The 288,358-nt window shown below is 42.4% G+C and overlaps 3 protein-coding genes across 4 annotated transcripts in view; 2 read left to right on the top strand and 1 right to left on the bottom strand.

The window, feature by feature from the left end:
* LOC126412511 (dolichol-phosphate mannosyltransferase subunit 3) overlaps positions 1 to 4,388 on the top strand; it is a 20,528-nt gene extending 16,140 nt beyond the window's left edge. The window contains exon 4 of the mRNA XM_050082138.1: positions 4,184 to 4,388. Coding sequence (XP_049938095.1) covers positions 4,184 to 4,246 — 63 coding nt within the window. The 3' untranslated portion in view covers positions 4,247 to 4,388. The remainder of the gene's footprint in view (positions 1 to 4,183) is intronic.
* Positions 4,389 to 50,544: 46,156 nt separating this feature from the next.
* Positions 50,545 to 89,606, top strand: LOC126412510 (uncharacterized). Of its 2 annotated transcripts, XM_050082137.1 has the most exons (4): positions 50,545 to 50,798; positions 50,932 to 51,038; positions 57,064 to 57,248; positions 87,872 to 89,606. In XM_050082137.1, exon 4 carries the CDS (start codon positions 87,892 to 87,894, stop codon positions 88,615 to 88,617), a length of 726 nt encoding a protein of 241 aa, XP_049938094.1. In that variant the 5' UTR covers positions 50,545 to 50,798; positions 50,932 to 51,038; positions 57,064 to 57,248; positions 87,872 to 87,891; the 3' UTR covers positions 88,618 to 89,606. The 2 variants fall into 2 exon arrangements, with proteins under 2 accessions (XP_049938094.1, XP_049938093.1); XM_050082136.1 differs by lacking the exon at positions 57,064 to 57,248.
* Positions 82,936 to 190,991, bottom strand: LOC126412508 (vascular endothelial growth factor A-like). Its single transcript, XM_050082135.1, has 7 exons — positions 190,793 to 190,991; positions 97,009 to 97,114; positions 87,800 to 87,826; positions 87,414 to 87,598; positions 86,460 to 86,570; positions 84,213 to 84,397; positions 82,936 to 83,394 (listed from the first exon to the last, which is right to left on the bottom strand). The coding sequence occupies exons 1-7, from the start codon at positions 190,973 to 190,975 to the stop codon at positions 83,328 to 83,330; spliced, it is 864 nt and encodes a 287-aa protein (XP_049938092.1). The 5' UTR covers positions 190,976 to 190,991; the 3' UTR covers positions 82,936 to 83,327.
* Positions 190,992 to 288,358: the final 97,367 nt, after the last annotated feature.

The raw sequence follows: 288,358 nt of genomic DNA, 5'->3' as shown, positions 1-288,358 counted from the left end.
TCAAAGTGATACACAGTATCTAAAACGCTTTCTCATTTTCTGAAACTATTTCAATTAAAGAAATTCAAATAAAATTAAACATTGATTGACAGACACTTTTTGCAAAAAATACTTCTGACAAGCGGGTTTATATACTTAAAAATCAAGTGATTAAATAACCAAACAATTAAAAAGTGTATCCTATTCACTTTCTGTTCTTTTCACCATAGAATTTACTGAAAGTAAGTTATCAGTGACGGGTGAAAGCTGACAGAAAAAGAGAGATAGCTTTAGTATAATGGGCAATCAAATGAAAACATTGCGGATGGAAAAAAATAAGTAAACTGTATTCCAAAAAGAATCACCATAATCGAAAAAGGAATCATCATAACTGTTCATACATTTATCCTCCTATGAGACAAGAGGTCAATGCCTTCATGAAAAAATGTTTGCAGTAGCCTATGGAAACATGACTGTATCCAGGAGTGCACCTCTTCATCTGAAGCAAGTTGATGGCCGTGAATACCGTTCTTTAAGGCTCCAAAAATCGTATGGAGAGAGATTGAGACTGTATGGAGAATGTACGAGGGTCACTCCAAAAGAAATGCACACTATTTTTGTAAAAATACAGTTTTCATTCTGCATGTGTGAAAGTTTTACAGTGTGTAGATACATCCTTCCCGCTTGTTTTCAAACTTGGTTCAACCTTTTCCCGTGAGTGGTGCCGTCACAGCATGTCTTCAAGATGGGTTCTACACTTGACGTTTGTCATAAGCAACATGCTGTCATAGAATTCCTGTGCTGTGAAAATGAGACAGCGGGAAACATCCACAAGAGGTTGAAAAAGGTGTATGGAGATGCTGCTGTCGATCGCAGTAAAGTTAGTCGGTGGGCAAGCAGGTTACATGATGAAAGTGGGCAAGGCAATATTGAGGATTGTCTTCGCAGCGGCAGGCCTCGTACAGCACACACTCCAGACAATGTGCAGAGAGTTAACGAATTGGTGACTGCCGACAGACGCATCAAAGTGAAAAAATTGTCACACAACATTGGGATAGGGGAAGGAAGTGTTTGCAGAATACTGAAAGTGTTGACGTTAAAGGTTTGTGCCAGGTGGGTTCCCATGATGATGACAGTGGCTCACAAAGAAACAAGGAAAACGGTATGCAGCAAACTTTCTCGTACTGAGAATGGTGTAGATGAATTTACATGGCTCCATCATTTTTCACCAGAGACGAAGAGGCGATCAATGGAGTGGCATAATGCAAATTCACCCAAGAAAAAAAAAATTCAAAACCACACGTTCTCCTGGAAAAGCTATGCTACAGTGTTTTTCGTTCCGAAGGACTCTTGCTTGTGGACACCGTGCCAAGTGGAACCACCATAAATTCTGATGCATATGTGATGACACTGAAGAAATTTCAAGCTCGACTTAGTCGTGTTCGACCACATCGGAAAAAGTAGGATGTTTTGCTGTTGCATGACAATGCACGGCCACATGTCAGTCAAACAAACCATGGAAGCAACCACAAAACTCAGATGGACAACACTGAAACATCCGCCTCACAGTCCTGACCTGGCTCCATGTGACTATCATCTCTTTGGGAAACTGAAAGACTCTCTTCTTGGAACAAGGTTTGAAGATGATGACTCCCTTGTGCACGGTGCCAAACAGTGGCTCCAATAGGTTGGTCCAGAATTTTACCGTGCGGGTATACAGGCGCTGGTTCCAAGATGGTGTAAAGTAGTTGAGAGGGATGGAAATTACGTGGAGAAATGAAAATATTGTTCCTAAAGAACGTATCTACACACTGTAAAACTTTCAAACATGTAGAATAAAAGATGGATTTTAAAAAAATAGTGTGCATTTCTTTTGGAGTGATCCTCATATAATGGCTTTCCAGTGAAACTTCTGCAGTGTAATTGAAACAAACTTGGGAACATGTAGGCAGGCATTACTCTACAACAGAATGATGCCATCCATCAACATTCCTGGGTGATTGGACTTCGTGGAATGCTTCAGTCTCTGGAAAGTGTCCACGTACCACTGTAAGTTAATTTTGGTACCATGGTGTGCCTGTTGTTTTGCATACACTGTAGAAGTATTGCTGGGAATCCCTTATATATCTTTCACATAGGCCCCATCTCTCTACAAGTGTTTCCATATTTTAGATCTGTGAAGCAAGACATTCTTGGTCATCAGTTTCCTTTAGATGAGGAGGCACGTCAAGGTACAATCATGGTTCCGTAGGCAATTGCAGACATTTTTCTGTGAAGGGAATGGCCATCTTGTCTCACAGTGGGATAAATGTATTAACAGTTACAGTGATTACTTTAGAAGTAATAAATGGCTTACTTATTTTTTCGATTTGTCGTGTTTTTATTTGACTGCTATTTATAAATTTAAATTACAAAAGTCATCGTTTATTTATTTAAACATAAATTTACAATGTAGCAACAGTTATTAAAATCGAAAAAGTAAAAAAAAATTGTATGTAAGCAAATATATACATGTATTTTGAAGAAGTATACATATAACTGATGTAATTATCAGATACTTGTGTCATCCGGTTATCTTACATTAAGTGAAACCTCTCGAACTAGGAGAGTGAATGAAAGAAAAACCAACTGTACAAGAAAACAATCGAGTGACCAGTCAGCCTTTAAACTGTTGCGAGGGGGGTGGGGGGGGGGGGGGGGACGTCCAGTGTAAAGAGTTGAGTTTCTTGAAGGTGCATACTGCAGTGGATTGTTATTACAATAGTATGCATTTCATACAGTTATGTTCATTAATTTAAATGAATTTAATAGACAAAATTAAGCATTTGGTTTATTTTTATCTCTGCATTCTTTATTGTAGCTTGGGACGAGGTGGTCATATTAACATTTGTCCTATAGTTGAGATGGCGTAAGAAGATTCCTAAGAGCTTGCAATGCTTTTGCCAGCTTTCAGCTGCAAAATGCAAAGAGCTGCAGGCAAAAACAGTAGCCCACTACTGAGCTGTAACAACACTGAGGCTTTGCCATAGAGAATTTTACAAAATCATGTTAAGTTACTGGTTGAGGTGTGCCCACAAAGTTGCATTGTCCACCCCACTGTAACTGTCAGGAATCAACTTACACTGACTTAGCTATAGTTCCTTGCTGATGTTGCTTCTGATATTTCATGCAGTGTGGTGGGCACATTAGCTGCATGACTGGATATATAGGTAAAAGTAGCAGTGGTAATTTCTTGTTTCAGTACATTTCCTCGGTACAAGTGTAATAATATGTAATATGCATCATTTAGTGCCATAAGGAGGGAGACAGAAAAGAGGAGAAACAGAAAATGACAAGTGAAAAAATAATGCAGTTGCAATAATAAATAAAAGACAAAATTGGAGACAAAGGGATGGAAAAATATACAAGAAGAAGAATTAAGCAAATGAATGATTTTTTGCAAAACATCTGGAGGAAGAAATGGCTGGGGAAGGGGTGCTGGTTTGGGTTTAAGACCAGTTGAGGACAGGGTGGGAGAATATGATGTAGAGTAACTTCTCATATCTGGAATTGGGAGGAGATGTTGCTGGGTTTGAAGACCCAAATGGCCCATATGGTATGGCGGGGCAGGTACTCTTGTACCTTGAGTCACGCTGTAGTCTATGCCCATCAATTGAGTATTGGACATTCCCAAAGCAGACAGTTTTTCTGTAACCTTCCGTACATTATACTAGTTTAGCAATGGCCTTTTCTGTATGTAAAGGCATGCAGTGAACACATTGTATGATAAATGTGAGTTGTATCTCATGTTACTGTATGTAAGGGTGAATCAAATGAAAAGTCTTGACTGTGAAAAGAAAGTGAAACTGTAAGTATGCTCCTACGTAGTGTGCATCATTACTCATTACTGCAGATTGACAAACGCTGTTGTGTATGGCATGACTCCACCTCTGCCCCCCACCTCACACACACACACACACACACACACACACACACACACACACACACACAAAATCATTTTTGTAATATATTTAACAAAGTTTTTGCATGTTTATCCTCAGATAAGGTGATTGTGCTGCCCCACTAGACATTGTAGAATTGAAGATGATTTTAATGTAATGAGCTGAGATTTAGTTAAGTAGAATTAAGATGCCTCCAGTACAGCACTTACTTTTTGCTTATCAGATATTAAAATATTTTAAAATAACTTTGTCTTTGGTTTCAGGAAATCCAAGAAGCCAAAGATGATCTCAGGAAGAAAGGTTTTGTGTTTGATTCTGACAGATGAGAGAGCGTTTTATCAAGCTTGTACATTATTGTACTGCTGATTTATACATACCATTCCCTTTTTGAAATTGTAAGACTGCATGTATATTGAGAAATTAGTTTTTGTTTAACTTCTGAAATATATATTAATATATGTATATTTACCATTGGACCTTATATTTGCTGTTACATCACCAAACAGTAGACATGGGTTACAAGAGCTGCAAAATTTCTTTTGCTAATTGTGATCCAGTAGACTTCGCTAAATTTATTCCATGAAAGTGGCGTTTTTTAATCATTGAAGTGGCTGCATCATTACCAATTTTTCTAATCGTTGTGAATGAGAAGTATGTCAGTATGATCTGTGCTTGTTGGACTGCACCATGATCAAAACAACTTTGGTTTTTAAATGGCAGTAGCTATGTTGATCTTGCTGTTGGTGCATAACACAGGTTCATCCGATAGATTGTCACACATGCACTGCAAGCACATACACAAAACATATAGGTACAGATTGTTGTCATTTATTTCTTCAGTGGTAGAGAGAGTCGTAGTTATGGTTGTTGCAGAGGAGGCAGTGGTAGTATGTATGGTGCTTGTGTTGATATTGCAATAACACATTTAAAGGAAATGTAAGCACAGAACAGTTTTGCATAACATACATCACAAAACTGCTAGTTATCTATTTAATAGAGAAGAACTACAGATCATTTGAACATAACTGATGTGCTGTAACAACTGCTGATTGAATTCCTTACAGTGATACCTGCCAGACAGTAACAAGCAGTTAATATTCTGTGGTGATTTAAGTGTAGATTTTCTAAAAGATTCTGACAGGAAAAATAATCTGGAAACCGTATTTGGATTACACAATTTATTCTCGGTAATTCACTTTTTGACACATTTGGATGAAGACGTTAGGATCCCAATTGATAATGTTTTCTTTCAAGAAGCTCAAAGCAAGAAAATAACTTAGCCAGTAACAAATATTCTCTCTGATCATAATGCACAGTTAGTTAGGATAAATAAGATAGTGCATTACAGTGAAAATCAGTTGTAATAATTAATAACCATGGAACACATGTTTTCAAGAATAGCTTACAAGAGATGGCCTAGGATGAAATTTATAGGGAACCAAATGCTGAAATAAAATTTAATGTATTCCTTTACAAATCAAGTCATTATTTGAAAATAGCTTTCCATATAAGCGTATCAGAAAGAACATTAAACAGCCGTGTAAAAACCATGAATCACTAGGGAAATGAAAGTATCTTGTGAAAAGGAAACATCTGTTGGCAAAACAAGCAAAAATCATGCAGTAGTTGCACAGTACAAAAGCTTGTCAAAATGAATAAGAAAAGTTATTAAAAATTCAAGGAACATGCACATTGTCAGAAATCAGTAAGTCTGACAACAGACTTAAAGCTGTATGGAATGTAGTAAAATGAGACAGGGCACTGGCCAAATAGCAGGATAATATCACTGCTGAATTAAATGGAAGTATTTTAAATGATGACTCACAGGTTGCAGATGCATTTAATAATCATTTCTGAAAGATAGTGGAATATGTAGAGACAAACAGTTCCAGAGAAAAGTTACAGCAGTATGTTGAAAAACGAACTCTCATAAAATTCAATCATATTTATGTATCAACAGCTCCTCCGAGATCAAGAAAATTACACATTCTCTAAGAAATAAAAGCTCATATGAAGTTGATAGTTGTGTTCCTGTCTAAAAAGCACTATCTTTTCAAATGTGTGTAATGCATCACCAACTCAAGGCATTTTCCCAAAAAGACTGAAATATCATGTTGTTAAACCCCTGTACAAAAAAATGTGGTTGGAAGTATGTTTGTTTTGCTAATGACATCATTTTCCAAAATTTTTGGGAAGACATATTCTGGAATATTATCCCACCTGATCGACATGATATACCCAGCAAATTGCAGTCTGGATTTGAGAACAGTTGCTCTTATGAGAGTGTATTTTACATGTTCACTCACCAAATTTTACAAACATTAAATAACAAAATAGCACCAGTTGGTGTTTTCTGTGACCTACTTAACACATTTGACTGTGAGGTTTTGTGGAAGTGATAGTATAGCTAACAAATGGATAACATATCTAACCAAGGCAGTTAGGGGAGATTCTTCTGACTAGGTAGAAATGATTCATGGAGTTCCCTGAGGCTCAATCTTAGATCTGCCACTGTTGCTAACATACATATATGATATTCTAATTTACGACAAGCAGAATTAGCCCCTTTTGCAGATGACAAGTATTGTAATCAGTCCAAGCATACATACAGCAAGAGAAGAAATGGTAAACAGTATTCTTAACAATGTCATTGACTGGTTTTCTGTGAATGGTCTCCCTCTCAATTGCAACCCTTACAAGTCGAGGAGTATAAGTAACAAAATGCAAGTTTTGAACAAATGGTGTTCAATGTTGAGACACTCCAGAAAATTTGATGAACAACTTAATGAAAAAATAATTATTTGCAAACTTTTTAAGCTTTATTGTGTACCTTATCCAGAACAATCAATGCTGAATCTTCTCAGCAATTTTTTATTACTAATTAAAAATCATGGATCACAATGATATAATATGAAGACTTTAATGGCAGGCACTAACTTAATACTCAATTTGGACACAATTATGAGTCAACTCACTCTCTTTTTAACCTCCTGTTGTGCTCATTTTCTGAACAACAATCAAATTCTTCATGATTTTGATTAACTGGCTTCAATGTTCTTGCACCTTCATGGTGTGGAAGTTTCAGGTAGCACAAATGGAAGTAGCGTCTGTAGGTCTCTGTACTTCAGATATTTTAATTTAGATTTCTGGTGCAATGATGTGCTTTCATGTTGTTAACACTTTGGAAATGTTCCCACTCTTCATTGAGAGATTGCTTGTAAAACAAGATATAAGATGGTGTCTTTTGAAAATGCAGCCACAGCATTTTTCTCGATCATTTCACCAAGTCCTTCAGACATTATTCAAAAAGGATGTTAAATGTGCAATCAATTCTGCAAAAGCATATTCTCTGATTTTTAAGCAAAACTGTCAACTAATATGAACCCAATGCCTCCTATAATGTATGGGCTTCCTAAATTGCATAAACAAGGTGTCCCTATTCATCCAGTTGTATCATCATACACTGCTACATCTTGCATAGGAAGCAAAAACGGAATATTATACTCCTCTTCCATGCCCCATCTTCTTCTCCATCCACTGTCTGCAAGAAATGGTGTACACTACCATATCTAGAGAGGTATCAGAGATTGTAGCCAAAGCACTGAAAGCCTGCAAGTATAGGCTTTCCTACTATGTTAAGAACATGACAGCCTAGAGTATTTTCAATAGCAAAGATAAGATCCAGTTATTAACCAACAGTGGTGTATACAAAATTACCTGTTCTGTTTGTGACAAGTTTTACATTGGTCAGTGAGGCAGAGACATAACAACTAGGCTGGCTGAACATGAATGCAGCTGGAGGTTGCAGAATTCTGACTCCACTTTTGCTGAGCATGTGGTGAGGGAGGGTCACATTTACTCCAATTAGCAAACAAAAGCCATAAACTGAATCTGCTGGAAGTACTGGAAATTAAAAAAAAACATCTAGCTCACAGTCAGATCTAATTCGAAGTGACCAGGCACAGCTCAACACTTCCTCTCTCCTAAACTTCATATTATTCTCTCTGTCGTTCATTACTTCTCACACTGTCTGTTCCTACACATTCCCATTTTCCTGTATTCATTAAATTCTTTTATTTTATTGAAGTCGTCTATGTATTCCATATAGACTGTAGTTTCAATTGTTAAAGCTTTCTTTCAACTGGTACTTGTATTACTGTCCATGTTTAATACCTCTTGTAGTTGTCTCATTAAATATTGTTTATATTTTACTTGGTTCATTTATTGATTGCAAACTATTACTTAGCCACAGTTTTGAATATAATGTTAATGTTTTTCCTCTTTGCTCCTTTTGTACTTGTGTATTGTTCAGCCTTTTTACCTTTTAAAATGCAATACCACCACACACTCAAAGATTGCATTTACTGTATGTTCCCTCAAACACCTCCATTTTCCTGGAGCTATTCATTTCTGTTTATATTACTGATATTGCTTAAGTTCCATATGTACTATGTAATTAGACTGATAATTGTTTCTTCTTTTAATTGGTTTGTGTATCACTCTCCATGTTTTTACCTTCTGAAGTAGCCTTGTCAAGTACTTATTTTATTAGTTTTGGTTATTAATAGAAATTGATATGTAGGCATCTATTCCTATTTTGTGTTAACGTTTTTCCTGTCTACTCCATTTTATTTATTTACTGTTCAATTTTTTACTTTTTCATTGCATTATCACAATTTTGTAATAATTTTTCTGTAATAAGCAACACAGAAAAACCAATACGTTTCAACAGCACAGCATTATAACTCCACAGATACAATGTGCTATTTTTTCCAAAGATAACATAAGCGGTTATGTAATACCTGTTACAAAAATATGCAGAATGGTGTTTCACCTCATATACACTGTCTGCATCAAGAAATACCAAATAGGTAAGAATAATAGTTCTTTTTGTTACCCTGTAAAATTTGCATTTTGTTAGTCGCAACATTGCTCGAGTGAATGATTCAGTTATGCCCTATCATGTACAAATTATAATTATGAAATTTATTGGCTAACGTGTTTTGTTTAGTTCTCCAGTGATGTTCTGCTATAGTTTGTGTTGCTCACAGTGTTTGCAATATCTGCATGACTGTGACTACCGGTATATAATCTCTTTTCCTTTCACTAAATGTCATGTAAAACTCAAAATTTTGTTGCATTTTGAACTTCAAATTAATGAAAACAGCAACGCACCACTCGAGTGTGTCTACAGTGTGTCACTTCGGTGCGGCACTCAGGCTGCAAATGCATATAGTGCGGACCACAGTCCAACAGGTCTCCATCACGTGACCTCTGTGTGCATTACTTCTCTTGTTAACATGAAGATGGCGTGAAACAGTGCCACGTCCCCACCAGGTATCTGCACCATACCAATTTTGTGTTTTGTAAGCTGAGCCTAAGGGAAAGAGACATCCCCTTGAGTTGAGAACAGCAACAGTGATCAAAGCTGTTTGTGCACAGCATGTAGTTTTATTTTTATCGTATTTGCTTGTATAGAGACGTGAATGTTGTTCATTTATCGACCTGTGTTGAGCAGTTTTCTTAACTTTTTGTGTGGTCACATATTTTTCAAGCATTAACATGATTTGACTTAGTGGTGATAGCTGGAAGCAGCATAGCAGCAGTACTTCAATTGTGTCTAGCAACTGCTTGGATCTATGTGTAGCAACTGTTTGGGTCTGCCTTAAAATTCACTGTCATATAGACAAACTTAGTTTAAGAATGGATAGGGCCTGACCTTGTTGTGTACAGATGCAGTGGTTTAACTGACCACTGTCCATAAAGAGTTAGAAGTTGAATTGGCCACATTTGAGTGGCTGTAGGAAGATAGGCTGGGCTGTGATGGCACCAAGAGATGGTGGATGAAGGCTGTGGCGCCCGTAGTGCCTGTATCATTGCATAGAAACCAGGTGTAGCAGCGCCTTCTGATAAGTTCAACCAGGCAAGTCAACATTCATCTGCAAATGAATAGCAAACAGTTGTGGGATCTACACACAGGAATTGACTACCAGGTTAGCTGAATATGTGTGGCATGCATACGTGGGTCTTTTAGGATAGAAAAATCTTTCCACAGCCACGATAAGTTATGGTCTGGTTTCAGAAAAGGAACCCCCTTCGTTTACACAGTAGCATTCATCATGGCAGACCAAAGGAACAAACTGTTAATAAACTGTAAGTTAACTGCAGAAATGTCCATGGAAGGTCTCAGAGCTTAACTCACTTATAACCGGTAATACAATGCTTGCGTAGTACAGTACTAGCAACAAAATGTTGGTTGAAACCAAATGTTAATGGCAATGAAATCTTAAATTATGTGTTTCTTGTATACGGCAAAGGTAGGCTGGATGCCAGTGGTGGATCCCTGTTTATAGCCTTAAATAACACAATAATATTTAGTGAGGTTAATACAGAGTTCAAAATTTAATGGTGGAACAATTCAACAGAAACTTGGAAAAAGTGGAGTATAAATATCCTGGTCATGGCATAATAATAGGGGAAGATTTCAACTTACAGCTGTAAACTGGGAGACTTAAGAAATTATGGTGGGCAGTACAGTCAAGACACCAAGTGAAAAACATGTAGATACCTTGTCTGAAAATTATCTTGGGCTGGTAACCAGAGAATCAACTTGCAAGGGTAATTCCGTAGATTACCCATTACATAGCAACAGGTTCAAACTTTTCAATTCAGGTAACATAGGCCAGACTATTACAGCAGATCTTACTATAGGTGTCGCTAGGGAAATAAAGGAAGGTAGGGAGATATTTCTTCTTAACAAATGCAACAAAAACAGATTTCAGATTACTTCAGCAGTTAATGCCATTCACCTCTGAGATTGAAAATGTTGACTATTACTGGATAACATTCAAGAGCATTTACATCAAGCCTTAAAAACATATGTGCCAAGTAATGTTCTGAATGTTGGGAAAGACCTGTCTGCTCTGGAATCAAAGAGACCTTCACTGCAGATTTAAACGTAGCAATAACCCTGTAACCAATCAAACACACTAAACACTGCAAAAGTTAGTGTTACGCATAACCATGCTTGAAGCATTCAACAAATCTGTAAATGAAAGTCTGTCTAAAAATCTGAAAGACTTCAAAGTCTTTCAATAAAATCAGTAAACAGATTAAAGCCATCTGTGCTGTCACTGTGACCATTGAAATCGAGTGACAGAAAAAAGCCAACATACTAAATTCATTTTTCCAAAATTCTTTCACTGAGGAAGATTGTCTTGTGGTTCTTCCTAATAATTGTCTTACGAACAATAAACTGACAGGTATTGAAATAAATTACCTCAGCATAGAAAATCAACTAAACTACTAGCTCCACAGATAAAAGATCCGATGACACTGATTCTAAGTTCACTTTGATAATGTTGATCACTGGAGGAGCAAAGCATTCCTAGTGATGAGAAAAAAAAATCTGCCTACCTGGTTAGCCGTGCGGTCTAATGCACTGCATCCCAAGCGGGAAGGCGTGCTGGTCCCTGGTACGAATCCGCCCGGTGGATTAATGTCGAGGTCTGGTGTGCCAGCCAACCTGTGGATGGTTTTTAAGGTGGTTTTCTATCTGCCTCGGCGAATGTGGGCTGGTTCCCCTTATTATGCCTTAGTTACACTATGTCGGCAGTTGCTGCGCAAACACTGTCTCCACGTACGCGTACACCATAATCACTCTACCAAGCAAACATTGGGGTTGCACTTGTCAGGAACGAGACGTTCCTGAGGGGGGGAGGGGGGTCCACTGGGGCCGAACTGTACAATAACCCTGGATTTGCTTTTACAAATGTCTGCTTGTGTCTGTGTATGTGCGGATGGATATGCGTGTGTATGCGAGTGTATACCTGTCCTTTTTTCCCCTTAAGGTAAGTCTTTCCGCTCCCGGGATTGGAATGACTCCTTACCATCTCCCTTAAAACCCGCATCCTTTCATCTTTCCCTCTCCTCCCCTCTTTCCTGATGAAGAATCCCAGGAGCGGAAAGACTTACCTTAGGAGGAAAAAAGGACGGGTATACACTCACGCGCGCGAACACACACACACACACACACACACACACACACATATCCATCCACACATATACAGACACAAGCAGACATATACAGAGGCAAAGAGTTTGGGCAGAGATGTCAGTCGAGGCGGAAGTGCAGAGGCAAAGATGTTGTTGAATGACAGGTGAGGTATGAGTGGCGGCAACTTGAAATTAGCGGAGATTGAGGCCTGGTGGATAACGGGAAAAGAGGATATATTGAAGAGCAAGTTCCCATCTCCGGAGTTCGGATAGGTTGCTGTTAGAGGGAAGTATCCAGATAACCCGGACGGTGTAACACTGTGCCAAGATGTGCTGGCCGTGCACCAAGGCATGTTTAGCCACAGGGTGATCCTCATTACCAACAAACACTGTCTGCCTGTGTCCATTCATGCGAATGGACAGTTTGTTGCTGGTCATTCCCACATAGAATGCGTCACAGTGTAGGCAGGTTATTCCACGTGGGAAAAATATACCTAAAAACAAAGATGACGTAACTTACCAAACGAAAGCGTTGGTATGTTGATAGAGACACAAAGACACACACAAAATTCAAGCTTTCGCAACCCACGGTTGCTTCATCAGGAAAGAGGGAAGGAGAGGGGAAGACGAAAGGATGTGGGTTTTAAGGGAGAGGGTAAGGAGTCATTCCAATCCAGGGAGCGGAAAGACTTACCTTAGGGGGAGAAAAGGACAGGTATACACTCGCGCGCACACACACACACACACACACACACACACACACACACACACACACACACTCATCCATCCACACATATAGACACAAGCAGACATATGTAAATTTTTTGGGATATTTCACAGGACCATTACTGTTGACAATATATACAAATGAAGTAGCAGATGACATTTGAAGCATCATGAGAAGGCTATGTACAATACTGTTGTATTCGGTGATGCCTCAACTGTAGCAAAATACAGGACCAACTACAGAGAACTGACCCTTGCTGCAAACACCTTGACCAATTTCAGCTAAATCTGGCACAGAAACAACAGACCTCACAAGTACCAACACTGTGGGGTTTATAACCTCAAATGTCAAATAGGGGACAGAGATATGGACAAAATAGTGTTGTTTTCCCGTTCCTGGCATTTAGGTTGCCCTGCACAACAGGTGTTTTCTGTGGGAATATTCAGTCTGCCAAATTAACTTGCTTTGCAGGGCAGGCTACATGTCATGGGCAAGAAATGGCTTTTATGGCCCCTGACATATAGGCTTCCCTGCATGACAGGTCTATTGTGTTGAAGCTGATCTACAGAACACAGTGAATGAATGGTATGACTCATGTTATTAACAGACAGAAGCAGCAACTGCAGCTTACATATGTAAAGTGTGCTAATAATGGATAGTATACTAACAACCAATACTGGATGACTTTCAGAGCATTTCTTACACAGAAGAGGTGTATTGAGTATTTTGTTCATGGGCAGCTGAACCATATATGCCACAAAATATTCCACACATTCACACCACTGCAATATACTCATACTATTGCGATTTGAAAACGTGTATTAAGTGTGGTATATAAGACCTTATGTTCACACAGAAGATAACTGCTGTCATGTATTCTGGAAATGTTTGTACGTCTCTCATATCTTTTTCTCTCTCTCTGTCTGTCTGTCTGTCTGTCTTTCGTACTTTTGAGAAAAAGCTTGGAATGGTTTCTCATTTACTCATCTCTTGTCCACACATACAAAATATGGTAGTAATATAGTAAGTTGGCCAATAAAATAAGTACAGCTGTTTCCACATGACAGAATCAGCAGCTGAATATATGTGGTCCCTTTGATATAGCTCATACTGAGGTGACATCCTATTTCCTACCTTATCCTCATCAAAAAGGACAGCTGTGGAATGCCCATCTGCCACGCGGTATTAGCCGAACGGTCTAAGGCGCTGCAGTCATGGACTGTACTGCTGGTCACGGCGGAGGTTCGAGTCCTCCCTCGGCCATGGGTGTGTGTGTGTGTGTTTGTCCTTAGGATAATTTAGGTTAAGCAGTGTGTAAGCTTAGGGACTGATGACCTTAGCAGTTAAGTCCCATAAGATTTCACACACATTTGGAATGCCCATCTGTAAGTTTGTGAGCAGTTTGGGAAATTGCATATTATCTCATTTTCTCAATTTTAGAGCCCTAGACATAATTAGTGTCCTTCAACTGAATTTATAGAAAGAGAACACACAAAAATGGCTGAAAAAATCATTAACCACAAACAGAACAAAACAGAAACAATGACATTTTTAAATGATCATAAAACAGTTTCTGTTTTCAGTACATAATGTTCATAAAACAGTAAATTTCAGCAAAATCATTTTTTTTTTTTTTATGGTATTTGCTGCTGGAACCCTAGGTTTGGTATGGGTTGGTGATGGGGTGAGTGGACTGCTGTAGCCTGTTGTGAGGTTGTGTACCACCGAGGGCTTTGGCGGGGACGAAGCCTCTCCGTCATTTCTAGGTCCCCAGTTCAATACATACATACATTTGCTGCTGGTATCTTTTGCACCCACTGACAATTAGCTGAATAAATGCATTTGTGCACAGAGAAGCAAGCTTAGCAGACCATGTTTGCATTATAGAGGCATGGTATTGTGATATTTTTTACTTTCATATTTTGACATTCTTCCATGACCTTTTTCTGTTGTGCCAGTGTTGCTTCTATGGCTTTAGGGATGTTGGAGAAATGACAGTTTCTCTGAACCATCAATAGGGAGAAATTTTCAGTTGGTAGGACAAAGTTTTTATGTACACTCTTCTGTGGAGTTTTTCCAGTTAATTTCCAAGGTGAATAACCTGGGAATAGATGTCATACACAAATTTTAATTCACTGAATGTGACTTTCTTGACTTCAGCTATATTAGGTTCAGATCTACTACCCAATACACACACACACACACACACACACACACACACACACACAAATTAGTGTCAGACTGAGACTTGAACCCATATTCCCCTCGTACCGCAAGCTGTCACCTTATACACTTCGGCTGTGTGTGGTTGCTCCCTGGACCAATCCACACTGGAAGAACGCTATTCAAAGAATGCTAACTATCTGTATTGAAGATAGATCAATCAATCAATCAATCTCTTTATTCATCCGTTAACAATATACATTGTATAGATGTAGTCAATTACAATGTTGTTAATGTTGTTGTTGTTGTTGTGGTCTTCAGTCCTGAGACTGGTTTGATGCAGCTCTCCATGCTACTCTATCCTGTGCAAGCTGCTTCATCTCCCAGTAACAACTGCAACCTAAATCCTTCTGAATCTGCTTAGTGTATTCATCCCTCTACGATTTATACCCTCCACGCTGCCCTCCAATACTAAATTGGTGATCCCTTGATGCCTCAGAACATGTCCTACCAACTGATCCCTTCTTCTAGTCAAGTTGTGCCACAAATTTCTCCTCTCCCCAATCCTATTCAATACCTCCTCATTAGTTATGTGATCTACCCATCTAATCTTCAGCATTCTTCTGTAGCACCACATTTCAAAAGCTTCTATTCTCTTCTTGTCCAAACTATTTATCGTCCATGTTTCACTTCCATACATGGCTACACTCCATACAAATATTTTAAGAAACGACTTCCTGACACTTAAATCAATACTCGATGTTAACAAATTTTCTTCTTCAGAAACGCTTTCCTTGCTATTGCCAGTCTACATTTTATATCCTCTCTACTTCGACCATCGTCAGTTATTTTGCTCCCCAAATAGCAAAACTCCTTTACTACTTTAAGTGTCTCATTTCCTAATCTAATTCCCTCAGCATCACCCGACTTATTTCGACTACATTCCATTATCCTCGTTTTGTTTTTGTTGATGTTCATCTTATACCCTCCTTTCAAGACACTGTCCATTCCGTTCAACTGCTCTTCCAAGTCCTTTGCTGTCTCTGACAGAATTACAATGTCATCGACGAACCTCGAAATTTTTATTTCTTCTCCATGGATTTTAATACCTACTCCGAGCTTTTCTTTTGTTTCCTTTGCTGCTTGCTCAATATACAGATTGAATAGCATCAGGGATAGGCTACAATCCTGTCTCACTCCCTTCCCAACCACTGCTTCCCTTTCATGCCCCTTGACTCTTATAACTGCCATCTGATTTCTGTACAGATTGTAAATAGTCTTTCGCTCCCTGTATTTTACCCCTGCCACCTTCAGAATTTGAAAGAGAGTATTCCAGTCAACATTGTCAAAAGCTTTCTCTAAGTCTACAAATGCTAGAAACGTAGGTTTGTCTTTCCTTAATCTAGCTTCTAAGATAAGTCGTAGGGTCAATATTGCCTCACGTGTTCCTATATTTCTACAGAATCCAAACTGATCTTCCCCGAGGTCGGCTTCTACTAGTTTTTCCATTCGTCTATAAAGAATTCGTGTTAGTATTTTGCAGCCGTGACTTATTAAACTGATAGTTCGGTAATTTTCACATCTGTCAACACCTGCTTTCTTTGGGATTGGAATTATTATATTCTTCTTGAAGTCTGAGGGTATTTCGCCTGTCTCATATATCTTGCTCACCAGATGGTAGAGTTTTGTCAGGACTGGCTCTCCCAAGGCTGTCAGTAGTTCTAATGGAATGTTGTCTACTCCCGGGGCCTTGTTTCAACTCAGGTCTCTCAGTGCTCTGTCAAACTCTTCACACAGTATCATATCTCCCATTTCTTCTTCATCTACATCCTCTTCCATTTCCATAATATTGTCCTCAAGTACATCACCCTTGTATAGACCCTCTATATATTCCTTCCACCTTTCTGATTTTCCTTCTTTGCTTAGAACTGGATTTCCATCTGAGCTCTTGATATTCATACAAGTGGTTCTCTTTTCTCCAAAGGTCTCTCTAATTTTCCTGTAGGCAGTATCTATCTTACACCTGGTGAGACAAGCCTCTACATCCTTACATTTGTCCTCTAGCCATTCCTGCTTAGCCATTTTGCACTTCCTGTTGATCTCATTTTTGAGACGTTTGTATTCCTTTTTGCCTGCTTCATTTACTGCATTTTTATATTTTCTCCTTTAATCAATTAAGTTCAATATTTCTTCTGTTGCCCAAGGATTTCTACTAGCCCTCGTCTTTTTACCTACTTTATCCTCTGCTGCCTTCACTACTTCATCCCTCAAAACTACCCATTCTTCTTCTACTGTATTTCTTTCCCCCATTCGTGTCAATTGTTCCCTTATGCTCTCCTTGATACTCTGTACAACCTCTGGTTCTTTCAGTTTATCCAGGTCCCATCTCCTTAAATTCCCACCTTTTTGCAGTTTCTTCAGTTTTAATCTACAGTTCATAACCAATAGATTGTGGTCAGAGTCCACATCTGCCCCTGGAAATGTTTTACAATTTAAAACCTGGTTCCTAAATCTCTGTCTTACCATTATATAATCTATCTGAAACCTGTCAGTATCTCCAGGCTTCTTCCATGTATACAACTCGATTACAATACAGTTTCTTATCTTTGTGTTAGTAAAAATTGCTTAAGATCTACCTTGAATTTATGTAATTCTTTAATTTTCTTTATTGTAGAAGGCAATGCACTAAAAAGTATTTTGGGCTAGTAGTTTACACTTTTTTGGTAGAGTTCTCCTTTGTGGGTCTCTCTGTGAAAATCATCCTTGTTCCTTGTTTCATGGTTATGAACCTGATTATTCAATGTTGAACATTCCTGGTGAGTTTTCAGAAAGCATACACATTCATAGATGTATAAGCTAGGAAGAGTCATTATTTTAAATTCTTTAAATATTTCCCTGCATGACACTCTGCATGGAGCCCCTTTCATTATTCTAATAGCCCTTTTTTGAAGTTTGAAAGCTTGTTTCTCCATACCTGTATTTCCTCAGAAGATCACACCATATCTAAGCAAACTGTTCATGTAAGCATAATAGGCACACAGCAATGATTCAGTGTTGCAGCATTCCCGAAGCATTCTTAGCACATAGCAGCATTTACTTAATTTTTTACTCAAAACTTCTAGATGCTTTTCCCATCTCAAGTGCTCATCCACCCATATATCGAGCAATTTTGTGTATGGAGCTTGTGCCAATAACATAGTTCTCTAACTCAGCTTTTACTCTTCTTCTAGCTTTACTTTTAATATTACTGAAATTCAACAATACCATTTTATCCATATTTATGATCAAAGCATTATCACTAAACCATTTTCCTGTCTCATTTATTGTCCTAGAGACACTCTGCTGTAAGATCATCCTCAGTGCTTCCTTTTATAAAAATGCTAGTGTCATCAGCGAACATTACCGTTTCTGCAACTGTCAGATGGATTGGCAAATCATTTATCTACACCAAGAACAAGAGAGGGCCTAACACGGAACCCTGGGGCACTCCATAGCTAGTCATTTTGAAATCTGGAAGATACTCTTTGCCTTCATGACATATTTGTACTTTCTGTTGTCTATCAGAGAGAGAAGACTTGAACCATTTGAAGGCAAGTCCCCGCATCCCATAACATTCTAGTTTCATAAGCAATAAGTCATGGCTGATTAAATGAAAGGCTTTAGGCAAATCTAAGAATATTCCACAGCTTAATTCGTTCTTGTCCAAGGCATTTAAAACCATTTTCATGACTTGGAAGACTGCCGTTTCTGTGGATCTGTTCTTTCTAAACCCATTTTGAGCATTAGTCAGTGTTTTATTTTTATTCAGGAAGTCAGCTATCCTTTCATGCATTACTCTTTCAATTACTTTAGAGAAACCTGACAATAATGACATATATAATTATTTATGTCAGCTGTACTATCCTTTTTGTGAAGTGGCTTTATTATGGAGATACTTGTTACAAAACATGCTTCCTGTTTACCACACCTCTTCCTGCACACCAATTTAAAACCAAACAAATTAAAATTTGTCTACTATACTTAGGCCTACTGTTTGTAGATCACTTCATTGCTGGCCTCCTTACTACTGAAGTGGCAGAAACAGTAAGACTTCAGGCTGCCAATGCTTTGTGTCTGAGCACTGCCACTAATAATAACAATAATAATAATAATGTGTACAGCACTATAGTAGCCATTATGTTGTGTTGTGGTACCTGTTAACTGTTGGCAAATAAGCAATGAAGGAATTAGTTTATTGTGGGAACTACCTACAACTATGAGGGCATTTTAGTGATATATTTAAGCATTTTTTATATGTATGTTTCACTTCTACTATCATAGGTGCATGGTACAGAGCACAAAGTAGGTTTAATGGATGAACAATTTGACAACAATCTTGTTCATACATTTGTTTCATAAGCTGTAACGTAGAACACTATGTGTCGCTCATTAATGCTAGTATTTGTGAAAATTTAATTACTGGTAACTCCTTTAAGACACATAACAAATATGCAGTAGTAAAACTTAGTCAAAAACATGTCAGGTACACCAAAACTAACAAGAAAATGCAAGAAACACATCTGACTACAATACATATGAAAACATGTAAAATAATTAATGAATATATTTAACCACAAGATAATAAAATTTAAAATATTTATATGGTAAATAAAATTTAATCTTAAATGAATACACAGAGAAAGATAAAATTTTAGTAAAAGAAAAGAAAGATATGACCTAAATGTTTGAAAAGTACAACAAAGATGTTTTTCAAACAGCCCCTCAGAGGAAGGATGATAAAGAGCTGTACCTATCGAGTTTTCAACAATTTCCTTGATGATGGGAGTGACTGAATTCACTGTTCTCCATCAACAAAATCTGATGGCAGTTGCTTTTATACATCTGACATTTCCAATGTATGGCAGATTCTTTGTTTTCAAATAAGTTGCAAGATCAAAATCAGAAAACTAGAAATCTGATATTGTGACTGGCTCCAAATATAGGCTTAGCCATTCTCCTCCTGACTATTTCACTTAACTTACTGATGATATAGAAAAGACTCACCGGATGTCGTCCAACATACATCCCTATACTGACTGTGCAAATCATCTTAAGGTCATTTTTCTTTTTAGATAATGAAAAGACATAAAAAGGATCTGTTTGGAGATTATGGTTGATCATACTTTGAACTTTATTTTAGATTTTCAATACAAATAACAATGGTGCCCATAATTATGACTTGAAGGGCTTGCAAGTCTGAAGTCTGCAGACTGTGTGCAATGCACCCCTCAGGAGTTATCTGAAATCAAAAATGGGTAACATCAGCTGATACTACATTAAATTTATGGGAGCTTTTACCTAACCACAGCGAAATAACCGTAAATTTAATGAGATGGTGTTAATTTGAACTTTGAGTTTGATTTTTGGGGGTTTGTTCCACTACTTGTGGCTTTACAAGTGATTGTTAATGTTAACAAATTGCATATATTATACGTATAAGTTCCCATGAAAAAAGTTCACATTTCGAGGAGTCAATGATAGAAGTTAATAGGTTGAACTGTTTTTATTTTATGCTGCACATGGTTATGAAAAAACGTTGCAAGAGAAAACACCGTTTAAAGGTTTTCCTAAACTTTTATATATACGAAGGTTGGAACTTAAATAGTGGCAACTATTTATTCACAACTGATACAAACAGTTACATGTTTGCACCTTTACTGTCCTTCAAAGTAATCACCAGCGTTGTGTAGAACCCGTTGCCAGTGATGTGGAAGGCATAGTGTACCGTTAACAGAGCCTGTTCTGTTGATGGTGCAAATGGAGTGGTCTAAAGTTATGATGACTCTCGTGTATGACTGTGATGGTGTTATCCTAATGCATTATGTTCCTCCACGGAAGACTGTGAATGTACAATATTACTGTTTGTTTTTGGAGCATCATCTGTGACCAGATTTGTGAAAGAAGTGGTGACACTTTCTGCGCAACCCATCCATCATTTTGCACGACAATATGCAGGCGCATACAGCACAAGCTGTGGCTGCTCTGTTCAGTCGATGGGACGGAGAAGTACTGTACCATCGACCATACTCCCCAGATTTAAGTCTTTATGACTTTGATTTGATTCTGAAGATGGCACTTTCTTCAGAACTGTTCCAGAGATTTGAAAGGCAGTAGACCGCTCCATTCGTACCATCAACAGAACAGGCTCTTCTAATGGTATACTACACCTTCCACATCCCTGGCAATTGGTTCTACACGACGCTGGTGACTACTTTGAAAGACAGTAACAGGTACAAACATGCAACTCTTTTGTATCGGTTGTGAATAAATAGTTGGCATTATTTAAGTTCAAACCCGCGTATTATTAGTGCAATCTGAATAAAAACTACACGTTGTTTTGTATTTTTCATGTCGCTGAACAAAAATCTGAAAATAGATTTTCAGAATTAAAAATGGCTGATACAATACGGCGAACCAAAAATTATGTTCTGACCAAAATTTGACCAAAAAAAGTGTTTTCGTTACTTACATTTAGTCTGAAATTCCGTGCCCGTATCATAGTCTAACGTAGATGGTGGCCGTATGTCAACCCTTCCCCTAACTCGAATTGTTCCTGGAGAGCAGTTCCCTCGTTCTTCTTGGCGAGAAAAGCCAATGTGGCTGGGCTGGGCATGCTACTTTCGGCGGCCTGCACACGTTATATGTCAGCTTTTCGATGGGTATGTTTCCACGCGTATTGCAATATAAATCATTTTGTGAGCGTGTGTCACAGCGCATTTTTCTACCTGAGCGTCCCACGGCGGCCGTGACACTGCTTCGAAGAATGGTGTGTAGAAATTTTTGTAACGCACGGATTAAAAAACCTTTTCCTCCCAACATCCCCGACACATTTACCTTTCAAAAATACAGTAAAAAGAAAGTCGAAATTTCGACCATTTTGAATGTGAAACTGGCCTTAACGTCAACAAGAGTAAAATGTTTTATTTCATATTCGTTTGGTTTTAAGGGTATGTACTCCCGCAAAACATACCTGTCATGGAAACTCTACGTTTAATATGATATCCCTGGTGCAATAGCTCTATCCTTAAAAAATTTCTGGGAACTCTTCGCACGCGTCACGAATTGGAGCAAAGTAACCAAAGTATTTCATTTGTGCTCTGGCAGTTTAGTCGTCAAAATTACGTCTATGTATCAGGGTCTTAAGCCATTCGAGATTCGTCACGAGGATGAAATTTCAACGTCGTCACCTTCAGTCTCCCGAATGTTCTCCAGACTTTAATAGCTCCCTATGTACGATTTTGCCAGGTACCAGATCCTTGGTAATACCCGTTTGTTGGTTCGTGTATCTGACGATCGAGTGAAGGATGACGTCAGTAAGTAAATTAGCCCAACTTTCAACAGCAGTTTTTGAGTATTATAACCGCCAAGAAGGTGAGTGGTGATGGTCCAAAAGCCCATGTTAGTATTTACCAGCTGACTTTCGGTCCTGGTACAAGTTTTTCTTCCTTCCCCTTCTTCATAAGTTTTCTCTCCATCTATGTGAGTTACAGAATCACATCACATTATTCCACTTCATCTTATCTATGTATTAATTTTTTTGTGGGGGGAGGGGGCGAGTTCTGTCCCAATTTCATAAGGACACAACATTCGCTACTTAATTTCAGGCTAAATATTTATCGATACTAACAGTCAAATACAGAACAGCTAATCGCGCTTACCTTAACAAGTATTTATCCATCATCGAAATTTGGAAACGTGTTTCAGTACTAACTCTAGATCTATTGGTACGCTGTGGTGCACAGAGGGATGGCTAGACCACTCATTATGTTTCGATTTGTACTTTTCCTCAGGCAGGTTGTTAAACGTTTTGAAATCTAAAATACCCTTTCTGACGTTGCTATTGAAAATGGGCGAGTGATTAGAATTTGGAGCAGAGTTCTTATGAAGAGAAAGACTTCTGAATTGCATGCCTTTAACGCCATCAAAGCATTTTCTTGTACTTAGTTCTTCTTTAAGCCATTTGTTTCCAAAAGAAAATTCTCCAGCTCTTGACGAATGTCCTGACAACAACCATAAAATTTGATGGACACCAGCATATGTAGTTAACGCATTTCCTTGGAGTTATGTTCTGAGGGATCTATTGAAATTTTGGCAGCTGTGAAACCTGTCATGGTGCTGGTTTCTTATGTCATGAATGTAAGAAACGGTTACTTTTCTTCTATTTTACCCCTCTGTGTTCCCACCTGGACTATTGTATCTATATTTCATTGTGGGCACACGTTTCGGTACTGTGATTGTTACTTCGACTCCTGCAAGTTTTGGGTAATTTACAAGAATGTTTGCCTATCGAAGCCCCTGTTTGCAAACGATTTATATCGATCGTGCGATGCTAAATCGATCATATGACTGTGGTGGCGGGCGTTATGAGCATGTTTATAGGGGTCACTGCAGCAACGACAAAAGAACATTACTAAAATAGTTGTAAAGTTACAAAAGAAACGACTTACCTCACTCGTCGTCGACATTGTTGTCATGAGAAAGTCCATTTGATGTGTATGCTACGGGAAGCATTCCCTTTTTGCCGTAACCTGGGTAGACTCTGCCAATGTCAAGCAAAAGTAAGGGCAGACTGTCACATTTCCGACAAAAATTCAAACAATTTTGTACGCTGCATAAGCATGGAATTAGGTTCTTCCTCACGACGCAATCGGCCGAAGAAACGTCTACAATACCAGGCATCCCACTCACAACCATCATAAATAATTTGGGTTTTCCTAGCAGCTCACAAATAATTTGTCATAACGCCCGCCAGCACAGTCGCGTGATCAATTTAGAATCTATCATTCGATATATATCGTTTGCACCTTGTGGCTTCGATAGGCAGTCATTCTTGGAAATTACCAGACGTTTCTGTAAAGATTTTTTAATTCCTTATCATTATACCATACCATGGATAGCCACAAAAAATTTTCCAATATGGGGCAAAATTCTGTAATCTCAATTTTTTGTGTGTTTTGGTGAGTAAGAAAATATGCCATGTCCAGGAACCAAATTTGACAAGAATTACACAAAATTCATTGACCCTGAAATGACTGCTAGTCATGCAGTTAGTTTTTTAAATACAGATTACTTTGATATTCAAACAGTAACCATATACAATGATATATACAAAGTCCAACTTATTATATTATTAATATCAATACAAGTGCCACCTTTTTGATTCAATGATCTAAAACTTCATTATACAAGTGTGTGCTGAAAAGTAATAGCTCCGAATCTTTTATGTGAAAAATCTTAAAGCTGTTTGAATAAAAGAAACGCTATTATTATTGTACACCTTTATTTTTCATGTCTACATATTTGTCAGAATAGTAACCGTGGCAATGAATGTTTTTCTCCCAATAAGAGACTGTCATGTAGAATGTTTTATTTTGTTGACTGAACCATGACCTCACATCTGCTTGCACTGCATCATCACTATCAAAGCAAAGTCCTTAAAGGTGTTCTTCCTGTTTTGGAAACAGGTGAAAATCAGTTGGGGTCACGTAGGGCTGTATGGAGAATGAGTGATGATAGTGAACCCAAGGCATCAGATGACACAGAGCTCGTGTTGTCTGACATTGTCATGCTGAAGGGGAGGTTACTCTGTGGAGAAGAACTCTTCGAATTTGGATTATGGATCACTGTTTCTCATGCACCAAGAGATATGTTACACACTGCCTTGTTACTTGCTACAGTTTGAAGACCTCTAGTGGTAGACGACTTCAAGAATAAACATGTAAAATGCCAATAACGTTTGTTTAATTTAAAAAGCATTTGGAGAGATCACACAAAAATTTGGAGGCCTTCTTTTCAGCATGTATGACTGAGCCCTGCCTGTGAAATAATCTTGGAATATATTTCAAAAAAAAAGAAGAAAATTACTATCCTATATTGTGGTATGAAATAAAGATTAAAAGCCTGAAACAAAAAAAAAGCCAGAACGATTGAGAAAAACCTCTTGAATATCATCAAAAATATTCAGCACTAATACTCCCTGAAGTTGAGTAACAGGTTTTTATTATTATTATTCTGGATTTACAATGTGAGTACATTTTTCCAGCACCTATTCTAGATTACAGTAAGTCACTAATTATTGTTCTCCACTCTTCTCTATTTGTCCATAAATCTTCAGGAATGTTGTTCTTCCTCATTGCTGACTGAACTCCCTGTATCCATGTATCAGGTGGTCGTCCCCGTTTTTCTTCTTCCAATTGGTACCCAGTCGATTATGCATTTTGGTAGCCTTTCCTGTTCCATTCGTCTGATGTGTCCATACCATTTATGTTGTTTGTGCTCGATGAAATCAATAATTGAATTTTTACATTTCATCTTGTCTCTGATTACTTCATTTCTTATTCTTTCTCGTCTTGATATTCTTGCTGAACGTCTCCAGAAATCCATTTCTGTGGCTAATAATTTTGATTTCAGTTGCCATTTTGTTGTCCACACTTCTGAACCATATATAATAATGCTCCTAACAATTGTTTTAAAAATCCTTATTTTGTTATCAGTTGTTATGTGTTTGTCCCAGAGAATTCCATTCAATAAAGAGATTGTCATCTTTCCAGAATTTATTCTTGATCTAATTTCTTTGTCCTGTTTCCCATCATTTGTAATTTTCACACCTAAATATTTATATTCCTCAGTAGCTGTTATTGTTCCCATTCCTTCTTCTAATATTAAGCCTCCATTCACTCCACCAATTACCATGTACTTTGTTTTATTCATGTTTACATTTAGACCTGATTTTTTATATTCTTGAATCAATTTAAGAAGGAATTCTAAAGAAACAACACATATTAAATATATTACTCATGACTCTTGGGAAAAATATTTTAAAAGTTTATTAACAGAAAACAGGGAAGAATACTTGGGAAACCCTGAATATAATGAAATGATAGATCTACAAGCAGAGAATTACATCCGTTTGGAAATAGAGACAGTAAAAACTGCAATAAAATCTTTAAAGAATGGAAGGGCTACAGGCATTGGAGGTATTCCTGCAGAATTATTAAAATTAGGAACAAAGAAATTAATGGAATTGTTAAGAAACCTTTTCGAAAGATGTTTAAATGGGGAAGATGTCCCAAATGATTTGAAAGTAGGATATATTTCAGTAGATTATATGGAGTAACAGGTTTTAAACTTGTAAAAAGGCAGATTACTTTTGATAACAAATCTGATCATGTCAATGAACTTATTTTATCACTTTCATACTTTCTCTTGTTCGATATTGACCAGCATAACTAAAATTGACCAACATCGGTTTAGAAAACATTTTTTGGCTTGGTGATGTAAAAAGTAACATAGGGTCTATAACTAACTAAAATGTGACAAATCTTTCAATACCACACACATTTGTCGACTGAATCTACTTTCAACAGCTTAGGATTGACCCATGTCAATTCTTGTCTCCCAAATTTGATAAATTACTGTGCAGTCATACCAACTTGACTGCTGCATTTGTAGTGTGTGAGCCACGTGGCACTATACTATAAAGTTTGGAAGGTTCCAGTTCCTATGGGTGTTTTTCCATCCCTCTCTTCTAGCACATAAAATAGGATTATCTGTTTTGACTGATGCATCTGGATCAGTAGATTAAACACAGCCAACTATGTTCTTCAGTGTCTACTGAAAGAGCTTTGCCATGTGAATCTGAATGTAGAATTTGAAAGCCATCACAGGTCTTCTTTGTCCATAAATAAAAGTAGGGGAAGAGTGGGAACAGTGAGACATTAGTTTTATCTCTGGGATTTTGGTTTCAGTTGTTGGTACCTACTGTGAATGTGGTAACCATTACTATTTAGTTTATGGATTTCCATGTTTCCTACTTGACATTCTTGTTGTGATTTCGTTGTTGATATACCGGGTGATCAAAAAGTCAGTATAAATTTGAAAACTGAATAAACTACGGAATAATGCAGATAGAGAGGTGCAAATTGACACACATGGTTGGAATGACATGGAGTTTTATTAAAACCAAAATAATACAAACGTTCAAAAAAATGTCTGACAGATGGCGCTTGATCTGATCAAAATAGCAATAATTAGCATAACAAAGTAAGACAAAGCACAGATGATAATCTTTACAGGAAATGCTGAATATGTCCACCATCATTCCTCAACAATAGCTGTAGTTGAGGAATAATGTTGTGAACAGCACTGTAAAGCATGTCCGGAGTTAGGGTGAGGCATTGGCATCGGATGTTGTTTTTCAGCATCCCTAGAGATGTTGGTCGATCACAATTCACTTGCAACTTCAGGTAACCCCAAAGCCAATAATCGCACGGACTGAGGTCTGGGGACCTGGGAGGCCAAGCATGACGAAAGTGGCGGCTGAGCACACGATCAATACGAAACGACACGCGCAAGAGATCTTTCACGCGTCTAGCAATATGGGGTGGAGCGCCATCCTGCATAAACATCGTACGTTCCAGCAGGTGTTTATCAGCCAGGCTGGGGATGATACGATTCTGTAACATGATTGTCATGCGCAGTCACTGACATTTTGCTGTCCATCGCCATCTGTCAGACATTCTGTGAACTTCGTTATTTTTTCGGTTCTAATAAAACCCCATGTAATTCCAAGCATGTGTGTCAATTTCTACGTCTCTATCTACATTATTCCGTGGTTTATTAAGTTTTAAAATTTATATTGACTTTTTGATCACCCCATTTTTGTGCTCAGAGGTAAAAAAGGTATCTTTTTACTAAATTTACATAGCTGGTTTCTGAGATGACTATTGGTACGTTCAAATCATTTCATGAGTCACTCAAAACTATGGTTTTTTCAAGACATATAAATCCCCTTCATTGAAATGTTGCTTTAAGCTGAATGTAGTTGGAGCCAATTTGAAAAAAAAGTTTGCAACTGCGAACAGTGAGACTTGAATGATGAGGGTACAGTGAGATACGTGTTGTCTTTAGTGTCTGAAAATGCGTGCTTGCTGTATAAAACAGTGATTTCTGTAGACTTTAGTGTGCAGACTTTTCTTTTAGGTTATAAAATGCCCAGGAGAAAGAAGACTGATAAGGAAATAGGAAGGTTTTCAGAATCTTCAATGACAGAAGCTGTCATGCGGGTGATCGAAAAGAAAATGAGCATCAGGAGTGCACCTCAGCTGAAAGGCTTATCCTTTTGATACGATAAGAAATGTTATGAGGATAACACTTCAAACATGTGTCCCAACTATTCAGTGAACCACATTTCCTGCCTTGGGCATGAATGTGTGTGATGTCTTTAGGTTAATTAGGCTTAAGTAGTTCTAAGTCTAGGGGACTAATAGCCTTAGATGTTATGTCCCACAGTTCTTAGAGCCATTTTGAACGACATTTTTCCACCCGAATTGGAGCTTAGTTTGTGTGAATATCTAGTTGTGTGTTCTAAAATGTTTTATGGACTTACTATGAACGACTGCCGTACCTTAGCTCATGAATTAGGTATTAAAAATAACATTGTTTTACCCAAAACCTGGACTGAAAGTGACAAAGCATCTAGTGACTGGATGAAAGGTTTTTGACAGAGATTCCCTCAACTGTCTCTTCAAACCCCAAATGGATGCAGCTTATCTAGAGCTACAGGCTTCAATAAATTTAATGTGTCAAATTTCTTTGATAAACTGGAAGAAGTAATCAAACATCATCCAAATTTCGCTGATGGATCACGTATTTTCAATCTTGATGAAACTGTAACAACAATGATGCAGAAGCCACAGAAGATTTTTGGCCATTAAAGGGTTGAAACAAGATAACAAGGCAACCAGTGCAGAATGTGGAACACTGGTTACAACGTGTTGTATTATAAATGCTCTCGGTAACAGCCTACCCCCTGTCACTATATTTCCACATGTGGATTTTAAAGATCATATGATATTAGGAGCACCTGCTGGTACATTAGCCACGTTAAAGGAGGCTGGATGAACTCAGAATCTTTTGTGAAGGTCATTCATCACTTCATCAAGTTCTCTGCCAGCTCAAAAGTAAATCCATCTTCATTACTGATGGGTAATCATGAGAGGCACATCCCAATAGAGGCAATAGATCTGTGCAAAGAGAATGGGATAACGATTCTGACAATTCCAACTCATTGCCCCAATAAACTGTAGCCTCTTGACGTCAGTGCCATGAAACCTTCCCATACATTTTATGATGCTGCTGTAGATACATGGATGATGTCTCATTTTCAATTTACAATGTTGCTCACTGTGTGAGGATAACATCTCCCTTAAGAATGACTCCTGTCAGTGTCATTGTGGGATTTAAGAAGACAGGGATATTTCCTTTACGTCGCCATGTGTTCAATGAGGATGGTTTTCTTCCATCTTCTGTTACTGACATCTCTAAATAAAAGCCTGGAAACACATATATCACCCGAAAAAGGCCTTAAACTGAAACTGATGTGGAACACCCATTACATGATGAAAGTGAAGCACAGGCTATAGCATCCAGTTCTTCACAATCACATGGAAAATCTGCACCAATGTATTATCTCTCTCCAGAAGACACATGAGGTTTCCCACAGGCAAAACCAAGAAAAATTTGCAGTCGCTGACAGCCTAAAGGAAGACCAATGATTGCTACCGACACACCAAAAAGGCATGAGCTACAAATGAAAAGGAAACAAAAAGACATAAAGGGACCTAAAGCAAAGCGAGCTTTATTCCTAGTTGATGAAACTGATGCTGACGGAAGTTAATTAGTTTTGAAAGGTTCTTCAGATGATGAGACCTTCGATCAGACAGTGTCGGAAGTTCCATGTGGGCTTTCGCGGATGATGCTGTAGTATACAGAGAAGTTGCAGCATTAGAAAATTGTACCGAAATGTAGGAAGATCTGCAGCGGATAGGCACTTGGTGCAAGGGAGTGGCAACTGACCCTTAACATAGACAAATGTAATGTGTTGCGAATACATAGAAAGAAGGATCCTTTATTGTATGATTATATGATAGCGGAACAAACACTGGTAGCAGTTACTTCTGTAAAATATCTGGGAGTATGCGTGTGGAACGATTTGAAGTGGAATGATCAAATAAAATTAATTGTTGGTAAGGTGGGTACCAGGTTGAGACTTATTGGGATTGTCCTTAGAAAATGTAGTCCATCAACAAAGGAAGTGGCTTACAAAACACTCGTTCGGTCTATACTTGAGTATTGCTCATTAGTGTGAGAACTTACAAGATTGGGTTGACGGAGGAGATAGAGAGGATCCAAAAAAGAGCGGCGCGTTTCGTCACAGGGTTATTTGGTAAGCGTGATAGCTTTACGGAGATGTTTAGCAAACTCAAGTGGCAGACTCTGCAGGAGAGGCGCTCTGCATCGCGGTGCAGCTTGCTGTCCAAGTTTCGAGAGGGTGCGTTTCTGGATGAGGTATCGAATATATTGCTTCCCCCTACTTATACCTCCCGAGGAGATCACGAATGTAAAATTAGAGAAATTCGAGCGCGCACGGAGGCTTTCTGGCAGTCGTTCTTCCCGCGAACCATACGTGACTGGAACAGAAAATGGAGGTAATGACAGTGGCACGTAAAGTACCTTCCGCCACACACCGTTGGGTGGCTTGCGGAGTATAAATGTAGATGTAGATGAAGATGTAGACACAATTGATTCCAGAACCGGAAATGGTTAACTTTGAAAACATACAGCGCTCACCCAAAGTGGGTGACTTTGTTTTAGTAGAGTTTGAGGCAAAAAAGAAAATATATTACGTAGGAAAAATTCTTTCAATTGTAGGAGAGTCATCCGAATGTGAAGTTACATTTCTTAGGAAAAGTTTGAAACTATAGAACAAATTTATGATGCTTGTAGTTCCAAATATTTCGTTCATTGACACAAAATACGTAAAAATGTTATTGCTTAAACCTACTACAAAACATAGCAAGACAAAAAGACAACAATCTGCTGTTTCATTTGAATTCAACTTCGCTTCTTACGATCTTCGTTAGAATTCGAGGCACTGTCTCACTGTACCCACAATTAAAAATTCATAGCTACATTGAGACACTTTCATGATTAATTTTTTTAAAGGAAAGACAATACATTAAGATATTATTGTTCCACTTCGAACATACTTAAGCACAGTATACATGGTTACCATATGATATTAAACCAATAAAGATTTTTTTTAAAGTGTAATTTGGATTTCAGTTTTTGGATACCACTGTTCCCACTCTTTCCCTAAATTGAAATTCTGTTGTGCAGCAGTGGGAGGTGGCATTCTTGGGGCTGTATAATGGGCATGTTTACTGCTGCCACACTTATGTTGTACTGGAAACCATGTTTCAGAGTATTGGATTGGTTCCTTCCTACTCCTTGGTAAGGGTTATACGAGGAAGAGGCAATGAAGCGTTGAGAAGACCACCTCAGAATTGTTCCTGCAAATGTTCGTATCCTTCTTGACCAGTGATCATCAAACTTTTTTTTTTACATTAGAGCCAATCCCAAGATTGTGGGGCACCAACTTCAGCCACATATGTACCGATCTTATTATCGATTGATAACATACATAAATATGTTAACAGCTCCCAATGCACTAGCTTTACTAAGAGTGCAGTAAGTTTTCTGCAGGCCCCCAAGCACTGGGTGTCAAAAGTCAGCACCATATGGAACACTTTGTGTTGGCTAAGCTGTTTTCAGATCCCTGCCACTCTCAGCTTCCTCAAGGTTGTGACACTGTAACTACCTGACAAAGTGTTATTTTGTCTGTATTAGCAGATGACTGATTTATTAATAAGAGAAACTGAACTTACGTTTGAATTTAGACTTGAGGACAATATTATGGAAATGGAAGAGGAGATAGACGAAGATGAAATGGGAGATATGATACTGCGTGAACAGTTTGACAGAGCACTCAAAGACCTAAGTCGAAACAAGGCCCCGGGACTCGACAACATTCCATTAGAACTACTGACAGCCTTGGGAGAGCCAGTCCTGACAAAACTCTATCATTTGGTCAGCAAAATGTATGAGACACGCGAAATTCCCTCAGACTTCAAGAAGAATATAATAATTCCAATCCCAAAGAAAGCAGGTGTTGACAGATGTGAAAATTACCGAACTATCAGTTTAATAAGTCACGGCTGCAAAATACTAACACGAATTCTTTATAGACGAATGGAAAAACTAGTAGAAGCCGACCTCGGGGAAGATCAGTTTGGATTCTGTAGAAATATAGGAACACGTGAGGCAATATTGACCCTACGACTTATCTTAGAAGCTAGATTAAGGAAAGACAAACCTACGTTTCTAGCATTTGTAGACTTAGAGAAAGCTTTTGACAATGTTGACTGGAATACTCTCTTTCAAATTCTGAAGGTGGCAGGGGTAAAATACAGGGAGCGAAAGACTATTTACAATTTGTACAGAAATCAGATGGCAGTTATAAGAGTCAAGGGGCATGAAAGGGAAGCAGTGGTTGGGAAGGGAGTGAGACAGGATTGTAGCCTATCCCTGATGCTATTCAATCTGTATATTGAGCAAGCAGCAAAGGAAACAAAAGAAAAGTTCGGAGTAGGTATTAAAATCCATGGAGAAGAAATAAAAATTTCGAGGTTCGCCGATGACATTGTAATTCTGTCAGAGACAGCAAAGGACTTGGAAGAGCAGTTGAACGGAATGGACAGTGTCTTGAAAGGAGGGTATAAGATGAACATCAACAAAAACAAAACGAGGATAATGGAATGTAGTCGAATTAAATCGGGTGATGCTGAGGGAATTAGATTAGGAAATGAGACACTTAAAGTAGTAAAGGAGTTTTGCTATTTGGGGAGCAAAATAACTGACGATGGTCGAAGTAGAGAGGATATAAAATGTAGACTGGCAATGGCAAGGAAAGCGTTTCTGAAGAAGAGAAATTTGTTAACATCGAGTATAGATTTAAGAGTAAGGAAGTCGTTTCTGAAAGTATTTGTATGGAGTGTAGTCATGTATGGAAGTGAAACATGGACGATAAATAGTTTGGACAAGAAGAGAACAGAAGCTTTCGAAATGTGGTGCTACAGAAGAATGCTGAAGATTAGATGGGTAGATCACATAACTAATGATGAGGTATTGAATAGAATTGGGGATAAGATGAGTTTGTGGCACAACTTGACTAGAAGAAGGGATTGGTTGGTAGGACATGTTCTGAGGCATCAAGGGATCACCAATTTAGTAATGGAGGGCATCGTGGAGGGTAAAAATCGTAGAGGGAGACTAAGAGATGAATACACTAAGCAGATTCAGAAGGATGTAGGCTGTAGTAGGTACTGGGAGATGAAGAAGCTCGAACAGGATAGAATAGCATGGAGAGCTGCATCAAACCAGTCTCTGGGCTGAAGACCACAAGAACAACAACATGCAATTTGGGACACACTCAAGAAGTTTACTAAATATTTTGAAAGTCATCTTTCTTCTGTTCATTGTTTTACGTTACAACAGCCTTAATTAATTTAATTTTCCTTGCTACAGATAAGTATTCCAGTGGAAGGTGACTGTCTCTGTAATGTGCATTCACGAATCCATGTTATTCCTGCATCAAAATTAATATCACAACAGCTGATCAGGATGAACCAAGAACACCCATGAGTTGTCAGTTAAATTTAAGATCAGCTTAAAATACTTCTGTCTCTGCAGAAATGTTTATTTGTTAGTGAGCAGAAAGGTATACTCGTAAGCCGTTATTTGGAGTTTCTGGATACAGCTGTTAGTTGCTAGACACACACTATTGGTCCATGCATGACAGTGCATGGTAACAATATGTTCCATATAGCCACATGTGAAAATGCGATTTTTCATGGAGACATATGTCAGATTGTATTGATCACAGATATCAGGAGTTAAGTGTTTTGTGAAGCGATTGGCCTAGTGACAATTTGTATACCTGTCAGAAGAAAGGACATACTGGAGCTATCCTACAGTTCAGATTCTAAATTTAAACATTATACTCTTCCTCCAGCGCAGGTAAACTGAGCAAATCGTTGGTGGTTTGCATAAGGTGTGGTCTAGTATGGGCCCTAGGTGGCTTATAACGGCGCCATTTGTTCATAGGCCATCCCTGAGAAAATCTCGAAAAACTATTATTTTTTGCTATGAAGAGTACGAGTTGTGGATACAGCCACATTCTGTTCATGGCAAATTGTCGCCGTTTTTATCATATGATCCTAAGATGATTTTGGGAGAACTTCAAAACTCTCTTCTATACCTCTATCTGTTAACGAGCTACAGAGGTTCAAACTCACTCAAGTTATGAAGAAAACCACAAAAACCGGTTTTTAACCGTTTTTGCACATTGGGTCGCAATTATCTAAATAAACGACCATAGCAAATGGCATAAATTTTAACTACACATTCTTTAGACGTTTGTGTAGAACCGACATTTTCCCGTTTTCGAAAATCTGTTTCCGTTATCAAGTGATTTTTGAGTACAAAAAGGATCGATTGTGGGGATGGCCACCTCTGTAATCATGACCAGAGGTTAAAGTTATTGTTCTAATGCACATAATATCCGGTCTGAAGCGTAAATGTAGTTTTAACTGACATAGTGAACATATGGCAAGTGGTTTACAGTCACTGCAATGGTTATGAGGTCACCAAACTATGTTTTTAGTAGGCATTTTTCACTAATAAAACTTTTTGACGCACTGTCTCGGTACAATGGGCTCTTCACGCCTTTACTGATTATCTTGACCTGGAAATTATTCGATAGTGCCACCTGGCGATGTGAGTACCTTAACAACATGTTATTTGGCATATGAAATTCCTCATACTTGCAATTCAAACTCCACATTATTATTAATCATATTACAATTACATATCTCTGTAGAAAAACAAATACAACATAATACAATATCTACGTAATTTAAACATTAACAGCCATATTGTTTATATAATTTACCACTTTTGCTGTTGTATTCAGAAGTCTGAGGGCACGAATTCTTATGGCACTCTTCCACAATGCATCTGAGAGTAAAGTAGGTCATAACATCTCCCAAGGTTGGTACAGATCCTGTTAAGTATATAGTCATGTATAGTATAGGTGACAATATAATAAAGACATGACACAGTGTACTGTAATAACGACACTTTATTTTCACAAATAGTTCATGATAACAGGGCACATCCATATTACAAGGAAACATAGACTGTGCTGGCTTCCCATGCATCAGAATCAATGATTGTACTGTGTGAAGAGAAACAACTTGTCAGTGGCATACTTTGCATGTAGTTCCCACAGAGTTCCCTCCCCAACCTTTCCCTTGCCACCCTTCCCCTTGCCCCCTGCCTCCGTAGTGAGGAGCATTTTGAGGAAGGATGTGAGGGTTTCATCACACTGCATGTCCATGGAGCTTAAAATCATGTAGGTATGCAGGCTGGGGCAGCAGCATGTGGGCAAAGAGAGATTGTCCCATACTGATTGGTGGCACCGGCATTTTGTGGAGATCAGGTTGTGATAAATCATCCCCATTTGTTGTTGTTACTGTTGTGATGGGTAATGCAGTTCAAGGGATGATAATCATGAGGAAGCCATTGGAGAGTGGATGTGATGAGATGGCTGCTGTATTAACATTGGCAGGACAGTATGTAATAATGGGTGAAGTGGCGTCTAATGGACTTGTTCCAAGTGTAGCATTCCGGATGGTTGCCTTCGACAATGAGGTTGTCTATTAATCTGACACTCATGTTGTTGGGCTGGAAACTGCTGGCATCCAACATGACTATGAAATCGGTGATGGACACAGTAAGTGTGGTTGCATTTTCATGTGTATTGGCAACTTCAATGTGTTAATGGTGGACAGATCATATGGAAGCATCCACTCTCGTTTTAAGTAGCTTAGTAATACTATGGTGGGTTTGCTGTTGAGGAGGATGTCAAAGGCGTGTGCACTACATTTTAACATCTTCTGCAGGCTTGTTTAAGTGGGCTGCAGAGGAAGTCGAATTCTATCATCACAGATTATGATGTTGCTGCAATGTGGACAGGTTGCTGTGTGGCCTAAAATTTCTAGGGTACTTTGAGGTTGTGGAGGTGGGATTTTGCCATAAGTAATGTGTTCTTTCACTATTCTAAAGAGAGCAGGAATTTCAGTAGAATCCATTGGAGGTGGTTGAAGCGTGAAGTCGGCGGGGCAAGCGAGAGGTTAGTCAAATAATTCAACAAGGAATGCATATAGTTCCAGAATGAGATTTTCACTCTCCAGCGGAGTTTGCGCTGATATGAAACTTCCTGGCTGATTAAAACTTTGTGCCCGACCGAGACTCGAACTCGGGACCTTTGCCTTTCGCGGGCAAGTGCTCTACCAACTGAGCTACCGAAGCACGACTCACGGCTAGTCCTCACAGCTTTACTTCTTCTCTATAGTTCTTTCTTGTGTGTAGTATGTATTCCTAGATGCAGCCACAGCAATGCTTCCATCCAGTAACTTACAGTGGCACGTTAAAGCAGTCTTTAGTATGTGGTGCTACAATTTGACTACGCTGTTGCTTTGCTTGTGGTACGCTGTAGTTCAGGAATGGTGGGTACCACAGAGGGCATGTAGTGCAGAAAACAATGTGAACTCGAACTGTCGATACTGGTCTGTGGTAATGGATACAGGGCATCTGAAGCGAGAAATTCAGGTGTCGAAATAGACTGTGCTGTAGTGTCATGTAGAGGAACAGCTTCAACCAAAGATGTGATTTGGTCAGTGATAGGCAGTATTATCAGTAACCCTTGGATTCAGGAAGGAGTCCTATGTGGACATGTTGAAACCATCCTTTTGGTATGGTAAGTTGTCCAAGAGGTGCTTGTGCGTATCATCCTACTTTGCTTCTGTGACAAGGTAGATATATTTATGTCCATTTTCTTTTTTGATATTTGTCCACATAAAACGATCGGTAACTAGTTCTGTCATTGGTTGGATGCCAGGTTGGGCTAAGTTGTGCATGTAGTAAAAAAAAAAGTTTCTGAAATTGTGTGGTACTTGAGGATGAGCTTGGTTCTGTGAGAGGTCAAATAATCCCTGCTGTGATGTACATCGATCAAGAATTGAGAAATGTAAGTGAAGTATCGGAAACAGCTTGAGGATAAGTCTTTTGATGGGTCATAGATGGAACCCACTAGTGGCGTGTAGTCTGTTTACGAGATTAATGATCAGCCTCCAGCATTATTTTTAAACTGGCAGTTTCCTCATAGGCTGCAAGGCATTCATGATCACATGCCAAGCATTTGCTCTGTGAGGCAGTGGGTTTCCAGGAAAATAATCCAAGGGGTGGTTGTGTGCCTACTGCCTCATGTTGAAGGACTGCACCAATTCAGTTATTCGTGTCCATGTTAACAACTCTCTGAGAGGGAGTGGATGTGCCAGGTTGTCGCCTGAGTAAAGCACTCCAGTTTTTTGAAGGCTGTCTGCATGTTGGCAGTCCACTGCAACTTCCATTTGCCATTGGCGTTTTCATCTTTTAGTGCTTATGTTAATTGTGCTTTAACAGTAGCTGCTTTCGTTATGTGGCGCCAGCAAAAATTTCTCGTCTCTTTGGAAATGGTGTAATTCTTGATAGTCTCAGGGAGGAGATAGCTGATGGATTTATTCTGTTCATTGTGGCATTGGGTGCATACCAACAGCCGAAACCACATGACCCAGAAAAATAACTTCGGTTTGTTCTAGTTAGCTTTTCTCGTCATTGATTATCACACCATTCATAGTGAGGACATCGATAAGTTATTTGAGATGAGCCTTGTGTGTGTCATTATGTTGCGAGAAAACGAGGATGCCATCCAAGTATGCATAGTAGAAGGGTAGCTCAAGGAGGATGTTATCTGAGATCATTTCCACATTTTGGATGTGTTTTTTAGGCCATACTGCACAAAAAAGATATTCAGACAAACTAGACAGTGGAATGATTGCCTTGTTCTGAACGTCATCTGCGTGCATCGTTATTTTGTGATAAGCCAGTTTACAGTCCAATATCCTAAATACAGAGATGCCTGCAAGATAGTGAGTGAAGTTCTGTGTGTTAGATATTGGGTAACTGTGGATGACAGTGAAAGCATTAAGGACTGTGTAATAGCCACAAAGGCGCAGACAACCGTTTTTTTAGACACTCACTTGATAGGTGAAGCACACGAACTGTCTGAGGGTCGAAGATCATCACCACTGTTTCCACTTTGCAAAGTTTATCAGGTGGGAGCCAGCGTTGTCTGTGCTGAACTGGGCGCCCTGGCATCGTAAGGAATCCTTGTACTGTACTGTTTGTGTCTGCACATTTGGAGAAAGTCACTTGTGGAAGGTCAGCGAATGGCTGCCGATGCAGAATGGATAGGGTTGGAGTGAGGTGCTCACATGTGGGAAGCGCATTACTGACCTTATTGCTGTGCAAAGGTAGTGTAGGCTGTGGCACTTGCTGCAAGATGGGCATGCCAAGACTTTGTAGCATCAGGGTGGTGGAGCCATTATCGATGGCTGCAGTTGGCTGCAGGTCGTGGAGACGAAGATATGCTACAGCAATCTCATCAGATCTTGTTTGTATCACCTTTTGAAGTGTGTCATTGTCCATTTAAAGGTGGAGAGTACAATGTTTTGTCTCATATTCCTTTGGTTTTAAGAGTATGTACTTCTGGTAAACTTACCTATCATGGAAACATGGAAACACTACATTTAATATGATGTTACCCCTGGTGCAATAGCTCTCTCCTTACAAATTTTCTGCGAACTGTTCATATGCGTCACGAATTGGAGCAAAGCAATCAAAGTATTGCATTTGTGCTCTGGCAGTTCAATCGTCAAAATTACGTCAACATATCAGGGTCTTAAGCCATATGAGATTCGTCACGAGGCTGAAGCTTTCAACTCCGCCTCTTTCAGTCTCCCGAATCTCCTCCAAACTTTGGTAACTCTCTCTGTACGCTTCTGCCAGGTACAGCTAGCCAATGAAAGAGCTTATGTTCAATGGCACCTATCGAACCGTAGAATCTCTGACTGGAGTAAAGATCCTTGGTAACACCTGTTTATTGGTTCGTGTATCTGACGATCGCATCAAGGATGACACCAGTAAGCAAATTAGCCCAACTTTCAACATCCGCTTGAGCACGGTGATTAACAGGTACGGGTGGCGCCACCGAACTTTGCATGATACCAGCAGTAGTGGAGATACCCAGCAGAACATGGTTGCCAGTTGTCGGTTGGTTGGTTGTTTTGGGGAAGGTTTTGGGGAAGGAGACCAGACAGCGAGGTCATCGGTCTCATCGGATTAGGGAAGGACGGGGAAGGAAGTCGGCCGTACCCTTTGAAAGGAACCATCCTGGCATTTGCCTGGAGCGATTTAGGGAAATCACGGAAAACCTAAATCAGGATGGCCGGACGCGGGATTGAACCGTCGTCCTCCCGAATGTGCCAGTTGTCGTCTCGGCAGGATGGGGAGGTCACTGTTCTGGGCAGGGGCTATAAAGTTGCGGCCGACAATCAACAGGGACAGTCACATTGCACATTGTCTCAGCAGGTGTTGTAAGCAAGGTACATTGAGACTGATGGTACTGGCTGTATGCGGTGGCATTGTTATCGTCAAATTTGATACATTGCGTTGCATAACAGCGAAACTTCTGATCGCCAATTTAAGTTTATGATCAAATGTCTCCCACTCTTTGATGATCTTTGCAATTTGAACCTGGGTTGGGAGTTTGGCTACCTACAATGTCCATAATACATGATCAGGCATTAACTGCATAGTTGACACCATAGTTGAGAGGGCATGTTGTTCATTAAATGTTCATTGTGTATTACATGATTTAATTGGAGATCCAGTGTCCTGGAGAGACGATATAGTAGTTTTGATCTTCCTGTCGAATATTTTTCTGCCTTTGGCGCCAGAACGATGTCACTAAACAACTCTGCATGTCACTTGTGAGTTTGTCAAATGGTTCAAATGGCTCTGAGCACTATGGGACTCAACTTCTGAGGTCATTAGTCCCCTAGAACTTAGAACTAGTTAAACCTAACTAACCTAAGGACATCACAAACATCCATGCCCGAGGCAGGATTCGAACCTGCGACCGCAGCGGTCTTGCGGTTCCAGACTGCAGCGCCTTTAACCGCACGGCCACTTCGGCCGGCGTGAGTTTGTCGATTTCCTTCACTGACAAGTGTCACTATTACTTTTTACCTAAACACTTTGTTGGAAATTTCGTTATAGAGCACTGTATGATATAGTGTTGCACTCGTGGGCGAATATTGCGAATAGCGACACACATAGCTGGCCATTGGCTGCATTGTTGTTGTTCGGTATCCAGTTGAAGGCGTATGTGCCGTAATTTGCGATCATCATAGGTCACCGTTGTACTCCTGTATGGTACAGAGGACATGTAATAGACATGTGACGTGGCATAGCAAAATAATGACACTTTATTTTCACAAATATTACAGAATAACAGGACACATCTGCATTACAAGACAGCGTAGACCACAATGCCTTCTCACACAACAGAGTTCAAGATTGTGCTCTGTGAAGAGAAATCACTTGTCGGGGGTGTTATTTTACATGTAGTTCCAACAAGTGTACTCTGTGTCCTGTGAGGCAGAGCATATTCCCACAGTTTCTTGTTAGCATGGTGAAAGCACTGAAGCTCTGTTACCACCAGGGGGGTGAAACTCATATAGGGATTTCCGGTAACACGACGTTGGTTTGGTCCCAGGCCACTTGGAGCACTGCAAGTTTAGCAATTTATAGTCTCGTGTTCCTATTGGATGACGTAGTCTTCCATAATTGTTTTGGTATCGTAGCAACGTGATCGTGATTTTTCGTTTAAATTGCAGTGTAAGTATGTTGCTATTATTCTGCTTAATTTTTGGATGCATTCGTAATATTTGATGGTGTGATGATTCAGTATTTACTTTTTTACTTTTGTTTCATATAAAACACGAGGTTGTATCATCACATTACGTTCTGTGGACTCTTGTATATTTTTTCCTGCAAAGAAATACAATTTCCGTTGCTCAGTTTACTTAAAGGGTAAGTATATTTCTTATTTCTGTTAATATTTCCTCGTATTTCATAGAGAATCCCATGCTAGCAGCTTTTGACATAGTTTGTATTCAACTTTCCGAATCCTGTAATGGAATATAATTCTGGCTTTGATTCATCTTCCTTTTTGCCACGAAGTACTCTTAGTGACATAATAAGTATCATTTATTGTGCCGTTTACTACATACCAAATACTGGACGTGTTACAATTGATTCGTAATGCCTTGAGTGTGTTCTATTTCCCGTTTTCGACAGTAAATATTCTGTACAGTACATAACACTCTATCCAGGGAAAAAGTGTTTGTTGCTGTTGTATCGACAAAGGTTGTGTTCTCACATAATAAGACATTTGTTTCGAAGTCACACAAAGCAGGTCCTTCAAGCAGTTGAACATTTACACGTATTATTGTGGCAATATCCAATGCAGTAGAAATCTTCTCGCACTTTAATGCTCAACACAATGTAATACAGATTTACAGCTGTAACTGTTACTGATAATGTACAGTTGAATTTGGTATCTACCATGGTATCTAGATGCTGAAATATACTGAAATGGTACAATAAGCAGTGTTTCTACCGCCTGATAGCACTGTTTAGCACTGTTTAACGAAGTAGTGTTGAATATAGAATATAGTGCAACTACGCTCACGCAGTTATATATAGAGTGATGTGCATATCCATAGTAGAAATGAGAATTTGTTTCGTTTTTTCACTATTTTGTAGCAATAGCACATCAGATTATAAGCCATGATAACAGTTATCAATACTTCAGTACAGGATAGCTGCATTTAGACATAAGCTAATATGATTTTTGATAGTGAAATTAATTTCACATTGAGTTTTCTTTAACTTTAATCAATGTAAACCATACCTGATCTTTTTTCTCGTTCCTAATTTTTGGTTTGAATAACATTTCAGACACATGGGGATGGATCATACAGGAAGAGAAGAATCCAGTTTGAGATTGAAATTGAAATACTCGTGCAAGTTTCTTGGATGCAGGAGTAGTTATTATGTAAAAATAAATTCCAAGCACAAGAATAAACATTTCTATGAATTTCCAGCTGCATCAAAAAGTGAGACTTTAAAGAAGTGGAAATTGATCTGTAATATAGACGAAGGTGTCAACTGTAGTTATTATTATGTGTGTGAGGATCATTTTTATGAAGCAGATTTTGTGAACTTTACTAGTCACAGGCTAAATCCTGGTGTTATACCAATGCAATTAGTGTTGTATCATCCTCCCCCCACCCATCTGTGTTACACTGGTGGTGGTGGTGGCGGTTTCACCACATCGGGTGCAAATATAAGTGTGCATGAGACAGGTCACAATGCAAAATCTACAGTAATACAACGAAGCAGTCCCCCTTTACAGAGCACAGATGATGGTGAGTACAGCTTTTTATCCACACCTGTTTATGATGTTGAAAGTAGTGCAGGTGTAATGGGATCTGGCGTTTCTAAACGTGATTTAACTCCAAGAAAACACAAAATGTATAAATTGCATAGAATTACAGTTTCCAGAGTGTGTAAATTGAAAAAACAGCTACAGAATGAGAGGAATAAATTGAAAATTCTAAAAAAGTTGTATGATGACAGGAAATTTCAGTTAATTGAAGAAGAGTTGAATGATGTGACTAAAACTTTTATTAATAGTCAATTAAGAAATGCCAATATGCAGCCCACAGCAGTACGGTGGTCTATACAAGATAAGGCATTTGCTTTATCTATTTATAAGCGTAGTCCCCGGTTGTACAGATATTTGGCCACATACTTCTCCCTTCCATCTGTCAGGCTGCTCAAGGGAGTGATTTCCCACATGTCATTTGATACAGGACTTAATCCAGCTTTATTAAACTTTTTAGCAAGGGAAGTAAGTAATTGCATGAAAATGACAAGTGTTGTGCTCTACTTTTTGATGAAATGTCTCTGGATGATGGTATGTACTATGATGCACACAAACAGCTAATCTATGGGTATCAGGACTTGGGTCATTTAGGACGTTCACCTGTAGCTGCTAGTTAAGCATTGGTTTTTATGCTGAAAGGCATTCACAGAACTTGGAAACAAGTTCTAGCATATTACTTTACTGCAACCACTTTCCACTACACCCATTTGAAATCACTCATTGTTCACATCATAAGTGAACTACAGAATATTGGGTTCAAAGTGGTTTGTACTGTATGTGACCAGAATGCAACAAACCAAAAGGCCCTTAAGCAACTATGTGAAGCAAATTTGTTGAAGCCCAGTATATTTCATTTTGTCGTCAATAATCAATCAATTGTTACCATTATGATGTACCACATCTGCTCAAAAACACTGGAAATGCTTTGATAGATAATAAAATTCAATTTGAACCTCACAAAGCAGTAAAGTTTGAGTACATCAGTACAGTGTTCTTTTTGGATAAAAAAAACGGTTCAAAACTCTGCCCAAATTAAAAGCACAACACTTTACCTTTTCTCATTCCCATGTCAAAATGAAGGTAAAAGTTGCTGCTGCACAAATGAGCCATACTGTTGCAGGTGCAATTGAAACATATGTTTCTACTCACACATTACCATCTGAAGCTATACACACAGCTGAGTTTGTGGAAAAGGTAGATAATCTCTTTGATTCACTCAACAGTAATGAGCAATATCCCAGGGATGGAAAACAATTTAGGTGTGCTTTACCAGAAAATTCGCCACATTTAGAAATGTGGCGCAGCATATTGAGGGAAATAGGCAGCTGGCAAATAAGAAATATTTAAAAACGGGAAGAAACAAGACTGATATGTTTAGCTTCATAAAAGGTTGACAGATTACATTACAGTCTATTATTTTCTTGTGGAAGACCTTGAAAGTGGTTGGCTTTAAGTACTTAAATTTAAAGGCGTTCAATCAAGATGCTTTAGAAAATTTCTTTTGTTGTATAAGACAACATGGTATTGCTAATACTAACCCAACTTGTTTTCAGTTTGTACAATCTCTGAAGACTTGTGTTGTCAATCATATGACTTTGCCTTTCAAAGCCATGAGTGTAAGTAACTGTGAAAATGATGATTACACTCCCTTGAGCTGTTTGTGTCACTTTTTGGCAGCTAGTGGTAGGAGTGAACATTTAAGTGAATGTGAGATGAAAGACACTGATACACCTGAGCAAATTTATTCTTACTCAGATGGTATCATCGAGTTTGTAGAAGATCAACAATCCTTAGCCTATGTAGCAGGCTATGTACTAAAAGCCATAGATGTACCAGATGATTGTGAAACATGTAATACCAGTCTCTACTCCTCTGTTGTGACTGAAAATCATTTGTTTACCTCATTTAAAGAGAATAGTGAGGAGCATTCTCATTTGAAATATGCAAGTGAAAGAGTCATGATTTTCCTAAGGGCACTCCATGATCAGCTGTATGAGTATCTAAATAGTCATGGTCACGCAACAAAACTACATGATAATTAAAAAAAAAAAACATTTGTTCTGTCTCATACAACAATTTGTAATAAACATGACATTGAAGAGAGACTTCTGAAGACAAGTATTCCATTTATAATATACAAGTATGTGAAAGAAAAGAAATTTACAAACAAGAGGAAATTGTGTATGCAACAACTTAAAAAGAAGTTCAAATCATGTTAAAAGACTTTGTATTTTGTTTATTATGTGTACAATGAGAGTAAGCTCCCTATACATATACAAATGTTCTTGTATCAAAATCATGCCTTTGACTTGTTATGACAAAATCTGGTAATTCAGCAGGCACATAACTTAACACTTTCTAGATGTGATGATTGGATTCTAAAAGTATAATGAATAAAGTGCTGTCAACGGGAATTTGTGTTAATTTTCAGTAGTGTATCAAACAGTGTTTTCAAAGAGGAAGTAAATAAATAAAAATGTTAAAAATAAATGTTGTACCAGTGTCTTCTTTCATTATTTAAACGTGATGGGTGTTGCCAAAATAACAGCCAAGTTGGGGAAAAAAGAAAAAAAATTTGTGTGTTGCAGTTCATTTTCTTTGTATGTCTCATTGGCAAAAACATTTTGGCTACATTCATGGAGTGTCTACCTGCTCTGCTCCCAATTTGTTTTTCAGTTGATGTAAAGTAGCATTTTGTGTGTTTCATAAATTTATTTGAACTGTGCAGAAGTTCAATTTCAGATGACTGAATATCCATAAATAACAATCAACAGAAAAAATAATAAATCGGATTTTGTAGACTTTACAGTACATCCTTGGTTTGTAGCACAGATTTTTTTGTAAATGACCTCTTGGTTATCCATTAGCTGTATAGTTATTTATTTGTGTAACCTACTATTCCACTTTCGATCATGCGAGTGGACATAATGTGCTTTAGGATATGTGGAAACGTAAAAATCATTTATATATGCATGCAATGTCAGATGATTTTTTAGTCTGATATGTGCTAAAGCTCGTTTATTTCCACATGATAATGGCCACATGGCCAAAATCGCTATATTGAGTTTTACAAAAAAAAGGTGACATCGTAATTTACGAAAATTTTCACAATGTAAACTGCAGCTACGAGTAGTTAATGTGTGTTTTTGATTGAGATTTCTTTTATATATTACTTTGCAAGATCTCAAAAACCTTTATTACTGCACTATGCGGCCCACATTCAAAGATTAAATGAAAAATATTGTTATCTAATTCGCGTATTTAGAAATAAACATAAGAGATTTTCGCGCCATATTTTTTCGTATTGAAGTTCACAGCCAGGCCACAAGTAGCGCTGGTGTCGTTCTGTGTTTCCGTATAATAACGTGGTCTTTGCACTTCTACTATATTGGTGTTTTGTGGGTACCACCACGCTTTGTGGAGACTGAACCAGGTTGCTAGCTGTCCTGAGTGGGGGAGTCTGGAATAGAATCTGTTGATCTAGACATGTCATAATTGGCAGCTGCTAGTTGTATCAGATTTTCTTACATTCCATGAGAAGATTATTCTTTCTTCTCAGGTTAGATTGTGGAATGCAGCTCAGGGTAGGTAGGCAGAACACTGGGATGGACTTCATTGTGCAAGTAACAACCATTATTGTTTGATTTAGTTGTGTATCTACCACCTTCATGTGACTGCTGTTTATCCAGACTGCAATACACTGCCGCTAAATAGACAAGGCTGAGGGTGAATGACTATGCCACATAACTTTTCCAGAATATTGTTTCTTGACCTCAATTTACCTGCAGTCTTCTTTAAATGCTGTTTACATGAGAGTGTTCTGTAAAATGTAACTCCATAGCACTGTAGATATTTGTAATGGGCCAGGTGGCGGTCATCGAAAAATATTTCCAGTTCTCAGTTGGCTAGTATATTACTCAGATGAAAGCAAATTAATTCAGTCTCCATTTATGATTCGTCTCATTTTACACACTTAAGTCTTTTGTTAATATATCTCTGATGAACTTGGTTTGTTTGTGCTGTGTTCTATTTGTGCTGTGTTGCGTTACCCAGTTGTCAGCATAACCAAACTTCAATGACTGAGTGGCTGGGATATCTGCGACGTACAAGCTAAATAACAGTAAAGGTAGGACTGAGCCTTGATGTAGGCCACTGTTGAAGATCCTTTAGTCACTAATAACGCTGCTTATAATTACCTGAAATTGCGTGTCAGTTGGCATAAACTGCAGACAGGTCAATAAATACAGCAGAAATCTTTGGTTGCTTCTGGAAGCCATCTTCAATGTAAGTTGTCAATAAAAGTTCTTGCTCCACAGAGCTTTGGTTTGGATGGAATGGTATTTTTCACAGAAACCTTTCCAAGTAACTCAGCGTGTGTTCTGTTATGCTCTCAGAATGGTATAACTCTGAGATTTGTTGTGGGTATTACCTGGTTTTAAGATACCTATGATCTTCATCTGTTTCATTAATCGTGGAATGGACCCTTTTTTTCAGGATCTTGGGGAAAATTTGGGCTAACCATGTTTTAGCATATTTACCACAGTGCTGGAGCTTCACTTGATGTAATGTATTGTAAAGCTGTTGAAATATGTTCAGGAATGAAGAGGAGAGAATACGGGCTATGATTGGACATTCTGCCATTATAATTCCCATTTCTCATTTAAACTTGTGTGGTGTGAGGTCGGAAAATAAATGGTTTAGATGTCGAGATGATGTTTGCAGTACCTATATTCAGTTTTATGAGGATGTTGCTGCTTGTTATTCGATTTGCGCCCCGAAAAGTTGCGTAACAGGGACCGGACTTGTCTGCTTGATTGTTTGAAGTCTAGTTTTTTAACAGTGTCCAGCCATTACTGGCTGTGCATGGTGTCTAGACTATGCAGCAGTTTGTCTGCTGTTTATTGCTCTCCAGTTGAGAGGAAGTCCTCATACAGTTTATCACTGACCATACAGGAATGCATTCCTTCAAGTAATTTCTGAAAGTAAACTTTCTTGCTGTGCACCCACAAATATTCCATAGTTGTCGCTCAAGGCAGGAATCCATAAGAAGATCTTATCAAGGTTTCTAGAGAAGTCAGATGACTTTGCTTTTTGAAATTCCCAGTGGTGGCAGGGAATGTAATTTACTGATGGGATCTGCAAGCCTGCTTCCAGTATTACAAGATGGTACTGACTGTGTGGGAAGTCAGACAGGACTCACTGCATTTATTGCTATACTGTAGGTTTAGGTAAAAAAGTTGTACATTTTATATCAAGTTGTGTAAAGTGTGAACTCGGGTTGGTGGAAAACGATTTTGTATTAAGTTTATATCATGTAACTTAAGTGTTGTTTATATATGTCAAAGTATTTAAATGTGTCAAGGTGTTTAAACCAACCGTCAAAACTTTAGTGGCCTTCAGAATCCGTTTTGTATAAGTAGCGAAACCTGCTGTAACAGGGGAAAGAGGGAAGTAGCTGAAAAATCGACCTGAAAAGCGCAAAAAGGTCAATATGGTCTCTTTAAAACACTCTGACGTAAAAGTGGGCAACCAGCTGCCTCAATCCTTATTCCGCCTTCCTTACCAAAGTTTTGGTATACCAACATATTCCCGGTTTTTTGTACTGAAAGAAAATAGCAGAGAGACAGTGATGGTGGAACTTCCTCATTTCCCACTATTCTTAGCTGGTGCTGTGTTCTTAAATTCTACTTCCCCATAACTCGCTGTATCAGAAACCATATCTTTTGTACATCTATAAACGCTTTTTTACCTACGACTACCATTCTTGTTATTATGGTCAAAATAATAATAATAATAATAATAATAATAGTTACTGTTATTACTCCTATTAGCACTGTTAGTTCATAGTCAACACTATTTACTCACACTGCCACTACAGACACTTAAATCATTGTAAAACCTCAGTCTTACATAACAGTGGCGACACTCCGTCTCGTTTTTGTTACCCCAGCGAGAGCAGCGCCCGAAGCAGCCAGCAAGCGACAATTCTGAATACGACGTCGAATAGTGCGAAAAGTAACGTTTATACTGATTTATAACATACTTCTTACAATAGGGAATATTTGTAATTATTTAGTGTCCTGAGAACCCTCGGAGATACAAAATGGTACATTAAAGTGCAGTTTACTTACGATTCTCTTCTAACTTACATAAATTTACTGAGTACTGCCTTTTTCCTTTAATAACAAAAATTTGCTAAAACTTCAGAAGGCCTGTCCTTTTGCAGAAAGACGCCATTTATCTATCCAACAATGTGGAGTTTTATTTGCCTCACTGTCAGCCAAATCAGTGAATGTGGAATGTAGGAAACCTATACGGAATTTAATATCTATATTGTTTAACGTAACAAATAAGCCACCATGCCTGTAGCTTAAGGGAAACCACATAGGTTTGATAATAAGTTGTCAAAAGCAACAAAACTCTTTCCCAACACAGGAGAAACAAATCCCACACTTGTTACTAAATCTGAGCCACAAACAGCAAGAACCTTCAACACATTTGCTTTTGAAGCAAGAGTAATTATATTTACGAAAATATTCGTGTATTATGAAGTCGATTGAAATATAAAAATGGTCGAATCATAAAGACTCCATAAAAAAATTTAAATGCCAAGGAAAATACCTATGATAATAACAACAAAGAACAGCAGGAATAAACGCTTCTCGTGCATGAAATATGTGTTTGTATTTTCTTGATTTCAGCGCAGTAAGTTGCAATACACACATATCTGAAAATATTTAATCATGAATAAGTTGTAGCTTTTTCATTGAATCTGTGTGTTTGGCTATTTTTACTTGTCCTTTGAGATTATTCTTGTCTCTTGATAATATATCAACACACGGAACGGAAGATATATTAACTACTTTGTCAATCAAGTACAAAATAATTAAGAACAAACATTATGCCTACAACGCATATTACTTTCTGCGCTAGTGTCGCTCCAGCTGTCAAATAGTAACAACTTTCGCACAAGAGAATGTTGTGACTATACGCATTAGACTGTGGTAATACTATTTGTCTTATTAAAACTGCTATTTCATAGGCACCTTTGATGTATGTGAGAAACCCTGGTCCAAACAAAAAGAGAAGAGAACACGAACCTCCTTAAGTTTTTGGCCACAACGCACACCTGCTCTCCATAAGGGTTGTATAGAATTTTATATGGAGGGGGTCGTAAATAGCACCTGAAAATCGGATAGTACCGAAAGAGAAAGAGAGACGTTACCCGAAAGTGGAGAGGTATTGCGCCATAAGGAGGCTCAACAGTTTTGCTAATTACGTACTTTTCATGAACAACAGTCACAGTAGTCTTTTAGTTTCCCTTTATTAACCTAAAATTTAACCTTTTGTTGTCAAATTGCGCTATTTGTTTATTCTCTTTGCCACAAATTGTAGTGCACAGATTCCATTTTTTACCATTTCTCATCTTTGTATTGCAGAGCATTTCCCAATTAGATTGCATGGTGTCCAGTTGCCAGGTGCGTCTCAGAAATCAACAAGCAATAATTCGTTGTATCATTGTTATTTCAAGGCGTCCTACGCAGCCATGTGTATTGTGTTGATATAACTTACAGTATGTTATTCTGGTAGGTTTCATTGCCCCCCACAGGGGGGAAAATCTTTACGAATATTAATTTTTTATAATATGCTCTTGTTCAAATACAAATCATTTTACTTCGACCTATGTAGAGAAATATTGTCATCAGTATTTTCGTGGTATAACGCTCGTTCACATCGATTTTTATCTACGGCCTTCCGTATCGCTGAATATAAAGTTATATCGTCGGCATATAATGCTTCGCTCAAGGCAAGGCCATAGGGGAAATGATTCAATATATTATACACAGTGCAGGAGTCTATAAGGTATAAGAACTTCTATTTTAAGAATAACTAAACATCTTTTACCAAAATAGTAATCCGGCCAACATCTCTTTCCCTTAAATTTGAGTGATCTGATTTGAGATTGAGGCGTTGGCATTGCTCGTAAGAACTTATAAATGTCTCTTTATGTTGAGTTCACACATTCAGCTCTACAGAATCGGCCATAACACTGGACTATTTTCAAATTTATTTAATAACTTCTCAGAATGAAAATGCTTAGTGTGTAATTGAGTAGCTGGTTCGTTCGAGGTGTTGCGGGGGTTGTCATCCCAAGTATCTAACGTGATAAAACGTGTTTTATTTCGAAAAGAGAAAAGTTTCATCTCATTATAGTGATCTAGTTCCTCATCAAACTGATTTCTTCCACATTGTCTTCGGTTAACTATATCGACTACTAACAGTGTACGCACAAAAAAAATGAATCTCTGTAGCGCGGTAAATAAATCTCTGGTTGGCGGTAAACTAAGTTATTGTGGGCGGGAAAAAGTTACTGTTGTGAAGTTAAAGTTGTGTGCGTTTTGCAATGATTTATACATTGTTTTAATTGATTGTACACTCTAGATGTGACACTTCGAACCTAGTTTTATAATCTGTTTAAATACAGACATGCATGTATACGGACAAATGTTAATTTTGTGGAAAGAGTTATGACAGACTTCACGTGTCAGTCTTGTTCAGGTCAAATTGTGTAAGACCTTGTAGCAAGAGTAAACAGGTATGAGGTATTTTCATATTAAACGTACAAGCTAGGAGCAATGGAACAACTAATGTATATGGTCGTAAGAAATAGTATTAAAGAATTGGTTGTGGTAAGCAGATTGCTGCATATTGCACTATCTTTATTGCAGGCGGTCACCACAAGACACCAGTGCCATCAAACACTGTAGACTACGATGATCGTTAGTAACGAGAAGCTGAGTAGTGTGATGTATTAGGAGTATTTTCGAATCTAGAGGTAAATTTAATTGCTCATATATTGTAGTTTTGTGTTACTATCCAAACACATCTAAGATAGTTGTACAGAAAAGTAAGAGTCAGGTTTACTTTTTGGAACCATCAGTTGCTACGAAAGTTATGACGTCTGTTAGTTTCGTAGACACGACAATATTAGCAACATTGTGGCATTGTTGATCGTATTTTAATGATCAGGGAAATGAGAATAACGTCGACAACATTTTGGGAGGAAGGAAAATAGTCCGACTTAAATCGTTAGGAATAATTTTCTTATTCTACATTGTCTGATATACAAGGTGTTAGTTTTATTTACAAACTGGTGTGGTGAAATGTTTATGTTATGCAGCGCACTGTGTTTTTGTGAATATATAGAAAAAACACGCAGCTCATGAATCTGCAAAATATCTCCTCCCCCCTCCCCAATACATGTCTTGACAACCTTGTTTTGGATATGTAGCTACAGGCGTTACTGTCAGCATATACTGATTTTGCATATTATGTTATCAACTAATTTTTCAAACATTTTTTTCTGTCATGTGTGAATGTATGTCACTATCTCATATTTTAATTCTTCTTTTTACATACCACTCCTCTTTCACTGTTATGTTTTTATATTAGTGTCTGTTCTTGAATATCGAAATTCTGTGCTGTTATTCATCCTGTTGGCAAGATTCACTGTACAACTTTCTTCAGTAATGATGCTTTAATTTTCTGTGTACTGTACTTGAATAAGATTAGGGCCTAACATGGTAGCTACAGATATTTGTTTACAGGGCAGCTCCTATAGCAGCAGTCATTCTGAGAAGTAGTTACTCCTGTTATTTTGACAAATTAGTTGCTCTGCTATCTCTGATGCTACTAGTGGGGGGTGTAAGTACCACCTTTGGATGCGAATGACAATTGCTGTGTTAATGTAACTTCCATGATTTATTTGCTTTGTGTAATTTGTGTATCTACGATATATACTATCTGTTCTCAGCAGTATGTAACAAGTTTTGGCTGCAGCAACAGACACTGCTTGTTTACTAGTGAGCCAGTGACTGTTAATAGCTTTGTTATTTTCAATCATGTCTAAAGAACTCTTATATTTTATGTGATAATGGTTATTTTGGATGGGTCAATGGAAGCGGCTGATCCCACCTGTTGGCTTTGACCCGTGACATAATCCTATTGTGATGTGTGACGTCACGACGGTGTGGCGTTTAGCTTGTGAGTGTGGCAGATCTATAATTATTGTTTTGATGCGGTCGGTGGTGCTCTCTCTTGGGGTTTTTATGGGTTGCGTGTTATGTGGTGTATGGGGGTTTAGTTGCATGTTAGTCCTTGACGCGTTCGGTATTTGTGTTGACTATGCGTTTGCAGGAATAGTTTCCAGTGAGTTAATGATTTAGTTTTTCTTGTGTCCAAGTTATTGTAGTGTTGTTTGCTGTTTGTCTTGTGTGATTTGTTTATGCATTTTAGGTGTGGATATGACTGACAAGTGTTTGTGTGCGTAGATGGGGAACAGTGCTTTGTCCCTCATCAAGTTTCTCCAGCTTTTTGGGCTGTTGGCCAAAGGGGTGAAGTGCTCTGTCTGTCCGGAGGAAATGTGATTGACGAAAGTTCCGGCATCTCGGACTAGGGACGACTACATGTAGGGGTGCCGTAGGAATAACCTATGGCACTATAAGGCGAGCTTCCTGGTTCGAGAAGTCTTAAGTTGAGCATTCGAGAAAATGTGTTAATGACTTATCATTTTTGTTATCCTCCCACAGTTTCTGTGTGAATGGGATTGGTGTGAGTGAGAGGACTGTGCTTGAATGGTTTTCATTTTGTCGGGAAGTGTGTTCGGAGTATATTAAGTACAGGGGTAAGTTGGGTGGGCCTGGGGTGGTGGTGGAGGTTGACGAGTCACAGTTTGGGAGGAAGTAGTATGGGAGGGGTAAGTCTGTGGTTGGTGTATGGGTGTGGGGGGGGCTGTTGTATCGGAGCGGGGGGGGGGGGTTCAGAATGTTATTTAGGGTTTTGGAGGGGCAGACAAAAAGGGAATTAGTGGGACTAATTGAGGATTTCATAGAAGAGGGGAGTACCATAATTGGAGACACATTTTCGTCTTATAGGGGGTTGTGTGAGCGGGGATACAATCATTTAGCAGTTAATCATAATGTTGAGTTTAAAAATTGTGAGACCTGGGCCTGTACGAATACAATAGAGGGGTTTTTGGAGGCCGTTAAGTCAGTTATTGGGAGCGGGAAGAGGCACTCTTCTAACCTTCAGTCTCATTTAGACGAGTTCTGTTTGCGGAAGAGCGTCTCTGAGGGCTATTGTATTTTTAGGGTTTTTTAAAGGGCAGTTAGTAGTATTTGTAGGCCGAAGGTGTCGGGGGGGGGGGGGGGGTTAGTTGCTGGCAAGGTATTTTGGAGGTAGGTAGGTGGGTGGGGGGTGGGTGTTGTTTTGTGATTTTGTTGTGGTGGATCTCTTTTGTTGCAGTTGTTGTTGAGTTGTAGTGTGTGATTGAGATTTTTTTGGTTTTTATTTGTTTCCTGTTGACATATATAGGTCAAGGGAAATGTTTGACTCCAATTTGGTTTTTCTAGGGTTTTTTTTTTAAGCAATAATTGTGGCATTGGTGATTGTTTCGGAGTTTTATAATGTGATATCAATAGTTACTGTTGGGCTATATAGGTCAAGCGAAGTGACTGATTCCAGAGGATATGCTGTGAAGTGGAATTTGGGAAGGTTGTGGGGTCATTTTATTTTGTCGTTTAGTGTCTTTTGGTACAGTGGCATTTGTTTATATTCAGTTTGTCCCCACCCAAAAACCCCCATTAGTTTCATTATATTTTTGGAGGAAGATGTGTGTGATGGTTTTTTGACCTATTTTCGTGTTTGTTGTCATGTTTACGTAATGACATCATAAGCGCAATATGGGAGTTGTTGTGAATGGTGGTTTCTGCCATATTGTTGACGTCATGGGTCAAAGCAGACGGGTGGAATCGGCCGCTTGCAGTGGACACTTGCAGTGCCTCGATTATTGAATATTCTATTGAGATAGTGAAAAATGATGTGGGCCAGTTTTTTTTTTAAACAGTTGCGTGAAAGAAATTCTATTTCTTTACCAGTTTCAGGCGCCTAGTGCCCTTCTTCAGAAAATCAGAATCAACACATTATTGTCAAATGTCACATGAACGACAGTACATGTACAGATATGGTATTATTTTTTACACTAATCTTCTGAAGGACACTAGGTGCATGAAATTGTTAAAGAAATAAAATTTATTTGTTGCAAGTGATTGCAAATTTTTGACAAATATTTTTACAATTCTTGAACGAAGGTAGGTAAAGTGCTGCTTTTTGATGGTAATTTTGTGTTTACTGCTTTTGTGTTGTATGACTTGAATGTAAGACTAATGATTTAATCACCCATCACATTGACGTACATCCTATCAAGGAGAACCTTCAGGCATGTGGAAAGAATCAGTATACATTAACAAAATACAAGTAAATCACAGTAAATATAAGCTCTTGCTGTGTGTTGCTTCTTGATATTTATTCTTATCGCAGGTAAATGTAATCAGTTACAATTAAAGAGAGTTGCTTCTTTGAAAAAGCCTCAGCCATCTCAAGTTGCCAAATGTCCTATTGGTAGCTAAAATTTACTTGATGATAGGTATTTTTCAGAGGAAATAATTACTTACATCTGTAAAAACACAGCCCAGTTTGCAGTATGTTGTTTTCAATTTATTCATTGGAACCACGAAATCATTTTAGTACAATTTTTATGTGTGATAAATAAACAGTATTTGATAAATCAGGATTAAGTTCCTACTTATGAGTTCCAGAAGTTCAGAGACAACACTAAGCAAGAACAGTTTACTTTACCTTATATATTTCATTTCTACATGAATTTGAAGTCAGAAGACATACAATAAAAAGGATGATTCAAAAAAAGTTTACTAAATGGCATTGCACATCAGGCATACAATAAGGATCAGTAATCACATACAAACTGGGTATTGCAAACGCCATGGGATGCCGCTACAATTAAGAGAGGGTGTTGCAAAGCAAACACACATGGATACCGTCGCCATTCATGGCTTGGAAACGTTGGAAGTAACATGGCTAGCTACACATGCTGCAAAATGGCGGAGAAGCATTCGATGTATGGCGCAACCCACTGCAGTGGATGAGAAGCCATGTGATTGTATCATGCAAAATTGTCGATAGAAATATTTCATGCCATTCATTATTTGGCACCCTGCATTATCAATTGTGCAAAACTGGCTCTTCCACGTGCACAACCCAGATTCTGGTCACCAGTGAACAACACAGCCAGTTGTGTGGAAGAAAGCATTCTCGAAAGGGTGCTGCATATGCCATCAACAAGTACATGAAGTGTATCCCATGCCACTTATGTCCCCCAACCCTTTGTCAGGCGCATTGTACACAACAAAGGACTGCATCCATTTTATTTCCAGTGCATCCAGGCATTACAACTGAAAGACTAAAAGTGCTGTAGGGTTTGTGTGGTGGTTTGTGCAGGAATTTCTTCCAGACAGAAGTTTCACAGTCAGTATACTTCTCACCAATGAGGCTGCATTCTCACTCAAGGGTGTGATGACCAATCACAACCTGCTATGGGGGTGGATGTTAATTCATGTGCTACATGTTCTCATTTCTCAAAATGCTAATTTACCCTTAAATTTTGGGCTGGCATCTTCGGAGACTGTGTAATTGGGTCGTACATTCTCCTGAACTGACTCAATGGTCCCACATATCTTGTATTCCTGTGATACTTTCTGTCGAACATACTGAATGATGTTCCCATGCCTATTTGTCACTGCATTCGATTTCAGCACCCCCCACCCCCCTCCCCCCATGCATTGCAGCAGGCAAATGTAGGCACATCTGCAGGCAACCTATCCTGGCCACTTGCTTGATCACAGTGGATCAATCACACGGCCACCTTCATGGTTTGTCCTGTGCGTGTGGGGGGGGGGGGGGGGGGGAATCTGAAGGGCCTTATGTATGAAACACTTGTTACATCACCAGAGGACCTTGTGGGCAGGATTGTTGCAGCAGTGGTATGTCTTCGAGATGCACCAGGTATCTTTCAGAGGGTGTGCTGTCCCATGGAGCGTCAATGTCAGGCGTGTTTCGATGCATTTAGACAAAACTTCAAGCATTGCCTGTAGTGAACATCCATTTGTAACATGTAACTGAATAACTGCAGTGCCATTTAGTAGTGCAGATGGCCTCTGCAACCTCCCATTTTCTATGTGCTTACTGATTCTTGTTATATGCCTGATGTGCCATGTCAGTTTGCAAACATTTTTTTTGAATCGCTCTGTATAACAGCTCCTGTATGGTGTCTTCTTTTCCATGAGTTTGTATGTACGTATACATAGGTTAAGTTGCCTCATTTCATATGCATGTAGTTCATAGTTACGTTCAAACATATGATCTTTTTTTAAGATGCCCTTTTTTAAAAATAAGTATTTCATATATGATACAAACAAGACAGGCAGTATTTGTAGACTTTGGGTATACAGGAATCCCTTTATTAACCTTTCTTTATCACTGTGATGGTAGCTTTTTCCTGACTCGTTTCAGTTACACTTGTGCTTATGTTGAGTGACTGGAGTAAATATTGTCTTTGAATTTATTAGATTTTAAGAAATCAGTATTCAAGTCACCACATATAATTACATTTTCCTTTTGAGTGTTTATTTCTTCCAGAAGTTCCTCTGTTTGATTATACAACATGGTCTTCTCTCCATCTGGTGACCTGTACAAGCAAATAATAATTTTATTTTGCTTTCGTAATTAAGCTATAATGTGTTCTATATCATTTTCATTGGATTTAAAATTTTCTTTAACATATACACAGATACCCCATGACTTGATGATTTTCAACAAAACTTGCTTGCAAGTTCGAACAGTGAGATATGTCAGCCTTAGCATACCTTGTTTAAGCAAGTGTATGCAAATGTATAGGATAAAAATGTCATTCATATAATTTTTAACATTATTTCTTCTTTACGTAGTTTGTTGGGCAGCAATGGAACATTCCAATGGAGCTTTCTAAAAGTGGGTACAGAGAATATACCATGATTTGCGTGACCACGTCTCTTTTTGCACCAGTTTGTGTACTGAACAAACAAAATAATCAGTGTGGGAACAAAAGTATTGCTGACTAGTGAGAGTGATGAAGCACATGCTCTGATACTGTGTGAGTGAGCAGTTTGGTCTTTTTTTGTAGCCTTTAGTCATGTAGCTATATGACTTGGGTTGTCCTCAGGAAAGAGGTTTTTCTGCATATGTACGACATGCTTGATTAAGCGATACTATCAAATACTGGATTTTCATACCCTGATTCCTCCCGCCTTCCCTGCTTTACGGACTTCTTGGTGTTTGATTTTTGGCTGGTTGGTTCACTGGATGTGGGATTCTGCTATGCTACTGTGAGATGTTTCTAATTTTCACTTTCTTACTGTCCTTTATCACCCATCTATCAGTTAATGACTACTAACAAAAGTTTTCAACCCTTGTATGTAAATGTAAATAATGAGGTAATTTGTAGAAAGAGTTCCTTATGAGGTATCTTTTTCAATTTTCGTTTGAACTGTTTGGGATTACCATTTTCTTGCTGTGTTACTGTGATGTGTGTTTGAATAACTGTGCTCAAGAACATGTAACTCCACTGTGGACTGTAAACAAATAAGCAGTCAACATGAAAATTATTCTTTCCATGTACTGTGGTAATGAGGATCACAATTCAGCTGAAATGTTTCTCTTTGATTAGCAACAAAACCCATTAAGTAGTAAATGTGCTGGGACAAGAATTTGAAAATCATTAAAAATGTTTCTGCGAGATGGGTCTCCCTACTTCACAGTATACTTACTGCTTGCTTCTGTTGAATACAGGAGAAACTGGTACCTTTAGGTTAGGACAATGAGAAATGCCTCTAAGGGCAAAACATGGTGAACTGAGTTCTGTGATTAGATTGTGTGTTGACTTCATTTTAACTTGCTGTCTCAGTTAATCTCTCTGTCTGGTGCTGGGAAATCTTTTTTGCTTGTTTGAAGTTCCATAATATGTATCTTTGTGAGATGAAGAATTAAATTGTCAGCTGTGAATCAGTTGCTGCCTCGTCCAGCTATTGAGGTCTCTCTTGAAGTTAATATAGAACCCTTGATTATTATGCTTATGTCATCAACAGACAGTCACAATTTTGAACTGTCATTTGAAGTAATTGAAATACAATTTAAGTAAGTTAAGAAAAAGAGGGCACTCAGTTTGGGCTTGTTCCCCCATTCTGGGGTTAGTCATTGTTGTGACTCAATCTAAGACACTCTGCTTTGTGTTGTAAGGTGAGACTCTGAACACACAAGTACGTTCTCTACAATGCTATTAACATTTCATTTTGCCATCAGTGCAATGAAAGGCTGTAGAAAGATTGCAAAATATAAATCAGTTGGATAACTTATTTTATCTGGAAACTTACTGTGTATTTAAAAAACTTTTCTTTTTATTTGCTTTATTTTCTTCCCCAAACTAGTTTCACCGACAATATCACCATCAGCATTTTTTCCCTGAAACGTGCAAAAATAGTGTCATTACAAACATTATAAAACATCATTAACGTATGTACTGTGTGGTTCCAAATATTGTATTCTCTGAATAGTTTAATAATATCTTACTTTGTCACTCTGAGGCTTTTAGGTTTGTTGCTGTTATTTTCCAGCATTTGTTTTGTTTTGGTTGTTGTTTGTTCAGAATACATTGTCATCTGCAACTGTATGAGTGGTTGTTATTATCAAACACGAAAAAGTGAACTTTTTTATGTCAGTGTTACACTAATGGGAATTGCAGTAGTGTTAAGAATACAGTTTTGGTGTGCAGTAGGTTGTTTCATAATTTATCATGTAGTCATATTTGTTGGTCGGCTTGCAGTTGCTTTTAAATATAGAAAATGCATGTTTTAGAGTAAAGATGCAAAGAAACCGACTGATGACAGCAATATTGTCACTGAAACTAGTTTGAGAAATAAAATGAAATAAATAAAAACAAAAGTGTTTTGTATCAAAGTGGACCCAAATCGCATATAGTTCGGATAATTTAGCTTTGCTAACACTTTATTCATTGGGTCTTTCATTGCTTTCTTTGTTGAGAACTCTGTATGAAAGCTATGCCGAGAGGCAGTTGACAAGTTCTGTTCAGTTAAATGATTCAGTATTCCTTCATAGACCGTTTTCTCAACCATTTTTGAAAACAGGAGTGAATAGGTCTGCAATAAGGGGTTCTTTGCTTATCTTTAGTTATGTAAATGAATGTTACTTCACGTTATTTATGTCTATCAAAAATATGCAGTGAGTCGTTGATTTATTACAAATTTAGCTAAAGGGTAATACTTTTCATGTTGGCACAATTTTAATGTTCTGTTGAGACACCATCATAAGTAAAGTTGTGACTTTTTACCAACCAGGTGAATGTATTAATCCCCTTAGGAGTTGCATTGAAAAAACTGATGTCTATTCATGTGTACTATATTCCTAGGTTTTTCTAGAACTTGGACTATCTTCTCAGAGGTAATCAAACCTGCTGACTTTTACAGTTTATTCATAAAATTTATGGAAATTGCAGCATTGTACGGGTGGACAGTGTCATTTTATAACTTCAAAGACAAAAATTTGATATGTTAACATTGGATGACCATCCCACTTCTGTACAATCGATTGTTTGTGTTGATCGAAAGAAGTCTATGGTAGTCGATAATTCATTCTTTGATGTGATTGTGTTATCATTGGAATTGAATTTAGAACTGGTGTAACAGTTCTTCCGTAAGAATCTAACATGTTGACAGCCTCTGCTGCACAAATTCTTTGTTCTGCTCCATTCCCTTGTTGTGGTTTAACCTATATTCTTTGACCAACTGTGTGTGTGTTTCCTATTTGATGGCAAGCTACATGTGCCAGGAATCTGGCATTGTTGTCGCTATTTGTTTCTTACTTTTACAGCATGAGAGGTCTCTCAGATATTTCCTCCAAAAGGCTTAGACCCACAGAAATATCAGTCCTTTCCAAAGGAATCACCTTTTGCCCCACTCCCAAATTCAGCCATGCAGGACTACTTAAAGACCTTCTCTCCTTCTCCCAGTCCCTACAGTGGAAACACTTTTTCGCCACCAACCTGACCAATCAGACTCAACCAAAGACCAATATTGAACCTTGCCTAACTCAGTTCACTCCTCCATCCAACCGTGATCCATCCCCTGTAACTTTCCCAGAATTTTTTAACCTTGAACCTTGGCTCACCGTCATTCCCCAAATCCCTCAACATGCAAACTAACCTTACAACCGCAGAAAGAACCGCAGTCCATCATCTAAAAACTGATCCCGACCTTATAATCCTACCTGCAGACAAAGTCTCTACCACCTTTGTTGTGAACCGCAAGGATTACATGGCAGAAAGACTCCAGCTGTCAGATACTTCCACCTACAAACCATGCCACAGTGATCCTATTCCAGTAATACGGCAGGATCTCCAGTCACTACTCAAATCCTTAGGCCCATCCCAGAACCTCTCTCCAGAGTATGTCTCTCTACTTACCCCTACCACTCCCTGCACTCCCACCTTCTACATGCTTCCTACAGTCTATAAATCCAACCACCCAGGACACCCCATTGTGGCCGGTTACTGTGCCCGCACTGAGAGAATCTCCGCTCTCGTAGACCAACAACTTCAACCTATTACCCGGAACCTATCCTCCTATATAAAAGATACCAACCATTTCTTCAACCGACTCTCCACAGTTCCTGTCCCTGTACACTAACATACCTAATGCCCATGGCCTTATTGCTATCGAACACTACCTTTCTAGACACCCTATGGATTCCAAACCAACAACCTCCTTCCTAGTCTCCATGACCAACTGTATCCTCACCCACAATTACTTCTCCTTTGAAGGCATTACCTATAACAAATTCGCGGTATGGCTATGAGCACTCGCATGGCACCATCCTATGCTGACCTAGTCGTGGGCCATCTAGAGGAATCCTTCCTAAAAACCCAGAATCCTAAACCCCTCACCTGAGTCAGATTCATTGATGACATCTTTGCTATCTGGATTGAAGGTGAGGACACCTTATTCACATTCCTCCAGAACCTCTACAACTTCTCCCCCATTTGCTTCACCTGGTCCTACTCAACCCAACAAACCACCTTCCTAGATGTTGACCTCCAACTCAAAGATGGCTTCATCAGTACCTCCATCCATATCAAACCTACTAATCACCAGCAATACCTCCACTTCAACAGCTGCCACCCATTCCATACTGAGAAGTCCCTTCCATACAGGCTAGTGAGCTGTGGTCATTGCATCTGCAGTAATGAGCAGTCCCTCTCAAAATATACCGAGGGTCTCACTGAAGCCTTCACTGACTGTAGTTATCCTCCCATCCTTGTACAAAAACAAATCTCCCATGCCTTATCTTTCCAGTCCCCCACCACATCCCAAAGTCCCACAGTCCGGCCACAGAGGAACATTCCCCTCGTAACTCTGTACCATCCGGGACTGGAGCAACTGAATTACATTCTCTGCCAGGGTTTCGATTACCTCTCATTGTGCCCTGAAATGAGAAATGTCCTGCCCACTATCCTTCCCACCCCTCCTACTGTGGTATTCTGCCGTCCACCAAACCTACACAATATACTCGTCCATCCTTACACAACTCCTGCTCCCAATCGCTTACCTCAAGGCTCATACCCCTGTAATAGACTTAGATGCAAGACCTGTCTCATACATCCTCCTACCATCACCCGCTCCAGTCCAGTCACTAACATCGCCTATCCTGTCAAAGGCAGAGCTACCTGTGAAACCAGTCATGTGATTTACAAGCTAAGCTGCAACCACTGTACTGCATTCTATGTAGGCATGACAACTGACAAGTTGTCTGTCTGCATGAACGGCCACCGACAAAACTATGGCCAAAAAACAAGTGGACCGCCCTGTTGCTGAACACACTGCCAAACATGATATCCCTCATCTCAATGATTGCTCCACAGCCTGTGCCATATGGATCCTTCCCACGAACACCAGCTTTTCTGAATTACGCAGGTGGGAACTTTCCCTGCAATATGTCCTACATTCCCGTAACCGTCCTGGCCTGGACTCAACCTTCATTAGTCACTGTCCTCACCCATCCAGCCCCCTCCCTGTTCCCATTCCAACACTACACAGCCATCATTTCACTGTCACACCCAGTCTTTTTATTTCTCTCCTTTCCGCTACTTACCCCCTCCCACCTTTACATATGTTTTCTTGTGTCTGTATATGTGCAGGTGTGTGTGTGTGTGTGTGTGTGTGTGTGTGTGTGTGTGTGTGTACACACCTGTCCCTTTTTCCCCCCTGAGGTAAGTCTTTCCGCTCTCGGGATTGGAATGACTGCTTACCATCTCCGTTAAAACCCACATCCTTTCGTCTTTCCCTTTCCTTCCCTTTTTCCTGATAAAGCAACCGTGGGTTGCGAAAGCTTGAAATTTGTGTGTGTGTTTGTGTTTGTTATTGTTTCTATCAATGTACCAACACTTTCGTTTGGTAAGTTACAGAATCTTTGTTTTTAGATACATTTTTCCCACGTGGAATGTTTCTCTCTCTCTCTCTCTCTCTCTCTCTCTCTCTCTCTCTCTCTCTCTCTCTCTATATATATATATATATATATATATATATATATATAAACAAAGATGATGTGACTTACCAAATGAAAGTGCTGGCAGGTAGGCAGACACACAAACAAACACAAACATACACGCAAAATTCAAGCTTTCGCAACAAACTGTTGCCTCATCAGGAAAGGGGGAAGGAGAGGGAAAGACGAAAGGATGTGGGTTTTAAGGGACAGGGTAAGGAGTCATTCCAATCCCGGGAGCGGAAAGACTTACCTTAGGGGGGAAAAAGGAAAAAAGGACGGGTATACACTCGCACACACACACATATCCATCCACACATATACAGACTTGTGTCTGTATATGTGTGGATGGATATGTGTGTGTGTGTGTGTGTGTGTGTGTGCGAGTGTATACCCGTCCTTTTTTCCCCCCTAAGGTAAGTCTTTCCGCTCCCGGGATTGGAATGACTCCTTACCCTGTCCCTTAAAACCCACATCCTTTCGTCTTTCCCTCTCCTTCCCTCTTTCCTGATGAGGCAACAGTTTGTTGCGAAAGCTTGAATTTTGCGTGTATGTTTGTGTTTGTTTGTGTGTCTGTCGACCTGCCAGCACTTTCATTTGGTAAGTCACATCGTCTTTGTTTTTAGATATATATTTCCTACATGGGATGTTTCCCTCTATTATAACTATATATATAGCCAGCATTTTTCCAATTCCTTCAGTTTTAAACTGCAGATCACAGCCATCAAATTATGGCCAGTCAACACCTGTTTCTGGAAATGTTTTATAGTTTAAAATATGGCTTTGAAATCTATCCTACCATTATTTAAACTATCTGAAAACCTCTGACATCTCGAGGTCTCATTTATTTATACAGCTTTCATTCATGATACTTTAACAAATTGTTGTTGTACCAAACTGCTTCCCTTTTGCATCCCTTTCCCTATTCCGTGTTATATTACCATTTTTGCTTCTCTTCCTTCTCCTGCTGCAGTGGAGCTTCACACTCTCAGGAAAAATAGTGGCTATGGTTTTTCCATTGCTTTCAGCTACAACACTGCAAGCCCATGTTGGCTAGTTTTACACTGGCAGGTCAGTTAAACATACAAGTTGTTTTCCCTGCAACTACTGAGAAGGCTGCTGCCGCTCTTCAAGAGCCACAGGTTAGCCTGGTTTCTGGATAGATTCTTCTCTGTTGTGGTTGCAAGTGGGCAGCCCGAGCTTTGTAAGAGCCATGGTTTGTGGGGGTGCACAAGCACATTGTGTCTCAAAAGAAAGTTTATATTTGAAGAGCTCTCTGTGCATGTACCAGGAAATCAGAGGGGGGGGGGGGGTTGGTTGTGTTCATCGCTTGCTTGGCCTATAGGAATTCAGTCGACATAGAGCAGACTACTGTGCATTCTGCGTGTGAAAATTTTACAAAAATGTTGATGCAGCAACTGTGGCATAGAGGAAATTTTGCAGTGATTGTGGATTGCACAATATAAATCGTGCTCCATGGTTCCCCTTATCTGGAAATGGATCAGAACATTCAAGGAGACTGTTTCAACACTGGCCAAACTGAAATGTGGATGACCAAGGTCATAAAGAACTGACGAATCTGTGGAGAGTGTAAATTGGTCTGTTCTTGGTGATTCTGACTCTTCATTCTAAGAGTTCATGTTCTTTAAACATGCATAGATCATCACTTCTGCAAAAAGACCTCAAAACTGGACGCTTACAAAATCCAATTTGTGCAAAAATTAAAGCTTCATAATGCCAGACATAGGGCACAGTTTGTTAATTAAGTGACTGAGTGCCCTTCATCTGTTTTCTGATGAGGCTAATTTTCACATGAACAGTCATTTCTGTATGCAAAATAGCCACTACTGCAGTGAGTGAATCCTAAACAGAAGCTGAGAAACCCCTTTATTTGCCAAAAGCTACTGTATGCGTTGCGACATTGGCTCAAGGAATTATTGGCCCATTTGTTTTCAAGACAAGATCAGTCGTGCATTTACAGTGAATTAGGAATGTTATGTGGCGATGTTGGGCAATTTTTTGCTGCCTGAATTGCAAAACTTTCCTTATTACAACCAAAGAACATAGCTTCAGTAAGATAGAGCCACAGCACACACATCCACAGATCTAAAGTGTATGTCAATAATCAAACTTCATAGAGCAATTGAGAGAAATTATCCGTAGTGAAGTGGCAACCATCCAGTGTTTACACGTCGATTTGTCATGCAAAATTTTGTTCATTCTTTAAATGAATCTTTATTTGTAAGAAGTAAATTCTTTAACTGTATATTTCCTGACACATCAAGGATAAACTTCCTTTTGAGACACCTTTTATAAATATGAAAGCCATTGACTACAGCACTTGGCTACATGAAAATCAACATGGTGCTTGCTTGGTTTAATTATAGCATTCAGTCACAGCATTGCACAGAGCACATGACATTACACAAATGTGTTTCTGGTAGTACTACAGGGCACTGTGTATATTTCTTTCAATAAGGAAAATACTTATAGAATAAAAACATTCAGGAATAAAGGAGACTTGTTACTTGGTGAACAAAGTCATCGACAGGTGCACACACGAAAGAGAATGAAGACTTGTCTCCTTTATGTTTGTGTAACCCTAAAACTAACTTAAGTTGAAAAGAGACTGGAGAAAGAAACCAGTGTTTCTGCAGGTAGCAGTCATAGTTTTAAGTATTCCATCTATCATGTGACAACAGTGGAGCTCACATGCCATCATATATCCTGTTGGAAGCAAACCTAGCTAGCACCATTTTCATGATTGCAAAAATATATTGCCATGTTTGATGGTTTTCACTTTTATGCTTCTGTACCGTGAAAATACTCAGATTAATTGATGCTGTATGTGGAACATCTCTTCAAACCGACTTACCTTCATACAGTTTGTCGTGTAAAAGTATTGGGGAATGTAATATTAAGTATTAAAACTGTAACGAGGTTTTCTTGTCTGATGATGTATCTAGGTCATCGGTTCTTTTAACATGAGAATTAAATGGTCAGTTGAGTGTTAAATGTGAACTTAACCCCAGAGGAAAAAAATTAGAGATCTAGTTTCAATATTAAATAATTATTGGTGGAAAATATTAGAAACTAGCCCTAGCCCTCACATTTATAGCATTTTTACATGAGAAAAAGGCAAATGTGAAGTTCGCTTCTCTTCATAGAAACTTAAATGGAATGGAGTCTTATCTAAACTGTGGGTTGTATGTGTTGTGAGGCTTACCTGGTGCTTCCAAGGTTCTTGGGTGTACTGCCAGATCCAGCTCCCAAAAGTCCACAATATTTTGGACAACTATTTAATCATCTTCAGGTTGTGCTGATGAAATGAAGTGTCTCCTGCAGGCTCGTGGCATTTATACCTGCCAGTCCAGACTTTAGGCCACATCAGCCCAGCACCCTGCTTTGTTGTTGGGTGCAAGCGGCTGTGACACAGTGGTGGGGAGAGTCTCAGTTGCTTTTGCCCACCATCCCTGTTGCAACTCAAGTTTTTCTTTGATGGAGCTTAGTGTTGGCTCCCATAACCTTTCTCAGTTGGAAGCCAGTGTCCATGTTGATGAAATATCGTCAGTCACACAAATTTCAATTGCTTCCTTGAAAATGCTGTCAAAAAATTTATCAGCAGTAGCCAGGACTGTGTGCAGATAATTCATTTTATGTCCATTTTCAGTGCTGTGTTCTGCTATTGCAGACTAGTTGGACTGCAGTAAGCAGGTGTGCTGCTCATGTTTTACATGTTGATCTTCGGTTGTGTGGATTGTTTGTCCAATACAAGATTTTCTGCCTTCACACAGAACTTCCTACACCCCTGCTCATACGCAATAGTGGAGTCTTTGTTGCTGCTTCACTATGGTATTGTAGGCTATCATAGGTTGGCAAGTGGATGCTGAAGCAATCAGTAAACATGTAACAGTATGCTTACTGGTATATTCCAAAATGCTGTGCATCGAAATGGGATTTTTCTGGGGATCATACCTTGCCTTCTGTTGGTGACAGAAAATTGGGGCCAAGTGATTTGGATAGCACTTTGGCCAAGGACCATTAGTATTCCTAACTGACACCGTCTTAGTGCCAATATCCTACAGTACAGGTTCAAACTATGAATATTACACACTGCCTCCAGCTTAAGCAAATGGGATGGTTCGTTTTGCATTTCATGTGGTCTATGGTGAGTCTAATGGAGGCACCATTAGTTCATTGGCCACTCCTTAGAAAACCCAAAAAAAAGTGTTTTTTCTATTTTATTTTTTTGCCAAAACTGAGCTATCAATTCCAAGATGTCTCTGTACAGTAAATGGCTGAAACTTTGTGATATATTCCTAATATCCTGATATTGAACATCCTTGAAAATTTTCTTGATATCTCTGTCTTGTTTCAGAGATACAGAGATTCAACTTTATCCTACATGTACACGTAAAATACACATGTAAAAAACCCCTTGCAGGCCTGGGGGTTAGAATAGGCCTGAGGTATTCCTGCCTTTCGTAAGAGGTGACTAAAAAGAGTCTCACACCTTTCGGCCTTTGTATGATGGTCCTCTGTAGGGTTTGACCTCCATTTTTCAAAATATTCCTGAAGAGCGAGCCAATTGGGGAAGAGTGCCTTACGTGGTGCATCGTGTGAATCATTCATTGAGATCTTTGGCCCACTTCCAGTCGCGCTCATCCTCAATCTCCTGGGTGCGTTTTCCATCGCGCACTATGCAGTGTCACTTTCTGTGCTGGCGATGACCATGGACTTCTTTATTCATTATATCCAGCATGGTAGTCACTCTGTTGTGGTGGGGCCACCATGTACCCTGTTGGCTATAACCCCCTGACAACACAGGGATCGCTCTGCTGATGCCTGCGCTGCTAACTCTCCGTGTATGCCAAGGAGTAGATGCTCGTCACCCTGGGGCATCGGGACTCCCAGCAATACCATCCTGCCAGGTGGGCTTTGCTGTGGCTGGGTGGCGCCTGTGGGGAGGGTCCCTGGTTGGAGTGGGTGGCATCAGGGTGGATGACATGCCATGAAGCGTAGTAAGTCATCTCTTGCTGGCAGTCTGCCACCAGCAGTCTCTAAGTGGGCAAAGTCTAACTTTAATGCTGGGAAATATGATCCCAAGTCGTTCCCCTCCCTGGCCACACCATGGGAGGAACGCCAGGCTAAGGATAGCAGTGAAGTTTATTCGCTCCGGTACGTCGTATGTACGAGAGTTGATGGGAATTTTTCATGTCCATGAAGCCTCAGTTTTTCTGTGTAGCATTTGGAGGACAGGACTGGGGAGGTGGAGGGCTTGTCCAAAGTGCACTCTGGGTCAGTTTTGATAAAAACAGCATCCTCTGCCCAGTCACGGCATTACTTGCCTGTGGCAAGTGGGGGATTTTTTAAAAGTTAGTAGCGCTATTAGACTGTTTTTTATTTACAGTGTTACATTTATACGTACACAATCATGATTTCGGCTTCAAAGTGTCATTATCAAGTGTTTTAAGTGTTAAACAGTGCCTAAGATGGCATACTGTCATATTTAAAATACACTATTAGACACATTGTCTAAGGGTCGATATTTCTCAGTGATGAAACAAAGCAGTAGTCTTTACCAGAAATATTGACCCTTAGACAGTGTGTCTAATAGTGTATTTTAAATACGACAGTATACCATCTTAGGCACTGTTTAACGCTTAAAACACTTGATAATGGTGCTTTGAAGCCGAAATCATGATTGTGTAAATGTAACACTGAAAATAAACAACAGTTTAATGGTGGTACTGTCTTTAAAGAAATATATTGCGACTGTGGCCCTGCATTATGAAAAATTTACCAAAGTTGGGGATGTTCCTGTTACCATGACGCCTCATGAGAGCTTAAATAGTCTTCCTGCTGTACTTCCAGCCCCACCTGTCGAGATTGTGGACATCCATAGCATGGCAACTGTGGAGAGCATCATTCACCTACCTCGCTAGACTACAGGAAAAGGGGAAAATCATGGAATATAAGACCCTGGCCCAACTGACCTACACTGAGGCTAAGAGGAAATTTGAGCGCCTACATCCTGGGGCTATGACCTCCTCATATGCCTCTGCTACGAGAACAGTTGTCGCTCCGTCAGTTCCTCGAATTTCTGTCACCTCTCAGAACTGGGAGACTACACCTACCCCCTTGATGGTGGGGGGGGCACTTCCCTCCCTGTTGCTCCCGTACCACCTACTTCAGGAGCAACACCCCCCCCCCCCCCCCCCCCCCCAACCATCAGGGATTTCAGTCCACACTTCCAAGCCAGAGAAGCATAAGGCTTCTTTGGCTTCTCTCAGTAGGAAGGGGTCCCTTGGGACTTTCCCTTTCCAGGTTTCTGCTAGTGGGAAAGATGACACTCGCCAGCAGCTGAAGAGCTCAAAAGCAGCTGACCATAAGGGCTTCACGCTCATCCTCAGTCCCGAAGACTGATCCAGTGAAGTCCTCCCAGCCAGGGAAACACAAGGAACAGCGCGAGAAATCGAAAAAGAAGACCCCTAAGAACAAGGAACTTGCAGTGGCACCCACACCACCGCTACCTACAAGCTCTGCATCTGAGGATGCGGTGGAGATTCTGGCATCCGCTGAGGACCTAGATCTCGCCGGACCCTCAGACACAATGTATATAGACTGCTCAGGCAAGAAGTCGGTGGCGGTTGGTAACCCTGAGGTGTAAATTGCCTCATTGAATGTTCCATGCCTTCCCAGTCTCATGATGATGTCATTCTCCAGTGGAATTATGGCAGTTTTTTCCACCACTTGGCTGAGCTACGGCAACTTTTAAGCTTTACACCTGCTATCTGCATTGCCCTCCAGGAAATGTGGTTCCCGTTGACATTGATGTGATGGTTGAGCAGCTAACCACCACAACTGTTTCTGTGGCAGGAAACATGATCCCTTGCTCTTTCGGGTGTCCCCGGCGAAAGACAGTCCCTTGGTGGTCACCGGAAGTCACTGAGGCAATTACAATGTGTCGGCGAGCTCTACTGTGACATAAGCAACACCCTTCCTTGGAGCATCTGATAGCCTTTAAGCAGCTTTGTGTCCGTGTACGCCAGCTTATAAAACAACGAAAACAAGTGTTGGGAGAGGTACGTGTCAACCATTGGGTGCCATGTCACCTTTCCAAGTTTGAAAGGAGATCAGATGTCTTTTTGGGTACGAGGCCCCAACAGGCGTTACCATCAATGGTGTGCTATGTACCGATGCAAACACGATTGCCGAGCACTTCGCTGATCACTATGCTCGAGCCTCTGCGTCGGAGAACTACCCCCTAGCCTTTCGCACCCACAAATGGTGGATGGAAAGGAACATCCTCTCATATGCTACACTGAACCTTATAACGCCCCATTTACAAAGTAGGAGCTCCTCAGCGCACTTTCACGTTGCCCTGACACAGCTCCCGGGCCAGATCGCATCCACAGTCAGATGATCAAACATCTCTCGTCTGACTCGAGTGCCATCTCCTCGTCATCTTCAACCATATCTAGTGCGATGGCATCTTTCCATCGTTCTGGTGCTCAAACTCGGCAAAAATCTACTTGATGTGGATAGCTGTCAGCTCATCAGCTTCACCAAGGTTGGTTGTAAGCTGCTGGAACGTATGGTGTGTTGGCGACTGGGTTGGGTCCTGGAGTCACGTGGGCTACTGGCTCCATGTCAGGGTGGCTTCCGCCAGGGTCGCTCTACCACTGATAATATTGTGTCCCTCGAGTCTGCCATCTGAACAGCTTTTTCCAGACACCAACACCTTCTTGCCGTCTTTTTTTATCTATGCAAAGTGTATGACACGACCTGGCCACATCGTATCCTTGCTACATTATATGGGTGGGGTCTCCGAGGCATGCTGCTGATTTTTATCCAGAATTTCCTGTCACTCCGTACCTTACGTGTCCAAGTTTGTGCCTCCCATAGAACCCCCCATATCCAGGAGAATGGGGTCCTGCGGGGCTCTGTATTTTGTGTATCACTATTTTTAGTGGCTATTAACGGTCTAACAGCAGCTGTAGGGCTGTCCGTCTCACCCTCTTGTATGCAGACGACTTCTGCATTCTTTATTGCTCCACCAGAACTGGTGTTGCTGAGTGGCACCTACAGGGAGCCCTCCACAAGGCGCAGTCATGGGCTCTTGCCCACGGCTTTCAGTTTTGGGCTACTAAGTCGTGTGGCATGCTCTTCTGTCAGTGTGTACCGTTCATCTGGAACCAGAACTTTACCTTCATGACGATCCACTCATTGTATTGGAGACATATTGATTCTTCGGACTGGTTTTCGATGCCCAATTGACTTGGCTACCTAACCTTTGTCAGCTTAAGTGGAAGTGCTGGCAGCACCTCGATGTTCTCCGCTGCCCGAGCAACACCAACTGGAGTGCAGATCTCTCTACTCTGCAGCAACTCTACAAAGTCCATGTTCAGTCTCACCTTGACTATGCATGTACTCGACCTAGTGCACCACTGTGGCGTTTGCATAGCGACGGGATCTTTTAGAATGAGCCCGATGACCAGTGTCCTGGTGGAGGCCAGAGTCCCTCCATTGCAGATCCTACGTGCACAACTGTTTGCCAGTTACGTTACACACATTCATAGTTTTCCTAAGCATCCAAATTACCATCTCCTTTTTCCACCTGTGGCAGTTCATCTCCTTTATCTGTGGCCCAGGTCAGGGCTAACGATTGTGGTTCACATGTGATCCCTTGTGTCTGAACTGGAGTCCTGCCACCTCCCAGCCAGGTCCGTCTGCGTGCATCTCCATGCTGAACACCTAGGCCGCAGATTCGTTTGGACCTTTCACATGATCCTAAGGACTCAGTTACTCCTGCCGCTCTCTGCTGTCACTTCTTCTTGATTCTTGACATGTTCTGGGACTCTGAAGTGGTTTACACCGACCGCTAGATGGCTGATGGTCATGTTGGCTTTGCCTATGTCTGCAGAGGCCATTTTGAACAGCATTCCTTGCCCAGTGGCTGCAGTGTATTCCCTGCAGAGCTGGTGGCCATTTTGTACCCTTCAGTAAATACATTCATGCCCCGGGCAATCGTTTCTTTTGTGTACTGACTCCTTGAGCAGCCTGCAAGCTATCGACCATTGCTACCTTCACCATCCTTTGGCAGTATCCATCCAGGAGTCAATCATGCCCTGGATCGGTCCCCTCATAGAGGTGTTTTTTTGGACCCCAGGACATGTCAGCATCCCAGGCAACGAATTTGCCGACAGGCTGGCCACACAGACTGAACCTGACCTGCGTATCATTAAGGAGACTACAAATGTGTGGAAGTCTTCCATGCGGGTCTCTCGCAGGGAATCAGTTGTCCTCTGCCGGCTCTGCATTGGCCACGCTTGGGCGATCCACAGTTACCTCCTGCGCCATTAAGACCCGCCTGAGTGTCAGTGTGGCACCCGTATTTAGTTTTATGATTTATCATTTGATCCAAATTTTAGCGCATGTCCTTTGTCCCTCTGTTTCCTCCACCCTAGTGCTTTTAGGGAGGAGGTATTAATGTGTTGCAGAGAGGCCGGCTTCTTTTTTATTCTCATAGTCAGCCAGCCATGGTAATCTGCTTTGTTGTTTTAATCTCTTCATCCTGTTTCTTGCATTTCTGTGGTTTTCTTGTCCATTTACATGTTTGTTGCCCTTCATCGTTCTTGTTATTTTTCCTTTCATTCTGTTTTGAGTTGTCAGTCTTGTTTGTTTTATTCGGAACAAGGGACTGATGACCTCTTAGTTTGGTCGTCTCTCCCCCCCCCCCCCCCCCTTAATCCAATCTCTCTCTCTCTCTCTCTCTCTCTCTCTCTCTCTGTCTCTCTGTGTGTGTGTGTGTGTGTGTGTGTGTGTGTGTGCGCTTTTTTGTTGTTGTAATTTAGGCTTTGATATACCATCAGTTATTTTGCTGCCCAAATAAAAACTTATTTACTACTTTCAACATCTCATTTTCTAATCCTGTTTCTCCAGCATCACTTGATTTAATAAGACTGCAGTTGATCTCCATTCTGTTAAACTGATTGTCCAAGTATTTGCCATCTCCGAATTAAAATGTTATGAGCAAACCTTATGTGGCATACAGATTCACCAGGGTAGTAGTCAACGCCCTCCTTAAGGACGCAGTGTTTCTTAATGTATCTGCTGGCAGTTCTGAGATTCAAACCTGTGACCATTTGTGGTGGCATTCTTTGTATCTGTTGATAACCCATGTTAAGTGTTATTGATGTCTGGAAATGGCGGGCACATGGCGGCGTGTCTGTATATGCAAATGGTAAGCTAAGTGCCAAGAAAATTGTTGTAAGAAACTATGTGGCCTTGGATCAGAATTGGCTGCTTTGGGGCTGCCAGACTCTAACTTAATTGTTGTTTCTGTACCGTTCCCCAAATGTAAATTTTGAAAACTTCATTAACAAATTGGGAAGTTGTTTGTGTCATCTAGTTCACCTAGAAGCAAAAACTGCCTTATGTGGAGACTTCAACATCCATATAGGGGAAGATAGTGACAAAGAGAAAGCTTTTATGAACTTAGTAAGCAGCTATGGACTATTTGTGGCATGTTACTTACAAATTGCAGATGTCTGTCTTGATACAGTTGTTACGAACCTAAACAGTTGGTACTACAAAGTAAGGCTGGTTGACCCTCTGCTTGCAGATCACAGTGCAGAAATCATGAACCTAAGGAAGTACTCGACAAATTCCCAGCTGGCATTCAAATATGTCTTCAGAAGTAGGGTTATTACAAAGAAAAATTTAGATGATTTCAGAACCATGATGTCAACAAACTGACATCAAATGTGTGAAGAATTGGCACCAAATGATACATTCAGTCTTATGTTCCAGACTCAAAGCCAAATTTGGTGAAATTTTTCCATTAAAACCTAAATCAAAATACACACAGACAACTGTCTAAGTAAAGAGCTGGTATATCTGTAGATTTGCTGAAATAAAATTCATTGTACAACTACTAAATGACAAACTTGCTGGCAGATTAAAACTGGGTGCTGGACCGAGACCATCTGAGCTACCCAATCACTACTCGTGCCCCATCCTCACAGCTTTACTTCTACCAGTACCTTGTCTCCCACTAAATGATTGTCAAAGCCACTGAAGATATTGGCATCAGTGACAGGCTATACTGTTATTATCTATATAGCCCAAAAGAATGTACAGGAAAGTAGAGAAGGGAAGCAAATCCAGTTTTATAGAAGAAGCCCACAGTCCTTGCAAGACAACATGGCATCTGATTAATGAAAATAGGCGAAAGCCCACCTCTTTCTCAAAATCTTGTAGGTCAGCTGAATTTAATGAATATTTTATAAACATAGTAGAAAGAACAGTAGGTGAAATTCTTGACTTTAGAACAGAGCCTGCAGTTGCTGTGAAATTTGGAAATGGATGCAGCACAGTAATGTGGAAGAGTGTTTCCAGAAGACTACAAACACAGGGAGCCGTGATATTTATGCGTGTCCTATAGTATTTTGGAAGCTATAGTCTGAGAAATTGATCAACCGCTGTCAGTAGTAATAAATAAAAGGCTGCATGCTGGGAATTTTCATATTTCCTGTAAATACACTGCACAGTACCAATTTACAAAAAGGTAATCCACATGAAGTGCCAAGCTACAGGCCTATTCCATAATACCATTGCTAGTTAAGGTGATGGAGTCGTAATGCTAGATCAGCTGTTGAGTTACTTTGAAGGAAATAACCTATTTTATGATATGCAGCACAGCTTTCAGAAGGGAATGTCAGCTACAATGGCAGTGCTTGACTTAGTTACAAACATAAGTCAGAGTTATGGACACATCTTATCTATAGCAGTGGTACTCTGTGGCCTTAGTAAGGCATTTGATTATATCCCACAATGCCCTGCTCAGCAAGCTAAAATCAAATGCAGGGTGTATACGACCCGGGACAACTGGGAGATCCAGGAAAAATCCGGGATATTTTTAGAATTCCGGGAATTTTTCCATTGTTTGAGTTTTCAGTTAAATTTTTGTAATTTGGACTGGTAAGAACCGATACTATAACAAAGGATATTACTGTATCCCGCCACTGCAGAATAATGCTTCAACAATAAAACATAAACGAGAGAAAAAACGAAAATAACTTAAATTGCAAAGGAAATGCGCCACATGCGACGACACACAGTGCTCATGCAAGCATCTGGCAATTGAAAATGTGTCAAAGGCATTAGGAAGATTATGCAGTGCTTCATAACAACAAATTGCCTTCAATGGGCGTGAAGTCCCAACTGTTTACATTTGATTTGTTTTAGTAGTTACGCCTGGGCTCTTGCGCGTGCGCAGTTGAATCATGTTTGAGTAGTAGATTCTCCCGCTTCTGGCTACAGGAATGTGGCTGTTGGAAGCGCAAGCAGTCACAGCTAGATGCTACCGGGAAAAGGGGGGCACCAATTCATATTCTTGAGGGAAAAAAAAAAATTTGTTTCACAAAGCGCCTAGCATCCAGCGCACGTTTGTCCATCGATTATTCATATGATTGGTAAATGCTTCCCTGTTGGTTTTTGAACAGTTTTGAACACATTTTAAGTTGCTTTCTGAATGAATCATAAGTTGACTTTAGAATGCGTGCATAGTGTATGTGATGTCTCTGTCTGGAGAATCCTCGTTGCATCTAGAAAAAAAACTTTCCGCAGACAAAAGAGGGCGGGGCAATACGAGCTGAGGGAGTAAAGCCAAACAGATGAATGCCAATCGCCGTCTGATTATGTGGTTGATTGGATCTGCGGATGATCAGCATTGTTATAATTACTAGCGAAATCCATGGAAATAAACGACTGACAGGAATAACAGATGAGAAAGATTACGTATTATCTTCTCTGTGAATCCAAGAAAATGAAATTTTTGGCGAGATCACTACACTAGTAAGGACCAGTTGTACAGTCCCCAGCTAGCAGACGTGTAAGTTCTATTCTGGAAGTAACGCGGAAAACGTGTTGTTCGAACACGTAATAATGCCAAACCGGAAAATAATCGCAGGATGACTACACCTGTGATTCCGACAGGGTTAGTGAAGTTAATCGGCGAACGAATTTTGACAATGGCAGCAATAGCTACAGAATTGGTGATGACAAGATTGTTAGAATGGGAAAGGAGAAGAAACGGGGACATCACACAAATTATGGAAGAATAAGACGATTCCAAATTTATATAAAAATTTCGCAATACTACTTTTCGATGTCATGCTTGAAGCTGGTGCGTATAAAGCTTTTTGTTTGTAGTAGGCGTAATAGGCATTTGATATTGGTACTTCGTGGATTATATTCTGTCGTGTTATAAAAATGGCCATTTGTGCCAAAACAGTCTCGTTTATTTGATGTGTTACAAAATTGCTGCCATATTAGAAAGGCCTATTTTGTTTTATCTAGCAGACAGTGACAAAATAGACGTAATCAGATCAAGAAACCACACCACTCTTGGGTACTATTTGTATTAACAGCTTTTGCAGTATTAGATAGCGACATTTTGATTTTTCATGTAGCAAAACGTTTGGCGAACTTTGATGAGGTAATAATTTTTTCGCAGAAAGGAAAGCACGCCATGTAAAGCTGTAGCAAGATTAGAGAGAGAAAATGCTAGGAGCTAAGGTTTCAAGGAATGTAAATGATTAATGGAAAATCTCATATTAAGATGTGAAACAAATACTAACAAAGAGATAGAGGGGCTGGCCAGTACTTACCTCAGCTCAGTACAGCCGATAGATACACATAAAACAGAACCGAAAATTTACTTTCCTAGCTTTCGGAAGAAATGTTCCTTCATCGGGGAGGAGAGAGGGGAAAGAAAGGGAAGAAGGGAAAGGAGATTCAGTTACTCACAACCCAGGTTATGAAGCAACAGGGAAAGGAAAATAGGGAGGGTAGCAAGGATGGAGGCATGGTTGTCAGAGGGATGCCAAAGTTATTCTACTGTAAGTACTGTGCCAGCTTCAAACCAAAGAGGATGCATACAGAAGTAAAGAGGTATATAGTATAAAGATAAACACAACTATGTAGGATGAGAAGATCCCAGCACATACCCCACACAGACCAAATCTCAACTATAACCACAGTCAAATGCCACATATCACCAGTCCCAATTCAGTCCTAAACCTCTCATCCAGATCCCTCTCTCCTCCAGAGACATCTGTTCTATCAAAAGGCTTAACCTTTAGCCCCACGCCTAAATTCAACCACACTGCCCTGGTTAAAGATCTCCTCTCATTCACCCGGAACCTCAACTGGAAATATCACTTCACTACCCAAACACAGCCCCCAAATACTAGACCCAGTGTTGAATCCGGTCTAGAACAGTTCCGACTGCCTTCTCAAAGGGATCCTCCTCCCCTCCCCCAAAACCATCCCTTGCAGACATTTCAGGAATTCCTCACATCCAGTGTTAACTCCCAGTCCTTCTTGAAGAACATCCCGACAACCCCCAACATCACCCCAGCTGAATCCCGTGCCATTAAGGAGCTGAAAATAGACTGCTCTATTGTCATCCTCCTGGCGGATAAAGGCTCCACAACTGTTGTACTTGACCATGTGGAGTATGTGGCAGAAGGACTGCGTCAACTCTCCGACACCTCAACCTACAAAGCTGTTACCCAGGATCCCATTCCCTCCATCCAGACTGAGCTGCAAAAAATCCTAAAAATCCAAGGTCCCTCACAAGGCCTGACAATGGCTTCCATAGACTTACTCACTCCACCTGAGCCACGTACCCCTACCTTCTACCTATTACCCAAAATCCACAAAGAGAACCATCCTGGCCGTCCCATTGTAGCGGGCTTCAAAGCCCCAACCGAACGTATCTCAGCTCTGGTAGACCAGCACCTCCAACCTATCACCCGCAGACTCCCATCCTACATCAAAGACACAAACCACTTCCTAGAACGCCTCAAATCCATTCCCACTCCTCTCCCACCTGAGACTTTTCTTGTCACCATAGATGCTACATCCCTTTGCACAAACCTCCCACATATCCATGGTCTCTCTGCCCTTGAGCACTACCTCTCCCAACGCCCACCCAAAGATCTTCCAAAAACCTCGTTCCTTATCACACTTACCAACTTCATCCTCACCCATAATTACTTCACTTTTGAAGGCCAGACCTACAAACAAATCAGGGGAACGGCCATGGGAACCAGGATGACTGCGTCCTATGCCAGCCTCTTCATGGGCTGCATGGAGGAGGCTTTCCTGAAGACCCAACAGCTGCTTCCCCTGGCCTGGTATAGGTTTATAGATGACATCTTTGTGGTCTGGACTCATGGTGAAGAAACACTCCTTAATTTCCTCCATAACCTCAACTCCTTTTCGAATCTGAATTTCACCTGGTCCTTCTCCAAAACCCAAGCCACCTTCCTGGATGTTGACCTTCATCTTGTTGAAGCTCACATCCACACCTCTGTCCATATCAAACCCACAAACAAACAACAGTACCTTCACTTTGATAGCTGCCATCCCTTCCACAACAAACGCTCCCTTCCCTACAGCCTAGGTATTCGTGGCAAACGTATCTGCTCCAGTGATGAATCCCTCAACAATTACACCAATAACCTTACCAGTGCTTTCCTCTCCCGCAACTATCCTGCAGACCTTGTCCACAAACAGATTTCCCGAGCAATACATTCCTCCCCGTCCAACAACAATGTTCCTACCCCCAGACCACACAGAAGCATCCCCCTTGTCACCCAATATTATCCTGGCCTCGAAAACATCAACAAATTACTCCGCCAGGGATATGACTTTCTCAAGTCAACCCCTGAAATGAGATCATCCCTTGACAAAATTCTCCCCACACCACCCGGAGTTGCCTTTCGTCGCCCCCCTAACCTCCGTAACATCCTTGTTAAACCCTACAATATTCCCAGACTACCTTCTCTACCCAGCGGTTCCTACCCCTGTAACCGACCCCGCTGCAAAACCTGCCCCATGCATCCCCCCCACAACCACCTACTACAGCCCCGCTACTGGTAAAACACACACAATTCAAGGCAGGCCACGTGTGAAACTGCACAGCCTTTTACATCAGCATGACAACAACTAAACTGGCTGAGCGCATGAACGGACACAGACGAACTGTCCGCCTAGGAGATGCCCAATACCCAGTAGTGGAGCATGCCCTCCAGCATAATTCTAGGGACCTAGGAGCCTGCTACACCGTATGTGCCATTTGGCTTCTCCCACCCATCACCAGTCCCTCTGAACTGCGGAGATGGGAACTTGCACTCCAACACATCCTTTCATCCCGCCATCCCCCTGGACTGAACCTACGTTAAACAACCTCACTCCCATTTACTCTTCAGTCTTCTACTCTTTCCCTTTAGCCATTCACGCATCTTTTCATCCTAGATAGTTGTGTTTATCTTTATACTATATACCTCTTTACTTCTGTATGCATCCTCTTTGGTTTGAAGCTGGCACAGTACTTACAGTAGAATGTCTTTGGCTTCCCTCTGACAACCATGCCTCCATCCTTGCTACCCTCCCTATTTTCCTTTCCCTGTTGCTTCATAACCTGGGTTGTGAGTAACTGAATCTCCTTCCCTTTCTTTCCCCTCTCTCCTCCCCGATGAAGGACCATTTCTTCCGAAAGCTAGGAACGTAAATTTTCGGGTCTGTTTTATGTTTATCTATCGGCTGTACTGAGCTGAGGTAAGTACCGGCCAGCCCCTCTATCTCTTTGTTAGTTTCAAGGAATGTGTAATGTCTTGCTTATCTCTTGCCAGTATTGGTTTTCTATATCCTATATTTAATTTTATGTCACACAAAACAGCAAGTTAGTAACTAATAGGCAATAAGGAGTTCAGATTTTTTGAAGAGTTCTTGTTCTCTTGATTACAAATAATCCCATCTGCTATTAATTGCGAGATTTTTTTTTTTAAGAGGGGCAGGCTGTCAAACCGGCCGACTTAAAGCAGGAGAGGCACCACAGGACATTTCATTTTCCACTCACGTGAATATAGTTTGGACGTGTGGTTATGAAGAGGCGTGGCACTGCACTTTGGCATACTTAAGACCAAATAATATGTCTTGCTTTTCAGAAAGATGAACATACTTTGAAAATTCGTTTTTTTTTTAGTATTGACTGTTCACAAATGTTGTAGATCTGCGGCTGATGTGCAGAGCAGTCTGAGTTGTAGTGGGTAGTCTCCACATGACCCGTGTTCACATTTAGTGATTCTGCTGTTTCCCCTTCGTTTACTGTCACGTCAAATGAAAACAAAACGGATATCTGTGGCCGGGAGCTATCAAGTGAATTAAAACATGTTCACATAATTACGGAAGGCTAAAATGTCATCAGTTTCAGATTTTATTTTATTTCCACCTTTCTGACAGTCAAGCGTTAATTGCCTTGCGGAACAATGAAGTTATTTTTGTCTGTTTGCTAAAGAAATTTGATTTGTTAATCTTTTCCGCAGAGGCAGTCAATGTATTTGAAACGAAATGTTTAATCCCACAGTACTGGCTTGTGTCAACTGTTCACTGCCTTTCAAATGCACGTTTTCATTTTCTAGCACGTATGGCATTATGTCATAATAAAGAACCAAACATGATATAATACAGTAGTGGTGTTCCAAGAAAATTTACATCCTGAAAACCACACTGATAAGCTTAATATCAGGTCGAGGTCTGCTTCCTTGGGGATCCGGACATACAAATGTGCACTTTTATTGTGCACATTTTAATATTGTTCATAAAATGCTCTTGTAGTATCCTCTGATGTATGATCTTTTGATGTTTTACACATACTTACATACTGGCTTCCTACGTCATGATAGCTACCCCAAGTGCAATGTTGCCTGTTATCTGCGCTTTGTGGCAACTGCTGAAATGAACCTATTTGTAGCAGGTCGTGGGAAAATATTGTGAATAGTGGTTTGAAAAGCTTCACTTTCAAAGTAAATATCCTTTTACGTAAGTTTAACTATGTGCAAGAATGTACCATGAATTTATTAAATCACAGAGCGTTTGACTCTCATTTAAAAATCAACTCTTTGATGAGGCACCATTTTGAAGAATTTCGAACCCTGAAGATCAGACATTATGTCATTATTAAAAATTTTACTGGCATATGTGTGCGATATATCTTAAATTGTAACACGCATAAAAAAGATCAACAGTATATGTGAAATCTTAGCTTCTCTTGCAGCTTGAGAACAATATTATGTGTGAAAACTTTTTCCTTATAGCAACACTATGTGTATTAATTTAAACTTAACTTTGTGTGTTCGTGCAACAGTGATGTTTCTGTTGGCTGACTACATCACATGTCCTATGCTCTGAATATCCACTGTCATCGGCTGGCGAGACCACGTGACATGAGCTACAAACGGCCTACAAAAGCGCAGCGAAATCTCTATTTCAGTGATTCGGATAGTAACATGCGGTGTTTGGTGAAATTCCAGGGTACATGTTGCTGAACATCAAAGATGTTTCCAAAACGTGTCTTTCTCCCTGTGTTTAGATTTCTGAAGTGCCGGGAAATTGTACGCCTGTGTATGAAACCATAGCCATTCAAAGGTTTGATAAGGGAAAATATACTGTCACCCGGGAGAAAGTATTTTTTAACCGGGAAATCCGGAATTTTTTTTTTCCTTGTCCACGTATACACCCTGATATGGTATTGAGGGAGCTGTTCTACAAACTCTCTAATCCTACGTAAACAACAGATGACTTATCAGTGCAAGGAGCAGAATCAGATGACATGGTGTGCAACAGTGATCTGTAATAGGACCCGTGTTAATTTTCATTAATGGCATAGGCAGTTTACATATGACAACTTTGGTTTCCAAAGGGGAGAATGACAACAAGCAGAAGTCTTATTCAGTGAGGCCAAGGCCCAGTCCATCATGAACAATATGAAAATTAATGAGGATAAAACAGGATGATATGCATTGGGTGTGACAGCAGATTCTGGGCTTTTTCATTGATACAATGTTAACTTGGCAGCAGCACACCAAACTTGTATGTTCCAAACCAACAGGTCATAGACCGTTTGAGGAAACTTAAAGAAATGCTGTTCCACACCAGTACCTAGCAACAGTCGACTATGCAATATTCCACAGTTGAATCAGCTATGGGCTGTTATGTGGGGCTATTCTGCAGGCTGCAAGAATGTGTTTTTTTTATTACAAAAAAAGGCCATGCAGATCATTAACTCAAGCAAATATAATTACCATTACAAACCAATTTTTTGCCAGGTGTGGAGTTGTAACTTTTTCAGCCAATATATTTTCAACTGCATTGTTACACACAGAGACAAATGAGACATACAGAAAGAAGTGCAATTCATTAGTACAGCAATTGCTATAAAGATGGTATAGACAGACCAAGATGTCAATTAACTGACACACAACAGCTTCCCAATGGTCGCCCTAAAATTATTTAGTGCACTCCTAAGGATACAGTCACTACCAGTCAAACAATTTAGGACCAAAATTTTGTGTATACTAAAGGAGCAACCTTTGTACAACAGGGAAGAATACTTCTCTGGCGACAAATGCATTTTTCTTATGCCCTCCCTCTCACTCCTTGCATTGAGAGAGAACTGTCCTTTCACTGTAGCAGTAGCAGTAGCACCCAGAAATTTATGTTGACACCCTCCTCAGTTGAGACCCAGCAATTATTTCTTTTCTCCTTCAGTATATGCTTCTTTGGCATTGGGCCATTGACTTCTGTTCACAATTTACGTCGCTGCATACGCAAGAAACCGAACATGTCACAGGGCATTTGCTTACACTACACAAACTTGCCATATACTTTGCCAATTCATATTCAGTTACAGATAAGCATCAGTCTCCACTTTCGGAGAAACTTACCTCTTCATCTTTACTAAATGCAGTGATATGCAAAAAGGAACATTGCTATTAAAAAATATTTGCACAAGGAAAAAGATTAAGAACACTAGTAAAGTTTCCTCTAGCGTTAGGCAGGAGAACTGCTTTGAGTATGGCTACCATTTGGTGGAAAAAAAAAAAAAAGTTGCTACACGCTGTTAACTCAAACTTTGCTTGTAACAGCTTGCCCAGGTTTCCGTTGTTTTTCCCCATTCAATCCCAGTAATTTGGAGTTCTTCTGCATTGACAAGAAGCTAACGTGCTTGCAGAAATGCAATTATCAACAAATAAGTTTTGATTTGTCACTGCAGGTTCTAGGGAGAACATGCAAAGTTACAGTGGAATGAATGTTATGTTTAGTAGTTCTGTATAGGATTAAGGTGTATTAGAACTTTATTCTACAGTGATCACCTACAATGTTTTATTTCAACATTATTATAACCTCTAGTTTAATACATTAACAAGTATTTACAAAATAAATACATATGAAATTGCATTACATATTTTTGTGAGTTAACTCACATTACACGCACTCAAGTTATGTACAGCTGAAATTTAACCTTGCAGTGTATAGAGTAGCATTTGCTAATGTCACAGTTCAACATTTCTCTCCTCTGTAACTGTATTCTATGTTTCTCACAGTTCTTATTCATTAGAACAAGAAGGAATAATTTATACAGTCAGTCTAAGCTGCAAATGAGGATTTGTCTCTTTGGTCTTTTATGATATTGTTAATTCATGCTTACTGCAACAGTTTCCCTTGGTCTTTTAATTACACTGGAATGTTTTCCTGTTGATTATCACCAAATGATACTTGAACCAGGGAACTCAACTCCAGGTGTTCGCCATCGGTTTGTTGGTTGGCAGCTGCAAAAATTAATAAAATTGGATTGAAAATTCAGAATAGTTGCTGCAGTACATTGATACAGGATTAACTGTCAGTTTGTCTGGAACACTGATATTTCTGACAAGTGTGTTTTTTTATTAGCTGGCTTATCTTGAGATTGCTGGAATTGTTGTTTTGTTTAGAGAATGCTGTTAACCAGTTTTCACTGTTTTGTGCTCTGACAGCTAAGGTAATTTTACAAAATACAGTAGATTGTTACCGTAGAAGAAGCATTGAACAGCCCACACATTTAAAGGACATTTCAAAGTAGATTAAGCAGTTCAGTTCTAGGGCCCAACTCAATTGAGCCAAGAGATGACAGTTTATGAGGAAGTACTCTATCCAAGAGCTTGGTCTACTTTTAAATACTTTAAATTCACTTGTCTGCCACACACTACCTTTGTGGTAATTAACAATTCTACATGATGCTGAGGAATTTTTGTAAAAAGCTTTGGGACGGCAGAGTAAATACTTGACAGAACACATTGAGCTTCCCTTTTGTATCGTGTACATATCATATCATTTCATTTCCCTTCCCTTCCCTTCTCTGGAATTGTGTATTGATTAATTATTGCCTTTGTAGAACATATGGTCATAGACAATCAGAATATAAAAGAACATTTTATACCAGTTAATCTTACTCCAGAGATGAAATGAAGGACATATTAAATTTTCTGAAGAGGAATGAGGGATTATGAAACAAACCTACCAAGATTCAAGTTTCTTTTCCCACGCTTATCACAGTTCCTGTGAAAACTGATCTAGGTGTAATCATTTTTATAAAGAAGTGGTGCTTTACCTGCAGGAGTCAGGATCAAAAAAGAATCCTGTGGTACATTCCCTAGTATTTCTACATTTGCACGAGCATTCATGCGGATCCCACAGTTTGATATTCTGCTGATTTGTACATTTTTCTTCCTCATCTGTATTTTGGCATGTACAGGCACATTCATTGGGTACATATTTCTGTAATTTGTTGCAGTCCTAGAAATACAGGAAGATACAGTAAATAGTTTTTCCACATCAACTTTAGTTAATAACAGGCAGGTCATTACAAACATGCAAGAAATGTAAGTGGATGTAATATAGTCTGTCTGTAAACTAAAGAGCCAGCAGTTGTTTCTGTGTCTCTCTACCTTATTGCACTGAGGTGATGGAAGTCGAGGGATAGCAGTACACACATTTACAGATGGCAGTAGTATCACATACATAAGGTCGAAAAGGGCAGTGCATTGGTTGAGCTATCATTTGTATGTAGGTGATTCATGTGAAAAGATGTTCAGACGTGATTCTGGGTGCATTAGGGGAATTACCAGAATGTGGAGTAGTAATTGGAACCAGACACATGGGACATTTTATTTTGGAAATCGTTAGAGAATTCAGTGTTCTGAGAGCTACATTGTCTAGAGTGTGCTGAGAACACCAAATCTCAGGCATTACCTCTCACCATGGCCTTCACTTAGCAACAGAGAACAGCGTTTGCGTAGAGTTGTCAGTGCTAAAAGACAAGCAACACAGTGTTAACGGGCTATGGCAGCAGATGACCAATGCGAGTGCCTTTGCTGACAGCACGACATAGCTTATGACCGTATCAATTGGAGGCTGGAAAACAGTCACCTAGTTGGATAAGTCCCAATTTCAGTTAATAAGAGCTGGTGGCACAGTTAGTCTGGCACAGACTCAAAAAGCCATGGACCAAGCTTGTTAACAAGGCAATGTGCAAGCTAGCTGTGCTTACATGAAATGGACTGCTCCAACTGACCTAATCATTGACTGGAAATGGTTATTTTCGGCTACTTGGAGACCATTTGCAGCCATTCAATGGAATTTTTGTGGTTGACAGTGCGCTATGTCACCAGATGTCAATTGAAGAAAATTCTGGACAGTTTGCGTGAATGAATCTCGTTGAAGATTTATGGTACATAATCTAGAGGCCAGTTTGTGCACAAAATTCTGCACCAGCAATACTTTCACAGTTATAGAGGCAGCATGGCTAAATATTTCTGCAGGAGACTTGTTCAGTCCATGCCACATGGAATTGCTGTGTGTTGCCTAGCAAAAAGAGGTGTGACATATTAGGAGGTATCCCAGACTTTTGTCCCCTCAGTGTATATCAGAAGGAACAGGCAGTGTCACAAAAGTTTTAGTATGATGCACATGCAAACATGCTTAGGTAATGATTATTTTCTACTAAATGCATTAACACTATACAACATTGTTAATTACATAAGACGGAACAGAATTTACTTAAATTACCACACATTGCTGTGCTGTCCTGCCGAAACTTATGCTTAGGCATCCTGTATGGCATTAGTTTTATTTGCCAGGAAAGATAGTGACATCCACCAGCACCTGCTCATCAGTTCACAATATATAATGAAGGTTGAATGTGGAACTTAATTTATATAAAATTGTTCATACCTAACCCTACGGTTGAAGTAACCACATTCATTCATTCATTCAGTCAGTAAATCTCAACGCATTGTCGGATGTCGTTTGTAAAAACTTGTGCGTGCGTGCATGATGCTGCTGCCTCCCCCCCCCCCCCCAGACACACACACACACACACACACACACACACACACACAGTACATAGTACATATCTGATCTTGCTTCAGCAGCTGTAGTAGTTTTTACATATTCTTGATTCAAACATGTCTGTTGGTATTTCACATGGTTTAAGAATTCTGTCACTGAATAGAAGCGGTGATCATTAATGGGAGAGAGGAAGTGGAGGAAATTGTTTCCAGCCATTTTCCTTCTGTGACAGTAAAAAGATTATGATAGAAGTGGGAGAGTAGCTTTAAATACTTTTGTTTCTAGGTATGTAATTTTAAGCATAACTCGAGCAGATCTTAGTTGTCCTACCAGTAGATGGATAATACTTCCCATCACTACAGCCCTCCCTCTCCATAATTGTCTACCATCATTTCTTTTTATCTCATGCTGGAGCTCTATTTATACCAAGACAGATTAGAATCCTTTGAAGTCACTTATTTTACAGATTTTAAACAACAGAATGAACTGGATTTTATTTTATTCATACCTCCTCTTTAATTATACAGCTGCACTTGCATTTAAGGTGCCGTTCCACAGAAACAACTTCTTTACGTTGCTGCTGTAGCAGGTCTCCACCTCTGTATTCTGTAATGTAGACCTGCAATGATAGGATATTTGTATAGATTTTTGTTTGTCACTAATTACATGTTTGCTGTAAAAATACACACTTTGTGGGGGCAACAGCTGTGCATCAGAATCAGCGTATAACAGTTTATTTCAGAAAACATCTAAAAATTACGGTATTCTGTCTGCTGCAGTGGAGTTCAAATGATACTGTCTTTCAGGATTGGTGTTTACTTACTTGCTGACTTCAGGTATGACCTTTCTTGTTTTGCATAAGCTAGGCAGCAAGTAAGGCACAGTCCAAGTGACCATTTGCTGTAGATTGCATCCCATCTATTTTTATAAATGTATTTATTCCACATGTGTACTACTACTACTACTGTTGTTGTGTACAGATAAGTTAGAATCTGAAGAAGCCTTGACTTTCTCTTTTTTTTTTTTTTTTTTACTCTTTGGGGAAGTTTGACCCATGTCAATTTCTTTTGGTATTATTCAAAATAAGGTGGGTGGGCATTACAGACCTATGATCATCAACAAATACTCTAGGTAGGTGGTATATTAAGCAAGTTCCATTTCATTGCCCTCCGGCAGCCTATAGTTATTTTTGAAGTTTTCATTAAAAGTTCTTTTTTCACTAATTTTATCTGTTAAAAAGGCAGGTCATTTCACTGGACAACTAAATGTACAAAATTTTACGGCCTGGGCTATGTATTTTCCTTTTCTGCACTTCGGCAACATTTAATGGAAGTGTATAGATTTTACTTGTTGTGTATGTAATATCTAACACCTTTATTAGAAATTTTTGGTCTTATTTATTCACCATTATCTCACTACGGAAATCATTCAGTTACCATAACCAGAAGTAACTTTTTTTTACCTGAAAATTTACTATTTCGCTGTCCGTTGGTTGACAGCTGAGTAAGCTGTGTCCACAACACCCTCCACATCTTTCGATCCGTGTGCATGATGGGTAAGCCACCTCAAGTGGATTGTCATTCGGATATAGTCGCACTGTCTGGAGCTCAGGTTTGCAGACTGCTAGTTTAGCATGCTGGATTGCCTCTGTAAAAGGAAAATCAGTTTCTTAGCCTGAATTAAATGAAAAACATGACTTGTATGATCTCTAATACTATATTCTGACTACCCACATTTGTGTGATTTTTGTTAAGCAGTCAGTATTAATACTTGTATAGATAACTGTTGCTTCACTGTGTATTACTAATACATAATTCTAGTCAAATTTGAAAAATGAAAATAACTTACTTCGTTCATCAGTTTCACCAAATCGACCTGAAACCAAAGAAACAGAATTATTTACATGACTGTTTGTTACAGATTTCTTCAAAAAAAATAAAATGGAACTAACTAAGCAGTTTCCTGATCGAGACAAGTTGACAGCAGAACAGTGTGCAAATATTTATTGTGATCTTGTCGATCATCACCGTGAGCATCTGGTGCGCCATCTATCAGATGATGTGGTACTGGACTGGTTTGGAAGAACCATTGCAGGAAAGGAAATGCTGCTGAATTTCTTTCAACAAGAGACTCATATGGAACACAAACTGGTATCAGTTGAACCAGCAGGTTATGTTAAAATTCAGAGAAGGCCAGCAATTCGAAAGCTGAGAAAACAATGTGTACCCGATCTTAAAGAAACAATATTCACAGATGAATGCTCTAAAGTAGAAGATAAGCTTCCAGAAAGTGAGCCTAAACTTCCGTTTTACCATACAGGTAAGAAATTCCCCAGGATACCTGTACAGGTATGCAAAGAAACATACAGATCTGCTTTGCCTCTTAGTAGGTATGAAAGAGGACAAGGAGATGAAGAGAACTATTTTCTTGAAGCTAGTGGTACAATAGAATTTGCTATTACAAAACAGTCCCCTACATCACCAAAAAATCTTAAGTTAATTGCTGACTCGTCCAAGTGGGAGCGGAACTTTAAATTGCATCTTTCTTGCATACTCCCAAAAAACGAAGGTCTTGATCCTGTCAGAAACTTGGAAATTTTTCAAATAATTTATAGCAGCACAAGCCGTTGCAGGAAGAATCTCTTTCAGGCATTTAGCCAAGCATAAAAATGCATGGGACAGAAAGATTTTAGTACTGTGATAACTTTGTAAAATAGACTCCATAATTTGCTGGTTGTCCATTATGTAACTGTTTGAACCATGATGCTGTGTATTGCTTGTTCTGTTTTCAATGTGGGAGATACTGAGAGAATCGTTTTTAGTTATTGGAGAAAGAAAGATACTCCGTATTGGTACTGATATGTTCTAGACTAATTTCACATCCTTTTGTATTTATGTACAGTTGAAGGAATTAGCTCATTTCATAGGTGCAGTTTAATGGCTCTTTCATATGTGTGGTTACCATTTACTTGGTATGAGAATTTAATTGCTACAGTACACGTAGTAGTAAATGAAACTTCAAAAAATGTGGTGCTACTGTAAGAAAAAAATTTTGCTGATCACCAGAGATTGAAGATGTTTCAGTTTTTAATTCACATAATGGACTTTTGACAGTTTGTTCAGTGGAAAAGCAAGTATTAATTCAAAAGGTGGAATGAACTAGTGTTTTGTCAGTTCATCTCTTGCAATCATGTGTCACTTCTGTTTTCCATGATCACATGATAGACATTTGACATTACTTCTGTGATTATGTATTATATATATATATTTTTTACTCTGTTAGCAGAATATATATTCTTTTTTATGTGAGCAGTGGTATTGCATTAGTAGTTGTCAGATGTGTAAGTACTGAAGGTTTAAAGTACAAATAATTTTTAGATAATGTATACATATATGTATTATTTCTTTTTAAGTGACAGAAGCATTGTAGTTTGGCTTATGAAATCACATGTCTTATTTTTTGACATAACGGCAGTATGAGTACTTATAAGTTAATTTCTGTTCCTGTAAATTTAAGCCAGGTTACTTTCTGTTCTTTTATATGTAAGCCATTTAAAAATTTTATGCAAATGGAATCTCATGTTAATTAAAAGCAATATTTACGAAACAAGAAGTTCAATCCACCCAGTGCCTGTATTGTGTAACTGGATGCTCAGGGGGGGGGGGGGGGGGAGAAAAGAAGGTTCTTCACCCAATGCTTGAGATATAACACCTGACTGTCTCTTTAATATTCTCAAGTAATTGAGATGGGTATAAGGCAAGGACAACTAATTAAATGTGATATCACTGATAATAAGAAAAACCTACTTGAAGGTTACACAGGAGTAACTATTCAAGTCCAGTTTACAAGATTCTGAGGAAATTTAAACTTTATTTATGATAAGAAATTTATAATCCCAAAAGTTGTTTACTTTGTGTGTTGTCATGGTGTAATAGCCACTTACAATAAACAGTACACAATAATACATAGAATTTGTGAGATAAAAAATGAGCTAGCTCCATTCATAAACAAATTTAAAAGCCTAGAAATCACTTTTCTGAACATTACCACCACTGTATCACTTTTATACTGGACACGCAGGATATATTCAGTTAAACAATCTTATCTCGACATGATGGTAGGCCTACTTCCAATAATACTGTACGACAGTGAAAAAAAATTAGAACAATAATGCAATACACAGATTTAATTTTGCATTGTAAAGTCCTTAAATCTCTGAAATTAATTTGAAGGCCTAGAAACCATTGTTAGGGTTTTGTTATAATGAGCCAGTTTTTTTCTGAATTACCCAATTTTGTAGGACACGTAAGTTGCTGTTTAATGGTGTAGAACAGTAGTATTAATTAATACTGTAAATAGGCCAAAAAAAGTCTAGTTCATAGTTACAGTGCCTGTAAACTTAATGAAACATCCTGTCATCTTCATTGTGGTTTCACTGACAGAAAACGATATTGTTAAGCTTCTCAGACATAAAATGCTTCAAAATTTGCAAGTCATCGTATTTGCTTTAGGAATGCCCAAGAAGCTGTAGGTGATATTTTGCAGCTAGGAACGTACTTTGATTCTTGTAGGTTTCACGTGGACCAAAGTATGACTCTCCATTACGAGAAACTTTGGGGTAGTTCTCTCACCAACAGGACATTTCTATTTTTAATTTTCACTCAAACTGTCCCCATTGCAGAAAAAGTCTTTCTTGCATGGTTCTGGAAGTCTCCTTGCATTTCACATATTGTATTTGTATTTACTAGGCTCATCCTTTCGACACATTCAAGATAAGAATGACTCTTCACTGGAAAAAGTTTACAAGAATATGGTCAAATCTTTCTTTAGCCTTCAACAAGACATGAAACACACTGAAGTTCTTGTTCTGTCTTTAGCAAGAATTGCAGAATACACTGATATCTCATACATTGCTGGATATGACTTTAGTAGGTTAATGCCACAGCATAGAATAAACTTCATCTGGACCTTTCTTTGAAACGGTTTGATTAAAGGTATCCTCTGTAACAAGGCAATGTATATCAAATGAGTAAAATAACACCAAAATAAAACTTAAGTTGCAAAGAAAATGTGCAATTTACAACAACAGTGCGCACGCAAGTGTCTGCCAACAGCAAGATGACACTTTCAGGATCACTCCGCTTAGTAAAATTTTAAATAAGGCATTGGTGGTCTTTTGCATGTGAAATATTTCTGGCACATTTGTGTTAGATATATCTTAAAGGGTAGCACAGACTAAAAGATATTCCAATGTTTTACATGAAAGCTTGCCTTCTTTTGTAGCAATACTGTGTGTATATTGCTTTAAACCATGAACATTCCTTATTTGTGTGTTCACACTTCATGCTGCTACTGGCTGACTTCTTCATGTGTCCCATGCTGTGTGGTGATATCACGTAACGTGAGCTATGACTGACTGACTAAAGTGCATTGCAATCTTTATTTCAGTGCTTCGGAAGCTACTGTGCTGTATGTGGTAGAATTCTTATCTATACCTTTGTAATATGAAAATATGCACTGTACATGTTACCACTAAAAAAAAAAGACTTTTGCTGGGTATTGTTTCCTAAAGTGGCAGGAAGCTTTCCTGTTTTGAGGGAAAGTATATTGTCACTTAACATGGTAAGAATGTGCTGTCACCCAGGATAAAGTGTATTTTAAATGGGAAAAATCTGAGAATTTTTCCCTGCCCCTTGTAAACACCCTACAAAATTTGTTAGCCTCTCTCTTGCACTGTTCATTTTAAACAGATTGGCATTTCCTCCTCCTAATCAGATCCTTCAGAGAAATCTCAACGCGACTGCTAGCTATCTGTGAATCAACTTCAGCAACAGTGGCTTAGATTTTATTGCAAATGCTGCAGGTGTCAGTTCTTTAGTAGGTGAAAGCTATGTTGCATTTTGTCATAGAAATTAAATACTATGTTCACAGGGTTTGGATTGTCCAGGAATTTAAGTACATCTGCTGTAACTTATTGGCATTAAGGTCTTCAGATAAAGAGAGTTGGCCTTTGAGTGATTTTACATGCTTCTGAGCTTTGGCTGTTTTTTCATCTAAAGGTTTGTGTGGTCTGTTACCGTGTTTACCCCGGGTCTCAAACGTGTGCTTTGCCTGTAGTGGTTTGGGTAATGTTTCAAAGTGATGAGGGGTTGATTCGTAATGCTATGGATGGACAGAAGTGGTGCATGACAAACTGGTATTTGAATTGTCTTTCCATCTGTTATTAACCAAACTTTATAATTGTAGGAGAAGTCCCAATTTTGTGTTTCATCAGAGTTCTTTCTTCATCTCCTGTGCAATATCAGTGTGTATATGCCCTGGGACAACTGGTAAAAACCCAAGAATTTTTCAGAATTCTGAGAAGCTTTTATGGTTTTAGTTTTCAGTTAAATTTTTGTAATTCTTACTGGTAAGAACTGATACTCTATTAGAGTTTTACTAGAGCCCACTGTTGCAGAATAATTCTGCAGCAAAAAGTTAGTAACACCAAAATAAAACTTCAGTTGCCAAGAAAATGTGCCGTTTATAATAAAAAAAACACAGTGCACACACAACTGTGTGCTGACAGCAAAATATATCAAAGACTATGCAATACTTTGTAACAATAAACTGCGCACAATGCATCTTTCTTGTGAGTCATTTCTATGAGTGTGGCGTTACAACTGTTTACATTCCTAACAGGTTGCAGAAAAACTATTGCGAATGGTAATTTGAGAAGGGTTACTTTGAAAAGTATATTTCCTTTTGATGAATTATATCATGTGTGATGAATTCCTTAAATCACAGCGCATTAAAAACTTAATGCCGAGGACCGGGCACGTGAAAAATTTGGGGCCCCGAAGACCAGCCATTTATGCCATTCTTTAAAATTTTACAGGTACATGTGTATTTGATATACCTGAAAGGATAACACTCACTAGAGAGACAGTTTTTCAAATTTATTTTATTCTTTCATAGACTACAAATCATGCAATTTCACATGTAATTGGCTTTTCTGTGTAAAAGTCGAAGTGCTCCACAGAATATGTATTCAGCCAGGTAACTCACGAGATGTTCATTGCACAACAGTGAAATTATAAACCTGTGCTTCTCAGAAAAAAAATCTGTTGCTACAATTCATGCTGTGCACTTATTATCACATCCTCAGAAAAAAAACAGCAAAATAAATTAATAAATTTGGCAAACAATAGTAGATGTGAAAGATTAGATTTTCTTGTAGCTATACTGTATGTATGTTAATTTAAACCATTAAATTTTTCCATTTTTATGTTTGTGCTATTTAACAATGTATTGCTACTGACTGACTACATTATGCATCCTATGTCCTGAATATTTTCTGTTGAGTTTTACAGTTCCAAGGGAAGTGCATTGTCATTTAACACGAAGGAGAAAAAAAAAAAGAAATGCTCTTCCACTGGGGTATAGAGTACTTTTATCTGGGAAACAATGTATTTACACCCAAGAAACAGTATTTTTAATCAGGATTTTTTCCTCCTTTTGTCCACATGTACACCTCGGATGTACATGCTGGATATAAGTGGTTAGACCAGATTTGTATTTTGTCACAACATCTTATTTCATTAAATTCTTTAATCAGTGCATTTCTTTCTGTGCTAGTGCTATTTGCAAAACATTTCAAGCATGAACACTTACAGCCGTAAGCAGTATTATGACTCACAGCTCAAATGCATTTTGATACATCTGAAAGTCGTCAGTGAAACTTTCTGGTTTTGTGAATTGTTCCAAGTTGTGCAGTAGAACTTTCATCATGACTGCTGCTTGACATTATCCAACTATCTTAACATGCACCTACAGCACAAACAATAATTAGCAGCTGAATTTGTGGACTATCACCCTTCCAAAGAAGTAATGTGACATTGGAAGAATGAGCTAAGTACACAACAACTTTGAGACTGAAATACGTGGACATCAGTCATTTCTCTCAAGTTAAAATTCTGTCGTCTGGAAGTAGTTCATTTCTACTACAAGATGGCAGTGAAAGGTAAAATTTGATCGGGATGAACTTCGATCATTATTCACATGTATCGCTCACATTGGAGTCTGGTACCAACAGAGGAAGTTGGACAGTCTACAGAGATTGTTATTTTCTGTTCTGTTGCTCAGTCTGATTACAGAAGTTACTCAGACTACTTATACAGCCACTGCTGAATTTCTTGTCTGTACAGGCATGTGCCTAAAATTTATTGTTTTTGCTTTCTTACAGCTGCAATTACCTAAAAGTTGTGGAGTGTGCAAGTAAAATAATCTTAATTGACTTCCTTCCACAGGCTGGGACTTCTGATTTTATGATTGTAAGCACATAACTCCTTTGTCTCATTCTTCACCCCACAACTTTACCATTTCCTAAAACAAATTGAAAACATAAATAAGCAAGCCACTGCACATACTGTTCATTATTTTCTCACCCTTATATCTTGGCCACTTGAGTGGAATGCCTCTCCCCAGCATAATATGCATCACAAATATGATCCCTGGAACAAGTAATGGGTTCATTAAATCGTTTTACTAGAATGCTGGGTAGTTCCTTAGATAAGGCTTTGGCTGAGTTAACTAAATGCTCTGTCCCTGACGTCAAAGTCAAAAAGATATTAAGTCTGTAATCTTAGATTTTTTTTCTCCTTTCACTTAGGCACTCTCACGCCATTCTTATTGCTTACTAGGTTGTGGCAAGTTTCACAGTGAGCACAGAATTTTTATTTTAACTATACATGCTTGGTTTTTCTTAAAAATTATGTCAAAAGTACAGTTTTGTAAACTCACTGATGTGTTCAGAATGTTTCCCTGCTATCTGTATCTTCCATATCAGCTGCTTCTGCCTCCATAGTTGTAACAGTAATATACATTATCTCTTATTGCGTGAGAGTCATTATTCTTTTGCTGAGTTTCAGCTACTTCACTATTTTTTAATAATTTATTCAAGCATTTGTACAGTTTTCCATCTCTGTGTTTCCCTTTTGGGGAGATGTCTAGTCAAACAAAAATCATTGTTGCTCAGTGGTATGAAGACACTTAAACAGAATAGACACATACGGAGAGCTGCGCCAACCAGTCTTTGGAAAGATAAAGATAAAGGCAGCATTGCTCTAAGAATAGTTTTATGCCAGAAGCTTTGTGTTCAGGAAATAGTTTGTCACTGGAAATGTACATCAGTAGTGGTGGTGTGGATTCCTGATTGTTACATAGCTACTGTCCACACATCACAAACATTATTTACCTGTTGCTGGTTTTGTGGTTTTAGGTTGGGTAGTTCATTGTCACTACCAGTTGCATTGCACCGACATTGACCTGCAAGTCGTAGCTCATGGAATCAGCAGTAGGACCCTCAACTAATACAAGTACCTAGCTATGACAATCTGAAAGTATATAAACTTGAGTAATGATTTAGGCTCATGACAAGTAAAGCAGGTAGCAGACTTCCGTTCATTGGTAGACTACTACAAACATGCAGGCACTCTACAAAGGAGGCCGTTTTGAATACACTTCTGACCATTCCTAGAATATTGCTCAAGTGTGTGGGACCCATATCAACTGAGAGGAACAGGAGATTCTCAGTGTAAACAAAGAAGAGCAGTACAAGTGGTCATACACTTGTTTGAGCTGTGGGTGGATGCTGATTAACCTCAAACGGCAAATTGTTGAAGATGCCAACTATCCCATAACAGATTACCTATAAAATTTCAAGAACCAGTGCATGGGAGGAGTCTAGGAATATGCTACCACCTCCCATTTAACAATGTTGGGGGAATGACACACAAAGACAAGATTAGTCTAAAAAATTGCTTCAAATGGCTCTTAAGCACTATGGTACTTACCATCTGAGGTCATCAGTCCCCTAGCACTTAGAACTACTTAAACCTAACTAACCTAAGTACACCACACACATCCATGTCTGAGGCAGGGTTTGAACCTGTAACCGCAGCTGTCGCGCGGTTCCGAACTGAAGCACCTAGAACCGCTCTGTCACCGCCCCCAGCAAGATTGGTCTAATTAAGAGTTGGAACAATCAAGAGGGAAAGAGAAAGTCATAAATTTTGAATGCGACTTTAAATTTTATGTCAAAGTGACATTAATACTTCTCCTTATGGTCCATACATTCATCTCGAAATTGCGGAATGAGATTATAAAGTAGTAAATGAGGAGGAGTGACCGATTTTAGTCACTCAAAGTTGAAAAGTGGAACAGTAAGAGGACATATTGGAGGAAGAGACTTTCAGACACCTCGTCAGTTAAGTAACATGTGACCTAAATACATGTATCTGTTCAGAAATTGCCCTTTTAGTATGTATACAATCGTCTTTTGCTTTTTCAGTCATAGGAAATAGTGCTGGCAGTAAACAAGCTTCAGTTAATGTTAGTATCTAGAAAAAATATGCATTGAAAGTGTTACGTACAAATGTTTTAAACATTGTGATTGAAATAAAACTTGAAGCATACAGTAGTTCCTATACAAACTGATGCAAAAATTTGAAAGGAAATATAGTTTATAACGTTTACCGTCAATATAATCTGCTGGAATTGTGTACATACTGTCAGTGTAATGATAATATAATTTCGGTAACTGAAATGAATGTTAAACATTTTCATTTTGGTGGTCTGGATTTTTTTTTTGTCGAGGGCAGTATCAAGTAAGTTCTCTTGTCTACATATTTATGCAACACTGTGGAACAGCTTTGAATGGAGGGAAATGTTACTACCCGATTCTAATTATTGTTTAGACTATTGATTCTAAAGACATTTAGATGCGAATGTCCAGGAAGACTGCCTACTAGGGCCTGATATTGGCTGTAAATGCAGGTGGGTAAGTTAATATACGATTGGACCAAGTATGTGAGCCTGTTAAATGCACACCAACAAGGCAATAGATGCGAAATAAGGACAACAGAAGTTAGAAGAACTTCAGTACAGAAGAGGAAGCAATGTTTTATATAAAATAGCAGTGTTCAGCTGTAGTAAAATTAAAAAAAAAAAAAAATCATGTAAAATTTGTCTGCCACTGAAAAGCGTTAATCACTTTAAATATTTTGCATTTTACTCACTTGCAAGAAAGTCATCTTGTGAAACAGAGTTCCTGTCGACGAAATTCTCGAGGAAGTCTGTGATGTTTTCAATTTCGCTCAGTCTCATGATGATGTCTAATGGTATCTGTAATAAAAGAAGCCCAAAATTGGTGTGATATCCTTTTAATTTCAGACAGTATGAAGGAGGACCTGGGGGGGGGGGGGGGGGGGGGGCGCAGAGAAATGATGCTATAAACAGGTAGCCTTCTATTACAGTAAAGTAGCAAGTTCATCATGTTTACTTATATCAGTCATGCAGGAGCAGATTTCTGTGTCAAACAATGGGATGAAGTGGTAAACTAAGTCTGATGAAGACCCTATAAGCTTGGTGTAACACGTCTTGATTCAATCATTTTTTATTTAGCCTTCTTAAGCAATGCTGTTTCAAGAGCACATGCAGGAAGTGTAAATTCTCCACTTTAATGCAGTCTCTCAAGATGCCATAGCCTACAGGTGCAAAAATGCTTAAGGATTCTTTTCTCTAGTCCAAGATTCATACCTACCTACAACCTCCTCCATTAGTTGCCACCTGTTTTATGACCTGTGTTTTCTGCGGTTGGACACATGCAAGATTTATACAAGATTTTATCGGTAAAACAATGCTCAGAGTTGGAGTTACTGATGTTACGTTAGATATCACTTATGTGTCTGAAAGTGACCACTATAATATTTTATCTCTGCTACAAATGATTGCATGGGTTGTGTGGTGTCACTGCCAGACACCACACTTGCTAGGTGGTAGCCTTTAAATCGGCCGCGGTCCATTAGACCTCACGCCAGTCTGCGTGAGCTTAAACGTGTGCCTTTCGGCTACCTCCGAGTGGCTTGGCTGTCTTGCCAAGCCACTACAGGTTGGATGTGAGGTTTTTCTACCTGGAGTCCCAGCATTTCCTTTTTCTGTCACTGATCTTCAGGCCAAAACCAATCTATGCATCTAAATTATGACAAGATTATTTGAGTATCTTTAAGAATATATACTTTTTTGAAAGAGCTGATTGAAGCATCAGCTTTCCACACATGTACCCTGCTGCATAGATTCTAAACATGCACTGCTGAAGAGCTATTGACAGTAAAATTTCAAAACAGGTACGATGCATCGTAAACAACTCAAGTTTCAAGACACTACAGAAATGTTACATTACTAATTTCAGCAGGGCACCCATTGTATTGTTTTATTGGACATCAGTGTTTAACGGTTCAGTAACTTTAGTGTGATGCACACTTGCTCTTTCACAAAGACCATATTAATCATATTATACAGAGTGAGCTGCCTTCTGGAGATGAGGATTAATTTGATTTTAGCACTAGTTTTAAGGCTGAGATGTGCAGAAATATTGAAGCTTGGTCTTTGTAAAGCTGGTGCATTAAGGCATAGCTTGTCCTCACGAAGTTTGTAATTTAACATTTGTGTATTATCTTGAAACCGATAGGGTTTTTGAGAAGCAATGTAACTGTTTAGAAATTAAGTGCCTAAGGATTTCGGTGTACCCTAATACACAAAGTTTAATTCTGGCAATAGCTGTCTTCACCTCACTGTTCTCAGGTTTTAGGAATGCATGTTTAGAAGTCTGTGAGACAGTGCACTTGTGGAAAGTTGATTCTTTAATCAATTCTTGGGAATAATTGCATATAGTGTAAAATATTTTTGAATGTTCCTGTCATAATAGTTGTAACTGGTATTTAAAATGGGTTCCGGTGGTTAAGAGATTAATCACAGAATTCATGAGTCCCTTTGTCAGAGGGGTTCATATGTAGTCAGTGAGTGACGTCCGCCGCAAATCTGATCAGATTATGAAAGCATTTAAGAGTTAAAATTGCATTAAATTCAATATTGATGACACAGCTGAGAAGTAATTTAAATAAAAGTCACAATACACAAGGGGTGTCAGGCTCCTCTGTGACAAGAAAAACGCCACCCATATATGGCCTCATGCCAACCGGATTAAGTGTGTAGACAGTGACAGAATGAAGAAAGCTTTCTAACTAGGAGAGACATAATAGTACAAGTGAGAAAGCTGAAAACTTAATGGACACGTTGTGTTCTCTCAACAATAAAACACAAGGTGAGAGATAATGTTTAGCAGAAGCCAGGGAGTGACAATTGAGCTTCTGCAAGTGATGGGACTGTCCCTCTGAACTGTCTTAGCCCCGCTCTGTTAGTGGCACAGGGAATGTTGGGAGTAGTAAGTGGTTTGGGGGGGGGGGGTGTCTAAATAATTCTGGGCCTTGTAATAATCTATCAATGATACAACCATTGATAAGGCACCTTACCAGTAACACAGAAAACGTGTTGCACTCAAAATCGTAAAGATTACTTGACAAAATTATAAACATAGTATTGCTTTATGAGAAGACACAGGATATTTTGTAGCAAATGCGTTCTTGGTAAGAACTTTCTGCACACTGTAAATGTTGCCTCACATTAAAGTGATCAAACAGAATCAGTCAACAGACCTGTAACTGTAATAACAACTATACAATTGTGAAGAACAGTGATACAAAAAAATAAAGCTTTGGAATACTATTTCCAAACTAAAGCAGTGTGAACACTGATATCCCCAAAAGCTTAATTTTGTGGTCCAAAGTAAATGTAGTGGCAGTAAATTTCAAGTAGTGCAGAGGAGACCTTTACTTGCTGGGATATGGGGGCAACAAAAAGGGTGTAATACTAGACCACAGACTAAATGTAAGGAATGGAACCACCTGGGGTTGTTTAACATCGAACACACTATGACAGAAGTGTATTTTAAGACAGCCAAACTTGAACTTGCAGCAGCTCTGCCCTTAAGCCAATCATACACATAACAGCACTGGATGACACACTTCCTGAAGCAACATCACAGTCCATGTGCACAATTGATGTTCCTGTCAGACACCACTGGGATACCTCAGTGTGCTACCATGCAGGGATCCACACCATGGGTTGATTTCGTGTGTGCATAACCAGTCCAGCCTTCGAAGGAACCATGACGCTGGACACGGTCTGCCTATTCAGGGCATAAACCAGTCTCGGCATGTTGATAAGACGTTGCCACTAGCTCAGGCCTGGCCACTGCACCTCGTTGTCCCAATGCCAGACACTCAGCTTGCAGCTCCATCTGTGCTGTCCAACCACCCTACCTGCTTCCTTCCTCACTCTCCACAACTTGACTGCCTTCCTCCAGCTGCTCTACAGGCAAACACCAGACTTCATGGACAGCCCCTGCTGTTTGCAAGAGAACTCCATGCTGCCATGTGATGTGGTATCGTGAAAGATGTGCACAATGTGCTGATGCTAACTGCCCAAGACCCAGCTGCTCTGTCTGGCTCATCTGCTGGTCAATCCAAGATTCATCCAGATTATGTGCTGGTCAACTCCCACCAGCCCAGGCTGCCTTAGCTCGACCTGCAGTGGTGCTAGGTACGAGCCGCAACAACACCTTCTGCATACTCTAGGCGACTGCAGCACCGCAAATCATTTGACACTCCTAGCAAGCAGGTGGTATGCCACACAGTCTAAGCATTGAAGAGAGGAACAACAGCCACTATTCACTGAAGTGCTACCCATGACATGGAAAATAGGATGTTGCAGGAGAAGGGAATAACCACATGTAAAAGCAATTACAATAGGAAAAGAAGGATCATTGAGGCAGCTGGCAAATGAGATAGGATTGAGGTCCCAGAGACCTAACATACTATTGGGAACATCCCAACCTACCCATCCTGCCATGAAAGAAGTTTGTATCTGAGAATAGCAACCACGTTTGAGAGAAACAGCTTGTTCAACTGCCTGAGTCATCAACTAATATTAGAGACAGTGACTCCGGAAGCCCATGTTTAGCATGAAGAGCCAGGAGGACAACCTGCTGTCTAAGTCTTTGCATCCGCAATATGGCAGTGGCTCATTCCAGAAAATAAAATGGGTTAATCTGGATGGGTAGTGTGCTTGCATAGCCAAAGAGGGTAAGGTGATGAACACTTGCAATACTCTGAATTAGAGTCCTCCTCCAGCTCAAATTTGACTTGCCATTGGATTTATATTAATCCCAGTTGCAGCTAGTGTCAGAATTTCTCTTTCATGATGTTTATAGGGCTGCAGCATCATGAATGGTGTCTGTTCTTTCAGACATGTTCAAAATAATACACCTCACACATTAAAAAACACTGAATGTTTCTAAATGGCTGGAGATGCATATACTGCCTGACCCTTTGTTTTGGAGCTGTTAGTGTAAATGGCTAACACCTCTGAAGAACTGAGAGGAATACACACTTAGGGCCACTGAAAGTAGATCCTTCAAACGATAGGTCGTTATGTGTGGTCTTGGTACTGACAGAGGATTGGGAGGTAAACATGAGGGGCACATTATAAGAGATTAGGCAGTGGTCCCAGCAGAATACCCCGGGGCCCATTCCAAATGTTAATCCCACCCAAGGGCAAGTGTCAGGGGTTCACTCCTCCATGTATGCAAAGTAAATTTGATAGGTTGGATGATTATGACGTTCTCAGGGCATGAGTTGCTACTATCGGAACTTGAGGTGTAAGATCCTCACTTTGACAATGAAACTGTCTATGATCTAGTCCAGAAGACACGAGTGGCTAATCCGACTCCAAAATGAACTGGGTGCAACAACTTTGAAGGTGGAAGTGCGAGTAAGCTGTACACTTTGCTACCATAGTCTATTTGGGATAGGGTGTGGAGGAAAGTAGGACTTACACCCAAGGAAGTGATCAGAAATTCCTGTCTCTTGGCTGAAACCCATGGAAATTGGTACAAGTGGAGACCTTTCAGATAGCATTCAACTGCAGCTATAGACTGGGAGCTATAGCAAATGCAAATATCGCCGACAGTGCGGAGTTGACCAATGGTCTCACTGATGGCAATGAGGAAGAGAGTGTAACACTCAGCACAGAGCTCTGGGATCAGAGTGATGCACCAACTAATCTGACTATGGAGCCATGAAAGCCCCTAATGGACAGTAAGTAAAATGTAATGGCATCAAGCTGTGTGGTATTCCTCATAAAGATAAAAAAAAAAAAATTGCAGTGAGGTGTTGACATTCAGAAAAATCCTGTTGGATCGCTGTTTCCAATGTAATCAGGTGGCCTGTGAATCCTTCCCTTACGCAGACCTGTAACGGGACAAAAGGCCCCATGATTTGAAAATCCAGCACTATCATTGGCTGTCTTCCTTTCAAGCAATTTGCAGATCAAGTTGATGAGGCAGTTTCGTTGGTAGTAGTCGATAGATATAGGGTTTTTGCCTGGCACAAGGATGGGGATGCTAGTACTGTCTAGCCATTGTGAAGGAAAAACACATTCTAGCCAAATACAGTTGAAGCCCCTTAGTAGAGTCATTCCTTGCTTAACATTCTGATGTTGGATAATTTGATTATGAATTGAAAAAGGGTGATTTTAAAGGTTGTCAGGTAAGGAGGGGATGTAGACAGTCACAAATTGGGTCATAGGAATCTATGTAAATACCACCTTCAAGGAAGAGAACTGACACAGTTGCCTTTGGTTGCCCAGAAGACTGCAGAACTTGGCTCACACCTGGAATGAGGACACAAATGTTCCCAAGAAGAAGACAATGCGCCTAGCATTTGTTATTAATGTATGTGATAGTGAGCCTTAGCACAAAACCATTTAAGAAATAAGAGCATGCTCTTGAACAGTGTTAGATTGTCAGTGTCTTTGGTCCATAATGATACCGGCCTGTAGTGGATGATGTCTAGAAACGGCAGTAGCTTGCGTGGGTGATCTCATCGGAAACATCTATCACAATCTCGATAATGCAATCTGACAGATAAGGGGTGAAGGTGACAGCAGAGCATACAACTGCCAATTGGTTCTTCAGAGAGCCCAACATACCCATTAGTTTTAGACTGACAAGGAAGTAACGGGATCACTAGAAAGTGATCATCTTGAAGATCACTGTGTAGAGATTGTTGTAATTAAGCCATTACATTAGGGGAAGAGATGGTTGATAGCTGAAAAAGTGCCATGGGCAGCACTGATGTAGGAAGGAGTACAGTCATTGATGAGAGAGAGGTAAGCTGGTCACTCAGAAGGCTCCTGTAGCCATCTGAAAGTAAGAGTGTGCCCAGCCTGAAAGTAATATTATCAACAGTGATTGCTGGGGTCATTTGCATTCTCTCGGCTATTTGCTTCCAGTGTGATATGAAGGGGAATCCACTCGCTGATCACACTCACAGCTAATCTATGTATAGATCCCTCCAAGATCTCTCTTGGGGCCAACACACTTCTGAGAGGTAGAGCATTTCACCTCCATGTTAAAGTTTATTTGCACAACTACCTTGAGGGAGTAAATAGGCCGGGTACTGCCAATGACCTGGCTGCAGTAATCGCAAAGGTCGATACCACCTAGACCGGATACAAGCGTTTGTATTTTTTTCCGAGATTGAAAATATGAGGACATGTAACCTTCATTTCTCGATTTTGCATTCCTCTATTAGGGTACTATACTTCAGCTTGGGTATTGGAGAGGACAGTCATTTCCATGCTCGAGACCCACAGGTTGTAAAACATATCCTGAATTTTCATGAAATGGCCAGCCACAGTCTCCACAAATGTGGTCATATGTACACCATATGCCCTAAATGCTGGCATTTAAAATACTGTGTAGGAGGGTGGGGAAATGCGGCTTAACATCACGGTGGTAACACAAGATTGTGCCTTTTTCTGGAACCGAATCCCCTTCAGAATGGAATATGAAGGTGTTGGTGTCTATACTGTTGTCTGACTGGCCTCTACGTACACGACTTAAATACGATATACAAAGTGATTTCTCGCCCCTCTAAGGGTTTGCATAGTTCATCTGCATGCAGCATTAAGCCCTGGTGCAAAATTAATTCATGTTGAGGTTATTAACAATGGGGTGTGATGGCAATAGGAACATCAAGCTATTTACAAACAAATAACGTCCAGGACTGAGCTTGCCATCTTCATTAAGATGGAGCCACTTTACGATTTTATGGGGGAAGAGTGTTCACTAAATATGTTTTCAATATACTCCACAGAGACCATTTGTTCAGTACAGAAAGGATCCCAGAGCTGAGGGGAGTATCTGTCCACAAGTCACTTGGTTTTGTTTTCCATCCATGACATAAGTTGACTGCCAGGGCCTTGTGTCCACCAGCTGATAACTGTGGTAGTTTCATAGCATCAGAGATCTTCCATGATGCTGACTACTCTGAATAAGGGCTTTCTCCTTGGGCGCCACCCAGCCAAAACGAATACCAGCTGCTGTTATGGCCTATTTTCAAGGTCAGTCCCAAAATGGACAGGTATCTACTCCTTGACATGCATGTGCAAGTGAAAGTGAAAACTTGGGCAGCAACAGTGTGATCTCCTCATAGCCAACATGGCTACCACCAAATTTGTACTGGTGATATCCCCTCCCCTCCCCCCACATGGGCTTGTTACTGTATTTGGTAATGGATGACATTTCCACATGGCCTACTCAGTCCTTTAAAAATTTTGAAAAGATGCGAGGGTCAAACTCAATTGTGAGGACTGAACATAAATTAATAGAAATATGTGGTGGAAATTTAGGAAACAAAGGTGGGACACACCAGAATCTACATCCTACAAGCATGCTAGACAGGGAAGGAATAACTGCAGTGGGTTGGGGTCACAGATGTACTCGTAAAAGAGTTGTGAATATTTTACATCAAAGACCCAACAAGGATATAAGTAGGTGCCAAGAGCTGGGCTGACAGTGCTGCACAACTAATGGTTGGTAACTCTCAGAAAATTATTTAGTGCAGGTACTATTGAAAATAATTTACTTGTGGTGCAGCAGAGTTAGCAGTAGGCTACAAGAAAAGTCGAGTTCTATAAATTTGGCAAAGTGATGGGTTCAGTTTTAGGATGGTCAGTGTAATGCAAGGCAGATAAAAACTACTTCGAGAAAGAAACTGACATTTTACCTTGGAAATCTTAAAACTGCCAAAGAAGAATGTACTGATATGTTCTGTATCCTTAGGGGTTTTTTTTTTTTGTATGGACGTTCTTATCAAGGATAGGAATAATGCATGTGACCAATTTTTTTAAATGAATTATGTTAAGAGATGTGTAGCATTTCTCAGTCACACACACTATTAAGGCAAAGTTTGCCAATAATCTTTTCAGTGCAGATGCACACCATGATCGAACTATTACGGGAATCGGCAAAAGTGTTGCGAGTAATGAGAATAATGGGCAGAGGCACTACATTAGTAGTGTGTGGATTAATTGAGAATTTGGGTCTGATGAGAGGCATGCAAGGGTAGTCCATACAGGTGCAATGACCACTTTGTCCTGATGGCTTAGTAGTCAGCACCACTGTCTAGTAAGCAGGAGAACCGGGTTCGAATCCCGGTGTGGCACAAATTCTCATCTTTCACCATTTACTTCAATTAGTGCACACACGCAGCCAATGTGGGTTCTTCCTTTGTGTCACGACCTGTCTTGGCATATCACACACACACACACACACACACACACACCTCTTAAGTAGCTTAGTGTATGTTACCATTTGTACACATGATTGAAATTTATTTTTTAAATGAAATAAACAGCAGAGCTGATGAACAGCATTTCATGATTGATCGGAAGTTTGGAATCATTTAAATGTTCATCTGTCTCCAAAGAGCAAAGGGAAGTACTAAATACGACGTCAATAACCTCATCAAGTAAATTTTAGAGAACTAGTATTAAAGAAAGATTGCAACAATTTCGTCACCTCCATTGTGTCATGTGAAAGGTCAGGAAGACAAAGATTATATGCCCCAGTACGCGCCCCGGACGGTTATTTTTTTTTTCCTCCTGTCTTCATTCTACGCGTGCAATGAATAGAAGGGCTAGCCTTTGAAATTACTGTGAAGTACTGTACACTCCGCCACGCACTACAAGCTGCACCAAGGCTTAATTTAGGCTGGATCGGCGTTCCTGTACCCCCTAGGAATTTTTTGTTTGAACTCACTGGAAAAAGTCGGCACCGGAAATTTCTTGTGAATCTGTACATATCGATGACCTCCGTGTCGACTCTTGTTTATGACGACGTATCGTGTTGTGTGTGTCAATGAGAAATAAATAAGGCGAGGAGTGTTTTAACATAAGCATCTGTGTAATGTGATTTCGCGAAATCTTATTTCCTTTTTATTGTGTTGAGTATAAGAAATTATGTTGTAAAAAATATAAATTTCAGAACAGTATTTTTTAAAACATTGATTCGTTGTAGGTTTTATCACAGGACATAAAAGCAGACTAGCACTGGCAAAAAGGGTATTCGTGGCTAAGAGAAGTCTACTAGTATCAAACATAGGCCCTAATTTGAGGAAGAAATTTCTGAGAATGTATGTCTGGAGTACAGCATTGTTTTGTAGTGAAGCTGGACTGAGGGGAAACTGGAACAGAAGAGAATCGAAGCATTTGAGATGTGGTGCTACAGAATTGGTGGTAAGGAATGGGGAGGTTCTGTGAAGAATCTAGAAAGAAAGGAATATAAGGAAAACACTGACAAGGAGAAGGGACAGGATGACAGGACATACGTTAAGACATCGGGGAATGATTTCCATAGCACTAGAGGGAGCTGTAGAGGTAGAGAGAAATTGGAATACATCCAGTAAATAATTGAGTTTGAAGATTAAATTTCCTTCGCCATATTCCTACAACGACTAAAAAGTAAAACATGAACAGTCATAAAATCGGCATTGGGTCAAAATATAGAGCAATGTCAATGGTTGGCTCCAGTAAGTACAGGGCTCCACTTAACTAATGACGGTGACTGAAATGAGTTAAACTAAAAGGCTCATAGTTGCACAGTCATCTCTTAAGTTCAGAAAGCTTCTCACCTCATTAGTGCTGATAAATTCTTTCCGAAGTAGAGCAGTCATAAAAATAGAAGCCCCTGGTTTGAACGCAGATAGATGTCACCACTGATGATGATAGAACGCTTACATACTCAGTGTGAGCACTAGATTTTCGAAGCAAAGGCGAAAGAGATCTTTGTGGTAGATAGCAGGCTCTGGGTATATCTGCTTCAGTGCAGAAACATATTTCAGTGGTGATGTAAAGGAAAGTGTAGCAGATAGTCACACAGGAGCTTGGTATTATGGCAACAAAATAAGTAACGGTACTGCTACCAGTGGCGATGCTGAGACGATGAATTTCGCCACTAGAATAAGAAGTCTCACAACGTTTCTATTTTAACGATGGAATTAGTGCGTAGGAACTGCTATTTATTCAACAGCTGTTTAGTTCCTTGAGATAATGCAGCCAATGTGTGACACGCATCGGTGGGATGACCTGTTCGCTGCACTCGGTGTTGCAGTGATGTCACGCCGAGCTGATGTAACACGCTCTGCTTTGTTATAGCACTCCTATCGTGCTTCAAGGACTTAAGACTCCCTACTGTGGGATGGTTTAAAGCCACCTGACTTCCTGAACGTGACACACGACGAAAAAAACTGATTCCTAACTGTTTACTGTCTTAACTAGGGTGCTTGATATAAGGAACCAGCGCTACGAAAACAGCAAGATGTGCTCTACCATGTGCAGTTGTAATATGTCTATTGACTGCTTATTTCTATTCGTGTATATAGGACACTGAAATTGTTTTAAGAGTTCTGTTTGTAATAACCAATGTCTGGATACACTCAGTGCTATTATTTGATCTCATCGAAATTTGGCTCTCTGAAATTGTAATTGTAAGGTTATATAGTACTAACGTTTCTGGAAACACACCAACTGTTGTTTCGCGATATTTCAGCAGTGGCCAAAAACACCCATTAGTTCTGCCTGTAATTAAACTCAGGGCTACTCGTTCTCACTGCATACTGCCTCGTAGTGCATTTCACTGTATCTCCATTTTCCTGTACGTCTAGCAATGGTCCAAACTTCACGGCTTGAAAAACCTACTTAAAGTACCATACCTTTTAAATACGGACTTCAGGTGTTCGGTAGCTTCTGGAAAGCTGTCAGCATCTGAAGTATTCTTGGGCCCAGCGTCCTAACGAATGTACTGCATTGATGGCAGTTTATGAACGCATGTTCTGTGGGCTTTCTGCGGCATGCACTGAGGCGACGGCTCCGCATTTGAAGACTGCGAGCACAATAAGAATTACTGCTTACATATCTCTGTGTGCACCGTAATTACATAAATTTTTCTTTGTGGTCCCTGCAAGAGAGGTGGGCAGCTCTCGTATATACCTAGATTCGTCATTTAACACTGGGTTTTGATACTTAGTAAGTAGGAATTTGTGAGATATAGTTGGTGTCCAGTTGCAACTATTCGGCAGTTTAGGTTTATCAGCATTTCGGTGACTCTCCTATGGATCATGCGGACCTTTCACCTCTTGTGTTGCCCTTCAAAACCCCGTGTTTTCTCAGTGGGATTTTGTAATCCCAAACGCTTAAGCAATATTCTAGGGATGTCACACAAGTCTGCTCTAAACAGCCTCCTGTGTAGAATGATTATGTTTTTCTTAGTAGTCTACCAATGAACCAAAGTCTGTCCCTGATCTATGACGAGCCTGCGTGACTATTCCATTTCGTATCCCCCCCCCCCCCCCCCCATAAGTCGTTTTTCCCAGGTATTTCTACAAGTTGAATGCCCTATTGTTGATTTCGAGTGTTGAAAGCCCAGTTGTGCGGAACGTTGAAGAATTATGTCAGACTAATTTGAGAATCCAGCGTCTAACCCAACAATCTTACCACGAATTATCACAGTGCATTTTTCGGGACTATTTGTATAGAATGATTAGGATTACATATCCCATCGACGATAAAGCAAGAGGCTAAGCACAATTTCAGATAAAGCAAAGAAGGGAAGAAACAAATCAACTGCACGCGTTTCAAAGGAACCATCTGGGCGTTCACCTTGACATTATCTCCGGATGGGAGTTTGAACTCCTCTGCTATGGACCTCGAGATTCTAAGATGCACTCCACCTAGCTCTGTGGGGACTAATTTGTTCAGCGTTTAATAACTGAGGATTTGTATCTGCTGGAGCACACAATGTCACTGTTGACAATGGTCGTTAGAGCTGCTCGATTTACTACGAATAAAATTAAATTCTAAATCGAATGAAATACTAAAGCCAAATGACGCAGATATTTACCTGCACGTGAACACATGCAAAAAAAACCTTTTTATGTACGACGATAGTAGTAATACAGCAGTTAATCGGCAAGGAAACAATAGTGGTCAAATAGGCCAAATATTACACGCCATGTCATATTTATTGATTTAGGTACCTTTATGACTAAGGATCTGAGAGATTTGTCGTTTTTTAAAGACAAATAATCTATCACAGTTACTGTCACTTCTTTAAATTAATTTATTACGTGACAGATTTCCAGATGTAACTTTAAATATTCTACTTTTATCTAACCACCATCCATTATTCTACATTGACAGTCGTCAGTAGTGAAGCATGAAGTGCATTTGGTACGTACTATTGAGACGTGTATTGCTTTTTACAAGGTGTATAAACGGGGACAAGGTATATAGTAATCTAATTATCCGCAATGTTGGTACAATTTCGTCACTTCCCGATCTCTGCCGTTTACAAAAAATTTATTTCTTGCGTTAAAGTCTGCCGCATACGTATCTGCATTTACCCTATTTCGAATGTCTGTGAGACTATAAGTGTACATGTTAAAAAACATACAAACATAAATAACTTCAACACCAAGGAGGACTACCGGAACTAAAATGAGCATTATGCCACAAATGATTAGTTAAGACTTACGCAGCATCAATGACTGCTAATTCAGTTTGCGGCGATCAGAACCTTACAATTTCGTAGCACGATATCAGATGACACGGTTGTGGTATTGAGGGTACCTCCATACATTTTCCGATATGAGTTGCACAAGAAAGAATTACACGTTTTACACCACAGAAACTATTATCGTGACATGGCAAATAGAACTGCTTAAAGGATGGGCAATACTCTGGGCCGTAGAGCTCCCCTAGAGAGCTTTTGCTGTTTAATATTTCTGTCTATAGAAAGGAGTGGGGTATGTTGTACCTGATACCCGCCATACAAATAACACATTTTGCGTCTGTCCGGCGTGATGGCCACCAGTGCCGGCCGCCGGATTACTATCATCCCAGTAGCGTCGCACTCGTTTGCGGCTGTCACTGTCAAGCAAAAGAATGGGGACTCGCCTGGAACACACTTTGTCCACTTGCTGCTTACAGCCTGAGGCGTTCGCTCTTTCTGTGCCTATGTACCATTAGTCCAGTTTTCAGGGACGGCGTTGTGCGGCTGACACGGATAGCGGTGCACGAGTTGCAGTCCTCCAGCGTCGAGACAACACTACGAACATTATTGAATGGACCGTTATTACCACATGAACAATATGGTCATCCCCCAATACTGTAATATGTAAGGCCGTCCGAAGTGGCCGTGCGGTTAAAGGCGCTGCAGTCTGGAACAGCAAGACCGCTACGGTCGCAGGTTCGAATCCTGCCTCGGGCATGGATGTTTGTGATTTCCTTAGGTTAGTTAGGTTTAACTAGTTCTAAGTTCTAGGGGACTAATGACCTCAGCAGTTGAGTCCCATAGTGCTCAGAGCCATTTGAACCATTTGTAACATGTAATGTGGTCCAATAACCATTCGGCACCGGGTACACTCCTATTTATTCGTTACGCTCATTCATCGCTGCCTTAGTATAACCTGTATGAATCGAAAGCGAAAGTGTACAAGAAACCTCATTTACCACAGTACAATCATTCTACCCCTTTCGACTTCACGGACATGCTAGAACCATTATTCCGAGGTTTTTCACGAACGTTATCTTGTTGAACTGAGTCTCTTATCCTTTGCTGACGGCGCAGGTTTTGGCGATGCCTGTATATTCACCCTAGGAGGATGCCACAGGACAGTTGCTGTCGAGAAAGGTGTGCTTTCTATGTAAGTGATAACACCTAATTGAAAGTATTTCCACCTTCTCTGCACGTACAAAAATGCTCGCTACCTCTCTTGTACGGCCCAGGACTATGCAGCACCATACATCATTTCGAGCTGATTTTGAAGTCCTGCTAAACATGTGCACATTCATTTTTGTTTCCATGGTCAGTAAGATAGCAATTTGGAGGTGATGGATTAGGCCATGTGAGACACATTAAGAAGATTCTTGCTAATAGCGAAAAGAACAGGTACTGAGAACGCAGGATAATTGGCTATTTGGATGCTAATTAGCGGCAGCTCTGAAGAGGGAATTTGTATTTGTTGTGATTCATTATTCTTCGGCTTTGAGTGATGTCGAGCGACAAGAATCGGGGAGCTACGGATTCGAAGAAAACAGTAGCCTTTGGCTTTCTTCTGGTGCGTGAGTTTATGAATATCACAGAAACATTGTAGATACCGACAGCTTAATGGGCCATTTGTTGTTTGTTAGTGAAACTTCTCTCCTATTTAAGGATATTGCACAAATTAATAGACACAGGAAAACTTGTGCGGAACCACCCTTAGCACAGCAAACAGCCTGAACGCTCCTACACATAAATGCACGTAAGTCCAGAATATAGAATTTTAGTACTCAATAAAAGGTACTAGAGCAATGTGACGGTTCCTCTGCTTGACCAATACAGATCACAGTTGTTAGGTACTTCTCAGATCCGGCGAAAATGGAGGGGGGGGGGAGGGGGGAGGATGATAAGGTTGCTTCACTCACACACTAAACGAAACAGTAACACACACATCCACACGCAAGTATGGAGTTGTCACTTGGAATTTTCGCTGCTCAGCTGGGAGCAATATCTGTGTCAATGAGTAAACATGGCCGTTTAAAACGATTGTATAAAATTTATCAGTAAACTTTTGTTCTAGTGAACCACAGAAACTACTGTAAACAAGTCTCTGACAATTCATATTATTACCAAAGCACCACGTTTTCATTCAGGTTTTGTTCCCGTCGTTTTGTTTTTACGCTTCTAGTCTTCGTAGGTAACTACGTCACATGGTTGAGAGCTATGTACGAGTAGACCAGTGGTTCCCAATATTTCTGACACCATTACTGCCGAGTCCGAGTTCAGACAAGCGTTACCTAATATCTCAGCGACGTCAGCGGTGTCAAGCGAGAGCTCACTGAAGGGCAGGGTGGAGGTCTTATGTTTTCTGATGAAAGCTGGTTCTACTTCGGCGCAGGTGATGGCCGTGTATTGGTTAGGAGGACGCCACGTGAGGTGCTGTAACCAGCCTATCTGAGACCTAGACACACTGGACCCACACCTGCAGTTATGGTCTGGGTTACGATTTCGTATGACAGCAGGAACAATTTCGTGGTTATCCCACGCACCCTGACTGCAAATTTGTACGTCTATCTAGTGATTCGGCCTGTTGTGGTGACATTCGTTAACACTGTTCCAGGGGGTGTTTTACAATAGGAGGGCCGGCCGGAGTGGCCGAGCGGTTAAAGGCGCTACAGTCTGGAACCGCACGACCGCGACGGTCGCAGGTTCGAATCCTGCCTCGGGCATGGATGTGTATGATGTCCTTAGGTTAGTTAGGTTTAAGTAGTTATAAGTTCTAGGGGACTTATGACCACAGCAGTTGAGTCCCATAGTGCTCAGAGCCATTTTTTTTTTTACAATAGGATTACGCTCGCCCACATACTGCTGTGGTAAACCAACATGCTTTACAGAATGCCGACATGTTGCCTTGGCCTGCTCTTATCACCGGATTTGTCCCCAGTCGAGCACATATGGAACATCATTGGACGACAACTCCAGCGTCTCCCACAGAGCATTAACCGTCCCTATATAGACCGACCAAGTGGAACACTCGTGGAACTCCATCACACAAACTGGCGTCCGACCCTGTACAACACAATGCATGCACGTCTGCACTCTTGCATCAACATTCTGGCTGTTACACCCGTTATTAATGTACCGGTATTTCTTATTTGCCATGGATTATCTTACACTTGCATTAACCTGTGATCTTGTAATGTTAATCACTTAAATGTATTACCTAGACAAATGTAGTCCCGAAATGTCATTACTCTATATTAAACATGATGTGTATATCTCTATTTTACTGTCAGATGCATAGTACAAACTATAAAATTTCTGTGTTGTGGGTGGGCTTTGGAGGAAGAGATGGTTCATATATTCATTTCACAAGTTGTGCCATTGTATCGCACTGTAGTGCTAGTATCATGGGGAAAAGAAAGTAATTTTAACTTACGCAAATCGTTATAATCTTACGTAATAGAGATATTACTAACAATTTTTTTTTAAAGTAGTTTCGTGACAAACGCAAGTGAATCTTTTTTTTTTATACCTCTCAATATTTAATTTTACTCCTCAGGGACTGCTTACCCCTATGGGAACCACTGGTGTAGACACTTTCGCCCACTTTAGGTAATCCAAGGTATTTGAGTTTCTTCCACGTCTGCAGTCATTCCTTCACATTCTCCTGATTTTCACGATGGAAGATGATAGTAGTTTTACCGTAAATAGCTCACGTCTGCAGTTCTTGTCTCACTATTGCCGTCGACAAGCATTCTCTGTACGCAGATCGGGCTGAGGTGCCATTTTAATGGCACCAGTCGGCCTATAGTATGTTCTATTTTTTCACCACTATTAAGGCCATCATACGAAGTTGTCCAATGAATTCCAGAATTTTCGAGACTCTAGGTATTATAGCTCTAGATTACCCGCAGCAGTCATGGATGGAACAACTCAATGAGCCACCGATAGTTCCCCGTAATTCGAAATGCGCAAGAGCCAACATGACTGTTAATCAGATGTACTGGCGGCTCATAACACACCTTGAGATTTTACAGCAGGGAGGCATGGTGAACTGTTATGAAGGTAAGTAAAGCGAACAGATAACGTAAATAACACATTGACATTAACGTGTTCATAAACCAAAGAACCCTTTTATCATTCAGACGAATCTATAAATTCGATATTTTTTTAATTTAGTGTAATCACAATTAACCCATTAGCTCCGTATTAGTAGGTAGTATCCGGGAACAGCGAAATTTTTGTGTTGTCTCTTTTTCCACTTCAAGTGATGTCAGTTAAGAAACATTAGCATTAATAGAGAAATTCGGATTGTCATGTACAGTAGCTCTTTCCAAATGCGACATCAGAGAGAATGTTTGAGTAGGGTCGGAACCTGTTCCTCCATTACGGTGGATGGCACGAGTCTCTGGAGGGGGGCTGGTTAATATCCACCTCCATGTCCCCTCTTCCTCTCAGTACCACCGGTCCTGGCAAATTCCTTGCCACAGCCACGAGTTCCTGCGCTTGCAAGATGAGCAACGTCCCTTGGAAATCTTATGTAACACGGACAGTCGAGAGAAAAAGCGTAACTAAAGCGAGGGGATCAGGTACAGGGAACATGACAGAAGCAATTTTTCACGATGGTTCGCTGACGCAGTCCTCTTGCAACACATCGTCTCCTTTGGCACCTGCAGCTACAACCAAGGCCACATAGACTCGTACAAGTGAGTTCCGATAAGACATTTCCAACAGTATAATGTTTGTTCTGCTGCTGGCGACGGAAAGGCAATAACCGCTTTAAACAGACTGTAAAAACTAGCGTAATTTCGTGGATTATGTTCTCTGTAGTAACCCGGAGCAAAATGTCCTTAGACAAGAAAAAGAGACTCAAATCTACAGGAGCTTAGACAATACTTTCTGAAACCTAGGTTTCATAAGGAGATTTAACTTACAAACGTGGAGACACAAACCTGTGGATTCCAGTTTGTCCATTTTTTTCAATCTGTATATCGTTAGAAAAATCCATATAGCTCATCCGGCTATGTGTTTTCTGGCACCTCCTCATTGATATGAGGAAGTTGTTTCTTTTTCAAATGAATGAAAATTTGAAAATACGTAAGGATATTAAACTGGACAAATCTCTTCGAAATCTTTGATACAACATCCTACATTCGCCGATGGCCTTCTCAAGACGACAAAATTTTTCTGAAGAACAATTTTACTGCATACACAAAATAACATAACCCTTACTAGGGAAGGACGTGAGTCAAATCGACGTCTGTCTATCCTGACAGTTTTTTATGGTTTCCCTAAAACACTTTTAGCGAACGGCAGAATGATTCCTTTAAGAAGTGAACAGCCGATATTTTTCCCCTCCTATCATTGCTCATCTGTGACAGTCCTCAGAGTGTAACGATATCGACATATATCGGAGATGAAGTGAACGGCATTTAAGCTAGTTTCTACACGCAACAGGTATCACTTTCTGCATTGGCCGTCAGCTAAACCCAGCACATATTTTGGTAGGAACCCAGGTCTGGAAACCTATCGTTTCCGTTCTACTACAGTTTCAATTTAGATGTGTAATGCTTACGCGTCTGCTGAGGGAGAAAGGGAAGTCTAGTAGGCAGTGGGGTGCCACTTCCATGTTCGTCAGGAAATGTGGTTTCAGCGTGATGGTGCACCACTTCTCACATGCGTCGGAGACATCTATACAGACTGTACGGTGAAAGATAGATTGGACGAGGTGGTCCAACCGCGTGGGCGCCGCGATCGTCGGATTCAACTCATAGAGACTACTTCTTGTGGGCACATATGCCAAGTTTAATTTGTGAGATTTCTGTAGAGACAGAGGAAATCTGGTTGCACAAGTTGTAACCGCTGCACTAGAAACTGGAGAGAGACCAGGTGGGATAAAGAGTGTGTACCAGAACATGATTCGTAGCTACAATGTTTGTAACAAAGTTGGTGGTCGCAGCATCGAGCCGCTGTTTTAATGCAGTAGTACAGTATGCTGTGTTTTTTTTGTTTTTTGTTTTGTTTTGGAATAATGTAAACACTTAATGTTTCAGTGTTAATACAAACAAATATGCGTAAGTGATAAATGGATGTTTCGTTATATTTCCTTTCAGATTGTTACCTAGCAATTGTACTGTCACGCTTAATTCAATTCCTCAAGCACAAGCGGACGGGTTAAACATCTGAATTGAAACAGTCGTAGAACGGAAACAGTACGCTTTCGGATATGAATTCTTATTCAAAATATTACGTACTCACTCGCATCTACAAGTCCTAGAAGTCTGCAACGGGAATTTCCGGCCCCCCCATGTACAAGTAAACGATACAGTTTCTGTTACGCACCATCATGCTAGTTAGAAGTTTCCAGGACTTTTATGGAAGAAGTAATTACGATTAATAAAAATAAAATTGAGGTGTGCTGGATGTGGGGAAACTAAGCAGGATTATACGTCAAATGGGATGCCCTTCAACCACTTTACTCCTGGCAATGACATTTAACTATTCGTTACTAGTTATACTTCAACAACAAACTGAGGAACTTGTATAATCAACATATCGGAAAGAAATGATGCAAATTTAGGATAACTAAAGAAATAGATAGTAAGCAATAGAGTGTGCTTTTGGTAAACTGGATAGAGTTTGAAAACGGGAATTCCAATCTAACGAACCGAAAGTTTACAGTATATATTACCAGTTTTAACTTATGGATGTTAAACACTGATTTTTAATGCGGAAACCATTAAGAAGCCATTCGTTGTCAAACGAGCACTATAAGGATGCAAGTTGGGAATTAGTAGGAGAGAAAAAAATAAACAGACTGATCAGGGGCAGGACTTTTATGGTAGAAGGAATTACGATTAATGAAAATAAAATTGAGGGGTTTGGGATGTGTAACCAGGCGAATGGAAGGTAGATGATTAAAGGAAACTCTGCAGGATTCTAAGAAATAAGAGTGAGACGACGATCTACTGGGAGGAGGATGGGTGAAATTAGTAAACTTTCAGGAGCAACATGGAGCCGTAATGCATGTGTAAGTCTAGGGAAGCATTTATCCAACCGTTGATATCGAAATGATTATGATGACCACGACGACTGTCTCCTACAATCTGATGTATCACATTCTGAGGTGCGTTTTCAGTTATATGGTCAAATAATCAATCAGTTATCCGGCAGTAACGCGCTTCCCGTTGGCTGTCAAAGTATATTTACCGAATAATGATGACGGTGTCAGTGGTACGATGCCTGTCTTACTGGATATATATGGCATCGTGGCGACAGCGGAAGGAAGTAACTCCATCTGAAGGTAAGAGTAGTTGCAGCAGGTGTGACAGCCGTTGGTGACGACGTAAGTATATGGCAACGCCTCACAGAAGGAAGCATAATATGGTCTTAAGTTCTTTATTACAATCGGACCTTAGCATTTCGGAAATTACGTCTGTAAGTGCAAAGGGAGAAAGGTAAGTTGAATGAGCTGATGCGGGAAATGATCAACCATAAAAAAGATGGCCATGACTTTTGGACGAATGAGATACTATGGAAAGGCAGTTTAAATGTTTCAAACAGAACTGGACATTGTTCTGTAAACGCCATATTCGCTATTTATATGTTAAAACAATGTTCCCGGTGGAACATTTACCTGTGTCTTTTCTTAGAAAAAGTTGGAGCGTGTTCAAAATGTCAGGTTATGTTTTGGTTCGAATACCACCTTGAAGCTGTTTCTGCTGTAAGAAGAAATGAAAAATCTTGCTGCGTCGTGATAATTGATTTGTATTTAGATTTAGTGGATTACTTCAATTCATGTTGTCAAAAAATTTCCCAATGAGTAAATTCCATCGCTGGCGTGCGATTCTGGAAGATATTCTAAATGCCAATCGACGACTACCACAGTTTCTTTATTCTGTGAATACATCAAGCAGCTGTAAATCCTTTGAATTATGAACAGATGAAGACAGTGCGTGGAAAATCTGGTGAATAGGTTGAAGTCCACAATAATTAATATTTCGGATCCATCAATTGCATGCCATTCGTTTTGCAAGGTTATCGATAAAAATTAACTTCAGTACTTATTGTTGTTGTTCTCCTCACTCAGAAGACTAGTTTGACACAGCTTTCCAAGCTCGTCTGTCCTGTGCACACCTCTTCATCCTCCGATAACTACTGCTCCCTACATCAGTTTGAACCTCTTTGATGGTTGAGAATGTATCCTATCAAGAGATCCCTTCTTTTAGTCAAGTTGTGCCATAAATTTCTTTTTTCTTGAGTTCGATTCAGTAGCACCTTGGTATTTACTCGATCCACCCGTCGAATCTTCAGCATTCTTCTGGATCATCACATTTTAAAAGGTTTTTTCCGTTCTTTTGTGGATTGCTTATTCTCCACGTTCCCTTTCCGTACTAGGCTACATAAAATCCATACAAATACCTTGAGAAAATACTCCTTAACACTAAAATTTTTATTAGACTTTAATAAATTCCGCTTTTTCAGAAATAATCTTCTTACAACCAATCTGCATTTTATATCATCTCAGCTTCGGCCATTAGTTAATTTTCTGCTCAGATCGCAAAACTCATCTGTTACTTTTAGTGTTTCATTTCCTAATGTAAATCTCTCGGCATCACCTTATTTAATTAGACTACATTCTGTTATCCTTGCATCGGTTTTGTTAATGTTCATCTTATATCCGCATTTCCATTCCATTCAACTGCTCTTCCAATTTCTTTGCTGTCTCCGCTGAACTTTAATTCCTACTCCAAATTTTTCTTTGATTTCCTTCACTGCTTGCTCGTTGTAAAGATCGAATATCGTCGGGATAGGCTACAACCCTGCCTCACTGTTCTCAATCACTGCTCCCCTTTCACTCCCCTCAACTCACAGCTGTCATCTGGTTTCTGTAGAACTTTTAGACAACTTTGCGCTCCCTGCATTGGCGTGTAGATTAGTCAAAATTATTAAAAACTTCCTCTAAATATACTAATGTTATCGATTTAGGTTCATCGTTCTTCATCCTATCTTCTAATGCTAGTCGTAGGGTCGGTATTGTCTTGCTACATTTATCTATAATCCAAATCTATTTTAATCCAAACTGATCTTCGCCGTTATCAATTTCTAACAGTACTTCCATTCTTCTGGAAAAAAACTGGATCAGTGTTATGCAGTCCTAACTTATTGAACTGATGTTTATGCACACCTGTGAACACCTACCTTGTTTAGAATAGGGGCTATTATTTTTGATGTCTGAAGTTACTGTGCCTGTCTCTTATCTTGCATAGCGGATGGTATAGTTTTGCCATGGTGGCCCTTCCAAAGATCTCAGTAGTTCTTAGCGTATGTCGTCTACTCAGGAGTCTTGTTTTAACTTAAACTTTCAGCACTTTGTCAAATTCTCTTCCCATCATCATATCTCTGTCCTCATTTTTCATCTACTTCCTCTTTCTATTGTAGAATATGGTCTTCAAGTTACTTTCCCTTGCATAGCCCTTCTATTTATTCTTTCCGCCTTTCAGCTTTCCCTTCCTTGCTTAATACTGGGTTTCCGCCTGTGCACTAGATATTTATACAGCTGCTTCTCAAAAGGCCTCGCTAAGTCTCCTACAGCCGGTATCAATCTTTCCCGCAGTCGTGCATGTTACTGCAGCTTTTCATCTCTCCTATAGCCATTCCTGCTTAGCCATTATGCACTTTGTTTGTCTCATTTTTAGGCGTCTGAATACCCTTTCACATGCTTCGTTTACTGCATTTACATATTTTCTCCATTCGCCAGTTAAATTAACTTCTGTGTTATCCAACAATTTCTACTGGTCAATGCTTCTTGATCCTCGGCTGTCTTCACTATAGCTTTCAATGCTATCCATTCGTCTTCTGTTGTCATCGTCTTCTGTTCCAGTTAATCGTTGCCTAAAGCTTCCTCCCATACGCTTGGCAGTCTCTGGTTCTTTCCGTTTATCCAGGTCCCATCTCCCTAACTTCCTACATACATCTACATCACTACTCTGCAATTCTCACTTAGTGCCTCACAGAGGATTCCTCGAACCACTTTCAGACTGTTTCCCTAACGTCCCAATTGGTAACAGCACGTGGGAAAAATGAGCACTTTAATCTCTCTGTAGGAGCTCTGGTTTATTTTATTACGATGATTATTTCTCCTAATGTAAGCTGGCGGCAGTAAAATATTTTCACGTTCGCTGAAAAGCTGGTGATTCGAATTTCGCGAAAAGATCTCGCTGCAAAGAAAGAATAATTTGTTTTTATGATTGCCACTCCAACTTGCGTGTCATATCCGTGACACTCACTCTTCTGTATCGCGATAACACAAAACGAGCTGCCCTTCTTTGAATTTTTCTTTGCCCTCCGTCAGTGCTCTCTGGTAAGGACCCATACCGCACAGCTTTTCACTTTTTTTCAGTTTTAATCATCAGTTTATAATTAATAAATTGTGTCTAGAGTTGTCATCTACCCAAGGAAATGTTTCACAGTTTAAAATCTGGTTTAGAAATCTCTGTCTTATATAACCAATCTGAACCCTTCCAGTACCTCATGGTCTCTACCGCGTATACAACTTTCTTACTTGATCCTTGAACAAGTGGTAGCGATGATTAACTTACGCTCTGTGCAAAATTCTACCAGGCGGCTTCATTCCTTTACCCTAGCCCATGTTCCACTGTTTGTTTCTCTTCCTTTTCTGTATAGTCAAATTCAATCGCCCACAACAAATTTTTGTCTCCCTTAACTATCCCAGTAATTTCCTTTATCTGATCATACACTCTTCCAATCTCTTCATCGTCTGCGAAGCTCGTTGATATATAAGCATATACTGTTTGGTGGGTGCTGGCTTCGTATCTCTCCAGACCATGATAATGCGCTGACTATGTTGTTCAAAGTATATCACCCAAATTCCTATTATTCATCATTAGATCTACTTCTGCATTACCTCTGTTTGAGTTTGTATTTATAAGCCTATACTCACCCGATTGAAAGTCGCGTCGCGGCACTTACTAATTCATGCTGTTTGTGATTTCACCGTTTCCCTTTCCCTTCTTCAATTATTAAACCCACCGAGCTGATACACAGATTTTTACCCTTTCATTAGACTGCCTTTGAGTTTCTGGCTACAATTTATGCTTTTTTTAAAAGTCTGTCCCAGTACCTGAGTGGGCTGCGCGGAGGATCCGGGTTCGATTCTAAGTACTAGCACTCAACATCGCTGTGCCAGTTTAGAGACTGCTTGACTGAGTAGTAGCGGCACCAGGTCCGCTAAACCGATAGCGGTCGGGAGAGGGTGTGCCGACTCCACCCCTCCAACACCGCATTTAAATGACGCCATTGGCAGGCGATGAGACAGCGGCCGGGAGTCCCGATTAGCCCGTCTGTGGCCAGACTGGCGATACTTATGTCTTTAGAATGGCTTTGATCTTAATTTTTCTATCTGTTTCTGGTGAGCATTCATGAAACGCGGTACTCACCTTTAACAAAGCCGTCTCGTAGTTATTCTTTCAAAGCTTTTTCTTGTGGTAAGTATATGGCGTCACCTTCTAAAGAAGTCTGTCGGGCAGTACCATTTCTGCATTTTCTAATTGCATTTTCAGTTTTGAGACTGCTTTCAAGGGGATCGTCTTCAAAGGTACGACGGCCACGTTTCAATTCGGCTATCGACTTCGTAACTTTTCAACAGGAAGGATGATTCTAAGCTTGCCATAAATCGTCAAAACAGAATTTTTATGGCGACACAGATTTCTTCTTAATTCGTTTGAACGAAACTCACAAAACATGGTTACTTTACAAGATGACTATTCCAATGACAAAGATGATAGTGGTCATACCATAACATAATGGAAATAAAATTTCGTTCATAAAAACGCGATCTCTCTGCCGCCTAAGCAGAAGGACCCCTCCTCACGATTTCAAGTTAGTAACTCACAACAAGGGAACTTCCCCATCGCCCCCCCCCCCCCTCAGATTTAGTTATAAGTTGGCACAGTGGATAGGCCTTGAAAAACTGATCGCAGATCAATCGAGAAAACAGGAAGAAGTTGTGTGGAACTATGAAAAAAATAGGCAAAATATAGAAACTGAGTAGTCCATGCGCAAGATAGACAACATCAAGGATAGTTTGAACTAAGGAGCACCGTGGTCCCGTGGTTAGCGTGAGCAGCCGGGGGACGAGAGGTCCTTGGTTCAAGTCTTCTCTCGAGTAAAAAGTTTACTTTCTTTATTTTCGCAAAGTTATGATCTGTCCGTTCGTTCATTAACGTCTCTGTTCACTGTAATAAGTCTAGTGTCTGTGTTTTGCGACCGCACCGCAAAACCATGCGATTGTTATTGAAGTCGCGAGCTATATCTGCTGGATTCATATTGCCCACGGAATACATCTCACGTATTTCATGCACTCTCGTCCAAAGTAGCGAACAGTCAACTGCCAGCCAGGGAGCCTCGTTAGCAGGAATACTCTCTCTTCCGTGCGCTGTAATCGACTGGCGTCGTGTGTTTCGATGTTTGTTAAAGTGTAGCGTCCCCATACCACGGCGCAGTTACCTCCCATCGGACGGACAGATAATAATTGTCCGAAAATAAAAAATTAAACTTTTCACTTGAGGGAAGATTTGAACCAAGGACCTCTCGTTCCGCAGCTGCTCACGCTAACCACGGGAGCACAGCGCTTCTGAGCTCACGTTATCCTTGACGTTGCCTATCTTGCGCATGGACTATTCAGTTAGCATATTTTGCTTATTTTTTTCATAGTTTCACACAACTTCTTCCTGTTTTCTCGATTGATCTGTGTTCAGTTTTTCAAGGCCTATCCACTGTGCCAACTTATAACTAAATCTGAGGGGGGTGCGATGGGGAGGTTCCCTTCTCAGGTGTTTCCCTCTTCCTATCTTCCAAATATTGTTTTTAAAAATGAGAAATTCTTATAGCGCTTGCAGCATGTGAGAACACGCGCAGTTGGTAGCCACGGAAACCTAGGAAGGCGATAGGGTGGGCCATAATGGAGGAACAGCCTTGACTCAGCTGTTTGGGTCGGTGCTCATTAGCATGCGGCGCGCGCGGCCTTGACAGCTCGGGTGAGTCGGTAGCGGACGTGAGCCGCGTTCCTCTGGCAGCCATAGAAATGCGTCAGTGCCTTAGCACGGCCTATAGGTATCTGTAACTGTTATCACGTTCTAGCATTAATCTTCCTTTGGCAAGCTGCTGCCGCTTACGCCCAGAGTAATTAATTTCGACGCAATAGCTAGTAGTCATTTGTAAATCCTCCGTCCCAACGACCTACACATCTTACACTATGGAATAACAAACGTTCATAGAAAACGTCACTTCTCAGTCAGTACACACCACATGAAAGTGTCTTTGAATAACACGACTGTGAATTAACCTAGCGCAAATTGACTATTATTCGTTCAAAAGAAAAGGCAACACTATAGAAATCTAACAGGTCGAATATGTGGACAAAGGCCGATGAATGAACTTAACCTCTTAAATTAATCATTTACTTACTTTCACTATTTTCACTTACGTCTTTTCGTTCGGGAAAATCCTGGAGCGCTCTACTTTCCTCCTCAGTTCCAGATCAGTTTCCTCTCCTCAAACGAGACTCTTCTACCACTTCACAAAGTTTTCTTTCCTCTCCAAAATCTTCCGCAGGTGTTACTCCTCTCGACGGCTAGACCAACATTATCCTATTCTCTCTGACTGCTGCTGGATCACTACAAACACATTCTTTTCTTTCGTCTGAGTGGGAGGTTGATGTTAACGGTAAATTTAAATCGTAGGGACAATAGCAACTAGTTAATCGTTGGCCGGGGTGGCCGAGCGGTTCTAGGCGCTTCAGTCTGGAACCGCGCGACCGCTACGGTCGCAGGTTCGAATCCTGCCTCTGGCATGGATGTGTGTGATGTCCTTAGGTTAGTTAGGTTTAAGTAGTTCTAAGTTCTAGGGGGCTAATGACCTCAGATGTTGAGTCCCATAGTGCTCAGAGCCATAGGAACCTTTTTTTTTTAAAAAAATTCAGTCAATAACTACGCGAAGTAACAAAATCAATCTCCTCCCCCCCCACCCCCCCCCCCCCTCCTCGAGGCCATTAAGCAGGCAGCCTGCAAATGCGTTCGGGATAGTAGTTTTGTAACACAGATTTTAATTCTTGACGTACTACATGAAAGAATTGCCTTGTGTTTTTGGCCCATACTACAGCATCATCATTACTTTGTTAAGAAATTAAAGAAGTCTTAGTGTCCGACGCATGGCGAAGCCTATGATTCTCTGACGAGATGTAGCAAAAAGTCCTTTACACACCTTAAATAACTGCAGGTATTCTGATTTGATCAAAATCCATGCTGCAGTTGATTGACGGTAGTTGTCCGAGACGAAACGCTTTGTCAATTTATTATTTCCGACTGTCAGCTCTTGCCGTTTTCCTATTTCCGACTCCTATTATCTCGCGAGTCTCCTTCTTGGTGTTTTCTTGCAGTCATCTTATAAGTGACGTCTTCAGCAAGCAATCTTCTAGCTGGATGTTCTCAGCTCATCTTCCCTGCAGAAGCCGTTCCTGCTTATCTTTTGGTCTAGAATTCCAATTACAGTACCAGTAATCTTCCTCAACCAATACAACAAAGTTTCTGTCCCAAAAATAGTAGCTGTTCTAGAAAGAAAGTTTTTCTAATAGCTCTAAGACGTTCCTAACGTTTTCAAATCTGTTTCGTGCACGGCAAAAATGTGCCCTTTTCCGCTGACAGCAATAAATTTCATTATGTTTTAAGGATATTAAGAACCGGACAAATATCGAAAATATCGTTATGTAGTCTTTTACATCAAAGGATCAGAAATTTCGGACCCGGAACTGTTACCTAGGAAGCATCAAAGCAGGTGTCCGGCTGAAAAATGGCCTCCACGTGTCCGACAAGATGAGAATTGCCTATGCGTAGCACGTGCCTTCACCCAGGGACTAGCGCTTTTATGTCACGGCTTCGGCAACGTTTCGCGGCCAGGTAACCTTCCGACTTGACCAGAGAACTTAACACCTGCGAACGGTAACAGCACTGGGCGGCGGCCTTTTTGGTTGCTCACACGCTTTATTGGTAAGCCTTGTGACACACTCTAGTATTGGAGTTCTTAATCGCCTGCATAACTTGTCAGACAATATAGTTTAAAGTTGCGAGCACAGCGGAAACTATCCGCACGGGGCAGCCGCTCGGTTGTGGGCGCCTTGCCACGGGTCGCGCGGCTCCTCCAATCTGAGGTTGGAGTCCTTTCCCTCTCCCCCCCCCCCCCACGGCCGTGTGTGTGTGTGTGTGTGTGTGTGTGTGTGTGTGTGTGTGTGTGTGTGCGCGCGCGCGTGCGTGTATGTGTGTTTTGTCCTTAGCGTAATGTGTAAGCCTCGGGAGCGATGACCTCAACAGTTTGGTCCCGTAAGAACTGACCAGAAATCTCCAATTTACAGTAAGAACTACTATAGTGGATTAGTAACAAATACTAATACAGTAAAACAAAAAGTGGAAGACCAGCGTCATGTATAGGAGGTTGTTGTTATTGTTGTCGTCGTCGTCGTCGTCGTCGTCAGTCCTGAGACTGGTTTGATGCAGCTCTCCATGCTACTCTATCCTGTGCAAGCTGCTTTATCTCCCAGTACCTACTGCAACCTACATCCTTCTGAATCTGCTTAGTGTATTCATCTCTTGGTCTCTTCTACGATTTTTACCCTCCACGCTGCCCTCCAATACTAAATTTGTGATCCCTTGATGCCTCAGAATATGTCCTACCAAGCGATCCCTTCTTCTAGTCAAGTTGTGCCACAAATTTCTCTTCTCCCTAATTCTATTCAGTACCTCCACATTGGTTATGTGCTCTACCCATCTAATCTTCAGTATTCGTCTGTAGCACCACATTTCGAAAGCTTCTATTCTCTTCTTGTCCAAACTATTTATCGTCCATGTTTCACTTCCATACATGGCTACACTCCATACAAATACTTTCAGAAACGACTTCCTGACACAAATCTATACTCGATGTTAACAAATTTCTCTTTTTCAGAAACCCTTTCCTTGCCATTGCCAGTCTACATTTTATATCCTCCACTGCGACCATCAGTTATTTTGCTCCCAAGTAGCAAAACTCCTTTACTACTTTAAGTGTCTCATTTCCTAATCTAATTCCCTCACCATCACCCGATTTAAGGTTTTTTTTTAGTTTTAGGGTCTTCACGTTATAAAAGCCAACTGCCTTTCTATGCATTTTTGAAATACTCCACATATCAGTCCATTTGTCACGGAATTTTAAGACACTGGAATAGAGCAGGCAAATTTCTTGGAATGGATAATGCGAGAGCAGAAGTAAGAACGTCCCTGGTTACGTTTTTTAATTAGACCTTTATCAATGGAGGTCGGTTAACTGATTACAATGTGAAAAGAGCCTGCGGTCCACCGCAGTGACAAAGAGAAGTCTGAAGCTCGAAAACGGGATACTCGGTCTGGTAACTGAATTGCAGCTGTTCCTTGTAGACTGATACGATACAGTGAGTTAAAAGATGGATGTTCTCGAGAGGTACGTGCTTACAAGCAGTTAAGATCATTGTGACGTTATGATCTGATGGTTACCGTTGAGCAGCCACCACAATTCCGCTTGACATATAGTAAATGAATGCTGAAAAATATCATGCAGTAAAACATTATAAAATATTAACGTCTTACTAGTTTGTCAACTGATTAGTTTCCGATTTAAGTCTTAAGACTGTTCATATGCTTCGTTTCCAACATGCTAGTGAAGGAAGTTTATTTTTGGAAGGCTATCGATGCAACAAGAGATTAATTCAGCAGCATATGAGACATTAAATGATACCCAGTACTGCTTTTCAGCTCATTCATTTGATCAAACCCGGGTATCGGGTGTAAGACTGGTAAACAATTTGTGTGTTGTGTGTGTGTGTGTGTGTGTGTGTGTGTGTGTGTGTGTGTGTGTGTGTGTGTGTGTGTTTAACGTGGCTGCCACAGCAGTTTATTTTTATGTCCAGTTACATTTAATTTGATGAAAATAGGGTGAAATGTTATACAGAAGCTACTCCCTACTCTGTGTGACGAAAGAAGATGGAACACACAAAGTGGATTGAATTCATGATCAGAAATCTGTTGTACTCGTTTTACAACAAACAATGAAGTTTTGTGTTTAGTAGCTACTGAATGTGAGATATATAAAATAAGGGAGAGGGGGCAGTCAACGCAAGCGTCTGTGTTCCATGCACGCTGCAGATAGCTTCCCATGGACCGTCCCCCTCCCCCCCCCTGCAGAACCAGAAACAACCCTTTCATTGTGTTTGGTCTGACAAGGACCTCAGTAGTCTTTGGTGTGTGTGGCGATGCTGCAAAGCCAGCCTCTCCCTATAACTGCAGAGTATTGTAGAGAGGAGGAGTAGGAGGGGGGAGGGAGGGAGGGGGGGGGGAGAAGAGGGGAGGCGATCGTCCAGGAGAACGGTAGAAAATGTAACATGAGGATTTCATTATTCCAGCTTACAATGTGCGGCTGAAGATTTCTGCTGATAGGGTTAGGTCGGTTTGCCGTAGCGTACCAATGCTGTGTGATGGACGCAAGCTCTCGCTGTATGCTGCCGTGCGAGCGTGCCCCCAACCGTATGTCTTTTCGTTATCAGTATGGAATTGATTGGTGGATTTATAGTATCAGCTGTGATGGGGGTGCTTAACGCCCTCGGCAGCAAGCTCTTAGAAACTTGACAGTATTATGCTAGTTAATCCGACAGGCGTGGCATTCTTACGAGAACAAGGAGACAGGATCTCTGTCAAGCTCAGGGTTGGTGTCGATACCATTGAAATTTTTAAGTTGTACAGATTGCGCAAACCGGCCGCTGTGACGGAGCGGTTATAGGCGCTTCAGTCCGGAACCGCGCTGCTGCTGCTACGGTCGCAGGTTCGAATCCTGCCTCGGGCATGGATGTGTGTGATGTCCTTAGGTTAGTTAAGTTTAAGTAGTTCGAAGTCTAGGCGAATGATGACCTCAGAGGTTAAGTCCCATAGTGCTTAGAGCTATTTGAACAGGTTGCGCAAAAACAACTGTATAGTTACCAGAATGAATTATTCACTGTGCAGTTGAGTGTGCGCTGTTTTGAAACTTTGTTGCAGATTAGAGCTGTGCACCGGATCTGGATACGAACCCTGAACCTACCCTTAAAGGCTGAGCTCACGTGGCACGATGCGTATCACACCTTCAGTATTCCGTCTCCTAGGCTGTTACTAAGCCATTCCTTCGGAATGCCCTTTCTTCCAGAAGTTCTACTCCCGCGAGGAATCCAGCAAAGCCTCCCTGAAATTAACGACGTAGGAGAGAGGTGTCGGTAGAGTCCGTGCTGTGAGTGCGGATGGTGAGTCGTGCCTGAATAGCTCAGTCGGTAAGCTCATTGCTCACCGTAGGCAACATTACACATTCGAATCCCTGTCTACACATAGTTTTAAACTGCAAGGAAGGTTCAGATATCGAGTTCATCAGCGAAACAGTTATAGCACTCGTGTCGTGTTTTGTTCGAATGGATGAACTAAAACATTGTGGTGGCGTAAGAAAATTGTTTACTGTGGGCTTAATTTGGTTTCAAAACCATATCCAGCTGAAGGCACTCCTTGATCCCGTAGAGCTATCGAACTCCAGGGACGTTGATTTCTACTTTCCATTCGCTGTTGTAAATAGTACCGAACATTTTCTGTGTGATTAAGATGGGACGATTCGTCTGCCAGTCGAGGTACGATAGGATGACCGAGTATTCGTTAATCCATACATGTATGCGTGCAGACCTGTGAACATGGCTGTAATCGTGCAACGTGGAGTGTGCATAGAGTTCTCATCAGAAAATGACAACTGGTCCGCGAAAATGCTGAATCGAACACCCTGAAGCATGTTTACGATAACCTGAATGACCCAACCCATGTCACGGTCAGAAAACTAAATCCTCCACACACTGCAGGTTTAACGTCTCGTTGGACCATCGGTGCAATCGACACCTCACATCATTTTAAAAGAAATTAGAAGCGCGACTCGTCGAACTATGCTGTACGTCCATAGCCAGCTACTATCCTGTCTGTGTTTTTTTGACCCCTTACAAATGGGCAGCTTTTTGTGTGTATGGCGAATATAAGCTGCTTATAATTCCCTTCGCAATGTTTGCTTTCGAATTGGTTCAGGTGGACATTCATTCAGTGATTGCGGCAATTCTTGTCAGGTTTGAAGTCTATTGTCAATGACCACCGTCTCCGGTCGTTGCTATTTAGAATCTTCCTACTACCACTGTTTTTATATCGCGTTACACGGCTAGGTGTGGGGAGTTATTTCTGGTAGGGACTCTCGACACTGCGCATTGATATAACAACAAATCGGTCAAATTCATTCACGATGTGTTCCTGGGAACGTCCGAAGCAACACCTATTTTCTGCCTTTCTGTCACCTCTATACAACCCACTGCACTGGCACATACACACCAATTCACTGCAGCGACTTAAACGTCAGCAATGGTGGGGCACGTGAAAGCCTCGTTCTACACCGTCTACAGTGTTCCAAAGCCACCAGCGTTCTCTTAATTCGAAACACCACTGTATAATTTTAAAAAGAGTCTTATTGGCTTAAAAGTTGCTTTGAACCTTCTAAAATATGAGGCAAGAAGTCTAATCCCTTAAAAAATTGGCCTATCCAATTTTGTGCTGCTGCTCTGGCGTCTCGAATGACGCGAAACGGCCTTCCTGCGCCAACTTGATACCCTCCGTAGCGTGTGAGCGTAGTTAGTAACGTTTTACAAGAATAATACGTCAACTTGGCGTCAGCAAGTGTCAGTGTACGAAAAAGAATTATTTCGCTTCTACTCATTTTTATGTGCTATATTGATTTCTTTAGTCTCTGATCTTATAGTATACAGTTTTGTCTTTCAAGTAAGAATGAGTGGTAAGAAAGTACATTCGCCGGCCGGATTGGCCGAGCGGCTCTGGTGCTGCAGTCTGGAGGCGCGCGACCGCTACCGTCGCAGGTTCGAATCCTGCCTCGGGCATGGATGTGTGTGATGTTCTTAGGTTAGTTAGATTTAAATAGTTCTAAGTTCTAGGGGGCTGAAGACCTCAGAAGTTAAGTCCCATAGTGCTCAGAGCCAATAGAACCATTAGAAAGTACATTCGGGCAGAAAAGTACGAAAACATCGTATCCAACGCGGTGTGGAAGCAATATGTCATCATAGCGTCCAAAGAATAGATATGAGGCTGAGAGCAGTTCGGAAGTGCCTCTGCTACGAAACAAAGACAGTGACCAGGATTTTGTGTGAATTACGGATTGAGCCATAGAAGTATAAATTTTCTTGCTGTTTTCTCTGTTATTTCTCAACACACTCAATGTAAAATGTGCAATGCAGACATCACTTTTTTTTTTGGTAGGGTTTAAGGGCGCTCAACTGCTGAGGTCATTAGCGCCCAGTCACTGGTGTTAGAGCACAAGGAACCTGCTAAAACTCAAGGGGATGGGGGGACATCAAAAGGACCTGACAAAGATGCAGATGAAATAAGTAAAAAGGTTAAATGTCTTTGGTCAAGCCAGTTAAAGTTATAAAACGCAGAAGACGAGCAGCTGCTCGAGCGTCATCAGCTAAAACATCCGGTAAGGTAGATGGCAGGGACAGGACAACACGAAATTGACTAAAACGGGGACACGACAATAAAACATGGCGCACCGTTAATGCCTGACCACAAGGGCACTGCGGGGCTGGGTCACCAGAGAGCAGGTAGCGGTGGCTAAACCGGCAATGCCCAATCCGCAACCTGGTCAGAAGGACCTCCTCGCGCCGAGATGGTCGGGAGGAAGTTATCCAAGCAGTTGGGAGCGGTTTTACTGCCTGGAGCTTGTTTCCTTGGAGGGATGACCAAGCATCCCACCACAAGGACACAAGCCTCTTACATACATCCCCACAAACGTCAGATGACGGGACACAATGGGAGGCTGGCCGAGGCTGGAGGACTGCAGCCTTGGCTGCAGCATCCGCAGCCTCATTCCCAGGCACTCCTACATGTCCGGGGACCCACAGAAAGCTGACAGAACCGCCATTATCAGCGAAACAATGGAGGGACTGCTGTATTCGTTGAATCAAGGGATGGACCGGATAGGGAGCCCCAAGGCTCTGAAGAGCACTGAGTGAGTCAGTGCAGAGGACATACGATGAATGGCGGTGGCGGCGGGCATACTGAATGGCCTGATGGAGAGCAAAAAGCTCGGCCGTAAAGCTGGAACATTGGTCAAGGAGCCGGTATTTAAAGGTGGCGGTCCCGACGACAAAGGCACAGCCGACACCATCGTCAGTTTTGGAGCCATCGGTGTAAATAAAGGTGTGACCAGCAAGTCGAGCACGAAGTTCGACAAACCGTGAGCAATACACTGCAGCCGGAGTACCCTCCTTCGGGAGTGAGCTGAGGTCGAGATAAATACGAACCGGAGCCTGGAGCCAAGGTGGTGTCGGGCTCTCACCCTCTCTGAAGGTGGTAGGGAGGGCAAAATCCAATTGTCGAAGCAGGCGACGGAAGCGGACTCCGGGGGGCAGCAGGGCAGACACATATAACCCGTACTGACGGTCGAGAGAATCGGCGAAGAAGGACTTGTAAGAGGGGTGTTCGGGCATAGACAACAGCCGGCAGGCATACCGACACAGCAGTATGTCGCGCCGGTAGGTCAACGGTAACTCGGCAGCTTCAGCGTAAAGACTCTCGACAGGACTAGTGTAGAAGGCTCCGGTCGCAAGACGTATCCCCCGATGGTGGATGGAGTTGAGCCGGCGTAAGAGGGATGGCCGAGCGGACGAGTAGACGAAGCTCCCATAATCCAGCTTCGATCGGACTATGGACCGATACAAGCGAAGCAGGACAGTGCGATCCGCTCCCCAAGATGAACCGCTAAGAACTCTGAGGACATTAAGGGAATGTGTACAACGGGCCGCCAAATAAGAGACATGTGGAGACCAACACAGTTTCCGGTCCAACGTGAGCCCTAGAAACTTAGTTGTGTCCACGAATGGGAGAACAACGGGACCGAGATGTAAGGATGGCGGAAGGAACGCTTTATATCGCCAAAAGTTGATACAAACCGTCTTCTCTTCAGAGAACCGGAAGCCATTTGCCACGCTCCATGAGTAGAGGCTGTCTAGACAACGCTGGAGGCAGCGCTCCAGGAGGCATGTTCTCTGGGCACTGCAGTAGATCGCGAAGTCATCGACAAAGAGAGAGCCTGAGACATTAGGTGGAATGCAATCCATAATTGGATTGATCGCGATGGCAAAAAGGGCTACGCTCAAGACGGAGCCCTGAGGCACTCCGTTCTCCTGGAGGAAGACGTCGGACAATACGGAACCCACACGTACCCTAAACTTTCGATCCGTTAAAAAGGAATCAATAAAAAGGGGCAGACGACCGCGTAGGCCCCACTTGTGCATAGTGCGGAGGATACCTCCTCTCCAACAGGTATCATAAGCCTTCTCCAAGTCGAAGAACACGGCTACCGTTTGGCGCCTTCGCAAAAAGTTGTTCATGATGAATGTCGACAAGGTCACAAGGTGGTCAACAGCGGAGCGGCGGCGACGAAAGCCGCATTGGACATTAGTAAGTAGTCGTCGAGATTCAAGAATCCAAACTAACCGAGCATTAACCATGCGCTCCATCACCTTACAGACACAGCTTGTAAGAGAAATGGGGCGGTAACTAGAAGGAAGGTGTCTATCCTTCCCGGGTTTGGGTATAGGAACAACAACGGCGTCACGCCAACGCATGGGGACCTGACCTTCGGTCCAGACGCGATTGTAGGTACGAAGAAGGAAGCTTTTGCCCGCCGGAGAAAGGTGTGCCAGCATCTGAACGTGAATGGCATCTGGCCCCGGAGCAGAGGACCGGGACAGTGCAAGCGCACGTTCGAGTTCCCGCATAGTAAAGGGGGCATTGTAAGTCTCCAGATTCAGCGAGTGGAAGGAAGGTCGCCGAGCCTCGTCTGCCTCTTTCCTGGGAAGGAAGGCAGGATGGTAATGGGCGGAGCTTGAAACCTCCGCGAAAAAGCGGCCAAAGGCGTTGGAGACAGCCACAGGATCAACAAGGACCTCAGTACCTGAGGTCAGGCCAGGTACTGAGGAGTGGGCCTTAATGCCCGACAGCCGGCGCAGGCTACCCCAAACAACGGAAGAGGGAGTAAAACTGGTAAAGGAGCTCGTGAAAGAGGCCCAGCAAGCTTTTTTGCTGTCTTTGATGACTCTACGGCATTGCGCTCGGAGTCGTTTGTATTCAATACAATTCGCCAACGTAGGATGGCGGCGAAAGGTGCGTAAAGCACGTCGTCGAGCACGGATAGCGTCCCTACAAGCCTCGTTCCACCAGGGGACGGAAACGCGACGTGAAGAAGAAGTAGTACGAGGTATGGAACGTTCGGCAGCATTGATAATAACAGCCGTGAGGTATTCGACCTGACTGTCACAACTGGAAAAATCGCGGTCCGGAAAGGTCGCCAGGGAGGAGTAAAGTCCCCAGTCAGCTTTCAGTATGTTCCAGCGCGAAGGACGTGGGGATGGGGTGTGGTGCAGGAGACGAACGACACAGGGGAAGTGGTCGCTCGAATAGGTGTCAGAAAGGACATACCACTCGAACCGACGGGCAAGAGTGGTAGAACAGATCGAGAGGTCCAAGTGGGAGTAGGTATGAGTAGAGTCCGAGAGGAAAGTCGGGGCGCCGGTATTGAGGCAGACAAGATTGAGATGGTTGAAGACATCCGCCAAGAGTGAGCCTCTTTGACAGGATGCAGGAGAGCCCCAAAGGGGATGATGGGCATTGAAGTCGCCAAACAATAAGAACGGCGGGGGAAGCTGATCGATCAGGTGCATCATGTCAGCCCGACTAACAGCAGATGACGGTGGAGTGTAGACGGTACAAACTGAAAAAGTAAAAGCAGAAAGAGTAATGCGGATAGCTATTGCTTGGAGTGGGGTGGTCAATGGGATGGGATGGTAATAGACATCGTCCCGAACGAGCAACATGACCCCACCATGAGCTGGGATACCGTCCACAGGGGCGAGGTCATAGCGCTCCGAGGTATAGTGGGAAAAGGCAATACGGTCAGTCGGGCGCAACTTGGTTTCCTGGAGACCAAGGACGAGCGGACAGTGCAGGCGGAGGAGCAGTTGTAATTCCTCCCGATTAGATCGAATACCTCTTATGTTCCAATGAAACAACGCCATTGCTAGTCAAAAAGTTGGGGGAACGAGACGGGGAAGAGCTGGTCACCTCGATGGCCGCGGAGGGCCAGGTTGCGAGGCAACAACGCTACAACTGACGGCAGGCGGATCCGGTTCCATCGACTCGTCGCCAGCTGCGGCCGCTGTCCCTGATTGTGTAGGAGGGGCCGCATCATTTGCCGACAAAAGGCCGGCGGAACGCCTGGCAGCAGAGCGTCCCGGCGAAACTGAGGACGGCCGGGAGCAGCGACTCACGGATGAAGCGTCAGATGAAACGCGCCGGGGTGGAGAGGGGGATAGAGATTTCTTCTTGGAGGCCTTCTTGGAAGGCCGAGGAGGCACAGGGATGGTGGGCTGGACCCGAAGAAGGTCCTCACGCGCGGGGTCCGTTTTCGAACGCCGGACCTCGGAAGCTGGGGTCCGGAACGTTTCCCCGATGGACGCCTGAGAAGAGGATCGCTTCTCAGGTGGCGTGGGGGGAGGAGGAGGAGGAGGAGGAAGGGTGGCCCCTGGGGCAGGGGGGGTGGGGGCCGCGGGGGAGGAGGAGTTGGAAGGGAGGGATTTGGGAGGCGGAGGCAGAGCCCCCTGACGGGCAGAGGAGGCGGAGGGGGGGACAGGATAGAGGTGAGGATACAGCGGAAGGAGTGGACACAACTGAGGCAAACGAAGTGGCCAGTGACACGGGATGAAGGCGGTCATACTTCTTCCTGGCCTCAGAATAAGAGAGCCGATCCAAAGTTTTGATTTCTTGTATCTTTTTCTCCTTCTGATAGGCGGGGCAGTCTGGGGACCTAGGCGAGTGGACGCCAGGACAATTAGGGCACCGAGGTGGTGGGGTGCAAGTATGTTCCTCACGAAGAGGACGTCCACAGTCGCCACAAAGGGGCTCAGCCTCACACCGGGACGACATGTGCCCAAAGCGCAAACACCTAAAACAGCGCATAGGAGGCGGGACGTAAGGTCACACGTCGCACCGGTAGCACATCACCTTTACCTTCTCCGGGAGAACGTCCCCCTCGAAGGCGAGGATAAAGGCCCCGGTGTCGATGCGACGGTCTTTGGGGCCGCGCTGGACTCGCCGGACGAAATGCACGCCGCGGCGCTCCAGGTTGGCCCTGAGCTCTTCATCAGATTGTAGCAGGAGGTCACGATGAAAAATAACCCCCTGCGTCCTATTTAGTGCCAGGTGTGGGACAATGGAGACTGGGATGTCCCCTAGGCGGTCGCACGCCTGGAGTGCCGCCGATTGTGTGGCAGAGGTGGTCTTGATAAGAACGGACCCTGATCGCATCTTGCTGAGAGCCTCGATTTCCCCGAAGACGTCCTCAATGTGTTGAACAAAGAACATGGGCTTGGAGGTGGCGAACGTCCCCCCATCTGTTCGAGAACAGACCAAATAGCGGGGGAAGTACTTCGCCCCAAGCCGGCGGGCCTGTCCCTCCTCCCATGGAGTGGCCAAGGGGGAAAGGGCAGGAGAACCAGAACTAGAAACGGTACCTTTTCTTTTGGAAGACTCGGCCGCAGAGCGACCTGATACGTGTTGACGTTTCATGTGCGAAACGTCCGCCCCGATACCACCCACTCCGACCAGGGGCTCTTCCCACGGGCGCCACCCAGCCGCAGCAAGGGCCACCTGGCAGGATGACCATTGCCGGGAGTCCTGATGCCCCAAGGAGACGGGCATCTACTCCTTGGCCAACGTGGGGAGGGTGCAGCTCAGGTATCGGCAGTACGATCCCTGTGTTGTCAGGGGGCTACAACCTAGAGGGTACATGACGACCCCACCACAACGGGCTGGCTACCGTGCTGGATTTCTGGTGCCATGGAAAGTCCATCACGATCGCTGGTGCAGATGGAGATGCACTATGGGCGTAACTTGGACAACCCATCAGGTGTTTAGGCCGAATTTGAGGAATAATGGGTATGGTGACAACGCCGGTGCAATGCTGAGTGCCAAGGTCTTAGTGCACTTAGGACCAGTGGTACACCATGTAAGGTGTCCTTCCCCAAAAGGCTCGTACTTCTGTAGAATTTTGAAAAATGGAGGTCAAACCCCAAGGGGGACCATCACATTAAGGCCAAAACATTTGAGACTCCTTTTAGTCGCCTCTTACGACAGGCAGGAATACCGCGGGCCTATTCTTGCCCCCGAACCCGCAGGGGGGAGACATCACGTTGCAAGTACAAGGTGCGGTACTCGACGCTTAGGATTCACAATAATTAATGCTTGTCCAAACTGCCCAGAAGTTGATATAACAATAAGTTTATACCGAACGCATGTGAAATGAACAATCTAATGGCCCTAGCAATACGCCTGCTTCGAGTGAGGCAGAACGAAACTAAAATTTTAAGCGTTCATGGAATTGCCACGACCGATATTTCAGTCGTTCTGTGATAAACTAGGGAATATGATATCAATCGCAACGGCAACAGTACGACAGGCCAGTTCTGGGGTAGCAGATTAATGGTTAGTTTTTGTAAAACAAGAATTTTTTCATTTGCTCATGTCTAACACATTTGAAAACTTCAAACTCGTTTTTCTCGGAATTTGAGTTTTTTAAACGGCACGCAGCATAACCAACAATTTTCGATTTTTTTTTACTCGAAAATTTAACCACAACTTTCAAATAACATTTCAAAGTGAACCACGTACGGCATTTTAGATTAGTTAATTTAAACAATCGTTATTAACAGATGACTCCCCTGTTTTTGGGTGAAAATTGAGCGGTTTTATTCAGACACTCGCCAGCTTCACAAATATCAATATTTCTAAAACCCCTACGGATTCACTAACTATCCTCATGTACATTACATAGATTTTTTATTCCCAGATTCAAATTGGCACCAGTTACAGTGCGTGCCGCAGATCGTCTCAAATTCAACATGCCTCGGGAGAACTGCTGCAGTGTCGCCATGTTGTAATATTTTCCGACCTTTCTTTGTAAAATACTTAAATACAGGCTCAGTTACCGCAAGCATTATTTCTCCATCACTTTTCCTTCCGAAAAAAAAAAAAAAAATCAAGAACACACTTTTTTCAAGGCCGTTACAGTGGTGTTATCCCTTAACTGTTTCGCCGCAACAAGCCAACGTAACCCAACGAGCAAGAGAAATACACTACTGGCCATTAAAATTGCTACACCAAGATGATAAACGGGTATTCATTGGACAAATATATTATACTAGAACTGACATGTGATTACATTTTCAAAACGCAATTTGGGTGCACAGATCCTGAGAAATCAGTACCCAGAACAACCACCTCTGGCCTTGATACGCCTGGGCGTTGAGTCAAACAGAACTTGGATGGCGTGTACAGGTACAGCTGCCCATGCAGCTTCAACACGATACCACAGTTCATCAAGAGTAGTAACTGGCGTATTTTGACGAGCCAGTTGCTCGGCCACCCTTGACCAGACGTTTTCAGTTGATGAGAGATCTGGAGAATGCTCTGGCCAAGGCAGCAGTCTAACGTTTTCTGTATCCAGAAAGGCCCGTACAGGACCTGCAACATGCGGTCGTGCATTATCCTGCTGAAATGTAGGGTTTCGCAGGGATCGAATGAAGGGTAGAGTCACGGGTCGTAACACATCTGAAATGAAGCGTCCACTGTTCAAAGTGCCGTCAACGAGAACAAAAGGTGACCGAGACGTGTAACCAATGGCACCCCATACTATCACGCCGGGTGATACGCCAGTGTGGCGATGACGAATACACGCTTCCAATGTGCGTTCACCGCGATGTCGCCAAACACGGGTGCGACCATCTTGATGCTGTAAACAGAACCTGAATTCATCCGAAAAAATGACGTTTTGCCATTCGTGCACCCAGGTTCGTCCTTGAATACACCATAGCAGGCGCTCCTGTCCGTGATGCAGCGTCAAGGGTAAACGCAGCAATGGTCTCCGAGCTGATAGTCCACGCTCCTGCAAACGTCGTCGAACTGTTCGTGCAGATGCTTGTTTTCTTGCAAACGTCCCCTTCATCTCGACTGCTAGTGATACGAGGCCGTTGGAATCTAGCACGGCGTTCCGTATTACCCTCCTGAAGCCACTGATTCCATATTCTGCAAACAGTCCTTGGATCTCGACCAACGCGAGCAGCAATGTCTCAATACGATAAATCGTAATCCCGATAGGCTACAATCCAACCTTTATCAAAGTCGGAAACGTGATGGTACGCATTTCTCTTCCTTACACGAGGTATCACAACAACGTTTCTCCAGGCAACGCCGGTCAACTGCTGTTTGTGTATGAGAAATCGGTTGGAAACTTTCCTCGTGTCAGCACTTTGTAGGTGTCGCCAACGGCGCCAACCTTGTGTGAATGCTCTGAAAAGCTGATCATTTGCACATCACAGCATCTTCTTCCTGTCGGTTAAATTTCGCGCATGTAGCACGTCATCTTCGTGGTGTAGCAATTTTAATGTCCAGTAGTGTGTCTCCAGCCCTAAATTCTAGGCGGGACTGACGAAATGCTCGTGTTTCCTGTAAGCGGCGCTGTGTGGTCAACGCCCAGCGCGGTGCGACGGAAGGCTTCGGCCGCAGGAAGCACGCAAGCATGCCCCGCCGCGCCGCCAACGTGGGCCCGCTCGTGACTCAGCGCTGCGACGGAGACTGCGGCCGCCGCGTCGTCTGCGACCTTCCGGGCCGGCGCCGCAGCTCGGCCCAGACCGGTGACCCCGTTAACGTCCGGTTGCTAACCGGCAGCGCAAACCAGGCTTCGCGGAACATCTGACGCGATGGCGAGTGTCCGCCTTCCAGCAGCTAGCACCGTGCTCCGGCTTCAGGTGACTTTCATTACTGCCAATTTTCGCGTCGTTCAAAGCCGGAACAAGCAACGGGAGATGAAGACTCACCAGTGGTCGTCTTCATTAACACTTTGGCGTCAACACTGTGTTGTGAGAGTTGTCAGCTGCACCTCATTGGCGAAAGTCAGGGTACGAGGGACTGTTCTTTTTTTACGTGAAAGCTCAAAATGGCTCTGAGCACTATGGGACTCAACTGCTGTGGTCATAAGTCCCCTAGAACTTAGAACTACTTAAACCTAACTAACCTAAGGACAGCACACAACACCCAGCCATCACGTACGTGAAAGCCTTATTACAGAAACTATATATGGACAAGATGTATGAGACAGGCGAAATACCCTCATACTTCAAGAAGAATATAATAACTCCAATCCTAAAGAAAGCAGGTATTGACAGATGAGAAAATTACCGCACTATCCGTTTAACAAGTCACAGCTGCAAAATACTAACGCGAATTCCTTACAGACGAATGGAAAACTGGTAGAAGCCGGCCTCGGAGAAGATCAGTTTGGATTCCGTAGAAATGTTGGAACACGTGAGGCAATACTGACCTTACGACTTATCTTGAAAGAAAGATTAAGGAAAGGCAATCCGACGTTTCTAGCATTTGTAGACTTAGAGAAAGCTTTTGACGATGTTGACTGGAATACACTCTTTCAAATTCTGAAGGTGGCAGGGGTAAAACACAGGGAGCGAAAAGCTATTTACAATTTGTACAGAAACCAGATGACAGTTATTAGCGTCGAGGGGCATGAAAGGGAAGCAGTGGTTGGGAAGGGAGTGAGACAGGGTTGTAGCCTCTCCCAGATGTTATTCAATCTTTATATTGAGCAAGGAGTAAAGGAAACAAAAATTCGGAGTAGGAATTAAAATCCATGGAGAAGAAATAAAAACTTTGAGGTTCGCCGATGACATTGTAATTCTGTCAGAAACAGCAAAGGACCTGGAAGAGTAGCTGAACGGAATGGACAGTGTCTTGAAAGGAGGATATAAGATGAATATCAGCAAAAGCAAAACGAGGATAATGGAATGTAGTTGAATTAAATCGGGTGATGCTGTGGGAATTAGATTAGGAAATGAGACACTTAAAGTAGTAAAGGAGTTTTGCTATTTGGGGAGCAAAATAACTGATGATGGTCGAAGTAGAGAGTATATAAAATGTAGACTGGCAATGGGAAGGAAAGCGTTTTTGAAGAAGAGAAATTTGTTAACATCGAGTATAGATTTAAATGTCAGGAAGTCGTTTCTGAAAGTATTTGTATGGAGTGTAGCCATTTTCGGAAGTGAAACGCGGACGATAAACAGATAAGAAGAGGATAGAAGCTTTTGAAATGTGGTGCTACAAAAGAATGCTGAAGATTAGATGGGTAGATCACATAACTAACGAGGAGGTATTGAGTAGAATTAGGGAAGAGTTTGTGGCACAACTTGACAAGGAGGAGGGACCGGTTGGTAGGACACGTTCTGAGACATCAAGGGATCACCAATTTAGTATTGGAGGGCAGCGTGGAGGGTAAAAATCGTAGAGGGAGACCACGAGATAAATACACTAAGCAGATTCAGAAGGATGTAAGCTACAGTACGTATTGGGAGATGAAGAGCTTGCACAGGATAGAGTAGCATGGAGAGCTGCATTAATCTAGTCTCAGGACTGAAGACCACAACAACAACAACAATATATGGACAAGTACTGATTATAGAGGTTATTACTGACCGAAATCGAAGTGGGCAATCTTGACAGAAGTTGTATGACAAACTATAGCCTACTGAGAACTGAAATAATAGGAAACGCATCGTCCAAACATTTCGAAACATACACAAGGTGAGCGGGAAGTTCCTGTACCCTCCAGCATCGAATGCAAATTGATATGATTTGTTTTAGCCCAAGTACTTACTTATTAAGTGTCCAATATATTGGTGTGTTCCCATTATGCTGCAGACGCATTTCCATACGCGCCCACGTTCTTCTTGACATATTTAATCGTGGCCGGTGCCATAGTGCGAAATGTATCCTTAACAATAGTACGCAGTTCTTCGTTTGTGCCACAACGACGTGCAGATACATGCGCCTTATGACTCCCTATATTGCCAGGTGTCGTGAGGTCAGAACTTCTTGGTGGCCGTTTCAAGGGAGTTGTGCTGCTGATGAACCACGATCTATACACCGTCATGGAAACTGTTCATTTAGAAACTCGCGCACTGCAAGAGCGTGGTGAGGTGGCGCTCCGTCTTGCTGCACATTCTTTCCGTGATGTCCCTTTCCTCAAGCTGAGGTACTAACCATGTTTGTAACATGTGTAAAGAATTTGCGCCATTCACAGTCCCTTCGGAAGAGTATGGTACAAGCAGATGGTGTCTTCGCTGCCCATATGTGGGGGCAGGTTCCTTTGTAACTAGACATTGTAATAAGGATTCTTTGGCCCAGGCAACAGTATTTCTAGCACGCGAGCTGCGATAAATGGCACATTCATCTGAAAACATAACGTTGGCACGGTTCACTGTACTTGTAAACTTGAGTTAAGAAAGCACGGCGTACTAAAATGCGCTCTTCGCAGTCTGTATGCGATAACTCGTTTACGAACGTCGATCGAAAAGATCTGACTTACGGTATTTTTCCATGTGATCTCGCATTGTTGTCCTCGGCATACTGAGTTCCGAAGCACATTTACGTTTCGACTTCACAGGAGATTGTTCGATCGAAGCGGTTAATTCCAGCACATGTTTCTTCTCGTGTCTTCTCCGCGGCCTGTATTTAACACTGCCAAAACTAAAAGCTCGTCTTTCCCAATCCAAATGCCTTGTCTTTCGCCGTGTAACTTTATTAAATCTTTCCTGGAATGGTTCATTTATCTGTCTCACTGTCACTCCCATGTGTTTGCACGCGCACACGCACACGCACACCCTTTTCACTAAGCGCTCCTGAATAGTCTATGACCTCTCGCGTCTACCATAGCTACAAATTAAAAGTAGACTGCGAAAACATGAATTCCAACTGACAATAGGTAACATGATACTAAATAGGGGTTACAGGGACTTATAGCCCACCCTGTACATTTATCTGCTCGAGAAAACAGGGTGTCAAAGTCTTTGCGTCAAACGTGTATGTATGTTACAAAGCGGGGAACAACTTCGTTTTAGAAACAAAATGTTCGCTGTCTCTTCCTGGCGACGCTAGGTGTCTTTAGTGAATTCGTTGGTCCTGGGACGACGAGACCTCACCGAATTAGCAGAGTCCACTAAGCAGGTGTGCTGCGTATTACTTATTCCAGGAAACTGGTAGAGTGTTTTTCAACAAGAAAACAGAAGAACGAGCGTGTCTACGCGGAGCAAGATGTCTTAGAAGCGAATCAGGAACTTCAATTTTGTTACCTACCGCCTTTCACGTGGTGCAGATAACTGGATGTAGGCAACACATATTGCATACGAACGCCACAGAGTGCATACTCTCTGTCGCCTTTCAGAGGCATGACCGGCGTTGGCGTCAGGGAGTATTAGTAAACTTCTGTCTCTAACAAAAGTTGTCCCCCATGACGCGATCTATTACCCCTACATGTTTGACGCAAAGACTTGAAACAGTCTATAAATAGGAACACATCAAACAGAATTTCTAAAGCAGTAAATATCGCCTGTTTGCTTCACCCTTTGCATATTATTTGCTTTCTAAGAATGAAAGAACTTCGAAAACCATTTTTCTCGTTTGACTTTTTCACAGTTAAAACAATGTTCAATATTTATCTATTTCAGTTATTTACTCATAATGAAGGCTTTTTTTTGTATAGGGTACTGTAAAATGTAAATAACTTTTTCTTTCAGATACTTTGGCTGTCCTGTGGAAGTTCACTAGTACGAAAATTACCTGTCCACTGTGCAGTCAGTCACGAAAACAAAGTAAATAACGAAATCGCAAGATCCTTTACTATAATAGGAGAGAGCCCGGCTAGAAATAGTTAATTTTCGATTTTACCAGACGATGCCACACTTTCCTTTTATACATCCTCAGGCTGAAGCATAATCAATACGTAGAAGCTCCACACTCAGCACAGTCGATTGGTCATTGACATCACTGCCCCACTCGCAACCATGTAGACGCAGTTGGTCGCCTGAGGACTACATTCTGAGAAATCTTGACAGATAACACAGGGCACGTGTATTGTGCAACTACGTTAGACATAGGTGGGGCCTCATGGAGGATGAGGCATGTAGACTGCCAGCCATTATGAACTGCAAAAAAATACAATGTACCTTAACGTCCAACTCAAAGTAGCTACGACAAGAGGTCGATCTCCATACACAGAACTGTATCATTACAGTTCCACCACTGAAACGGGATGTGTGTATAATTAGAAATTTTGTTTTTGAATAAAAAAAGCTAACATCGAAAATATTAAAAATAGAGAAGGAACAATTGCAAGAAAATTTCTGGAAGTGAAATTCATAGTCGAACAGTTCCGGCTAAGAAGCAACCAGGAGATCAAACTGCACACAAACATTTATTGTGACATTACAACAGGACGGTTAAAATTGTACCATATAAAAAAGGTCAAACCAGTTATACTTCGTGGATAAGTACTGTAGCTGAATTTTTTGACAGTAGGAATAATCCAAAAATAAACACCATAACCTGGAATGGAGTGTTAAAAACGAACTAAAACAGTTGGATGTTGCACTAGAAGGTACTCATCACAAAGAAATTTTTAGTTTGTAATTCAACAGTAGTAAGTTGATCGGAAGTACAAACCCATAAAAAGGTAAGGAACTTTGAGCGAAAAAGTGATCATAGCAAAATAATGTTGGACGATTATCACAGAGAAGACCAACCGACGTTTGTCAGAGGTTGGTACTGGGATGGAACAATGTTCCTATCATTGGTCAACTTCTTCACGCAAAGCGTGGATGAGGGCCACTTATTTGGTTGGATACATCAAAAATTTTTAAGTGGAAGTAACAGACTTTCTCACGCTGCTCGGGCGGTATCATTACATGTCCGTGCATAAAAGGCAATAACATCTATTCCCTGTCGATGGCTGGGACGACACGGCGGCACGCCGACTCTAGGCAACAAAAGCACGGAGTGAGCCAGGACCCCACTTCTGCGAAACTGCTCGACTCCCCGGGGACATTCGGCCCTCCTATTGAGACTCCCTGACCGCCTTCTGCCGACCAACAGGAACTAGAGACCACACCAGGAGTGCATTTTCCCAGTGAGAAACACACAAATATTTTCTCCCAATAAAACTTGCCCACTATTATCAATACAATAACCACGAAGAAGCAGAACTACATGTGACACTCATGTCATAAATCTTTCAGTGTGTTTAGTGTTAACTGTTAGAAAGGAAGGAAGATGTGTATTTAAGATCACGTAGACAACAGGTTTTTTTAAAAGTGGTGCACAAGATTGGATTGGACAATCGTGGGAACAGAAATCGGCAGTTTCCTTTTCAAATGAATTATGCTGCGTTTTGCCTTAAGCTATTTTGCGTGACAATGAATATCTTATTCCAGATGGGGTATTTGAACCTCAACTCCCAACTGCGAATCCAGTGCATTAGCTATTGCAGCACTTCACTCTGTAAATAACGAATAAGCAAGGAGAAAAAAATCTAGTGGAGTATTAACGATCCCTTTGCAGTTTGTTTAAAGGTGGAATGTCTGTTATACGCTATCTGATCGAAGGTATCTGCGCACCTATTAGTGGACATGTGCACTCATTCGCCTTTTGATGCCTTGACCGCGTCTGTGTATACTTTCAGTGAGGCGTCGGAATATCTGGAGGAATGGAAATCCATTTTTCTTGAAGAGCCGAAATCGGAGAAGGTAGTGATGTTGGAAGCTGGCGCCTGGGGAGAAGTCGATGTTAGAACTCTTTTCAAACGTGTTGGGTTCAGGTGAGAACTGTAGGCACGCCAGTCATTGTCAGGAACGTTATTCTCCACAAACCATTGCCTCGCATTCTTTATGATGGTGTGCAGTGTCACACTGATAAGAAAAATTATCGCCTCGAAACTATTGCTCTACTGTACAGAGTAAACAGTGTGTAAAATGGTTCATATGGCTCTAAGCACTACGGGACTTAGCACCTGAGGTCATCAGTCCCCTAGAACTTAGAACTACTTAAATCTAACTAACCTAAGGACATCACACACATCCATGCCCGAGGCAGGATTCTAACCTGCAACCGTAGCAGCGGCGCGGTTCCGTACTGAAGCGACTAGAACAGTTCGGCCACAGCATCCGGCGTGTAAAATGGATTCATATCCTCCCACACTTAGTGGGCTCTTAAGCGCAATACGGGGACTGCACTCTAACGACGAAAATCAACCCTGTACCCCAACACCACCTGCTCCGTACTTCCTGTTGGTGCTACGCACTATCGCAGATAACATTCTCGAGTCCTTTACCGAATCTAAACTCTACCATCAGATTGCCACAGTGTACAGGGCGATTCGTCACTCCAAATCACCCGTTTCTAGTCATCCACTGTCCAGTGGCGTCACTCTCTGCGCCATCTCAAACGTCGCTAAGCATTGATTATGGAAACGTGTGGCCTGTAAGTATCTGCTCGATCACTGTATCTTTAATTCCGTAAGTAGAGTCATTATGCTACTTGGATTGCTGGGAGCACTTTGGAACTGACGAACGATCCCTTCCACGCGTTTCTAGCTATTCTTTTTCCAATGACGTTCTGCCATGATCGATGGTTTCGTCCGTCAGTCTACCAGCTATAGGTTTGGCTGCTGCTGTTCCTTCGCGTTTCCACTTCACAATCACGTCTCCAACAATCGACCTAGGCAGCTGTAGACGGGTTCAAAATGTCCTTTATGGATTTGTTACTCAGGTGACATCCAACGGCTAGTCCAATTCTACGTCGCTGAGCTGTCCTGACCGAATCATTCTCTCCTCTGCTGACAGTGCAAAACTTCCTGTCTCCTTTTATACTGGAGGGTCCGGGTCCTTTTCGGGTGACACCTGGTGGTCAGTTCCGCATTACATACGAGTGTGCGGATGCTTTTGATCAGATGAAGTATAAAGGACGACGAGTCACTTTGATTTCAAGGTGAATTTCTCTTACACTTTAATTTTAATGTATGCGGCCGTGTTTCCGTAATTTGGCGAAAATGGTTGCCAACAATTCCGTGAATATCAATCAACGTGAATGGAAGTTCGGAGGCAGTTGAGCTTGCACAGTGAAACCGGCAGCTACCGTGACGGCACCAGTGATTCAGAGTGCGTGTAGTATGTAATTTGCATCCGCAGAGAAACGTGAACCCTGGGCTTTCTAGAGTTCTCAGAAACGTTCTCGCGAAATGGAAATCTGTAACTGCAAGTGTGCGCTGCGAGTGGTTCGTACCGCAATGAGAGACGCCGGGAGGTTGGCACTGCTCGTCGGCGCCGGGGCCGCGAACCGGCTGCGCCGCCTTGGTCGAGTGCCAGCTAGGTGCACCTTACTCCAAAGCCAGTGGGCGCCGCTCCGTTACTGACGGCGAGGTCGCGGCAGTACGCCGGCGCCAAAACGAGAAAGCGGCCTTCCGAGTCGTGCGTCGCAGCTCTTCTTCGAACATTCCGCAACCGTGTTACGAAACACTGCGGCCGAAGGAAGCTGCTACCTGCACGGTGACAGGTGCGAATCACAACAGCTTACGGCTCATGAAACTGCTCGCCATGCATTAACATCGTCCCTGTGTCTTGTTCACTACATTTGTTTCCTACAAACTAGTGGAGGAAAGAAAGGAGCACGCACTCCTATTTCAATATTTTGTGTGGAATCTAAGCCTTCGAAATAGACAGGAACAGAAACTGGATTCCAAGGAATGTGATCGCACGAACGCAATATGTTAAATGTTTCGAGAAGAGAGCAGGTCGTGGTAGTTTAGGAGTGACAAGACGGTGGAGCTTTCACAATGGTGTACTTCCCGCCTAAGTGATTGCAGGTGAGCAGATGTAGTAGCCGTATGGTAAAATGTTGAAGTAGCTTTGTACGGGGTTGGTTGGTTGGTTGATTGTGGGAGGGGACCAAACAGCGACGTCATTGGTCCCATGATGTAAGGTGACAGAAACCAAGAGAGGAACAACACAAATAGTAAAGTCCAGTCAAGGGGATGGGAAAACAGGCAGAGTGGTAAAAGGAACGTCAGGGCAGCACAAAGAGGAAAGAAGGGGGGAGGGAGAGGGGACGGCTACAGCAGGAGCGCCCCAGAAATGCTACACTCGTTGGGACACCAACACCGCCACTGAGCCTGCCCGATCCCCACATCATACCATGATCACGACACAGCAGGGACAACACCAGGGGCAGAAGAAGAAGAAGAAAAGGGGAACAAAACTGCACAAAATGCAAGATAAAACATGGGGAAAATGGGGCGGGGGGCAGGAACAAGCTTGCTGTTGTGGAAGCAAGGCCAAGGCCTCTATATTCAACGCCAAGACTAACCTAGGGACTCCAGTTCCAGAGGGAAATTCAAGCACTTAAGCGTGGGAGGACAAAGCACTTTCGCGAAGACAAATGCAAGCATTCGAGGTCATCCACTAACACCCAGGACGAGGAAGGTGGAGGCATTCTAGCAAAATAATACTCATCACTGTGAGGGAGGGGGGGGGGGGGGGGGGGGGAGGGAACTACAAACAGGAGGGGGCCAGCTCATTGTGGAGTAAAAAACCATGAGTCAATCGAATACGGCCGATACGAAGACGGCACAGGATGGTAAGATTCCCAGCGGGAGAGTCGAATGGAAGAATGCCACGTGGTGTGAGTCTCCTTGATTGCACAAAGTTTATTAAACAGAGGGGTAGCTCCACAAGATTCGGCCCACAACTGAGAAAAAAGGGATTTGACGTTAAGTCGCAAATCGGCTCTAGGAGGGGTCACGGAGAACGGAGGCGTAGCTGCCCCCCCCCCCTCCCACTCTAAGCCACACGACCAGCAAGTTTATTACTCAGGATACCCAAGCTGTGCGGGAACCGAAAGGAAATCAACCGAACAAGCAGCATCGCCAAGATCGGCGAGAAGTTATTGGATAGACCAAGGGGTGTTTTTACAGTAAAAATTCCGTTCTGAGTACCAGAATTAAATGTAAACTTCCTTTTCACGTACATCAAAAGCTTATTGCGTAAACTTTATTTGGAAAGCCAAACAAATGCTTTAACAGTTTCTTTCTGTCTGCCTAGTCATTATCTTCAACTACTGTAAAAAAGATGCTTTCACTGTTTGTCTGGCTTTACTGATAATTTTCAATGTTTTCGTTTTGAAATACTTGCTTTACATTATTTTCTCTTTATTGTAACTGTTTTCCAGGGAGGAAGGAAGGAAGGAAGGAAGGAAGGAAGGTTAGTGTTAATTTTAGCGTCGACAGCACAGTCATTAAAGACAACTGATTTTAAGAACTGATGTCGGAATTGGTCTATTAAGTTCTTCGATCTACCGTAGAGGTTCATCTGCAATACAGGCAAACTGTGCAACGTCGCCAGCAAACACAAGGTGGTTGTGCTGTGTTCCATTAAGTTTCTTCATTTTTTCAAGTGATGAAACCGGAAATTGTCTCTAGGACTTCTGAGAATACTCTACACGATGCGGAACATCCTTATCTGAATCATTTACCATCCTGATCAAGTGTGATGGAAGCTGGAGCATTGACGTATATGATATCCAATATATTAATGTGTACTGAATGTGTGCCTTATTTCGAAAGGCGGTCAGTTCAGATGTTGAAAACCAGCCCACAGCGTTCTCAAAACCAATTAATTCTGGGCAAAGAGGTAATTTATTCTCAATGCTCTGTTATAGTTTCGTTAACAATTTGCACATGTTCAACCGTGTTGTGTTCACTTCCAAGGCAAGCTTGTTCTACTAAAAGTTAATGTTTTTCGTAAGCAGTTGATAATTTTAGTCTATCTTTTACCCAGCAAAGTGGAAGATGTTAGGCCTGTAGTTTTTTATATCTTTTCTTTTTTTCCGAAACGCATTATTCCAATTTGGAATACCTTTGCAGTTTGATATTTCTGACTTATTCGAAGAATCCAGTGCTTGTCTCTTTCCTGACAAAGCCCACATTTTACTATAGAGAAGTTAATTCCTTTATCCCAACTCGAGACAGTGCTGTATAGAGTAAAGGAGCAACAGTAACAGCAAAACTTTCTCAGCAAGTTATCTCAGAGGTTGTAACCACCTTATTCAGCTTTCTTGCTTCCTATGGAAATGTAAACCTTGCAATAACTTCGACACAATACAGTCTGACATTCACAAAGTGTTGTGTAGAGTAACTGCGTAGTTTCTGTTCACTGTTTCTCAGCCAGCGGCCATAAAGTACCAGCGGGACATCAGTCAAATGGGCAGTCACTGACTCAGTGTGGATAAATGGCGGCGTACAACTGAGTTTCAAATCGTAAACATTTTATAACGTAGTTTTCTACTGCAGTTCCTCACCAGAACGAAATAGTGATCTGCTTACATCCAACGGAAACAGTATGCATTACGCCACGTGAGCACACGTCTTCGTATAGGAGTGTCAAATTTACACGGGGCTGACTGCGGTGCAGGAAAAATAAACTTAATTCCCTGTTGAACTTTTGCACTTATTGTTGCCTTACTAGTTTCAAGTTCTGGAACCGAAGACGTGGTCTTGTCTGGACAAGAGTCTCTGTAGTAAAACTGTTCCCACTAACGTCGTTAAAAATTACATGGTCGTGGAGCAGCAATACATAGAAAAAATGGATTTCAATCAAGCAAAAGAATAAGCTGCGTTTAGAAATGTATGTTGCATAATCGGCCCTTGCACGTCTAAGAAATTTAAAAACGGATCAATGGATACTAAGAGGCACGTTTTTAAGGTAAGTATAGTTATAGAACAAAAACAAAAATATTACAAAAGCTATTTTTACTTGAAAGCCTGGACCTTAATCCACTTTTCAGTATAATTACCACCTATATGAAACCACTTATCACTTCGAATGATTAGCTTCTAACACCAATTCATCCTAGAAATCTATCGTCTGATATTTTAACGAGTCCTACACTGACGTTTTGACATGTTCCTCGTACCACTTATTAGAAGGGTACCTCTTTAAGAACAAGAACAAAATGATTATCACTAGGAGCTACGTGAGGGCTATACGGATGGGGATCAAATTGTTCCCAACCATAAGGCGCGACGAGATACTGAGTACGATTGGCCACGTGGTGTCTGCCGTCGTCATGCAGCAAAACTATCCCTATATTCAGCATGCCACAACTTTTATTCTGGTTTTCACTGCGCAGCGTCTAAGATCCCAAAACTGTCTGCATTTAGTGTGCTACCCCGAGGCGAAAAACAAACACTAAATACCCTACCTATCTCAAAGCACAATACACATGATTTTTTGGGTTGAAATTGCTGGAACTTCAGTTTCTTGGGGAATATTAAACTCCTCCATTCCAAGGACTGTAGTTTTGATTTCGAAGTAACGTGAACAACCCAAGTTTCATCAGTCACAATATAATTCAAAAACCTAAACCATTCGAGACAGTACTTCCGGAGGAAAGCTATTGCACTGGCTAAACAATTGATTTTTTGCAAATCAATCAAAATTTTTGGAACCCAGCGTACGCACAACTTCCGATAATGTAAGCTTGTGTCGCAATTCCGCACCACGGAACGCTTCTTGAAATGGAAGGAAGAGTGTGAGCTGATGATGAAATCGAAGGCGCGTAGCGTCTGTCTTTCCGAAATTTTTATAGGCTTTCTGCAGCAGGTCAGCAGTAATGAAGAGTCGCCCTCTTTGTTTCTCATCGTGCACATTTGTGCCGTTACCTTTAAATGATCTGCACCATTTTCTAACCATACCAGCGCTCATAGCGTTTTGTCCGTGTACTTATCTGTCAATTCATTTCGGCAGCTTTCACGTCTCTTGCACGTAAAAAACTAATAATGCCGCGTATTTCACTGTCTGCGGCATTTTCAGTCGGCAGGGACATTCTAAACGCGTATAAATACATGTTCACGCAAGCGAAAGGTACCGCAGTGACGTTTTTGGAAACACTTCAACGTACTTCGGGTTGTTTGGAGGAAGAGACCAAACATCGAGATCATCAGTCTCATCGGATTAGGGAAGGACGCGGAAGGAAGACGGCCATGCCCTTTCAGAGGAACCATCCCGGAATTTGCCTGGAGCGATTTAGGGAAATCACGGAAAACCTAAATCAGGATGGGCGGACTCGGGATTGAACCGTCGTCCTCCCGAATGCGAGTCCAGTGTGCTAACCACTGCGCCACCTCGCTCGATCAACGTACTTTACGACCATGCCGTATTACAAAACGTTTCTTACTTTGAAAACATGACCCGTGATTAACATTTTGTTATAAGTTCACAGACAACTATCAAGATTTCCAACAAAATCTTGCCGTGACAGCCTTTGAGAAACAAGGTATGGGTTCAACATACCTCGTACGTTAGTTTTGCGACTTTATTAATGAAGTAGAGAAAAGTAAGAATGCAGTTTTTAATGCTTCAGGTTTTCTACATTGTCTTCCCCCACTCCAGTACAACGCATAGAACCGTGTTAATCTGTCAGTTAAGTCCTCCTTTGGGGCGTTATTCAACTCGCGCTTCACATCGGCTTGAATGTCGGTTATGTCGTCAAAGCGCTGACCTTTCATGTGAATGTCTGCACTTTGTGGTTTTCATGACACCAAGTCTCGTCGCGAGAGAAGATTTTCCAGAAATCAACTGTCTGCGCTTTTCCATTTCAGTAAGTTCGCGGCATGCGTCTTCTTCGTATCTTCTTTTTTTGTTTGGGTGTTAAGGTGTGCGAGACAAACTTTACACAAACTTTTCTCTTCTTCACGGCGATCCCCAGAATGTCTTTAACCATAATTTAGAGATGTTGCTGCATTGCTATTTGTAACCATACTGACACACTACAGTCACATGTCTACTACTTAATACTGCTTGTTTACAGCTGACTTGAAGAATGCACATCTGTTGTTTTCAGTTGTTAGTGCAAGCTGCCACTGTAGTCACTGCGCTGACGGCGCTTATACGCCGGAAATAAAGTCAGTCTCTGAACTTTCTGGACGCACTGTATATACGTAAATGCTCCAGCTTCCGTTACACTTCGTAAGAACCGTGGGAAATGAGAACTGAAAGAACCGTCACGGGAGGAGCTTGCATTTTCAGCAGTCGTAGAGGAAGTTTTCAGATCTTAAATAGGAAAAGGTGTTATTGAACCTGACTGAACCACATGTATTCAGCGGACGGCTTCTAGCTGTTCATCTTTAGTGCGGATGAAGTTCAGCGACTTATGGAGGAGCAAATTACAAAACAGGTCTTAAAAAAAATGGCTCTGAGCACTATGGGACTCAACTGCTGTGGTCATCAGTCCCCTAGAACTTAGAACTACTTAAACCTAACTAACCTAAGGACATCACACATACCCATGCCCGAGGCAGGATTCGAAACTGCCACCGTAGCAGCAGCGCGGCTCCGGACTGGAGCGCCTAGAACCGCACGGCCACCGCGGCCGGCTAACAGGTCTTAAAGATTCATCGCCATGATCGTATCAACTGGCATCCGCTCGCTCCTCTAGACTTTCGTATGCATTATGGTCTTCAGGTAAACTCATTCAAATAAATCTGTATGTTAGCTAATTTCATCTACCAATTTTGCGTTGGATCGTTATCTCAGACCTACGGTCAGTATATCCCTCCTTCGATTTGTGCGTTACTTAAATCCATGACTGATCTTTTATAGTTGTATGCAGCTAGGCGAATCCTTCGGTTCCCTCATGCATCCGTCCGTTCGATTCGCAAGAAAGAAGCCCATGTATAATAAAGGTTAAGTTCTATTTTCTCGACAGACAAGTGCCACGAGGCAGAGGTGGAGTCCGTGGCTTCACGCTTGAGAGGAGCGTGTTCAAATTCCAGTTGCGTCATTCTCATTTAATTTTTGAGTAGTTTTCCAAAATCCCACCAGGCGTATTCGGTGCCTTCAACAACGCCGTACCGTAACAATATTTAGCCTAAATCCTTATCTAAATGAGCAGATATTTCAATTCGTGAAGTCAAACTCTAAGGCGCATGAATCGGTGACAAATCGCTTGCATTCCACAAAATTTTGTGTACCAGTTCAAATGGCTCTGAGCACTATGGGACTTAACATCTGAGGTCATCAGTCCCCTAGAACTTAGAACTACTTAAACCTAACTAACCTAAGGACAGCACACACATCCATGCCCGAGGCAGGATTAGAACCTGCGACCGTAGCGGTCGCGCGGCTCCAAACTGAAGCGCCTAGAACCGCTCGGCCACACCGGCCGGCCGGAAAAGTAGGAAAACGCCTTCTTCTGACATTGGCATGTAAAATTATTCTTGTAACTAATATGCGGATTCTTGCTTAAGTAATGGTACACACAGAGCCGCACTGTTCTCTCTATGAGTAAAAGACTTTATATTAAGTTTCGACAGCACGATTTCATTGAATCTGTGGCATTGTGAGCCGTAGGTCGGTACGTTTGAGGAATAAACAAAGAGGTCTTTAGTCTTTGTTCTGGTTGTAGCCGATCTGGAGTTAGTGATGTCAGCCAGAAATTTGACCGTGTGTACGATTGGTGAAATCGAGGCACTGAAAACAATATTGACGCCAGCGCTAAAGAATAATTTAAACACAAATAGAGGACCAGTCTGCAGATCAGAGATCAGACGATCGTCTATGTCCAAAGATAACTCCGCTACGTATGAAACCAAACTCGTCACCGCTCACCCCTCCCCTCCCCCACGACCAATCCGAGTCGGGAAAGACTCTAAACTGATAAGTAATACCTGATAGCCGGGAGATGCGTAATAGTAAAAGTAAAAATGCTAAACACGCATTTTTTTGTTTTGCTTCAGGGCGCAAAAACAATCAAGATAATACGCATCCATGTCAGAACCGTAGAACACGAAGTCGAAAAAAGGGTTAAAAGCGACTACACGTTAAGCCCAATCGACGGAAGGAAAGATAGCTAAAAACAGGGACTTTCTCTCGGAGAAATGGTCATAAACACACTGTAAGGACAAAATTAACTGTCCTTCGCCATATTGCTACGACGGATAAAAAGACCGCGCGTCGTTAGATAAAACGGCCGATAACTCAGACGGCTGCCGTATATTAGAACGTAAGTGGTTAAAAAAACGGACATTCCGTAAGGGAATGGCGAACCGTCAAAGGTTGAGGAAATGAGCTCAAAGTGGTTTGGGTCAACCACTTAACAGATGGCGATGGCTAAACAGACAGCTATAATGATCTCATCGCGGCGAGATGGGCGGGAGGAGGCCTGTGAAGTTGCTGGGAGAGGTTTAATTGGCTCTGAGCACTATGGGACTTAACTTCTGTGGTCATCCGTGCGCGAGGTTTAATTCCCCAGAGCTTGTTCCCGCGAAGTGAACACCATTGATGATGCCACAGCGACACTACCTGCTGGCAGACGGCAACACACAAATCATCGGAGGGAATGGAAGAACTAGCGGCCGAGGTACGAAGACTGCAGCCTTGGCAGCAGCGTCAGCGGCCAAGTTTCCCGTCAGACCGACGTGACCATGGACCCACAAACATCACAATGGCTCCATCAAGAATGAGCAAGTGAGAACTTTCCTGGACCCGTTGCACTAAGGGATGGACGGTGTACAGCACACAGAGGCTCTGAAGGGCACAGAGGGTCGGAGCAGATGACTGTAAAACCTGTTTCGCGGGATGTACTGTGTGGCCTGATACAGGGCGAAGAACTCCGCTGTAAGTACCGAGCAGTGTTCCGGAAGCCGATACCGAAAATCTTCAGTGCCAATGACGATGGCACACCCGACATCATGGCAGTTCGAGAGTCAGCGTACACAAAGGTACTATCGCGAAGTTCCGTGCGAAGGACGAGAAACTTACGGCGATAGAGCGAGTCTGGAGTAGTGTCCCTAGGATGCGAATGAAGGCCGAGGTGAACAGGGGCCGCCGCACGAAGCCAAGGTGGTGGCGGGTTCACACCCATCGGCAAAGTGGCAGGTAGCGTGAAGTCAAGCTGCCGGAGCAATAGTCGAAAGCGAACTCCAGGAGGCATCAGAAGAGGGACGCGCCCCATACTGCCGATCAAACGAGTCATTGAAGGAGGCGGCATAGGATGGGTGGCCAGGCATGGCAAACAAACGGCATGCTTATCTGCTGAGGAGAAAATCACGACGGCATGACAACGGTAGTTTTACAGCTTCTGCATTACAGACTCTCAACCGCGCTAGTTTAAAAGGCGCCAGTGCCCGAACGTACGCCACATTGGTGGACTGTATTGTTGTACGGACGTGCAGAGTCTAGTTTCGAACGGACAAGAGACCGGTGCAAATGGAGGAGGGTGGTCCGTTCAGCTCCCCAAGTATCGCTGAGGACACGACAGACACTGAGGGACCACGTACAGCAGGAGGCCAGGTAAGACACAAGGGAGGACCAGAAAAGTTTCCGATTGAGCATGAGCCTCAGAAATTTCGTAGTTTCAACGAACTGAAGAGCACCCAGTCTCAGATGTAAAGACGGTGGGACAAACTCATTATGCAGCCAGAAATTCATACAAACGGTTTTGTCAGTGGAAAAGTGAAAGCCATTGTCTATGCGTAAAGACGATCGAGACATCACTGAAGGCGCCACTGAAGAAGGCAAGTCCTTAGAGAACTGCCATAGATGTTTCAAAAGGCTCTGAGCACTAGGAGACTTCACTTCTGAGGTCATCAGTCCCCTAGAACTTAGAACTACTTAAACCTAATTAACCTAAAGACATCACACACATCCATCCCCTAGGCAGGATTCGAACCTGCGACCGTAGCGGTCGCGCGGTTCCAGACTGATGCGCCTAGAACCGCTCGGCCACTTCGGCCGGCTGCCATAGATGCTAAACACGTAATGGACGACAGTAGCACGCGAATACAATAGTAAAATGGGGTGAGGAACGATGAGGTTGGCAGGTAGTGGGCGCAGTCGAGCGGTCCCCGCGCAAACCACAGGTAAGAATAGTCGTCAGCCACGATGTGATGTTGCTAACGCCACGGGAGTGTCCCTAACATACAATTTAACTACCGTGTACTCAGCTTACAAACACTGGAAACAAACGGAGCAAATTCAGAGCTAGGTCGAACTCTAGCAATGAAACCAGAGCCAACTCCCGCTTCTTGTTTACAAGACGCCCAATCAGGTATCCTCTTAGCTGCGGGGAACCTTGGAAAAAGCAACTGGACGCAAAATAGCGACCTTAAGTGACCACAGAAATCTACCCGAGCGTGAGAGTGTCTTTCGTTCCGTCAATAGGACACTGTAGTGCGTTGCGAAATAGTTAACAGCTGGAACGTATATGGACAAAATCGTGCCTTTGTTCCTCGTGAAAAGGACGCATGACCCATTCTTTCCGTAACAATACAGACGGCGGTGAAATGTTTTCAAATATTTCGCCTTAACATCTCCTCCTATACAACACGGAGGAATTCTTAAATAGAAGAATAAGGGGCACTCACAAACGAGACAGAAGGGAAAAGATTGTTTATTATTTCAGAAGTATTCGCTATAAGTTGACACATTTATACCCCTGAAAGACAAGTTGGCCAATAGCTTCAAGGAAAAATGTTCGCAGTTGCCTACGGAGCCATGACTGTACCCAGGCGTGCAGCTCTTCGTCCAAAGAAAATCTAAAATGACGAATGTCTTTTTCAGGGCCCCAAAAATATGGAAATCACATGCCGACGTGGACACTTTGCAAAAGTGAAGCACATCGTCTAGTTCAAACAACCAGGAATGTTGACGGACAGTATAATTCTGTTGCAGGATAACGCCCGCCGACACGATGCCAAGATTGTTTCGACTACGCTGTAGAAGTTTCGCTGGGAAGACCTTACACATCCTCCAGACATATCAGATTTCTCTCCATACGATTTCCATAATTTTGAAGTCCTGAAGAAAGACACTCGTGGCCGTCTATTTGCTTCTGACGAAAAGGTGCACCCCTGGGTACAGTCATTGTTCCCATCAACAGCAGGCATTTTTCCATGTAAGCATTGAGAGTCTTGTCGTACAGTGAAATAAATGTATGATCAGCTATAGAGCGATTGCTTTTTAAATAATGAACGTTTTATTTACTTTTTCCCATTGGCTCTTATTTGGCAGCCCTTTACAATTAGTCATTTATAAAGCAAGAATCGCATACATGGCCGATATGTTGTCAAATATTTTTTTCATTTTTGAGAAAGTGTTGTATGGTTTCTGAATTGACATTTCATATTACAACGTTTATCTTGCTGACGCCTCACAGCTCTTGATGGACGGAACGCTACCAGATGAAGGTATTAACCCATTCATCTACGTTCTCTTTTTCCATTGCAGTGTGCAAGCACAGCTTGGCTCTTTCTTGCTTCATGTCTCCACTATAAAGTTAACCTGCTCAGTCGATAACAGGATAAGAAAACAATGGCCCCCCATTGAATGTCGGCGAGCGTGCCGACAGTTTTTACGAGGTCTCCGGGAAAGGTGATTACCCTGCTTTACGTGGAAAGGAAGCTCTGCCTATAAAGCCATCGTCTCTGCGGTTCTGTTTTGCTCCTCCACACATGTGATGTTTGCTGCTACATACATCCTGATGAAGTACGACAGAGTTTGGCACGCTGCTCAGTGTGTTGAACCGACGAGGTGAAACAGACGCGAGCCAGATACAAGAGTAGTGACAAGTACCTTTCACTGCTACGTGAGTGGTCTGAGAGTGTGTTACCTTAACTGTTGCTAGTACAACGTACGATTGCACAAACAATGTCCTTTTCCAAGCTGTTAGCAGCAGCAATATATAACAATGACACCACAGTTTCACTGACCGCTGATCTTCAGTGTAGCACTCCACTACGCGTTACAAGTGACTTCTTTCTTTCCTCTCTCTCTCTCTCCTCTTTCCAGTCTGGTTACCTGCTGACATCTTGACAGAAGACAATAAGAGCATGTGTAGGCCTCCGCGGTCGTTGTAATCTTCAGTAGAGAGTAAGGATTCAGATAATTGATCGCATCGTCATGTAGGTTTACAGACTAATACACTCCTAGAAATCGAAAAAAGAACACATTGACACCGGTGTGTCAGACCCACCATACTTGCTCCGGACACTGCGAGAGGGCTATACACGCAATGATCACACGCACGGCACATCGGACACGCCAGGAACCGCGGTGTTGGCCGTCGAATGGCGCTAGCTGCGCAGCATTTGTGCACCGCCGCCGTCAGTGTCAGCCAGTTTCCCGTGGACGTGAACCGTATGTGCAGTTGACGGACTTTGAGCGAGGGCGTATAGTGGGTATGCGGGAGGCCGGGTGGACGTACCGCCGAATTGCTCAACACGTGGGGCGTGAGGTCTCCACAGTACATCGATGTTGTCGCCAGTGGTCGGCGGAAGGTGCACGTGCCCGTCGACCTGGGACCGGACCGCAGCGACGCACGGATGCACGCCAAGACCGTAGGATCCTACGCAGTGCCGTAGGGGACCGCACCGCCACTTCCCAGCAAATTAGGGACACTGTTGCTCCTGGAGTATCGGCGAGGACCATTCGCAACCGTCTCCATGAAGCTGGGCTACGGTCCCGCACACCGTTAGGCCGTCTTCCGCTCACGCCCCAACATCGTGCAGCCCGCCTCCAGTGGTGTCGCGACAGGCGTGAATCGAGGGACGAATGGAGACGTGTCGTCTTCAGCGATGAGAGTCGCTTCTGCCTTGGTGCCAATGATGGTCGTATGCGTGTTTGGCGCCGTGCAGGTGAGCGCCACAATCAGGACTGCATACGACCGAGGCACACAGGGCCAACACCCGGCATCATGGTGTGGGGAGCGATCTCCTGCACTGGCCGTACACCACTGGTGATCGTCGAGGGGACACTGAATAGTGCACAGTACATCCAAACCGTCATCGAACCCATCGTTCTACCATTCCTAGACCGGCAAGGGAACTTGCTGTTCCAACAGGAAAATGCACGTCCGCATGTATCCCGTGCCACCCAACGTGCTCTAGAAGGTGTAAGTCAACTACCCTGGCCAGCAAGATCTCCGGATCTGTCCCCCATTGAGCATGTTTGGGACTGGATGAAGCGTCGTCTCACGCGGTCTGCACGTCCAGCACGAACGCTGGTCCAACTGAGGCGCCAGGTGGAAATGGCATGGCAATCCGTTCCACAGGACTACATCCAGCATCTCTACGATCGTCTCCACGGGAGAATAGCAGCCTGCATTGCTGCGAAAGGTGGATATACACTGTACTAGTGCCGACATTGTGCATGCTCTGTTGCCTGTGTCTATGTGCCTGTGGTTCTGTCAGTGTGATCATGTGATGTATCTGACCCCAGGAATGTGTCAATAAAGTTTCCCCTTCCTGGGACAATGAATTCACGGTGTTCTTATTTCAATTTCCAGGAGTGTATTTCAGCAATTGCTGGAAGTGGTATTTATCAGTGCGGCGTACGCTTGCAAAGGGCGCCGAAATTTTGGTCCAAAAAACAGCGTGGCCATGCAGTCACATACCCTAAATCGATTTGTTGAGTAGCACAAGATACGCGGCATGAAAATTATTTTACACGACTTTAGGGAGCATGCGATATCTATTGAGTTGAGGTAAAACTGAAACGAAGGGACAAGGCCACTTTTCTTTCATTTCCGTTGTTTTCACCTGTCGGTTGACTATACGGCTTTCTGCGCAATTTCCATAGCCCGTACGATGTCTAAATATTGCTTAGCTGTTGCAGCGCATCGTAACTGAATACCAGAAAAATAGTCTTTGGCTCACGTAGGTGAAGCGTTCCTGTTATAATACTGCGCTTCCGGTACCAATTACTCAAGGCGATGAGAAGACAGTACTTTAAAACGGTAATTTTGTGAGTGTAGGAGATAGTCCAAAGATTGGGATGCAAATGTATTATTTACATATGAGAGTATGACGCGGAAATAGCATATTACCAAGAATGGTTCAAATGGCTCTGAGCACTATGGGACTCAACTGCTGTGGTCATAAGTCCCCTAGAACTTAGAACTACTTAAACCTAACTAACCTAAGGACAGCACACAACACCCAGCCATCACGAGGCAGAGAAAATCCCTGACCCCGCCGGGAATCGAACCCGGGAACCCGGGCGTGGGAAGCGAGAACGCTACCGCACGACCACGAGATGCGGGCATTTCCAAGAATGTAATTGTTTTTTATTGCAAGGTAGGTGGGACATTATTCTCACACCGAACAGCCATAATAATGTGACAGCTACCGAGAGAGCGGCATAGTAGCCGATCCATAAAACTGCGGTAATTCAGCCTTAATCAGACTGCCTTCAGCTAATATTTCGGCTGTAAACAATTCAGACGACTCTGAACTGTCTCATGGAAGCACCGTGGGGCTGTACCCGGCTGGCTTCTAGCATGGCTTAATGAGTAATAAAGATGCGGTTTTTATGTATCTGAAAGATTATTTGCATATATCAAGGTTATCTGTAATCTATTGTAGTTCAAATTGTATTTTGAGCGTGAAGGTCTTATTTGAAGCGTCGGAGTGATGTGTACCTAACTGATAAGTGAAATAATGGGGCAAAGTGTAAGCCTTCTCAAAGAGGTTTTCAGGATGACGGTAAATCGCTACCGGCCACCTTATATACCGATATGGAGGTCAGTTTGCGCACAAGTACACGGAATGTAATAGTGGAAGCAATACCAGACAGGCGGCAAAGATGTGTTACAGCGAAGCCCTCTGTAAAGGGTGTGTGTCAAATTCGGCTTAACAGGGGAACAGTACCATTGTCTACGAGACCTAACTATTGCCAGTGCCGGAGGCCATATTTTTTTATGGAAGACTGAGAAGAATGCGTTATCGTCCGCAATTTTTAAATCTGTCCTCCCTTTGAGGCATGGGGTGATACTTTTGTACTATGGCTCCATGGCGATGACAATCTTCATGAATTCTTGTACCATCAGAATTCCGTTCACGGGAACATCCAATTTCCATGGATCTGGAAAAGAACTCATTTTTAAAATCTGACGTCATCCTTCTGTGATTCGGTTTTCAGATGTGCCACTGAAATACGTTCGAGGAGTGATTTCATTACTCGTGATAAAATGTGGAATCTGGCATTGGAAATAGTTAGCTCTCATGGACAGCGGCACTGTTCTCCCGTCGATCAGAATTTGTTGCAACATCCTTTACAGAGGGCGTCACGGTAGCGTATGTCTATGATGCCCTGCGATATTTCTTACACAATGGATTGTTTATAAGAAGTCTATCTAAATGATTAATGAGTCACTAATACTGATTCACTAATCGACGTAGGACTTGCAGCTTACTTCATGTGTCGCCTGGTTAACCACAATGCCTTCCAAAGATTTCAGCAGGAAACTCCTGTAGTGCCTTACAGAGTTTATCAGTCCCTAGTATAAGATTCTGAGGCTGTCCGTTTGGGCTTCCCATGGCACACAATTCATAGCGTCTGACATATTCGAAGCTTTTCATGTTTTCGTAGTAACCTGATAACTGTACGATATATTGTAGTGTGTTGTCCAGAAGAAGCCTCAACACCTTTGCTGGGGTTGGATAGTTCAACATGAATGGTCCCAAGCTTATAGTATTCGTTAGTATCACGAGTCTTACCGGATATCTACCAATTTTTGTTCTAACCTCAGTCGATAAGCGTCTTGGGTCGTTCGATGATAACAGGGAGAGGCCAAAACGGGCATATTACTCCTTCAGTCTGTTGCCAACTACGAGCGTTTAAATGAAGGCGTTCTTTACTGTAACCACCGGGATCCTTCGCCTTCCGTTGCGTAAGCCGGTGGCGACGTGCCGGCAATACCAGAAGCGCGCCAGAAAGCCTCTGACCGCAAACCTGAGTGTTCTTTCAGTGCGTATGAGTCAGCAGGAACTTCTTGGCGAGTCATCCGCCGCTATTTAGTAAGTTTCGCAGATTTTAGTTCTTCGAACGAAAGGTCTCTCATTGTGTCTCCGACAGACTGGAACCGGAATTAGCATCGTACGCTGGGCGTGCGAAAAGTAATGCCTTCAAATTTATATGAAGACTTATAGCATTTTAAATAAAACAAACGTTATTAACATTCTACCTGTTTATTCTTCATGCCTACATATCTGGAGCCCTCTGCCGCTAGAGGGCGCCCAATTGTAGCGTGTAACACGGTGTTGTGTAATCTTACTATGTCGATGCATGAAAAACAGCGAATCCAGAGTTCGTCAACGTATGGAACACACTGCTATTCAGCAAGACAATGCCAAACCACACACGAGCGTCGCGCCATCTGCAAGAATCCTAGGCCCTGGGTTCACAGTCATCGATTATACCCCGACTTGGTCCCATCCGATTTTCATCTATTTCCGAAACATAAAGAACACCGTCGAGGACTTCACTTTGATAGTGACGAAGCAGTGCAAAGGTTGTTGCTCCGTCAACGAAGTCAAACATTCTACAGTAACCGTATCAAGAAACTTGTCTCTCATTGGAAGAATCGTATTCGTTGCCAAGGTGACTATGTTGAGGAATAAACATGTAGATATGAAATATAAAGACGTTAATAACGTTTTATTGAAAAAGCCTCAATAGTTTTCGCATCACCAATTATTTTTATTTGTTTTATTTTTATTATTATTGATATGCTATACAATAGTTCCAGGAAAATCTATCGCATGTGGCGGAGCGATTTTTTTGGTACACTTTTGTTTTATTAATATGTTACCTGTATTGTAAGTCACTCTTTCGTTATTTTCTTGTGTCATTTTATATATATATATATATTTATTATATATATAGGTCGAAATAGGTCACCAACTGTATAAAAAATATTCTGTACACTACATATTTTATGAAAATTTATTAGAATTTTGTATAAAATATGAACCAGAACAGTATACTGGGTTTAATGTAACGAGATGGTCTAATTAAGCACATAATATCTGCACTACCTTAATAAAGCAGGATATTACTTTGTTAAGCTGCGAGTGTCTGAGTAGCTGTGCTGGTAGGTGGACAATGGGATGATACTGTGAGCGCAAATTTCGAAACTTTAATCCATTTTTGAGGGAATTCGTGGTTAATACAATCCAGAAACTACTTAGTAAGTCATGAAAGAGTTGGCAAGTGGTTACCGAATGATGTCGATTTGGAGACTGGAAACGTGATTCAGATCATTAAGGAAATGGTGGACTGTTCCATCATTAACGGAGGTTAACAGTGATAATTTAAATTGCGTGTCACGACTAAGAGAGGAAGAAAGCCTATTAGAAGAATGACCAGACGTGTGTATAAACTGCGATCTTCAGAACTGAGGTACAGGAGAACGGAAGAGCAGACGATTCATGATTAGGAACATGACAGCAGCATAAGTAGTAAAGGAGTTTTGCTATTTGGGGAGCAAAATAACTGATGATGGTCGAAGCAGAGAGTATATAAAATGTAGACTGGCAATGGGAAGGAAAGCGTTTTTGAAGAAGAGAAATTTGTTAACATCGAGTATAGATTTAAGTGTCAGGAAGGCGTTTCTGAAAGTATTTGTATGGAGTGTAGCCATGTATGGAAGTGAAACATGGACAATAAATAGTTTGGACAAGAAGAGAATAGAAGCTTTTGAAATGTGGTGCTACAGAAGAATGCTGAAGATTAGATGGGTAGATGATATAACTAATGAGGAGGTATTGAATAGAATTGGGGAGAAGAGAAGTTTGTGGCACAACTTGACTAGAAGTAGGGATCGGTTAGTAGGACATGTTCTGAGACATCGAGGGATCACCAATTTAGTATTGGAGGGCAGCGTGGAGGGTAAAAATCGTCGAGGGAGACCAAGAGATGAATACACTAAGCAGAGTGTGCTCCCTGCCGTCGTTGGATAAGCAGCTGCAGCAGCAAGTCGTATACTCCTAGCTCACTCATTTGTTACATAGTTTAATTCTGAAATTCTTTGCGTGTTTTTGGTACTTGCATTGTTTAATTCATAAATTTCTGGAGTATTATAGTATTTGAGAGTTGTAGCATCGCGTGTTAGTACCTGAATAGTGTAAAATCGCGTAGTCTCCTTCCGCCGCCGAGCAGTGTGTCAGCAGTGCGCAAGTAGCAGCATTACTGCATTTACTAGGAAATCTTGTATTTTAATAACCGTTTAAATTTTGTGTCGATTTGTTTGCGCTCTCTGTAGATTAGTTCAGACGTTCTTTGCACATCAGCTTTTAGCATGGATAGGGACTGCAACTGCTGTGATCGGATGAAGGCTGAGTTGGCATCCCTTCGCTCCCAGCTTCAGGCAGTGTTGGCTTCGGTCACACAGCTTGAGGCTGTTGCCAATGGGCATCACTGTGGGGTTCCGGATGGGGGTTTGTCGGGGATAGCCAGCTCGTCCCACGCATCCCCCGATCGGACTACGACTGTAGTTGCCCGGGATACTGCCCGCATTGAGGCTGATCCCTCACCCGTGGTAGAGTGGGAGGTCGTCTCAAGGTGTGGCAGGGGGCGAAAGACATTCCGGAGGGCTGAACGGAAGGCCTCTCCAGTTTGTCTGACGAACCGGTTTCAGGCTCTGTCTCAGGCTGATACTGATCTTCGGCCTGACATGGCTGCTTGTCCTGTTCCAGAGGTTGCCCCCTCAGTCTGTAAGATCCGGGCGGTCGCAGAGGGTGGGCTTACTGGTAGTTGGGAGCTCCAACGTCAGGCGCGTAATGGGGCCACTTAGGGATATGGCAGCAAGAGAGGGGAAGAAAACCAATGTGCACTCTGTGTGCATACCGGGGGGAGTCATTCCGGATGTGGAAAGGGTGCTTCCAGATGCCATGAAGGGTACAGGGTGCACCCATCTGCAGGTGGTCGCTCATGTCGGCACCAATGATGTATGTCGCTATGGATCCGAGGAAATCCTCTCTGGCTTCCGGCGGCTATCTGATTTGGTGAAGACTACCAGTCTCGCTAGTGGGATGAAAGCAGAGCTCACCATATGCAGCATCGTCGACAGGACTGACTGCGGACCTTTGGTACAGAGCCGAGTGGAGGGTCTGAATCAGAGGCTGAGACGGTTCTGCGACCGTGTGGGCTGCAAATTCCTCGACTTGCGCCATAGGTTGGTGGGGTTTCGGGTTCCGCTGGATAGGTCAGGAGTCCACTACACGCAACAAGCGGCTACACGGGTAGCAGGGGTTGTGTGGCGTGGGCTGGGCGGTTTTTTAGGTTAGATGGCCTTGGGCAAGTACAGAAAGGGCAACAGCCTCAACGGGTGCAGGGCAAAGTCAGGACATGCGGGGACCAAGCAGCAATCGGTATTGTAATTGTAAACTGTCGAAGCTGCGTTGGTAAAGTACCGGAACTTCAAGCGCTGATAGAAAGCACCGAAGCCGAAATCGTTATAGGTACAGAAAGCTGGTTGAAGCCAGAGATAAATTCTGCCGAAATTTTTACAAAGGTACAGACGGTGTTTAGAAAGGATAGATTGCATGCAACCGGTGGTGGAGTTTATCCTGTAGTGAAATAGAAGTGGATAGTTCCTGTGAATTGTTATGGGTGGAGGTTACACTCAACAACCGAGCTAGGTTAATAATTGGCTCCTTTTACCGACCTCCCGCCTCAGCAGCATTAGTGGCAGAACAACTGAGAGAAAATTTGAAATACATTTCACATAAATTTTCTCAGCATGTTATAGTCTTAGGTGGAGATTTCAATTTACCAGATATAGACTGGGACAGTCAGATGTTTAGGACGGGTGGTAGGGACAGAGCATCGAGTGACATTATACTGAGTGCACTATCCGAAAATTACCTCGAGCAATTAAACAGAGAACCGACTCGTGGAGATAACATCTTGGACCTACTGATAACAAACAGACCCGAACTTTTCGACTCTGTATGTACAGAACAGGGAATCAGTGATCATAAGGCTGTTGAAGCATCCCTGAATATGGAAGTTAGTAGGAACATAAAAAAAGGGAGGAAGGTTTATCTGTTTAGCAAGAGTAATAGAAGGCAGAGTTCAGACTACCTAACAGATCAAAACGAAAATTTCTGTTCCGACACTGACAATGTTGAGTGTTTATGGAAAAAGTTCAAGGCAATCGTAAAATGCTTTTTAGACAGGTACGTGCCGAGTAAAACTGTGAGGGACGGGAAAAACCCACCGTGGTACAACAACAAAGTTAGGAAACTACTGCAAAAGCAAAGAGAGCTTCACTCCAAGTGTAAACGCAGCCAAAACCTCTCAGACAAACAGAAGCTAAACGATGTCAAAGTTAGCGTAAGGAGGGCTATGCGTGAAGCGTTCAGTGAATTCGAAAGTAAAATTCTATGTACCGACTTGACAGAAAATCCAAGGAAGTTCTGGTCTTACGTTAAATCAGTAAGTGGCTCGAAACAGCATATCAAGACACTCCGGGATGATGATGGCATTGAAACAGAGGATGACACGCGTAAAGCTGAAATACTAAACACCTTCTTCCAAAGCTGTTTCACAGAGGAAGACCGCACTGCAGTTCCTTCTCTAAATCCTCGCACAAACGAAAAAATGGCTGACATCGAAATAAGTGTCCAAGGAATAGAAAAGCAACTGGAATCACTCAACAGAGGAAAGTCCATTGGACCTGACGGGATACCGATTCGTTTCTACACAGAGTACGCGAAAGAACTTGCCCCCCTTCTAACAGCCGTGTACCGCAAGTGTCTAGAGGAACGGAAGGTTCCAAATGATTGGAAAAGAGCACAGGTAGTCCCAGTCTTCAAGAAGGGTCGTCGAGCAGATGCGCAAAACTATAGACCTATATCTCTGACGTCAATATGTTGCAGAATTTTATAACATGTTTTTTGCTCGAGTATCATGTCGTTTTTGGAAACCCAGAATCTACTATGTAGGAATCAACATGGATTCCGGAAACAGCGATCGTGTGAGACCCAACTCGCTTTATTTGTTCATGAGACCCAGAAAATATTAGATATAGGCTCCCAGGTAGATGCTATTTTTCTTGACTTCCGGAAGGCGTTCGATACAGTTCCGCACTGTCGCCTGATAAACAAAGTAAGAGCCTACGGAATATCAGACCAGCTGGGTGGCTGGATTGAAGAGTTTTTAGCAAACAGAACACAGCATGTTGTTATCAATGGAGAGGCGTCTACAGACGTTAAAGTAACCTCTGGCGTGCCACAGGGGAGTGTTATGGGACCATTGCTTTTCACAATATATATAAATGACCTAGTAGATAGTGTCGTAAGTCCCATGCGGCTTTTCGCGGATGATGCTGTAGTATACAGAGAAGTTGCAGCATTAGAAAATTGTAGCGAAATGCAGGAAGATCTGCAGCGGATAGGCACTTGGTGCAGGGAGTGGCAACTGACCCTTAACATAGACAAATGTAATGTATTGCGAATACATAGAAAGAAGGATGCTTTATTGTATGATTATATGATAGTGGAACAAACACTGATAGCAGTTACTTCTGTAAAATATCTGGGAGTATTCGTGCGGAACGATTTGAAGTGGAATGATCATATAAAATTAATTGTTGGTAAGGCGGGTACCAGGTTGAGATTCATTGGGAGAGTCCTTAGAAAATGTAGTCCATCAACAAAGGAGGTGGCTTACAAAACACTCGTTCGACCTATACTTGAGTATTGCTCATCAGTGTGCGATCCGTACCAGATCGGGTTGACGGAGGAGATAGAGAAGATCCAAAGAAGAGCGGCGCGTTTCGTCACAGGGTTATTTGGTAACCGTGATAGCGTTACGGAGATGTTTAACAAACTCAAATGGCAGACTCTGCAAGAGAGGCGCTCTGCATCGGGGTGTAGCTTGCTCGACAGGTTTCGAGAGGGTGCGTTTCTGGATGAGGTATCGAATATATTGCTTCCCCCTACTTATACTTCCCGAGGAGATCACGAGTGTAAAATTAGAGAGATTAGAGTGCGCACGGAGGCTTTCAGACAGTCGTTCTTCCCGCGAACCATACGCGACTGGAACAGGAAAGGGAGGTAATGACAGTGGCACGTAAAGTGCCCTCCGCCACACACCGTTGGGTGGCTTGCTGAGTACAAATTTAGATGTAGATTCAGAAGGATGTAGGCTGCAGTAGGTACTGGGAGATGAAGAAGCTTGCACAGGGTAGAGTAGCATGGAGAGCTGCATCAAACCAGTCTCAGGACTGAAGACCACCACCACAACAACAACGAAACGAAACATTTATATATGAGTAGGAAATTACGATTATTGCATAAAAAGCGATGTCATTTAAAATGTAGTAAATTGTTTGAACTTCACCAGATCATAAGATACTACAGCAGTGCACCTGTGCAGGCGTACATAACATTAAAGTTCAAGAATTAGAGGAACTTTTCTGAGAAGACTTTTTAAAGAAGATCAAATTAGACAAAAAGTATAGAGAGAGTTAACCTTAGGCAAGAAAATCCAGATCTGAAAAATGAAGAGAAACCGAAAACAAAATAAAACTAACTATGAGAAAAAATACCAGACAACAGAAACCAGAAGCCAGCTCAAAGAATTACCAACCAAAAACACAAAAGCTAAAACAGACTACAATAGATAAGAATAGAATATAAGAGAAGAACTTAAGAAATCAACCCCTATGTTCAAAGAGTCTCAACAGTTAAGATAAGTGTTAAGGCGTCAAAATGGCATTAGGTTATCTGTGCGCCCGCCTCTCCTCATAAGGGACAGGGATGACACATGAAGGAAGCAAAAATAAAAAATAAAAATAAAAATCACTCCTACAGCACGACCCTACAATGTTTAATTTTATGCAGTTTAAGCAGGATCCTACAACGTTTACGTTTGCGAAATTCAAAGACGCAGTATCGAATTCACCAACAGAATCGTTTGGAAAACTAAGAAATTTATGAAATTGTCAACAGACCAAGAACGCCTTGGATTTGGGATGATGTAGCTGCCTGATATACACTCCTGGAAATGGAAAAAAGAACACATTGACACCGGTGTGTCAGACCCACCATACTTGCTCCGGACACTGCGAGAGGGCTGTACAAGCAATGATCACACGCACGGCACAGCGGACACACCAGGAACCGCGGTGTTGGCCGTCGAATGGCGCTAGCTGCGCAGCATTTGTGCACCGCCGCCGTCAGTGTCAGCCAGTTTGCCATGGCATACGGAGCTCCATCGCAGTCTTTAACACTGGTAGCATGCCGCGACAGCGTGGACGTGAACCGTATGTGCAGTTGACGGACTTTGAGCGAGGGCGTATAGTGGGCATGCGGGAGGCCGGGTGGACGTACCGCCGAATTGCTCAACACGTGGGGCGTGAGGTCTCCACAGTACATCGATGTTGTCGCCAGTGGTCGGCGGAAGGTGCACGTGCCCGTCGACCTGGGACCGGACCGCAGCGACGCACGGATGCACGCCAAGACCGTAGGATCCTACGCAGTGCCGTAGGGGACCGCACCGCCACTTCCCAGCAAATTAGGGACACTGTTGCTCCTGGGGTATCGGCGAGGACCATTCGCAACCGTCTCCATGAAGCTGGGCTACGGTCCCGCACACCGTCAGGCCGTCTTCCGCTCACGCCCCAACATCGTGCAGCCCGCCTCCAGTGGTGTCGCGACAGGCGTGAATCGAGGGACGAATGGAGACGTGTCGTCTTCAGCGATGAGAGTCGCTTCTGCCTTGGTGCCAATGATGGTCGTATGCGTGTTTGGCGCCGTGCAGGTGAGCGCCACAATCAGGACTGCATACGACCGAGGCACACAGGGCCAACACCCGGCATCATGGTGTGGGGAGCAATCTCCTACACTGGCCGTACACCACTGGTGATCGTCGAGGGGACACTGAATAGTGCACGGTACATCCAAGCCGTCATCGAACCCATCGTTCTACCATTCCCAGACCGGCAAGGGAACTTGCTGTTCCAACAGGACAATGCACGTCCGCATGTATCCCGTGCCACCCAACGTGCTCTAGAAGGTGTAAGTCAACTACCCTGGCCAGCAAGATCTCCGGATCTGTCCCCCATTGAGCATGTTTGGGACTGGATGAAGCGTCGTCTCACGCGGTCTGCACGTCCAGCACGAACGCTGGTCCAACTGAGGCGCCAGGTGGAAATGGCATGGCAATCCGTTCCACAGGACTACATCCAGCATCTCTACGATCGTCTCCATGGGAGAATAGCAGCCTGCATTGCTGCGAAAGGTGGATATACACTGTAGTAGTGCCGACATTGTGCATGCTCTGTTGCCTGTGTCTATGTGCCTGTGGTTCTGTCAGTGTGATCATGTGATGTATCTGATGTGTCAATAAAGTTTCCCCTTCCTGGGACAATGAATTCACGGTGTTCTTATTTCAATTTCCAGGAGTGTAGAAAGAACAACATACTGAGCGAAACTGCTTCAATCAAATCCAATAGAAGAAGACAATATTCGCTACATCTACTAGATTTTCTTTACCACTGACATAATATGAAGAACTTTAAGCCGAACAACATGTAATCAGTCCCAGCTGAGGTTTTCTCGACAGAGGTTTTCACCCCCTCAGCCGTAAGGGACAAATTCCGGGATTTGGAATTAAGAAAACTTAATGAACAGAATCTCACTCTCAACAATCGCTCTATAAATCCTACAAAATTAAATAAGCACAGGATTGTCCTAAATAAATGGTGTCACAACAGCACAAACTACAACTATTGGCTGAAAACTTGCAGCCCACCATCTTCTTCAGAGGTGGAATGAAAGAAAAATATTTCCTACATGATAAGCACCAAAAGAATTTAAAAAACAAGTATCAGTGAAGAAACCACTCATATCGATAATATTTAATACAATTTACTTACATTATTATTTTTAGTGTATTCTTTCTTTTGGTTAACTGATAACGTGTGAATGATATGCGTGTACATGTATGTGACAGGGTTTCTTCCCATGACATTCTCAATTTCTATGGAATAATTGGAGGAAAGATTGAGATGTCAACGTACACTGCTCAAAAAATTAGGGGAACATGACTTTGGGCGTCTGCTATACTCCATTGAGCAATAACTACTGACTGGGTATGTTATCAAATTATACTTTTATCTTTCACAAATCAAGTAGTATACAACAAAACATTATTACATCCTCGATTGTTTACATAAAAAAGAACTGAAATGTGCGACAGATGAGGAAAACAAAGTGGAAACAATCATTCATCCCGTATTCCTGCGTGCTTTTCATTGGACTTTGAGAGCTTCAATAATGTGTAGTCCGTCCGTGAGCGTTTATCACTGCCCGACGCCTATGTGCCATGCTCCTTGTACGCCTACGGAGGTCACACTGCGGTATCTGTTCCCAGACTTCAATGAGAGCCCACGACAGCGTTTGAAGAGTCAAGTGTCGGCCGACTGGTAGGCCTATGCATGGGTGCCTTTAGTTTTATTTTGATCTTCGAGTAATCCTTGGCAGCGGCACTCTAGCAATAGCTTTTCTGTGCTGTAACATTGGCTATCGGACGTTGGGGTTCACGCAAGCTACGGCAACGGAGCTGGTTGGTATTCCTCCAAGAGAGTTCTGGCTCTCTCGGACCGAGGATTCAAGAAGCGGTGGATGAACGCTCGACAAAATATGGGAGTGTCGTTCATTATTGTCATCAAAATATGGGAAACTAACAACAGCCTTACACCAAAAATTTCTGACTGATGCGATGAAGCCTTACGTACAGGAAAACAAATTTCTTCTTTTAATTGACTCGTGGGGAGGTCAAACAATTCCACAATTATACGATGAGATTTTTCAAGACAAAGAAGTATTGTCTTGGTGGAGTGTTGAAGTGATATACCCTAATGCACTCCGCTAGTGAAACCCTCCGGTGTCCGTTTTTATTGTCGGGTAAGGAGTTTGCTAAAAAAAAGTTTAAAAACTGCCCTTATTTCATCGCTGAGGACAAAAAAAAAATCACATCTCTAGAAAGTGCATCAAAATACTTTCCGCTGTACTTCATTAGCTGTACTTGCCAAATGATTCGTTGTGCGTCGTTTGCTGCCAAAGTGTGCGACAACCATTTATGAACGTAAAGAAAGTTTGTTTTTGTATAGATTAATACAGCCATGTAATAAGCAAAATGCGGCCTTTATAACGTGTGCAAGGACCACCAATAAAATTACAGCTTACGTGTTTTTACGATCAACATCGTCCCAGCACGCTTAAATCGTCCACTGTAAAATAAGTATCTAATTTTATATACGAAGCTTTTATATAGGCCTTACAATTCCACCCTGGAAATGTATTCGCAATCTCAAATTTCCATTCCCCCCTTTCCTTTTCTTGAGCGTTATGAAAATATTAATGAAATCAACGTATTGAGCGTTATACCGGTTTACTCGTATTTGTAACCTAATTAAGGTAAATTTCGGAAAATATGGAATTAAAAGAAGTTTCCACATAGAGAGCCGACTGAGCTAAACGTTGCCTTGAAAGGACGCTAATATAAATGGCTCATGCATCAACCGAGCCGCACAAAATATGCTGTTTTTTCTAAACGCTTGGTCGTCAGTGTGTATCAGCATGCATTTGCCCCATTATGAAGAGCACTCCCTCTGTGAAAGGAAATTAATATTATGATCATCGTTTTAACTAAATAATATTACTACCACACCGAGTAAATTACATTTTCGTACCTCATGAAAATATCTAAGCGTAACACAAAAATATGTTGATAGTCAATTTCGCTGAAACTGCGGTCAGTCAGTGAAGAAAAGAATATATAGCATGGTGAACAGGGTAGTATTAACAAAATGTTTGAGAACCTTTGAGTGGCAATAAAAAACCAAATTAAACGAATTTATTGTATATCGGTAGATTAGTCTGTTTAGTGTTACGTTAGTAATTCAGAAGTGTCATTCCCAGGTTTTTGATCGTCTACCTACTTCTGAAAGTCACTCCGGGATGCCGATACCGAGCTAAATTTGATATTTTTCACAAGTGGATGGGCACGCATGCACGCAGTTACACAGGCATACGTTTATGGACTACCCAAACGACAGAATCAGAGGTCAACTGGAAGGTTAGGGTATAACTTTCCGTCGGCGACGACGTAAATGCAAACGGAGCACAAGCTCGGATTGGGGAAGAAAGTCGACCGTGCCCTTTGAAAGGAATTATCGCAGAATTCGCCTTAAGTGGTTTAGAGATATCACTCATGGTTCGGAAGGGGGTTTGAGCCTCCACTCTCCTGAGCATGAGTCCATTGTATTACCACTGAGCCACCTCGCTCAGTGCAATCAGGTTGCACTGTAAGGCAAAGTAAAATATTATGAAACATTTTTTGCATGTGGTTGGCTGCAGTATGTCAGTATCAGATGTGGATGTCGGCAGGAAGAGTACGTATCTGAACAACCCTTCGCAAATTCTGTGATCTTTCGTTGTTAAGGAATTCCTGTAAACACAGGCTGGTGACTAAGCTCCACGACTTCATGTAAGAACTGCAGTAATTCTGTGTCTTTTGGCACAGACAGATAAAAAGGTGATTGATGTCTTCCTTTCAAGATCAAAAAAGTGTCACCGTTCAGTAGTTAAAGAAGCCATCCACGTAAGGGCCGGAATACGGAAGGTAGGCTACTTCATTGACAGGAACAGTCGTGTAAATTGGTGCATAGTTGTTCCCTTTTTATCTTGTAACCGGATGTTATTCTCGTTACTAGTTTTTTATCACGCCTCCAAACAGTGTCCTTTTATGATCTTTACTTGTTGATAAAATTCTCGGGCTTCCAGTCGCATCAGCTGCTTTAAAATCCACGAGCTTTTGACAGAGTACTCCTCAGCCATTGTCAAGTGGGGTCAAATCACTTCACAATGGCCAAGAATTACTCCTTCGAAAGCTTGCCGATTTTAAACCACTAAGTGACTGAAGCCCGACAAAATATAATCAATATTTATCTCTGCGAGACTAAGCATTCTTATATTTTCATGTTATTTAAGTCCAACTTATGCGCCCTACGGCAGTACTTTCTTTGGACAGACGTCCAAAACTGCATCACCTGTGATCCCACTGCGTGCATTCACTGAAACGAATGTAACACACTTGTTCAGCAACCCTGTATGTAATATACTTGAAGCAATGCACGAGGAAAATTGCACTGCTTCACAATTGCTAAGGAACAAGTTACACTTGCTAAGGAAGAATTGCCAGTTGTTACGGAACGACCGACAATTGCAACGGAACACGCGATCAGTGATAGTAAAAGCAAACGTAGAGGTCGGGACCTGTTAACTGTAGCGAAGCCTCTGCTCGAACGCTCTGTATGCATTCGACAGTTCATGCAGTACGATGTCTGACGAATGACGTTGCGAAACTGATCAGTGCCACATTCCGTGTGGTACGGAACACGTCTACAAGACACCATTTGTACGATTACGGTCGTCGACGACTAGTTGAACGACTCTAAACCAGTCGAAATGTCACTACTGTGGCTGCAGAAATGTGTTTGTCCAAGAGTGTCATCTCGTGATTAAGAAAGGCAGCTGGAGGTGCAAATGCTAGGCGAAAGCATGCCGGTGCCGTAGACGGAACAGCACACCTCAACAGAATCGATTCGTAGCCCTAGTGGCGGAAGCGAACAGACATCTCACTCCTAGGCAGATCGGTGCGGTCCTTGCAAGCGCTACCGGTACACTAGTCTCCGCCACAACTACACTACCGGCCATTAAAACTGCTACACCCAGAAGAAATGCAGATGATAAACGAGTATTCTTTGGACAAATATATTATACTAGAACTGGCGTGTGGTTACATTTTCACGCAGTTTGGGTGGATAGATCCTGAGAAATCAGTACCCAGAGCAACAACCTCTGGCCGTAATAACGGCCTCGATACGCCTAGGCATCGAGTCAAACAGAGCTTGGATGGCGTGTACAGGTACAACTGCCCATGCAGCTTCAGCACGATACCACAGTTCATCAAGAACAGTGACTGGCATATTTTGAATATTTTGACGAGCCAGTTGCTTGGCCACAATTGACAAGACATTTTCAGTTGGTGAGAGATCTGGAGAATGTGCTGTCCAGGGCAGCAGTCTAACATTTTCTGTATCCAGAAGGGCCCGTACAGGACCTGCAACATGCGGTCGTGAATTATCCTGCTGAAATCTAGGGTTTCGCAGGGAGCGAATGAAGGGTAGAGTCACGGGTCGTAACACATCTGAAATGAAGCGTCCACTGTTCAAAGTGCCGTCAACGAGAACAAAAGGTGACCGAGACGTGTAACCAATGGCACCCCATACTATCACGCCGGGTGATACGCCAGTGTTGCGATGACGAATACACGCTTCCAATGTGCGTTCACCGCGATGTCCCCCAAACACGGATGCTTTTTTTTGTGGTTTTAGGGCGCACAACTTCAGTGGTCATTAGCGCCCTGACTACGTTAAGAATGCACCGCGAGGCACAAGTTTAAAACAACAACTAAAAGGGAAAACACGATAAAAGACAGACTGACAGGCATAGGATTAAAAAACAGCATCATCAAATGTCCTTAGAGAGGTTTGTCAAATTGCTAAAACGAAGAACGCGAGCAGCTGCTCGTGGGTCATCCGCTAAAATGGCATCTAGAGTACATGGCAGGCTAAGATCAAGACGCAGTGTGTTAAAATCCGGACAGAACATTAAAATGTGGCGGACCGTCAGCAATTGCCCACATGTGCAGAACGGCGCCGGCGCAGCCGTCAGCAGATGGCGATGGCTGAACCGGCAGTGTCCAATGCGTAACCGGGCCAAAACGACCTCCTCCCGCCGAGAAGAGCGGGAGGAGGACGTCCAAGCCGCGGGAAGAGGTTTCAAGGCCCGAAGCTTGTTGTCTGTAAGTGCAGCCCAATCGGCATGCCACAGCGATAAAATGCGCCGACAAATTACCCTGCTTCAATCCGACGAAGGGACACAACAAGAAGCTGTCCGAGGCTGGAGGACCGCAGCCTTGGCCGTGGCATCTGCTGCTTCGTTCCCAGGGATACCGACATGGCCAGGGACCCACATAAAGCTAACCGGAGAACCGACGTTCACCAGCTGCTGAAGAGAGCGTTGGATCCGGTGCACGAAAGGGTGAACCGGATACGGATCACTGAGGCTCTGGATGGCGCTCAGGGAATCGGAGCAGATGACGTAAGCAGAATGTCGGTGGCGGCAGACGTAAAGAACAGCCTGGTAGAGGGCAAAGAGCGCAGCTGTGAAGACCGAACAATGGCCATGGAGCCGGTATTTGAAACTTTGTGCCCCGACAATAAAAGAACACCCGACCCCGCCATTGGTCTTTGTGCCATCTGTATAAATGGTCATATTGATGAACTTAGAACGAAGTTCAACAAAACGGGAGTGGTAGACCGAACCGGGGGTAACCTCTTTTGGGAGCGAGCTGAGGTCAAGGTGAACGCGGACCTGAGCCTGGAGCCAAGGTGGCGTGTGGCTCTCGCCCACTCTAAAGGTTGCAGGGAGTGAAAAATTAAGGTGTTGAAGGAGGCGACGAAAGCGAACTCCAGGGGGTAGCAGGGCAGAGACATACAACCCGTATTGACGGTCGAGAGAGTCGTCAAAAAAGGAACGATAAGACGGGTGGTCGGGCATTGACAGTAGCCTACAGGCATACCGACAAAGCAGTATATCGCGCCGGTAGGTGAGTGGCAATTCGCCAGCGTCAGCATGAAGACTCTCTACGGGACTAGTATAAAACGCTCCGATCGCAAGTCGTAAACCCTGATGTTGTATGGAGTTGAGGCGGCGTAAGATGGATGGCCGTGCAGAGGAGTACACGAAGCTCCCATAATCCAGCTTGGAGCGGACGATCGACCGATATAGACGAAGTAGGACGGTTCGATCCGCTCCCTACGACATACCACTGAGAACACGGAGGACATTTAAAGAACGGGTACAACGGGAAGCCAAATATAACAGATGTGGAGACCAGCTAAGTTTCCTGTCAAATGTAAGACCTAAAAATTTTGTTGTCTCCACGATTGGGAGAGCAACGGGACCGAGTCGTAAGGACGGTGGGAGAAACTCTTTGTAGCGCCAGAAGGTAATACAGACTGTCTTCTCGGCAGAAAAACGGAAGCCATTGGCGACACTCCAGGAGTAAAGACGGTCAAGAGAACGCTGAAGACAGCGCTCCAGGACACGTGTACACTGCGCGCTGCAATAGATGGTAAAATCGTCCACGAAAAGGGAGCCTGATACATCAGCTGGGAGGCAATCCATTATTGGATTGATCGCGATGGCGAAGAGAGCGACGCTCAAAACTGAGCCCTGTGGCACCCCATTCTCCTGGCGAAAGGTGTCTGACAGGACAGAACCCACACGTACCCTGAACTGTCGATCCATTAAAAAGGAACGAATAAAAAGAGGGAGGCGACCGCGAAGGCCCCATGTATGCATGGTGCGGAGAATGCCCGCCCTCCAACAGGTGTCGTAAGCCTTTCTCCAAATCAAAGAACACAGCCGCGGTCGGGCGCTTCCGCAAGAAGTTATTCATAATGAAGGTCGACAAGGTAACCAGATGGTCAACAGCAGAGCGGCGCCTACGAAATCCACATTGTACATTGGTAAGTAGGCGTCGAGACTCGAGCAGCCAAACCAATCGAGAGTTAACCATTCGCTCCATCACTTTACAGACACAGCTGGTAAGCAAGATGGGTCGATAACTGGAAGGCAAGTGCTTGTCCTTCCCCGGCTTAGGAATCGGGACAACAATAGACTCGCGCCAGCATGCGGGAACATGTCCCTCAATCCAGATGTGATTGTAAGTACGAAGAAGAAAACCTTTACCCGCAGGAGAAAGGTTCTTCAGCATCTGAATATGAATAGAATCAGGCCCTGGAGCGGAGGACAGTGATCGGCCAAGTGCGTATTCGAGTTCAAGATTCGAGGAGCGGAAGTTAGGTGGCCTAGCCTCCTCTGCCTCTTTGCGGGGGAGGAAGGCAGGGTGGTAATGAGCGGAGCTCGAAACCTCTGCGAAAAAGCGGCCGAAGGCATTGGAGACATCCTCAGGGGCCACAAGGACGTCATTCGCGACCGTCAAGCCAGAAACTGGTGAGTGGACCTTAGTGCCAGATAGCCGGCGCAGGCTACCCCAGACAACAGAAGAAGGAGTAAAACTGTTGAAGGTGCTTGTGAAAGCAGCCCAGCTGGCGTTCTTGCTTTCTTTAATAATACGACGACACTGTGCACGTAATCGTTTATAATTGATACAATTTGCCACTGTAGGGTGGCGTTTAAAGGTGCGTAAAGCACGTCGACGAGCACGTAAAGCGTCTCTACATGCTGCGGTCCACCAGGGGACCGATACGCGACGTGGAGAAGAAGTAGGGTGAGGGATGGAATATTCAGCAGCAGCGAGAATGACTTCCGTGAGGTGTGCGACCTGACGATCGCAGCTTGTGAAGGTTTGATCCTGAAAGGTCGCCCTGGAAGAGAAGTCTGCTTTGGAGCTGGTCCAACTAGATGAGCACGGAGAGGGTGTATGCTGCAGGAGATGGATAACACACGGGAAGTGGTCGCTCGAATATGTATCAGAAAGTGCATACCACTCAAACCGGCGTGCAAGTTGGGGAGTATATAGAGAGGTCTAAATGGGAATAGGTGTGAGATGTGTCCGAAAGAAAAGTAGGGGCGCCAGTATTGAGGCAGACAAGATTGAGCTGGTTGAAAAGGTCTGCTAACAGGGAGCCCCTCTGGCAGGATGCTGGAGAGCCCCAAAGGGGATGGTGGGCATTGAAGTCTCCAGTTTACAAAAATGGTGCAGGTAGCTGAGCAATAAGTTGCATCATGTCTGCCCTGGTAACGGCAGATGACGATGGAGTGTAAACGGTACAAATGGAAAATGTAAAAGTGGGGAGAGTAATGCGGATGGCAACTGCCTGCAGGCCGGTGTGCAACGTGATGGGATCGTAGTAAATATCATCCCGGACCAGCAACATAACCCATCCATGAGCCGGGATACCTACCACAGGGGTAGGTCAAAACGCACAGAGGTGTAGTGTGCCAAGGCCATTTGATCGCATGGGCGTAGCTTCGTTTCCTGGAGGGCCAGGACGAGCGGACGGTGCAAGCGGAGCAGCAACTTCAAGTCCTCTCGGTTGGAGCGAAGGCTGCTAATATTCCAGTGAATAAGTGCCATCGTAAGAAGAAAAGGAAGATGAAAGAAGGGGTCACCTCGAAGGCCGCTGAGGGCCTGGGTTCGAGCGAGCACTGCCGCCGCTATCAGTAGGCGGACAGTCATCGTCCATTGGGTCTATAGGTTCATCGGCCATCTTGGGAAGATGGCCGGGAGGGGGAGCTTCCTCCGCCGGTGAACGGCCAGATGTTCGGCTACCAGCGGTGAGGCCAGGCGAAACGGATGACGGCCTGGGGCGGCAACCGCTGGGTGGCGCAGGAGAAGAAATGCGCCGTGGCGGAGAAGGAGAACTGTGCTTCCTATGAGCCTTCTTGGAAGGACGTTTGGTGGAAGTACAGGTCGAAGGCTGGGAGGTCGAGGTACGTAGGAAGTCTGCACGGGACGGTTCCTTCTTGAAGGCCCGTGCATCTGACTTCGGGGTCTTCGTCTTAGCAGAAGCTGATGAAAGGGGCTGGTGTCTGTGGGGTGATGGGAGGAAGAGGAGACGTCGACCGCGCGATCTTAGCACTGGCCGAACGGACGACCGTGGTGCTGAAGGTCAGATCGCATGTCTGGGTTGCCACCTCCCTGGTAGTCCGAGGAGAGGCGAGGACAGTACTGTATTTCCCTGCTGGGAGCAGCGTGGGCTTCCTACTAGCCAATAGCGTGCGAGCAGCCGAGGTGGACACTTTCTCTTTGACCCGAATTTCTTGGATACAGCGTTCTTCCTTATAGACAGGACAGTCGCGGGAGGATGCGGCATGGTCACCCTGACAGTTCACACAACGAGGAGACGGAGGTGGACAGTCACCCTCATGGGCATCCCTGCCACAAGTGACACATTTAGCCGCATTGGAACAAGACTGTCGAGTGTGATTGAAACGCTGACACTGGTAGCAGCGCGTAGGTGTCAGGACATAGGGGCGAACAGAAATAGCCTCGTAGCCCGCCTTGATGCGCAATGGCAGCTTAACACTATCGAAGGTCAAGAAAAGTGTCCGGGTCGGTACAAGGTCATTGTTGACCTTTTTAATGACCCTATGGACAGCCGTCACGCCCTGCTCAGCAAGGAAAGATTGAATCTCCTCGTTAGTCAATCCGTCGAGGGAGCTAGTATAGACCACACCACGAGACGAATTCAAAGTTCGGTGAGCCTCCACCCGGACAGGGAACGTGTACAGGTGGCTGTAAACAGAACCTGGATTCATCCGAAAAAATGACGTTTTGCCATTCGTGCACCCAGGTTCGTCGTTGAATACACCATCGCAGGCGCTCCTGTTTGTGATGCAGCGTCAAGGGTAACCGCAGCCATGGTCTCCGAGCTGATAGTCCATGCTGCTGCAAACGTCGTCGAACTGTTCGTGCAGATGGTTGTTGTCTTGCAAACGTCCCCATCTGCTGACTCAGGGATCGAGACGTGGCTGCACGATCCGTTACAGCCTTGCGGATAAGATGCCTGTCATCTAGACTGCTAGTGATACGAGGCCATTGGGATCCAGCACAGCGTTCCGTCCTGAACCCACCGATTCCATATTCTGGTAACAGTCATTGGCTCTCGACCAACGCGAGCAGCAATGTCGCGATACAATAAACCGCAATCGCGATAGGCTACAAACCGACCTTTATCAAAGTCTGAAACGTGATGGTACGCATTTCTCCTCCTTACACAAGGCGGCACAACAACGTTTCACCAGGCAACTGCTGTTTGTGTATGAGAAATCGGTTGGAAACTTTTCTCACGTCAGCACGTTGTAGGTGTCGCCACCGGCGCCAACCTTGTGTGAATGCTCTAAAAAGCTAATCATTTGCATATCAAAGCGTCTTCTTCCTGTCGGTTAAATTTCGCCTCTGTCGCACGTCATCTTCGTGGTGTAGCAATTTTAATGGCCAGTAGTGTATTACGCGTGATTGAATCAGGCTGGTTAGTACGGTCGGAAGCCTGTTAAATGCGTCTCACAACGACACAATCGTTGTGGAAGAGAGTAGGGAGAATGTTGGTTGGAGTCAGCAGTAATGGCCCAGAGTGATTTTCGCTAAGATAAGTGATTTTCACCACCAGTTGGTGTGGAGAGAAGAGAAAACACGTTACACTCCACAGAATGTTTATGAACGTCATCCATATGGCGAAGCTTTATGGTGTGCGCAGGCATTATGCACAATGGCCGCCGCGTATCTTTGCGCGAGGTACCGTTACAGCACAGCGGTATTGCATGGAGATTATTCTGGGTCATATCCGTCTGTTTAGGAGTGCGGTAGGTCCCGACTTTTCGTTTATGGGCGACAACGCCCGCCTACAGGGGACCACTGAGGGGTATGACTCCCTGGAAAGTGCAGACATTGAACTATGGAATGACCTGCGTACCTCCCGGACATAAATCATACACACTACAGCGCATGCCTGGAATGCCCTTGACAGACGTGCTTCTCAACGACTACCACCTCCCCGAGCCGTGCAAGAACTGAAAACAGCCTTGGGAGAGAAGCAGGACAACATCTCCCATGGAGTCTTTAATAGTTTTGTAGCCAGCTTGAATAACAGGTGCAAAATGTGCATTAGTACCTGCGAGGGCACAGGGACAGGGTGGTATGACATCTGTTAAGACATCAAGAAATAACTCCCATGGTACTAGAGGGAGCTGTAGAGTGCAAAAACTGTAGGGGAAGGCAGATATTGGAATACTTCCGGCAAATAATTGAGGACGTAGGTTGCAAGTGTTACTCAGATGTAGAGGCTGACACTGGAGAGGAATTTGTGGCGGGCCGCATCAAATCAATCAGAAGACTGATGACTTAAAAAAAAAAAACAGAAAAAAAAAGAAAAAGGCATATTCCTTACCGAGAGTCCGATATGGATATTTATGTTGTGAGTCTGACCTGTGTCAAACGCGAACTTTGTTAGAGTCTCTTATCCTGTTTTCTCACGCGCTGTAATCTGTACCATTTTCGTTATATATATATATATATATATACATATATATATATATATATACTACTCCACCTCTATTATTTACTCAATGGGTATCAAATTTTATAGGGATGGTGTTCAGACTGTGCGATGCAAAATTTGTTAGTAGCGTCGGTATTATGACTAGCTGTTACGCGCCGGTACTGTTATGGCGACGTAGGGCTTCAACACAAGCATCGGTGTGCATTACAGTTGAAGACAGTCAACGTGTGTCTAGACAAGGTGAGCAGGGTTTTACTTGTAAAGCTGTATTATCAATATATCAACAATAATGCTGCTACTCTTTGCGAGCATTGACCCATTAAAGGAATACAGACAGGTCCTCTTTACGCATTGTGTTTGAAGAACATGCCTCGGAAGTTCGAAGTAACTGGCGATTTGGGAATAGCTCCTGGGAGAGGCCGACGGCTAATTGCGCCACAAACTGTTGAAGTTACTGTTGCCATGGCTGAGAATGCTGGACGCAATGTGTGATCTTAAAGGAGTGCACGAACTGCCATGGCATGACTATTCCATAGCCCACCGTTCGAAAAGTGCTGTAAAATTGTATCTCTAGTTTGGTTCTAGGCTGTTGTGTATGCAGATGGCTGTTACACTGAGCACCGTTTGCAACGTGGAACGTAAGCATGGCACGCAATTAACAAATGTCAATCTCTAATGTGGAAATTAGAATGTGTTCCTTTCAATGGTTTGTTCGTTAGTTCCCTTCCGCGAATGATGACAATCCCTCCACAAAGTTTCATTGTCCTACAATGACTCGTTTTTCATGGGGTGCCTGTCAAGTAGCGAAACTTTAATTAAACAACCCTTTGCTTCTTAATCTCGATGGCGCTTAAGTTGGAACTCAAAATTGTTAGAACAGATTTTAAGGTCAGTTTGGCAGTGCGGGAGGCCATATTGCTTTAAATCATCATCTGCAGCTTTCATCAATCATTTTTCCTGTTACGAAATGGCGAAACACACAGATCCAGTTATGACAAAGTGATGAACTAGCTTTCGCTTTCAAGAGAACACCTGTCACTACAAGACAGATTATAACAATGCAGGCTGAACACACTGCCGAAGTCTTATTTCTACATTCGGTGTGTTACCTAAAGTTTCCCAAGTTTGAATTTCGCTCGCAAATGGTTACTAGTGCACCGAAATACCGATATGTCCACCTTGCATCTGTGGCCAAGCGGGTGCGAGTCGAATGGTTACCTTAGATGGTGGGCTTACTTCTATTGCGTGTCCACGAGTTTGCAGTTTGGCAATGGATGACCTGAGAAAGCAGCATGTGTGTACAAATTTGTTTTAAACTTGCGAAAACCGCTGCAGAAAGGCACAAATGTTGAAGCAAGCTTTTGGTAACAACGTTTTATGTCAGAACTTATGAATGTATCCTGTGAGAAGTATTTAACATGAGAAGGACTGAGGGGAAATATGTGATACGACTGCTTCAAGGTCATCAGCAGTCTATAGGGAAATTAAAACGACTGCTTCGAAGCGATTCAAACTTACTACTTTCAAAGGTTGCTACTGCAAATATGGCTGAAGGAAATGTTGGCATCAGCCCGAAAGTTGGTTTAAACATGGTAATGCTTTACTAGACATAATGGTCAGTTATACTTGGACTTGCAGTTTAATGTGGAATCCGAACCATGGTGCAACTCCGGCATTTTTCACGTCAACAAACACTGCTACAGGAAAAAAGTTATAAATGACACTAAAACCCTAGGTCTAACTGGGGATCCAACCAAGACAAGATGTGGTCTAGCACTATTACTGAGCCACACGCAGCAATAGCTACAATGAAAGATTCCTTCAACTTGAACCGGAGACGAGAGTAGCGTTAAGCCGCCACCACCGCCTCCTCCTCTCCCTCTCTCCCGTAATATGTATATACGAGCTGCGTCTGGAAAGTTCCGTGACCACAGCACCTCGAGCGATTCCGCAAGTAGGTTTGCTAACCGTTTCAAACAGCTTTACGACCTATGTTAAAAGTGTGTTGTAGCTAGGAGTGATTCCTTTGAAGGCCAGTGAAGGTATTTTGTCTGTAACTATTCTTTCCTTTATTGTCAGACCATTCACCGCAGCCGGCCGCGATGGTCTCGCGGTTCTAGGCGCGCAGTCGGGAACCGCGCGACTGCTGCGTCGCAGGTTCGAATCCTGCCTCGGGCATGGATGTGTGTGATGTCCTTATGTTAGTTAGGTTTAAGTAGTTCTAAGTTCTAGGGGACTGATGACCACAGCTGTTAAGTCCCATAGTGCTCAGAGCCATTTGAACCATTCACCGTACATTTCACATGCAACTGGTATATCGTGATGTTTTAGAACGTTTGCAGTATTATACACTCGCTGAACTCGCCAGACTTAGCTGTGTGTGACTTCCTTCCCCTTCCACAGGATGAACATCGGGTAAAAGAGGTGACGATTTACCGGTGGAAGAGATTTAAGCGGAATTGCAGAGGGTACTAAGCAGCCTAAAAAAAAAAAAAAAAAAAAAAAAAAAAAAAAAAAAGACTTCCGTGGTGCATTTCAAAAGTGACAGAAAAGTTGAGAACGGTGTATTCAACTCCCGTGGGGATTACATTTGGAGGCGATGCTGCAGAGTAAGAGCTAAATAAGACATAATTTCAACTAATGTATCATGTGAACTTTTCGATAAGACATCCAGAAAATCTCTTATGATATTGTTAAACGGAAACATGAGGAAGACTAGAATTTAACATCTCGTGAACGTCGGTATCTTAAGGACAGAGGAAAAGAAGCGACAACGTGCTGTTTATGAATCCATCCTCTAATGCTGTAGGGAAACCAGGATGTTCTCACAGGGATACTATGTTCGCTCCCGGCATCAACGGTCAGTAACGCAGATTTGAAAAGGGTCCGGCTCATGGTGTTCTGCATCTTTTGTTGAAAGGGCCGGTCAACAGCAGTTGAGATTAGCAGCTGCGGCCGAGGGCCAAATACCTGCTGTCCTGGGGAAAACTTGTATTCATGTTTACCCCGGCTACGCTCATTGTCTGCTTCCAACGCCCCTGGCTGCAACGCTAATGATCTGAAAGCAGACCCCGACGTCGGTCTCTTAGCGGTACGAGAAGAAATTTTCGCAACAGCTTTGAATTTAGGCTTTAATATCTCCGTAAAAGGTGAGGAGAACGGATGGTTACCTTCATTTAGTGGTTTTCTTAAATCGCTTCTCCCGCACGACTCTCTCGGCAATGCCGCGGGCGATTCCTTCTGTTGTCTCTGTTGAGCTTGAGAAGACAGTAGCAGATTTTCCTATCCCACGCTTGTCCAAATCTGAGATTGTACTACATGTTAAATGATTTTGTTATGGGAGTAAGGTCAGCTTCCCTTGCTTCTTTCGGTTCGACAAGTGTGACCAAAATAAAAGACCGCTTACATTGAATTCTCGTCGAATCATCTTTGAAATATAATAATTGTCCGCACTAATACAATCAATATGTGATCAGCATGTCCCCTAGCCGGAAAATTGTGGGGTACTTTTGATTTCTTCCATTCTATATCGTTTTGCGGTGCTGAATCCGAATCTGTGGTTTGTTAAAAAAATTTCGTGACGCTACCTTCAAAAATGCGAATGTGAAAATATTTATTGGCGTTTTTTTCCCATAACTCACTATCTTTTCGTAAATGACACCCTGTTCATAATGGAAGTATGGAAAATTATCTACAGATTTCACTATTTAGGTTTTTTCCGACGAACCGTTGTCACTCAAGCGCTAGTTGAAAACTGGGGGCCAACAAACCGCTGCTGCTTCGCCTATCTCGTTCCAGTTCAAAGGAACGACTTAAACACAGCAAATATCGACTTAAGATAGGAGGTACAAACAGCTGACGACCAGACTTCAGGAGTGCAGTGTAACTGGCAAGTCCCGATCATTGTACGCATGCTTCTGAGCTGGTAGACATTTTAATCAAGGCCTCGATGTTGCAACCGAAGCGGATAATCGTGTCTTCCGAGGCCACGTTTCAAGGTTGTTGTATAACGGCTACCCATGCTAACATTAACTTTCACCTCCCCCTTTCGCTTCCGCGGACATAAAACAGAAACTGATGAAGTACATCGCTGCTTCAATGGGAGAACGTGACGTCGATTAAGGAGTTCACTGCTACAGAATAAGGAAACCACATTCACCCAGGCCAACGAACCTGTTGAAAACGTAAATTTTATAGCATTTGATCAAATATGAACAAAATTCTCTTGGAGCAGTGAACATTTACGCCTGTTTGCGTTTTAGAACACAAACGATGCAGGTACGTTAGGTCTGTTTGATTGTGTTACGTTGAATGTAAACGGAAGGTAAGAGAAAAGGTGAAGAGAATTAAGGATTTATTCCTTAATCCCGCTATCCTGAACTGAGATTTTCCAAATTCACTTAAGCAATATGATTATTATTGTGGTTATTGTTATTTTCGTTTTGGCATTTGATAGTTCGACGTTTTCTTGTTCTGATCTTTCACTTATAAAATTCTGAAGCGTATGACATTCGATGTTCCTGCGTCGTTGACATATTTTCATTGCAATTAAAAACTTAAATACACACTGTCCGAATTAAACTGATTTCTCAGCCATTTTGTTGGGTCAAAGCAATACTTCGTATGTACAAAATTACTGCGACATAAACACTTTGTGATGTTTAACAGTAAAGAAACCACGGCAGCTCCAAAACATAGTGACCAAATCTGGAAGGAAGCATATCGTCAAAAATTTACACAACGCTATACTAGATTTCTGCAGACTAACCATGCTTTGAATTTGTGGAAAGGGAGTCAGATGCTTCCGTTTAGATATTTGACAGATGAATTCGCGTGGAGAATAAGCACTCATTTCTAATCGCATCTCCTGTTTTCACTAGCATATGTTCGAACGCGGGATATTTTGGGGTTTGGTAAGGGTGTGTGCAGTTGATATCAAGACTCCATTGAGTATGATAGAGAGTTTATGTAATCAAAATAATCTACAGAACAAGTTATTGTCATATAGATCTCTTAGGCAAGTCGATGAAGGAAGTGAAAGAATCCTACTGCGTTTCTCAACCACCGTCTCGCGAATAAGAGTCAGGTGTGACGCTAGATTTTTTTGTCTTCTAATCTTCCGCAGATTAAAGATCTAGAACAGAACAAATTTATGGCCAAATCATTTCTTGGAGTAATAAAGTTGCCAAATTTGTAGCTCATAGTAGTTCGCCAATAAAAAATGTATTGTGTGTGTTTGGTTTTTTGAATCGTGGAAAAAAAATCACATGTAGGGGTCGCGGAAGTTTGAAACTTACTTTGGTATACCTCACTGAAAAAAAAAGTTGAGGAACGCTGCCCTGGAGCAAATAGTCGGATCAGACCTTTGTGGAAACCTAAGTGCACATTGTTTATCCATCCTACACTACACACAAAGCTAGCCAAATATGAATACTATAGGAATCTATATGTTTCTCTGGAATTTTCAAGGATTAACTCTTTCTTTAAAATACCTGGTGGAACATTCATGTATTTTTACTGTTCTGGACGACGTATTTGGCTCTGTATCGATTTATGACAAACAGCGGAAGGAAGTCCCGACGAAGACCGGATCCTGCGGCTTCGAAATACGTAACCCAGTGCTGGTAGCACGCAACTCTTTTAATCCGAACTTGTTTATCGCTACTGCAGCTTTGCCGGTGTAGTCTGGCGGGCACCACTGACATTTCTACGCAGAAGGGACGCCTAACCGTAGCAAATTAAAAAAAAAAATGTAATTCAGAAGTCATCAGAAAACTTTGCACCGTTCTGATGAAAACACTTCACGGTCCGACACAGAACTTCAGCGTGCGTGCGCATACACACACACGCGCACAGACATGCACGCAGTAGGTTTACGCATGAATTGTCACAAATATTTCGTGCGAGGAAGATCCACGAGGCTCTACAGAGGTAATAACAGCCTGGTCGGCAATGGAAAATATTCGAACCTCTATCACGATTTTAGTTTACTCCTTGTTATGATTGGGATAATTCCTTCAACAGAGCAGACCCTTTACGCATCACTGCCAAAAGTGAAATTGTAAATAAAGACTTTGTCGACAGAGATAAAAATGTAACAGCAACAAACTGTTCGCTAATCCGAACTAGTTAGATTCCTTCAAATTTATTATGGTTCAAATGGCTCTGAGCACTATGGGACTTAACATCTGTGGTCATCAGTCCCCTAGAACTTAGAACTACTTAAACCTAACTAACCTAAGGACATCACACACATCCATGCCCGAGGCAGGATTCGAACCTGCGACCGTAGCAGTCGCGCGGTTCCGGACTGCGCGCCTAGAACCGCGAGACCACCGCGGCCAGCTTTATTTTGGGACAGTCCTATTCTGTTAATATTTGTTCTGGTTCGTCGGTGCCGAATGTTGCAAATAAACTTAACATAATCAAAAATAATCCCGTGAAACAGAAAAAAATTGAGATTGTAAATTCAGCACATCGAAATCTAGCATTAATTCCACACGAATGCGTTATATGTATTTCGCAGCCCTAGACAGCCGCGTAGGACGTCGAAATTTGGGCAGAAGTTCGATAAAATTATTAAAAATTGCCTTTTAAAGTTACGTTGACGGCTGTTTATCCCCTGGTACTGGTACATGAGCTCTCAGAGTGTCGGCTCCTCGTATCTAAGTCCAGCTGTTAAAAAACCACTTGACGTACAACAACACATTATCCTTCGAACTCAAATACTATCTTACACCTTGTCATACTAAAAGCTTAAAACCTCAGATTTCGTGACCGAACTTACATTGGTGGCACAGACGCAAAAATAAAATTGTCGAGAAAATTACTACTGATCCTTCACACAGTACCGGCCACAATTAATTTTTTGTATTGTTGTTTCTCGTGGTGTTTCTATACTGATCTTTATAATTACATCTTACTTCTTATCACTGAATTAACCTACGTATTCTAACTGTGGTACTTTTATCTGATCAGTATAATATTACAATTTAGAGCTTCGTTTTCCGCATTACGTGTGTACTGCTAAAACTGATCTTTTGTTGTGGGCCAGAGGGAAGGGGTGGCGAGGGGGAGGCCAGAAGCCAACGTACCTTGCAGAGCCGGTACCGTGCAGCACAACACTACCCCTGTTGTGCGAAAAGTAGCTTTTGTACCTATTTTTGGCTGTAACTTATATTTACATTTTTAACACATTTAATACAACGTTGGGACATTGAGTTTTTCCTATGTTATATACCGAAACACGCATTCATTCAAATTAAGTGATGCTTTGTAACACACCTCTGTTTCTGTGTGCCTCTTGACTAGTTTTGAAAATAATGACACTTTCTTTTACTCCTACGATGCGCTTACTACATTCGATAAGCCAAAACAGTGCCAAATCAAAACCTAGGTTTTCCGGACCGTAGTGAGTTTGCAGAAGACTCGCGAATAGGCAGCTATTTCGGGCTCTAGTCGCGCCCTGGCATGTAGTTTCCCATTAAAAAAAAAAAAATGTTACACATACTCACAATGTATTTATGTAGCAGATGTTTTCACTTTCATAGCTAGCAATTGTAATTCACTTGCCATTATTGACGAAGTTAAGTGTGTTCTTTGTATTTTCGTCTCACTGAAGTTAATGCGGAACAAGAACTGTTTCACTCACTGACGTATCATGACTTTCCGACTAAGCCTTTAACCCCCGAGTAGGAAATAAAAAAGATCTCATCAATTTGTCCGTTTATGCAAGGATGGTTCATGAAACTGTATCGCGAAACGGATGTGCCTTAGCTGTCACTACTTTCTCCCAGCAAGTTCAACATACACATTGGAAACAAATTATGGTGGTTAGAGCTATGCAGCGTTTCCACACGGTGCATCTACATAAAACGCACAAAAATACTCGACGCAGATTTGTGTTCGTAATAGAGCTTTTCTAAATGTGCGGTGCAGTTTTAGCATCTAAAGCGACAGGTTAGGTCAATATGCCAAAGTGATTTCTTCATTTGTGTGGCCATAGTGTCCGAAAACTAGCCTTCAGTTGGCAACACTACACATACACAACATACAGACGTAATTTTAACCACGAGAACGTAAACAAACACTATTGGTACCACATTTTGTCGTGTTTCACGAAATTTGTAGTGGTGGCAACCAATGTAACATTAAATCAAAAACAACCGTGACAGTACCTCGAACGTGTGCGAACAGACGAAGTGGAAATATAACAAATGCTACCACTGTCGGCGTTTTAAATCAGTAAAACGAAACACGTATCGTAATAAGTGCATATTTTTTTGTTTTGTTCTTGTTTAGAAATTGCATACATGGATTTTAAATATCCGTCGATAAATGTCAGAGTAACTTTCATATGGAGCTTACTTTGACATGTTACGCTATTGATCAATCTGTTAGCACAGCCTTTACTTCGAAGCCACATTCGTCGGCCCCGCCAACTCACAACAGAATTATCATCTTTAATCCTATCCTAGACATTGAGTTAACGCTACAAACCTATCCGTCGCCACAACTAAGATTTCACAGAGAATATATATATATATATATATATATATATATATATATGAGAGAGATAGAGTGACAGGGGAGGGGAGGGAGCGGGAGGGAGGGAGGAGCGGGGCAAACTGCTTGAACTCTTTGATTTTATCCATACTGGATGAGTGGTCGTGGTTGTGAACGACAATGTTAAAAAATATATCGGCTCAACAAGTGGTTGACCCGATATATTTTTTAATATTGCTTGAACTCTATATAATCACGTAGGAACCAGAAACCGCAGCGAAACTCTCCGTTGCGGCCGGCCACCATCAAGACTCACGGTAATGTAAACAGGTGCAGGTGTCAGCGTGAAGGACGTAGCCAAGAAGCGTGAACGCCTACCACGATCGTAGCCACAGCTGTCAAAGCGCTGCGTTCGACTGCAGCAATCGAGTGGAAACGGAGCAGAAAATATACCGATAGGCGCGGGTATTAGCACTCGCATACCTGCATTGGCGGGTGTTTTGGAGCCTGGGTGCTCGTCGTCGACGTGGTGGTGATGCGCGGTATCTTGATGCCCCGTCGCCTGCTGTAGCCCTGCCTAGCGAACTCTGCCGCGCCCACCACCTGCAGCAGCAGTAGCAGCGCCGTCGCCGCGCAGAACGCTCCCCTCCACGCAGCTGACACCATCCTCACCGGCCGACTGTCGTAGAGCTACTGAACACCTGCCGCGGCGCACCGGCAGACAAGTAGAACGGCTCGAGGCGAAGCTGCTGCCACCTGGCGTGAAGGGACTCGCAGTTTGCGTCACGTCCAGTATCTTCGGGCTTCCCCGAAAAGATTGACGGGCTCCGCTCTCGACTCCAGTGGACGGAAGTCGTCGAGACGCAGGAGACGTCGTTCCTGCGGATTTCTCGGGAATTGTGAGACACGCAGAGCTGTATTAGGATGATCAGAATGTCAGCCGAGGAGTACGTCAGAATTGTGGCATATCACCTACTCTTTTTGATATGTGCATATATGAGGTAATTAGATAATGGAGGTCATGAGTTTGTCAACATTAACAATACCAATTCCCACACTTTCCACCCTACTGCAGGCGTACCCAAAGGGATTGTCCTCTCTCCCCTTCCTTATATTCTCTACACTGCCGATATGCTACAAACACAACCTGTTCACCTCCATCAATAAGCTGACGACACCGCTTTCCTAACCTTCTACTCTACACTCCAGTAATCCCATTGATTCCTCCAGATATATCTTAAACTATTTACCTGCTGGTGTAAGCAGTGACTTCTCAACCGAAACCCTTGCAAAACTCAAGCAATAATTATTGGACCAACCGCTCAGAGCTTTCTCTCCCATGAGGACTACCTCACCAGCTATACGTCCGCATCTTGGTCTAGTGGCTAGCGTTGCTGCCTCTGGATCACGGGGTCCTGGGTTCGATTCCCAGCAGGGTTGGAGATTTTCTCTGTCTGGGGATTGGCTGTTAGTGTTGTCCTCATCATTTCATCACCCTCATCATTCGTGACAGTGGCTAGGTTGGACTGTGTAAAAAAATTGGGTAGTGTAAAAGTTGGGACTTTGTACAGGTGCTGATGACCGCGCAGTTGAGCACTCCACAAACTAAACATCATCATCATCGCCAGTTATGATTATCTTACCCTACTAAGAAACACTAAAATATGTTGTAGCAGCATTTGACTGACAACTATCATAACCCCACATGCTAACTATCCAACAGCAAGTCTACAATAAATTGCTACACTACTGGCCATTAAAAGTGCTACACCAAGAAGAAGTGCAGATGATAAACGAGTATTCATTGAACAAATACATTATACTAGAACTGACATGTGATTACATTTTCACGAAATTTGGGTGCATAGATCGTGAGAAGTCAGTACCCAGAGCAACCACCTCTGGCCGTAATAACGGCCTTCATACTCCTGGGCATTGAGCCAAACAGAGCTTGGATGGCGTGTACAGGTACAGATGCCCACGCAGTTTCGACACGATACCACACTTCATCAAGAGTAGTGTCTGGCGTATCGTGATGAGCCAGTTGCTTGGCCACCACTGAGCAGACGTTTTCAGTTGGTGAGAGATTGGAGAATGTGCTGGCCAGGGCAGCAGTCGAACATTTTCTGTATCCAGAAAGGCCCGTACAGGACCTGCAACATGCGGTCGTGCATTATCCTGCTGAAATGAAGGGTTTTGCAGGGATCGAATGAAGGGTAGAGCCACGGGTCGTAACACATCTGAAATGTAACGTCCACTATTCAAAGTGCCGTCAATGCGAACAACAGGTAACCGAGACATGTTGAAACGCCCCCTTAGAAAAATTATACAAGACTGTGCTTAAACTGACACACAATATTTATAACGCAATGGAATCTGACTTTCAATAATCCCTACAAAAGAATGGCCCTGACTAACATTAACCTATACCTTTCACAAATCACTTACCTCACAAAAATCTTCGTTACTCGAACTACTGCAATACAGCGAGCGCCACTACTGCCAGCTAAATAAAAGATTCAATCTACGGAAGGCACTAACTACTGATAGGCATAGTTAGCAAATGAAAGGTTTTACTAGAGAACAAACAATGTATTTACCTTAATAGTCATAATATATATAGCAGTTCATGACATCCATTCTTACAAATGTACTGTTTCTGATGGACACAGCTCCAGATTATCCATTCTCAAAAATCCGCCATCTCACTTCCCCATATCCACCACTGCTGGCGGCTCACCTCCAACTGCGCAACGCTGCACGCTGTTAACAGCCAACAGCCCAACACTACAATGGCAGACAACAACGCAAACTAGCCACAGACTGCACACAGCACAGCCAGTGATTTTCATACAGAGCGCTACGTGGTGTTACCAATATAAAAACCTAAACAGCCTACTTACATAGCCCCCATGCTCCCCACAAAAAATTTTACAAATTGTTTTGGGCACTGGCCAATACATATTTGTTAAAATTTTTTCACAGTTACAATAACAAAGAAATCAAATGCACACACTTATTGATACAATGTTGGTCAAAAGCTAAAATTTTCTCACAGTCCATAAAGACAGTCCTGATCATTCATCACAGTAAAACTGCAGTGTTTTTTTTTTTTTTTTTTTTTTTTTTCAAAGTCTGAGCTGTAAAAGAGAATGCACACGGAAGTAGTGGAATTCCATGCAGTCTTGAAGAAGTAGTGTTGTCCTTCCAACGGAAAGACAGTGCTGACTCTTGACATGCAGACAGGTAATGGGCCACAACAGAGCAAACCCACTGCAGAGTCAGTCGAAGTTTTGAAGAGTATTGGTAGGTAGGTCATCACAGAGCAGACCCACTGTAGTCCTGGTAGAGAGTATGGTATGGGTGGGCCACCAGAGGTGCAGACCCACTGCAGTCCTTGTAGAAATAATGGTATTGGTGAGTCATCAAAGGTGTAGACCCACTGTAGTCCTTGTAGAGATGGCTAGCTGCCATCTGTTGCGACTGTGCAGGTGCACAATCACCATCGAAGAATCTTGCGGAAAATATAGCAAGTCCATAAACCACCACTTGTGCATGCACAAAGTTTTTGGAATTGTCCTTAGAAGTCTTGCAGACAATATAGCAAGTCCATAAACCACCACTTGTGCACTCACCAAGTTTTTGGAATTGTCCTTAGAACCAGAAATGCTGTTAATCAGTCCCTTGCTGAATTATTAACACACGTCCAAACACTAACAGTCCTCTTCTTTTCACATCTTGTGCATACACTATGACCAACAGAAATATGTGCAGTGAAATGAATGCTTACAAGTTACATAATTTGATGAACTGGTGTCAATTACAATTTCATAACATGAGAACACAATTACAGAGATACAAAAAACATCATGAAAACATAATAATACAGACAACATTTGTAGTAATACAGGCTTTACTAAAGAATAGAAATAACCATCAGTGTTACAGGAATTATGACGTAAGTACACACATAAAAGATCAGAATAACTTCTGAAACATCAACTTCACACGTGAGCATTAAAACAAAACAGAATAAATAATGTCTTAACATCTTTAAAAAGTAAATGACATAGTATTTGAAAAATTCTACAACATAAATCTTATTAGTTAAACACATAAAGACAGGAAAAACACAAATACACAAGGGTACACAAACACATAGCAGAATAACACAAGAGGAAAGGGCAGGGTTTGTTTTCAGTGTAACATTTGGTACTGCAGTCCAACCCAAAACTTCATTCCATAGATCTTTCATCTTATTTCAACATTTGTTTCCACCAAAAAAATCTAATCCAAGCTTGCTTTCTGTATTTATATGTTCACATATTTCTTACCTCATTATTTATTTTCCATTATCTTACCTCATCATTTATTTACAAGAAAATCCTACCTAAACCTGTTGTCCCTAAACCCTACTTTTTTGTTCATATCCTCTTTCAAAATACTTTTTTGGCCAAACCATTTTCTTATAGCTTCTCAATGCATTTCTTCCAATCCATCACAACTCGTTCTCTTATGTAGCCTACCCCATCTTAAGCTAACTTAAATCTACTGAGCTCAAATGTTAAACTAAGGGACGAGGGAATGCAGCAGCAGAAAACAATTAGTACAAACAGCAATGACAAAAAATTCAAATTGGCAAAGGAAGCAGCAGGAAATCTAAATTATCAAAGCAATTGCAATATTACAACTAATATAAGGCACTGTGCAGCAAACAAGAAAAATAAATCAGTAGTAAAACTGGCTTAACAGAGTAATACAAAGTCAAATTCAGTAACACTATGCCTGGCAAACAGCAGCAGCAAATGTTATAACTTATACCTAAACATGACAAAGCTCAAGCAGAAAAAATATTGCACTAAAGACAACAATACAGATAAGGGAAATGTATATTCACATCTTAATGTCTATGTAATTAAAGTGGTGCACTGCAAAAACTTATTCTGTGATATAAATTACCAAGTACTTGAAAAGAAAATTATATATGCAGTTCCTGTGAAGGGAAATGTCTTTTTGTGCTCCCTCATTTTTTTGGAAGTATATCACAAAATTATTATTTACTGGATCTGTAGACAGAAAATATTTATATTAGTACATCTATAAAATTTTATTTTAACCAATGCTGCAGTGCAGCTAGAAACAAGATATTAAACAAAATAGGCAAAGCAAGGCGTGAAACGTCATTCACTAGCCATATGGCATTTCATAATGCAGTAAACAATCTTTCAACTAGCAAGACAATAGATGCGAAATGTTTCTCATCATTTCATTTCAGTAAATATCATAAATTAAGAACTCTACAGGTTTTCAAGTTTGAGTGTGTCATATTTGCGATGCTTTCTACAAAGGAATGTCAATAGCGAGGTTAATGGCCTCTTTTTTCTCCACCTGTGCCTCTGAAAGGCACACACTAATGTCTTTTTTCCAGGCGACTGTCACACAGCTGGGTGCTTACAGTGACCTACCTTCCTTACCGAAATATTTACGACATCAGTTTCCGCTACAGTGACAGTTTGATACAAATAAAATTTCACACATCGAAATATTTGCGTTACGAATCTGTAGAAACAAAATCCTATAAATATAACAGTGTCCAAAAAATTTTCGGTGGGATTGTGATACATTCACCCATGTACACAAATTTCATAACTCTTAAAGTACGATTCTTGGTTTCCAACATCCTTTTCACATATCAGAGTCCCTAATCAATATTCATTACTCCTTACCTTATTACACATATACATATTTGTCGACACGTCAATCTTGCGGCGACACTTCAATATTTCATCATAAAAAATACAGGGTTATTACAAATGATTGAAGCGATTTTACAGCTCTACAATAACTTTATTATTTGAGATATTTTCACAATGCTTTGCACACACACACAAAAACTCATAAAGTTTTTTTAGGCATTCACAAATGTTCAATATGTGCCCCTTTAGTGATTCGGCAGACATCAAGCCGATAATCAAGTTCCTCCCACACTCAGCGCAGCAATGCTGCAGTGCAGCTAGAAACAAGATATTAAACAAAATAGGCAAAGCAAGGCGTGAAACATCATTCACTAGCCATATGGCATTTCATAATGCAGTAAACAATCTGAGTTCTAAAGCATCGTTGATGCGAGCTCGCAGTTTTGGCACGTTTCTTGGTAGAGGAGGTTTAAACACTGAATCTTTCACATAACCCCACAGAAAGAAATCGCATGGGGTTAAGTCGGGAGAGCGTGGAGGCCATGACATGAATTGCTGATCATGATCTCCACCACGACCGATCCATCGGTTTTCCAATCTCCTGTTTAAGAAATGCCGAACATCATGATGGAAGTGTGGTGGAGCACCACCCTGTTGAAAGATGAAGTCGGCGCTGTCGGTCTCCAGTTGTGGCATGAACCAATTTTCCAGCATGTCCAGATACACGTGTCCTTACCTTTTTCGCAGAATAAAAAGGGGCCGTAAACTTTAAACTGTGAGATTGCACAAAACACGTTAACTTTTGGTGAATTGTGAATTTGGTGCACGAATGCGTGAGGATTCTCTACCGCCCAGATTCGCACATTGTGTCTGTTCACTTCACCATTAAGAAAAAATGTTGCTTCATCACTGAAAACAAGTTTCGCACTGAATGCATCCTCTTCCATGAGCTGTTGCAACTGCGCCGAAAATTCAAAGCGTTTGACTTTGTCATCAGGTATCTGGGCTTGTAGCAATTGTAAACGGTAAGGCTTCTGCTTTAGCCTTTTCCAAACCGTCGGCTGTGGTACGTTTAGCTCCCTGCTTGCTTTATTCGTCGACTTCCGCGGGCTACGCGTGAAACTTGCCCGCACGCGTTCAACCGTTTCTTCGCTCACTGCAGGCCGACCTGTTGACTTCACCTTACAGAGGCATCCAGAAGCTTTAAACTGCGCATACCATCGCCGAATGGAGTTAGCAGTTGGTGGATCTTTGTTGAACTTCGTCCTGAAGTGTCGTTGCACTGTTATGACTGACTGATGTGAGTGCATTTCAAGCACGACATACGCTTTCTCGGCTCCTGTCGCCATTTTGTCTCACTGCGCTCTCGAGCGCTCTGGCGGCAGAAACCTGAAGTGCGGCTTCAGCCGAACAAAACTTTATGAGTTTTTCTACGTATCTGTAGTGTGTCGTGACCATATGTCAATGAATGGAGCTACAGTGAATTTATGAAATCGCTTCAACCATTTGTAATAGCCCTGTACATAGCATAATCAAATTCCTCATATAGCATCAGCTTATTGATCATAAACATACCTCAGCAGCATAATAGACATTGTCATCATAATAATAACATCATAAACAGGCCAAATCTCAAAAACGTCGTAGCTTTCTGCAATAATTTCAAAAACTAAAAAAAATTCTCTGCTCATTTCAATAGTGTCATCTACCTCAAACGTACTTTAAAAATCATGATCCCATATCAAATACATCATTCAAAGCTCTCATAGTATCACAATGGTTCCGAAAAATATGAACTGTTCACAAAGTACAGACAAAATACAATTTCGTAAGTGTGAAATTATCCAACAGTGTAATTGCGTAAACATGTGTCACTGACATAGTAAAAAAATTTTTGTTTCTCTGTTAAATAATCAGATAGCTGTGTAATTCTGTGTTAGAGAAATATGGTACCGATGTGTAAAGTTGTATAAGCAAATACCATATTAGCTAGGGCTCCTTGTGCTTGCCAAACACATGGTACACAAAGTAAGCGTGTACCCCCCTGAGGATTAATGTAATGATACCCTCAGGTGTTACAGATTACAGCAATGGAATGAAATGTATCATGGAAAACTTTCTTTGTAATTCAAAAATCTTGAAAAATAAATGGTTTAAGTACAAAATTAATCACTCAAATGCGTGTCCTGTAGCGCTAAATGTGCGTCTTGCTGTAAGATAATTCTGTGGGAGAGTCGTAGTTATCATCCTCTGTAAGCAAAGTTCTGCTGAAGTCAATGTATTTACCTCATCATAAACGAAAGTGAAATTCTTTGCATATAGATATCGTAGTTATTACGTACCTTACCGTGATCAAGAAAGTACTATAATGTAACGTATTGTTGTACTACGGAAAATGCTGTCTCATTGTAGCTATACCACAAAAGTTACTATTAAAACATGTTTTACTTTCCTGAAGAATTCAGAAAAACTGTGCAGATATAAAACAGCTACACCACAAAGGCAACAATGTAAATTGTGTCACATATTAGTGGCGTCATGATATAATCGTGTATCTATCGAAGAAACCAAATGCTAAGTCATCTTTAATCTCACCGAATGTACTTCAGATAAAGACTATCTTTTCAAGTAAACCAAAATGTTGCATTAAAATCTCATTAGCAGTATATATTCTAAGTATGTAAGCCTGATAGTCGTTACGTAATCGTGCAACTAACAAGCAAGAATGTACAAATAACAACATTGTGTCATCTGTTCACTATAACAATGCATTCGTAATTTCTGTTTAAATAAGTTCTCTTGGTTCTTGACTGGATATTTACCTTCAAACATTGTTGCATGTTAACAGATTCTAAGTCTGACAAAGCATACTAGAAATGTGAAGTGAAAAGTTTTATGCCAAAGGGAAAGTTAAAAAGCAGATTATCTTTCAATAAACGGTTTTACATGTGAAATATTGTGTAAACCTTTACTCTTCCTAGAGCACAGAGTTTCAACTTCAAAGTAATTATCATGTTGCATACGTCAGCAAGGAATACTGGAATTTTTCTCAAGGTTAGCTTATGTTATTTTCCTCAAGCCAAGCCGGCGCAGGTGGCTGCCTGCGGTGAGAGTCATTGTCTGTCTCTTTGTTGTCGCGCGTCGTTACTGGGATTAGGAGACCTAACTTCTACAAATTCGCCTTGCCGAGAGGGCCCAGCCCTGTTTGAATCCCGCCAGTTCTGACGAAATTCAGGTCTGTCGTTATGATTATATCGTCTGTAGTCATGTCGGTAGTTCCTGTAGTTTCTTTCTTGTCGGTTAAGTGGTGGAGAATTTCTCCCTGAATCGTAACTGCGCACTGGACCGTTGCGTCTAAAGTTATTCTGTCTCCCTTGATAATAATTATTTTGGTTCCCATATTGTCTGTTTCTCTGATTGTCTCTGTGATAGTCACTACCGCGGAGAGGTGATCTTTCCCTGTAATTATTACTACTCTGCCAACGGTTGTCATACGGAAGGTGTCTGTTTTGGTCACGATTTGTGTTGTGAGAATAGCCTTGTCGTGTCCAGTTATTATTTCTTTCATTGCGGAATTGCGACGGATGTGACCTGTAATTGTTGTGTTCCTGTTTTCGCATTCCGCGATTGTCAGTGTCAATTTGTAATTCTTGTAAGAGTCCCTGAAAAGCTTCAATGTCGTCTTTGCAACGTCCTGCTAAAGTAATATGTCGTAAATGTTCAGGTAATTTGATTAAGCAAATGCGAATGAGTTCTGAGGGGCTGTATGGGTTTGACAGGTACTGATTCTTGTGCAACATGTCTTCAAAATATTTCACAAGACTGGAAAATTCAGATTGTTCGAAATGTTTAATCATTATGATGCTATGTTTTCTCTGTCTTGTGTAGCTTGAGACCAATATGCTGATAGGAAGGCATGATAAAATTCTCCTTCACTGTGACAATCGTGAATGACTGATCGCATTCTCACAGCTGGTTCATTCTGTAAGTAACCACACATAAATTCTAATCTATGCTCTAATGACCAGATGGGCGGAAAAACAATGAGAGAATTGATAAAGCCACGCTTGTGGATGAATGTCGTTGCCAGAATTCTTATATGTTTTGAATTTACGTGTAGTAATGAACAGCTTATAGTCAAAATCATCGTGTCGGCGAGTCGCATATCGGTTATTGATGCGTCGTTTCGGCGGTTGCATCTCAAAATTCGGTGTACCTTGCCAATTTCTTTCGTAATTTCCGAAATGCCCTGTGTTATTATTTTGTGGTTGTTCCGTATTTCTATGTCCCTCTTCCCGTATTGGAGCGCGAGTGTCCTCTGAAATACGTAATTCTTGTATTACCTGTGTCAGCTGACCTTGTACTTCCCGGATTTCTCTTTGGTGTTGCGTATTAATTTGATTCTGATTTTGTTTGAATTTCCTAATTTGTTCGCACTCTTCTGTGTCATTAAAGACTACCACTTTTGTGTCATTCAGATTATCATCTACCTTCGTAGATAAATTATTTAGCTGATCCGAAAGTTCAACTACTTTCTCTGATAATGAACTAATTTCCTCCATGTGTCTTTCTGAACCAATTTTCAGAGTATCTACTGTATCCTTTAAGTTTTCCTGAGTTTTTGCAAGTTGCGTAACCGAATCGGTAGATGCAACTGAGTCAATTTTAGCTTGCAAGGTCTCATGATTTTCATGAACAACAGTTTGCAGTTCTTTTATGGCTGCTTCGTGATTCTGTAATGCATTTTCACGCCGCGAAAAAATAGGCTGAAAATGCTCACAAATTTGTGTTTTTACGTTATTACAGACTTTTTGACATTTCGATTCAATGTTATGTAACTCAGTAGTTAAATCATCACGTGTTTGTTCAAGCATTGTGTCTAACGTTTGAAGCTTTTGCTGTGTTTGTCTCTGATTTTGTTCCATTTGTTGCATTAATTGCAATAATAATGTATTAGTGTCTGAAATCTGTTTCTCTATCATTTTTGGCAGTGCATTTTCACCGGCAACATTCACATTTTGACAAGCAGAAAATGTGTCTTGACTCATTTGAGAAAACGGTGAGGACCCAAAACCTGAGTCTACAGTATTTGCAATATTGTGTTCTGTCATTTCGGATTCCTGAGGCGAGCTGTTGCCGACCGATCGATCGATAATGCTTCCCTGTTCACTACTTGTTTCACTGTCTACACCATTATTTGCCGCCCACTCCATTTCCCTATGCACGATTACCAAATTACTACTTCGAATGTCTGTTAATTCATTACACAGTGGTGCTGATAAGCTACGCTTGTCGTCACTATTATTTCTCAGTTTACTTTGGAGCCTAGTGTTACGTTTTTCACACGCCATTATTGTCAAAATATTTCACACGATAACACAGAAAAGCACCATTTGAAGAGCAAAAATAAGAGAACACATTAACATAGCACTGAAAATAATATCTCGTCAATTGCAAGTGCAGCTGCGACATACTTGGTGCAAATCTACCTGCATGGCACAACTGTTTTACTGTACAACAATGAAAGACTGCAACTACAAAGGAGAGTCTCTCTACAATTATGTGCTAGCAATAAACAATAGCTACACTAATTACACAAACTACAAGAAAAAAATCAGAAGATTCCAGTGAGGTATCCTCGGCTAAGGGTCGACATATGAAACGTCCCTTTAGAAAAATTGTACAAGACTGTGCTTAAACTGACACACAAGATTTATAGCGCAACGGAATATGACTTTCAATAATCCCTACAAAAGAATGGCCCTGACTAACATTAACCTATGCCTTTCACAAAACACTTACCTCACAAAAATCTTCGTTACTCGAACTACTGCAACACAGCGAGCGCCACTACTGCCAGCTAAATAAAAGATTCAAACTACGGAAGGCATTAACTACTGATAGGTATAGTTAGCAAATGAAAGGTTTTACTAGAGAACAAACAATGTATTTACCTTAATAGTCATAATACATATAGCAGTTCATGACATCCATTCTTACAAATGTACTGTTTCTGATGGACACATCTCCAGATTATCCATTCTCAAAAATCCGCCATCTCACTTCCCCACATCCACCACTGCTGGCGGCTCACCTCCAACTGCGCAACGCTACGCGCTGTTAACAGTCAAGCCCAACACTACAATGGCAGACAACAATGCAAACTAGCCACAGACTCCAAACAGCACAGCCAGTGATTTTCATACAGAGCGCTACGTGGCTTTACCAATATAAAAACCTAAACAGCCTACTTACAGTGTAATCAATGGCAGCCAATACCATCACGCCGGGTGATACGCCAGTATGGCGATGACGATTACACGCTTCCAATGTGCGTTCACCGCGATGTCGCCAAACACAGATGCGACCATCATGATGCTGTAAACAGCACCTGGATTCATCCGAAAAAATGACGTTTTGCCATTCGTGCACCCAGGTTCGTCGTTGAGAACATGATCGCAGGCGCTCCTGTCTGTGATGCAGCGTCAAGGGTAACCACACTCATGGTTTCCCATAGTCCATGATGCTGCAAACGTCGTCGAACCGTTCGTGCAGATGGTTGTTGTCTTGCAAACGTCGCGATCTGTTGACTCAGGGATCGAGACGTGGCTGCACGATCCGTTACAGCCATGCGGATAAGATGCCCGTCATCTCGACTGCTAGTGATACGAGGCCGTTGGGATCCAGCACGGCGTTCCGTATTACCCTCCTGAACCCACCGATTCCATATTCTGCTAACAGTCATTGGATCTCGACTAACGCGAGCAGCAATGTCGCGATACCATAAACCGCAATCGCGATAGGCTACAATCCGAACCTTTTCAAAGTCGGAAACGTGATGGTACGCATTTCTCCTCCTTACACGAGGCACCACAAAAGGTTTCACCAGGCAACGTGGGTTAACTGCTGTTTGTGTATGAGAAATCGGTTGGAAACTTTCCTGATGTCAGCACGTTGTAGGTGTTGCCACCGGCGCCAACCTTGTGTGAATGCTCTGAAAAGCTAATCATTTGCACATCACAGCATCTTCTTCCTGTCGGTTAAATTTCGCGTATGTAGCACGTCAAATTCGTGGTGTAGCAATTTTAATGACCAGTAGTGTAACAGGCTGACATGGAAATTGCGGCTCCCCACTCTCCTCTAGTCCTTCAAGCCTTGATTCGACGTATCCCTTCCTGCACCAATGTCAGATGGAAATCTGTTCCACCAAAGTTCTGTCACTCCCTCCAAATCCTTGAACGCCATGCACGCTGCCTTACCTTCCTCCCATATGGATATTTTACATCACGTCTAATTCCTACCTCCCTCTCACACATTAACACCTCCATACATCCCACACTAATCACAAACTCGACTCCAACAATCCTATTGCCTCCCCTCCAATTTCGAATACTGACATGTAGCTACCTCTATACTGACGCATTCCACCAATGCCACAACTACACTCTCCATTTCCTTTTACAACGAAACATTAACCGATTGTCCGCGGCTCGTGGTCTTGCGGTAGCGTTCTCGCTTCCCGCGCACGGGGTCCCGGGTTCGATTCCCGGCGGGGTCAGGGATTTTCCCTGGCTCGAGATGACTGGGTGTTGTCACCCTCATTCACTCGCAAGTCGCCGTAGAGGCGTTAAAGAACTTGTGGAGCGACGGCCGAACCGCCCCGCGAGGGGTCTCCCGGCCACCAATGCCATACGCCCATTATTATTAACCGATTCACTTTCCCAGATAATGAAATCCGAAATTTATCCATCCTCTCAACTATAACTCTTCCCCATCCATCCAACCCCACATTAGAACGGTCATCCGTCTGCAGCCTCTGTCAAATCTGGTACGATATTCCAAGCTGTCAAGAAGGTCTACGCAATGTTCCTTCGGGCAAGCACGCAGGAAAGACGACATAAGGAACTTTGCGTCTAGCCGTCGGTCGTGCACAGTTAGCGCAATCGGTTAAGGTGACCGCTCGCGTAAAGCGGGAAATACTGGTTCGAGTCCCGGTCAGGCACAAATTTTTACTGTCATTCCCTATTAGATCTGCGAATACATTTCATGTATTTCATAACTGCTGTGGTCGCCATAGTGCCTGTTTTTTCGTATATGCTTGCATATCCGAAGGAACATCGCACCGTTCTTCTTAACAACACAGGCATTGCAATATCGTATTTATCCGTCGATACCAGGCAGCGACTTTCAGTTAAGATGGCCTCCCCTGCACAGGAATTACACAATGTATGTACGAGTGCATGTTGTAACGCACGAATGACGACGTATGGAAGTTTGGGTCTGGCCGTGGCTCGAGCACGGAGACTCATCACTTGCAGACTCATCACTTAAAATGAAAACTGCAGTTTGTTAGGAACAGTAGCGAGTAACAGTTTTTCACTAAGGCATATTTTATTGTTTTAAGAAGTAATCTGTCCACTAGCTATTTTTCATTTCCCATTTTTTGCTGCAGATCTGAAGAAGGTCATTGCTGACCGAAACCGGTATTTAACGACCAAAAATTTAGTGATCATTGACGGAAGTAAAAGAAATTTGTTTTACATTAAAAGACCTGGATATCACCTGGGGAACACGTGAAGAACGTGGTTTATATCTTACCATTTGCATAGGTGACGTAATTAGAGAATGGAGCAATTAAACCACATCAATAAATGCGCTTAAGCCGCCCGCGGTGGCGGTGCGGTTCTAGGCGCTCCAGTCCGGAGCCGCGCTGCTGCTACGGTCGCAGGTTCGAATCCTGCCTCGGGTATGGGTGTGTGTGATGTCCTTAGGTTAGTTAGGTTTAAGTAGTTCTAAGTTCTAGGGGACTGATGACCACAGCAGTTGAGTCCCATAGTGCTCAGAGCCATTTTTTTAAATGCGCTTAAATTCAATACTATTTGCTTGTAATGTTTTCTAAGAAAACTGAGGACGACCTTTAAAGATCCGAGTACTATCTTCAACAGATCTACTCGAGATACGATTATACCACAAAAATCAGTGTACAGGAGGCCAAGGCTTTTAGGGGCAAATATCCAGACTGAACTACAGTAACTCTAGATAATAAACATATTGAACGAGTTCTAATACTTTGGCTGCGATATAACGTATGACACTGATAGTAACATCGATCAGGAACTGAAAAGTACCACGACAATCTTCAGAAGAATGTCTAGGAGAAAGAGGAAGTATAAAGTTTCCTGTACCATCAAGACTTGGCTGACGAATACAAAACATCTTGATAATAATATACTCACATGAGAAATGAGATTCCTTGAAGTCCGTGAAGAATACACGAGACAGAACAGTTTTGATAATGACATTATTCGGAAAGAATAGCATACTTTTAAAATCGAAGAAGGAATAAAATAAAATAAAGGAAAATGGCTCTCACACCTGAACATAATGCCAAAAGTTTGTTCATTTAGAGGAAATGGCAGAAGAGACACTGCAGGCAGACAAAAGAAATTGAAAGAAGCAGACCAGAATATTAAAGTTGCAAATTTGATTGACGTCGCGTCTGTTAGCAAGATGACTAAAATGTATCGTTATAGTTTATAGTTATTCGCTAAAAAAGTTTGTTTTTCGTTTTACATTTGCAATTTTTTTTCTATTAGGTTGGTGCATAAGTTAGTAGCGATTTTGTTTTGCTTGTTGGTATCCCGGTTACTATGGGTTTATTATAGATTGTCATTTTTTATTTTTCGTTTACTGTTCCTATTTGAGTTTACATATTGGTATTTTGTCATTTGGAAATAGTGAATGGAGGTGTGGACACTAGCAAATGGAGTGCCATGAAGAGAAATCGGAACATTTCCGACATATTGTTCTGTTTGAGTTCGACAGGGGGGTGACAGCAGCGGAGGTAGCTAGAAACATTTGCGCCGTGTATGAGGATAATGTCACTGGACAGAGTACGGAAAGAAAATGGTTTTCTCGTTTTAAGGAGGATCGTTTAGACATTAGCGATTCTCCACGTTCAGGAGACCTTCGTGGTTCGATGAAGATCGTTTAAATGTGATAATCCACAATGATTCACGTCAGTTTAGTCGACAAATGGCAGATGTGATGAACCGTGATCATTCCATCATCGTGTGACATTGGATGCAGTGAGAAAGGTTCAAAATCTGGTGTATTGCTACCGTATGCTCTAAGCCAAAATCACAAAAATCAGCAGCTGGCCATATGTACATCAGTGCTCGCTCGTCAACAATTGGTTCCTGAGCAACACCGACCATTCCTATCCTGTACCGTTACTGGTGACGAGAAATGGTGTCTTTATGGTAAGATAAGGGAAAGAAAGGAATGGTTGATTCCAAACAAAGCAGCAACTCCTCGTACTAAGACCTTCGCGCATCCACAAAGGATAACGTTATGCACCTGGTGGAACATCGACGGTGCGGTGCACTAGAATTCTTACCCTAGGTGTAACCATCATCGCTGACGTTTATTGGGGCTGAGCCGTCTTGCAGACGCAGTCCAAGAACAACGAGCAGGAAGACTGCGTGAAATAATGTTACCCACGATAACGCCGCTCGCATTCTTCTACCCTGACAAAAAATGGTATACAGGAGCTCGGTTGGGAACTCATTGCGCACCCATCCTATTCACCTGATCTTGCGGGCTCAGGTTTCTACCTTTTCGGCTCCTTATCGAACAACCTTCAAAGAACTCCATTTCCGGATGAAAATGCGCTCCGTAATGGCTAGACGAGTTCTTCGCCTCAAAATTACGTGTTTTCTATAGTTGCGGAATCGAACAGTTACCCCAGCGTTGGCAAAATGTTGTAAATGTTGAAGGAGGATATAAACATGGTGACTAAAGTCTCTGTTATGTGTATCTGTTGTGTTTATTAACCTTATGGAAAAACGGTATGACCTTATGAAGCAACCTAATACACTGAAGCGCCAAAGAAACTGGTATAGTCACGCGTATTCAAATACAGAGATATGTAAACAGGCAGAATACGGCGGTGCAGTCGGCAACGCCTTTATAAGACAACAGGTGTCTGGCGCTGTTTTAGATCGGTTACTGCTGCTACAATGGCAGGTTATCAAGATTTAAATGAGTTTGAGCATGGTGTTGTAGTCGGCGCACGAGCCATGGGACACAGCATCTCCGAGGTAGCGATGAAGTGAGGATTTTCCCCTTACGACCATTTCATGAGTGTACCGTGAATATCAAATCTCCGACATGGCTGCGGCCTGAAAAAGATCCTGCAAGAACGGGACCAACGACGACTGAAGAGAATCGTCCAACGTGACAGAAGTGCAGCCTTTCCGTAAATTTCTACAGATTTTAATGCTGGACGATTAGCAAGTGACAGCGAGCGAACCATTCAACGAAACATCATCGATATGGGCTTTCGGAGACGAAGGCTGGACGTGTACGGGTATGGAGACAACCTCATGGATCCATGGACCCTGCATGTCAGCAAGGGACTGTTACAGCTGGTGGAGGCTCTGTAATGATGTGGGACGTGTGTAGTTGGATTGATATGGGACCCCTGATACTTCTAGATACGACTCTGACAGGTGACACATACGAAAGCATCCTGTTTGATCACATGTGTCTATTCATGTCCGTTGTGCATTCCGAGAGACTTGGGCGATTACAGCAGAACAATGCAACACCCCACACATCCAGAATTGCTACAAGTGGCTCCAGGAACACTCTTCTGAGCTTAAACACTTCCGCTGGCCACCAAACTCCCCAGACATGAACATTATTGAGCATATCTGGAATGCTTTGCAACGTGTTGTTCAGAAGCGATCTCCACCCCCTCGTAATCTTACGGATTTATAGACAGCTCTGCAGGATTCGTGGTGTCAGTTCCCTCCAGTAATACTTCAGACGTTAGTCGAGTCCATGCCACGTCGTGTTGCGGCACTTCTGCGTGCTCACGGGGGCCTACATGATATTATTCAGGTGTATTAGTTTCTTTGGCGCTTCAGTGTAGTTCTACTGTTACTGTGGTAAATCTGCTACATCCGCAATTTTTATACTAGCTTTCGTTCAGTTTTCGTCTGGCATCACTTTTTATTCACTTTTAAAAATCCTTTCTTGCTGCAGGAAAAGAGCGAGAAAGTTCTATCGTGATCATAGCCTACTACTATCTTTAGTTGCTGCCTATTCTGCGCTATTACTAATTGAATGGAATATGCGCTTTGAAATTCTGAAGGTAGCAGAGATAAAATACAAAGAGCGAAAGGTGATTTATGACTTGTTCAGAAACTAGACTGCAGTTGTAAGAGTCGAAGGACATGAAAAGTAAATGAAAGAAAAACACAAATAGAAAAAGGAGTGAGACATTTTTGTAATCTATGCTCTATGTCCGCGACATTGTAATTCTGTCGGGGAAGGCAAAGAATTTCGAAGAGCAGTTGAACGAAAATGGGTAGTGTCTTGAAATGATGCTATAAGATAAATGTCAATAAAAGTAAATGTAGGGTAACGGAATATAGTCGAGTTAAATGAGGCAATGCTGGGAGAATTAGATTAAGAAATGAGACCCTGAAGAGTAATAGATGAGTTTTGGCATTTGGGCAGAAAAATAACTAATGATGGCAGAAGTTGAGAGGATATACAATGCAGACTGGCACTAGTAAGAAAATCGTTTCTGAAAAAGTGGAATTTGTCAACATCTTAATTAAATTTAAGCTTTTGAAGTCGTTTTTGAATGTATTTGAATATAGTCTTGCCCAGAAGTGGGAACGTGGACGATAAACGTCTCAGGCAGGAAGAGAATAAAAGGTTTTGAAACGTGGCGTTACAGAAGAATGCTTATGATTTGATGAATAGACCGAATAACTAATGAAGAAGTACTGAATCGAATTGAGGAAAAACTGCATCAAACCGTCTTCGAACTTAAGACAGCAACAACAAGATTACACAACGATAGAGCAATAATGCCCTGTCTTAAGTATTACCAGCAATGCTTCTTATCCTGCTTTAATTATATATGACTATTTGTACTGAATGCAAACGATAGAAAATACGGTTATAGTTCATTTACAGTCTTTACATTAATGTACTGGGGAAGGATCCATGTTTACTCCTTTTTCGCGCGCCGTCGGTTGCAGAGGGATTGCGAGATAACTTGTGTTTGCCACTCACGCTACCTGTAGACTTCGTCGAATTAGGTGTTTACACCCGTAGGGAAAGTAGAAAACATGATTGCCTTCATTTATCCTTTTCTAATTAGCATCGTGAGTGTATTTTGATACTTCAAAAAGGTATCATTTTTATCTTGAAATTCTTCCTGTTCTGGATATGGCCCTATACAGAAAAGGAAGGAAATGAACGACCCTGGCCGGCCGCGGTGGCCGTGCGGTTCTGGCACTGCAGTCCGGAACCGCGAGACTGCTACGGTCGCAGGTTCGAATCCTGCCTCGGGCATGGGTGTGTGTGATGTCCTTAGGTTAGTTAGGTTTAAGTAGTTCTAAGTTCTAGGGGACTTATGACCTAAGATGTTGAGTCCCATAGTGCTCAGAGCCATTTGAACCATTTTGAACGACTCTGAAATACTTTTGGAGGTTTTGACGATGCATATTCAGATGTTCTTAGTGGGAATGAAGATCCGAATGACTGTGTGAAGAAATGAATTTATGGTTCTGAGGACGATTCCAATGACAGTGACATTTTTAAACTGTAAAGAAGTGTAACATGGCAATGCTGTCAAACGCGACTGCTTGGAGGTGATCCAGGTGTCACTGCATTTCCAACGCCATGTGATTCTGTAGCCAATGTGGTTAACCTGATCTTTGGTGACGACTTGGTTGCATCATTTTGCGAGGAGTTGTATATATATTATGATCAAACCTCAGCGAAACGTAAAACGTCGCCTAAAGAACTCCAGTGGCCTTCTGTTACACAAAAAGATAAGAAGAAATTCTTCGATCTAATTATTCTTTTGGGACAAACAAGAAAACAGCGGTGGAAAGATTATTGGTCAACTGACCCTCTAATAACCACCCCAACATTTTCATAGACTCGGAGTGGCAACAGATTTGAACAGATTTTGACATTCTGGCGCTTTAATGGCAATAGGTAATTGAACAATAGCTCTGGGATACTCTTCAGAGTTTAATCCATGCAGGATTATTTCCTCTATAAATTCAGCACACTTTAAAACCAAATAAATAGTTGGCTTTGGATCAGGGGATGATTCTATGGAGAGGATGCCTAAGATTTCGAACGTACAAACCTGCAATGTTTCCAAATTGTGGGTTGCTTGTTAGAATGGTTTGCGAAAGTGTCAAGGCTATAGCTGTTATAGATTTATTACTAGGCAAAGCATTAGTAATGAAGGAAGATGACATACTTTTCTGTAGAAAAGCTGACAGTGTTCAACGTGTATGGAAAGACAAGCGGGACGATAGGACATCCGTTAAGACGTCTGGGAATAACTTCTATGGTACTAAAGGGAGCTTTAGAGGGTAAAAACTGTATAGAAAGCAGAGACTGGAATACATCCAGCAAATAATTGAGGAGTAGGTTGCAAGTTCTACTCTGGGATGACGAGATAAAAATTTTGGCACAGGAGAGGTATTCGTGAGCAGACCATTCAGCATTGCAAACACCACTCACGACGCTACATAGGAAAGGTACCGGCAGCTACTTTCAAACCATTATTTCCATTGAAGTCGATCAAAATATACGAAGGGGTGCTGAACAATAAATGCCTTCGAATTTTTTATGTGAAAATTCTTAAAGTTTTTTAAATAAAAAATATTAACTTTCTATATCTTTATTCTTCACATCTGCATATTTATTTCCTAATCAGTCGTTCCGGCAACGAACATATTTATCCCAACGAGGGATCAGTTTGTTGATACCATCACTGTCACTTTGTTGACGGAGCCACAACGTCACCTCTACTTGTATCGCTTCATCACTATTAACGTGAAGTCCTGGAAAGTGTTCTTTAACTTTTGGAAACACGAAAATTTGAAAGTCGGGACAGCGAGCCCAAGGAAATGGTTGTTATTGATGCCACCGCGATTATGTGGTGTCTCGCATTGTCTTGCTGACGGAGAGGGTGCTCCATGTGTGGACAGGCTCTTCGAATTCGTGCTTTCAGTTTTCTGAGGGTCTCGCAGTACCTTTCAGAGTTTATTGTGGTGCCCATAGGCACGAATTACTACTGTAGCACACCTTGAACATCTCAGAACACTGTTGGCATGACTTTGCCACTGATGAGATGCTATCGAACTTTTTAGCCGTCGATAATCCCTTGTGGCGGAACTCCATTGATGATCTCTTATTTTCGGGGTGAAAATGGTGATCCCAGTTTTCATCACCTGTCACAATGTTGTTAAGGAACCAATCATTGTCAAGCTCCAATCGCAAAACAAATTTTTGACAGATGCCCAATTTGCTCTGTTTCATGTCAGGAGTGAGCATTCGAGGCACCCACCGTGCACAAAGTTTTCTGTACCGCAGTTCTGTAACGATGGCCTGTACACCTTTGTTACCAGACTCCGATGAGTCTCGTCAGTTTACGTGGGCGGCCCTCCACTCTGAGATCTGTCACACACGTTAACACCACCTTTTTCTTCATTACGGCATCCCACCTTACTGATGTTGATACAATCATCACCATATGCAACTTTCATTCTTGTATGGATTTTAATTGGAGGCACGTTTTCTCCCGTTAGGAACTCGATTATAGCATTGTGTTTCTCATGCACCAACATAGTTGGGTTACACACCGCTATGTTACAAGCTAAAACACGTGTATCACCAACGGCGCAGTGGGCCCAAAATGGCGGCCATTGGCAAGTTGGCTGTACTTTCCCCATACGGAGCCCTCTAGTGGCAGAAGGAAAGTCAGCCAAGCAGTCATGTCGTCCAGTACCTAAGCCTATACTGAGAACTGGGTAAAAAATTAGGAGCCATTACTTTTCAGAACACGTTCGTATTTGTTCATATGGTTTTGTGAAATCCACGTTTTATTTCATTATACTGCAAGCCTGTTGTCCTCAGAAATAATGTAAGGTACGCAAAAATTTCAATCTTGCTTCTGCAGTCTCTGCATCTCGTTTAAATTTTTCATCCATCATTACATGTTCTGAATCGAAAACCAAATGAGCGACGGAGACGGAATACGGAGGTTTCTGGGCCAGAATAATTAATTTTTTCAGGAGATCAGCCTGTACGAGGGGCGTTTGAAAAGTACGTGCAAAGTCCGAGAGATGGCGCCACCGGCACGTATCGAGGTCATGTTTAGTTAGTAGCATCTTCGGAAAGAACGCACACCAACTTTCAGCCATATTGGTCTATTTCTTTGTGTTTGGCATTCGTGTGAAACAAGGAAGTTGAGTGATTGTCAAAAAGTGGACGAAAAAGAATTTCATGTGGTGATTAAATACTACTTTATGAAAGGCAAAACACCTCAGGAGACTAAAAAGAAGCTTGATAAACATTACTGTGACTCTGCACCTTCGATTAGAACAGTTAATAAGTAGTTTCAAAATTTTAGGAGTGGCCATATGGTCACAAGTGATTCTGAACGTTCTGGACGCCCTGTGGAGGTTACGACTGCAGTTACAGGCTGCAAACGGACATTTGCAGCCTGTAACCACGCAAGTAACGAGCAGCCCTTAGTGGCTCGCCATCACAGTTTTTTATCTTAAATTTCTTTGTGACTAATGCCCTTTTGACATATTTATTATTTTATAAATGACACATAAATACTGCCAATCTTTCACGTTGATTCTGTACTTATACTCTGTATCAGACGTTTTTAGTCATAATTCTGTGACCATGTTATAGATCATTCTTTGATTTAAATTCTGAGGAAGACACTCCTAGCAGTGTCGAAACCCGGTTAATTCGTTAAAAATAGTGACCGAGGGCTGTTTTCTTTCAATTATACGAAATGGAAGGTTAAACTGTACATTCTTTCGGATACAGTGTGTAAGAATCAAAGGCATAAAATTAGAATTTACACGGGAAGGACAGGAAGCGGCAGTGGCGTCTTCAAAGAAACCGTCCCAGCATTTTCCTTAAGTTGTTCTGGGAGGCAACAGAAAACGTATGTCGGTTTGGCTGCACGGAGATTGCGCTCTGGACGAAGGAACGGAGCAGTTTCGAGGCCAATATAGAGATCTTCAATGCAAATGAAGCTAAATTCCTTAACAAAGTATCCAGGTCGCTTAGTACAAGGTATAGTGCTACTCAATACTTGGAAATGTTCCGTAGCTAGGTGACTAATCCTTTGGTTTATTGGTAGTCCATTCAAATCCCGATGGCTGAAGTACATTAATGACGAATCGACATAATTATCTAGCAAGGGGCGGATTTAAAACCTCGTTATGCGTCTTATCAAGACAAAGATACGTGATATCACTCATGGTGGTCTTTTTAGATTGAGTCTCGAGGCTATTGTGACAATTCTGGAGAAATAAGCTATGTACCAGATCTCCGCTTCATTTCTTAATCAACCATTATGACATAAACACATATTTTAACACACGCATGAGGTACTTACTTTATTTAATTTAACTGAAATGCCAAGGAAATGATTTTTAAGAATAGTACGAGTAAATGGCAGTAAAGGTTATTAGGACAGGATTATAAAACCATAGTTTTCCTCGGCGCCAAACCGATACACCTCAGAAAATTAAAGTAGACCACCGCTATATTTATTCAGTAACTACAAAAGCTGCAAAATGGCTAAAAAATTCAGTACACATTGGCGTGTGCTAAACTGAAAGACGCCCAGAGCAATTAAGCATGACAGAAGCCTCCTTTGCAGATACAATTGCAATGGGAGAAACCACAGCAGTGCTTAGAGCCGAAGACAGTGTGCCCCAGGATCCAGACCCTGGCTGCCTCTGGACGACACCCCAGCCATTTCGGCAATTCAAAAGAAGTCGCTGCACCCGTGTCGTCAGACTGCTGAGTGTTGACAGCGTGGGAGCGGAACAGCCCACAAGAAGCTACAGCAGCCGGAGCTTGGGCACAGCCTCTAATCCAGAACATTCCCACATGGCATACTCGCAGACACTTCCGCAAAATCATCTGGGAGCAGCTGAATAGAGAGCCCTGTGGGACTAGCCGTGATCGTTGAAGAGGTGAGCAGCACTGTGATGTCCAGTCTGTGTTGGACAGCGCAGTGGTTATGTCGCCTCCGCCACTGGGCCCCAAATCTCCGCCCTCCGCCTAATCTGTCGGGCACTCGGGCAGGTCAGCACTTCGCCACTGTAAGAGGTCCATGACTAAAGGATTTATTGCTAGCGTACTCGAGCAGATGGATTGCTCACGCGCTGCCTGCCATATGTAAGCTACAATAGAATCGAGAGCAGTGTCGGCAGCAGCAGCAGCAGTAGTAGTAGTAGTAGTAGTAGCTCGCAGTCGGGCGGTTGGGTCAGGTCGCTCGTAGAGAGCACTAGAATTATGGAATTACCAAGGCCGGTCGTGGAGAACGATCGCGGTGCCTCAGCGATGTAGTGTAAGGTAAAAACATATTATTATTGTTCTTTATTGACGCGCGCGTATTTAAATGCTACAACTGATTGTTGTAATATTGTTATATCAAAGTACCATGTAAATGTTTTCAAAAAAATCTTTCAATAATAATCTTTCTTATAAAGATAACTCTTGACAGTCATTCATCTGAATTTAAAGTTTTTACTAATTTCTCCTGTCCATAGTCATGCCAATTATCGTAAGTAAAATCAGTTGTTTTTCATACATAACAAAATCTAGCGGCCAGCATTGCACTGGGCTGTGCCAGAAAAATTTCTTATAGGAGCATCTATACAGGTTGGTCCATTGATCGTGGCCGGGCTAAATATCTCACGAAATAAGCGTCAAACGGAAATACTACATAGAACGAAACTTGTCTAGCTTGAAGAAGGAAACCAGATGGCGCCATGGTTGGCCCACTAGGTGGCGCTGCCATAGGTCAAACGGATATCAACTGCGTTTTTTTAGAATAGAAACCCCCACTTTTTATTACATATTAGTATAGTACGTTAAGAAATATGAATGTTTTAGTTGGACCACTTTTTTCGCTGTGTGATAGATGGCGCTGTAATAGTCATAAAACATATGGCTCACAATTTTAGACGAACAGTTGGTAACAGGTAGGTTTTTTTTAAATTAAAATGCACAACGCAGGTACGTTTCAACACTTTATTTCGGTTGTTCCAATGTGATACATTTACCTTTGTGAACTTATCATTTCTGAGAACGCATGCTGTTACAGCGTGATTACCTGTAAATACCACATTGATGCAATAAATGCTCAAAATGATGTCCGTCAACCTCAGTGCATTTGGCAATACGTGCAACGACATTCCTCTCAACAGCGAGTAGTTCGCCTTCCGTAATGTTCGCACATGCATTGACAATGCGTTGACGCATGTCGTCAGGCGTTGTCGGTGGATCACGACAGCAAATATCCTTCAACTTTCCCCACAGAAAGAAATCCGGGGACGTCAGATCCGGTGAACGTGCGGGCCATGGTATGGTGCTTCGACGACCAATCCACATGTAATGAAATCTGCTATTCAATACCGCTTCAACCGCACGCGAGCTATGTGCCTGAACATCCATCATGTTGGAAGTACATCGCCATTCTGTCATGCAGTGAAACATCTTGTAGTTACATCAGTAGAATATTACGTAGGAAATCAGCATACATTGCACCATTTAGATTGCCATCGATAAAATGGGGGCCAATTATCCTTCCTCCCATAAAGCCGCACCATACATTAATCCGACAACGTCGATGATGTTCCACTTGTCGCAGCCATCGTGGATTTTCCGTTGCCCAGTAGTGCATATTATGCCGGTTTACGTTACCGCTGTTGGTGAATGACGCTTCGTCACTAAATAGGACGCGTGCAAAAAATCTGTCATCGTCCCGTAATTTCTCTTGTGCCCAGTGGCAGAACTGTACACGACGTTCAAAGTAGTCGCCATGCAATTCCTGGTGCTTAGAAATATGGCACGGGTGCAATCGATGTTGATGTAGCATTCTCAACACCGACATTTTTGAGATTCCCGATTCTCGCGCAATTTGTCTGCTACTGAAGTGCGGATTAGCCGCGACAGCAGCTATAAAACACCTACTTGGGCATCATCATTTGTTGCAGGTCGTGGCTGATGTGGTGTCACCGCCAGACACCACACTTGCTAGGTGGTAGCCTTTAAATCGGCCGCGGTCCGTTAGTATACGTCGGACCCGCGTGTCGCCACTGTCAGTGATTGCAGACCGAGCGCCACCACACGGCAGGTCTAGGGAGACTTCCTAGCACTCGCCCCAGTTGTACACCAGACTTTGCTAGCGAAGCTACACTGACAAATTACGCTCTCATTTGCCGAGACGATAGTTAGAATAGCCTTCAGCTACGTCATTTGCTACGACCTAGCAAGGCGCCATAGCATTTGACATTTATCGTGTGAAGCATGTACAAACAAGAGCGATGTTCTCCAATTATGGATTAAAGTTAAGTATTCCAAGAACTACGTTCTTTTCTTTATAGGATAATTACTTTACCTTGTTCCAGACCTCACGCCAATCTACGTGAGCTTAAAAGCGTGCATTTCGGCCTCCTCTAGCAACACGGTGTTGGCTCTTCTGCCAACACTTCAGTTGACATTTCACATGTGGCTGAACACTTCCTGTTTCCTTAAATAACGTAACTATCCGGCGAACGGTCCGGACACTTGGATGATGTCGTCCAGGATACCAAACAGCATACATAACACACGCCCGTTGGGCGTTTTAATCACAATAGCCATACATCAACACGATATCGACCTTTTCCGCAATTGGTAAACGGTCCATTTTAACACGGGTAATGTATGACGAAGCAAATACCGTCCACACTGGCGGAATGTTACGTAATAGCACGTGCTTATACGTTTGTGACTATTACAGCGCCATCTATCACAAAGCGAAAAAAGTAGTCCAACTAAAACATTCACATTTCTTTATGTACTACACGAATATGGAATAAAAATGGGGGTTCCCATTAAAAAAACGCAGTCGGTATCCGTTTGACCTATGGCAGCGCCATCTATCGGGCCAACCATAGCGGCATCTGGTTTCCCCCTTCAAGCTAGACGAGTTTCGTTCTTTGTAGCTTTTTCATTTGATGCTTATTTCGTGAGATATTTGGCCCGGCCACTAGCAATGGATCACCCTTTATACGCGTTATCCGGCGACATCATTGAGGTAACAATTTTCAGTTTACTCAGAATGATTTTTCAGGGCTATGGCGCAGCACTGCTGACGTCCAGATTTACCAGTTTAGATTCACAGTCAGTTAATTATTGAAAGGTTACATTACGAGATTTCTTTTGAAAGGTCATATATGAGTCATATTTTTATCGGGAGGTTGGTCAGTTTATTACTGCGAGGTTACGGAATTTATCTGTTGGGAGGTTACACCACCTTCATGGAATTACGTCGCAGGCATCCACCCATCCCTGCCTTTGCTGAGGTAACAACAAAGCACTTGCTCACCATGTACCATTGGGCGGCTACCTGCAGACTGACGTATTCGCTGCAAAGCAAGTACATATGTCCATCCACACTATGGCCAGGAAACACGAACCTCCAGCGATGCAGCAGCAGCCACAGCTAGAGCGCCCTCCAGTGCTTCCATCAGCAAGACCGGAGAGGAGGCCGATCTACTGCGAGATGCTGTGACTGTATTCTCCTCGCTCTCTATTTATACATTATTGGCCCTTAAAATTGCTACACCAAGAAGAAATGCAGATGATAAACGGGTATTCATTGGACAAATATATTATACTAGAACTGACACACGATTACATTTTCACGCAATTTGAGTGCATAGATCCTGATAAATCAGTACCCAGAACAACCACCCCTGGCCGTAATAACAGCCTTGATACGCCCATGCAGCTGCAACACGATACCACAGTTCATCAAGAGTAGTCACTGGCGTATTGTGACGAGCCAGTTGCTCAGCCACCATTGACCAGACGTTTTAAATTGGTGAGAGATCTGGAGAATGTGCTAGCCAGGGCAGCAGTCGAACATTTTCTGTATCCAGAAAGGCCCGTACAGGACCTGCAACGTGCGGTCGTGTATTATCCTGCTGAAATGTAGGGTTTCGCAGGGATCGAATGAAGGGTAGAGCCACGGGTCGTAACACATCTGAAATCTAACGTGCACTGTTCAAAGTGCCGTCATTTCGAATAAGAGGTGACCGAGACGTCACGTGATACATCAGTATGGCGATGACGAATACACGCTTCCAATGTGCGTTCACCGCGATGTCACCAATAACGGACGCGACCATCTTCAGGCTGTAAACAGAACCTGGATTCATCAGAAAAAATGACGTTTTGCTATTGGTGCACCCAGTTGCGTCGTTGAGTACACCATCGCAGGCACTCCTGTCTGTGATGCAGCGTCAAGGGTAACCGCAGCCACGGTCTCCGAGCTGATAGTCCATGCTGCTGCAAACGTCGTCGAACTGTTCGTACAGGTGGTTGTTGTCTTGCAAACGTCCCCATCTGTTGACTCAGGGATCGAGACGTGGCTGCACGATCCGTTACAGCCATGCGGATAAGATGCCTGTCATCTCGACTTTAGTGATACGAGGCCGTTGGGATCCAGCACGGCGTTCCGTATTACTCTCCTGAAGCCACCGATTCCATATTCTACTAACAGTCATTGGATCTCGACCAACGCGAGCAGCAATGTCGCGATACGATAAACCGCAATCGCGATAGGCTATAATCCGACCTTTATCAAAGTCGGAAACGTGAGGTACGCATTTCTCCTCCTTACACGAGGCATCACAACAACGTTTCACCAGGCAACGCCGGTCAACTGCTGTTTGTGCATGAGAAATCGATTGGAAACTTTCGTCATGTCAGCACGTTGTAGGTGTGGCCACCGGCGCCTACCTTGTGTGAATGCTCGGAAAAGGTAATCATTTGCATATCACAGCATCTTCTTCCTGTCGGTTAAATTTCGCGTCTGTAGCACGTCATCTTCGTGGCGTAGCATATTTAATGGCCTATAGTGTACTAGCAGCTTCAAAGTCCAATGATTGCAAACAAACTGCAATAAAGAATTTGTCGTGTCAATAAACTGCCTTCTCCCGCTGTACCTGCAGCCATCTTCTTCAGAGAATCACCGCCCACACCCAAATATCCTAGAACCCCATTACAACTGTATACCCCGTTACACAAAGCACACCACCAAAGATGACATCTGGATACCACTTATTTTCATTAATTTGCAGAGTCCAAGTAATTTCGTCCACTATATCTTTATAAAATATACGCTGCAGAGCCCAAAATTGCTAAGCAATATTGTTTGATTCTCTGCCAATACTTGATGGTTACTTTATTTAGTAGTGGACATGTGGGCTTGGGAGGGAGGCCTTGAATTTTTCCCGCTGAGAAAGTGCACCCCTAGTGTGGTCTCAGGGTCCTGTTGTCGGCAGAGGGCCGTGAGAGAATCTCATTAGGAAAGCCAGATCTCCCAAGGAGACGGGCAGTTTTCACGGAAGTGAGGCTATTGCCTGCTTTGAGTTTTGTGAGCAGAGCTGGCATCTGTCCTAGCTGAGGGTAGGGGCGCTGTGCCGCTACTGCTGTTCCCAGACAATTTTATTTACATTTATACTTTTTCTACACAAACATCAAAGGTAGAGTTGCCGCGTTGCCTCGCGGCCAGTGTAAGAAAAACCTTTGCTTCGCTCCAGAATTTTGGTCAACCAGTTGAACTGAGTTGCGCAGCTACTGTGCTTGGCGTGAAGAAGCCGGCCAATTGAGGAGACACTGTACAACCCAGTGCCAGCCTCGTGTTTGTTAATACGCATTTTGTACACCAAGAATGAGAATTTGCGCAAGTGTTCGCATGTTTTCCATGAAATAAGGATATTCTAGTCCGTCCCAATGTCAATAGCAATGGGTTATCCCCTTCACATGGTATTTTCGGAAGTTAGGCAGTTGAGGGCTGTGAACGAAGATTCTGGGCCATTTTGCTCCCGGCCGCCGTGCTGCGCATTTCCCCTGCAGTCCACCGTCTGGTGCTGATCACCGCACTGCTGTTAGGGAAATCTAAGCGCCGAAATTTTGACGTTCTGAGAGGCTCGATACTTGCTTATTTTGCCACGCTACTTTTGTTATTATTTTTGGCTTCTTATTCTATCATTAACTCTGATTTTGTTATCTACCCATATGAGCAGATCTTGTTGTGCTTTCTCCGTACAGCCTTCCACACTTTTTGGTAACTGCCCACAGTATTATCATCATTTTATACTTTGATTTGAGTTTTAGGCATTCTTGTTATCTGGTAATTTTATTGTGATTTGTGTCAGTCATTCGAGCAAACACACATCTGTTAATATTTCTTGACTTGGATTTCAAGTTTGTAAACTGCTGTGACACTTTTCCATGGTCAGACGAGCCACTAATAATAAACGTAACCGGGCACACATCTAAGCTTGTTCTCACTGTGACGATATTATCACTGTGTACAGTGTCCAAACTCAACGATCATTCTCTCTTTACTCAGTGAAGATATCGACTGATGCACTCACTCATCTTGCTTGATTATAAATCTGGTTAATGATTAGGAAGAGTTGTATCGACTTCCCCTAGGATTATAAGTATGCTGTGTGTTGTTTCAAGGCTATTAACTAACAACCCTGCAGTATTAAGACGTAATAAGAAACAAAATTGCACGCAAACGTCGGTGTTAAGAAATTTTCATGTCAGTAGTGGGTCATTCCCGTTTCTGAGGAGGAAAGTGCTGACATCAACATGAGAGGTGACTTTTGTGTGCGGCACAGGTAGGATTTACGGATTTTTTTGGTTTTGCGTGGTCATAGAACGCACTCCACATGTTATTACGAGTTCTTGGCCAACAACTAGATGCGAATTATACCCTGGGGTACTTGCTGAGATGTTTTGACGATTTGCCTGACGCCAGTTTTTGCCAATCGAACGCTGAGTGATCTTAACGATATTTATTTTAGGAATTGTATCTTCCTCTGCATTGTTTTCGTAGTTGCACCAGCCTGTACTTCTGGCATGTGTTCTCTAATTTGGGTTACACCACCATCTTTGAACTTGCTATGCATAGAGCATGTCTCACTTAAGCCATCAGATGGACTGACTTTGATAGCACCAGTAGTTTTTTTAAATTTAAGTTTTTTTGGTGTAATGAGATTTGAGTAAGATAATGAGTAATGAGACTTAGTCAGTATTTGCACCCGACTTTTCGCTGTGGAAACCGTGCTTTCTTTGCCTCGATTAATAATATATTATAAATTAGGAATAAAACATGAAGCTCAAGTTCTCTTTCATTAAATTTTTTTCTCACTTTTGCAGGCCGGGGTGACCGAGAGGTTCTAGGCGATATAGTCTGGAACCGCGCAACCGCTACGGTCGCAGGTTCGAATCCTGCCTCGGGCATGGATGTGTGTGATGTCCTTAGGTTAGTTATGTTTAAGTAGTTCTAAGTTCTAGGGGACTGATGACCTTAGCAGTTAAGTCCCATAGTGCTCAGAGCCATTTGAACCATTATTGCTCACTTTTGGGGATTCACATTCACGTTTAGGTTACTCATGGGCACAGGTCATCCCCGTTTTCCTAAAGGGACGTCGAACAGATGTGCAGAACTATAGACCTATATCTCTAACGTCTACCAGTTGCAGAATTTTGGAACACGTATTATGTTCGAGTATAATGACTTTTCTGGAGACTAGAAATCTACTCTGTAGGAAGCAGCATGGGTTTCGAAAAAGACAATCGTGTGAAACCCAGCTCGCGCTATTAGTCCACGAGACTCAGAGGGCCATAGACACGGGTTCCCAGGTAGATGCTGTGACTTGACTTCCGAAAGGCGTTCGATACAGTTCCCCACAGTCGTTTAATGAACAAAGTAAGAGCATATGGTCTATCAGACCAATTGTGTGATTGGATTGACGAGTTCCTGGATTACAGAACGCAGCATGTCATTCTCAATGGAGAGAAGTCTTCCGAAGTAAGAGTGATTTCAGGTGTGCTGCAGGGGAGTGTCGTAGGACCGTTGCTATTCACAATATACATAAATGACCTTGTGGATGACATCGGAAGTTCACTGAGGCTTTTTGCGGATGATGCTGTGGTGTATCGAGAGGTTGTAACAATGGAAAATTGTACTGAAATGCAGGAGGATCTGCAGCGAATTGATGCATGGTGCAGGGAATGGCAATTGAATCTCAATGTAGACAAGTGTGGCTGGTTCAAATGGCTCTGAGCACTATGGGACTCAACTGCTGAGGTCATTAGTCCCCTAGAACTTAGAACTAGTTAAACCTAACTAACCTAAGGACATCACAAACATCCATGCCCGAGGCAGGATTCGAACCTGCGACCATAGCGGTCTTGCGGTTCCAGATTGCAGCGCCTTTAACCGCACGGCCACTTCGGCCGGCCGTAGACAAGTGTAATGATCTGCGAATACATAGAAAGAAAGATCCCTTATCATTTAGCTACAATATAGCAGGTCAGCAACTGGAAGTAGTTATTTCCATAAATTATCTGGGAGTATGCATTACAAGTGATTTAAAAGGGAATGATCATATAAAGTTGATTGTCGGTAAAGCAGATGCCAGACTGAGATTCACTGGAAGAATCCTAAGGAAGTAGGTTACAGTACACTTGTTCGCCCACTGCTTGAATACTGCTCAGCAATGTAGGATCCGTACCAGATAGGGTTGATACAAGAGATAGAGAAGATCCAACGGAGAGCAGCGCGCTTCGTTACAGGATCATTTAGTAATTGCGAAAGCGTTACGGAGATGATAGATAAACTCCAGTGGAAGACTCTGCAGGAGAGACGCTCAGTAGCTGCGTACGGGCTTTTGTTGAAGTTTCGAGAACATACCTTCACCGAGGAGTCAAGCAGTATATTGCTCCCTCCCACGTATATCTCGCGAAGAAACCATGAGGATAAAATCACAGAGATTAGAGCCCACACAGAGGCATACCGACAATCCTTCTTTCCACGAACAATACGAGACTGGAATAGAAGGGACAACCGATTGAGGTACTCAAGGTACCCTCCGCCACACATCGTCAGGTGGCTTGCGGAGTATGGATGTAGATGTAGATGTAGATATTTAACATCAAGATTACCATGTGCCACTGTAATGTTGGGTGCAGTTGGATAACTTTTTGTTTGAATCTCGTGACTGCTGCATTGATCCGATGGGCTGTGAGCAGACGCAAGAGGAGGCTCGCGTAGCAGGTAGAGTGAAGGGCTGACTCGCTTCCCCTGGGCCACGTCTGCTGCTCTAACACCATGGGGGTCACTCACCTGTAGTCAGCTGATTCCAGACAGACCTCGCCGGCGACACGCCAGCCGCCCGAGGCAGGTGCCTGCTAGCTTGAAGCACTGACGATTCCCCCGCCCCAGCAGGATGGCCGCAACTCACTATGGGTTCTCTTCCCAGCAGGACAACTTATGACGCCACCTCCAGCTGAGCGACCGAAACTCGTTATTATCTGTGAAGACAGATGGATCCGTAGTGGTAGTCTCGCCAAAAATAGCTGGTCAACAAATAATTTGTTGTGATGGGACAACGATTTCTAATAGGCCGATACACTGGCGTGATGAACATTATGTAAACGAGAGTGTTGTATTGGCTCGTTGTAATACACACCTTTATCCACATAATAGCGTGACCAATGATTGGTTAAGAAGAACACTAGTTATTGTCTATGCAAACAGTTTCTTGCACTGTGTCTTTGCTTGATTAAAAACGAAAAAGGTGTTTGGGCAAATTAAAAATATTCATTACTCTAATCGGATGCCTATCAAGAGGGCGCAGTGCTTGGTCAATTCATGAACTTTTGAACTGTGGAAGTCATGGACACGATTTTAGTGAGCGGTGGCAGTGTGGCTCCTGCGAGGACACTTTTCATAGTGGAAATAGGCGTTATCCACTGTAAATTGCAAATTGAGGGCCTTAATGAACAGTCATTAAAGAGTCAAGGTCAAGTAACGGTGCAGTCAGTTGAAAGACAGAAAGGTGTTGATTTTTGAAGGAATGCCTTGGATATCATGTGGCCTGGGAGTGACTTTCTTGGGACTAGTGGGACAGACTGTATGGAAGCCTCGTATTTGTGCCCTTTTCCGTTCTCTCCATAATCGCTATCCATGTTTTATACCTTATGAACAGCCGTCAATTCTTATGAAGCTTTTCACCCCCCTCCCTTCCATTCCAGTTCTGTAATTCGCATATGAGAGGAATTGTGATATGAAGAGTCCACGATATAAACTGCGTTATGCCTCAAATGACTGTGGTAGCTGTACTGATTTTGAAATGTTTTTCGTTCCATGTTAAATCAGTTAAGTCCAATGATTTGTGTTATTATCTGTTTTTGTAAGTTTCGTTTCTTATAATGCCGTGCAAGTGAGGATTATGTTTAGTGCACTCACACTTGATAGTAATTTTACGTTAAACTCTCCCTAATTTTGGTCTTTGTGACACCACTTATTTATAGGGGAGCACGACTGACTGTGCTCATAGATGTTTGTATAGTGGTAGACGTTAACGTGCATAGACACACACAGTGATACTCAATATCTTTATTTAATCTCCTGAACACACTCATGAATTACTGTGACAAGAACTATGTAGAAATTACAATTAAGGTAAAACATGTCAAATTTTCTGTAATTACTAATTTGGTTAATTTGTCTCATATGCTATAATGAGAATGAAGCATAATTTATTGTGCCAGTAAAGATGTCCTTTACACTGATACGTGCTAGTGCGTGTAAGCACACAACACTTCGAAACATAATCCATTATTTAACCTTTGCATGTAATCAGATTACGTATTTTTGAACTTGCATATCGAAGTACATTTTTGTTTGTAGGGACAATGGCTCTTCTTTTTGAACTGTCATATCAAGCATACTATAGTGAGAATCATGATTAAATTTTTGTTTTATGGAATTGTGAAATTAGTAGTGCCTATCTCGTTCGTGGACTGTGTATGACACCCTACATAATGGCATAGGATAAACAGCGACGGAATACATGACTTGGGCATCCAGGGCCTGGACGAGGAGCTCATCGTTATCATATGAAATGTAAACCATCGTTGTTGACGTTCTGTGCGCATCTTTATGTTTCGCTGAGAGGAGGTGACACCAAATACCATATTGACACGCTTCAGATCTGTTTGCAGAACCCAATGAAGTGCAGCATTCAGTTTATTTCCAAGGGCGTTTTCATTCTCTCTCAGAATGTACCTCCTGCATGAATAAATTTATCCAGAATCAGTAATGAGATTATTTCACGCTATCGATAAACGCGTTGCTTCTTTGTGAGCGATACTTCTAGATTGCGTGCGTAGCTTCAATGCCTGCCCTTGTGTGACGTACCGAGTGGTGTAACGCAGTGGTCAGCACACTGGGCTTGCATTCGGGAGGACGACGGTTCAGACCCGCGTACTGCCATTCTGATCTAATTTTTCCGCGATTTACGTAAATCACTTAAGGCAAATGCCGGGATGGTCCCTTGGAAAGGGCACGGCTGCTTTCCGTCTCCATCCTTCCCTAATCCGAGCTTGTGCTCCATCTCTAATGATCTCGCTCTCGACGGGACATTGAACACCAATCTCCTCGCCCTCCTCCTAGTGTGACGCAAACTGTGCGCTGCTGCCACACTGTGGGTTTTGCAGTCCGCCGGCTCCTTTCTCCCTCTACGGCGCCAGCCTTGCACCTCACGGAAAGAGTGCTGTGGTAACTTCTCATTAATAGAGGCGCCTTTGACGTAACACGGAACATAAATACGGTGTACGTATCTATACCTGGATCGTAGTCTACGTGGTCATTTTGCTCAACTGACGCGACCCACGTCCCCAGAATTGTTTGCCGTTAGCCGTTATTAGAACACGTCAACCGAGGATTCTGAATCTCGCCAGTGCACAATCCAGAGGTGACGGCACAGAATTCCCGACCGCCAGCATACTCAGTAGTGTTGGGGCTGTCTCAGTTTTTCTCGCAGTGTAATATGGAGTGGGTGCATAAGACGCTGTGAAGCAGTGACAGTCTTGCTGGGAAGGTACTACCGGCTAGCCACTACTTTTGGAGAAGAGGTGTCCACTAACAGTTAATGAGCTTCGTTTCCATCACTTGTCACAGTTAAGTCAACCACAAAATGGAACGAGAAATAATCCTATGCTACTCTTTACATTTGCACTTGAGAAGCATCAAGAACAAGTTGGCGAAAGTCAACGTGTTTCCACTTCAAGTAACAGATCGTCAGATAAAAGCACCATAAGAAAGGGCTCTAGGAAAGAGATGCGCAGTACCAGTTTTTAAGGATATGAAATACACTGACGGGGGAAAAAAAAGAAACACAAAGAAGGAGCTGCGCAGCATAAACGAAAATCTATTCAAATTTCGCACCAGTTGAATAAGAGTGGCGTTAGTAGCACCGCTAAGAGGATGCAAATAAGGTTTGTTGTAAGTAATCGCTGCGGTGACTACCTTTGAGATTGGACGTGGTGAGTTGATGCTAGTCAAGAATGCCTTTCAGGCGACAAAGACGCCGTTATCAAGGCCTCACTGAGATTGAACAGGTCGTGTAATAGGGCTACGAGAAGCTGGATGTTCCTTCTGCTGTTTTGCAGAATGACTTGGCAGGAATGTATCCACTGTGCAATTCAGTGTTCAACTGTTTGATAGTATTGATTTCGTCTGATACTGTAGCAATGTTGGTGTCTAAGTATGTTTTTGCTTTCGTAAACAACTTATGCTTGTTTTCCTGTCTCTGTGCAGTAATTGTTTCCATGAGTTGTTTCTTTACTTTATTCTGTTCCTGTATGAATTTACGGTAACGAATTTCACTGTTTTGTAGGTGGTAATTAAAGCGTTCGTCAATTTGGTTGTTTTGTTGTTCAAATTTCTTGTCGACTTTCGCATCCAGAGTGCGTGAAAGTTCTGCTGACGTAAATTTAAACTCGTCGCGTAACTGTGTTGCGTTTTCTGAACATTGTTTAACAACTGCACTGATTTCATCTCTAAGTAATTTCGTTGTGGCTGTATGTGTATTACGTAATTGTTGTGCAACAGATCTAATTTCTTCATTACTGTTCCCAGCACAAGCCTTAATTTCCTCACGTAATTGTTATCTAGTATCATGACACTGGACGGCAACGGTAGTAATCTGTTTACTGAATTGCTTGTTTGATTCATTAAGTTGTGTGTAATTGTTGTCTTGTTTTTCATTCGACTGTTTGAGATTTTCATTAAGTTGTAGCAATACTGCCATCACTTGATCCATGCCAAAATTAGCGACTCTATTCTCTGTGCTGTGTGATGGTGTATCTACATTAGTCACGTTTTGTGTAACCATTTGGTTATTGTCTGATTCATGAAAAGGTTTGCCAATTGTATGTGCACTGTTGGTCACTACATCGGAATCAAAGAAATCAGAAGTATTTTGAGTACATTGTTCATCTTCGTTAGAAACATTTATCTGTTCACTGTGTAAATTTTGCAAATCAGGTTGTGTCAAACTGGGCAGCGTTCATTGTAGCGGAACGTGCCGCGTCATTAATTGTCGTTAAATTTTCTGTGGACATAATTGAATTTGTTTGCTCATCATTTAGATTAGAATCATTACTGATGGTCGGCAAGCACTGATTATCATTATGATACTGAGCGTCGCTAGTATTATCAGTCAAATTATTCAAGTCGGCTTTTACACTCATTACGCATCGTGATGTACTGTTGGCAGTTTCTCGCGGCAATTTTACAAGTCAAAGGTAGGCACAAAATTAAACAAAGACAAAGCAAGAATGGAACAAAGAGCAAGAAATTGTCTATGAACTATGAAAGAAGGAGTGACAAAATAGTAAATCTGGCACGGAAGTTCAGCAACAAAAATTCAGAGAAGTATCGGAACTCGTTATGGCCGTTTCAGGGCTAATCAGTGCGGAGTGTCAAATATAGAAAAAGAAACCGACACGTTTTACTCTTAGAGTTTAATCATAATAGAGTTTAAGCGATAATCGATAATAACTTGTGGTGTGTTCGGAGGGAAGAATTTGCTGAGAGGACAGCGCGAAATGGTTTTTCGTTTCTGAGAAGAAAAAATTTGATATCATGGACCTCATTCTCTTCTTGTTGGAAAGCACGTAAATCACTTGGCTCACAACAATCCTCGCCAAAAAAAAAAAAAAAAAAAAAAAAAAAAAAAAGCGAAAATTGGCACAAATCATGGAATATGATCATACAAGCACTGTGCTCCATTTGCGTCAGTTGGGTATCGTGCAAAATCTGGTTACGTGAGTTCCACATGTATCAAGCGACACCAACATAATCAGCAAGTAATCGTAATGCTCGTCTTTGCTGACCTGATTGGCTTATCGTAAGCGCCAGCTATTCCTTGGGAGCATAGTTTCAGGAGACGAGAAATTGTGTTTGTACGTGAAATTCCAGAAGAGGAAAGAACGGCTCAGCCCATTGATAAAAGCAACGCTTCACATGAAAGATGATGCACCCCCTAAAAAGTAAAAAACAAGGTTCTAAAAGTATGTGCGTCTGGTGGGACTAAACTGGCATTCTTCAACATGAACTGCTACAAAGAAATGAAACGATAAAAACTACTCCTTTTACTGAACAGTCAACCCGTTTCGCTGTTGTTATTTGGAAATAAAACATCGTGTAAAACCGTGTCCTGTGACCATGCACGACCGTTTCTGCCCAGAACCACCATAGATTCGATGGCTGAACTTGTTTGGGAACCACTGCCCCACCATCTATATTCACCGGACGTAGCCATTCCTGATTATTATCCTTCCAGTCCAACAACATTCAGGGACAATTGTTTCATGATGAAGCTCTTCTAAGCAACTGGGTAACAGATTTCTTCAACTCGAAGCCACAACGGTTCTACAGGAGATTCACAGCACTCTTATCTCGACGTTGGCAGGAGGTGGTTGAGAAAGATAAGGGGTTATATCACGGAGTAGTGTATCAGGCTTGTTATTGTCTAATGTAATTCAATGCAGTGTATTTTATACTAATAAAATAAACTCATGACATTGTAAAAACGGCATGAACTGACCCAGTATTTTGGTGTAAGGCAACCGTGCTCTCCTTGGTGCTCGTTGCAGAATAATTACATTTCGTTTGATCATTTTACTCCCTTTTTTTGGTATCTATATTGCTCTGAAAATGTTTGTATAACAATGAAAATGTCAGATGTGCACTATGTCTTGTATGGAAACAAACATGTTCCATTTAGGTATGGTATTTACTGTTGGCAACAGTAATGCCCGTTTTACTCTTCGTTCTGTTGCGGCACAGAATAGTAAGAAGTCAAAAGTTAGAAAATTTTATTAAAACTCATTCACTTTGCTACAAGAAAACTGTGGTCACACTAGAGCCAGAGACAGAACCAGAAAATAAACATTATGTCGCAAGTGGGTGAGGCCTCGGCACGTTACAATATCGCGGCGAGAGAGAGAGAGAGAGAGAGAGAGAGAGAGAGAGAGAGAGAGGACGAGCTCAGCAGAAAACAGCTCGGGACAGAAAACCAACGGAAACGTGACACGCATATTCGTTTCGCTCATAAGAGATGTCTTAAGAAACTGTATCTATTTCCTAAGAACCAGCACCAGAGCCGGCCGCTGTGGCCGAACGGTTCTAGGCGTTTCAGCCCGGAACCGCGCTGCTGCTACGATCGCAGGTTCGAATCCTGCCTCGGGCATGGATGTGTGTAATGTCGCTAGGTTAGTTAGGTTTAAGTAGTTCTTAGTCTAGGGGACTGATGGCCTTAGATGTTAAGTCCCATAGTGCTTGGAGCCATTTGGACCAGCACCAGAGAACCTAAACAGCAGTTAAGAGCCTTTTAAGCGAATGTAGCAGATTAAGAACAATACACGTGGTCATTACGAACCGAGCATCGCGTCATAGCCTCACGTTAGCTTTCTTTAAATACTCGCGCTCTCCATCTCTCAAGGAGTTGATCATAGGGATCGAAGGTGTTCACAGTAGTAGCACTCGATTCCATGATTACGATACTTTAGCGAATCGATGTCCTAGATACTCCAGAACAGTCTAAGAACCAAGGCGGACATGTACCTGAGATGATGGTCTTCGCCTGATGAACTTCATTCTGTTTGCCACCCACCATTGCTGGTGGAGAAGCTGACTGTCGTCCGGCAACATTACATCGTGGAGCGCTGACGGCACCGGACTTCAGAGCGGAAACTGGCTGTAGTGCCACGTGAGGTCACGTTCATGTTCAACATTTAAGAGCCTCCGGGTACTGAAACCTACCTGGCTGGTAGGAAGGAGATAGACCACCACATGGCTTCCAGCACCACATCGCTAATGTGTCATTAAGAGTCAACATATAATTCAGAGTGGGATCGAGCACACTCCAGCCGCTAGTACGAGACATTCGCGCTGGACCATAGCCGCGCCGGCACCGCGCCGGGGCGCGAGGACACTCACTCTTCTCCTCGGCCTGCAGACGAGGAACTGACTCGGCAGCCGTCAGCGGCAATCCAACACGCTGTTGAATGAGGTGTCGGCTATAGGACCAGTGTGCAAAAATGGTTCAAATGGCTCTGAGCACTATGGGACCTAACATCTGAGGTCATCAGTCCCCTAGAACTTAGAACTACGTAAACCTAACTAACCTAAGGACATCACACACATCCATGCCCGAGGCAGGATTCGAACCTGCGACCGTAGCGGTCGCGCGGTTCCAGACTGAAGCGCCTAGAACCGCTCGGCCACACCGGCCGGCACCGGTGTGCAAAAAGACGACTGTAAACACAGTTAATAAATAATCTAACTTTGACAATGTTTTACTAGTGTCAGAGACGCTTCACAGGTACCTAACTGCTATCGTGACTTCGCGCAGAAATGTCTCCACTCGGCCCTTCTGCAGTTCTCAAGTTTGCATTCTGTACAACTCGGCTCTGTCTCGGGATTATTTATCCCAGCAGTGTTTGGTTTACATTAACGGCGAAACACGGCGGAATGGATTGGTTTGCCGAGGAAGAGCTGGCCAATATGCACCTCATGTATGGGCTCGCTGAATGCAATGCTGAATCACACAACGACGCTATGCTGAACTCTTTCCAAAACTACGATATTCGCATCATAGCACTTGTATCTGAGAGTTTTACTGTATTTTAATTTGTACTTTTTGCTGAGTGAATGTCACAGGCCTTTCACTGTCGTGAAGGCATTTTCGCAGAAACAGAGGTAACTGGGACGGCAGACCGAGAAAATGGTTGTTACATTGCTACTCCCGCACGAGCCCGACCGGCCCGGATAACTGCGCGCGTAAGCACGCCGCTTACGGGATTCGCAGAGGCACGCCGGCCCCGGATCAAATACGTTCGACGAATTAACGACCAGGGCCGATTTGTCGGTCATCCTAGATGTGGTTTTTATGCGGGCTCCCACATCCGACTAGGCGAATACTCGGCTCTTACCCACGTGCCACCTAGGTTACACCATTCGCAAGGATTTAGAAAACGTTCGCACACCTTCAGATGGAAGAACGCCAGATGCAGACCGTTGGGGTGCACAGGGAGGGCATATGGCCACCCTGTACCACTAACATAGTCAATTTACTGACCCTATGAAGATACGGGATAAAGTCCAAGGAAAAAAAGGGCAGCTCTTCAACGAGCCACCGGAGACTAAGGGTCCTTTAAGCCGAAATACTCAGAACATATTTCTAAACAAAAAACGAAATGTTGTCCGAAGATTTAGGCTTCACTCTGTGTAGTGTACGACGTTTTCAGTTCTACAGTTTGGCCAAAAATTACAAGTGCCTGGCGTATCATTATATTGGGGATTGGTATTCTTAGTACGATCTTAGATTTCATCGTTGCGCCTTCTGAAGTAAAGTCATAACCAGGGCCAGTTCCAGCAAAACATTTTCCACAGAAGAGACTTATCATTTGCCACCACACCTCCTTCTCTTTTTCGTCACACACTTTCACCCATGGCTGTTTTCATTACTAATTTGGATACGCACTGTACCTGCACTACGGCGCTCCTCTCTTATTGGGACCGTACCAACTTCCCTCCGCCCCCCCCCCCCATCCCAAGCCAATTTGATTCATATTGAGAGGATGTGAAGGGTACGACTAGAACTTCAACATATGTAAACAGGAAGACGCAACTGTCAGCCGTTTCCGACAAAATCGAGTTTGAAAATTTTAGGCGTGTTTATATACTTTGCATGGTCGCTAGGTGTCAATCAATCTGCAGCTGCGTGAATACGCTCTAAACTTCACAAACCCAAGGACTATGGATCGAATCTCGCTGCTGTTTTTTTTTCATTCAGACGTAATTCTAACGACAGATTTATTATGGTTGTACAAATTATCATTAGTTAATGATTCGTTTATTAGTTTTATAGTCTGTAACCTTAAAAAGGAATAAAAAAATGTTTCTTAAGGCCTCTGAAAAAAAGGATACATGAGAACTTTCACTCAAATCAGTATAGTCATTTCATTTATTTTATGGTATCTACATTTGTGGCAAGTGTAATGTGTGACCTTGGGAGCTCTGCACGTGTCAGAATGACGCTTATTGTAGAAACAGGGAAAACAATAATTATTGCAACATACAGCACATGTAATGAACGCTGAATTTTTGCATGTGCGTGGCTTTTCAATGTGTTTATTGCAGAACAGTCTTGGTTTACATTCATAAACGTTTCTAAATCATTGCACAGTTCCGCAGCGTACCACACACATCGAAGCATATCAACAATTATTTGTGCTGACAACTGTTGATTGAATTTTTATCAATTTTATCCAGATTCTGTCTCTCTATTTTGTTCCATGATGTGTACCTAATTTTGCAGTCGTTTTATAAGGTTCTTCACCTACCTGTAAAAACAAGCGTCGCAAGGCTGAACCAGCGGAGTGCATTTTTGAGGAACTACTTTAATACTACATGTTAAGAGGTTTAGTCATACAAACCCGTATTCGTTTTCCCTCTCCATGAATCGAGAAGCAAAATAAATTGTTCTTGTCTCACGTATCGCTGCAAGATGTCGCTTAGCAAATTCTTGTATTATGCTGTTGTGGGTTTGTCGGACCTTGTAGATGTTATCGTAACGTTTCTTGTATATGTATGCGTACTAATCAGCTGTTTTTTTTCAGCCTTGGTCGAAACGAGCAATTGGTGTCTTCCCAGCGAAGACCACGGGTAGTAATTTTCAGCGTAAGGAAGTTTTATCTTATTAGAAACACGTGAGAATTAAAAAAAGTATCGGCAGTGAAATTCAATCCAGAGGCCTGCCGATTATGAAACTTTGCGCTTATTCGTCTGACTGCGGATTTCTTGAATTCTAATGACCGTACAGATTGTATAAGATCACCTTAAGAGTTTCATACTCGATTTTCTCGAAAACGATTGAGAGTTGCCTGTTCCTGTTTACATGTGTTGAAGTCCTATTCATACGTTACACACCGCGTCAATACGATCGAAATCGGTGAGAAGTTTGTACGGTCCCCTTGTCAGCTCGGCGACCCAAGCGGCCGCTTCTAATTACAATACTTCCCGTACAGAAATCTCACAGTTGTGGCGTCCTCGGCGCCCTCTTAGCTTGGAGCCCAAGCGGAGGCTTACGCCGCTTGGGCCTTAAACCGGCCGTGGTCTGAACACACCCGATAGTGGTTCTCCCGTCAAATAGATGTGGGCGTCAGTTTTGTAATATCCTGCATTGGAGGATAGCTACCGGTGCCGTGGTCCGCCTTCCACGTAACACAAATACAACGCACTGTGCAAGCGCTCACAATAGTCACGCCTCCCATACAGATATACAGGTGAATTACATGTCACAGTTCGTAACGGGCCAAACAAGCAGCCTGCTAGTGCATTGGCAAGGAAGCCATGAGACACAGTGTGATATAATTCTACTTAACTCGCCGCTCTTTTTATATGCATCAAAAACAGTTTTACAATACCTCGTTCCCAGAACTCCTGAAGATGGACTTTGACTGTGGATATTGTATCACAGACACAGACCATTTGACTGTTAAAACAGAGATGTCACTAAAACCGCCCAAAGATGTAAACAACCGTGTATGAGCAGCGCCTATTAGACGAAGGGTGTCCGACAGCCGATCAGTTCCAGTCATTCCACCAGGAAGGAGGCTCGTGTTGTCTGTATTTCAACCATGCCTAGACGGTCAATACCGCGGTTCGACCGCGTCCGCATTGTTACTTTGTGCCAGGAAGGGCTCTCAACAAGGGAAGTGTCCAGGCGTCTCGGAGTGAACCAAGGCGATGTTTTGCGGACATGAGATACAGAGAGACAGGGACTGTCAATGACAAGCCTCTCTCAGGCCGCCCAAGGGCTTCTACTGCAGTGGATGACCGCTACCTACAGATTATGGCTAGCAGGAACCCTGACAGCAACGTCACCATGTTGAATAATGCTTTTCGTGCAGCCACAAGACGTCGTGTTACGACTCAAACTGTGCGCAGTAGGCTGCATGATGCGCAACCATCTTTGTAACCACGACACCGTGCAGCGCGGTACAGATGGGCCCGACAACATGCCGACTGGACCGTTTAAGATTGGCATCACGTTCTCTTCACCGATGAGTGTCGCATATGCCTTCAACCAGAAAATAGTCGGAGACGTGTTTGGAGGCAACCTGGTCAGGCTGAACGCCTTATACACAGTGTCCAGCGAGTGCAGCAAGGTGGAGGTTCCCTGCTCTTTCGGGGTGGCATTACGTGGGGCCTACGTACGCCGCTATTGGTCATGGAAGGCGCCGTAATGGCTGTACGATACGTGAATCCATGCTCCGACCGGTAGTGCAACCATATCGGCAGCATATTGGCGAGGAATTCGTCTTTATGGAAGACAATTTGCGCTCCCATCGTGCACATCTGTGAGTGACTCCCATCAGGATAACGACATGGCTCGACTAGAGAGACAAGCATGTTCTCCAGACATGAACCCTATGGAACATGCCTGAGGTAGATGGAAAAGGGCTGTTTATGGACGACGTTACCCACCAACCACTCTGAGGGATCTACACCAAATCACCGTTGAGGGGTGGGACAGTCTGGACCAACAGTGCATTGATGAACACGTGTATAGTATGCCCCGATGAATACAGGCATACTTCAGTGCAAGAGTACGTGGTACTGGGTATTAGAGGTACTGCTGTGTACAGCAATCTGGACCACCACCTCTGAAGGTCTCGCTCTATGGTGGTACAAATGCAATGTGTGGTTTTCATGAGCAATAAAAAGGGCGGAAATGATGTTTATGTTGATCTCTGTTCCAGTTTTCTGTACAGGTTCCGTAACTCAAGGAACAGAGGTGATGCTAAACGTCTTTTGATGTATTTAATGAATGCGTGACCGATTGCGACCACACTATTTTCCCTAAATTAACTGCTTCAGTTGAAAACTCCTTTGTAAATTACAAGCTAAAATTATACTTAGTAAAAGCCTGTTCTGAAGTAATATAACAGACACCTTCGCTCACTTCACAGATTTGCTTGAAATCATGTCTCTTTCCATATCGATTTCTTTACTTGTGTTTACTTTATCAGCCTTTTGCGTGTGGTTCAGGATTTCATATTTAGAGTCTCTTGTAGAAATTATCTCATGCTTTACTAACATGTACTGGAGATCAGAACCAGGTATAATCACAGTGACATCAAAGATTTTTTGGGATTGGCTTCAATGAACTAGTCCTAAAAAGTCTGGCACGAGAGCACTGCTCATCTTAATTTTGATGCTTTTTTAGGGAAGCCTTTCGAAGCAGTTGAGGTATTCTACAGTCACAAACGATGGCGCTCAAGTTTACGCTTGTTCTGCGCATCTACGTCACGTATTCTCCGACAGTCAATGAGCGTTTAGTAGTGTTCTGAGCACTCTGCTGTAAATGTCGTACCCAATGCAAGCTTTAAACGTGATCCTAACGAGTTATTTAGTGAATTTATATTCCATTTGTTGTAAGTTGTCATGGCAGGTGGTGGTGGTGCGCGACAAATTCTATGCAAGCAAGCGACAGACATAATTTCACCAAGCGCAAAGCACGTGTATGCGCGTACCGCAACTGTCGCTTGTAACCGGAAACTGTGCATTTTCCGTCCATTTCTCGACCTGCGCGAACCGCCATCATTCGTGGATTGAGCTATAATCGAAGTATGCAGTAAAAATACCTCAGATTTCCGAATAGTTTTACTTAAAAAACTATGTTTTAATTGGCTAAACTCTAAACTAAACTCCGTCCGAACAGGTCTCGGGAGACCCTTACGGCACTGACCGATCGCCGTGTCATCCTCAGTCTGTAGGCGTTACGGAATGCGGATATGAAGGGGTGTCAAGTCAGCACACCGCGCTTCCGTTCGCCCCCGGTAGCTGAGTGGTCTGGGTCAAAGGTTGGACGATCGCCTACCTCTATGGGGATGCTGCCAAGTCGCGACTTGATTTTTGGTATTTCTTGCAGCAAGCCCACAATTAGGTTCATAGATGGTCATACTATCGGAAAACCTTTGCCAACTATCTTCAGGCAGTCTTCCTCGACCCACCACGCAGTTGGGATGTGCCGGGCGCAGCCGGTGTGCATATTTGACAGCTGATAATGAATCTCACGCTTCTCTCACCACTCAATATGTATTGCACATACTATACCATGAATGATCTACGTGTTCCTTTTAACGGAGTGATCTTTATTGATAATAAATAAATAAATAAAAAAAGTGGTCAGCGTGGCAGAATGTCAATCCTAATGTCCCGGGTTCGATTCCCGGGTGGGTCGGAGATTTTTCTCCCCCCAGGGACTGGGTGATGTGTTGTCCTAATCATCATCATTTCATCCCCATCGACGCGCAAGTCGCCAAAATGGCGTCAAATCGAAAGACTTGCACCCGGCGAACGGTCTACCCGACGGGAGGCCCGAGTCACACGACATTTACATTTTATTTAGCGCCCTCGCGGTCGTTGTCAGTTTTCGTGACTGGCACCGCTGCTTCTCAGTCAAGTAGTTCCTCAATTTGCCTCAGAGACGGCCGAGTGCAACCTGCTTGCCAACAGCGCTCAGCCGGCCGAAGTGGCCGTGCTGTTAAAGGCGCTGCAGTCTGGAACCGCAAGGCCGCTACGGTCGCAGGTTCGAATCCTGCCTCGGGCATGGATGTTTGTGATGTCCTTAGGTTAGTTAGGTTTAACTAGTTCTAAGTTCTAGGGGACTAATGACCTCAGCAGTTGAGTCCCATAGTGCTCAGAGCCATTTGAGCCAACAGCGCTCGGCAGACCGGACGTTCACCCATCCAAGTGAAAGCAAAGCCCGACAGCGCTGAATTTAGTGATCTGATGGGAACCTGTGTTATCACTATGGCAAGGCCGATGGAATGTTTTAATTACTTTCAATTAATTAAAACATCGATAGAGTCACATAGATAATTCACACACAGCTTGCCTGAACGGAATGCAACAACTATTTCGTAATGCTATCATCAAGCAAATCTTCCCGCTTCCATGACGAGAAGGTGCGCCGGCCCCGGATCGAATCCGCCCGGCGGAATAAAGGACAGGGCCGGTGTTCCGGCTAGCCTGGATGTGGTTTTTAGGTGGTTCCCCACATCTCACTACATGAATACCGAGCCGGTTCCCGAGTCCCGCCACAGTTGACACGATTCACAAACATTTAGAAAACTTACGCTCACTTTCACATGAATTACACTAAACGTAGACAGTTGGGGTACACACATTCCGTCCCAGGGCGTAACGGAATGGTGGCAGGAAGGGTACCCAGTCACTCCTTCAAACTAACCATGCCAAATCCGTTAATAACTATGCCGACCCTGTGCCGATACGGGACTAAAGCTCGAAAACCGAAGAAGAATCATCCTTTTCAGTCGGATACACATCGCAGTAACATTATATGTAATGATTATTTTTTGGCATTTTCGTAGTGATTTTTGTTTTTGTATGTTTTATACCTTCCAACCGCTTTCAAGTCGGTTAAATCAATATATTGTAAACACGATTTGCATGTGAATAGAACCAGCAGTTTGTGACGGAGTCCGAATGTGATTTACATGCTCTGATTATCCGTAGAATTGACCAACAGTGTAACTTAAACCTATGAAAAACTTAATTTGATTCATAACACGGGTGTACTTGTTTGATGCCGTGGCGGTGACGTCACAAACCATCAGAATAAAAGAAGGAGCCTCCGCCGAAGACGGGCAGTTTTGTGGATAGTGGAAGAGTGTTGAGTCAGTTAGGCAGGTGCGTCTGTTTTTTGGATTTTATTAAATAGTATGTTGGCAACAAAACCAAGTGCAAGAAGTTTTTGTTTTTGAAGTGGATAATGATAAACAGTACTACTCAAAGTTTTGTTTGCTGTTTATAAAACCAAGATCACCTGTGATAAAATGGATCCGTGGACCTGTAGCTCTGGACAATCAGTGACGACAGGATAAGTAAATCCATCGGAGTTGTGAATTTGAGAGTCGGCTGATAAGGGGATGCTTTTTGCAAATGCAACATAGGTAGATCTCAAGAATTACAGGGATCTCAGTTTCCAATGTCTTTGAAGGGAAGTACTACGTTAGATATTGCTAGTCGTGCAGTTTGAGGTTTATAAAACTTCCGCTACACGTTCTTGTTCAGCTGGCGCAATGACGACGCAGTTGCGGAAATATCCTGTTGTTGCTTCGATTGGTAAAGACGTGGACGAGGAAATGTTTGCTCACCAAAATGTTTGCTCACCACGTCGTCACACAGAAAACTGAGAGGAGACGCACTGTACTTTAAGTTCTGATGCGTTGCTTGTGTATTTTGTGTAGATGAAAGGCAGTGCTGGGGAGGCTGGGCGTGGAAGTGAGAACACTGAGGCTGAAAACATTGAAAAACAAAGTAGAGACCTTAGGCTATGAATCCTTATTACCAAGCCTGGAAAAACACGGAAAATTTTGGAATTTTGTTTTGTTGCTGCTTCAGCATTTCCTGAAGAATAGCCGTGGCGAAAAGCCAAAACAGTGCGTAGCGTGTCTGTAGATCTCTGAACCAACTGAAAGTGCAAAAATGTAAATTAGCATCCGAGAACAACGAATTTTAATTTTTGGTTTTTGATAAAATGGTGCGCGGCATTTGCGGACGCTGCCTGCGAGATTTATTGCGGATGCAGTGAGTAGCACAGGAGTAATAAATTTAAGCATCATACGTCAGTTTTTCGTGGACCTCATTGTTTGTAATGTCGTATTTTCTGAACTGTGATAATAGGTAGGTGCTTCTTACTCCCCAACAGCCACAGAGATTGTTGCCTGACAGTAAGGGATATGTGTACCAAGTTTGGTTGAAATCGGTCCAGAGGTTTAGGAGGAAATGTGATACACACACACACACATACACACACACACACACACACACACACACACACACACATCAATTTTTAAGGTTCCGTAGCTCAGTTGGTAAAACTGTCTGTCTGTCCGATTGTTACGACCCCTTTTTGTCAAATTGAAATATATGTTACATACTAAGGTCTAGGGTCCCTTAATAGTGTAAAACTTTTACGCTTCTAAGTCAATGCTGTCAAAAGATACGGCCATTTATGTCACTTCTTTTAATACTCGCAAACTCATATATCAAAACCAATAGGGTAATTCCCGTAGGTCTAGAGTCATGAAATTTGCGAAGAAAAGAGGTTTTACAGTACAAATAAAGGAAAAAATTCGAAAGTGTAACTTTGTAATTATAACACACAAAAATTTGTCATTTGTTATCCGACTGTACCTGTCCCTTCATCTGTTAAACCCCTCTTTCTCAGGAACGGGTAGACGTGTCAAGTTTCAATTTATGTCACATACTGAGGTCTTTAGTCCTCTAGTGGTGTAAAAACTTTGCAGTCAAAAGATACGGCCATTTACGTCGCATATTTTAACACTCGCAAACTGTCTCATTAAGATCTATAGAGTACTTCCCCTTGATGTAGGAGCATGACGTTTGGCAAGAAGAAATATTTCACAGTATAAGTAAAGAAAAAAATAAGGAATTTGTTATTTGTAATTATATGATACCAAAAAATGTTTCTTTTTTCATTTGTTATAAGACTTTAAACTTGGAATTAAATCATTCCCGAAAGTCTTGGAGTCCTTGGGACCCACATGTTGCCAGTATCAGTGTCAATATCAGGCAAAAGTCGTCGACATCCTCGATTCCTGGAGTGGATGAGTTGTCTGTATACGTAATTAAGTTTTTACACCCTTAGTGCGACAGTTCTACTCTGTCACGTCCATTTTTTATAACACTTTTGGAGTTAAATCGGGCGTCCCTTGGAGAACGGTCAAACTACCGGTTCATCCTTTCACACAAATGCATCCCTAAAATGGAACGTAACCTTCCAGCTAAATTTCAGTCCTCACAGGGTCGAAGATAACAATAATTTCTATCAACGTTGAAAGCTTATGTGCAATTAAAGCACGTCTGCTGTAGCAACTATCCATCGATCAGAAATGTGATGTCTTGTGCAGCGAAGAAACCCATAGACACAGACGTCAAACTCCAGTTTCTGAGAGGTCCCTCGACAGCGTTTGCGAAACCTGGTATAGGTCTTATCCACTGATTTTAGCGAAAGAAACAACTTAGCGATTATCACCGTTGAACTTAACGATTGTTAGTGCCTCTGTATATAAACCTCCACCTATCAAACTTGATTTCGATGAACATGAGAATTTAATAAAGGAAAAGTGAAGTTCGTAATTGGATATTTCATTAATCATAGAACTATATAGGGTCGCAATAAGAACGATGAAAACTGAAATTGTTCTCCAACGGGCAGACTCTTGTCAGCTGACAACAAACAACCCGTATCGTTAAATAGCGGTAGATGGCGGTGTGGCTACAATCCTGACCTTCTGTTTGTTGACGATAACATTGCTGAACAACGTGCAATCCAGTCCCAAACACCCAACATCGACCAAAATCTCGAGTTATGTCGACAATAAGACCACAGGTAGTACCATTCCGTTGAAGGTTTAACTTTAGAAAGGCAAACTTGGAGAAATTCAAAGCCATATTGGATCAGAAGATAACTGAACCATTCTCCACACCGTGCCCTGTGACCAATTTGCTGAAATAGTACATAAATGCTCACGGATGACTATCGCCAGCGGCTGCAGAACTAATAACTTACAGAGATTTACTCCGAGCATAAAGCGACACCTAAAGAAGTACCTTTAACTTTTCGAGGAAGACCGATGGGGCATGGAAACGATTCTATCTGGCCAACTCTGAAACAGCTCAATCGCTGCCGCCAAAAGAGGGAAGTGCTTAGAACTCATGGAAGAACAAGATATCTCCAGAAGTAGTCAAAAATCATGGAGACTGCTGAGGAAATTAAATAATGATCCGACTAAGAAATATACGTACGCCAACGTTTCTGCTGGTCAGATAGCTGGTACCCTGCTTGAGAATGGTAAACCAGATTGCCGCATTCATAAGTCTTCAACTGAAATACGCACATTTCCGGAAGACGACCTTAAGTAGAACTGGAGAGGGCAATATCACTTGCTAAAGATGGCGAAGCTGCTGGCTTAGACGATACAAGAGTCGAGCAGGTAAAACATTTTGGTACAAAACCGGATGATTGGCTCCTTAGCTTCTTCAACAACTATCTCAGTAACCGTCTGATCTCAGAGTTATCGAGGAAGCTTGCGTTGTCGCCATTTTCAAACCAGGGAGTGGCAGACCAGTCTACGTCATATCTAGAAGATCTTTGAACGGATGATTCATAATGGCCTCTTAGAAGCAGTTGAAACCCTCTTAATACAACAGCAAGTTAGGTTTATATCGGGTAAGGAGTATTAAATCTAGCCCAGAGTAGTGAAGATGGCTTTGAGACAAGAAAGGTCACTGGGGAGCATTAACTGACATAACAGCAACTTATAACACAATAAACCATCAAATGTCCCTGCGCAAAAAGTATGGAATCACTAAAGATTGCCGTCTCACACGAAGAATTCAAGGCATCCATCAAAATAGACGGATTTTCGTGGAATTTCAAGATTAACGCACGCGATGAAGGGCCCAAACGAACGATTTACCATAGGGCAGTGTTTTGGCTCCTCTGTTACTTAATATTTATATCAGCGACCAACCACTGCCTAATAATAAAAGAAGTGTCATCTGTGGCAACGATCTTACCCTATGTTCCCAGAGTGAGACATTAAACAGATGGAACTAAATCTTAACGCTTCTTTGTATTCATAAGATAGATATTAATGTAATAAACAGTGACAACCAAGTCCCAGCGAAACATAAGCGTGCACATTCCTTCTGAGGAACAGACAAAGCCTCAGAAAACTTCGAGTGACTTGGAGAAGAGTTCCGCTCGAACATAGTTTCGAGCCAATATATGTTGGGGTCACTCTTGACGGCACATTGAGTTTCAAGCAGCACTGTCTGAACGCAAGAAAACAAAAAACCGGCAAGAAACTACAAATTCCGGAAACATCCTGGGCGGCTGCAGCAGCAAAAACAGTTAAAACTACAGCTTTATTTTTGTGTTTCGCTGCTGGTGAATATTCTATCCCCGACAGGTATAATTTTGCCCTTGTTAAACACGTGCTCTTAACGAGTCGGGTAGACTTATTTACTGAGTGTCTGCACCATGGGATACACTCTTCCAGTTATCTCCACTTGTCTCTCCAGACATATGGTGTGAGATAACTCCATGCAGAGAATGACATAAACACCTATTATGTGTGAGACTTGAATTTCTCCCGTCGTAGATAATGCTCAAATAACTTAATGGGAACATTGCCGTGTGACGTTGTCAACAAACATTGGTGTTTCAACGGGAGACCACCTTGTCAATTTCAAGGCAAAACTGCAGCGGGAAACAGCTGTGCGAGGAAACTTAAAACCTCGGCTTGCAGAACAATTCTCTTAAGATAACACACACACACACACACACACACACACACACACATACACACACTGTAAACAGCAATGTGGCATGTAATATGGTGGCCTGACTATCAGGCCCAGTATAAAGATACCATGTAACATACTTAGAAGTAGTTTGAATTAGGTTTAGAAAAGGAAATGTGGCAAGAGGCGGTGTTGACTCTCTGATTATAGTATTGGAATCAGTTTAGATTAAAACAAGAATTTGTGATTTTGTTTCATTACGTATCAACATGATTTTGACCTTGTCAACTGAACACTCCGTAAAGCTTATAGCAAAAAAAGGAACAAGGAAAGTTATAATGTTGTGCAATATATCTCAAGCCCTTCTGTTGGGGAGCGTATTGCGACGTTATTGCTTCTTGGTCGCGAGGTAAGGCGAGACAGCTCACTTGCAGAAAGCGTCTCCACTCCTCTTTGCATGAGTGCAGCATGGCCTAATACGGTAGCATAGCTTTTCCTTTGGAGACATATACTCCACTGCTGCTAACAATAGAACTGGGTGGTAGCCATAGCCAAGAGTGGTTGTGTGCACGACGCCATTATTAATAATTGAGCAGAATTTTGTGAACTGCTCAGAACAATCACCATTGACCATTACTCATTCGGTGATGTTAAACTGTGATCGACGATATAATTAGCAAGTTAAGTTTGTGACATGTGACGCAAACAGTGACGTAAATAAAAATGTAAATGTCGTGTGACTAGGGCCCCCCGTCGGGTAGACCGGTCGCCGGATGCAAGTCTTTCGATTTGACGCCACTTCGGTGACTTGCGCGTCGATGGGGATGAAATGATGATGATTAGGACAACACAACACCCAGTCCCTGAGCGGAGAATATCTCCAACCCAGTCGGGAATCGAACCCGGGCTGACCACTCAGCTACCGGGGCCGGACAACAGTGACGTGGAATGTTGTGTAAAATTTCGAGATTGTACTTTGACCAGTGTTTTGGTAAAAATTACGATGCTGAATAAATCAATGGCATTCCTTAAAATGAATTTATGTTCTCTTTTCTGGTAAACAGACAAGTGTCCGCCCAGACCAGTTTGAGCCACCACTTCATAAATGTGTGTGTGTGTGTGTGTTCTTCTGCAAGAGGTACATCCAACTTCAGAAGCTGCAGGGTGAGCTATTAGTCCTGCGATGTGCACCTGATGCTGTATACATCCACCTGCAGCCCTCACACGTATGACCAGGCTGTTACCAACAGCCACCCTAGCATCCCTTTCAGAACAGGGGCGTTCTAACTACAGCTGAAAATATTAAACGACAGACTGGAGAGATCTTTTACTAAGAGGCAATTTATATATGGATCAAAACCTAAAACTACCCTGAAGATTAGAAACACTGATTCTGCTAAAACTGATAGAGGAATTAAAAGAGGTTTCATATGTCCCATAAAATATTCAATGTGTAGGTCTATGGAGAGTATTTAATATTAAGGAGGCAGTGACAGATATCGCAGATTTAAAGATAGGAAAGTGAATTACTAATTACGGGAAATGTGACAAACAGCACAGAAGTCCCAATCAGTGAATGGAAGAATATCAATAGATTATCAGTTATGACCGATTATGACCACCCTCAAAAATATACTGAGGTCTGTTAACACAGAAGCGAGTAACAATAGGATGCCAAAATGTCATCTTGAACACAGATTGGAGTCGATCATACTAGATGAAGATTTATAATCTGTTGATACTTATTATGGTCTAAGTTTGTGGCAACATGTAACAAAAGTGTATTTCTAAATAATTCCAAATATAGCTTCATTTTAATAATTCCTGATTTCCATTTAATGTTGGATCAATAATTAATTAAATGACATAGCAGTTTAAATGTAAGAAAGGATTTGAAACAGCCAGATGCCTAATTTTCCTATTTATTGCAAAAAAATTCAATTATCTCAGAATCGATACACTGGTTGTTATGAATGTAACTTAAAGGTATATCTGAACTCCAAATTTTCCTGTCAGCTTGCAACTGTTTTAAAGATTCGAATAGTTTTAAACTGCTAGGAAGTTCAGTTCTGCCCAAACTCTGATGCACAGTGAAATTTCATTTTGGATGTATCTAAACTCATCTAAATATGCAGAAGAGCATGGTTCTTTTCTGATCATCGCTTGAAAAACTGCAAAAGCATATGAAACGAATAATAATTTTCAGTAACAGTATTTCATAAAGTGTGGTGTTGTTAGGAGAAGAAGAGAGTAGAAATAAGTGGTGCGAAACGCCGGTAATAAGTTGCACTGACATGTGGTGGCATCTCACATTTTTTGTTGGCTTTTGGTCTCATGATGATACACTGAAATCGTTTGTCATTGATATGAGTATTGAGCTACAAACAGACGCAATTTCCTCCGCAACGATTTAGAACTATTTCTCTTATGAACATTCGCACATTCTGTACCAGCAGTAGACGTCCCAGCTCGTGATGCATGTGTCTTCACTATTGCAGAAATAAAATTTCTCTCTATGCCATACCAGTCTCTCAGCAGAATAAACAGAGACAATTTTTAAATACTCTCTGAATCTTTCAGGGCATACGAAAGTTAGCGTATTGGAGGAGAGAACATTAAATGACAGCATATTATTTCTTTGAGTTATTGTTACCAAAGACAAGACACTTACATTACCATCAAGTACAAAACGCTTATCATCGATAGCTGAAAATTTTATCTGACACTGCTTAACAGTGGGCATTACTCATTGTACTGAAGGCTTACAGATTCAGAATATGTTCACCACTTACCCCTCTTCTTTTTGTTCAGTAATATGATGCTGTCCGCAGCTCGTGGTCTCGCGGTAGCGTTCTCGGTTCCCGAGCATGGGGCCTGGGATCGATTCCCGGCGGGGTCAGTCATACCCGAGATGACTGGGTGTTGTTGTGCCGTCTTCATCATCTCATTCATCCCCGTTACGGTCGGAGGATGGCAACGCCAAACCACCTCCATTAGGACCTTGCCTAGTACGGCAGTGCGAGTATCTCGCATCGTCCCCCTACGCTCTGTCAAGAAGCATGGGACTTCGTTTCCAATATAATTCTAAATCTGTTATTTGTGGGAAGTGTTAAAATGTGGAACCAGTTAGATAAATCACTTCTGATAACCTTAAGTTGTCATATGGTAAATTAAATTGGCAGTATTATTAAAACACAATTTTATATCCTTTACCACAATCCATTTCAGTGTATGACTGTACTAAAAGTTTATAATGACGGTTGGTGAAATGAGTAAAATAATCTCTATTACAGCTATAGATGTATAAAATACACAATTAATTTTGTACAATTCGCTAGCTTAAAATATTCTTTAGATGATTTCTTACTTCTGAAATTAAGCCTAGCAACCAAAGCTGTAGACCCATACCAACCTACTCAAGGTATTACATATGATACTTCTCTTAATCGTCATAAATTCTGCTCTGCCGAAATTACTTCTGAAATTTATCAGTTTGAATAACTTATAATAATAATTTGCATTCATTCACTCCTCAGTATTATTATCTGTACGTGTTCTCATCCAAGTAGCTTCTCAAAAAGGTACGATTCCATAAATCTTACTTTGAGTAATATTGTCATTCGATATTGTTTATATTATGCAATATCTTTATTGCTTAAGGTAGAAATGGTATATAAAAGCTAAGTAGCGGAACTCGGGGCGGAACAGGGTAGCTGTGCACGACGGTACTGTGTTATTTTCTAGACTGGAGACTACTGCAATATACTGTAGTGACATGTAGCAATGTCTCAGAATCAAAGGGAAGGTGTGACAGCCATTTTGATTTGGCTTGGATTACGACTTGTATGTGAACGGCTGTCCTTAACTTTTTCATTTATGTTTTTATAGCTCTTGGTGAGTTTAGATGCAAAATAACTTGTTAAATCGTAATTTTACGCTCCTAAATGACAGCTAATCACTAAAGTACATCCCATTTGGTGTACACTAGTTATATAAAACGTTTAAATCCTTCAGTTATTATGCTTCATAAAAACTGTTGATATGAAATGCACTCTTGGGGTGAAATGGGACGGAGCAGACTGAGACAGTGTCCCGTTCTGCACAGTCATTTTTTGTTGCAAGTAGATTTCAAACTATGTAATACTTTCTTTTCCATAGGTGTTGCAGATGGTGCCAACTTACATTAAAAGGCTGATAGACAGCGGTGGGATTTTAGATCAATGGAAATGGCAGCGTTAGCCATTTTGTCTTATGAAATGGAGTTTTAAAAGCATCTAAGAGTTTTTAACATACCCAAATCAACATTGCAAAGATACGTTCGTGAAGCTAAGAATAATCCAAAATAAAGACTTGACAAATCAGATGAGAAATATAAAAACATGCTCAATGCAGAAAAAAAGACGAGCCAGTAGCGTAACTGAAGTCACTGGAGAGTAGATATTTTAGTTCAATGATGAAATATCTCATTCTCAATCTTTAGCCTGTCAGCTAGCGAAAGAAACGGCTCACCACACAGATTTGAGGAAGAAACTTGTCTAGTTGGCCAGGACTGGGTTTTGGGATTTGTCACTAGACATCTCATATTACCTATTCGCAAACCAAAAAATATATGTGGTGCACAACCGATCGGATCCAATAAAGAAACAGACAGAGTAACTCGATATTAAGTACTAAAATAACTGCACATTTTGCAAAATGACATTACAATATTTTGTTATTATTTACGATTTTTTGATGATTCCATATTCCTTTTTCTTGCCTTTTCAGAAACAACTTTATGTTTTAGTTTTAAGAAGTTCTTTCTAACAATTTATGCAATAATTTCACAAAAATTCCCTTATCCTACTCCGCTCCATGAGTGAGGCAGAATAGGAAATATGCAAGCATTTCTTTGAAAAAAATGTAAAAAATACGTTACGCATAGTTTTAAGCGACTTTCAAATAAGATACGTTAGGTTATACTACAAGGCGAATTTTTATACGAGAAGTGTTTTCTTCTGCTTCTTTATTTTACGAAAATTTTTAAACGTTAAGTATCCCACTCGCCCTGACTTCCCGTACCTGTATTTGAAATCAGCGTCATTAAAATGTACTATTTGCTTCTGATGACGGTAATTTTTTTGTGACACGTAATGACATTGATGTATGAAAGACTAATTTATGTATGCAAACATACAATGATCAAAGTCCGTTATTTATTTTATATACAAACACGTGTCTCAAAAATTGAATGTTTTGTAACATATGCATTCAAACCATTCAGTGTTGTTGAGATATAATCTATAAAAAGTAACCACCAGACATTCTAATGAATTTTTTCTCTTACTTTGCATATGTTGCCACGTAGTGGCTGATACATTTCTTATGCAAAGAGAACATAATGGTAGTAGAAGTGAAATAATCGTCAATCAGATGCCTATTCGAAAACACTAAGTCAACTGCCAGTCGAATGTACCCATCAAAACACCACTTACCAGAGATGCTTTCGAACTTCAAAGACTATCTAATATGATATGCTGCATACAGTCACAGAGGGTTAACAATATTTACAACTGTGCTCAATACCATTCAATAGTATTCTTTGCTACTACTATTTCAGGTGGAGATGTAAGATGGTAATTTAATTAATGCATATCTGACAAGATTCTATATCTGCACTTCTTACAATATTATGCTAATTATGCTGTAAAACATGTAATTTGTAAAAGAATATAACTTATTATATGGTGTTTCATTCAGTAAATTATCAAAACAGTTACGATTAGATAAATAATTAAGAAATTAGAAAGAGCAGGTCACAGAATATCAACTAGAGGAAAAGGAACATACCTCATGTATGTTATTTCTTCTTAGGCAAACTTTCTACTAGTGAAAACGCCTCATCTCGAAGTGTTACACAGGGATAATACTTATAGGAGGTATATATGTGCATGATCTGTGTAATATTAGAACGTATAAGTGGCGTATTACCTTTTTGGTTGTGAAATAAACTGTGAAAAAATTGTTTATATTTTTCCTCCTTATAGGCACCTTTAAACTGTGATTACAATGTCCTGCGATATTATCAAAGTAGATCACACATTCAAGACTGTACATACAATTGTTAACGTTTTACGTTAGACGCATCGTATTGGAATTGTACTTACATATATTCTGAAGTTCTGTTTGCTCCTTGAATATGTTGTCTTGTGTTTCAGTCCAGAGTTGATAAATTTCAAGTTCCTCCAGTTTGTGAAATTGACCCTTTTCTTAATATAACACAACTACTTTCTTAATGACATCATTTTCTATGGACTTTCCCTTCTAAAGTGAATATTAAATGTCGACATATCATATTCTTTAGTCTATATATGTTCACAAGATGTACTTCTTACGTAATCAAGGTGGTGGTGGTTAGTGTTTAACGTCCCGTCGACAACGAGGTCATTAGAGACGGAGCCCAAGCTCGGGTTAGGGAAGGATTGGGAAGGAAATCGGCCGTGCCCTTTCAAAGGAACCATCCCGGCATTTGCCTGAAACGATTTAGGGAAATCACGGAAAACCTAAATCAGGATGGCCGGAGACGGGATTGAACCGTCGTCCTCCCGAATGCGAGGCCAGTGTGCTAACCACTGCGCCACCTCGCTCGGTCGTAATCAAGGATTTTAGCTTCTAGTATATTGGCAATTCGGAAAGTAATTTTTAGTTGAAGTTTCACTTAACCTTCTGAAAATTCTCTCCCCAAGGTGAAAGGATTACACAGTTCTCTTTTGTTTTCTCCTTGTTCATTCTAGAGTGCTTTTATCTTTACTTTTTAGTATTTTCTTGTAGTGTACATGATTGACTAAAGTTTTATACCGATTGCTAACATCTACCTTTAGCAACATGGCCGATTCCGTACCAACACTTTAGAAAAAAAATCTAAAAATAACGTCTGTTATTGTTCAGAAGGAAGATGTCTTAAGATCGTAGCTGCGAGAGCAAAAATTTTCGTTGCCCACCGAACCTGGACACTGAAGTTGAGGGATCAGTTAACCTGTTATGAAACCTCAGCTATTGTGACATCTCTTCGTTGATTTGCACGTTGTTGCTCCCTGGGCCGTTCGGGCTAGCAGCAACATATGATGTGTTGGAGTCGGTGAAATCTTGTAGCCTTCTTCCTATATTGTGATTAATTATTAAATTGACTGTTACTTGCTAGTGAAGTGCACCAGCGGTATTTTCTGCCCTGTGGCCGTTAACGCTCCAGTTACCTGCCCTGGTCGTTAGTGTAGTTTTCCGGCAGTGTGCCTTTCATCGTTGTGTTGATGCTGTCCGGCACGGTGTTTAGTTTGACAGCCTTTTGTTTGGTTCATACACTCCTGGAAATGGAAAAAAGAACACATTGACACCGGTGTGTCAGACCCACCATACTTGCTCCGGACACTGCGAGTGGGCTGTACAAGCAATGATCACACGCACGGCACAGCGGACACACCAGGAACCGCGGTGTTGGCCGTCGAATGGCGCTAGCTGCGCAGCATTTGTGCACCGCCGCCGTCAGTGTCAGCCAGTTTGCCGTGGCATACGGGGCTCCATCGCAGTCTTTAACACTGGTAGCATGCCGCGACAGCGTGGACGTGAACCGTATGTGCAGTTGACGGACTTTGAGCGAGGGCGTAAAGTGGGCATGCGGGAGGCCGGGTGGACGTACCGCCGAATTGCTCAACACGTGGGGCGTGAGGTCTCCACAGTACATCGATGTTGTCGCCATTGGTCGGCGGAAGGTGCACGTGCCCGTCGACCTGGGACCGGACCGCAGCGACGCACGGATGCACGCCAAGACCGTAGGATCCTACGCAGTGCCGTAGGGGACCGCACCGCCACTTCCCAGCAAATTAGGGACACTGTTGCTCCTGGGGTATCGGCGAGGACCATTTGCAACCGTCTCCATGAAGCTGGGCTACGGTCCCGCACACCGTTAGGCCGTCTTCCGCTCACGCCCCAACATCGTGCAGCCCGCCTCCAGTGGTGTCGCGACAGGCGTGAATGGAGGGACGAATGGAGACGTGTCGTCTTCAGCGATGAGAGTCGCTTCTGCTTTGGTGCCAATGATGGTCGTATGCGTGTTTGGCGCCGTGCAGGTGAGCGCCACAATCAGGACTGCATACGACCGAGGCACACAGGGCCAACACCCGGCATCATGGTGTGGGGAGCGATCTTCTACACTGGCCGTACACCACTGGTGATCGTCGAGGGGACACTGAATAGTGCATGGTACATCCAAACCGTCATCGAACCCATCGTTCTACCATTACTAGACCGGCAAGGGAACTTGCTGTTCCAACAGGACAATGCACGTCCGCATGTATCCCGTGCCACCCAACGTGCTCTAGAAGGTGTAAGTCAACTACTCTGGCCAGCAAGATCTCCGGATCTGTCCCCCATTGAGCATGTTTGGGACTGGATGAAGCGTCGTCTCACGCGGTCTGCACGTCCAGCACGAACGCTGGTCCAACTGAGGCGCCAGGTGGAAATGGCATGGCAAGCCGTTCCACAGGACTACATCCAGCATCTCTACGATCGTCTCCATGGGAGAATAGCAGCCTGCATTGCTGCGAAAGGTGGATATACACTGTACTAGTGCCGACATTGTGCATGCTCTGTTGCCTGTGTCTATGTGCCTGTGGTTATGTCAGTGTGATCATGTGATGTATCTGACCCCAGGAATGTGTCAATAAAGTTTCCCCTTCCTGGGACAATGAATTAACGGTGTTCTTATTTCAATTTCCAGGAGTGTATTTCGCTGAGAGTGGTTATTGTTCCCTTGGCTGTTCTTAGTCGCCAATTTCTGAAGGCGTAGTGCTGTCCGTATCCTCGTCCTCGGTCGATATTTTCCATCGTTGTGCCGTTGGTCGGACGGAAGCGGATTGGTTAAATTGTTGGTCTGTCCTTGGGCCGTCCCTAGTTTTGGTTGCCATCCGATTATTTAACTTCAACTCTTGGTTGCCTGTCTCTCCTCACCTTACGTTTGAGCTACCTTCTCAGGTCGACCCTTGGAGAACTACTAAGCACAATTTGTTCTGTATGCATTAGATTGTGATTTTCATGTTAGTATTGTGCAAGGCCTTCAGCCGTCTGTTAATTCAGTTCTTTTAAATTTTTCGTAAAGTCTTCAGCTGTGTTAAATTAAAATTTTGAAGACTGATTTTATTTTATAAAATAAAATTTTCCTTAAAATTAGTTCTATCTGAAATTGTTTATAATCCAGGCCCTAAGCCGGTAGTTGATCGATGTGTTATGCGTGGCCTTAAGCCGAGGATTTACGTGAACCCCTTTTAATAAGGCCCTCAGCCGTGTGTATTCTTTAAAGGAAAATTTTTTTGTAAGAAGGGAGGGGTTTATTTTAAATTGTTTGTCTGACTTGTTGTTCAGGCCTTCAGCCGTTGTTTGATATTTGTTTGTGGCCTTCAGTAGTGCAATTAGTTAATATTTCTTTCATTAGGCTTTCGGCCATTCTGTTGTAAGTTTAAAAGGAAATATCTTGGTTAGTAAAATTGTTTATTAATGTGTTTTAATTGTAGTCGTCCTTCAGACGTGTAGTGTAGGTCTTCAGCCGCAATTGTTTCAATTGCATGTATTTTTTTTAATATTTTTTACTTTCTATTTTTAATGGCTTTTGATTTCTAAGCCAGGCCTTCAGCCCGGAAAGCATCTCAAGTATTATTTAACTAGGCCTTCAGCCATATTGTTAATTGTGATCTTTAAAGCAATGTATAAGTAAGTGGTTCTTAGAAAAATAAAGTTGCGTGTTTGATTGTGCAGCTCACAGTAACTGTTTACGGCCCCATCCACAACCGTAACTATCCTGCGCGCTCTCTGAGTACCTACCAAACGGGTTTCAATGCACTCGACAAGTCGTTGGAAATTCCCTGCAGAAATATCGAGCCTTGCTACCTCTTTAGCGTCCATAAAAGCGAGTGTTGCCGGTGCACGATTTAGTGTACTAACTAGCATCACTATTATGTGCCGTAAATGTTGGATGGGATTCATGTCGAGTGATCTGTGAGGCCAAATCATTCGCTCGAAATGTTCAGAATCTACTTCAAACCAATCGTGAACAATTGTGGTGCAGTGATATGAGATCGTTATTTCAGAGCATGAAGTCCATGAATGGCTGCAAATAGTCTCCAAGTACCCGAACATAACCATTTTCAGTCAACGATCGGTTCGGTTGGACCTGAGGATTCAGTTCATACCGCGTAAACACAGGCCACACCCATTATGGAGCCACCACTAGTTTGCACAGTGCCCTGTTGACAATTTGGGTCCATGGCTTCGTGGGGTCCGCGCTGTACTCGAAACCTGCCATCAGTTCCTACCAACTGGAATTGGAACTCATGTGACCAGACCACGGTTTTCCAGTCGTATAGGGTCCAACCCATACGGTCACGAACCCAGGAGAAGCGTTGAAGGCGTTATCGTGCTGTTAGCAAAGGCACTCGCGTCGGTCGCCTGCTGCCATGGCCCATTAATGCCAAATTTCCTCGCACTGCCCTAAAGGATACATTCGTGGTACGTCCCATATTGATTTATGAGTTATTTCACACAGGGTTACTTGTCTGTTCGCACTGACATCTCGACGCAAACGCCGCTTCTCTCGATCGTTAAGTGAAGGCTGTCGGCCACTGTTTTGTCCGTGGTGTGAGGTATTACCTCAAATCTGATATTCTCGGCACACTCTTGACACATTGTATCGGGAATATTGAATTCCCTAACGGTTTTCGAAATGATATGTCCCATGCGCCTAGCTCCAACTATCATTCCGCGTTCGAAGTCTGTTAATTTCCGTCGTGTGGAAACGTTTTCGCACATGAATCACCTGAGTACAAAGGACAGCTTCGGCTATGCCCTTTTATACCTTGTGTACATATATATACCTTGTGTACATATATATATATATATATATATATATATATATATATATGAGAGAGAGAGAATATAGAGAAAGAGATAATATAGAATGCTCATAATTATGTCTACTGGCGCGATAGGTGACAGAAATGCTGAAAACCTATAACTTTGGGCATTTGAATCTTGAGGAAATGTGCGTAGAGAATTTTAGAAACTGGACCTCAGGGCGTATACTGTAAATATATCCACCTCCCTCTCGACCTGTCCAGTTTCCCCTCTCCTCCCTCCAATTCTCATATGAATCGCCCCCCCTAACCCAACTTACTTAATGTTTTTGAAGAATGTGAAGGAACTTTAATGTATTATACCATAAGAAGTGACCCCTGCGACGCACTTAGTAGACTTTGGGAGACAGAAAGGAAAAAAAGAAAAAGAAACTGAGAGGGAGAGACTAGGGGAGAGAAAGAGAATGGATGTAAAGTGAGAGGGATACAATAAAAGAGATAGAGAGAAATGAAGAAAAAAAGTGAGACAGGAAACAAAATGATCTAAAGGAGACAAAGGGAGCAAGAGAGATAGAACAGGAAGTGTGGGATAATGAGATAAAGATATACATAGAGAGAGAGGGACAGATAATGAGAGCAAAAAACGAGAAAGAATGTAGAGAGGTCAAATGTGTGTGAATGTGTGAGGGAGAGAGAGAGAGAGAGAGAGAGAGAGAGAGAGAGAGAGAGAAGATGATGATGATGATGGAGAAGGAGATGGAGAACAAGCCTGCCACAACGTTCTAGAGCTCCTTAACTCATCCACTGACCGAAGCTTCTTCACAGTGCATAAGAAGATGTGTCAGAAGTTTATCTACCGTAATTTGTTCGAACACGTCTAAAATTTCTTAAATCCACCCTCTGGTCTTCGTCTTCTAACCACGTGGCAATACTGGATTTCTCACGAGATGCTCTGGCTAGGAGGAGCCCTGATCTCTAGAAATTAAGAGGCTCTGAAGGCAAAGAACGTTGACTGTAATCAATTTCCAGAAGATACTCCACATATACTTTTATTTCTGGTTTAGAAGGTTGAACAGTTGCATTAGATGAAGTGAAAATTTTCGAAAATGTTGAGTAAATGCTGCATTATTGACATATTTTTTTGTAATACACTCATATTTTTTTGTTTTCTGTTCCAATCAGCTGTTCATTTTAATTAAGTGAAGCAAGTGTACCTGTATTCCTTGAGTATTATTTTGAACGATACTGATGGAGAAAGGAATGACGCAAATGGCGAAAGCAGAGCGACACTTGACTCGCATTTTGGGAGACAATAGTTCTGATTTCTGTGTCTCGATCCAGATTTAGGATTTCCACCTGATCCCTACACCGATTGCCGGCCGGTGTGGCCGAGCGGTTCTAGGCGCTACAGTCTGGAACCGCGCGACCGCTACGGTCGCAGGTTCGAATCCTGCCTCGGGCATGGATGTGTGTGATGTTCTTAGGTTAGTTAGCTTTAAGTAGTTCTAAGTTCTTGGGGACTGATGACCTCAGAAGTTAAATCCTATAGTGCTCAGAGCCATTTGAACCTACACTGATTAAGGAAATATCAGGATGGTTCTTTTCAAAAGGACACATCCGATTTTGTTCCACATCACTCACAATCCGAGGTCGCGCTTCGTCTATAATGACCTCGACGTTGACGGAACGTTAAAACACTTAACTTCCTTCCTTCCATTCCTACGAATGTCAAAAAGCATGTTTACACTGGAGGTGCACTATATCGCTATGTTTCTGACAAGTAAATAATAAGTTAATGTGCAGTGCAGCTACGATGTAATTACATGTTGAAGAAAGGAACTGCTTTCCTTTTAGAACAGCTGAAGGAAGTTGTACGTTCTGGCCGTGACTCCTGTGAGAAGCAAGTTGAGTGTTACGGTGAAAGCAAACAGACCAATAAAGATTTCTCAGGCTTCTTCGTAACAGCGCTTTTCACTCAACTAAGCTTTCCCCGAAACGGAAACAGCGACATTGCAGAATGCAACTCTCTCAGAACGACCAGATGGCGATCAGCATTGCTCGTGCCCTATAGTGTGAACGAAGTAGGGCTGTTACATTTTCCTGAAATACGACATTACGTCGAGGACAACTACTGCGTGAGTGACTGTTACTTGAATACTTACACACTGGCCGACACCACCAAAAAGCCGTGGCCACATTTAGCATCTCACAACAACCTTCTTTCGAGCCATTAAAATCTCGTCGTTGTGAAACTGGGCTTTGCGACTAAAAACTCCTTGCGTGCTGCAATGTATGCGCAGTTCTTCGTGTTCAGGGTCTCTCTATCCATTAGGTTCAAACTTATACATTGTTAGTGAAGGTATGTTCCGTCTATGGAACTAAATGAAAGGTAGTTTTTTGCCATATGCGTTTCGGTTCTTTGAGTTATGAAGCATCTTCAGTGGCCTGTAATATATGTTTCTTTTTATACAAATAGTAAATGTATTACGCATTACCTATTGTATGTTACTACGTTACACTGTGTCATGTTTTTCTGTTGTTTTTCAGATTAGAAACAACTTTTGTAGCGCATATTTTGTGATGCTAAATTACGAGGGCAGTTCAATAAGTAATGCAACACATTTTTTTTCTCGGCCAATTTTGGTTGAAAAAACCGGAAATTTCTTGTGGAATATTTTCAAACATTCCCGCTTCGTCTCGTATAGTTTCATTGACTTCCGACAGGTGGCAGCGCTGTACGGAGCTGTTAAAATGGCGTCTGTAACGGATGTGCGTTGCAAACAACGGGCAGTGATCGAGTTTCTTTTGGCGGAAAACCAGGGCATCTCAGATATTCATAGGCGCTTGCAGAATGTCTACGGTGATCTGGCAGTGGACAAAAGCACGGTGAGTCGTTGGGCAAAGCGTGTGTCATCATCGCCGCAAGGTCAAGCAAGACTGTCTGATCTCCCGCGTGCGGGCCGGCCGTGCACAGCTGTGACTCCTGCAATGGCGGAGCGTGCGAACACACTCGTTCGAGATGATCGACGGATCACCATCAAACAACTCAGTGCTCAACTTGACATCTCTGTTGGTAGTGCTGTCACAATTGTTCACCAGTTGGGATATTTAAAGGTTTGTTCCCGCTGGGTCCCTCGTTGTCTAACCAAACACCATAAAGAGCAAAGGAGAACCATCTGTGCGGAATTGCTTGCTCGTCATGTGGCTGAGGGTGACAATTTCTTGTCAAAGATTGTTACAGGCGATGAAACATGGGTTCATCACTTCGAACCTGAAAGAAAACGGCAATCAATGGAGTGGCGCCACACCCACTCCCCTACCAAGAAAAAGTTTAAAGCCATACCCTCAGCCGGTAAAGTCATGGTTACAGTCTTCTGGGACGCTGAAGGGGTTATTCTGTTCGATGTCCTTCCCCATGGTCAAACGATCAACTCTGAAGTGTATTGTGCTACTCTTCAGAAATTGAAGAAACGACTTCAGCGTGTTCGTAGGCACACAAATCTGAACGAACTTCTCCTTCTTCATGACAACGCAAGACCTCACACAAGTCTTCGCACCCGAGAGGAGCTCACAAAACTTCAGTGGACTGTTCTTCCTCATGCACCCTACAGCCCCGATCTCGCACCGTCGGATTTCCATATGTTTGGCCCAATGAAGGAGGCAATCCGTGGGAGGCACTACGCGGATGATGAAGAAGTTATTGATGCAGTACGACGTTGGCTCCGACATCGACCAGTGGAATGGTACCGTGCAGGCATACAGGCCCTCATTTCAAGGTGGCGTAAGGCCGTAGCATTCAATGGAGATTACGTTGAAAAATAGTGTTGTGTAGCTAAAAGATTGGGGAATAACCTGGTGTATTTCAATGCTCAATAAAACAACCCCTGTTTCAGAAAAAAAAAGTGTTGCATTACTTATTGAACTGCCCTCGTATCTATTGGAGTTACTTGCGATTTCCAGTGTTGTTAGTCCACATGTGTGGTCCTGTATATACACTCCTGGAAATTGAAATAAGAACACCGTGAATTCATTGTCCCAGGAAGGGGAAACTTTATTGACACATTCCTGGGGTCAGATACATCACATGATCACACTGACAGAACCACAGGCACATAGACACAGGCAACAGAGCATGCACAATGTCGGCACTAGTACAGTGTATATCCACCTTTCGCAGCAATGCAGGCTGCTATTCTCCCATGGAGACGATCGTAGAGATGCTGGATGTAGTCCTGTGGAACGGCTTGCCATGCCATTTCCACCTGGCGCCCCAGATGGACCAGCGATCGTGCTGGACGTGCAGACCGCGTGAGACGACGCTTCATCCAGTCCCAAACATGCTCAATGGGGGACAGATCCGGAGATCTTGCTGGCCAGGGTAGTTGACTTACACCTTCTAGAGCACGTTGGGTGGCACGGGATACATGCGGACGTGCATTGTCCTGTTGGAACAGCAAGTTCCCTTGCCGGTCTAGGAATGGTAGAACGATGGGTTCGATGACGGTTTGGATGTACCGTGCACTATTCAGTGTCCCCTCGACGATCACCAGTGAAGTACGGCCAGTGTAGGAGATCGCTCCCCACACCATGATGCCGGGTGTTGGCCCTGTGTGCCTCGGTCGTATGCCGTCCTGATTGTGGCGCTCACCTGCACGGCGCCAAACACGCATACGACCATCATTGGCACCAAGGCAGAAGCGACTCTCATCGCTGAAGACGACACGTCTCCATTCGTCCCTCCATTCACGCCTGTCGCGACACCACTGGAGGCGGGCTGCACGATGTTGGGGCGTGAGCGGAAGACGGCCTAACGGTGTGCGGGACCGTAGCCCAGCTTCATGGAGACGGTTGCGAATGGTCCTCGCCGATACCCCAGGAGCAACAGTGTCCCTAATTTGCTGGGAAGTGGCGGTGCGGTCCCCTACGGCACTGCGTAGGATCCTACGATCTTGGCGTGCATCCGTGCGTCGCTGCGGTCCGGTCCCAGGTCGACGGGCACGTGCACCTTCCGCCGACCACTGGCGACAACATCGATGTACTGTGGAGACCTCACGCCCCACGTGTTGAGCAATTCGGCGGTACGTCCACCCGGCGTCCCGCATGCCCACTATACGCCCTCGCTCAAAGTCCGTCAACTGCACATACGGTTCACGCCCACGCTGTCGCGGCATGCTACCAGTGTTAAAGACTGCGATGGAGCTCCGTATGCCACGGCAAACTGGCTCACACTGACGGCGGCGGTGCACAAATGCTGCGCAGCTAGCGCCATTCGACGGCCAACACCGCGGTTCCTGGTGTGTCCGCTGTGCTGTGCGTGTGATCATTGCTTGTACAGCCCTCTCGCAATGTCCGGAGCAAGTATGGTGGGTCTGACACACCGGTGTCAATGTGTTCTTTTTTCCATTTCCAGGAGTGTATGTTCATTCGGTACCCATGCTCCAGCTGACCGATTTCCGATTTTTTAAAAAATAGACAGCGAACGATACATAAAAAAATACACACACACACACACACACACACACACACACACACACACACACACACACACAGACAGTGACACTCACAACAAATAAAAAACATCAAACCACATACACAACACAAATACAAGATAAACACACAGCGACAGTTGCCAACACTACACTCTCCAAACACACACATGTTGATCACAAAATGAAAAGTGCGAGTCAAGTGTTATAATAAATGTCGGTGAAAAAATGCCGAAACTCGGCCAGCTGGAGCATGGGAACCGATTGAACAAATCTCCAGGAGCGCACATACGGACTAACAACTTAGGAAATCGCTAGTTAACACCAAAAGGTAATTTAACACTACAAAATTTGTGCTACAAAAGTTGTTTATAATCTGAAATACAACAGAAAACTTGACAAAATGTAACATAGGAACTTATTGTAACTGGTAGATAATACATTTATTTTATGTGTAAATAGAAACCTGGATATGCTTCACAAATAAAAGAAGTGAAACGCTTATGGCAAAAAACAAACTGCCTTTCTTTTAGTTGCTGAATTTTGAAGCAACTAAGGAATGACAGAAAACGGAAAAAATGACGATTATACGCAGTGTTTTCAGATAAGGAAAGTGAATATTTCATATGGTACAAAGTCATGAATGAGTAATATGTGTGAAGCACATCCTCTTTCTGTAGATTGATAAGGACCTTACAAGGAAGGCGGAGAGAATAGTTCGGCAACAGTTCTCTGACAACGATCTGTAAATCGTCACATTCGTCTTGAATGCGCGACATCTACATCTATGTCTACGTAAATACTCTGCAAGCCACCATATGGTGCATGGGGGAGGGCACCACGTACTACCAGTCGTTCTCTTTCCTGTTCCACTAGCAAACAGAGCTTGAGAAAAACGGGTGACTATAAGTTTCCGAACGTGCGCTAATTTCTCTCACCTTATCTTCGTGGTTCTTACGAGAAATATACGTCGGTGGCAGTAGAATCGTTCTGCAGTCGGTCTCAAACGCTGGTTCTCTATATTTCCGCGATAGTGTCTCGCGGAGCCTGCCGGAGTGGCCGAGCGGTTCTAGGCGCTACAGTCTGGAACCGCGCGACCGCTACGGTCGCAGGTTCGTATCCTGCCTCGGGCATGGATGTGTGTGATGTCCTTAGGTTAGTTAGGTTTAAGTAGTTCTAAGTTCTAGGGGAGTGATGACCTCAGAAGTTAAGTCCCATAGCGCTCAGAGCCATTTGAACCATTTTTGAGTGCCTCGCGAAAAGAGCCTCGTCTCTCTCCAGGGATCCCCATTTGAGTCCACGAAGCATTTCCGTAATACTTACGTGATGATCTAACCTACCGGTAACAAGTCTAGCAGTATGTCTCTGAATTGCTTCGGTGTCTTCCTTTAATTCGACCCGGTGGTGATCCCTAACATTCGAACACTGTTCAAGAATGGGTCACATGGTGTTCTATATGCCGTCCTCAATATTCTCCCAATAAAACGAAGTCGAGGAGTTGCCTTTCCTACTAGTAATGTGACGTGCACATTCCATTTCATATTTCTTTGCAGCGTTGTGCCTAGTTACCTAATCGATGTCACTTGTCAAGCAGCACACAACTAAATCTTTATTTGAACATTACAGGATTGTTTTTTCTATTCCTCCGCGTTACCTTACTTTGTTCTACATTTAGAGCAGTCTGCCATTCAAGTAGAACTTCTAAGACATCTCGTACCCTTGTACAATCACTAAACGACAACACCTTCCAGCACACCACAGCGTCATCAGCAAACAGCCGTAAATTGCTGCTTACCCTGTCTGCCAGATCATTTATGTATGTACTGAATAAGAGCGGCCCTGTTATACTTCCTTGGGGAACCCCTGACTATACCCTTGTCTCTGATGAACACTCCCATTCGAGGACAACGTACTGTGTTGTATTACTTAAAAAGTCTCACTTAACGTATTTGAGAACCTAATCTATATGCTCGGAGCTTCGTCAGCAATCTGCGGTAGGGCCTGTGTCAAACGCATTCCGAAAATCTAGGAATGTGGGATCTGTGTGTTGCCTGCATTCATGGTTTGTAGAATATCATGTGAGAAAAGAGCAAGCTGTTTCGCACGAGCGAAGCTTTCTAAATCCGCGCTCATTTGTCTCAATGAAATTTCTTATATGTATGTGTTCAAGAATTCTGCAGCAAAGCGATGTACATTGTTTCTTGTGTATGGATGTTCGGGACTTTTATCCGAGAGCAAGTTCTGTACTCAATGACCATAGTGGAGGATACACACTTTTAATATCGCACACTTGGTTTCCTCATTTCCAATCGACAATAGTCAGTGAATTTAGGAACAGAAATAGATGCCGCCAACTTCCTCGTTTCCTGTCGGCAACAATCAGTGAATTTATCTAGAGAAAAACGCCGTCACTAGGATTTCGCCGTGTGAAAATGAAGAGTTGTTGACAGATAAGTTTTGTGGTACTCTGGTGGACACCAACCAAGTAACTTGTTTGTGATCGTTGGGGGGTCACCCACACATCTTTGGCGCGGACTTCATGAAGACTACCGCGTCACACGTTATTGCACTTGCCCAGGAAGTGACGCCCACATCCCGGTGTCTTTGTTTGGTGCTGACATCCGGCGCAGCTTAACGACACCTGGTTGCAACAATGCGTATTTCCATTCCCTCTTCCGCCCCTCTCTTTCTCATGCTCTGCCCACGCCGCTCGCGCGCTCACGCAAGAATCTCCGCACTTACGCATTGATATAGCCACAGCTCTCGCGAGGCACGATCCCAATATGTTCATCAGCTTTGTATGTCAACAGGTCTGTTGAAGGATGAAACTTTTTCTCAAAACGCATTTTGAATGATATTGTGTTCCCGGTACTCTGTTGCACGTTCAAAGACTAGTTTCAAGTGCCGAATCATAGAGAAACTATTCATTACATTTATTTAAAGCTGTCACATGGGGTTTGTCACAAGCTGTTCTTCCTTCTGGAGTTACAAGTGCTGTGCATCAAGGTCTCTTCCATGTAACTGATGCACAGTTTGTGTAGTAATCAGAGTGCAACTAAGTTTTTGCTTTGTGTCAACGCAGCTTGTTGTTCTCAATGGAGAGACGTCTACAGACGTTAAAGTAACCTCTGGCGTGCCACAGGGAAGTGCTATGGGGCCATTGCTTTTCACAATATATATAAATGACCGAGTAGATAGTGTCGGAAGTTCCATGCGGCTTTTCGCGGATGATGCTGTAGTATACAGAGAAGTTGCAGCATTAGAAAATTGCAGCGAAATGCAGGAAGATCTGCAGCGGATAGGCACTTGGTGCAGGGAGTGGCAACTGACCCTTAACATAGACAAATGTAATGTATTACGAGTACATAGAAAGATGGATCCTTTATTGTATGAGTATATGATAGCGAAACAAACACTGGTAGCAGTTACTTCTGTAAAATATCTGGGAGTATGCGTACGGAACGATTTGAAGTGGAATGATCATATAAAATTAATTGTTGGTAAGGCGGGTGCCAGGTTGAGATTCATTGGGAGAGTCCTTAGAAAATGTAGTCCATCAACAAAAGAGGTGGCTTACAAAACACTCGTTCGACCTATACTTGACTATTGCTCATCAGTGTGGGATCCGTACCAGGTCGGGTTGACAGAGGAGATAGGGTTATTTGGTAAGCATGATAGCGTTACGGAGATGTTTAGCAAACTCAAGTGGCAGAATCTGCAAGAGAGGCGCTCTGCATCGCGTCCAGGTTTCGAGAGGGTGCATTTCTGGATGAGGTATCGAATATATTGCTTCCCTCCTACTTATACCTCCCGAGGAAATCACGAATGTAAAATTAGAGAGATCGAGAGCGCACGGAGGCTTTCCGGCAGTCGTTTTTCCCGCGAACCATAGGCGACTGGAACAGGAAAGGGAGGTAATGACAGTGGCACGTAAAGTGCCCTCCGCCACACACCGTTGGGTGGCTTACGGAGTATAAATGTAGATGTAGACGTAAAACATCTCTGTAGCCGAAGGAGATACGAGATGCCTTCGAATTTTTATGCGAAAACTCTTAAAACTTTTTAAGTACGAGTACAACAAACGTTATTACCATCCAACATCTTATCTTTCATATCTAACTATTTACTTCTCAACACAGTCACCCTGGCGACGAACACATTTCTCCCAAGGAGAGACCTGTTTCTTGATACCGAAACTGTAGAATGTTTGACTCTGTTGACGGAACCACAGTCTCACCTCTGCTTGCAGCGCTTCATCACTGTCAAAGTGAAGTTCTCGAAAGTGTTCTGCAGGTTGTGGAACCAGTTGAATATCGGATGGAGCAAAGATGGGACTGCATGGAGGATAATCGATGAAAATTGACCGAAAACTTCGGTTTGTTGCAGACGTCGCGGCGCTCGTGTGCAGTCCTGCAGTCCACTGTCATGCTGAAGGAGAAGGTGATCCACGTGTGGAAGAAGATTTCGAATTCGTGCTTTCAGTTTTCTGAGAGGTTACAGCTCGCTGTTTCTCACAGAGCGACATAATCACCCTGAAAAACGTCATGTTAAGCGCTACAATTCGGAGCCCTCTAACAGCAGAGGGATGCAACTTCAGCGAAGCGGGAAAATCGACCGCATGACATGTATTACCTCAAACGATATTGTGAACAGAATAAAAAATTCGGAAACATTAATTTTCAGCACGCCCTTGTAATTGAGATTCAAAAAGAATATAAAAAAGTGAGAGAAGTAGTAATGTGAAGCACCTGCAGTCGTCGTTTTGGTGTTATTTTATGATATGGTCGCAGACACATCACTCTTACAGTAGTCTACAGTAGCCAGCTCATAGACGTTGGTCGCTAATGGCGTTTGAGTTTGTAGATACCTGTAACGTAAGGAAGTAAGGGAGAGGATGCTGTTATGGGTGGCCAGTATCCACTTCCTACAACACAAATGACACGTGGATTAATACTGCTCTTTATTTACACCAACTGGAAACATTTACTTAACTTGAAAAGTGTCCCTGTTTGTGGTACAAGCTCATCAGTAATAGTCTTGCTAGTCACTAATCTGGTCGCTATGTACCGTCGTAGCCAGTGATGAACTAAGACCACTCTGTGAGCAAACTGATGGGCGCTAAACTGGATGAGTGAATGAGCGAGTGAGGCCCTCCGATCAGCGGGGGCGGTCTAAATACAAACTGTCGAGAGGGCGTTGGCAGCATGTTGCTTGTGGGCGTGTCTCTTACCTCTCTTGAGATATAAATCCTTGATCCAGCGCCTACTAATCGATCTTCACTTCATCTTTGCAGACTAGTATGCTGGCGACAGCATACACCAGTACATTCCTGCTCTGTTGTCGTGTAGGGAGGATGCGAAAGACAGGGGGAGGGGGGGGGGGGGGGGCAGCAGGACGCTGGATGTAGAAATGAGCTGCAAGCTGTGATCTGTGAAGCGTTCAGAATGAAACAAATGAAGTATGTAATTTCACCTAGTACTGACTGCAGTTCAGACACATTGCGAGGAAAATGCAGGTCACAGATTGCAAGCAAATGAGATTGGATGGGGTGCACATCCTGACTGTTTATCACAAGACCTTAGTATTGTAGTTTAGTTTGAAAAAAGTCACACTTTTCGAGATGACACTTGAGACCTGCATCTGACATCACTCGAAAAAGAGTACACAAATTGGCAATGTGTTCCTCTAGTGTACGACCTGTGACGACAATATCGTCAAGGTAGTTTGAACAAATGACACTTTTGCAGTCAGATCTTCCCATTAAAGCTGTAAAATGGCGGGTGCATAAGCACTGCCAAAGGGCAAGCGCCAATACTCGAGCAGTCCTAAGTGTGCATTTGCAACAAACACTTTCTGTGATTCTTCATCCAATGGAATTTACAAGTAGGCATTGCGCAAATCTATCTTAGGAAATCAGCGTCCTGCACCAAGCGTGTCCATGAGTTCCTCAGGGCGAGGTAACGGATAAGTGGCAACTACTGTCTGCGGATTGACTGTGGACTTGAAGTCAACGCAAATGCGAATGCAACCAGAAGACTTAGGCAACAAAACGAAAGGACTTGCCCATATCGGCTAGCTTGAATAGGAGCAATTACACCATCATCCTGCAGTTCTTTCAATTCACTGGCTACTTTGTCTCTTAAAGCAATTGGAATGGGGAGAGTCTGGAAAATCTTAGGCTGTGCATTGTCTTCCAACGTAACATGCACTACAAGGTTATTAGCTTCTCCCATTCCTTCTGAAAATAGTTCAGGAAATTCTTTAACAAGCTAGCTACACTGTCTTTTGGTTCAAAAGCCGACAGAGAAAGTATGTTGTTACGGGTGCTAAGTCCAGAGAAATCAAAGGCATCTAAACCGAATATGTTCTCATTGTCTCTTGATATCAGAACAGTAAAATTCACTATCCTAGTGTGAGATTTACAAGTGGCAGGGAAACTGCACTGTCCAGGCACTGGAATTTCCTGTCCGTTGTAAGCAGTGAGGTGGTTGCTAGATTTAGAAAGTGTGGTGAGCCTAACTGTTTGTACATGGTGCGATAAAGCAGAGCTAGTGAGGCACCTGTGTCTCACTGAAAGTTCACACGATGGCCAGCAATTCATAATGTGGTAAATAGTTTATTAGAATGTCGTTGCACAACACTAGGGCGAGAAGGAGGCACAACCTTAATCTTACTTTTGTCAGAACCTGTTGTACGTTTTGAAAACACAGCGGTCACTGCATGTGCACGAGCCTGTTTTTTCTGGGAGTGGGCAAAATTGGAGTTAATATGCTATTGCAAACAAACTGCTTGGACATGGCCTTTTTTTCCACGCGTATAACACGTTGCATTAGGTGATGGGCAACCCTGTCTTTTATGGCGAGCAAAACATCAAGGGCAAGACTTCGCTAAATTCGCAGGCCTGTTTACATATCTACATGGCTGTCCATGCGGCTGTGTACGCCCTCATTGTTGTGGTTGCTTGGGGCGGTCGCAAACAAGGGGAGACTCGTCCCGACTAATCGGGTCTTGGTCAAACTTATCGGCTGCTATGGCACTCGAATCATATTGTTCTAAGATTTGCAGTACTTGCGGAAGTGATGGATCAGAGTAGTTGAAGACCTCTTCCAATATTCTACTATGTGTGACGCTGAATGTTATTGCATCACATATCATTAAATCACTGAAAAAGTTGCCACAAATACACTTAAATTTAGACTTCCTAGTCATACCCTTTAAGTCGGTGTTCCACTGGCAGTACGTCGGTTCCGGATTTCTCTACAAGTGAAAGAATTGATATTTAGCTGCAGCTTCTTGGACTTATTGGTTATAATATTGAGTTAATGCAGCAATTACTTGGTCATAGACGAGTTTGTTGGGAGATGCTGTTGGTAATAGTTTTTCTATTAACCTGAAGACTGGGAACCCCACAATCGAAAGGAAGTATTGTAATTTTACTGTACCTTGAATGCGATGAACTTGACAATGAGCTTGGAACTGAGTCAGGTATTCAACCTACTCCTCTTCTGTTTCCTTAAATTGCCGGAACGATGGTATATTGGTTGGCGGCCACTTCTTGGGCTGGTTGGGTGGTCAGTTGTGGTTGTGCAGCCGATGTAATTTGTGTAGCCAGTAGTCTTTGTACCATCGTCGGTAAGGTAACGATTTGTTGGTCGTGAAATTGAAAAACTTGCATTAGATCCATCACATTGGCTGTCTGCGGCTGAGGCTCAGAGATGGGGATGGAGGAGGCAGAGAATTCGTGGTTTACACAAATACTTTATATCAAAAAGCAAGCAAAGCCTCTGAAAAGAGAAATTTAATTAGTTCTGTGGCTTCCCTCCTGGAATACATGCAAGAACACAACAGCATATTAGCAAATAGAAACACTTGTACACGATCACCCCTGCAAACTAAAACACAAGAGAAGCAAGCAAAATCTTTGGCCAAGTTGATTAACTTCGATCGCCACTGAATTATCCTCGTTCTCCACCGAAGAGTCTTGTACCGCAAAGAAGCAAGGGGGAGGACGTTGTTATGGATGGCTGGTATCCTCTTTCTACAACACAAATGCACACATGGATTAATACGGTTCTTTATTACTTGAACTGGAAACGTGCACTTATCTTCAAAAGAGTACATGTTTGTGGCACAAGCTCATCAGTAATAGTCCCGCTATAGTCACTGATCTGGTTGCCGTGGCCTGTGATGTACTAAGCCCACTCAGCACATAAACTGACAGACGCCAAACTGGATGAGTGAGTGAGCATGTGACGCCCTCCGGTCAGCGGCGGCGGTCTAAATACATGCTGTCGAGAGGACGTTGGCGGAGCATTACTTGCGGGTGTGTCTCTGGCTTTTCTCGCAATAGGCGTGCTAGATCCAGCGCCTACTAATCGATCTTCGCTTTAGTTTTGCCGACCGGTGTGTTGGCGACAGTCTACGTCAGCACAGAGTTCACCACCTCAGCGTCAGTTAGGGCTTGTAGACAGTGAATGGTGTCATCACAACTGGTTCCAACACAGTAAAATAACATCAGAACCATGGCTGCAGGTGTTTCACTTCATTACATAGGTAAACAGCTGAAACCCTGCAGACTGTCAGAAGAATAGACATACAAAAAATAATGCCTGTCTGAAAAATGTTATAAAAGAAAAAAAAACTGAGTTACTGAGAAACAGCCACTGAACAACGATGTTCTTTGATTTTGAAGATGCTGCTGAAACATCCTTGTCAATGCAGGAGTTTAGGATCTTCAAAAGTAGTATGGTCGAAATGTCTCTCACTCATCCATTTCAAGTAGATATTACAGAGCGTTATATTAAATGTCAGAGTATTCAAAACAAGGAAGATCATGGCTGATGTATGCCATATCGTACTGTATCTCAAGAGCAGCTATGTTTATCAGTTGCAAATCAGAAAGACCTGTTGACAATGTTGCTAATTCTTCCTCGAAACTTGCAGTAAACTTAGCGACACACGATCCCAAGTATGGAGTTGTGTGAGAAACGTCTGCATTGATAGGATTTTCCTAGAATTTTTGTTCTTAAGATGTGGTTCGTCTAATGTAACTAAATGCAAGGCTGTTTCTATGTCCATATGCGTTTCCCTTTTTTTGATTTGTGAAGATCTTCATTGGCGATTTGTGATGTTATTAATGAAAATGTGCTGCCCTGGAGTTGTACTTAGGTAGTTTGTGTCTCCATGACGACTGATTTTCGGCGTTTTTCCAACACATTTCGTGTTAAACTTACACTTACCGCTGTGTTTTTGTTTGTTTTGTTTATTCTCTTATAAAAAGCTGAAAAGACACGGTACGACACCTAGAACATTCTTAATAAATTATTCATTTTCTAATTTGCCTCATCATTTTTTGCAGTGATGAGACGAGCAGCATAATTCTGTAGTATCAGATTACCTTCTAATTTTTTTGAATGTAGGTATGTTGTATACAGAAACAGATACATTGCTTCTTGGTTATTGTGACAAGTGTGAGATTTAGCTATTAGAAGTTTTGTTCGACATTTTCACTCTTCAATTTTTCGACATGGTTGGTTCTTACTAGTTCCCGAGGAACGCTGTCCATGCTCACGTCTGCTATACACGTGTTGGATAGTGAAGAGTCTCTAAATTACTTTATTTAGTGATTCAGGTGGTGGTGGTGGTTAGTGTTTAACGTCCCGTCGAAAACGAGGTCATTAGAGACGGAGTGCAAGCTCGGGTTAGGGAAGGATTGGGAAGGAAATCGGCCGTGCCCTTTCAAAGGAACCATCCCGGCATTTGCCTGAAACGATTTAGGGAAAAAACGGATAACCTAAATCAGGATGGCTGGAGACGGGATTGAACCGTCGTCCTCCCGAATGCGAGTCCAGTGTGCTAACCACTAGTGATTCAGTCTGTTATTTCTCTGGCCTGATAAGAGTATCCAGGCCCTCTCTTGCATTTTTACAACGTAGTTTTGGATACACTCACAAAACAATTTATGGCCTTAAATGAGAGCATGCCATCAGTTTATTCCACGGCAACCATAATGTCTCAGTAAGGTAAAATTGGAAATGAGTGATTGGCGTCATTGGCCGGGAGGCCCCTCACGGGGCAGGTCTTATTGCATTCGACGCCACGTTGGGCGACCTGCGTGCCGGATGGGGATGAAGACAACACAACACCCAGTCCCTGAGCGGAAAAAAAAATCCCCAATCCAGCCGAGAATCGAACCCGGGCCCCTAGGACGGTAATCCGTCACGCTGACCACTTAGCTATCGGGGCGGATCTCAATATGGTGTGACGAGGTAACAAAAAGAAAGATGTTTGAGGTTCGAAATCTCGTTGACTATGTCATTAGAGACGTTAATGGTTGTGGGATAATGCACAGATATAAATGACACCCCTTTCCCGACATACCACGCCAGTTATATCTCAAGAAGCGCATTTTCGAGTGTACATTGATTTTGCGTTCACTCAATCTTCAGATGTTAACATTCATTTATGGCACGTGAACATTGTTTCTCCACATACCAACCACATATCACGTTTTACAGCAGCTGTCGTAGAAACTTTCGTTGTTAAATTCTGCAACGCCGTTAGTAAAGAAACAATATTCATTAAACACAAATAAAAATAAACGTCTCAAGAATGGCTGGTAGACATCTTGAAATGTCATCAAGGAAAAATAAAGGCCTACGAAAGCAACTGATTGCAGCTAATTCATTAAATTATCTTCAGTTTTGACAGTAACATTGTTGTAACACATCCGTAATTGACAAGAATCTATACAAATAAAAATCAATTGCCGCATGTAAGATCATCATTTGATAATGCTCGACCTAATTGGCTGGGTTTCTTTTTTCCCGTAGTTCTCAGAAGAAGGTTTGTATGAAAGAAAGCTTTTGGAGCATTCACCGGAAAAGTCGGCAATCTGGATAGCATTTCTGTATGAAAATCTCAATGAACGAAATGTGATGGTCAGTTTAGCAGTCCTGCTGTCACGTTTTCATAACAAAAAAATTTGACGTTTGTTTAACAGTTCTGCTGCCGCGTATTTTATAACAACAACAAATTCCGCATTGAATACTGATATTTTACGAAAAATAATACAACTGAAAGCGACATATCAGTGTGTTATCAGTGGCGATCATAATATCGTTGGTGTGTTGCAAAGATTGCATTGATGTCAGTTGTTGATGTTGCTGTATCTGGAGGGCGCTCAATATCGCGGTCGTCAGCGCCCACACGTTGACCGTATGAGGCGAATGGCGCTATAGCACACATAATGAGGATAGCCTAAAATACAACGTAAAACCACATACGCTCCCCTGTACACTTTGTTACATGAACGAGCACAACTCCTCTGAACGGTACAATGGAGCAAGCGACGTCAGTTCGTGATAATTTGCTGTGTTGAAAACATTCAATTGATTTCAGTTTGTGGTTTATTTCTTTGGGCCACCAGTGAGGCGTCGGAATATCGGTGGGCATACGCGCAACGCAGGCCAGCTACGTCATCGTCGAGTCAATGAGACTGACGAAGCGCGTAGACAGCGTTTGCAGGCAAATCGAGTAATAGTTTCTCAAGCGCGATCCATTACGACTCCGGAATTCGTCTCGCTTAAGCACAAGATGATCTGGAACATTGGCAAAACAGACGATCAAACGTAACTATTCGAACTGAAAGTTTGGCTTTCAGATACAATCCAACAATCGGTTCCGCTGCGGATCTATTGGTGGACCTCGGAAGAAGGAACAATGTTTATCAACATTGCAATGCTATGAGATTTCGGCGCAAACCACGAGGATTATGTTGTGCGAGAGGAAAGATCAAATTACCACAATTGACACCATCGCCACATCTCCTAGCATCCTTGCTTTATGGCACGAGCGTGGTCAAATTACCACAATTGACACCGTCGCCACAGCTACAGGCATGCTTGAACTGACCAAGAGCCTCGATCGAAGCATTTCCTGCAGAATATACAAAATAACAACAGTTCCTCACAAATGACGTCATTTGGGGAGACTATTATCGAAGAACAATGTTTCAACCCAACTTTTAAGGTAAATTCCCTTTCAACTGCATCACTTATCACATACACAAGTGCATCACACAAACAAACATCAACGATTAACAAAATTTCAACGAGGCTCATAAATCAACAATTTGTCTTCATTTTTGCAGATTCAAGGACAAATTCACCGTCGAGGAGGAGCACTGTTGCCGCCAGTGAAAGCTGATCACAAATTTATTCACATTTATTTCCTCGGAAGTTGTGATGATGACATCAATCAACGTTGTGTCATCAGTCGTGCAGTAAAGCGAGAGATTATACCGCAACTATAACAACTCTTATATGAACACAACCAATTGGTCAAACTGTTCAAGACTGGACTAGAAATGATGCCGGCCGATGGTCACAAAATAGTGATAAAGACCAGAAGGCGAACATGAAAGACCCTTCAAGCACCGACGTTGCATGAAGATGTTATTGTGACTATTGACGAGAATTTGGTGTCTCGCGACAGTGTGCTTCGACGGCGTGATGGTGATAACCTTCAGCGTATCTGCGAAGTCCATCGTTCGTGTGATGCATCGCAATATCCGCTGATATTTTGCTGAGGAGAGGAAGGATAGCATTTTTTTGATGAAAATGATTAAGGCCCTCGTCACACGACATTTCATTTCATTTCACCTGTCAACCGATACGATAATCAAGCCATTAAACGGGAAGTAGCAGTGTTGTTAGTTGTATTTCAATTCAGTTCCTAACAAAAGTTCATTGTTCACTTATAAGTCGAGACACAAAAAAAAGGCCAGCTGCATATATTTTTACGCCTACCGTTTGATGATACGTCGAAAAGAGAACAATCACATATTGAAATGCCGCAGATTGTTTCATCAGTTCACTGCTGATATTTACGTCAAAATCAAAACAGAATATCTGATACACATACTTTTAAACCAGCAAAAATAGTGTTTGGAAGAATACATTCATCTGCGACCGACTTACCATTTGGCAGCGAGGTATGTTGGAATCCCGAGGCACATGCACGAATACGCGCTAGATGCGATGACCTAAGTCCGCCAGTACGGTCGACCAGACTTATCCATCACTTTCATTTGCAACCTGAAATAGATCGAAATGACGCAGCTGTTACTGTCCTGTCAATCATCCAGCGATCGCCACGACATTACAGCACGAGCATTCAATCAGAAACTCAAGGCGCTCATGGACTACATTACGGAGTATCATGCCTTCGTAGATCTGCGATGATGGGCGTAGTCTGTGGAGTGGCAAGAAAGAGGCCTGCCACATGCACATATTCTCTTGTGGATGGTCGAGAGAATTAGACCGCGTGAAATTGTCGCCATCATTTGCGCAGAAATTCCTGATCCCGAAACAGATCCAGAGCTGTATGAAGTAGTGACGACGAATATGATTGAGGACCCTGTGGCTATCACAACTGGAAATCACCGTGCATGATCGAAAACAAATGTTCCAACGTTATTAGCATGCTTAATTGGCTGACTAAATCACAGGCAATGACGGTTCTCATGGCTTTGCACAGGATAACTGCGTAACGTTGAAAATGAAAAATAAGGACGCTGTAGCCGACAACAGCTGGATTGTTTCGTATCCTCCGCTGCTTTCCAAAACATTTAGAGCGCATTGCAATGTTGAGTACTGGAGTTCTGTGAAGTCCATCAAATACGTCTGCAAGTACGTCACTAAAGGAAGCCACATGACTATATTTGTTATTGCAGTTCCTGATGCCAACCATGAAGTTTCACAATATCAGATGGGAAGATATGTTAGCAGCAATGAAGCGGTTTGAAGAATCTTTTTATTCACCATACACGAACATCATCACATTGTGTTCGTTTAGCTGTGTGCCTGGAGAATGGACAGCGAATTTATTTCACGGCAGCAAACACAGCGTAGACAGCTTAACAACACCAGCGACAATGCTGACAAGCTTCTTCACGACATGCGTAACTGATCCATTTACAAGATCGCTGCTTTACTCGTAGATACGAGGCGTGTTTTTTAAGTAAGGTCCGTTTTGTCGTAGACACTAGTAGTACGCGCGCATACCGCAACGAGCGCGTGCGTCATGTACCGGCATGCCTCGGGAACAACTGTGCTCAGTTTCAGCTCTGTAGCTAACCTGTACGGTTCTATTCTGTGCTTTCAAAATGTTTAAGACTATCAACTCACCCGCCACGTGTGAGGTTCGCTCAGTGACACGGTTTTTGTCAGCAAGGAACCTGTCTGCTGCAGAAATTCATCGACAGATTTGCGAAGTGTACGGTGATACTGTTATGAGTGAAAGCAAAGTGCGTAAGTGTGTACGAAAATTCAGAGATGGCTGTGACAACGTCCATGATGAGGACCTCTCCGTCTTTGATTACAGGCGATTTGGTGGCTTCAGTTGAAGCGAGGATTCGTGAGAAGAGGTACTTCATAATAACATGTCTCTCTGACGTGTCGAGATCAGTGATTTACAACATTGTTCCTGAACACCTAAACTTTAGGAAACTGTGCTCCCACTAGGTCCTGAAACTCCTAATAGAGGACCACAAAAACCAAAGATCTGAGTGTGTGATGAAGTTCTTGACTCGTTATCACGGAGAAGGTGACCGTTTCTTGAGTCAGATCGTAACAGGAGACTAAAACATAGGTTTCGCATATCACTCCCGAATCGAAGCGACAGAGCATTGAATGGAGACACACACACTCACCTGTAAAGGTGAAGGCCAAACAGACTCTGTCCCAGTGCAAAATCATGGCGTCATTGTTTTGGGATAGGCGTGATGTTTTGTTGGTTGACTTCATGCAACGAGGAACCACTATCAATGCAGAAGCATACTGCCAAACCCTGAGAAAGCTACGCAGACCGATTCAAAACAAAAGACGCGGCATGCTGACAAAGGGAATTGTCCTTCTCCATAACAGTGAAAGACCTCGTACTGCAGGTTAGACCCGCGATTTATTGGATCGTTTTGGCTGGGAAGTTTTAGACCACACCACCCACCCTACAGTGCTGATCTTACACTGAGCGATACCATCTGTTCCTCCACCTCAAATAACAACTCAGTGGCAACCGTTACAATAATTACGACGACTTTAAAATGGCAGTGAACTCTTGGTTATCGGAGCAGGTGACAAGTTTTTATGAAGAGGATATTTTAACATTGGTTGAGAGGTACGATACATGTTTGAAGAAACTTGGCAACTATGTCGAAAAGATAGAGTGAAGTAGGTACTTTCTGAAAATAAATTTAGTTTTCTGAAATAACCTTTCATTGTGTAATTATGTTCAAACGGACGTTACTTAAAAAACACGCCTCGTATTTCATATGGAACACATTATTAAAAAAATTGCAACGCTGGAAACACGGAAAGCCTGTTCCTGTATACGTGAATGTATACTGAACCGTCGCGCCAGGGCGCATTTATACAGTTCATCCGATCAATGGCGAATATTTTTACCTGCGTTTGTTATTGTGTAACGTTCGTGGACCGACTTCATTTGAATCAATGGTGAGTTGTGCACAAGACGTCGAGAAGCCTATCAGTGTTTACATTTGCTCGAGGGTGACATTCAGTCAGATCATACCCTCGCTGATGCTGTTATTTCATCTACTGTACGTCAAATTCGACTACTTTTTGCAATCATCATTTCCATGCAACAAATATAAGGCAATATGGCCGAAGACAGCATACAACATCGAGTGCATACAACAACAGCGAATGCCGAAATTGAATTTTGCGTGGAGTAGCACAACAAGGCGGGATTTGAGTCTGATGACGTCTGGCACGTGTTGCACGGATTAGGAATGCCAGCGCGTAATCGCTCCATGACTGGATGACAACGGCAACACGATCGAGGTGTTCTGAGTCACTCGCACATTTCAATCAGCACCAGCGGACTGGTGGGCTGATGAAAAGCAATGCAATCGAAATACTTTTAGCCAGTCAGTTCGAACACAGGTCCCACTTTTGAATCAGCGCCAACTGCTTGGTTGACTAACTACAAGCAACCTAAATCGTTGGAGATATAGACATATTGAACATTAACACTTGCTGTTAAACCGGCTCCTAGAAAGAACATGCTAAGCTGTGTGATACGAAAATGTGCGTTTTTGTTTTGTTTTCGCAGTATTTTTTAACAGGAAATAGAAAAGTTATGTTTACGGCTAATATTATAATCCTACCTGTTCGTAGATTAAAACCATGCGAAACGCTGTTATTAAAGCTATTATCCTCACAGATCCAGCAGCTAGGAGGGCCTGTCTCATACCTTGTTTACTAATGATTCCAACCGATTTAATCCATTCGTTTTGACTTCTGCCAATCAAGGCTCGGTTGCGTTTGCAATAACAATAAGCGAGGCCAGAGAAAACGGGGCGGAGGAGATGGGCAGAAAAGGGGAGAGGAAGTGGATATAAAAAAGAGGAAGGAGGATATAGACAGAGAGATGTGGGAGGAGGGGACGGAGCCGGCCGTTGCGGCTAAGCGGTTCTAGGCGTTTCAGTCCAGAACCGCGCTGCTGCTTCGGTCACAGGTTCGAATCCTGCCTCGGGCATGGATGTGTGTGATGTCCTTAGGTTAGTTAGGCTTAAGTAGTTCTAAGTCTAGGGGACTGATGACCATAGATGTTAAGTCCCATAGTGCTCAGAGCCATTTGAACCATTTGAGGGAGGGGACCGGTAAAACTAGTGTGGTATAAGAAATGTATAGGGAACGGGGAAAAGATGATGGACAGATATAGGTGGAAAGTGGAGAAGATGGATAAAGGGAGGTGAGAGGAGGAGAAGGATAGAGAGAGGAGGTGGGAGAGAAGGACATTAGGATATCTAACAGTTGCAAAGCATTGCTGGATTCGCTAGTTACTTATAATGTTATACGAGAAAGAGCACAAAAACAAGATACGGCGATGAGACAGAGAGTCTCAGTCGGAAAACCATTCGGAGTATCTTTGCAATTTTTGGTCTCAGACAGGTCTTTAGTTTATTTGAAATTTAGTGAATTAATATCCACAACCACTACGAGCGAAACACTTTTTAAATATTTGTCTAAAACTACTTTTGATAACTGATAGCATCGGAATGGATTGTTTCCATAAGCAGTAAATAACGTGTGAATGTTAGCACCGAACCAAAGGCGAAAATACTCTTTCCCGCAGACCCTCAAGGTAACGACCTGTTTCCCCCGCACACACATGACCACATGGGCCATAACATCGCGCTAAGAATGGAAACGCGTTTCTCTTTGTTGTTCAAATAGAGCGGAGACGAAATGGCTCTGAGTATGCGTGGAGTACACAAAAATTTCACTGGTCTGCGTGATGGCCTACAAACCAGGGGCGAGAGGAGCGTTGGAGATAATATCTGAAAACGAGCCCCGGGCGGAGTACAGTGAGAGGTCTCTCTCTCTCTCTCTCTCTCTCTCTCTCTCTCTCTCTCTCTCTCTCCCTCGATGCTTCAAATTTCTTTCGCGGGCCGCCGGTTGCCCTCCCTTGACCTAACAGTACCTAGCTTTTAGCAAATTCCGTTCGATGTTTCCAAACAGAGCAAATACTCTTCCACAGGTAACAAAGAATCCCAAAGACCGATTAGCATGACAGATACTATTTCTGAACACGTGGTCTTGCGTTATTTTATTGAAAGATGGTGTCGGCGCGCTTTATCTTCCTTGCCGTGTCAAAGGAAGTAGAACAACACCGTCGCATTGACAGTCTGTGGCGCTGCGGACAGACGTCTTCGTGCTGTCCGTGTCGATTACTGGTCCTAATGCACGATAGCCCAATTCCTGGCTCAAGATAAGTGACGTAGCAGTACGGTGCTGCATTCTCGATCGAGCAATATGTCCGTCCACACAGAAACTACGAGGGGCGTTTGAAAAGTCCGTGCGAAGTCCGAGAGATGGCACCACCGTCGCTTTTCAGGTCGTGTTTAGTTAGTAGCATCTTTGGAAAGAACACACACCAAGTTTCAGCCATATTGGTCTATTTCTTTGTGTTTGGCATTCGTGTGAATCAAGGAAGTCGAGTGATTGTCATAAAATGGACGAAAAAGAAATTCATGTGGTGATTAAACATTACTTTAGGAAAGGCAAAACGCCTCAGGAGACTAAAGAGAAGCTGGATAACATTATGGTGACTCTGCATCTTCGATTAGAACAGTTTATAAGTGGTTTCAAAATTTTCGGAGTGGCCATAGGGGCACAAGTGTTGCTGAACGTTCTGGACACCCTGTGGAGGTTACGACTCCAGAAATCATTGATTAAATCCGTGATATGGAGATGGATGACAGAAGAGTTACGGTGCGTGAGATTGCTAGTGCTGTGGGCATCTAGAATGAACGGGTACATAATATTTTGCATAAACATTTGGACATGAGAAAGCTATCAGCAAGATGGGTTCCACGACTGCTCACGCTTGACCAAAAATGGAATCGTGTGAAGTGTTGCAACGATGGTTTCCAACTGCTCAGGAAGAATCCGCAGGACTTTAAGTGTCGTTTCGTCACTGTGGATGAAACATGGATGCATTACTATAGTCCTGACACCAAACAACTATCTAGACAATGGGTTACCAAGGAAGAATCTGCACCAAAAAAGGCGAAGACCATTCCTTCGTCCAGAAAGGTTAAAGCGACTGTCTTTTGGGATTCGCAAGGGATAGTTATCATCGAACATCTGGAAAAGGGTAAAACTATTACAGGTGCATATTATTCATCGTTATTGGACCGTTTGAAAACTGAGCTGCAAGAAAAACGCTGGCGATTGGAGTGCAAAAAAGTCCTTTTCCATCACGACAATGCACCAGCGCACACCTCAGCAGTTGTGGTCGCAAAATTAATGGAAATAGGATTCCAACTCGTTTCACATCCTCCCTATTCTCCAGACATGGCTCCCTCGGACTACTATTTGTTCCCCAATTTGAAGAAATGGCTGGCGGGACAAAGATTTTATTCAAACGAGGAGGTGATTGCAGCAACTAATAGCTATTTTTCAGACTTGGACAATTCCTATTATTCTGGAGGTATCAACAAATTAGAAAAGCATTGGGCGAAGTGTATAAGTCTACTAAAAGGAGACTATGTCGAAAAATAAAAAAGGTTTACCCCAAACACGTAAGTAGTTTTTATTTTTGCACAGACTTTCCTAACGGCCCTCGTAGTAGCGCAAAGGTGCTGAGATCCTGCGTGGTGCTGAATTGCTCTCCTGAAACCCTCGACTCCTTTTTCTCATGACAGCCGACTAACTCCAAATACAGTCTCGCGCAGCTATAAAGCGCAGTCTCGATAAGCCACGATTCTGCAGCTGCCAAATTCTGAAAGTACTGTACGACGTTTCTCCTTCTTCCTCGAGACAAATGTGAAATACTGCCACATTAGTAACCGGTGTAACCGCCACATTGTTGTATGCAAGCATGCAAACGTGCATGCATCGTATTGCACAGGTGCCGGATGTCAGTTTGTGGTATGGAGTTCCATACCTACTGCAAATGGTCGGTCAGTACAGGAACGGTTAATGCTGTTTGTGGAACACGGTGGAGTTGTCCTCCGATCATGTCCCATATGCGTTCGATTGGAGTCAGATTTGGTGATCGACCAGGCCAATGTAATATGTCGACACTCTATAGAGCATGCTGGGTTACAAAAGCGTTATATGGACGAGCGTTATCCTGCTGGAATACAGCCCCTGGAATAATGTTCATGAAATGGCAGCATTACAAGTCGAATCACCAGATTGAGTAAAAATTTGCAGTCAGGGTGCCTGGGTTAACCACGAGAATGATCCTGCGGTCGTACGAAATGGCGCCCCAGGCCGTGACTCCATAACTCCAAGTGTAGTAGGTCCAGTGTGGCTTGGAAGCGGACTAGCTGGCTGCAGGCCCCTTACTGGCCTCCTTCTGTCCAATGCACGGTCATCATTGGCACGGAGGCACAACCAGAGTTCAATAAACTCAACAGATCTCTAACCCGCCCTCCAATGAGTTCTCGCTTGACATCACTAAAGTCGCAAATGGCGGTAGTTTGGGTCAGTGGAATGCACGGTATTGCCCGTCTGGCACTCTATAGAGCATGCTGGGTTACAAAAGCGTTATATGGACGAGCGTTATCCTGCTGGAATACAGCCCCTGGAATAATGTTCATGAAATGGCAGCATTACAAGTCGAATCACCAGATTGAGTAAAAATTTGCAGTCAGGGTGCCTGGGTTAACCACGAGAATGATCCTGCGGTCGTACGAAATGGCGCCCCAGGCCGTGACTCCATAACTCCAAGTGTAGTAGGTCCAGTGTGGCTTGGAAGCGGACTAGCTGGCTGCAGGCCCCTTACTGGCCTCCTTCTGTCCAATGCACGGTCATCATTGGCACGGAGGCACAACCAGAATTGCTGCTCCAAATGCAACACGATGCAGCAGCGTCATATCCCGAGCACGATGGTCTTCCCTCTCCGTAGTGTCACTTGGCAGTCCGGAGCCCGATCTTCTTGCAACCGTACATGCTCGCGACCACTGCTGCCAACAATCATATACAGTGGCTACACCCCTGCCACGTCATTCTGCGAAATCGCAGAAGGAACATCCAGCTTCTCGTAGCCCTATTACATGACCTCACAAAACAAGAAAATTCTAATGCAACTTCTGACTCAGAAACCTTTTGTGTATTTTTCCTTGTATACGGATTGCACATGGCATTACCACTTGCACTGAAATGAATGCTAATCATTTGCACAGCCAAACATTAGGTCCCTTCGTGCAATTTCACGTTTATTTCATACTGTGTTCGTGGTGTTGCAACAGGTATTTGTCATATAGAGATAATGCACGACTGTTTTTCACCTGCCTAAGGGTTCTTACTCTGTGATGCGTTCCATCTAAAGCTGACGAGCTGAATTTACTACAGACGTTTGTTGCGGTCTGCCAGAAAGTCTCTTATGCAAGGAATCACAGAAAAAAAGTTTCCTCGAACTGTTATGCAGAGCCTTGCTGGGAGATTTTCTCTAGCTCCCACTGAATCAGAGAACACACTGCTTCCTCCAGCTTATTTCTCGCGTTATGACGACGATGAGAAAAGTAAGCCACATACAGAGCAGAACCGACAACCTTTCTTCCCGCGCATCGTCCGCAATTGGAATAATGTGGAAGAAAACAATTCCCGTACACAGGACAACCTTCTCTAAACGTCCCAGGTGTGTCTTATGGAGTATGGATGCAAGTGCAGATATGGACTGTCCTTTTTTTTTTTTTTTTTTTTTTAAACCCTACTTTGTTTTAATAACCCTCTCCTACTCCACGATGGTGCGGGTTGTCAGTCTCCCAGTAACACATCGAGTATCTGACATGAAACACACAACTCTCCTGCATCGACATCTTTGATGAGACTCTCGTTCCTGTAAAATATCGCGTATTGTTTGTCAATTGTAAAACGATATTTTATAACTCTGAAGAAAAAAATAAACAATAGTTTTACGATATACCACGAATTAGTCTCCAGAGAGATGCGGTGGACATTGTCGGTTCACCTGCGCGAGTAGGTTGGTTGGTTGTTTTGGGGGAGGAGACCAGACAGCGCGGTCATCGGTCTCTTCGGATTAGGGAAGGATGGCGAAGGAAGTCGGCCGTGCCCTTTCAGAGGAACCATCCCGGCATTTGCCTGGAGTGATTTAGGGAAATCACGGAAAACCTAAATCAGGATGGCTGGACGCGGGATTGAACCGTCGTCCTCCCGAATGCGAGTCCAGTGTCGAACCACTGCGCCAGTTGCGCGAGTACTCGGCGCTCTTTGCATTGCGGTGTTAACGGCGTGAAATGACTATTCACTAAAACTGAACTGAGGTAGACTTACTTCTGTACGAGAGCTTGAACCAGACAGTCGATGTCTGAGGGTTATATTATTTTGTACCGTCTAGGCATTGTTGGCAGCCGCCATTACACAGTTATGAATTATGTAATTAATGTGATCTAGTTATGAAAGAAATAACATCAAAGGTGTAGAGCAAAAGCGCGACCCTTCATCCAGAATATAGAATGACAGAAAAAATTGCAAAAATCAAAAAATAATTGATGTAGAGTAATGAAATTTCGGGAATACGTTTGTCTACGTAACATATTTAAGAGATTGACATTGTAAGATCACAGGTTAATGTAAGTACGAGAAAGCCGTTGCAGATCTGAAATTCTGGTAGTTTAATAACTGGTGTAACTGCCAGAATGTTGAATGCAAGTGTGCAAACGTGCATTCATTGTGCTGTAGAGCTGCCGGATGTCAGTCTGTGGGATGGAGTTTCATGCCTGCTGCACTTGGTCGGTCAATACTGGGACGGTTAATGCTGTCTGTGGAACACGATGGCAATACTTCAGCGTTCTGTAGAGCATGTTCGCTTACATCAGCGGTATGTGGGCGAGTGTTATCCTGTTGGAAAACACCCCGCGGAATGCCGTTCATGTAATGGCAGCACAACACCTCGAATTACCAGATTGACGTAAAAATTTGCAGTCAGGGTGCGTGGGTTAACCACGAGGATGCTGTCGCTGTCGTACGAAATGGCGCCACAGACCTTAACTCCAAGTACAGGTCCAATGTGTCTAGCACGCAGACAGGTTGGTTGCAGGTCCTCAATTTGCCTCTTTCCAACCAACACACGGCAGACTTCATCAGTAAACTCAATATATCTGTACCTTACCCTCCAGTGAGATCTCGCTTGACAACAACGAAGTCGCAAACGGCGGTAGTTTCGGGTCAGTGGCATGCATGCACGCTACAGCGCGTCTTGCTCGTGGCTGCCGTTCAAGTAACCGCTTTGTGACAGGTCGTTGTGTTATTGTGATGGCAACTTCTGCTCAAATTGCTGCTGCAGATACACCCGAGACATATCGCGAACACGATCGTCTTCCCTCTCAGTACGGCCACGTGGCCATCCGAAGTCCGAGCTTCTTGCAATCGTACATGCTCGTGAGCATTGCTCACAGCAACAATCATGCGCAGTGGCTACATTCCTGCCAAGTGTTCCTGTAATATCACAGATGGAACATCCAGCTTCTCGTAGCCTTATTGCAAGATCTTGTTCAAACTGAGGGAGGTGTTGATAATGGCTCGTCGCCGTCATGGCATTCTTGACTAACATCAACTTAGCACGTTCGATACCAAAGGTAACAAACATCACTTGCATCCTCATAACGGCAACTGGCGCGAAAAGTGAATAGACATCATCTTTCAGATGTAGAAACACGCCTACTAACTCTCGTTTATGTAGCACAGCTCGTTTTTCTTGTTGCTGTTCTTTTGTTCCCCGTCAGTGTATTATGCAGAGCCTTGCTTGCAGATTTCTGCTAGCCCCCACTGAAACAATAAGCAGACTACTTCCTTCAACTTATGTCTCGCGTTATGACCACAGCGATAAAAAGAGGACATATGCAGAGCAGGACCGACGAACTTGGTTCCCGCGTATCATCTGTGATTGAAACAAGACGGAGAAAAATAATTCCTGTACATCGTAAGACCTTCCCTAAACATCCTACTGATCATGCGGAGTACAGATGTAGCTGCACATAAGGGCTACGTTTTTAAAAATCCCCTTACTGAGTTTTATTAAGCTTCTGCTAGGGCATGATGATGTGGGTTGTGAGTCTCCTCAGTGATAACAATAAATACCTGACATCATGAGTCGACAACATGCATCGGTGACGAGACAATCATTGCTCTAATTCTAAATTACTTTCAGCGCCGTCGTCCTGTTTCGTAACAGTAAATGTTTGAATCAAGATATATTACTGACGTTATTGTAACTGAATCCACTGGTGCAATTACGACAGATAAGTCACGTTTACACACTTTCGAATAAAACAAAAAATCTATCCCGAAATTGTAAAACCATTCATCTTTCTTGTCTTTTCCCAACCTTTATTTATGCCACCAGCACACTGTAACAACTTATTATGCAATTAAACAAAGACTTACTATGACATTTCTTGAATTTTTTAAAAAATGGACTTGTCTCGCTCTTGCACCAATAACTATCTGCAATTTACAGGTTACTGATTACGATGGGGAGTCTGAGTATTACAAAAGTGGTTACGTTAATAGAAGTCACGGGTCTGGAAGTTTCATTTTGCTGCTCCTTCTGATTAACTGTATGTAGCATTCGTAACAGTTCTGTCACAGACCTACTTATTAGAGAATTCCATGTCTGTGGCTAGCACGTACTTCTAGCCAAACTTAATCACACCTTCACATTTCTTCGATTGCCCTGGTAGAGGAGGCACTGTATGAAGTTTTTCCTCAGGAAAGTGAATGTAGTTGAGGCTGTCTGAAAGACTAAATCGCGATAGATAAGTCGTGATAATGATGCACTGTATCGAACTACATGCTTGTGTGCAGTAAAATACTCAAAGAACATGTACTTTGAAAGAGTAAACTTCTCATTATCAGCACAGTTTCTGTAAGACCGAAAGTGCATTTTTATATGGAACAAAAAGTCTAAAAGTAACTCGTTTACATCAACCGCAATGAACTTCTTTGTTGTATTTTACTTGCCAGAATCTGACTGCAGTTTGGTGCAGTGACAAGTCTAGCTCTGGATATGCCTCGTTCTTGCTCCAAACACCCGACGTCGTCAAGTCCATTCCACAAGTCATTCTGAATTGGTCCCCATTGTTCTTGCATCACATGACAGAACAATTTAGCCGGCCGAAGTGGCCGTCCGGTTAAAGGCGCTGCAGTCTGGAACCGCAAGACCGCTACGGTCGCAGGTTCGAATCCTGCCTCGGGCATGGATGTTTGTGATGTCCTTAGGTTAGTTAGGTTTAACTAGTTCTAAGTTCTAGGGGACTAATGACCTCAGCAGTTGAGTCCCATAGTGCTCAGAGCCATTTGAACCACAGAACAATTTGAAAAGTACGCAGAGATGGTATAAACTAATTTTCGACAATTATTGCACCAATGCCTTCAATTATTATTGTTGATTCTGAATAATACTTCCATATACTTAAAAATGCTGTAAGATTGCTTAACATATTTATGAATTTCTTTATTGTTTTACAAAAAAAAAAAAAAAGCACTGAATATTTTTCAGCAACCTTACATCATTTTTGAAGTCTATTTTATAATTACTGTTCCTCTTTAAGAATTTTCAATACAATTTAGATACCAGATTCTTTCGAATGAGCTTCATTCCAGGTCAGAAAAACAATTGGTCTCACAGCTGAATGAGTACCAACGAGGGTTTGAGAAGAGAAGTTCATGTGCCGTGCAGACCAGCTTTGGAAACAGAAGGTAAGATAAAGCTGCCATTAACTGTAAGGTTTTTTGAACGCCACAATTCTTTGCAAAATATTCATCTGCAGGAGGTGGTGCTCTCCTCCATAGTTTGGACTGACTTATCCAAACATTATTTGAGGGCACTGCAGTTTAATGTGGACTCCGATTCGTGATAGAACTTGGCATTTTCACATAAACGAGGTGAAGAAAGTGATAAATGGCACAAAAGTCCGATCCCAAGATGTGTAAATCCCTAGTATGGCTCTTCACCACGTAGCCATCAAGCCACATTATTCATTAGGAAGGAATTCTTGAATTTTAAATGTGTTACCTCTTACCTGAAACAAAACTAAGAAATTCGTGGTGATCTTCGTGGATTTAAAGAAACCCTTACGATTCCACGGAAATTCTGATATAATTTGGCTTGGATACCGGGAGCCAAACAAGGTCTGTTATCTGATTGACTTTCAAAATTATTATGGAAGAGATTTCAGATGCTTTTGATATCAAGACGGAAGTCAGGCAAGTAGATGGTCCCTCTCCTCCACTTTTCAAATCTGTACGGGTGATGAAAAGGAATGAGCAACAAAGGTGGCTATAGAACTTGCAAGTGATTCCTTGGCCTTTTCAGGCAATCCCACAATTATTCTCTGATTTCTAGACACAGCTATAGAACAAATGAATGAACTTAATACCCAAGTAATAATGGTAGGAATCCATAATTTATGTCTTTCGAGACAACGGAATTTATAATAAATATCGAGTCACTAATCAGTGAACTAGAGGCGGAAAAACGGAAAATCAAACAGACGGTGGAAATTAAATGCCTAAAAGAGGAATACACTCCAACGCCTCCAAGAAAGGAGCCTACGCTTCACGAATCAGGAAAATGGAAACGGCGTGCCAATTAGTAAAAAATGTCTAAAATGTCTACGAGAAGAAATTAATGTCGACTGATGACAAGACACGACACTGCTGCACAGTAATAAGACCGGAGGCTCTATGTGCCGCAAAATGTCTTGCTATGAATAGAAATGATCTAACAGAGAAACTGGAAATTATATAAAGACAGATTCTGAAGAAAATACGAGGTTCAGGCAAGAAAAATTGTGAGTTAAGAAGATTACACTACCATGAACTCACATGCGGAAAAGTTTATAGACACAATTATTACGGGGGGGGGGGGGTAATTTTCTATGGCCACATTGTTATACAGGGTGTTCAAAAAATTTTCGAATGCTTCTAGAGGCGGTAGTACTCATCCAAACAATAAACATGGAGCTGGAAACGCATCCTTTCCTTGATGAACACGTGTTTGTAGGAAGGCTTCGCAACACTTGGTTGCAGATGTTAGTACAGTCGTTGCATTGGCGCTCTGTCAAATGAGTTGGCAGGGTATTATGACGTCTTTAGTCACAGTACTATACCAGCTATTAGATGGTCTGCAGTCAGTTGCGTGATTTGAGTCGTGTTGTAGGCTACGTTAGTTTTAGTCGTTTTTTGTGCGCCTTTTTGTACAGTACTGCCAATCCTGGGTACGTATCGTGATGTTTTACCTTCTTACAAACGCGAATTTCCTCGTGTGTTTACTGTTGTTACAGTTATTGCGCTGTTTTTACGTATAAATGGTGTAGTACATTTAAATTTTCTCTCTTCCGCCACTCATTAGGAGTAGAAGTGAAATGGCAGATATGGTATTCTGCTATAGTTTAGCAAATGGACGTAGCCTGTGAGCTGGTGCCCTCTATATACAAAGCGCAGAGGCCCTCTGAAGACTTTTTCAGCTTCTGAGGGACGCGTGTGCCCTTGCACCTCGGAAGACTGACAGTGGAAAGCTCCGCATAGTCCACACACCTGACATGTAGGAGCGTGTGCTACGTTCGGTGGAAGAAACAATTGCTGTAGCCATATCATCTACAGCGCGTTCAGGCCACAAGGCCATGGGATCACCGTGGCAGACGGCGGTTCTGTCAATGGCTGTTGCAGAAGTGCGCCGCAGATCCACTGTTCATATCAAAGATTTTTTTGCCGAAGAGGGAGGTTTCACAAAGGATGGTGTGCATTTCCATAATGCATGTAAGGGCAGACGTAAATCCACAAACAATTCAGGAAAGAGGGCATCAACACCTATTCGCAATCGTGTATGGGCAGGCCTGCTTAGTGATAGACTAATGGAGCCATACGTGCTGCTACTTTCGTCACAAAGTGTGCTAACATCTGACGCAGAAATTTCAGTACCGCTGGACTGCTCGTTCCCCAGACGTATATCCCCTAGACTTTTGTTTGTGGAGACACTCGAAGAAATTGGCATACGCCACGCCAGTCAACGATGTACGGACAGTACAGGGTTGCCTCTTCAATGGGTGCCAGCAGGTACAACAACAACCGAGTGTACTTCAAAGAACGCGTCATTCCTTACGCCGGAGGGAAGGAGGGGGGGAAGTGTATTGTCATGAATGGACGCCACGTTGAGCACCTCCTGTAAACACGTTTTTATCGCAGAAAGCATGCATTTCCGGATCCATGTTTATTGGACTTATTTTTCTTATTTAGTTGAGTACTGCCGCCTCTCAGTGTGTGAGACACTTCCTTCGAGCACTCTGTATATTCATACACGGTTGAGAATTTGTATCTTGCGCTACTTCCTCAACAAGAAAGCCAAGGAAATGTGGTTCAGTGAGATACAAAAAGATCTGAAAGAATCATGGATAACACAGTAGGATATCCGGAAACGAATTCTGCTCCAGGAGAAACTCCAAGGGTACCTTGGTGGCAAATGGAAGTTTAAAATGAAAACTAGGAGAAACGTGGACTGAAGCATGGAAAGAACAGCACAAGAAGTGACTGCGGGAATACTAGTCTACTGTTAAATTCATGGCGCCAAGAAAATAAAAACTACAGTTGAAACAACATGGTCTGCAGATGGCCGAAATGATATCAAGAATTATTATTATTACCAATAGTGTCAGGAGCGTCACATATATTGCAACAACTATTTCATAATCATGCAGTATATGGTTTAAGCTCAGAATTGAGCCATTTCCTTTACACTGAGTTGCGGGAAAACAAGATCTTCCTAAGAACACTAGGTAAGGCATTGAAGAAAGAAGTTCATACGTGTAAATGTACGTGTTGCACCACATTCACAAGGTCATTGAACACCAAGGAACAGTGTTTCGCTGTATCTAGCAGGACCAGTTCGAAGACGACTCAAACATGTCCACGATGACCAGTTTGCCCTGTAGCTCTTCTGATAGTAGGTTCTAGAGGCGGTCCTTGGATTTCATCCACCTCTCCAGTCGGAAAGTGGTTTGTTCCTTGGAGTCTGCAGTAAATCTAATAGAATTGGTATTTTATTTTTCCATATCTTTTATACGCCACAGACACATGTGACTGTATCATATAAAATTTAATGAAATAAAATATCATAGTGAATAAATCACTTAATGTCCATGGGCAGCATGTAATTGTTTCCTAATAAAACTACGTGCGGAATAACTAGTTGTGTAACGTGGAGCTGAAGTAGACTGTTTGACTGTCCGCTAGTACTGCTGTTTCCCTGCTGATGGATGGCGACAGGAAACCAGCCAGGTCAAAGAAGTTTCTCATTGTCAGTTGAAGTTGGTCGTAGGCAGCCAGCTACCAAACCGCAGCTTTCCTTAACGGCACAGTCAAGTTTCGTCGCGTGTGCTGCGGTACCATACTTACCAGTGGAGAAACATCTACATCTACATATACGTCATTACTCTGCTATTCAAAATAAAGTGCCTGGCAGAGGGTTCAATGAACCACCTTCAAGCTGTCTCTTTACCGTTCCACTCTTGAACGGCATGCGGGTAAAACGAGCAGTTAAATTTT

The sequence above is a fragment of the Schistocerca serialis genome, chromosome 7, assembly GCF_023864345.2.
Source record: "Schistocerca serialis cubense isolate TAMUIC-IGC-003099 chromosome 7, iqSchSeri2.2, whole genome shotgun sequence".
Lineage (NCBI taxonomy): Eukaryota > Metazoa > Arthropoda > Insecta > Orthoptera > Acrididae > Schistocerca > Schistocerca serialis.
The sequence above is the reverse complement of the archived record's forward strand: the minus strand, read 5'-3'. Positions and strand labels throughout refer to the sequence as shown.

Excerpts from the sequence above, each read along its gene's own strand:
- LOC126412508 (XM_050082135.1), bottom strand. The coding sequence starts at position 190,975 with ATGGTGTCAGCTGCGTGGAGGGGAGCGTTCTGCGCGGCGACGGCGCTG. Across the intron at positions 97,115-190,792 it reads CAAAACACCCGCCAATGCAG|ATACCATTAGACATCATCAT; the intron begins GTATGCGAGTGC and ends CTTTTATTACAG. Across the intron at positions 87,599-87,799 it reads TGGTGAAACTGATGAACGAA|AGGCAATCCAGCATGCTAAA; the intron begins GTAAGTTATTTT and ends TTCCTTTTACAG.
- LOC126412510 (XM_050082136.1), top strand. The coding sequence starts at position 87,892 with ATGGAACTAACTAAGCAGTTTCCTGATCGAGACAAGTTGACAGCAGAA.